The sequence below is a fragment of the Blastomyces gilchristii genome (assembly GCF_000003855.2).
Source record: "Blastomyces gilchristii SLH14081 genomic scaffold supercont1.1, whole genome shotgun sequence".
In the NCBI taxonomy this organism is placed as follows: domain Eukaryota; kingdom Fungi; phylum Ascomycota; class Eurotiomycetes; order Onygenales; family Ajellomycetaceae; genus Blastomyces; species Blastomyces gilchristii.
The window spans coordinates 1891822-2135760 of record NW_003101682.1 but is presented as its reverse complement, the minus strand read 5'-3'; the positions used below and the strand labels follow the sequence as shown (position 1 = coordinate 2135760).

The window sequence follows — 243939 nt, the reverse complement described above, 5'->3', positions numbered from 1 at the left end:
GATTTTTTTTTTTTATTGTGATTTTTCCTAATATGTTTATTTTTGTTTTTTGTTTTTTTGTTTTTTTTTGTATTTTATATTTTTTTTTAATTAAAATGATATTAATTATAATCTGTGTTTAGAAAAGTAATAATATTTAATAACACTCTCTGTTGAATTTTCAACAAATGAGTACTATGTTATGATATTATATAAGTGAGAAATGATTTCATGATCTCATTTAGTGTCATTTTCAATAATGAGATCAGAATGAAAATGTGACTAAGAATTCAAACATATTCTTTATCTAGAACTAGATTTTTATTTGAAAAGTGAATCTGAAATCTTTAATATTTGAAATAACATGATTTGAAATCAATGTAATGAATATAAATCATGATTAGAAGTAATGCTTTTAGACAATGTAACAACTGTAAAGTTTAGTCCTGGTCTCAGACACGGTCACACGGTCAGTCTAGTCATACAGTCAGTCTAGTTATGATATTATCAAATAATTTCAAAGTATTAGAAGGTGTTAAAATACTGTAATTTATAAACAGTTTTTATATTCTGAGCTGAAATTTTCTGATTTTACATATCTCAAATTGATAAATGTATAATAGTTGACTTTATAGATATAGGAAAAACTCTGAGAACTAAAAGTTCTCAGATAGATATCGTAGTCTCTGACTGTATATATCTATAATTGAAGAATAATAATAATAATAATTGAAAACTCTGAATTCTGAACACTTCTTTAAATACTTAATTTAAATTTTTATATTTCATATTGATTTTGTCTTCAGTTCAATCTCAAGATATACTATAAAGTTAATATACAATATCTAGAATCAGAGTTAAAGAATCATTAAAAAGTATCTCTCACAGTAAATACATAAACTAGTATAAATAATCTTATATTTATAAGAGTTACATGTTATTACATTGATGAGAACTGAACTTATTAAGAGATATTAATTGAATTTGAATCATTGATCAGTAGTTATACTGAGAATTATATAATAGAGATATTAATAACTGTTATTAAAAATAACTATTGAGATATTAATCTCAGTCTTCTTATAATTATAACTAATAATATTGTAAATAACTATACTATAATGAAGACCTTGAAGTAAAAATGAACTTTGTATTTTTAAAATAATAAATAAGATTATATTCTCTGCATTACTTATATGATTTAACTTATAATATAAACACTGATAAAGCATCTTATTATTATTATTATTCTTCAATTATAGATGTATGCAGTCAGAGACTATGACATCTACTTGAGAACTAAAAGTTCTCAGGGTTTTTCCTATATCTATAAAGTTAACTATTATACATTCATCAATTTCAGATATGCAAAATCAGAAAATTCCAGCTCAGAATACAAAAACTGTTTACAAATTGCAGTGTTTTAACCTCTTCTGATACTTTGAAATCATTTGACAATATCATGACAAAAGAAAAAGAGAACACAGTCTTAAATATAGACACATTAAATAGATAGATAGAAAAGAATAGAAAGAAAAAAGTAAGATAAAATAAAGAGAGACTATAATAAAACAAATTATTAAAAGATAGTATATAGCTGTATTAACAGACTATATCTGATCAATTTCCTCCTCTTCATATTCAGATATTTCTGAATTCAGCCATTTTCTTGTAGCTGCTTGAGTTTCTGATAGAAAGTCTATTAAGTATTTAATTCCTGTCTCAGTTGAGAATAAGAATCTCATATTTAATTAACTTAGATCATACTTCTCTTTCAATCTGACTCTGAGACTATTGTATAATACACAGTGCATTATAATATGCTCAGAATTTTCATTTACATTGTAGAATAAGCATTCTATTGAATCAAATCTATCATCAAATCTTTGCATATAAGATTTGAAATAGCCATGTTCTAGTTTCAGCTGTATTATAGATGAGAATATTTTCTTTTTACATTTAATTGAACAAGATTTCCACTTGAGTTTTATTTCAAATCTTGAATAATGTATACTCTTCTTTTGTTTCTGTCAGCTTTCATTTCACTTGTCTAAACAAGATTCTTTTATTTTTCTCTTTATAAAAGACCAGGACATAATTTTTTGAATAGATCTGCTTAGTTCTGAGTCTTTTTTTACAGCTGAATCAGCCAATTCATTGCCATGAATATTCATATGAGCAGGAATTCAGTGCAGATGAATTATCAGCTTTGATATTCTTCTCTTTTGAATTTTTAAAACAGAGTTTAAGATCAGTTCAAGATTCATTTAATTATTATGAATCTGACTATTTCTAAGTCTTTTTAAAGCAGCTTGACTATCAGAGAATATTCATATCTCTTTCAAACTATTCTCTCTTTTATGAGATTTTATTTTAATAAGTTTGAAAGCTTTCACTATTGCAAATAGTTCAGTGTCAAAGACTTCAGATTCACAGCTCAAATTCCAGAAATCTGAGATAAAATTAATATTATCTTCAGTATAAGCAATGTCTGCGCCTAATCTATTCAAATTCTTGTTTTTTAAGTCATCTGAATAAATCAGAATAGAGTCTTTTATATTGATTGTAGAAATTCTCTTCAAATGCTGTTCATATTCTTTCTCTTTAGATATTTCACTTATTTGTAAGTCTATAAGAGATTTAAGCTTTTCTCTTCAGAGAGATAACTTCTCATGATCAACTTTTTCAACATTTAAAGAAGAAAATTGATTTTTAATCAGTGAGTATAGTCTGTACAGTTGAGAAGACATTTTCTTTGAAGAATTATTTTCATTTCAATCAAGAAATCTATTTCAATCCAGTTCATTTTCAGAGTTAATTGATAGAAATGAAGAAGAGACTCTTTCTCTGATTATATGATTTGAGCTCATCTTTATAACTCTCAGAGTATAGTTCATACAGGCCTTTTCAAATCTAATAGCAGAAGAAAGAATTAAAGCTTCAATTTTCATTGCTTTAATAGAAGATAATTTGAATACTCTCAGAATTCTTCTCAAAGCTCTGTTTTGCAGATTTTGAAAGAGTTCAGTGAAATTTCCTTGATTATTTCATCAAACTTGAACTTCATAATCAGCTACTGAGATAATACTGACTATATATAACTGTCTCATAGCCTGAAAGAATAGACCTCTCTCTGTATTTGATAGTCTGATAATGTTGTTCAATAGTCTTTCTGCCTTAACAGTTCTTTATTGAATATGATATTTAAAATTCAACTTGGAGTTTAACCATACTTCTAATCATTTGACATTTAAACTGGGTTTAATCTCTCTATTTAAAAGAGTTAGGCATAGTTCTTTCTCATTGAATCTAGAAAAGAAATGAATTAACTCAGTTTTATTCATATTAAATTGAATTTGATTGATATCTGCTCTGACAAAGATTTCCTTTACAGCTTTTTCAATCACTTTCAAATTCTCTTTGATAGTTTTTGAGCTGTAGACTAGACGATAAAGAATCTTAATATTAAGATAAAGAATAATAAGATAACTGATTCTTGAGATAAGAATAAGATGAATGTGATTACTTAAGTAACTTTTATATTTACTTTATAAAAGATAATATTTTTTAATAATACTTTTTAATAATACTACTGTTAATTTTGAATAGATTGACTAATATTTTAAATATTACAGATTTGAAATATTATTAATATAATTTATATCATCTCTAAATAATAATAATAATTTTATAATATTTAATAAATTAATAAATTAATTACATCACTGAATATAATACAGAATATTAAAATATAATAAAGTTTAATATATAAAATAATTATTTATACTCTTTAATTATATCAGATAATTAATCATTGAGTTTAATACTTTAATTAAGAAAAGATTTAGATATTGAAACTTTTTAATATAAAGTAAACTCAGTTAAAATATGTAATAAATTTATTATTTCAGTTTTATAAGATAATAAAGATAGTTTTAATTACTTATATATTAATATCACAGTCAGTCTGATAAGTGTATAACAGTTTATTTACTTATTTTAAAAAGTAGTTAAATTATTTAAAAAGAAATTCAGTCTGAGATAATGCTATAATACAGACTATTATTATTATAAGAAATAAACTAGTATATTACTATAGTAAAACTGAATAATCTTTTACAGAGTACTATATTATAGTGAATTTACTAGATTTCTTCTATTAAATTAATATCTACACTTCTTAAGATTAAATAGAGAAGAAATAAAACTTATATATTAAATTAATCTAAGACTACTATAATATCAACTATCAGAAATTTAAATAAGCAGATATTAAAGATATAAAAATAATGAAATATAATTCTCTAGTAAATAATAATCTTTGATAATACTTTATATTATATAAAACTATAATACTAACTTTGAAACAGAACTTATATATTATTATTATTATTCTTCTTCTTCTTCTATTATACTTATATACAAGCGGAGCTTATAATGAGTTCTTGTGTGATGTTAAATACAGGTCAAGTGTTAATTAATAATTATACAGAAGAAAATACAGATGTTGAGATCACATCAAGATAATAAGAACATAGAAAATACAAAGAAGTGACAATTAAATACATGTGATAATAACTTCTCATCTCAGAAACATAGAGTAATTTTATTGAAGTGATTTATACACCTCTGTATTTATTAGAAACCTAAGGTGCTTGAGTTCTGAATTTAATGTATTCCCTGCGGGTTTTGAACTCACACGCCTTGATTTCTCATGCCAAGGCACTACCAGGTGGCTGTATTAACCATTCAGTCACCAGAGCAGAAGAACTTATATATATTAATTATAATTAAAAATCAGATAAAACTATATACTTATAAAATTAATTTTAACTACTATTTTCAAGATAATCTGATAAATTTATACATTAAATTAATTTTAGAGTTATAAAAAATTATTAAAAGTATATATTTAACTATTATACTGATAATATATAATATTCTAATAATTTCATTAATAGAGATAAGAATAAAGTGAAAGTTTAACTTAAGTTAAAATATTTATTATTATTATTAGAGATAATTATAAGAAGAAATAATTAAGAAACTTATAATTATAAAATATAAAATTATTAGATAGTTTAATATCTCTCATTATAGTATATTAGAGAAGTATAGTTTTTATAAGAAAGTAAAGAATAAACTTATACAAGAATATATTTAATTATTTTATAAGTATTATTAATAATTATTATTAAATTCTGATTATATAAATAATCACTGAATAAACTGAATAAGATTAATTTTAATCTTCAGTCTCAGTCTTATTCTGATTTTAAAAGAATAATTATTTTTTATAGTTTATTCTGAGAAATTACTTTCATTTCACTATTCTTGAATTAAATCTAGTTATTTTTCACATCATTTCTCTCAGAAATGATTCATTTTCAGATTTTTTTAAGACTTGATTCTGATGAGACTCACATCAAGAAATGTATAAGACCAGACTAAATGAGATCAAATGTGAAATTCATGGTCCTGCTGGTCAGTCTAATTGATATACGCTCAGAAACATTGATAGAGGACATTAAATTCTTATGAAAGAGATAGTATTTTGAATTTTGAATTTTTTCAATAGACAGTGATAGCTTGCTGAATACACTCTTCAATATTTTCATCTTTATTCAACATTGTAGTGATTATTAATTAATTAATGAAGATTAAGATTAAGAATTTACAAGATTTTTATCATTTCAGTGTTTTTATCATTTTGATATGGTTAGACTGGCCGGCGGGACTATGAATTTCACATTTGATCTCATTTGATCTGGTCTCATACATTTCTTAGCATGAGTTTCACCAGGATCAAGCCTTGAAAAAATCTGAAAATGGACCATTTCTGAGAGAAATGATGTGAAAAATGACCAGATTTAATTTAAGAACAGTGAAATGAGAGTAATTTCTCAGAATAAACTGTGAAAGATGATCATTCTTCTAAAATCAGAATGAGACTGAGACTGAAGATTAAAATCAGTCTCATTCAGTTCATTCAGTGATTGCTTATATAATCAGAATTTGGTAACAATTATTGATAATACTTATGAAATAACTAAATACATTCTTGTACAAGTTTATTCTTCACTTTCTCATGAAAACTACACTTCTCTGATATACTGTGATCAGAGATATTAAATCATCTGATAATTCTATATTTTACAATCATGAGTTTCTTGATTATTTCTCCTTGTAATTGTCTCTGATGATAGTGATAAATATCTCAACTTGAGTTGAACTTTCACTTCATTCTCACCTCTGTCAATGAAATTATCAGAATATCACATATTATCAGTGCAATAGTTGAATATGTACTCTCAACAATTTTTCATAACTCTAGAATTGATTTAACATGTAAATTTGTCAGATTATCTTGAAGATAGCAGTCAAATTCAGTTTTACAAGTATGTAGTTTTGCCTGATTTTCAGTTGTAATCAATGTATGTAAGTTCTGTTTCAAAGTTAGTATTATAGTTCTATGAAATATGAAGTGTTATCAAAGATCATTACTTACTAGAAAATTGTATTTCACTGTCTTCACATCTCAAACATCTACTCATTCAAATCTCTGATAGTTGACATTGTAGTAGTCTCAGGCTAATTTAATATATAAGTCTCATTCCTTCTCTGTTCAATCTTGAGAAGTGTAGATATTAACTTGATCAGAGAGATCTAGTAGAGCTGCTACAGTATAGTACTCTGCAAAAGATTGTTCAGTTTTGCTGTAGTAATATGCCAGTTTATTTCTTACAGTAATAATAGCCTGTGCTATAGTATTATCTCAGACTGAATTTCTTTTTAAGTGATTCAACTGCTTCTTAAGATGAGTAAATAAACTGTTATACACTCATCAGACTGACTGCAGCATTGATGTATGAGTGATTGAGACTGTCTTTATTATCTTATAAAACTGAAACAGTAAATCAATCATATATTTCAACTGAGTTCACTTTATATTAGAAAGTTTCAATATCTGAATCTTTTCTCAATCAGAGTATTACACTCAATGATCAATTATCTGATACAATTGAAGAGTCTGAACAGCTATCTTATATATTGAACTTCATCATATTCTAACATTCTGTATCATATTCAGTGATGTGACTGATTTGTTTATTTATTAAATATCATGAAATTGTTGTTATTATTTAGAGAAGATACAAATTTCATTAGTAATGTTTTAAATCTGTGATATTTAAATTATTAGTTAATCTATTTAAAATTAACAGTAGTATTATCAAAAAGCATTATCAAAAAACAATATTAAAAAGTATTATTAAAAAACATTATCTTTTATAAAGTAGATATAAAAGTTACTTGAGTAATCACTTTCATTTCATTCTCATCTTAAGAACTAGCTATCTCATTATTCTTCATCTCAATGTTAAGATTCTTTATCAGTGTTTACATTATAAGTTGAATCACATGAGTAATGCAGAGAATATGACCTTGTTTATCATTTCAGAAATACAAAGCCAATTTTTACTTCAAGCTCTTCATCATAGTGTAGTTATTCACAGTATTATCAGTTGTAATTATAAGAAGACTGAGACTAATATCTCAATAGTCATTTTTAATCACAGTCATTAATATCTCTGCTATATAATTCTCAGTATGACTACTGATCAATGATTTAAATTCAATTAATGTCTCTTAATAAGTTCAGTTCTCATCAATATAATAACATATAACTCTTATAAATACAAGATTGTTTATACTAGTTCATGCATTCACTGTAAGAGATACTTTTCAATAATTCTTCAACTCTGATTCTAGATATTGTATATTAACTTTATAGTATGTCTTGAGATTGAACTGAAGACAGAATTGATATAAAATATAAAGATTTGAATTAAGCATTTGAAGAAGTGTTCAGAATTCAGGGTTTTCAATTAATTGAAGAGAAAGATTCAGAGATATATATATATAAAGTAATTATTCATGAAAGTTATTAGATAAGAGTTATGAAATCAGAGTACTGATATATAATTGTTTTCACATGATTTTCTTCAAATTAGAAAGTTAGTATTATCAAAAATTGTTATCTGATAGAGTAACTTATCAGCTTAGTAGTAATTTTCTGATTATTTTTCTTTTATTATCTACATTCTGATAACTTCAGATGTTGAAAAATTTCTTCAGAGCTATGATCAGTTTATAATAAATGTTTCTGAATGAAGTTACAGTAATTATAACAGAGAGATAACTCTTCAGTAATCTATAATACAATCTATTAATAATTATTTCATAGATCATCTCAGTATTTGTATTAAGTTTTTCATAAATTTTGTGATCTGAAATCAGATATGAAGAATAAAGTGATTATTCATCATAATTAAAAGAGAGTATTCTGTATTAAATTATAAATAATATAGACTTTGTAATTCACAGTGATTTCTTAAAGAGTTTATAAATCTTTAATAGAAGTAAAAGAAGTGAAAGAAGTGAATTCAGAAGATATAATAATAATTTAAGAAAGATAATAATTTATTTTTAATAACTGATCACTGATGTATGTAAGAAGAACTAATATAAGAGAAAATAATCTTATTTCTTAACTTAGTTATAATTTTAGTACTAACTCAGATTGAATATTATCAATGTATAAAAGTAAATAAAGAATCTTGATTAATCTCTATTATATTTCTTGAAATATATCAATATTATGTAAGAGAGTGTTATCAAATTGTATTATCAGATAATATCATTAAAAATATATTAATATTATAAATATTAATATTGAAAAAATGTTAATACTTATACATTATAGTAATTTGTGAATCATGATAGTTAAATATATATATATATATATATCATTCCTGACTTGATTACAACTTGTACAATAATTTTTGAAAACTCAAAATCAATTTTAATTATTAATAATTAAAAACTTAAACTTATAACTAACTAATATAAAAAGAAAAAAATCTACTTCTTCTCTTTCTTATTCTTCTTATCATTCTCTATAATTCACTTCTTATTCTTCTTCTTCTTCTTCTTCTTCTTCTTCTTCTTCTTCTTCTTATCTGAGATAATAATCATCTTAAAATCTCTCTTTGCTGCCTTCTCAGAGAAGGGTTTCTGCTGCTTTCTCTCAGCCAGGTTAATCTGTATCTTAAAATCCTGCATTTTCTGATCTGCTGCCTCAGGTTCCATCTCAGTAGTAAGCAGATTGACATGCTCAGAGAGCAGGGCTGTCTTCTCAATATTCTGAATTATGAAGTGTATTTAAGACCTGAATAAGATCTCAATTCTCTTCTTCTCTATCAGCTCCTGCTAATCAATTAGAGAATAGAAGTATTATTAAAAATCATTATCTCTTAATAAATAAAAAACTTATCAGTTTTAGCTTCTTTATCTTCTACTTTAATATTCTCTTAATCTTCTTCTATTACTGCTTATTTACAGTAACACTCTTCTTCTCTCTCTCTCTCTTTATCTTAAACTCAAATTATTCTCAGAACTTCTTCTGATCTCACTACTACTGTATAAGACTCTTTACTATCTTCTTCTTCAATCTCTCATAGACAGTATCATTCATATTATTTCTATACTTAGTTCAGTCTAAATCTATCAGAAGTATTACTTAAAATTGTTATTATTCTGCTTTCTTATAAAGTCTTTTCAAGATATTATAATATGTCTTATAATCAGTCTTCTCTCACTTAAATGTCTTCTTCTTCTCTTTCTTCAATCTGTGATAGTACTCACATGTCTTGATGATCTGCAGAACTGCAGAATATTTGAAGAAAAATAACATAATTAGTTTCAATAAGTGTTGAAGAGAGATAAAGGCAGAAGAGATGACTAGAAATAATATAATAATAATAATAATGATAATGATAATAATAATAGTAATAGTAGTGATAATAGTGATAATGTTAATAATAGTGATAATAATAATAGTAATGATGATAATGATGATAATAATAATAATAATAATGATAAAAGAGAAAGTGCATTGAAATATATTACTAACTTATCAAATATAAAGAGATAAAGAAAATATTAACAGCTTTCAGAGATATATAGAAATAGCTACAGTGTTATATAGTAATATCATCTTTATTCAATACATACAGTATTGATATTCTTTGTATACAGTTATTATATAATCTATATCAGAGATACATACAGAAAACAGATCTTTATTACTAGAGAGAATAATTGTAGTAATTCTCTGTTTTTATATTATAAAGATAAGTTATTCTCATTTCTTTCTTCTCTCTTTTCTCTTCTTCTTCAACTTATCACTAAATTCAAGCTAATATGAAAACTATTAAAACACTTCTAGAAACTCTCAAATTAAAGAGTATAGACTAATCAAATTTTAAATATAGAAGAATTAAATTATATTCAATATTACTAATTATTTATTCTCTCTTAATAAAATCATAGTTATATCTTTTCTTCTTCTCTCTTAAATGAAACATGACTCATGAAAAGCAAGTATTATATTAAATTATAATAATTAATACAGTCTCAGCATGCAGAGCTGTATATATATAGTACATGCTGAACTGAGAGACTGTATGAGTTGCAAACTGATACCAGCATCTCAGAGAGAGTTATACAGTGTGAAAAAGCTGCAACTCTCAGTCACATATACAGAGAGTAAATTATCACAGTAAGTGTATATATATTATATAAAAGTAACACTTTTTAATAATACTCAGTCTCTAATATTATGAAAATAGAGTCTCTCTATAAGATTTATTTTTATCAGAAGTTAGAAAATTTTATATTTCTTAAGATTATCTTTATCTATCTTATCTATGAAATTAATAAGAGAAATCATTAATTTCAGTATTCTATTCTTGATATTATTTAAGTAATAGCAGAGTTCACTCTGATCATACTTTTTAAGTATATATTTTCTAAATATTCACATTTATACAGATATATACTAATTATTTATTAGATAATATTAAGATAATGATTTATCACAGCTGTGTTATTCTCATTATAAAAGATACACAGTTAATAATAAACATTATAAAAACTCTGAAAAATGAGTATTTTAAGAGTACTACAGTTCTGCAATCTTGATTTTTTTTATTTTTATTTTTTATTTTTTTCTTTTTCTTTTCTTTTTTTTTTTTTCTTTCTCTTTTTTTTTTTTTTTTTTTTTTTTTTTATTCATTCTGATTTTTTCTTGTTTTTTTTTATTTTTTGTTTTTTGTTTTTTTTTTATATTTTATATTTTTTTCATAATTAAAATTATATGAATTATAATCTATGTTCAGAAAAGTAATAATATTTGATAATACTTTCTATTGAATTTTCAACAAATGAGCACTATGTTATGATATTATATAAGTGAGAAGTGATTTTATAATCTTATTTAATATCATTCTCAATAATGAGATCAGAATAAAAATGTGACTAAGAATTCAAACATATTCTTTATTCAGAACTAGATTTTTATTTGAAAAGTGAATCTGGGATCTTTAATATTTGAAATAACATGATTTGGGATCAATGTGATGAACATAAATCATGACCAGGAGTAATGCTTTTAGGCAATGTGACAACTGTAAAGTTTGGTCCTGGTCCCAGACACGGTCACACGGTCAGTCTAGATGTGGTGCACTCACTAGAGGTGAGTGAGTAAGCAGCGGCACGAGTAGTTTATAATATCTTGAGGTTACATGAACTATAAATATTCATGTAGAGATTGAACAAACAATTCATCATCAATTATAACATCAAACTCTTCCATCTCTTAAAATACCCCGGTGCCGCATCTCAGGCCAATGATCCAGTCTGCTCTGAGGCACTTTTCAACCATGACTAGTTCCAATTCAACTTCGTGTTCTCCTTTCACCAGAGCAGTCGTGGACTCAATGAGGAAACTGTAAGCTAACTCAACCCTCATCGATGGCAGTGATGGGCTGCTTCAATATTCTTTTGCTCTGTTAACTAAACACCTTGCTGTCATGGAAGATACCCTGAATGCCTAGCAGATAAATCGTTTGATAATACCGGCCGTGAGTTGATTTTTTGAACTCCGATTGAAACTCAATGTCAGCATCGGCTAACATTGACTTGCTTGTAGTGCTTCTGGAATCCCCATTTAGTTTTACAAGGCGACAAAAGAATTCAGTCCTATTGACTATTGATCTGACGAAGGCTGTGGCTAATGAAGCAATTGAGCGTGGGGATTCTATCATTATTGCATACCGTACGTGAGGCAGTTCTGACAAATGTCCCAGCATCCAACCCACCCGCCCCATCTATCTCGCAAGTCTCGGCTGATTAGCAAAACCTCCGGACTCTTCAAAAATGGATAGATCCAATAATTTTCCGCGGCCTCAAGTCCCTTACGTTAAACGATCCGCAACAAGACTCGCTCCTCCGTCTTGCCCAAAACGGTATCAGCGTCTACAGCCCACACACAGCCGTTGATGCCGCCCCCGGCGGAATGGCAGATTGGCTCTTGGACGTCGCCCTCCAACCCAAGTCCAGCCCTAGAGGCACATTCGCCCCCCACAACCGCTCCGTCATTTACCCGGAACAAAACCCACCTCCCGGATTCGAAGCCGCCGGCATGGGCCGCATAGCTACCCTGAAGCAGCCCGGCCCCTTAAAATTGGTTATCGCGAATCTCATGGCCAACCTAGATAAACCCGACGGCATCCCCATTGCTCTGCCACAGGGCAAAGGAATACTAGAAATGCCCGACATCCGCACCATTGCCACATGTGCCGGCTCCGGCTCCTCGATCCTGATGAAGAACGGGAAACCCGTCGCGGACGTGCTGGTTACGGGCGAGATGAGCCATCACGATGCCCTGGCCGCGATTGAGAATGGGGCTGCTGTGGTGTCGCTCTTCCATTCTGATTCTGAGCGCGGGTATCTGAGCGCGGTCATGCGGGGGAAGCTGGAGGAGGCGCTGCGGGGTGAATGGGATGCGGTGCGCGCCCAGGAGGCGGCTGCGTTGGCGGGAAGCGATGGTGAGAGAGACATAAGGGATTGGCTGAGTGATTCAAACTTTACTGTCAGCGTGAGCGAAATGGATCATGACCCTTATGAGATTTGGACTAGTTCTTGAGTTTTTGCTTTTTGTCTCTTTTTCTTTCTTATCTTGGGATGGAACGATATGTGCACTCAGCCACACCAGGATATCATAGGCGATTATAGAATCTAATCAAAGATACCTGATCAAATGCGTGCTAGGAAATTGATGCCTTCTGAATACTCGATCTGATACGCAAGGAATCGAGAAACATAAAAGTGTGCAGGATCTGCTGAGCATAGTTACACGTCTGTCTAATTATCCGGGAAACTACGAGGGGGAGAAGACTATATGCAAAAGATATCAAGCCGATATACTTATAATATTCCTCGTAGTAAATGAACTGTACATATGCGGGCATCGAGAACAAGCCCCTATGTGTCCAGCAAAGCCTAACTTAATAGTACTCTAATTTCCCCAGTCGTCCTGGGGAACAAGGAGCGCAGTCTCCAATTATCTACATGTGACTCTTCCACGTCTATTTCCTCTTCCTCCGCTTCCGCATCGTCACCATCTTCACCAACGACAGACTTCCCTCGCGCCTCATCCGCGCCCAATATCATGCCTTCCACAAACTCAAAATCAATACAGAAGGCTTCGGCGGCTTCCTCCGTCACGCTCTTCACAAGAGTAGGACTATGGATGGCTTTGAGGTTCTCTGTTGCGTCCACCAGTGCAGAAGGTAGGAAATCATCGAGTTGTTGACTAATTGACGAGAGGGTCGCCGATTGAAATTCAGGTAAAGAGGAGATCGTTGCGAGGTCTGGAAGGGAGCTAGGAGGCGTCCGTTCTACAGTAGTTATAGCTGTGGAGGAAGGAGGGGAATTGGGAGGCAGGGTTGCTAGGAGTGGTGATGATGTGAATGGTTTTAGCGCGGTAAGAAGCACGTGTAGACCGGATGCTTTGAGGAGGAAGTCATGTTGGATTTCGAGGAGGTGAGTTCTTAGGGTTGTCAAGGTATTGGTGAGTGGAGGCAGATGTGTGACACAGACGAATTGATAGGGGGATATGACATCTCGGGTGGAGAGAAGGTAGTTGACTTGGAAAGCGGCTCGTGATGTTGGGTTGGATAGGGTATTTGATGACGTCTTGGCTAGTTCCAGAAACGGGTCCAAGGCCGTCCGGACAATTGGAGTGAATTTATTTTCGCTAGATGAATCCTTCGTATGTTCGTTTGCGAAGGACGAGTCATATGCTTTCATCAAAGAGATAAGGTTGTCTAGTGCGTCGGTGAGGAATTGAGGCGTGCTAAGGTCTGCGGGAGGCGTGAGATTTTCAGGCTCGGCTGAAACGGCGGCAACTTGATCCTGCATCAGGACTTGAAAGTGGTTGAATGCAAACTCCTGCAAGGACGCGATCGAGGTCACTAAGTCTGATTCTCGTCCGACAAGCTTAGAAAAAGTATTTTCGTAAAATGCCAGAAGGCCAATGATTTTGTATAGTGTAACGGCGTCCTCGTGACCCTGAAGAACTAGCTCAACCCTCTGGCGTAAAGAACGTGCAACCCCATTCAAATCCCGGGTGACGAGGTCGTTCAGCGCCTTTCGGCCGTCGAACACCACTTCCCCTTCGTCAACCTGAGACCACGGCTCGCTGGCGACTCCAGCTTGAATTCCCTTCGCAATTTCTCCCTCATCTGTTATAAAGAGAGCTTCCAGAGCCTCTCGTTCGGATACTGCAGCTGAATGAACCCATGCGAGCATATCCCCTACATAGCGTAGAGGGTCATGCGCAGAGAACTCAATTGGTTTGGCCGCCATGTCACTCTCCTGGCCAGAGGGAACATCTGTGAGGGCGGTATGGAAAGAATCGGAAAGGATATACTCTCTTGCCTCAGCAAAATAGTCGAGACAATTGTGGAAAAGGCTGGGTCTTTCAGCTAGGACTCGAAGTGCGCGGCGAATCGCGCTACTGATTTGGGGATCTTCAAGATTCAGGGACTTGAACTCCATTTGTATCCACTTGTAGAGTTTCTGAAATGCAGTATTCAGGTTTTTTGAGCTTTGTTCCATTATTTCCAGTCCCAGCCGCTGGTTTTCGCTTCCTAGTAATACTTCGCAATCCTTGTGTATTTGCTTCATACGTGCAAGAGCGTGGAAAAAATGGTCATTAACAGGTTCCGCGGTCGACGTAAGGGATGCAAGTTCGTTTTCAGACATGATAAAATGTTTATTGAATGCATCTAGAAGTTTCTGCTTTGTTTCAACTTCTCGTCGCTGGCTCATCAATATCGTAGCCTCCTCTAGAACGGGCGCTGTTTCTTGTGATGCTAAGACTATGTGCCTGCGCATCTCCTCGCATGCATTGTTAAGACTTGAAATAACGGTCCCGATTCTTTTGAGTTGCTACATGAAACTACGGTTAGCACATAACCACTTGTATAGAGGAGGAGATCTTCGCTTCGTTTACCTCCGCAACTTTGCTAAAATCCTGCACAATCTTGCCATTGCTGTCAATAACTTCCTTTTGGACATCAAGTTTCAACTGCCTCCTCGTCTCTGGGGTGTTTTGAATTCCCCTATCGTCTAAGATTTCAAGGGCGCCCCGGATGTCCGAGTCCGCATAAGATGCGGAAAGGACACTATTTAGTTTGTTGGAGAGTGCGGTGGAACGAGGAGCAGCAACTCCGGGTGGTGAGAGAGGGGATTGCCCTGCACCATTAGATGAGGGGCTTGTTGACCCCAGAGGACTCGAAAAATAATTCGACATATCTTCGCAATCGATTGAAAATTGCTGCTGCCAGTCCCGACTATGGTCTGTTCAACCTTTATTTAGCCTTCGCGAAATCGTGCTTGATTTCACGGATTAAATTTATTCCTGCCCTCCAGCAACGAAAACAAACTTCCGTCCAAAAACTAGACCTCCGGACTACAGCGTGTGGCCCTATTAATATTCTGTGAACTAATAGATTTATTCTAAGCCCTGCTTCACGTCTCATCGATGAGGGCGAGATGGACCCCAATTCACCAATGGACACGCCACTGATCTCGCCGTCCAAAGCACGGCAAGCTGCCTCACGAGCAAAGGACTGGGCATATATCAACAGCTGGCTCAACCGAAAATATTCACCAAACCCTGTACCTCATTTTGAACGAAATGAAGACACCCTGAAGACACTTCTTGCGCTCGCTGCTGCCAACGATGCGGCGGACGATGAAGGTGCCCTCCTTCATGCCGCACGAGAAGAAACGATTCGCAATCTTTTAGCTCAGGAAGAAACCAACCCAGATTCTCCAACAGAACTTCTCGATACCATAGAATCGAACCTTGATGATAAGGGTGTTAAGTTCTTGGATGAACTCGCTGAAACGGCTGTGTTGCTGGGAACCTTTACCACCACCATCAGCGACCTGGGTCATCGCATTGTGGATCTTACAAGGGAAGAATTCGATGCTGCTGAACAAGTACGCAAAATTGAACTGTTACAATCATATCTCGATAAAGAGCTCGGAGCTCTACACTCACAGATGAAAGAACTTAAAAATGAGGAAAGATACGAAACCCCCGCAGATTTACCAGTCCAAACCGCTGACTGGGTGAGGGGGACAAAGCTACTTGGCACAAAGGTTGATGAATACCACAATAGGATTTCAACCTTTGAAAAAATCGGAAGAGATAAAGGGCTACGAATTGAGGAGCTAATGGTTGAGGAAGAGAATGTGGTTAGACTGAGGGAAACAGTGAAGACACTAGAAGGCAATGTGAAAATGTTTCATGGACTACCACATAATGTCCAAGAAGCGAAGAAGGAACTTGAACGAGTTGAGAAAGACTACCGAAGCCTTGTCCGCCAAAGAGATACGATGTTCGAAAATTTGGTTCGCAATGATAGATGATAATATTACACACTCTTCCCGACAATGAAAATAAAAAGCGTGAGGGAGGAACGGGGCAAAATCCTTTTAATAAGGTTGATTTGTTGTCAATTTGCTATGGATTACTTTGCATATAAATCATCATCGCGCATATACAGGTCGTGAAAAGCCAAACATCTCAAAAAGCAACATCCTTGCCTCCCTCTGGTATATCGACCGACGCCGAATGTTTATTTATCCATTCCCAGAGCACCCTTCACCTTATCACCACTATAAACCGACCGAGTCAGCGGAAGCCTAGAAACAGAACACATTGGATGGATTTCGGTTCTTCTTACATGGTCTGAGTGGCGCCTCCCTTTTGGTTATCGGAGGAGCGTTGAGTCTTGTCGAAGGCCTCCTGGCCGGTGCTCTTCTGGTCATCGGGTTGAATTCCACTGCAATAATTGTTAGAATGGGGTTATTACTAACTAGGGGAGGAGACAGGGGATGGGAAAACTGACCGAGCAAGGCGATCTTTCGTGTCAGTGGCGGTCTCCTTGATTTTATCCTGAGTTGACTTGGAAGAGTCGGGGGTCATCTCCTCCTTGGCCTCTGTCGTGCACAGAGCAATGGTCAGCCGTCCGCTATTATTAGATAAGGGGTCATGGTAATGGGATGGAATTTGACCACGAACTGGTTGAGAAATCCTTGCGTCCGGGGTCCGACATGTTTGCTGGTGGTATGAAGGTCTTGGGTTTGACTTAAATGGGAATACTTTAAATGTTTTGTGTTTGGTTCGAAGTTTATGTGTTTGGTTGAGTATACAAGATAGAACAAACCCCACGAGATATTCCCCCTTTTATAGCATTTTCTTGAAGGTTTGAATTACGTAGCTGGGGTTTAAACATCCAACAAATTTCCCACCGCGTGGATGTGAAATGCGTCCATTCCCTGTTTCTCAACCTCAAGGTTTGGATACCGATGATGGAAAGATGACGGTAGTCGAGCCTAATCGCGCTAGTCGGAGCGGGTGTCGACGGAATATTTATTATCCGACAGTAACTAGGGTAAGTTAACCATTGGCAGAATAAAGGCGGTGTGAGGTGGCATCGGACCGACCTCATCTCTCATCTCTCCCTTGCCTATATCTTTGCTGTTACCCTATCCCACCGACTCCCCTCGAGTCAACCTCGAGTCATAGTCTCACTCTTTTCCTTGTTCATTCCTCTCACGAACGCTTAGTTACAATCATGACTCGTTATAATAATCTTGTTTTAAAAAGCTCTACCAACGTCATCTATTTCTGAGTACCCGTAACTCTCCCTAAACACTAGACTTTCTTCGCCTGTCACACCTTGCGCTTGGTTGCTGTAATACCGCGCATGTCCATGTCGACTTCTGAGACTTCATCGACGTGGGATTTTGCCCCTGTTATCAATCTCCTCCACTCCTTGTCGACAGGCAACCAATCCGCGACACCTGTTGATCAGGTCGTTAGCGCCACCATTCCTCCAGAACCTGATATCAACACTGTACGAGATGGATGCCAAAGACTGGGGGATTTCGGACCTCTTTGGGATTTACTTTCCGGAGGGGGCCCGCTTGGCGATGACACGGCAGCAGGAGATGCCAATCTCAGCCAGGAGCAATGCCTTGCTACTTCACAAAATTTCAAAGAAGTAGAGGCCCTAACTGAATCTACAGAAAAGACGGCTGATAGACCAAAAATCCAGATACTACTTAAAAAGAAAAAGGAAGAAAATGTCAGAAATAACACCCGCATCTGGCCCAGTGTTTTCCCACTTGCGGAGACTTCTGACGATGAGGCCGGTGGCCCTCCGGCACCCAAGCGTCGCCAGCCTTTATCGATTTTACAAAATCATCATAGATCTGTCATTAATCAACCGATCTCAGCCCTTCCTTCCCGAATCAGTCCACCATGTCATAAATCACCCTCTGTCAAAGCTAGCAAGCGAATCGAGCCTCTTCTCAAATGCTCTCCTACCGAAAAGAGACTGGATTTGATTTCCATGCTTAGTACTCGTTTTCCGAAGGAAAGAGAAAGTCTTGTTAAGCTTCAAACGCCCTCTGCCAAACCTCACAACCCGAATTTTCATCCAACGGGGGTTCATGTTTTCGTTGACATTTCAAATGTAGAGTCCAGCTCTTTTTTTATGAAAAAGAAAAAGAAAAGAAACTGTGAATTGTCCTTGGTTGGCTCCTTACTGATGCTGTTGGTCTAGATTTCCGTGGGATTTCACGACTGCATTAAAATCGCTCGAGCTATCCCCATCACCGTCCGGGTTCCTCGGGTCCCTCTATCCTTCTACAACTTTTCTCTCATTTTAGAACGAGGCCGATCGATCAGTAAAAGGGTCTTGGTCGGCTCTGACCGCTTTCCAGCCATCGACGAGGCTGAAGAAATCGGCTATGAAATAAATATTCTCGAACGAGTCCAGAAGTCGAAAGATTGCACTCCGCGTAAGAAGAAATTCTTGGGTGTCAATGGAAATGGTCGTTGCAATGGTGCCACAGGAAACAATGCCCAAGGCCAGTCCAGTGGCTCTGAAACGAACGCTGGCCCTGGTCTAGAGCGATGGGTGGAACAGGGGGTAGACGAAATTCTACACCTGAAGATCCTAGAAAGCCTCGTCGATTCTGAGGCGCCCTCCACCATAGTACTCGCGACGGGTGATGCAGCTGAAGCTGAATACTCAGACGGGTTTTTGAAGATGGTGGGGCGTGCGCTGCAGAAGGGTTGGGCTGTCGAACTTGTGAGTTTTAGTACTACCACTAGTCGCGCGTACAAGCGGAAGGAATTCCGTTCCCAGTGGGGTTCGCAGTTTAGAGTCATCAAGCTGGATGAATATGTTGAACACCTTCTGGATGCGTGACGGGTTTTGCTGGGTTCAGGGTAAATAACTGAGTCCATTCCTGATTAATATGCTACATATCTTGCATATCCTTGTGAGGTTGAGATTACCTCCGTTTCCAATCGGGGTATTAAATACAGGGCTATAACGCCAATTTCTGACATCGGGTGTGGCTCCATTTTTTCGACGATTTTTTCGACAATTTACAATTTATCATTTTCATTATATTGTCAACGATAAACCAAGGAACGAAGAGTTGGTGCGGCGTTAAGGATATCAATCGGGCTTTCTTTTGAGCACTCGATTCGAATGTCGCCAGAGGTGGTAGGCGATAGGCGGCACCGGCACTTGTGGTTGGATCTGGAAAGGGCTGGCTTGATCGATTACTTGCATAACTTCCTAGCTAGCTTCGGCCTAGAGTTGCAACCTTGGGATTCATTTCCGACTACGGAGTAGAGCCTCCTGTCATCCTCCAACACGATGCTTACGCATCGTGCATACATGATGAATTATTCGTGAAATCTATATGGGGTGTTTTCGTTTGTTTTTGCCATATGCAAGACTTCAAAAGATATTTTAAAAGAAACCATTACAACCCCAATTGTCCTGTGACCCAGTACTACTACTGTGATCCATGCGTAAGAAAATGTCTTGAATCCGTGGGATTTGTAGCGCGAACCGTGCTAGGTGACGGAACTAGATCGCTCAACTGGATGGGATTGTACGGAATGCTCCAGAGGTGCTAGCTGGCTAACGACATGTTAATAAGAGGAATGCAAGAAATAACAGACACGAGTGGCGTAGTTGTTTTAATTCGTTAAAATCATCCGCTGTTTTTCAGATGCACAATGTTTCCCCTCCCTCTCCCCACTTCATCCATTTAGAGCCCCGATAAATACAGAACAAAAAGCATTCAATAGAAAGGTATCCTTCAAAAGCTTTATTTCGTTTCATTTCTGTATTTTCAGATTCACCCAATTTTCTATTCAACTTCAACAAAAAACTGACCTCTGCCACTATCGTCACTTCCCAGGAGGCAGGCAGGCGCAATTAGAGTTTGGCTTCCTCAGTTCCAACCCACGATCAACAATCTACACTTCTTCCTGTCTGCTCTCAGCTAACTATATATCAACAACATTGGAGCTCAAAACAAATACGTGAAATAATTTGGTGCATACCAGGTTTCATAACACTATATAACCTGGCCGAAGCCCAATTTTAGGCCCAGTCCCCCACTTCTTCCGTTTCATATCTCACCCCGCCCAAAAGATCCAAGAAACACTCGCAGCTTATTTTGATTCAACGCGTACCGTACCACCAAAACAAGAGAGAGAAACCAAATCAGGTCAAAATACACCTACCATACCGGAGAAAAACCATGGCGACATTCTCACACAAGGACTTATTTGGGGGTGCAATCGTTGCGGATTTGCCTACCGAGTTTTTAAATGTAAGGTAAGAAAAGAAAAAAGAAAAGAAAAAGAGAAAAGAAAGAAAAGAAAACTCATCAGATGCATGGCATATGAATTCTATGCTCCATTTTATATCTTTCTATCTTGATATACGCTATGATTGGTGGCGCTCTCCCGTTTACTGATAATTTTTTGTGCCTCTCTTCCACATGTTGCCGTTCTGGAAAAAGTGCTAGATGCGAGTTTTATGCTCCCATCATCACTTAGCATGATACTTGATAAACCACTTTAAAGGAAGCAAGGAAAAAGGGAGCCAAATGGATGACTATCTCCCTCCCATGGGTCTAGTCATAATCCCCTCCCGTGTTATGCATATCCATGCCATACATAATTCTTCCTATCCGGAAGCCCCATTTTACCCGTTGCATGGGATGAATGTTTTCCGCTCATGGGCCTAGGCCATAAATAAATCGTTTTATTAAAAGTCTTTTCGAACTTGTGAACCATCAATAACCAAATATCTATATAGCGATATGCGCCCTGTCCCCGATAACCAAGAAGCATTCATGTCCAACACGACACGAACAAGCATCATCATCGAGATAACCGAGCGCCTGAACCTTGCCCAACTCCAACAAATACATCCACAACAACCAGAAGCAACCAGCAACATCGATGCTACCGCTACAACCACAACATCCAACATCTCCCCATCAAACACGACCAGAGACGACGACTCCATAGCGCAAGATCTAAACGCCACAGCCTTCCACCTCCACGAAGTCTGCGACATTAGCGGAGACAGCTACGAAATCCTCGACAACCCCCGGTCCATCCAGCTAGCCAAGCTGCCAGGGGTACCGGCATATATGGCGCAGGCGCTCCTTACATCGAGTGCCAGACCAGGGGCTCCACCCGCGGTAGCAATGGCGGCAACGTCAACATGCCATTTCCTCTTGATCCGGTTACAGGAGAAGAGCACGGATATCATTGCGTATATCGTGGTGCCACATGCCGGGCTGGAGAATGCAGCGGATGCGGGCGCAGTGGCGCGCGAGGAGATGTTTGCGCATGAGGCGATGGCGAAGGTGGTAGAGTCGTTTGAGATTAAGGATTATGGACTGTTTTGCTAGGAAGGGGAGGTTTTGGAAGGAGGGGTTTGCATTTGTCTCCTTTCAATTTCGGGTGCTAGTTTGCTGAAAATGAACGTCCTTTTTCCCTTTTCGCATGGATATGGTTGTATAGATAAAGAAAAAAACAAAGGGAGGAGGGGTGGTCTTTTTCTTTTTTTTTCCCTCCTATTTGATGGTCATTTCTTGGGTTTGCAGACATGAAATATGAGCGCATGGCTCATTGGCATACTCAAACGATAGCCACCGTATCCAGATGGACCTCAGGATGGATGAGGTCCCAATTTCTCCTTGACAATAGATTTCTTCCACTGATATCTTTAGGATTGTTATGTTTCTCTGTCTCCACCATAGCTACCGCAACCTAGAGTAGCGTATATATATATATATATATAGTCAGGATAGAAGAGGACTGTGATACGCTGTTTTGAGGGCTAGTTTGTCGTGACACTTGTCAACGACTCCTTCCAGGTAGAAATTCTGCCTTCTTTTTATTTTTGTTTATCTTTTTTATTACCTCATCTTCATTTCCTCCTCCTCTTCCTTTTTGAAATATGTTCTGGCGGGATGTGGAGTTGGGAGGAGGCTCCAGAGGTTCATAGAAAGTATAACGGACAATTTGTTACGAAAGTTGAGCTGCAAATGGCTGACAGCGAAAGGGTCCATTCAATGATGGCCATCAATATGTGTCGGCATTGAAATGACAAATACTCTGCATCTGCATTTCTAAGGAGTTTCTTCGGGATATCTTTGGCAGCTGGTAGATATTTAGTTATTTATTTAGTTTTTTATATTTAGCCAAAAGGACAAGTTAAAGTTTTCTGGCGTCCCGTTCGTTTTGTTTGCAGGTTCCAGAATGATGTTGGAATGAAAATGAAGCTTCATCGGAGGCTGAATTCAAGAAATTGATTGCCTGTTTTGCTGCTGGGATGTTTGCCTGGTAAGTAGCGGGATATTGACACCTATTTATAAGGCTCCCTCCGCTAGTTAGTTAGTTAGTTAGCCGCAGATAAAGAAATACCTGGCTGTGTCTTTTCAGGCGTCAAGACTCGCCCCGATAAGCCCCATCCGCCGGCACTCCAACAACGAGACACAAAGCACTGCACAGCAAAGCAAGCCAGAGCAAGGCATCCTCCCTTGCCTCCTGGATCCCCAGTTCGATATAACAACAGTCAATGATCCCGAAACCCCCCCCCTCAGTGAATAGATACTTCTTCCACGCCACTTTTCCTCCCTCCTCCAACTTTCTCCTGGCTAGTCACACGCCCTCCCTCCCTCCTCAGCCTCCCGTCGAGAGATTCCCCCCACATCCATGCTACATCCATCCTCCTCCTCCATTACCTATTCTACCTATTCAACCTATTCAACCCGCTCCAGCTCCCTCTTTGAAACTTCCCACCACCTCTACTAGGCTCCTACACCCTCCCCAGCTTTCTTTCGGACAACGCCCAGCCGAGGTAGAATATACACACACTCGTTCTTGATTTCCCGCATAAACCCCCCCGCCCTTCCCTCCCTCCTCTTCATTGTTCATCCCCAAGTTACTCTCCACGCTCTTCACAACGCCTCCCCAACCAAGGAAGAGAAGTGCGTCGCAGGCGGTGGACGACTACACCATCAAGGGTTCGAGATCAACAGCCACGGGACTTGAGAGGGTACCTGTTCACAAGAGGGTCCGCCAGGCCCTTGAGGATTCGGGTGGCCCGTCTCCTACCACGGTCGTTGCTGACCTTGCAACGCCGGCTACGACCGCAACGACTGCTAGTATGGACTCAGACGATGACTTTATGAGTGACGGCTCGAGTCAAGGTGATATTCTGGATATGCAGGGGAGTGATGACGAGAGCCTTGGGGGCGGTAAGCTTACGAGCCTAATTTATTCTCTTGCTTATTACCTTTTTTTTTTTATCCCCTATCTTCTCAACTGTCCTCGATATTTTTCTTTTAAACGCCGGTTATCACGGGGTAATTTATGTATCCCTATTATGACCATGTTCTAACAGCTATGTTCCTTTTTTGAACCGCAGATTTTGGCGATGATGATGATCTTGGCGGCTCCTTTTACGATAAGGAGATCGTCAAGCAAACTCAAAAACCTTTCGAGGTCGATTTTAAGGTCTTGAGTCCAGATGATATCCAACGGGAACAGAGCTCGCAAATAAACGAGGTTTCCTCGATACTTGGCCTGCCTCCAGAATCAGCGGCTATCCTGTTGCGGTTTGGCCGATGGAACAGGGAGAAACTGATCGAGTCATACATGGAGGACCACGATAGAATACAGGAAGAAGCCGGTATCGGTTCTGCCTTTTCAGGTACCCCAAAGACAGAGATCGTCCCTGGGTTTATGTGCGACATTTGCTGTGAAGACGGGCCGGGCATGGAGACGTATTCTATGCGATGTGGTCATCGGTTCTGTGTTGAATGCTATCGCCATTACCTTGGCCAGAAAATCGGAGAGGAAGGAGAGGCTGCGAGAATAGAGTGCCCCCAGAGCAATTGTCATCGCATCGTCGACTCGAAGACGTTAGACTTGCTGGTGACGGATGATTTACAGGACAGGTACATTACTTCCTAGTTGAATCTCGTTCCCCCGTTCTCTTATTTAGTTAAAATAAGCTAACATCAACTCCTTTGTTCTGTAGATATCATCTGCTTCTAATGCGGACCTATGTGGACGACAAAGAGAACCTGAAGTGGTGTCCTGCTCCAAACTGCGAATATGCAATAGACTGTCCGGTGAAGAAACGCCAGCTTAATCGCATAGTCCCCACCGTCCACTGCAGGTGCAGCCATAGTTTTTGCTTCGGCTGCACCCTTGACGACCACCAACCACCCCCTTGTTCCCTAGTCAAAAAATGGCTAAAGAAATGCAAAGATGACTCAGAGACGGCAAACTGGATATCCGCAAACACCAAAGAATGCCCAAAATGCTCGTCCACAATCGAGAAAAACGGCGGTTGTAACCATATGACCTGTCGAAAATGCAAGCATGAGTTCTGCTGGATGTGTATGGGGCCGTGGTCTGAGCATGGAACTAGTTGGTACAACTGCAACCGCTTCGAGGAGAAGTCAGGAGCAACGGCCCGCGATGCCCAGGCGCGTTCGAGACAATCGCTTGAACGATACCTCCACTACTACAATCGCTACGCAAACCATGAGCAATCCGCGAAACTGGACAAGGACCTGTATCTCAAGACCGAGAAGAAAATGACGAGCTTGCAGTCGCAATCGGGGCTGTCGTGGATCGAAGTTCAGTTCCTCGATACCGCATCCCAGGCCCTTCAACAATGTCGACAAACTCTGAAGTGGACGTATGCTTTTGCTTTCTATCTTGCCCGTAATAACCTCACGGAGATCTTCGAGGACAATCAAAAAGACTTGGAGATGGCGGTTGAAAGCCTTAGCGAGATGTTCGAAAGACCTATTGATCAGTTGTCGGCGCTGAAAGTCGATATCCTGGACAAAACAGCTTATTGCAACAAGAGGCGTGTGATTCTGTTGAGCGACACTGCGGAGAATCTGAAGAACCGTAAGTTCCATCTCCCCCCCTTCCCTCGCTTTCTCCCTTCTGCTCGTTCACAATCGCTGTCTTTTCCATTCTTCCAAATTCCACATGTATACTGGCTCGGTTTACTTACTTTCGCTAACCCCCCTTTTATAACAGAGGAATGGACCTTCACTGTTGACCTGGACGACTAAAATGAATCTGTATCACCATAGCCAAACCGCGGGATCCCTCCCAGACGATACTCATACAGATATGATTTAGTTTCCATACTCGAATATTCCATACTCAATCTTCTCCTTTTCCTTTTTTCCTTTTTTCTTTTTTCTTTTTTTCTTTTTTCTTTGTTTTCTTTATCCCCTTCCTTCTCCCTATCCTTCCTCGTTTTTATTTTATTATCTCTTTTTCTTTTCTTTTCTTTTCTTTTCTTTTCTTCTATGTGTTAGTCCTAGCTTTATTATATCGATCGCAGGTAGAGCTTTTAGAAAGGTACCTACCGGGGTGGGGGCCGTGGTTCGATGGATAACCGCCGATGTGTTTTTTTCCCCTACTGCGTCAGCTACTTCATGCTCGACGTACGCATACCGTATGGCATAGTTACAGATACTGATATTAGAGAGGAAGACGTAGAGTCTGGGTCTGGGTCTGTGAGGTGAAGTGTGGTAGCGGGGGAATGGGGGAATGGGGAATGGATGTTGTGGGCGAGCGCTGGACGTATGTTGATGTTGACTGCTGACAAGGCGCACGCCTCCCTTTCCCCCCCCCCCCCCCCTTTTTTTTTTTTTTTTTTTTTCTTGTTTTCATTGCACGGTGATACATAGCGTCTGTCTCAACTCTGGTTTCATCGTTTTTATTTTATTATTCTTATTTTTAAAGGGATAGCATTGTGTGATAATAGTAGTAGGTAGCATTGCATGGAATGGAATGGACGGCATCTTTATTTAATCCTTATTTTCTTTCTTCCTCCTTTTGGCAGATCTGTGATGGGTGGGATGGGATATATGTACGCTACAAGTATTGTAGGCAAACCCCTCACACATACACTCACGCACAGAGCTTCGGTGAGGTTATCTCCGCAGATGAAGACTAAAGCTAATTCACATAAATGCTCTTTTTAGGAACCAAATATATAGAACGACATAGATAGATGTGTACTTGCAATCCGACTGTGGTATATGTATTGTACTAAGTAACTGTAGAGTCTTCTCTCCACATGCCAGTTCAGTCGCTACAGCGCTCCCTTCCTTCCTCGTCCAGTCCATCCTAAAATACGAAAAAGAAGTTTCACAAAAGGTGCCGAAGTTTTGCATGTCTAGGCTCAGCTCCAAATAAGCTCGTGTAGAAGTACGTTGCTGCTGAGATTCGGTGTGCTGCTTGATGCGATAGCAGAATGGAGGAGGAGAGTAGAGGAATTACGCCCTAGCAAAGTTGAACCAGAACGACGATCATTCTAAATAATAGTTAATTTACCTCTCTGAACGCGGCAACCAACTTGAATCAAAGTTTAAAATATTAGGGCGATTTTCTGTTTATCATTACATTATTCGCCCTCCCAGCCTTGCACGCGAAGCCTCCTTCACTTCTTCTTATCATTTTCACAACTCCCCAAATACGCCCTTTCATACTGACTTACCCAGCCACACGTCCCACTCAAGCACCACGGCGAGCGCGAAGAACACAAACGGCGGCACCACCCACACGCTCGTGACGGGGTATCCCGGCCGCGGCTGAGATCGCGTGCGCAAAGTCCCAGAACGGCCAGGGCTCGTCGTTGGTGATGTTGAATACTTCGCCGTCTACGGGCCTGTCGTCCAGTGTGGACGGGCTGAGCAGGGTTTTTGCGGCGAGAATGTGTGCGTCGGCTGCGTTGCCGAGGTATTATTTTTTAACTAGGTGTAGTCAGTCGTAGGCCACCGCACCCCACCGATGACAAGCACGGGATCCATATGGGCGATTTTTCAATGCTTGGAAAATGCCTCAATTATTTACAATCTAGGGGGGAAGGGATGCACCGAGAAAAGAGGGGAGGGAGGCCGGAGAAAATCTGGATAAAAGTAAAATAATAAACCCTTCGCAGCCCTGGCGCGAATAGCTGCTATTAATATTTATTTTTTTGGTGCAAGGAGGAGACCAGGGTTTGAAGTCAGCTGTGCCGGCACGGAAGAGCCCATTAAGGGGGTTGCCATTCTTCAACAGCGGGTAATTATTTCAGTTGAGCTGCCCTTGCGAACCTTAGTTTTTCTCGGGTGGGGGAAGTGTTCTGCTTCTATTTCCAGTTTAGATATGTGGGTTTCTCATTGTTACTGGCCAGGATGGATTGATCGATATCATGACAACTAAGCCGACCTACACTACATGGGGGCATCTCTTCCTTTTGGGTCTACCTACTTCCAATGATGATCAGCGTTGTAAACCCATGGAGTATCTGCAAATTTCGTGTTGAATGAAGTCCTCAAGCTCAGGTAAGGGTTCACTTACCACAGAGAAACCTGTTGTGTTGGAGAAGGATATAGTTTGTTGCTCCCTCCTTTGGCAATGTTGAGCGATATGGCGAGAACAAGAAGCTGTAGAGAGCGACAAGAAGGGCCAATGAACTCTAGTAGATTCTCACTACCCACTCTCATGTTGTTGAGCTCAGAGGGAAAGGAGACATTCCAGCCTCGAATACGAAGATCTTGAGCTTGAATGAAGCCTTGTAGACGGAAAGCTCTCCTTCTCTGGCCTCACAGTAATATACTTAAATATAATGGGTGTCACCCCTAGCAAATTATTTCTCTTGAGCAGACATCCGGAACTATGTAGTTATTGTGGTCATATCTGAAGGATATCTAAATCAGCTTCTCATGAGCCAGAATGAACAAGCCCAACTTCTCTCTATTTGCAAAGGTTAAACTAGCCAACAGCTTGAGAAAATTGTCTGCGGCAGAGTTTCCAGATTTGCTGCCCATCACCTCGTAATGTTCACCCCGATGCAAACAAATACTCAGGAGTTTCCTGTTATAAATATCTATTAATAATGAGAAAGAAAAAAAAGTAAAAGATATTAAATAGAAACTTCATAGATATTAAATGAGAAAATAGTTTATGAGAGAATGGTTTAGCCATCCACACTGGTTTTAATGAATAATATTGATATGTATCATTGTATCATCCTAGAGACTTCCTCGAAACTTTACAGCAAAAACAAATGGCCCTCGCCTCGCCTCTTACCTCATTTCCCAACCGGCATCGCCTTCAAAGCATTCTCATTGTCAACACGTAATTTTCTCATATATATTTAAATTTATGTCTTGTACGGCCTCGAGCTCTTTTCTCTGGCTTTCTAACTTCTTGCCCGTCGATCCTCTGAGACAGGGAAGTATCGGAGGTGTCATCTTGCGAACGAACATGGCTTGATAGGCTGCCAGCTTCGTTCAAAGGTGCGGAATATCATGAGTTGTTTGGTCGGATCGATGGCGGCTTTCCAACCCCTATGAAAGTCCAGATTCCCCTAGCTTGGATTGCTGTAAGACCTCAAAATGTGGATCAGGGGATAGACAAGTCATCGATAGCTGAGCATATTTTTTTTCAAGTGAGTCGGCATCCATATGTCGTAGACATTGTTGGTGAATTTGTATGCCGTCCATTTTTCTTTGCCATCCAGTTCTGTGAAGTCGAATGTGCGGATGGGATGGCGGTAGAAGGCAGTCTCCTTTCCTTTGATTATAGGGTAGTGGCCATATATTCTGACTGTCCGGTGATCATGCGAGATTGAAAACGCAAGGATTTCCTGATGAAGCTCATTCTCACGCCTGAAGAGGTCCGTAACACCCCTCACAGCAAGAGTCATACTGTGAGCATTCTGCCGGTCTGCAATATTAAGTGTCGCCGCGCCGCACTTTACTTCATAGGTTAGGAATGGGAAATACATTTGCTAGGTGGCCATGAAATAGGATGTAAAGGGACCCGTAACCTCACCAACAAAAGGCTTAAGCTTTTCAAGTTGATTGTCTGTGAACGCAGATCGTCCAAATCCCACAGAATAATCAGGTTGTGGACTAGGTCCATAGAAGGGTATAGCACTATCCCAGCCTTCATTGACACTTTCATTTTAAAAGCTTATGATGCTTCATGCCATAGATCCTTAGGAGTTGAACAGATGGACATATTAGTGGGGAAATGTCTCGCACAACCATAGCTTCATTTCTTGCTTGCACACTCTCACAAGTTTCGTCGAACAAATCGTCACAAAACAGCGAATTTCGAGGGACTGATTGCTCTGCCTCAAGTAAAATTTGGCAGAGTCTCTTGCTTGCATTTGTGATACCCAAGTCGGACTTGACCATAAAGCTACCCCTGATGGCAAGTACAGTCTCATAGCTTGGGTGTGTGTAAGGATTGCTTTTGGCTTCTCTCTGCATTTGATCGCTAGGTGTGGCAGAGCTAGGTGTGGAGTCAGCTTCCAATTGTTTGGCGCGAAGGGATGAAGGAGATTTCTTTCTCGCAAGCAGATGATCCATGTTACCCTCCGACTTGAAGTATTCCTCAGGCCAACGGAAATTCTTCCTCCAGTGTTCAAGTGGGTTGATCTCCTTTTTGCTGACTCCAACCGCTGTGCTTGCTGGATAGGAAATCATGGAGGATTATGTCCGCAGCCTCTTTGGAGACGGAGTGGCAGTAGAAGGGAGGGTGGTTTCGTCTTCTCGAGATAGTTTTTGTTTTCGATCCCTAGACTGTGGAAACTTGACTTGAGTTGGCTTTAAAACATAGTTGGCAGGAGGAGAGTTGCATGCCTCTGAACTAGAAGTGGGTTTTGATCCGGCATTCCTGTCTTTTGATACAGTTTGTTCCTGGATGTGTTGTATATCTCTTCTAGATGTGTGCTCCGATGAGACTGTGGCCGTTCCTTCTTGATACCTTGAGGCCACTTCTCTCTCTAGGATGAGTTGAAGCATGCAGCCAAAAGGACGGATCGCTTTACCTTGGTCCTTTAGAAATGAGGGCTGCCGCCCAGCATTTTGCATTTTGCATGTTTCATTTTGCTTTACGCGGGGCCACATCGACTGAGGGCGGAGGGTGGAGGGATAACAAGGGAGTCTATACTCTGTATTATTTATTGCCTATGGGTTGATGGATGGAGGTGGAAGGAAGAGTAGCTAGAGATTACGCTATACGGAGTAGAGCTGCCAGACGAGGGTGGCCGCGCTAGGCTAAATAAAGATTGGTGTAATGTACTATACTATACTCCGTACATTGCCCAATATTCTTTTTTTACAATCTTTTTCTTTAAAAAAAAAAAAAAAAAAAAAAAAAAAAAAAAATTCTATTTGTCAGCTACCTATGAAGCTATAAGAATGATCAAACAAGGAAGCATACAAGACTGCTGTCAAAGTCGCGAACTTTAAGCCTAGAGCTCCGAGGGCAAAGATTTCCCTTGCAGTCATCACTTATCAGATGCCGGCGGGATCCGCAACCTGCGCCTAACAGACTAGTAGCACTCGACCAGCGCAAGGCTAGACGGAATGTGGAGGTTGCGAGAGTGGGCGGGCGGATCTGATAAGACACTGGAATGCCCCAGCCGTGTCCCTTTTTTGACTATCTCCGCCATCCAATAATGTAACTTGGGAAGGCGACTCTGCGAATAGAGAGAAAGAGAATACGTAGCGTAAATATCGTACCAAACGAGAGTTTCGTTAATCCCTTTTTTAAATTCCGGGCCAATTGGTTATTATGGAGATCATCAACCAGGTGTGTGTTCTCAAAATAAGGCAGGGAAGGCATCAGGACTGGACGAAAATTGGCGGCATGGAATCAATTTTTTATATAGGAAGCCTGTGACTTCAGGTGGATAGATATACGAAACCAAGCCCCATGCCATGCGCCTCATTCCTCATCCCTCATCCTTGACGACTTGGCATTGGAGACTTTCATCATCTTCTGTTCATTATTATTATTATTCCCACCTACATACTCGCTCTATGGGCAAATTCCCAGGCCCTTATGACAACGCGATTTCCGCGAGATCTCTATCAACCACACTTTTTGGTTCGGGGCGGAGACGAGGGGCTGACGGAGCGGGATATATCTAGTTGAATAAAATCCCGAGAAATCGGAGCATGTTCTTCTTCCCGTAACTTGCTTCGGGGGTTGTTCACTGGTTACCAGTTATGGTGTCAGCCGGGTCGCGGATAGCACGGCGAGGGGGAATTTCTGGGGGCGTTCGGAGGCGTAAATGGGGGAACATTACTGCGTCTAGATACCTTGTCAAAAAGCGATTAACGATACAGGACTACCCCGTATTAATGACGAGAGGACGAAATTGCTAGTCCAAGGTGATGTGGGCGTAGGGCATTAATCGCCCGGTTGAGCTGCAAGAACTCGTTCAACATCCAAGACGCAGAACGCATTTCAAACTCTTGTCGAGCACATAGAAGATAGAAGATACAAAGAAGTATTTAGACCTCATCAACCAGAATATCCGCTTCGGATCAATGGGCGGGGAAGGGGGAAATAGACATCCCCGATAAGCGGCCTTAAGTATTTGAGTTGTTGGCCATTTAAACAGCAGCAAACCCCGAGCACAAGCTTAAAAAATACTTAATAAATAACTAAATACCCCAAGCCGTGACTGACTCCACGCCGCCACAAGAGCCAAATTTCTGCCCTTCTTAATTTTTTTTTTTATTTTTTTTCCCCCTGCCAACTCCCTTCTCAACACCCTCTGCCTACAAATATTCCTCGAATCTCCTCTCACGACACCCTTTCTCTGACCCTGATATCTATCGGCATAGCTACCCGCAATCCCTCCCGTCGCCTGTTTTACCTCTCCGCCGCCACCCTGTCACCCTCCGAAGCGGCCTCGATACCCTCTCCGACCGCGGGCCAACCGCTGCCGTCTGCTCCTCTTTCCGCGTCCTCCTCTCTCCGCCCTTCAGACGCCGTGAGGGCCCAGGTAGAGTCAGGCAGCTCCGGCTGCACTAAACCGCCTTTCATGGCATCCCCAGACAGTGTTCCGGGTGAAGAATACGAGTATGCTTTTCACTCCCATCCCCGTTTCCCGCAATCGTGTATACGAGGAAACTTTTTTTGTTTCGCGAACATAAATATATTTTTTATATATTTCAAAATATTAGCACATTATAGCTAACATTTCCGGTCTAACTTGTTTTCTCCGGATGTATCTAGCTATGAAGCCCTCCCGCCAGACTATTCCCTTGGGCATAATATGTTGGCTGGTGCCTTTGCTGGCATTGCGGTATGTGTCACTTTGGCCACGGCTATGTCCTTGGACAAAAGCGACCTGCTCACTAGCTTTTTCGCTCCACGATATCAACCAGTTGTATAGAAACTGATAATTGCATTATAGGAACACTCTGTCATGTATCCGGTTGACTTGCTCAAGGTAGGCATAAATTCTTGTTTTCTCATCTTCTTTCCCGCTATCATCTCACTTTTCCCTTCTCGTCCTCTCCCAGCCAATAAGCCCACTTAATTCCTTTCCCCTCCCGCGTAGTATCCCTAAAGCCATATGATTGCACCGTTTTTACTGACTGCTTGTGGCGTTTTGTAATGCCTAGACTCGAATGCAAGTGCTAAATCCATCCGCTGGTGGGTTGTATACGGGTCTCAGCAATGCCCTCACAACGATATCCCGGATCGAGGGCTGGAGGGCTCTATGGAGGGGTGTATCGAGCGTGATTGTTGGTGCTGGTAGGGAAAATTCCAAGTTGCGTTCTCTATATGAAAAATGCGTGGGCCGCGCAATCGTCCCCGCGGATTTACTGTGAGAGTACATCGGGCGCTGATATCGCAATTTCTTCGAATTAGGTCCTGCCCACGCCGTTTATTTTGGCACATATGAAGTGGTTAAGGAATTCGCTGGAGGCAATGTTGGAAGTGGCCATCATCCATTCGCAGCGGGTAAGCATCTGCCCCTGAAACAACATTTTCCAATTTCGTTTGGAAGACCGCAATTGGCATTAGATTGTAGCTAACATATATTTGTAGGATTGAGCGGAGCGTGCGCCACCATTTCCAGTGATGCCCTTATGAACCCCTTTGATGGTATGCAAAACTCTTCCCAAGCCGCACAAAAGCGTTCTACTCAATGCGATTGTCGCAATACTGATACGTTATATGTCGAGCAGTGATCAAGCAACGTATGCAGGTCCACGGCTCCACCCACAAGACCATGATCGAATGTGCGCGAACCGTCTACCGCACCGAAGGACTTCGAGCATTCTACGTCTCCTACCCCACCACGCTTTGCATGACGATTCCATTCACAGCCACCCAGTTCATCGCCTACGAATCCCTCTCAAAAGTCATGAACCCTTCAAAGGCCTACGACCCCTTCACCCATTGTATCGCTGGTGGGTTGGCTGGTGCAGTTGCAGCGGCCATCACCACCCCGCTTGATGTGATCAAGACAGTACTACAGACCAGGGGAGCTGCGGAGGATGCCGAGGCCCGTTCCGCGCGCGGCTTGTTTAACGCGGCCAGCATTATCAAACGCCAGTATGGCTGGGCTGGATTCCTCCGCGGGATGCGCCCGAGAATCATCGTGACCATGCCAAGTACCGCTATCTGCTGGTATGTGATATATATATATATATATATATATATATATATTCTTTTTTTCTTTTTCCCTTTGCCCTCCCCTTTATCCCACATCTTTGAATTTCTCGAGATTTTTTTTAACCGTTTCCAAAAATATATAGGACTTCATATGAAATGGCCAAGGCATACTTCAAGCGACAGAGGCTATCCGAATCACTCTCGTGAAATATAACAGTAATATAGCATCATGAACAGTTGGTTCGCTATTTATTGTGCTTGTTTTTCTTTTCCTTTTTCCGTTTTTTCAACACAACGCAACTTGGCGAACTCCCGATGACCGGTCGACCCAGCATCCCTCATCTGCACATACGAGAACAACAATATACTTGCATAGAGCAGCGCACACAGGCGCCCGCGGCTTTTGAGAGAGAGAGAAAAGAAAAAGAAAAATGGAAAAAGGAAATATCTTTCCCACGGGTTCCTCTTTGATGCTATCTTGTTATTTACCCCATATTTAACCATGTTTCGGGTCATCTATGTGTGTGTGCCTTTTTTTTTTCCCGACTCGATTATTATATTTGCAATTTGGCCGGAAACCGAAGAGAGATGTGATGGACATCCCTCCCCCCCCGGCGGTTAGAATTTTGCTTTGGGATTCTGTTTTTTGTTTCTTTTTTCCACGCTGGCATACTCTATATTTTCTTTTATTTCTTTTTTCCTTTCCTCCTTGTACTATTTCTTGTACTCTTCTTTTTTCTCTCTTTTAACCCTAATCGATTACAGTAGGTAGGCGTTTTTTGGGCACGGGAAAAGAAAAGGCCTTTTTTTGTTTTTTTTTTTCTTTCTATTCCGTGGGGACACTAAGTGACATATAACTTTCAACGAACATGATGTATGAAACTAATATGTTCTTTTGTCCCCTTCATTCCCCTCCCCCCAACGCATCTTCTCCCCTCTTTCGCTATCTTTCCACATACCTCGTCATGTATTTTCTTATTTTCTGTTGTTAAAGGGGATTCTACATTATCATCCCATTTGGATGCTGTGTATTTTCTTTTTTTTTTCTTTTTTTTTTTTTTTTTATTCAATTTTTCCCGCTGATATCTCAATTATTTTCTCTTTTTTTTTAATTCGTTCCACTCTCACCTCACCCTTTTGTCTCCGAAACCGGCGCATTGTTTCTGTCAATTTTCTTCGTTTCGAATTGGAGAGAATATTAGCAGAGAGGGGGCCTTGCATGTGGTTCTTTAAATTACTTATAGAATTGAAATATGGGACAGCGGTTTCCTTCGATGTTAAAGGAAGATAACTATGTCTACTCTGCGGTTGCAATAAACTCTTTTTACTCATTGTTTTAGTTACGGGGGCATCGTGGTCCCTTCGCAGAGCCAGTTGGCAATTGATTAAAGCTGAAAATAAATAAGGACGGAGTAAATGCGAGTTGTTGATATTGAGAACTTAGAAACTTAAGGTCCATATACATACAATTCCATATAAATACATACAATACATTAGCCCTCGTTCCCCTTCCCCACTGCATCAAGGCTGTTTCTTAGCCCACGTCACCAGCAGCCAGACAGCCTGCCAACCTTCCCAGATGCCAATAGCTTCATAGTCTCAGACAAGTATCCCACTATGCCAATCTCCATGCCTTACGCATCTATCCAGGACACTCCTAGCTGGAGGTTAGTAGTGTCCGGGCGGAGGCAACTCACCCAGCGGAACCAGTCACGGGTCCCGAACCACAAAAGCAGCGCACTCACTCCCCCCTCCAACCTCCAAACGACAGACAACAACACCCTCGCCGCCCTGAACGAAATCTACACCCCAGGGCTAGCTGAACCGTCAAACATAAACCGGAGCAATTGCACCTCTTCGTTGTTTTAACTGCGCGGGGAAGCTACACAGACATACCTAGTTTTCGGATATCGCAGATAGCCAGCTTCACATGGCGGGATTGGTCCTGCCGCCTCTATCGAGTCAATGATGCGTTCAAAGCCCTCGTCTACGATGCAGAAAACCTACGATGAATGCTATCTAATGTGCTCGACGGCTGTGTTTTTTGAAGGCCAGGTGAGTTGTATTGTATATTTGGTTGCATCTGTCTTGGTGGCGATTGGCAGGACGGGTCATTGATGGCCCAACAAGCCCCTTCGTCCTCGTAACCTCGATATTTTTTTGTTCGATATATTTTCATTTCTACCCCTGTGAATCGTTTAAAACTGACCATTCCGGGTTCCTGTGCTGTCTAGAATAATGAGGCGGAAGCTCTTAGATCGTGGCGCTCAGCGCTTAGGACCTTACAGCACTATAACACCCACAAAATTCCCACGAACTATGTCCCCAAAACAGAAACCGAGAAGGCCCTCTACGATTCGCTGCGTGACTTGGAACTACAATGTAAAGAGCGCGTGGATTTACTAAATGCGCTGAATGAAAGCCGCAAGGAAGCCGGCGTTCAGCAAGTGACACCCCGCGCTGCCCTAGGGGAGCAGGAAACTGGGAAAGTACAACTGAACGGGCAAGAAGACACAGCGTCAAGCGCATCCACCACGCCCGGTTGGCTTGCAGATGGCACAGTACCGTCATTCACCTATTCGCAACTCTCACGGCCACCACCACGAGTCCCCGTTCCTGTGTCCAATCGGAGGCCATCATTCCCGCACACTGTGAGCGGAGAACAGATAGGCAGACGACGATCAAGCGGAGAGTCTGCTTATGGACGCACTTCGCCTTCCCCATTTCCATTGTCTCCTCTCTTATATGCCCCATCCTCAAATACACTATCCAGAACCTCAAGTCCGGAAAAGAGGACTATGTTAACGACGTTACGGACCAAGGACCCCAAGAAGAGCGCCAGTTCGAAAGATCAAGATACCAGCGAGCGGATTGAGCGTCCTGAATCCCGACCTGCAGCATCGGCATCTAGGGCGGCGGGTTTAGCATGGAGTTCTATTTCCCGCCTCTCCAAGTCAGGTGCTGCGACAACTGCGCCTAAGCAGAATCAGCCCGTCGAGCCCAGCTCGCGGAAGGGGATATTTTTCAGTAACGAGTCGCCTCGACAGCCCAAAACATCCTATCTGTCAGACTACCTCCAGGCCTCTAGTCCGACCCGAAACTCACGGCCTGGCGCATCAAGCTCTCTTGCTACTGATGCTGCGGCTACAGCCCTCAATACATCCAATTCCGACCTTTTGATCGACCTCTCCGAACCGTCTCCTCCCGCAGGCCGTACGACATCAAATACAAGAGGCATATCGCCCAGCACCTCAATATCATACTTACCCCCGAAATCAAATCAGCAACCGGATTATTTAAGCTACGTAGGTAGGTATCCAGAGGAAGGGCCACCATCAGGATACGCCAATACGCCTGCTCCACGAAATAATCCTTTCTCGACTTCACAGCCTCAGCTATTTGGAAATAATACTGGTGAAGGATACCTCACTCCAATGAGACCCGCAACGAGCTCCACAACGCCTGTGCCTCAAAGTAAGAGTCGCGGGCCAAGCTCTTCAAATCCCCGGCCACTGGTAGGTAATGACGATGCCTTGTATAGCGCGCTTAGCAGCATGCGCGCTGGCCCTGCTCAAATATCTTCAGCAGCGCATAGCAAGAGGCCGGAGAGGGCGGGGGCAGAATTCCATCATCAACTTAATACCTCGTTATCACACAAACCACCAACGTCATCAGATACTGCAGAACGCAGTAGAAGCATTGAAAATGTCATGAAGAATCTTCCCAAGGGAATTGACGAGAATGCAGCCCGGCAAATCCTGAATGATATTGTGGTTAGAGGAGACGAAGTCCACTGGGATGATGTTGCCGGGTTGGAAATTGCTAAAAACGCACTCAAAGAGGCCGTAGTATATCCCTTCCTACGGCCGGATCTGTTTAGTGGACTCCGCGAACCTGCTCGGGGGATGCTCCTCTTCGGGCCTCCAGGAACAGGAAAAACGATGCTAGCCCGAGCGGTGGCTACGGAATCGCACTCAACCTTTTTCTCCGTATCAGCATCAAGCTTAACATCAAAATGGCATGGTGAGAGCGAAAAGCTTGTGCGTGCGCTGTTTGGTTTGGCGAAACACATGGCTCCTTCTATCATATTCGTCGATGAGATTGACTCCTTACTTTCCGCAAGGTCCGCGTCCGGCGAAGCAGAAGTGTCCCGACGTACCAAGACGGAGTTTCTCATACAGTGGTCTGACCTACAGCGTGCAGCGGCTGGGCGGGAGCAATCGGAGAAGGAGAAGAAGGAGGGCGATCCGAGTCGGGTGTTGGTGCTTGCTGCGACGAATATGCCGTGGGATATGATGAGGCTGCCAGGCGGCGGTTTGTCAGGAGACAGTATATCCCGTTACCGGAGGATGGGGTGCGGAAGACGCAGGTTGAACGCTTGTTGAGTCACCAGAAACATGAGCTATCGAGTGAGGATATTGAGGCTCTCGTTCGGGCTACTGATGGTGAGTTTTCTTTGCTTTTCTTTTCTTTTTACCATACCCTAGCTCTACACCTGCCATACCTTTTCCCATCTGCATAAAACCAAATCCATTTGCAACATAAATCATCTTTGCCTAATCTAAGTGACACCAAAAATAGGTTTCTCCGGCTCTGACATAACCGCTCTGGCAAAAGATGCCGCCATGGGTCCTTTGCGCAACCTGGGCGAAGCCCTCCTCTATACCCCCATGGACCAAATCCGGCCCATCCGCCTCGCAGACTTCGAAGCGTCTCTATCTTCTATTCGGCCCAGCGTTAGTCGGGAGGGTCTCAAGGAACATGAGGACTGGGCGAAGGAGTTTGGTGAGAGGGGCGGTTAGCGGATTAGGATCGAGTGGCCTTGCTTTTGCCTGGTCCCTCGGTCCGTGTGTGTGGTTGTATTATATAACTCATCATGGGAGGAGGATGCAGCTTGCTGGGTTTGGTTTTGATTCTTTCTTCGTTTTTTATCTCCCCAATCGCGCGCGGGGAGGGTTCATCTGACATTTACTCATTATCTTTTTTGGTTTGGTTATCTGGGTCTGATACCTAGTGAGCTTTTTTCCCCCTTGTTTAACGGCGCTTATGCTTCTGTGATCCGATGGGCCCTTTGGCGTTGGATATTATATTTTATTTCTTTTCTTCCTGTTTTGTATTACCATCCTTTTTCAGCATGTTATCTGTCTGTACACGGCTCTGCATTCTAGGTACGGCTCTGCTGTTCTTTGCGATATATATATATATGTATATATATGGGAGAGATAAATGGCATTGGTTTTGTTCTTTCATCATGATCTTGCGGTTGTGGGATGCCTTCCTGGACTTGGAGATGGGGTTGCTTCAGGCCTTTTTATTTTATCATTCTAATATGGGCATTGGTTCCGCTCACGAATCCTGGATAGCTTTCAGCTGGCGGAAGCTACACAATATATGGATGAAGAGAAAGGAGGAAAAAGAAAATCATCTATGTATATAGCAAAGTGTATATATAATTAATTACGCGGGAAAGGGACAATATTGGTCTCTCAAACACTATAATTTGGGTTCTAGCTGAATTGTACTGTACAGGTTCAAAAATAAAAGAAGTATGGCAAGAGAAAAAGAAAAAGAAAACTGTCTGATGCAGCTTATACATACATACGAGCACCGGATCCTCACCATCTTTCCTAATGGCATCCATCCGTTCTTCCTTTAATCATTAATATCCCAGCCCAAACAACCAACAAAAAGGGTCATACATCTCGCACCAAGACCCTCCCCGACCTGGGCCTCTTCAACACCCACCACGCGCTACACCACCTCCTTCTCCTCCGCCCTCCTCTTCTCAATCTCCAACCTCTCCGCAACCAACCTCTTCACCCTCCCAACCCTCATAACCTTCCCCGCCTTCTCCTCCCTCTCCGCCTTCAACGCCTCCCGCTCCGCCCAACTAAGCACCTGCGGCCTCTGTTCCACCGGCTCCCCAAAGGGCGCCACGATCCGCTCCACAACATGGCGTACATTCTTGCTCGTGCGCCACCCGCTCGAGAACTCAATCACGTCTCCCTGGCGCAGCGAGTTGCACGGGTCGTGCACGAGATAGATGGTGCTGGCTGGGTAGGATTTGTGTAGCCGCTTGTGGTAGGCTGTGTGCTTGTGCAGGACGCGGACGGTTTTATCCATGCGGCCGGCGGTGAGGACGGTGCCGAATTTTAGGGTGTGGCGGGTGCGCCGGGCGCTGGGCGTTGTTGGGTTTGTTGTTGGTTGTGATTCTGGTGGTGGTGTTGATGAGGAGGAGGATGGAGGTGATGGTGGTGGCGTTGTTGAGGAGGCTGCTGATGACGATGATTGCGCTGTCGGTTGCGTGGATTGTGTGGACGTGGTGAGGGGCCGGCGGGCGATTTGACGGCTGTTAGGCCGCAATTGCATGGCGGAGAGTAGAGCGGATAAGCAGGTGGCGGGATGGGGAGCAGCGGCGCGACTGCTTGGGATGAGAATGGATGGCCGCGCTGAAGCGCGGAGGAGGATCGTTTTTGGAGTCATTGTTGCGTTTCTGAGTGGATCCCAGGACTTATCGCCGCGGGTGTTTCCCTTTTCTTTCCTTTTTTTTGCGATGCAGCTCTCAGTCCAGAGTAGGTAAGGAGCGCATCAATTGGATTCTCAGATTTATATTACTGGCGGTAATCTGGAGTTGAAATTTGTGATCCGTCAAGGAAGGACGCCTCGATTGGTGGTTTCGGATTGGATTTGCAGGGGTCCAATTGAGCAGGATTCGCCGGAAATCCCGTAAAGAGGTTCTGAATAATCCGGTAATGGACGCGCAATTTGGGGAATATGACCCTCCTCACGTTCCTATACCAAGAATGTTGCTATCGTCGCTGTCGTGAAGGTCGTTGAACACAGATTTTTGGTGAGAAGTTTAAGGTCACGTGAGTTTATCATGTTTGCAAGCCGGGGGCGTCCACCAAATTCTTCACCAAAGAGCAACCATGTTGACTGCGTATGATGAATGTTCAAACAATTGGTAAACCTTGCTATATGTTTGCGTTTGACGTATAAATATACAGGAATAAGTATGCTTTATGTATGTACAAGAAAAGACTGGCTTGAATGACAACGTGCTGTATCATTACTCTGAACGGCAGATAATGATGAAGGGCTTTCGCGGTAAGAAATAGATTGGGAAAGGAGGGGAAAGCTTTTTTAAATAGAAGCATCAAAAAGTAAAGCAGTAGAGAACAAAAAAGAAAAAGGGATGGAACGAAAGTTGTGGGGGACAAACAACCTTAGCTCCTGTAAATAAAACCCAACCAGCCAAAGTAGAAGTGAAATAAATGCTATAGATAGAAAACGACCAAGTCCATGTCCACCCCCATCTTCAGCTTGAAATATAGGTTGCACTCCCTGGTAATGCCATTGTGACGCTTATGAAAGTGTATTAAAACTCGTAATTATTCATATTCTGTTCTTGAAAAGGGACTTTTTCGCGGTTACCCTCATAGCTCTTTATTGTTTATTTTCAGTTTTCGGGCCATCGCCACTGGGCATGGGAGTTACCGCGGCCTTGTTAGGCACCTCCTCAGGAACCTTTGAAGAGCTTCTCAGTCGGAGCTTCTTCTCCCCGTGCTCTGAAATTCTTGTAAGCTCCGAGACGAAGGATTGTCCCCAGAACGCACTATTATTATTGTGTTAGCAACAGATGGTCAATCCACTATAAAATATTCCCCGTCGGGAGAAATATTAGGGGGCAATCAGAGAGCGAACCTTGTGTATTTCGAAACGTATTTATCAAGCTTGGAGAAGTTGAGAGCCCTCTGTTCATCACTCATCGTCACAGCTTCCTGAAAGGCACTGGCAAGCTCTTCAGTATTCCATGGATTGACGATGATGCTGCCGTTAAGACTCTGCGCGGCGCCGGCAAATTCCGATAAGACTAGGCATCCATGGCGTTTCTTTTGGGTTGCTATGTATTCGTATGAAACAAGATTCATTCCATCTCTTGTTGACGAGACGACACAGACGTCCGAAACGGCGTAGAGCGCAATTAGTTCGTCGAAGTTAACTGACTTGTGCATAAAATGGATTGGCATGAATTCCACAGTGCCTTGATCGATTGTTAGAATTTGATGTATCCTAGGTTTAATTTGACCCAAATACAGAGAGGACGGACATACCGAATTTGCCATTTATTCTCCCAACGAGCTCGTTGACAACGGCTCTTAAGTTCTGGTATTCCTCCACGTCTTGTCTGCTGGGAACAGCAACCTGGACAAGAACCACTTTTCCAATCCACTCAGGGTGGTCTGTTAGGAAGACTTCGAGAGCATGCAATTTTTGCGGAACGCCCTTGATATAGTCCAACCTATCCACCCCGACCATCAACTTGACTCCTTGGAATTTTTGCTCGAGGGCAGCTATCCGTTTCTGTACCTTCTCCTTTTTAAGGCCTTCAGTGAATTTCTCCGGGTCAATACCTATAGGGAATGCCCCCACTGCGATGAGTTTGCCTTGAAATTCGACACCGTTTGGCGTCGTCGATAGGCCACTATTTCTCAAGTGTTAGCGTAAACTCATTGTCATGATACAAAGGCTGTTGGGGAGTTCCCTACAGTATTCTCGAACAGCTACTTAAGAAGTGTCGTGCGTAGTCATAAGTATGGAATCCAATCAAATCGCAGTGCAGCACTCCTAGTAATAATTCATTCCGGACGGGCAAGATCCGATATATCTCACTGCTGGGGAAAGGCGTGTGTAGGAAAAATCCGATCTTCACATTCTTTTTCGACGTTCCGATTTCTTCCCGTAACATTGCTGGCAATAGCATTAAATGGTAGTCGTGGACCCATACAAGGTCACCATCCTTCACATCTTTCGCAATAGCCTTAGCGAAAAGACGGTTTGCATCTCGATAGGCATACCATGCAGACTCGTCAAACGTTATTTCGCCAGGGTGGTAGTGGAAAAGAGGCCAAAGTATCGAATCTGGTGCACAATTTCAGAGAAATCAAATCAGCTTATGACATCATTTAAGGCTAGGGTAGTTCGAGATCGTAGAAGGAACAGAAAGGTATTGAACATAAGGATAAGGAAACACCCTTACTTGAAAAGCCGTTATAATGTCTATCCGCCAACTCATCATCAATCAGCACAGGAACCGCATCATATTCGTCGGACAATCTCTTTTTCACTAAGTGAATTTCATCCTCTGGCACTTCCAGGCCAGGCCACCCGTACCATTGGAATGTCGTTGATTTTGATAAGCCGCTTAGTCCGCTGACAAGACCGCCCGACGACATGGAAAACTCATATTTACCGTCGTCTGATCGTTTTATTGTGATGGGTAAACGGTTGGAGACCAGGAGCAATCTGGCATCCTCCTTGAGGGGGTTTTCCAGAGATGTCATGGTGCAAAATTTGCAATTAGGATAAGAATAATATGAGTTCGTGAACAGTTATGATTTGGTTTCGTAGGTGGGATGGAACTGTGGCGGGGCAAATATCGGAATCAACACCGCAAGCTGGAGATTTAATTTTCAAAAACCTAACAAGTTAGTTATAGAGCAATCGCAAAAGAAGAATCCGTGTTTGATTATGAAGGTACAAGACAATAATCGATACAGAGGATGTGAGGTTTTCGCCTCTTGACACCAGATCCAGGAATAAGAAAAAAAAGTTCCCCACGTTTACGTACCAACCGCCATACAGGGGGAGAGCCTATACAGGAATTATTAGGACAACGCTGATTTGGCGCCACTTCCTTGGCAGCAGAGAAGAAGCACAGGTAGAAATAATACGGAGCTGTTTAATTGGAGCTCAATGAAGGAGCATTGACAGGGACGGCGCGAGAGGAATCAGTCGGGAGTTGACTTCATGGATGTGGAGAGCACGAAATGCGATGAGAGAAAGAAGCCCGGCACACCCTTTTTCCCGTCATGGACCTAAGCTAAACGGGCAGAAGATTGACAGCAGAATCCAGGGCGCAGCAGGGAGACAGGTTCCATGGGTTGGCAGCAGCCCGGACGCAATGTTGGATGTTGGATGTTGGCCATTGTCGGCGCTGTTTGGGGCTGGCCAGGATCTTGACGTCGTTGCCGAGCCCGGGCAGCCTCACATCGACGGCAAACCCTAACTAACTCGAAGCTTAAATGCACCATGTATCGAGGTAGGTGTTTCTCGATGCTTCCACAGCCGGGAATCTATTATTGATATGTATTATTAGAGCAAATTCGTGCAGGAATCTTCTCGTACATCTCCCTCATAGGAATCTTCATTGTGAAACGCTCCTAGATGAGGCAGGTTGAGCTGTGGTGAAAACGTCTGCAACTATATCGTCGGTATATCAACATGTATCTCTCTCTATATTAACATCGAATTCAATGACGCAATTCGAGGCAAAATAAAATGTACACGTATAAGGCATATAATATATACAATGACAAAGGGAATTTAAAATCAATTAGAAGGAGCAAGAAATCATAATGCCGGCTTCCCACCCCCAACCATCCATCTCCCCGAGTCTCCCTCTTGCATTACCTTGCCCTCACGCTCCAGCTTCAGTAGTACCTGGATTACACCATGCGAAGCCGACAAACGCAGCTCTTCCGCGAGATCGGGATAAATAACCGCAACCAAGTCGATCGGTGACAATGCTCGAGGTTTTCCTTGCGTTGTTGCTACAGCCGCTGTCCCCACCTTGCTGCTGTCCGTACCTCCGAACTTCAACACTTGAAATACTTCCTCCTCCCTTTGACGCCGGTGGTCAATGTATTCCGTAATCTTAGCTCCACAGTCTTCGATTACGGCTCCATGTCCAGGATAGCCTCTGCCCGCACCAAGCTTGCGCATCCTTTCCAGCGTAGAGATATAAACGACAAGGTCTTCGAAAACCGCTGTTCCGTGGCCAAGCACATCTGAAATAGATAAACATCAGATATGCCGCAGAGTGAAGAAAAGAAAAAACGAAAAAGATACCAGGGGTTGTACATGTACAGTAGATAGAGCAACCAAAAAAACCCCTCATAATTATCAGCAAAAAAATGAAATACTACTTACTATCACCCGTAAACAACGCATTCTCCTCCTCCAGCACAAACGCCATATGATCCTCCGTATGGCCGGGCGTATGTACAGCTCTCAGCGTAGCTCCTTGCACCTTGAAAACCTGCCCATCCTCAATAGCCAACTGGCCCTTGTCCCCATCATGCTTATACACCTGCACCCCTGGGCACATCTTCAGTAAATCCCCGACGCCACCAACATGGTCGCGGTGCCAGTGTGTCAGCAGTGCTTTCTCCACGGTGGCCTTTTCAGCTGCCAGGAGCGCTTTGAGCGCGGCGGACCAGCTCGGTCGGCCTTCGCCTGTATCTATTAAGAGACGTCGGGCTCCCCGGCCGACAAGGTATGTGTTTGTGCCTTTATATGGTATTTTTGGCGCAATTGGGCGCGCGGATACATGTCAGCATTCAGGAGCCGAAAAAGACGGTTCTTCCTCCCCGTCGGGTTTAAATTTTGAGATATCAAAGGCTTCGTTTACCTTGTAGTGTGTACTAGAGTTAGAGCGGGGGTTAGCAAAATCGCAACAAGATATCTGTACTGTATATACATACCTTCCCAGGATTCCCCGCCAGCAGCCTGATCACCGATGCGCTCAATCTTTCCACCTCGGGCAATGGAAATAGCTGCGCAGCCATTTTTCTGCACTATTTTTCACCCTTCGCTTTAAAAAATCCTTATTCGCTCGATTTCAATTCCTGAGAACCAGCAATATGTAGGAAGTGATAAATAGTTTATTTTTCCTGCTAAGTAGATTTCATGGGTACTTTTACACCCCGCCTGGGATTTTCCCTGAAAGTGAGTACCGGCTAACAAGCTCCAAACGGTTAAATCTTCAGTTTTGTAATTCCGGACAGAAGATATTGGGCGATCTCTGTGTGTATGTAAAATGTTTATCCGAATAAAAAATCCGAAATAAATGGGTTTGACGAGCAATTTATAGTATCGAGAGGGGGGTGCTTCGGTTATTCCTTTTCACACCAATTTTTTTTTAAAAGCTCCATGTGATAGGATAGAAAGACCGAAAAAGAAGGGTTGGGAGAATGATTGTAGTCTGCCTTAAGTGAGGAGGATAATGATAAATCAATAACTGAAGAAAATGGAATATATGATTGAGAGAGAAAAGGAGAAGAGGAGAGAAGGAAAAGAATTCAAGAGTCCCGCTTTGATAGAGATCGATACCTGGGAGGATGATAGCCGGACAGCGAGAGAACTGTATGTAATTACCAGATTATACATCAATACATTACACAGAACTTGAGGACATTAAGAATACATGTGCAATAATACATACAAACCTCTCACTCCATTTACCTGCCTAGCATATAGGGATAGTTTTCGTAAATCTCAGCTCGTCCTCTAAATATCTGTTGAATACTTAGTCTTAACGGTATGTATCAGTATGAAAAGTAGAGAAAAGCCATAAAATATTATTGCGCGGTCTGTTCATGGGTAGAAAAGTCCCAGAACCTCGGCATTTCTTTCTACTCCATACCCAGCAAAATTACATACAAAAAAAACATGCGCCAGTCCTTCCTTCCGAGGCTTTTTACGCAGGATTTTAGTTGTTTGAAATTTCCTGCCTGGATTTATAAAGATCTTCTGTATCCTGCAATTCCCTTTTTTTCCAACGTTCAGACATGACTGCAGGTGCAAGGATCGATTTACATTTGTTTCGTAGAATCTTGAATGTTTTGACAGTGGATGGACGTTGCGACTGTTTCCCGATGAAAATGTAGAGGACGTAGGAAGGAAGCAAATACATAAACTATATATGGGAGAGAACATATATATAATGGAAGAAATCCATATAACTAACATATGTACTGTAGTTACGTATATATATATATATAAAGAAGAAACAAACGAGAAACACGGTAAACATAGACAAGAAGAAACGAAAGAGATAAAAAGGAAGAAGAGAAAGAACAGTAAAATTTGAGTTAATTTTCATCACATTTCTTGAGACAAACCAATGAGAAACAAAATGAGACAAGTAGAGGAATAGTGCATAAAGATAAACTAGGGGTGAAAAAAATGGATAAACATAAAGAAAATAACCCCAAACGCGTGAAGGTTGGCGAAATTTTGGATCGGTACAGTACAGGAGGGAGAGTTGGGGAAGAGGAAAGGTTTGAAAAAAGAAATGCGAGGAGAGGAGGGGAAAACGCAGAAACCATGAAAACGAAAATATGAAGATAGGGAGGCAGGTTCAACGGTTTCTTTTTTTGGTTCCCAACCGCGGACCCAACTCCGATATTTGCGATGTGTTCAGATCAACCCTCCTAGCCTTTTCGTTTGGCTTAGATAGATTCTGGATGGACAGACCTGCGCTGACACATTGTGCATGTAAAATATTTGACGCGTTTGCGATGTAGGAACGTGAGAGGGGGAGTAGGTCGTCCAGGGTTAGACCCATTAAAATTGAATCCAGCGTGTTGCGGTTTGTGGTGCGATGTCGATGGGTGATGACTCTACTGCCCTCTTCTCCACAATGCAATAGCGTTTTCGCCCAGGTTCCCAGCTTTTCTCCCGCGAATATAGAAATATATATTCTCCCTAGGCTCGTAAGACTCCATCGCCCTATACTCCACGCCAACTACTCCCTACCTAAACCTTTCCCTGCCCAAGATTTTACCCGTTCCTTTCAAGCGTTATATATAGAGCAAAAGCAAAATATATGAGACGTATTCATACATAAACAAGAGACGAAGACACTGTAAATACCTACACTCCCAACTTTTCTTCAAATGCCCTGCAATTTATATTTTTTTATGAATAGTCGGAAATGAATGTAGCCAAGGATTTATCTTTCTAAGCACGATGCTTAGCCATGGTGTTCAGGGCGCTTCCATCCTTGAACCATTCGATCTGGGACTCGTTGAAGGTGTGGGATAGTGAGACGTCGAAGCTCTTGCCGTTCTTGGGGTGGACACGGAGGGTCATGGGCTTGCCAACAGCGAGCTCGGTGCACATCAGGTCAACGATGTCATCGGGCTTGATCCTGTCGTAATCGGCTGGGTCGGAGAAGGTGAGGGGAAGCATACCCTGCTTCTTCAAGTTGGTTTCATGCTATATGATGTTAGTGACGACTGGCCAGTACATAACTCCTTTCGTTCATCACCTAGGTTCGAGCTTTTAACTTACAATACGGGCGAAGCTTCGGGTGATGATGGCGAGGCCTCCAAGATGTCTGGGCTCGAGAGCAGCGTGTTCTCGGGAGCTTCCCTCGCCGTAGTTCCAGTCACCGATGACAACCCACGGGATTCCTTGAGCCTTGTAGTCACGGGCAGTGGCGGGGACAGGGCCGTATTCGCCGGTCTTGAAGTTCTTGACCTTGTTGGCCTCTCCGTTCTCAGCGTTGATAGCACCAATCAACATGTTGTTGGAGATGTTGTCAAGATGGCCACGGTATTTCAACCAGGGGCCGGCCACTACACGAGAAAATCGATTAGTTTGGTTGGTCGATGGGGGAAAGAGGGGACAGAGCAGGAATAAAAGGCTTGGAATATCTTACTGGAAATGTGGTCAGTGGTGGTTTTGCCTTGGGCTTTGATCAGAATGGGAATTCCAACAGCGTCCTGTCCATTCCATGGCTTGAACGCTTCCAGGATCTGGAGGCGGTCGCTAGTAGGGGAAACAGCGACGGAAATGGCAGATCGATCCTTTGGTGGTGCTTGATATGTGTCGCGACCAGGGTCATATCCGCGAGATGGGAGACCAGCACCAGTTGGTGCCTTAAGCTTGAACTCCTTGCCATCCTTGCCCTTGAGAGTATCGGTCAAGGGGTTGAAGTTGAGGGTTCCGGCAATGGTCATGGCAACAACGAGGTCCGGGGAAGTGACGAAAGCATGGGTGGCAGGGTTGGCATCATTGCGTCCAGTGAAGTTACGGTTGTAGGACGAGACAATAGAGTTGGCCTCACCCTTCTTAACGTCCCTACGGTCCCACTGTCCAATGCAAGGGCCACAGGCATTGGCAAGGATAACACCGCCGAATTCCTCGAGGGTCTGCAGCTGGCCGTCACGCTCAATGGTTGCACGGATCTGTTCCGAACCGGGAGTAACAGTGAAGAGGGACTTGGCCTTGATACCATGGTCCAGGGCATCCCGCGCGATGGAAGCAGCTCGAGACATATCCTCATAGGAGGAGTTAGTGCAGGAGCCGATCAAACCGACTTTGAGTTCTTCGGGCCAGCCGTGCTCTTTGACAGCATCCTTAAACTTGGAGATAGGGGTTGCCAAGTCGGGGGTGAAGGGGCCGTTGATATGAGGCTCGAGTTCAGACAAGTTGATCTCGATCAATTGGTCGTATTCAGCACCCTCATCCTCACGGAGGCTGTGAGCATAGGATCTCGCAAAGTCGCCGATAGGCTGGCGTTTGGTGGCCTTCAAGTAATCATACATGCGGTCGTTGAAGGGGAAAACGGAAGTGGTAGCACCGATTTCAGCACCCATGTTACAGATGGTGCCCATGCCCGTGCAAGAGAGAGAGTCAACGCCTGGTCCGTGATACTCGATAATAGCGCCAGTGCCGCCTTTGACAGTGAGAATACCGGCGACCTTCAGGATGATATCTATTTACACTTGTCAGCTGCAAATTCCCCAAGTGGAGCCAAAAAAAAGGGGGGGATTGCGGTGATACTTTACCTTTGGGAGCGGTCCATCCGGACAATTCACCGGTTAGTCTGACACCGATAACATTAGGGGCCTTCAATTCCCAGGGAAGACCGGCCATAACATCGACAGCGTCAGCACCTCCAACACCAATGGCAGCCATACCAAGACCACCACCGTTGGGGGTATGGGAGTCAGTGCCGATCATCAGACCTCCGGGGAAAGCGTAGTTTTCCAGAAGGATTTGATGGATAATACCGGATCCGGGTTTCCAGAATCCAATATTGTACTTTGCGCAAGAAGATGCAAGGAAGTCGTAGACCTCCTTGTTGATCTCATTAGCTCTGGCAAGATCCTTCTCGCCACCAAGCTGAGCTTCAATCAAGTGGTCGCAGTGGACAGTTGTAGGGGTAGCAACTGAAGGCATGCCAGCGGACATGAACTGCAAGATAGCCATCTGGGCAGTGGCATCCTGACAGGCAACACGGTCCGGTCGCAGTTTTAGGTAAGACTTGCCGCGCTGGATTTCTTGTCCATGGGGGTCGTCAAGGTGAGAGTACATAATCTTCTCAGCATATGTTAATGGGCGGTTCAGGCGTTTTCGAACAATGTCGAGGTTCTCTGCCATTTTCCTGCAAGGAGCAAAAGGTGTGTTAGTAAACGGCTGGTTCCACGGAAGCTAGCAGCTCCATGTTTCCAGATCAGGGAAATCCGCAAAAGTTATTTGGGCCAATCCGGCCGGAGAGGATTGAACTTTTGCGCATTGTTCCCGCAAGACAACATGAGCTCCCTGCAAGATAGAGTGAAGATGTTCCGTACTTGTAGTTGATGTAGTTACCCTGTAGAGTATAGTTAGCAACGGGATTACTTCATTTGGCACAGACAGGCAAGCTCCAGGACTCCCGAAACTACACGAGGCGAACTTGCCCGGGAAAGAATCTCACCTTCTCATGATTGCACATCTCGACCTTTTTGTCAAGAGGAGAATCGTTGACGGTGGCCATACTCCGCGCGCCCAAAATCTGGTTCGAATAATCAAGTCAGCAATTGGAGCCCATGTATGGGTTCCTAGATCGTGGGATAGACGACGCTAGGTCTGTCCGCGTTCAAGCCACTTACGGCGCGGGATTTAGAGGCCTATCGAGAGAACATGTTAGCTATATCCAATGAGGCCAAATTGACACCGAGAACGAAGATCAAATTGTTTCTGAAGAAGATTCTCCAGAAATGACTGGCAGAATAGGACAGAGAGAGCCACTTGCCAGCGCACTTAGGCGGCCAATCCGGGTTGTGATCATGATGGCAGCTTGCTCTGTAAGCACACTGAACTATCTTGCTAAACGTCGAAGCACATCCAACGTCGAGGCAAAGCAGGCAACTCGACGAGGGCCGTGAGACAGAAAAGAAGGGGGGATTAGAGATAGAAGATTGGATTGGGAGGGAGGGAGGGGAGAGGAGGAGGAAAGATGAAAACAGGAATCAGAAGCAAGATAAAAGCAGCACAACGGAGCTTATGTTCGAATGTTCGGGCTGTGAAGTCACTCTGACCCAAATCTGGACTAGGCGATACATGTGAGTTTCAGTACAGGTATAGTAATATTACATGGTTTTACAGTTACGATATCCAGGTATTAATACTTCTCACTGGCTGCACAACGCCCAGTTTGCACGCCATGATCCGGCAAGCTCGGCTGTGTTCCGCCCCTAAATGTATGAAATTAAAACACATCAATACACCAGCTGGCGACCACCCGCCCGCATTTGGTTTGTTCGCGGCACCGCAATCTGATTTGTGGGGCATCCAACCACCCGAGCGAAAATTTTTTGTTGACCTGCAGACCAGACCAAGCAATGCAAATCCCAGCTCTGTGACTGGCTGCTGCCCAGTTCCTCCCGTCCGGCGCCCGCTCTTCGTTTCCCACACCAGTTGCTTCGTATCTTGTATCTTGGAATAACAATAAAATAATCAACATCAAGTCAGTTAAAGAAACAGAATATTATTGGGGAAAATATAAAATTCCCAGCCAATCACCAGCCATCTGTTTCTGACTCTCTCCCACCCAGGCCAGTTTTTAAGCTGGAACTTGTGATCAACTTTTTTGTTTTGCCCAATGTACTCCGTATACCACGCAGTGTTACTGTAACCTCAAGCAGAGGAGACAGTCTACGGGGCTAATTTACCTGCATGACAAGGGTAAAAGAAAAGCACAGCAAATAAACTAGCAACTAAATAATTGCCCTGCCTGGTCGGTAATTTTGGATTTTGGAGGGGGGTGCCGCGGCCAGCCAAAACGTCATCCAGCGTCACAGAGCTGGAAAAAAGACAGCGGGCTTGGCGCTGGATTCTACGGGATTTGCTCGGCTCTGCATCCGTTTCAGCAATAATTGATGGGGACTTTCTTGTATTTTCCTGGATTCGTGGGGGATTGGGAAATTCATTTCCAGAGAATAATAATTTGATTATTTCCGGAGCATTGAATTGGCTCGATAAAGCGCGGGGTGTCATTTAATTGTGCACGTGAATATTAAGCTGCACTGTGCACGGAACAATATTTTAGCGCTCCGATACAAAAATGGAATAGTGCTAAATATTTCGCAGACAACGGGAGTAATGAAGCTCACCGCATTGAAACATTTCACATCACAAGAAGCTCAACCATCGCAACAATGGGGGCCACGAAAAGAATAAAGACCAAACGACGGACGAGGTGAGTTTGCTATGCTCTGACTACTACTACTACCACCAGTCCGGCATGAAACCAGACACTGACCACCCGACTTTCTCGATTGTAGAGACTACGATCAAGTCTGCGCGGACATAAACTCCTCCAAACACCTTTCCCAATATAAAGAGACCAAGGCCGCAGAAGACCTGCCTGGCCTAGGCAGGCATTACTGTGTCGAGTGTGCGAAATGGTTCGAAAGTGATTATAATCTCGTGGCTCATCGGCGGGGGAAGAATCATAAGCGGAGGTGCGTTATCTTTTTCTCTTTTCTCTCTTCCTGCCTTAAAAAATTGTTCATACATTACTGTCGAGAAAGGGTGAGGGAAGAGGGGGCATGGCTGATATTCATTTTACTTGCTTGATGTGGGGAGGGAAAATCAATATCACTGACTGAAAGTTGTGAATATAAATAGGCTCCGTCTCCTGAAGGAAGAACCACATTCGCAAAAGATAGCGGAAGCTGCTATTGGATTGGGAACGGATAATGGGACGCGGGATGTGCAGGCTATGGACGTTGTGGAATCGGAAATGATCGAGTGAAAATTACATTTTTCTATTAATGATGATTGGACGATATGATGATGAACTGGAAAGTGCTGGAAACATTTACGGGAGAATATGGTCGGCGACTTTACACCTCCCAAACGGAATAGCCAGCCTCTGGTTGGCATAGTCACGGGGGAGGGGCACATCTTCTCCTTTCGCTTGCTGGCCATTACCATGGAGCATAATTATTAGGCCGCTTTGATCATGGGTGATCTGAGGAGGCTATATACGGAGGAGAATTTCGGGAAATTGGTTCTTGGAGTCATGGAGTTATCAAGGGTAACCCACAGGGACAGATGGTCTAATAATATAGACTACGGGTTAAGCAAAACAGTGTAGGTTGATTTTTCTTTTTGCGAGGCAACCAGTTATATATAAATATATCTCGAATATATTTTTCCAAAATCCAGCGAACATGCAAGATCATCAAAACATATAGACATCTATGTAACTTATATATATTCATGAAACAATTCATCGAGGAGACGACCATATCTCATGTTTCATTCCATCAACGATGCACTGCCAGGATGTTTGAGGAATTTCATCATCCACTCGTACGTCGCCCACTTCGAGAAATCGGTTAGCACATCCAAAAACATATACTTGTGAAATCACCAAAATCACATACCTGTACAGCATTTACAATAAACGCTCTCAAGCTACACACGCCCAAACCACGGTAGAATATCCTGAGGCCCTCAGTGCGATATGCCTCCTTTGCTATCCCCAGAGTACTCAGTATACGTCCATCGTTCCCGGAAGGTCGTAGCAGATTTTGTCTCTCGGTCGAAACGCCGGGAAGAAGCGAGCTCGCCGAACCCTGTGCCTGTAGCCGTGTCTTAATAACATCTAGCGGGAATACAGAAGCCCAAGTGACAATGCCGGCGATGCCGCCGCAAATAAGGATTTTGGCCGCTGTTTGTTCAGAGCTTTCGTCGGGGCTTGTCATGAGGCGCTTGCATAGTTCGTAGGACCAGAAACTATTATTTTTTTTGAACGGAATAACGCGGAGTTAAGAAATTGAGTGCACATATATGGGCAGATATAAGGGAGTAGCGAAAAAGAGGCATAGGTAAGGGAGCGGAAATTATTATTTTTCGTACTAGAACCCATATCCCACCGAGTCTCGGATACTCGTAACTCCCCCTCCGTAATATAGTCCCCTAAATCCTCGTCTTCTCCAAATATCCTTCGTCACAGTCCATGACGATATCGATTGGTGGGAAGCAAGCTGCGCTCGGCACTTTACCAACTCGGTCGGCGAGGATATGACCCAGCTCGCAAGTCCACCGACAGCACCCGCAACCCATATCTGATACAGCGGAACGCCTACAGGGTTAGTGGGGTCAGGTACGGGCTGCGAGACTATACCCGTCAAGGTCCGGTTATAGGCAACGAAGAGAATCGCATTGAGGGCGCCATATCCAAGGATCGGTGCGGTTGCGCCTGTTCACGGGGGGGAGAATTGAACATGACCGGTTAGCTTTTTCAATTTGTTTTCCCTCGTTTTCAATAAAATCGCAACAATATCTCCACATAGTATAGTATAACTAACCTCGAACGAGAGAACTCGCAGTGTCGAAATGGCTCCTAAACCCCTGGGGAGATCGCAGTGATCCGGGGGCAGCCTGCCCTGCCTGAAGACGGGTCTTCACCAGGTCGAGGGGATTTCCGATTACAATGCCAATGGCTCCGCTGAGGTAGCCAGCCCAGAAATCATTGGACATGGATCTATAGCTGTCCACCTCGAGGCCCTCGAGATAGATGTCTCCATCATGTATATCGAGGGGGCCGAGGCAAAGCTGGATGAATTCAATGGCGGGAGGACTGGGCATCCATCCATGGTGGGGTGTGTCATGTGATTCCGTGGCCTTTTGGTGATGAAAGCTTGGCAAGCAAACGCGTTAAATCAAACGTTGACGCGTCCGAGCGAGCTCTTCGACGGGTTTGGCTCAGTAATTCCTCGTCGACAACGTCGTCTTTTTACCGGACTCTCGCTTTATTTTATCACTTCAATGTAGAAGTGATTTAGTCAAATGTATTCTGCTCCACCTGATTGGATCTTTTGATGAAGTCCTCAGCTAATATCTCCCCAGGCATCGCCCCCGTCCGAAGACCTCGGAAGCCGTTGCAACAAAACCTTCAGCGGACAGGCTCAATAAACCATTCAAATGTCCCGGGTTAGCGCTACGTACACGGGCCTCTGATAAGCCCGCTAGAAAAAGAAGAAAAGTCAACTATGCGGGAGCGGACGGAGAGGCGGAAGATGGGGAGAAACCATGGACCAACGAAGATCGACTTGCCCTCGCGAACCGCGATGCAAATAGGTTCCCTGCATTCAAAGTGAAGGATAAAGAGCAGATTTTCAAGCAGCGGTTTTCCATCCCTTTAATGAATAAAAATTCCGGCGCCTATAATCCGAATCGTCCAGCTCCCATTCTTGGGATGCGGAGCGGGACGACATTTGTTGTTAAACCGCTGCATGATCCCAGCGGGGAATTTGCGATTGTTCTTTATGACCCTACGATTGATGATAAGCCGGTCGACCCTAATGATGCTAATGATGGAAATGAAGAAAGGAAGGAAGGGGAGAAGAAAAATGATCCCCCCAAGTTGGATGCACCACTTGTGCATAAGAGTTTGGCGGATATTCTTGGAATTAAGAAGAAGGTTGACGCTCGTCCGAGAGTTCCGGTTGTTATTGATCCTAGACTTGCAAAGGTGTTGCGTCCGCATCAAGTGGAGGGAGTGAAGGTATTTTTATCAACACGGCTGCTGTCACTTTGGATGTGACTTTTACCGCTGACCTGCGTTAGTTCTTATATCGCTGTACTACTGGTATGATCGATCCCAAGGCCAATGGTTGTATTATGGCAGACGAGATGGGTTTGGGCAAAACGGTACGGCCAAATGAATTTAACCGAAGTGACGTGGTGCTAATACATACAATATTAGCTCCAATGTATTACTCTGTTATGGACACTGCTTAAGCAATCTCCGGAGGCGGGTAAAACGACCATTCAGAAGTGCGTGATTGCTTGCCCATCGACGCTGGTGAAGAACTGGGCGAACGAACTTGGTATGTCGAGATATTCTACAAGCATGGTTTCTAATGCTGATGATTATTGTAGTCAAATGGTTGGGGGAGGGAGCAGTATCGCCTTTTGTTATTGACGGAAAAGCTTCCAAAGCGGAGCTTATATCCCAGCTCCGACAATGGGCAGTCTCGTCAGGGCGTGCCGTTGTCAGACCAGTTCTGATTGTGTCGTATGAGACATTGAGGCTCAATGTCGATGAACTTAAGGACACTCCGATTGGGTTACTGCTTTGCGATGAAGGCCACCGACTCAAAAACGGAGACAGCCAAACATTTACTGCCTTGAATAGCCTAAATGTCGACCGTCGAGTCATCCTTTCTGGAACTCCAATTCAGAATGACTTGTCCGAGTATTTCTCGCTTTTGAATTTTGCCAATCCGAACATTCTGGGAACTCGGAGCGAGTTTCACAAAAAATACGAGATGCCAATCCTCCGTGGCCGAGACGCTGATGCTACTGATGAGGATAGGAAGAAGGGCGATGAAAGTGTAACAGAGCTTTTGAACGTTGTCAACAAGTTCATTATTCGACGAACCAACGATATCCTTTCCAAGTACTTGCCTGTCAAGTACGAGCATGTGGTGTTTTGCGGGCTGGCTCCGTTTCAAACTGATTTGTATAATCATTTCATTCAAAGCCCAGATATCAAAAGTTTGCTCCGAGGTAAGGGAAGTCAGCCCTTGAAAGCGATTGGACTTCTGAAAAAGCTTTGCAACCACCCAGACCTCCTTAACCTAGGCACAGACCTTCCTGGAAGTGAGCAGTTTTTCCCGGATGATTATGTTCCAATGGAGTGTCGGGGACGGGATCGCGATGTGAGATCTTGGTATTCTGGTAAAATGATGGTCTTGGATCGCATGCTTGCGCGGATTCGGCAGGACACCAATGACAAGATTGTTTTGATTAGCAATTACACGCAAACTCTTGACCTTTTTGAAAGGCTTTGCCGGACTCGTCAATACGGTTGCCTACGATTGGATGGCACGATGAATGTGACCAAAAGACAGAAATTGGTTGACAAATTCAATGACCCTAACGGGGAAGAATTTGTCTTTTTGCTTAGTAGTAAGGCAGGCGGTTGTGGTATCAACTTAATTGGTGCCAATCGCCTGGTTTTATTCGATCCAGACTGGAACCCGGCGGCTGACCAGCAAGCCCTCGCTCGAGTGTGGCGTGACGGACAGAAGAAAGACTGCTTTGTCTACCGCTTTATTGCAACAGGTACTATCGAAGAGAAGATATTCCAGAGGCAGTCTCATAAGCAATCGCTCTCTTCATGCGTCGTTGACTCTGCTGAAGACGTCGAGCGCCATTTTAGTCTTGATTCGCTTCGAGAACTTTTCCAGTTTAAACCGGGGACTCGCAGCGACACTCATGACACCTTCAAGTGCAAAAGATGTCGGCCTGACGGCACCCAGCACATCAGGGCGCCGGCCATGATGTACGGAGACACGAGCTCATGGAACCATTTTGTCAATGATGGGGAGAAAGGCCCCTTGGGTAAGATCCAGGATTTGCTATTGAGACAAGAAGCGTCTGAGCGGGATGTGACGGCGGTATTCCAGTATATCAGTCATTGAATCGAGGGGCATTTAACTTTTCTTTTTGTTCCTCTTTTTTTCAGAGAATTTGGCGTTGGGGATATCATTGCTGCATATTTGTATCTTGAATACAATACAAAACAGACCTAAAGCTTAGATTAGATCATAGTTACTCTGTCGATATTGGCAGCTCTTGATATCTATAACTCCGTACTGCACAAGTCGCTTGCCCCTGGATGGTAGGTCAAGTGATAATAGCCGCGCTGCCAAGGCCTCAGCTGTTTAGGGGTTAGCGTGTTTGGAGAGCTCTCCAATCTACGTCACCACAACAATTCAACACTAAATGTTTCTCTTCTCCCTCTACGGAACAAGGAGCTGGGATTCGTATTCTCTCGGTCATATCAGGCAATTCATAATTTATTTTCTCGTATTGTAACCATGACAGGAAGAAATCCCGAAACTCTTTGACGTTTTCCCTCCGTCATAACCAACATATCTAGCTTGACATTGCCTGGGCACTCTCCGAACGACATGAGTGCTGAAGCCTGAGATCTACCTCACACCGAACCTGTCTACTATGATAGCGCCCGACATGGATCCATCCGTTCAAAGGCTTCTGAGTGACAAGCTATACGATAAGCGGAAACAAGGTGCTTTGGAGTGAGCACTCAATGAACCCCAAGCACCAGCAAATCTATACATAAAAACATTTGACTGAAAACCACAAGCTAACTCTTCATTCTTTTATGGAAACAATAGGCTGGAAAAGGTCATCCGCGATGCCCTTGCGAAAGGTGAACATAGCAAAATAAAAAATATTGTCGACCAGCTGTGTCATGAATATGCCTACGCTGTTCACCAACCTCACACAAGAAATGGAGGATTAATCGGCCTCGCAGCCGCTTCGATTGCGCTTGGGACTGTGAGTTGTGTGAATATCGTACAATTTAGTTGTGCAAATAGCATGGAAACTCAGTATTATCTATGTAGGATGAAGTTGCGCCCTACCTCCACGAGATTGTCCCTCCCGTCCTCGCCTGTTTTACAGACCAGGATGCTCGAGTTCGATATTACGCGTGCGAAAGCATGTATAATATCGCGAAAGTGGCTAAGGGGGAATTGCTACTATTTTTCAATGATATATTCGACGCTCTATGCAAAGTAAGTCTGAGATGATGAATTCATGTGCAAAATGTATTACAAAGTTAATTGACCCTTCGGGTGCTAGCTGGCTTCCGACTCAGAGCTGTCAGTGAAAAACGGCGCAGAGCTCCTCGACCGACTGGTGAAAGATATAGTTTCTGAATCGGCAGCCTCATACGTTTCCGTTTTGCAAGTCCCCAGAAAAGGTCATGGCGAATCTGGGGTAGATGGTGCTGATGAATCAGAAGTCGCCGATCTGCCCACAGCATTCTCGCTTGCGAATTTCATTCCCCTCCTCAAAGAACGCATACATGTCATAAATCCTTTCACTCGTACCTTCCTGGTGTCGTGGCTGACTCTGTTGGATACCATACCCGATTTGGAGCTTGTGTATTATTTACCTGCGTTCCTAGGAGGCTTGTTCAGGTTCCTCAGTGACCCCAATAGAGATGTTCATACAATTACCCAGGGTGCTCTGGAGACATTCCTTAACGAGATCAAGAAGATTGCTCGGATAAAAAAGGGGATCGCATACAGCCGCCGTGATCAGGAAAGCGGGAGTATAAAACGATCAGCTACTAGCGATAGTATGAGTGTTGGCTCAGGCTCGAACAACCCCAAAGACATTAGCGAAAATGCTATTGCGGATTCGGATTCTGGAACTGCCAATGGTGAAGATGTTCATGTATATGGAGATTATGTTCCCGGGCAGGATGTATACGTAGATCATCCCAAGATCCTGGATATTCTAGTTGGTTTTGTGGACACGGCGTTTGGTACGTTTACCTCATCTGATATGAGATATTCGTTTCGCCAACCATATGCTAACGAAGCTACAGAGGAGGAAATCCAGCTGACGGCCCTCCGATGGATTGATAGCTTTTTCGAAATAAGCCCAGAGGACATACTTCAATTTGTCCCCCGCCTCCTTTCACAAGTGCTACCTGCCCTTTCGAGCGGTTCAAACCAAGTTCGTGAGGCTGCAAACCGGGTTAACACATCACTCATGCAGTATATTGTTTCCCTCACTGATGATAACGCCCTTGATGAGACACGACTAGCGGCACCATCAAGGGTGCCTACCGGGCCGATTAAAGAGGCAGATGGTCGAAGATCATCAACTCCTACGGGCAAACAGTCTAGCCTTTCTGCGGTTAACGAAGTCAACGTCAAAAAGCCGCTCCCATCTCGCCCTGCATCCAGAACTGATTTAACTCCACGAAGCAGCGCAGATGCAACGCCACTACCTTCACCGGATCTAGATTATGCGGCGGCTGTTAGCGCCTTGACTCTCCAGTTCCTCAATGAAAATGAGGCTACGAGAGTTGCATCCTTAGCTTGGTTAATTATGCTTCACCGAAAAGCGCCTCGGAAGGTTCTAGCCTTCCACGATGGCACGTTTCCAGCCCTGCTCAAGACTCTGTCTGATCCTTCAGAAGCTGTTGTTACGCGAGATCTGCAGCTACTGTCTCAGATTTCAAGAAACAGTGAGGATGGCTACTTCACATCGTTCATGGTGAATCTACTTCAGCTATTTTCCACTGATCGAAAGCTTCTCGAAATCCGCGGCAACCTTATTATCAGACAACTCTGCGTTAACCTAAGCCCAGAACGTATTTACAGAACGTTGGCAGACTGTCTTGAAAAGGAGGAGGTGGGTTATGCCGCCCAAATTTCTATTCTCGGCCTCTGGTAAATATGAACTAACTATTTGTATGTAGGATATTGAATTTGCTAGTATCATGGTGCAAAACCTTAACAACAATCTTATTACTGCTCCTGAACTAGCTGATATGAGAAAGAGATTGAGAAATCCCGAATCCAGGGTATGTGGAGCTTCCAGGGGATTTCCACGCCTCTCGCTAATGTATTCTTAGGACGGCCAAATGTTTTTCGTTGCATTGTTTAGATCATGGTGCCACAATGCTGTTGCGACATTTTCCCTGTGTTTGCTAGCTCAAGCGTATGAGCAGGCGTATAATCTTTTGCAAATTTTGTAAGGCCCGGTTAGCTCATATATTTTTGTCATAAAAGCTAATCAGCCTCATAGCGCGGAGTTGGAGATGACCGTCAATATGTTAATCCAAATCGACAAGCTTGTTCAATTACTAGAGTCGCCAGTGTTCACCTGTTAGTGCCTCAGCTTAACAGTATTATTATTCATATGGAAGGTCCACATTCGAACTAAATTTATCTTTTATAGATCTCCGTCTCCAGCTTTTAGAACCGGAGAAGTATCCATATTTATATAAATGTCTTTACGGCGTTCTGATGCTGCTTCCTCAAAGTTCTGCATTTGCTGCACTAAAGAACCGCCTAAACAGTGTGAGCAACATTGGATTACTGCAGCCAGCTGCCCGAGGGTACGTCTATACTAGGATCCACACTATCCCATCCCACCCTATTCAATTTCATTGCTCACACATTCTCGAATTATCTAGCATGAGCACAAATACGCCAGGCATTTCTTCATCATACGAACGACCAGGAGGAAGACTAAAATCCCGCGAAGATATCCGATGGGTTGATTTGCTCGAGAAATTCAAGAGTGTACAGGAGAAATCCAGACGGTCAGGGCGCTCATCATCACGTCAATTCGACTCGGACGGGAATAGTATGCCTCATTCATCAATTGCAGCCGCAGTCGCAGCAGCCACTGCTGCCGACCAAAGTGGAAACAAGGAGAAAGGGGCTGTCGATGCCCATCGTTTGAGTGCCCCAGGCGGAGTAGGTACTGGGGGTGGACTCGGAATCGCCCATGCAACGCGGCTAGGGTTTGCCACAAACGAAGGCGCTGCCGTAGCGCAAAAGGCGCCTAAGTCGAGATCCACGTTAGGAAATTTCGGACGATTAAGTGGAATCGGGCAGAGGAAGTCGAAGCGTTGAAATGTCTAGTTTATTGTTGTTGATTGTGCTCAAGGATTACCGGAATGAAAATAACAATCTTGCTCTTCCGTTTACGGTTTCCTTTGTTTTTAAGAGATTTATGAACATATTCCATTGTGGATTTATTTTATTTTTATTTTATTATTTTATTATTTTATTATTTTATTATTTTATTATTTTATTATTTTATTATTTATTTTTTAAACTTCCGTTTTGTCATCGTTTCCTTTGCCAAACATTGTTCTCCTATTGCTCGATTTTACATTATCCCCTTGATAGATGATCAGAAGTGGTTATGTCTGACGAATTGAAGCAAGCGAATTATCATACCAATTTGTAGATAAATATGATACATTGATGCTTGGTAGCATTTGGGAGTTGATATGTAGTCTTGTGAGACGATCAGATATACGGCGCTGCGGACTTGTTGGTATCAGTCATTGGACGAGGTTCTAGAAAAAATTCAAGCGATATCACTAAGATAAGGCGTAAAAAAGGTCTCTCTGATGGGCTATGTCCCCATAACGAGCTCAGCTAGAGGAGAGTGATAAGGATTCCATAGAGTGCGAAGGGGGGGAGATATGTGGCGAGTATGCGTTCACACAAAGTATACTTCGACCGATTTGAGAGTGCCTCAGCTGTTGCTCTTTTTATGTAAAAGTCCCGCAAGCCCCAAAGGGGCATATCAAAGGGTAAGAATGCAATCACACACACGGAGAGACATTGGTGTACTAAGTATCTAAAATGGAAGAGAAAGTGAATAGATTGTTAAAAGTAACAGGTGCTTATATACATGTACATTACGTTAGTTAGTGGGACAGAATGCCTAAATATTTACAGCAGAAAGGTTCAGTTACAAATCGTATAGCTTTATCAAAAATGGAAAAAGAACCAAAAGAAAATATAAAAGTAAACGAGGCCAGAATCTTGAACTGAGTCAAATGCTGAGAAAAGATAGGGGAAAAAGAAGTAAACTGAGATTCGGGGTTCGAGATTGACCTTGGATGGCATTGCTCATTTGAAAGCATTACGACATCACAACGAAGAGGTTCACTGCAATGCGAGATGCATTAGGTCGAGAAATGGGGGAAGAATGCCCGCGGAACACTTCTCATGTTCGATATCTGATCAAAACTGAAAAGCCCAAGTGAAAAAGGAGAAGCAAGGAGGATCGTGAAAACTGCCTTGTCCTGGAGGAGATGCGAGAATTGCACGCTTCTAGCCTTTCTTTACCTATGTTTTCAATAGAAAACTATCAAGCCATTTTATGTCGTTTTCCCCTTTTTGCCGTTGGCACGAGCGGAGGGTGTGAAAAGCAACAAAAGTACTCGGGGCAGAATTCGAGGTGGGAGTCCGTATACATCGTTCGTCGAGTGATGAAGCCGTCTTTCAAATTCAGACATAAAGATAGAGCCTACAGGAACTAGCTCCAACCCACACATTCCGGATTGGGGGAAAGGGAAATAGTTGCATCATCTAATCCGACGGTCCTGTGAGCCGAACCCACCCCAGGTTCCCGACGGCCTCCACGACGTCCCCGTTGAGTGTTTTGCTACTGTTGAGCTGGAGGTTGCGGCTGATGAACAGCCACTTCCGGTATTGTTTGCGTAGACATATTCGCCGTCGACGTATTGGGCGCCCACGGTGAGCGTGCTGCGGTGCTTGCGTCTGGCGTATCTCTGTTCGAGCCGATAAAGCTCCAGTTCTGTATGGATGTTAAAAACAGTGATGCGAGTATGTCAGAAAAGGGGAACAAAGAAGAGAGGGGGCAAGGATTGCTTCTTCATGGTGTATATTGGGATTAGTAAATGAATAATATCAAAAGGAAAACATCCACACACACGTACTTGCATGTAATTTCTCAAAAAGACCCATTTTCAGTGAAGTATGTGCAAGTTCTTTCACTCAGACCTTGACTTGCGTTTCTCATCAAATAGAGATCGTCTCAAAAACGCTTACAAGCCGCTTAACTGTCGACCGACAGCCCTGCTGTGAGGGTTCAACCAGGCGAGTTTAATAGCTCCTTTTGTTATTTTGCAATTCCTTTACTCTTTGGTGATCGAATGTTCAGGCTGCTATGTGGCAAAGGAGAGACCAATTGCTGATGAGATGTCAGCGGACAATGTATGGAAGTGATCAGATTGTGCAATGAGTCGGGTAGGAATCGTGTGTCGAGTCGAGTCGAATGTCCAAGATAGATAGATATATATATCTTGAGGCCTCGAACTTTTTCTAGCGGGAGCTAAGAACTTTGTCGTGTTACTCTCAGTTGTTTTTCCGCGCGTCAGAAAGTTTTCCCAATCCCAGAAATACAAGACAATAAATCAAGATATGATTGATCAAGCGGAGAATCGAAGGACAAAAGGCGCGACCTCAATTGATGAAATGGACGGGAATGGATCAACGATTGTAACGAATATATGGACACTGTGTATCCGCCATCACCTCGTCAGCTGGAAGCTCCATGTCTGACAAGAGGACATATATTATAATATATATCGGTTTATGTCTTATAGCCTAACGGATCGCAAACGAATATCCACGCTCATCTTCAGGAATTGGAGGTGGGACGAACCTGTTTGGAGGGGAAATGGAATGAGAGACACACACACACACAGTTGAGGCGTGGTTGATGCTGGAAATAAGCGATAAGGGGTCTCACGGGGCACAAAATACTACACAGTGATCGAGCTTGCAGAGATGGTTTCCTCGAGGAGCACGATTGTTGTAAGTTCAATGAATGGATTTATAAAAAGGAATGGACGACATAGGCAAAATAATAACCATAAAAGAGTGGCAGACTACAACAACAATCGCTGCCTCCCGAAGACAAAACGACTCATCGGCGCTACAAACCCAGAAAAGAAAGTGAGAGAGAAGAGACAGACAACATACAGCGTACGTACGGTACGGCCAGCCAGACAGAACTGGAACTGGAGAAGAACCGGACACGAACGAACCGAAAGACACTTTACGCTAGCGATCCACCGGCCCGCATGCTGTGGACAGTGGGCTGCGATATCTGGTTGTTTCAACGTTGCTTGGATGCAGTGGGCCGTCTCGCAGGCCGGAATGCCAGACCGGCTCAGCACCAACGTCACTAGTCGCAGGCTAATCATCACTATTTTGTTTCCAGAACTGCCAACTTACCAAGGGCTTGGTTACCTGGGGTCCTGTTGGCCGTCAGCCACGTTCATTCTCACAGTGACAGGAGGCAGCCAGGCTGTGCGCCCCAGTGTGAGCTTTGGCAGTTGACAGGGCATTGGGAAGGTTACACAGTGGCAGTTGGTGTGAGGTTGCTAAGATTCATTATTGTTATCCCCGTGTGCAAGGAGGGGGGGATGCTAGATCTCAAGATAAACGAAAGAGTGCAGCATTTCAAATTTCGTACTTTTGTTCTTCTGCCCTCGCCAAGGGTCCAATTCAGGGGTAAAAGTCAATCCAGGCGCGCCAGTGTCTCCTTTAGCGACTCGAAAGCATACTACGGAGTATAAAATGCCCCTCTCAAGCCTGTGGCGTCGCAGCAAGCCCAATACAAAGCTAAAACTACATCGATTCAGCGATGATTCCTATGAAGAGGGCTTTTTTGGGCTTGCATGTATGTACGCAGTACAAAACCAACACTTCCTAGGTGAACCCCGCGCCCAGCTTGCATTATGCGTGGCTGCGATTAATAAAATGGGCACAGGCTGCGGCTAAATTCCTACAATACTCCACTTCCACGAGGATGATGATGTTACCGTGGGATCATTGGTTCGATAACCCATGTCCGCTTGAGCTTCTTATCCTTGATATGGTAGCCAAACCAAACAAATGTACGTAACCGCTATACTGAGCGTAAGCTCACAGTCCGAAAGTATTCCTTACTGCAATCCTATACGCTGCGAATAGTCGACAAGCTAAAAGGGAAAAAGTATACTCCGTTGGATATATAAGTACTGTACATGTACAATTCACCCCAAATTCTTATTCTGCCGTCTTGGGAGGGCGGGGAAACCTGGATGGCTCAAGACGGCGACGGCGGTGGTGGTTGATTGGGCTTTTTAATTGGGTCTTCGTCCGCTGGTTCCTCGACTGCCGCATCCATCTCCTCGACTTCGAGGTCAATGTCTTGCGCGAGAGATCTTTCCTGGGCTGCAATTGGTTGTTAGGTAAAATTGTTAACAGAAAGTGCTATTTCAAATTGGTTTTTATAAAAGCGTGAGGGGGATTTTGAAATAGAGAAGACTAAATAAGTCTTCTTCACAAGGGCATACCATTCCATAATTCTGAATAAACACCCCCGTCCATCCCTAGCAGTTCGGTATGCGTCCCACTTTCTGCAACTTTACCTTCCTTCAACACGAGGATTTGATCACAGTCATAGATCGTCCGCAGTCGATGGGCAACGAAAACACTCGTTCGTGCCTTTTCTTTGAGGATGCTGTTGATGTTTTGAAGTAGCGCTTGCTCTGTGTATGTATCTAGAGCGGATGTCTGTTTCACCAAGTAGGTTAGCTGAGCGAAGTCCGTGGCTAGTAAAACGTAGCCAGGGGGGTAGAAAACAAATCTATAGAAAAAAAGGGGGTAAAACTGACAGCTTCATCGAAAAATAATAGAGGGGGGTCTTTAAGAATGAGTCGGGCAACCGCTAGCCGCTGCTTTTCTCCTCCTGATATCATCATCCCACGTTCTCCCACTGGCGTCTCGTACCCTGCAGGTAGCCGCTCGATGAGCTCATGGATGTGTGCCCGTCGTGCGGCGTTCCGAACTTCTTCCGCAGTCGCATCTATTCTACCATATCGCAGGTTGTGTTCGATGGTGTTGTTGAAAAGAGGAGTGTCTTGCGGTACTACACCAATGGCCCTTCTTAAACTATCTAATGACAGATCGCGAATATCTTGACCATCAACTAGAATCCGACCTCCCTGGACGTCATAGAACCGGAATAAGAGGCGTAATATTGTCGATTTTCCGCAACCGCTAGGACCAACAATGGCAAACTTCTGGCCGGGGGGGATTGTGAAGCTGACACCTTTTAAAACCTTCCGATCGGGATGGTAGCCGAAAGTGACGTTCTCAAATCTGATTTCACCACCGCGAGTGAGCTGGAGTGGCTTAGCATCTAGTTTTTCCTTGACGTTAATGTTAACTTTCTGAAGGTTGAATAGCGTTTCCATGTCGAGCAATGACTGTCTCAGTTCCCGATATACTGATCCAAGGAAATTTAAAGGCACTGAGAGCTGGAAAACAAGTTGGTTGACCATCACTAAGTCCCCTACAGTCAATTGACCACCAGCAACACCGCTTGCAGCCAAGTACATAATTCCGGCAAGTGCACCAGAAAAGATAACATTCTGGCCCGAGTTAAGCAGAGCTAAGGACGTCGTGACCTTTATCGACGCATCTTCATACCCCTTTAAAGCCTTATCGTATCGGGAAACCTCAAACTTTTCATTGTTGAAGTACTTGACGGCCTCGTAATTAATTAAAGAGTCGACAGCTATGGTAGCTCCTCTATTATCAGCGGCATTGGCTTGTTTTCGAAATTTCGTTCGCCACGCAGTCGTCGTAATCGTAAAAGCGGTATATGCTATCATGGTCGCGGCAGTGATGGCAGCGAATTTCGGCCCATATTGATAGGACTTAAAGGTTTCTTAGAAGATTTGCGTAGAGGAGGTATTGTTTGAAAGATTGTATACGTACCAGGATACCACAAACCATGGATATTTCCAGCGCTGTCGGGAATATATGGAACACCATTGAAGAGAGGAGGAAACTTATTCCTTTTGTACCTCTATCAATGGCGCGAGTGAGGCCACCCGTCTGTCGGGTTAAGTGGAAGTTCAGATCCAGTCGAAGCAGATGGTCGAATACATTCTGGGCAACCTTTCGAATAGTCTTCTGCGCAACGCTTGCAAACACAGCATTTCGGAGCTCCTGGAACAACGTCGCTCCAATTCTGGATGCGCCATCTATAGTAATTAAACTTAGTTAATTTATTGTTCGCATTTCTTCAGGGGATCCGCTTCCAAACGTACAAGCAACGATCATGGTCCCCGCAACTGTCCAGGCAGTGCCACCAAGAACTGCAAAATCGATATTCATCGAGTCGACAATATTTTTAAAATAGAAAGGAACTTGAACATTGAGAATCTAAGACAGGAGTAAGCGGATGGAGGATATCCCTTGGGGACAAACAAAGAGAGAGAAAATAGAAAATAGCACAACCCACCTTTCCTCCAACTAAGAGGGCGAGCGCTGTGCCAACTCGAGCTTTGGTACCTAAATCATCCTGCAGGACCCCTTATAAGTGGGAACTCTGTAAATGTGTGGGGATGCCGTTCTTTTACCTTAGGCCAGAGATACTTGGCCATTTCTTTCATAATAGCCCAGTCCGCTTTCCGTTGCGTTTTTGCATTAACGGTGGCATCATTGAGAAACTCCACTTTCTTCGTCGGTGTCACATCACCTCCATCTCTCGGGTTCTTCCGAATTATTGTGCTTTTGCTGGAAGCCTTGGGAATCCTAACGGCGGGAGATTCGGAAGCGGGGTTAAGCTTCTTTTCTGAAAAATGGTCCTGCGTATTAGCTTTCCTCAAGGCGTTTCCCCCCGAACTAAATATACGGGATTGCCCTCTGTAATGTGGACGTCCAATGCGCGCTGGTTGCGACAGGCGGAGAATGGTATAGCAACATCTTGTTGGCGGCGCTGTGCCGCTGAGGACAGGCAGGGCTCGGAGGAGCATTTCGGGATGGTAATTGCCTCTAGCATGTACAGGAAAATGCTGTTGATACAGTTGTTACAACTGGGATATCATATCGGCCATGTGAGATGTTGAAGGACAATATCTAACACGGCTTTTTGCTGGGCTAGCCGGACATACCGGTCAGCGGAGGTTCCCATATTCACCACATGAGAAGGTTTACATACCGGATTTCTACGCCCGTATACTGCGAGGCAACATATCCACGAGACAGTCAACGTCAAGAACCTCGTTGGAATTTAGCTAGCTAGCTGTGCGATAAAAATGGTGTGCGGTGAGGGTGCAAGTCGCGCTGCGCTCTCGGAGGTCAAAGTCATTCCCCGCCAAAAGCGGAAGCTTGTTTGCCTTGTTTGCTTCGGCCATTCTTGTCCGAAATCACGAAACATACCGCATGATGAACAGCAAAACGGCATCGTTATCTACATGTTGGTAGGCTTTCTCTTCCTGCAATTAACGAATGCACTCATATGGAGGCCATGAGTCATTCCATCAGGAGATCTCTCCAGCCTTTCGCCCGGAGCCGACGCTCATGGAGAAGCCCTGCCCGCCGGGCTGAGCAGAGATGGATTCATATCCAGCAGCTCCAATCAGCTGAGCCGGGCCTCGTCAATGGCAACTATCTCCCCGCTTCGACCACAGCTAATTCGGCTTCATCTCCTGGTATGGGAATCACTTGCTTTTCCGATACGTCGTCAAACGCTAATACTGTTAAAAAGATGCCAAGTTCCGAGTTCTCGGTGCTCCGTATTCCATCCTTTCCGTTACTCTCTCCGCATCGCAAAACTTATATACACGCCGCGGAACTCTAGTCGGGCTAAGTGGGAAAGCAGACAATGTACGGACAGCGGTCGGAGAAACTCTACATGGGCTACGTGCTGATATTTCCTGACCGCAGGTCATTTCGACTTTAAGTCTCCTAGAACCAGCTCGCCGGGCTTTACTTCGCATCCCGTTCCTATATCAAAAGGTAGGGCTCTCACGCGACATCAAGCATTTGGCATGTCCAATTTCTTATATCTCTGTTCAATCACAGATCTCCTCCACAAGCCCAATTACCGCTTTGATATCGACGCGCTCTGCCATAACCACGTTCTCTGTAGTCGAGATGAATGGCTCTGTCGATTGGATGATAGCACAAGAGAAAGCCTTGCTGGCTTGGACAGGCCACTCTTTAAGAATCAAACCGAGACTCACTAGACAACTAGTACGTACTACACGCTCAGTATTACATGGTATGGAACTTGACGCTAATTATTAAAGAGTTTGTCACACTGGGGAAATTCGGAGGTAACTGGTCGCGGGTTACTTGCTCTCGTTGGCACAGGCCAACTTTATTCGGTTGAATTGAAAGCAGGAGAGCAATATATCTCTCATCCAAGGTACATATATACACATATTTTGAATTTGATAAATATGTACCATCTAACACACTTAAGTAATGTTGTCGCATATACTATCACCGCTCCTTCGCCACGCCCGTACCGGTTTAAATCTACCATTTTGCCATTCCAGATCCCTAGCCTTGGGATTGGAAAACGTTTGTCAGATTCAAATTTCATAAAGAATTTGTCTGATACCGATACATGGAAAGCTGCATTGAAACTGTGGCACATAATTCGGACGTGGTCCCGGAGAACCATTTGGGGTGATCGAGTGAGTTCCCATACACGCATGCATATCCTACCATCAGGGAAAAAGACAAGAATAGATTCCTAACTTCTCATTTTAGTTATTCTTACAATTCGACGGACCAGCTACGATCTTGGTACAATCCCGCGCTTCAAGAATGGCGGACACCTTGACTACTCAGCAAGTGAACGAGATTGCCGATGCTCCTCCAGGTGTTACTCAAGACGCCGTAGACAGGGCAGCAGCAAAATTAGGTGAAGAGGAGACCGTTCCAAAGGCCAAGGATGATTTAAAACCCACGACTGCGATATCTGGACAGAGTGTCGCTAGCGTTCGGCGTGACGGGAAGGTCGAGTTCCACCAAACTGGGGTTGGCCAGTAAAAAATGAAGGCCACCTACTCCATGCTGCCGGTGTCTATTCCCTAATGTTCATTTGATCCGTGTACATATATATATTTATCCTCGAATGGTTTGTACTATAGACATGACATGTTTCTTTTCTATGTCGTTTCAGGTAGCTCTACTGTGATAATGACCCTTTGGAGTTGTGTCCCAAATAATCACCTTGCCCAACCTATTCCGATACCAGGCTGAAGTGCAAAACCCTAGACAACGGGCTGGGTTCTCTCATCGTCTAAATGAGCACCAGGGTGAACAGCATCGGTAGGTATGCTAATTCTGACAGATCCCTTCACCAATGTCACTCCATTGACCCAGGTAGTAATGACCATTTAACAACCGTTAACGGTATAGCTCTCAAGCCAATGCAATTCGCGGTTGATCAGCTATGGAAGAAATTCACAATACATTGCATATTATTTCTCAATTCCTACATAATTTCTGCTTCCGCAATGAAATACCCCCCTCCACGTTGGAAAAACAAACACACAGAAAAAAGGCAGCCCTTTAAAAAGGTAACTCATTTAGTCGACGGATTCGGACTGACCGTCTTGTCAGGGAACTTGCGGAAAAGATCCGCCAGATCATCGATAGGGGCTGTGAGGAGTCCTACCGCAGTTTCGAACGGCGGCTTGTCCGGTGCGCTTGGATGAGAACGGGTAGGCACGAATGTTTTAGTTCTCGAAAACGAAGTGGCGAGTTTCTTACTCTCTTCTTCGCGTAGTGCACTCTCAAGCTTAACGAGGTCTTCTTCTTCTTCCTTTTTGGATGTGTTTCGAGAGGTTTTTCATCAGGGCTTTAATTGTAGGAATGAATTCTAGATTGGTTGTCTTCATGTTTTGGAATTTTTTGTTCCTCTTTCACCTGTTTGGGTTTATCAAGGGTTAATATATGTACAATATAAGAATGGATTTTCCCGGGGTAATTGAAAAAAAGGGGGATCGCAATACACACGACTTGATGCTCTTCACGATCCTTATCGGCGAGGGCTTTCCCGCCCTTCACATATTTCTCGAGGGCAGGGTAAACGACCAACTCCTCGTCAATGGAATGGCGAGCCAACTCCCAGGTAAACTGGTTCTGATATCGAACCTGTTCATCCTGGTCCTTGGGGTTTATGATCTTGTCATAATACGCCTCGAGCTCCCTATGGTCTGTCTTGATGGTATCGGAAATCGTCGTCATGATCGATCGAGGTATGAAGTGTGGACTTTTGCTGAGAGTTATATAAAAGCTCGATGACTTATTAGCTCTAATGACAATCAACAGATTAAAGAGGGGCGCCTTGGGCCATTGAGCCCAAGGAAAGGTGATATCGTCGTCAAAAAGTACACATACTGTATATTGCTACATACCGTAATGCTAAATGAGCAAAGTATTCAATCTAGCAGAGAAGAGGGGCTAGGAGGTGTAAGTCAGTAAAAGTACTTTATTTCGTGTTTATCAATGTAAAGAAAACTGTGAGATGGGTAGACGTACATATAAACGCGACGATGCTGACATTTAAAAGCTCGTGGGTACTTGATATTCGATCGAATCAGGGGGAAGAAATGCAATGCATGGAACAGTAGGCGAGAGACCCTGGAGGTTAGATACAAATCTTCTGAGTGATAATATATGTCACAAAAGGGCCACACGTCATCTGCACGTAATATCAACCCCGGAGGGCGAAATAGTTGGCGCATTGTGTCAATTCTCATGTTATCAACCTCTTCATTGCCAAGTTTATCCACGCCCTGTGGACAAAACGCATCAGGATTTATGACGGCGAACCGAGCTCAGAAGGATTCTGGATGCCTCCCTTTCGAGCTATCATTTCAAGCAGACATTGAAACGGGGTTGGCTGGCGCCGTACTTCTTGAGAACTTTGATAATTGCTTGGTCAAATAGGGGAACTTAGGCTATTGACTACTGAAGCGTTGAGGCAAACTCCACCGGCAAGCAAAAAATCTTTCCGATTGCTCAGCCACTTATCTTTTCTATATCTATTTCATGCAGCTAGTAAAGACTCGAAAAAAAGCATGGAGTTGGCGGACTGGGGAAACAGGTTCTTAACGTCACCTTTAACACGGACGAATGGTTAACCCCTTTAGATCTGACCTCACACCATGATCATCGAGAGCAAACATTTCGTTAATCAAGCTGCAATTGCCTGGAGCAACCCTTTGGGACTGCCATGATGTGTTTCAGGGTAGTTTCGGGTTGTGGGATGTTTCCTTGTTCCCAACAGATGACATGATGTCAAATAAATCTGTCATATCTCAAAAGTTGGCAGCGGGGAGAATGCAGGACTGGCCTATGTAGTCAGTCTCCCAACCCGGGCAGGGGCCAGGAACATTTTGAGGCGATGGCATAGGCAATTAAATTGCAATCGAATTCCACTCTCTGAAGTCTGAGGCCCTGCTGGGAGGAAATATCACGGATAATTTCAGGTATCCAAAGTCCAGTTTTCGCTGGTTTCACCGGTGAAATCAAGCTCAAATGCTTGCCGTTTTCTAGAGCACGTTTAGAACCACCACAGGAAATCTTGAAATGCAACTGCTTGTCTGAGGTTAGTTTATAGCCAGCCACTATGAAGGGAAAACCTTGAGGAGTTGAGAGCGGAATTTAGACGCTGGCTAAAATCCTAAGCCCGATAGGAGAAGAGGGTCCATTCACCAATTGTTACCATGCCGTCGGATATAATGACCCAGAACGACATAAATTCCGGCAGATGCTAGCCAGCTAGCAGTCGGAAACTAAATAAACTACACGTACTTGTTGTGTACGTGTAATGTGCAGTACAAGCGCTGCTTGCCGCCTCGACAATAAAATATACTGTGTTTGATTTCTGCTCTAGCCGCTCTATTACAACAGCAAAAGAGCTCAGCGAGGAGAGCAGTGTCTAGCAGGTAGAGATGGTGGCCCTTTCACAAGGAGGGGGCTCGTCTTAGGTGAAGCCAGTGCTTTTCCAAATATATATATAAAACGAAACCTTCTGAGGGCAATTACCAAGACATCCCTCAATCCCACAGCCAGCGAAGTTATTTTCAACCCTTTGTGCGCCCGCCTATGTGGACCCCTTAAACACATCATCTTTGACATTAACCCAATCAGAGAAAAATGATAGTCTGCCACTTAACCATCTCAAAGAAATCAAAGGATTTGACAGTCGCCGCCAATGCGCTTCATGAGCTCATTCTTCAATCCTTCTTCTCAATCTTCGAAAAACAGAGAGAGATGATGCCACAGATGAGTGATATGGGGGAAACACAACCTGTAATTCATTTTTCTCCTAATCACCTACCCGGCGTATGAAGAACAGAAGAAGGATCAAAGAATCAGTTCTCCAGTCCCTTCAGAAACACACCATATAGTTAATCAACTATAGATAATGTGTGAGGGTCTTCTGCTTTCCCAAACGCAGGCCGCAGCAACTCTGAAGTCTCCTCAATAAGAACAAGGCACTGTAGGCTTTAGTCAAGCGTCGTGGAAACCCAAGGTGCCAATTAATCATTGAACATTTCTAGTCGTCTCGCAGAACTTGAAACTTCTCTGACCCAAGCTCTTTGAATTATTCACTCCCGAACAGAGGTATATAGTATGGAAAACTAGAACGGCTTGTCTAGCGCGCTCCCCCACCATGCCGAAGATGCAATTGATCATTGCTGGAAATTTTTCCGCGAGATCTTCTGCATGTTGAATCTTGATATGAGTTGTTGGTCGAGCGTAGGGATTGGCAAATACCTAAGCCCTAGCACCTGTCAAGTTGTCAACACATGCCCGTCAAGTTCTTTGCAAAACGACGGGCCCGACGGGCTTGACAAACGGCCAGTCATCGAGTGACACCGGAGCTCGTGGAGCTGCAATTATCAGAACTGAGGAGAAAAGGATGGGTTAACCCCTTCGGAAAGGGATGAAACCAATAATCTCAAACAAAGAAAAACCTATCCTTAATTCCCGTTTGAATGTTTGAATGAGATTTCTCGAGAGGGGGATCTTCGTCGAGATGGAGGTCTATTACCCCTTCTCGGGTCTGTTGAGAGCGACTAGCTGATAAGGGGAGTGAGGGGCAATTTAAGGCATAGCATACGGAAGTGCACGCACCCTGATACCCCTCTCGGTTTCATCCGCAATGATTGCCAGGCAGAGAGGAATCTCTGCAATAGATAGACTTGCTGCAGCTCAGAATATAACCGCGTGGCGTATGATTTTGACCGATAACGGTAATGGTTCACGCTGTGCATTGTACTCTGTAGGACAGTCTCAACTACAGCCAATGGTACAGGGAGGGGGCTCGAGCACATAAATACCAGAGGACCAACGCTGTACGCTGTTCATTATGTGTGGTAGCATGATTGCTACCAGCGATACAGGTAACAGTTTTTACTTTCGTGTGTGTGATTGCAAGAAGGAGTCTGGTTTTCAGAGAGAATAGGGAGAAGACCAAACTATCGGGCGTGCTATTTTTACTTTATTTTTTTAAAATATATTATTTAATATATAACTATTTACTTTAGTTATTTCTGCCAGCCATGGGGGCTATTTGATCAATCCCATCTCATATTCAATCAATTCAGGCATTAAATCCATGGTTTTATCCCACTCTAGAAGATGTGAAAGAAACTGACTCGGCTGCAAAGATCTCTAGATTCCAAGAGTTCAGAAGTTCGGATGATACGCAGCAGCCTCTCTCTGAACATCATCATCATCCTCAGAGAATGTCACGGCTGGTGTCCTTTTGTTTCCCATTTAGAATCCCGAAATCACTGTAGATGGGGTTGTGATATTTAAATACTGGTTACTGTGGCGGACGTATTTCATCCAAACCAACAAGCTTTTGGAAACCGGAAGACAAGCGTTTGTGAAGGAGGGAACTCGCGTAGTTCAGTGTACCAAAAGCAACCGCCATAGTTAAATAAATATTTACAATACATCCCAACACCAACACCAACAACAATAAGAACCGAAGTTATTGTTGGATAAGCAAACCCGCACATCCATCAGGTCTAAATATCACCCTTCAATTATTCATTTGGTCACTGCTTTTCCATTGCCATGCCATGCTCGGAACTAAAGGGTCGTCTTGGCATGCGGTGTTCGGCATCCGCATAAATTCGCATTTCGGACCCCATCCCACCCCTTCACCCCAATGGCCAAAGGCATAGGGCGCAACCACGACGCTATCCGAGTCGTTAATCTGGGTCAGGAATTCGGACTGACAATCACTCAAAGTCAGCTTTAGGGCAGTGCACTACTTTACTCAATTGCAAAATGTGCGAAAAAGGTACTAGGACTGTGGCCGCTTTTCAAATACAATAAAACGTGCGGGAGAATGATTCCCAGGTCGGTCGGGGGCCGAATGTTAGCATCGATAAGTCCATATGGGTATAAGTAACAGGTCTTGATAACTGTTCACTGCTCCTCCTCCTCTGCAAGAAATCGGGACATCTTGATCTCATCAACAGTACTATACTCTCATCTCTCCTCTACTTCCAACCACTTCATATCTACCACGGTTCAACAGTTAAAATGACCAAGTCTCTCACCAGCACTGAGTCTCTTGAGAATGGGCCCCCTCCTGATACTAACCCAGTCACCTTGGGCCTGTACGCATCCCCTGAGATCCGAGAACCAACTAATCTCAAGATCGAGGGCACTATCCCCACATGGCTGACCGGCTCTCTCTACCGCGGCGCGGCAGCGACCTGGGATGTTGGCACCTACACGGCTGAGCACTGGTTTGATGGCTTCAGCCGGAACCACAGATTCGAAATCGCCAATGGCGCCGTGTCATACCGCAGCCGCAACGGCGCTGAGGAGCTGATGGATTTTGTTCGTGAGACCGGACGGTATCCGACCTCCAGCTTTGGCAGTGACCCCTGCAAGGTCATATTCGGGGCGTTCGAGGCCACCTACCGAGACGGCAGTAGTAGTCGAGGAAAAGCAAGTAGTAGCAACGTGGGCGTCTCGTATGTTCCCAACTTTGCGGGAATTCCCGGCAACTCAACCACCCAGGGAGCCCCATTTGACGCTCTCGTCTCGACAACGGATGCCAACGAGTTGCAAAGAATTGATCCAGTCACACTCGAACCTGGTGAACTTTTCACATACGAAGCTTCCAATAAGCTTCTTGTCAACTCTGGACAAAGTGCAGCTCATCCGGTCGTGGGTGAAGACGGCGCCGTCTACAACTATGTGCTTGATCAGAAAACCTCACCTCCGACCTATTATATCTTCGGAATTTCTCCTCCGAAAGGGGAGACCAAGATACTCGCAACCATCACCGATGCGCCTGCAAGTTACATCCATGCTCTCTTCGGGTCAGAGAAGCACCTTGTTCTTGTTGTTTGGCAGGCAGATTTCGCCAAGGAAGCCATTACTATCCTGGATAGCATCGGCGACTGGGATCCGGAACGCAAGACTTTGTTCTATGTCATTGACCGGGCTAACGGCGGGCTTCTCCGCAAGTACGAGAGCCCCGATGCTTTCTTCGCGTTCCACGAGATCAACACCTTCGAGAACGAGGCTGGAGACATTTTCGTTGACCTCCCCCGTATGGACAACTACAGCTTCCTGTCCGCCGCCAAAATATCCAATCTCAGAGCCAATCTCGGAACACCTAATGCCAACTCCAGCAACGATCTAGCCGGAGCCTTTACTCGCTACCGCTTGCCCTACCACGACAGCCATGCGCCTTTGGCTGACGGTAGTACCCTCCCGACATACAAGGCCGAGATTGACATCTCCCTCCCCCTTGCTCAGGCCAACATCGAGCTACCGCGCATTCATCCCGGCAAGATGGGCCGGCCGTACAGGTTCTCGTACGGAATTCATGTCGAGAAGACAGGCAACTTCGCTGACTCGATTATCAAAATCGACGGGGATGAGAAGACGTGGCTGGTTTGGGCTCCTGCGACGAGACATGTGCCTTCCGAGCCCATATTTGTCCCGAGACCTGGTGCCACTGATGAAGATGACGGCGTGCTGCTGACAGTTGTCATGGACGTCCATGTCAAACAGAGCTCGTTGGTCGTCATAGACGTCAAAACTATGAAGGAACTGGGTAGAGCTAGGATGCCCATTGTCATGACGTATGGCTTCCACGGGACTTGGGGTCAGGGACCGATTCAGCCGCGAGCTGGTGAGCTTTGAGGCTTGGCTTGAAGGTGAGGTGGCTAGATGGCTTTGCTTTAACGGCTGGGCAAAACTCTGGCTGGGAATGGTTTATGAGAGGTTTAATGAGAGTTTTCACCTTTACGAATTGTATACTAAGCGTTTGATTAGCATAGCATAGTCTTTATTGCATTTACATATGTTTACCTATTCTTTGTTTTGTACGTTCACCCAAGATGAATTGAAAGTTAAAAGAATTTAAAATTGTGTAAGCTAGTTAGTTTTCAGGTGATTATTATACTTCATGACCACTATGTGTATAAACAAGTTTAAAGAAGGCCTTTTTTGAGCATAACTTTTGAAAATTTGAATAATTAAATCAGACAATGGAAGTGGTTAGAGCGACCAGCCGCTTGAGACTGTACATGGCTAAATATGTAAGGCTGATGATCCCTTGGCTAAGTTGGCTTGCATTATTGACAATAGCCAATTTATTCGGGAACAGCAGAGGATTCTGGCATAACTACCTACTAACTATTATTCACAAGAATAATGACTTGTTTGTTACCTCCTGCAGCCAGCAGGTAATTAGTTAATGTACTGTATGTTCCCTCTCTCCTGACTAGCACCCTCAAATTTGGACTTCGGGGAGCAGAGGAACACAAAATACATAATATATCTGCCGGTCAATCTGATACACGCTCGCTCCCTTATACAGATACCTCGGAATTCGCTCCTTTTGAAACTTCAGATGCCAGATTCCGCCGCCCTGCCTGCTGTAGTGCCTGGTTGGATAAATCACAACTGAGAGGCTTTCGCCGCGGTTAGGCCCCATCTCACCAATCTCACCAATGACGATGGTGTATTAGCCAACTAACTGTATATAACTACAGGTTAGGCGAGCTACGGATTTAAGAGCTGCTGTCTGTGTCTCCACTCTCCGTGCGCGCGGGCATTGCAACCTGCCGATTCATAGAGGTGAGGTGATATCCCAACTGAATCCAACATCCAACGGGAGAGAGACGAGCAACAGTGTTGCCCCACCCGGCGATCCTGCGTCCTTGTCCATCAACGTACAGTACACATAGTGCTATCGTTTTTGAGGAGACGAACACAAGAAAAGCAATAATGAGTAACTCTGTATCCAGGTTTCATCCGGCTTCTTCGCGACTTTGGTCACCCGCTCCCGGACCTGGCCTCGCGGCTTCAGACATGGCAAATATCTGGCCCAACTCAGTCCCGGCTCCCGATAGATGTGATTCCCCTCTCTCTTGCAAATCCTACAGCGATTCCCAGTCGGCATATTGGTTCGTTTTTCCCGGACTCTCAAAATCAGCCCCCTCCCAAAAAGATTTCAGCCCTCGTTTGAGGTTTCTGCTATAGTAACCTGGTTGGCATGTTAAGGATCCTGCGAATTTTCTGATCAGAGAGCACGAAGGCCAAGGACTCTGCCCAACCCTCGTCGGTTAGTGACAATAGGCGTGTGTACGTATAACACAGGCGTACTTCGTACATGAAAAAAAGAGTACCACCGCAACGCTCCACGCGCAACATGCTCAACGTTCTGGTCAAAATTCGAACGACTGGTCCTGCACCTCATAGACGTTCAGAAGCTATAGCAAAATGGCCAGCTCCCGATGAGGATCTTAACGCTATTTACTGCTGTGGCTAGCTTCTGAGAGCTTTCGTATAGGCCGATATTCGTACGGTTGCTAGCTATCAGAGATTTGAGGACGGGATAAAATTATGCAGCATCCCACCATGCCTGGTTCCGAATAGTTGATTTAGCGGCGTTGTAAATAATACCGGCATATCATGTAGTCATCTACTCCCGGTCGATGCTGAGGGGGTGATAATTCTGCCTTTTTTAGAGCTACAAATGTTAAGTTACCATCGATCGATCAAGCACGATTTCTCGATTTCTCGGACTTACAAAAATGGAGAGCGCCAAATGCAATCACCCCTTCTGGCTTCCTGACTCAAAACACTGGAGCCTGTGTCTCAATGCTCGTGTTTTTCACGGGCGATGCTCCAGATTCGCCCCAGACTGACTGGGCTTATTACTCAACTCCCCGGAAGCCTCAGTCGGCTTCGGACTAGAAAGAACTCATAATTATTACACCCCTAACGCTTTAAAAAAAAAAAAAAAAAAAAAAAAAAAAAGCAATTATTAATCGGATTCACACAAGTTCTCGGGTTTCTACCTATGGCCTTCCCAAGGTTGCCACTATTTCGTTCTTGATATGTGCCCGCTCCCTCCCAAGATCTCCGAACCGAGCCCGCACGGAGCCATACATAGATGTACCTGATGTACCTTTCAACCGAGCTCGGTCGATCCACTTGGATTTATTTCATTGATATCTGTTTATAATATTTTCTATTATATTTTCTATTTGTTTATACCCGCTTCGCCCGCCAGCCATATCAGGCTTTTCCACACCCGACTTATTGTATATCGTTCTCCGATATCTCCACCACCTTCCTTATACTTTTCCTCTCGTTCTCCGAGAGCCTGTATCAACGGAGATAAGAGCCGATCAGCCGAACCTTATTGTTTTCATGGTATAAGTTGTGTGAAAACACCCCCTGTTTTCAGTGTTGTTAACCGCCGATACAATATATCCCGTACCGGGCAATACATATGTTTCTGCTTTGAGGACATATCTCTCAAGTTTCTCAGGATGATGTCGAATGACATCGATAATGGACGAGCAAATGGCCATGTCTGGAGCGGGGAAACCGAGCTAGATAGGGAACTGAAGGCAGACGGGTTTCCTCCGTCGTCAAAATCAAGTCTCACTCACTTGGGCTCACCACCTCCAGGCCGAAAATTGAGCAAAGGATCAGATAATCTCGGTCACGATGCCTCAGATTCCGCGTCAACAGAATACCCTGCGGACAGGGACCCAGAAAAACAAGAGGGAGAGGCCGGCCATCCCGTGAACCCCAAGATAGATCCAAGCGCGTTTCCTGACGGCGGTATTGAGGCGTGGACTGTGGTTTTTGGTGGGTTCTGTTCTCTATTTGTGAGCTTCGGATGGATCACTTGTAAGTCGACGGCTTTCTTTTCTCTGAACTCTCAGAAATATTTTTCTTGCCCAAGTGAGAACAAGCCCCCAGTGCAGTGATCTAATGTATGTTTAGGTATCGGAGTGTTCCAGGACCACTACCAGAATAACCAGTTGAAGTCCTACTCACCAAGCACTATTGCTTGGATCCCGTCCCTTGAAGCTTGCATGATGTTTTTAGCCGTATGTCAAAAGGGATATCCATCCTGAACCATGACAAAATATCAGCGTATCAACGTTATGGCTTGAAGCCGCACTGACCATGTACTCTATGAGTAGGCCCCTTTTTGTGGCAAGATATTCGACAGTTATGGCCCTCGATACTTAATCATAGGCGGAACCTTTCTCCATGTCTTTGGTCTGATGATGACTTCCATATCAACTAAATACTATCAAATCCTCCTAGCCCAAGGGATCTGTAGTGCAATTGGCGCCGGGGCTCTTTTTTATCCTGCTGTCAATAGCATCTCAACGTGGTTTTTCAAGCGACGAGCACTCGCGCTTGGAATTTCGGCCAGTGGTTCAAGTGTCGGAGGCGTGATATACCCTATCATGGTAGCTAGACTAGTCCCACAGGTGGGATTTGCCTGGGCGATGAGGATCTGCGCCTTTCTCATCTTGGGGTTATGCGTTATTATAAACCTGACGGTAAAGTCGAGACTTCCACCGCAACCGAGGCCCTTCAAATTTAAGGAATTCTTGACGCCTTTTACCGAGATGCCATTCCTCTTGACCACGGCGGGTGCATGGTTATCATTCTTCGGGCTATACTTACCGTTCACATTTATCGTTTCGTTTGCCCGCCACTATGGGATGTCTCCACACCTAGCAGGCTATCTTGTTTCGATTCTGAACGCATCCAGGTAAAATGTTTTCCAGCACAAGGAACCCCCCTCCCGAATATCCCCTCTCAAACCTCCATTAAAGCCGCGACTTCAAAATTGATATTAACCAAACGACCATCTAGTACGTTCGGCCGTATCCTACCGGGCCATGCTGCTGACCTTTTCGGCCGTTTCAACGCCATGATAATAACCTGCGTGCTGAACGTCGTCATGGTTCTTGCTCTCTGGCTGCCCGCCCGTGGCAACATCCCCGTTCTCCTCTTTACCGCCTTCTTCGGCTTTACCTCGGGCGCATTCGTTTCCCTTGGCCCAGCCTTGGTAGCGCAGATTTCCGATGTGCGCCAGATTGGTGTACGTACGGGTGCGATGTTTGCAGTCTGTTCCATTGCCAGCCTCACAGGAAACCCTATCGGAGGTGCCCTGGTCGGGGACATTGAACAGCCGACATTCTGGCGGATGCAGTTGTTTACGGGAATCGTTATGGCGGCAGGGACTGTGGCTTTTGTTCTTGCTAGGTTGAAGGTGACTGGTATGAAGTTGATGACAAAGTTTTGAGAAAAGAAAGGTTGGGTGAACGAGTGGCGCATAACTACGTGAGCCCTGCTGGTCTCTTTTCCCTTCTCTTCGGTTTTTGTTTCCCCAGATTATCGTCTTAATTTTCGTCTTTTCTTGCTTTATATCCTTTTTTCCCGTTTTTACTTTATTTTATTTTCTGCGTTGTGGGCGTTGGCCGCGAATTCTGTTCCTCAGCAAAATACCATTCTGCACAGTTCTCGACTCGTACAGTTGTCATTCCCGGAAATGTATATAGAATAGTTATATAGAGAAAACAGGTGAGAAATTAATGATAGACAATGCCTTTTCCGGCATCTATGATCAATTTGGCAGACATCACTGGGGGTGGATGTGTTTCTAATTCGTCTAGGTATCGTCGCGATATTGGCAGTGTATTTCCCGTACGTGTCCATTCAGCGTTGGTATAGGAGTTCCAGGGCCTTCGTGCAACCCTTCAACCAATCTCAAGACTCCTCAGACCAAAATCATTTCTCATCGACAATAGTTGTGCTGTTCAAGTCCACAGCCGATGGAATGACTAGATGTCGGACAAAACCCCCTACTTAGCTTCCCCGTGCTGGTTGCCCCAACAACACGCCCCCGAATATCCATCCTCCCCACAAATGCATTTTGAGCTGATGCTTTTGCCTGCATCGACAGATAGACAGGATCTTCCGGGTAGCAAAGGTAGGTATACACAGTGGTTTTTTCTTTTTCTTTTCTTTTTCTTTTCCCCTTTCTTTTTCTGTTGTTAGTTGAATGTTGTTTCCTTTTTCTTTGAGTCGACGAAGCCCCGTATTTTTCGTTAGGATTGCTTTTTTTGACTGTTTGTTGTCCGCCGTTGTAATATCTCCAGCGAACAAGCCCACGAACACGGCGTGAGTGACATGTAAGCTGTCGAGATTTAGTATTTGTGGATTTTGGCTTTTTGTTCTTCTTTTCGTTATATTTCTTTCTATATCAATTTTACATCCCTTTTTCGGCATTTGAAATTGGCGAATTTGAAGTCAAGCCGAACGAAGAGAGTTACGGAATTCGTCCCCGAAGTACTTCGTACCGATATAAACAACATATCCCCTCCCTTCGATAAGTCCCATACTTCGTAGTCATGAGCGTTCGCGTCATCGCACGAATCCGCCCGCTGCTCAAATCGGAGAAGGAAAGCGATATCATCGTCCGCTCGGGAACCACGGCGATCTCCACCACAACAACTACACAGCCGCTATCCACTTCCAAGAGTGACGCGAAATCGACGAAGACGACGGCATTGAAGGGCAAAAAGCAGAAAGATGGCGCGAAAACGGCTCTAGCGTTGGATCGGGATAATCTTGTCCGGATCCCGAATCCGAAGAATGAAGGGGAGGAATACAGTTTTCAGTTTAATGGAGTGTACGGGGCGGACGTGTCGCAGCAGGAGATTTTTGATGGGGAGGGTGAGTTTTGTCTGTAAATATATTCTGCTTACCTTTCCCTGTCATGCTCCTATTTTCATGGAGAATAGGGCAGCTGTTTTATTTTGTTGAGACAGGGACGAGAAGGCGGGAAGCTAACCCCAATGGCTCTCCAGTTGCCCCTACGATAAAGCATCTTTTCAACGGTTTCGACGTGACGATATTTGCTTACGGAGTTACGGGAACTGGCAAAACACATACAATGCGCGGAGGAAAGAGTCTACATGACAGAGGAGTTATCCCACGACTCCTGAGCGGCATTTATAGGCGCAGTCGTAAGATTGAGCGGGATAGTCAGGGTTCCACCAAGGTGGATGTGGCCATGAGCTACTATGAGATATATAACGACAAGGTGTTCGATCTTTTTGAGCCACCAGAAAAGAGAACGGCTGCGGGTCTACCACTGCGGGATGCGGGTGGAAAGACTGTAGTAGTTGGGCTGACCGAACGCCCCTGCACGAGTTTGAAAGAGTTCGAGACGTTATACGATCACGCCAATGTGAATAGGTCAACTTCAGCAACGAAGGTGGGAGAAGTAAACCAGACAAAAATCAATAAATAGTCATGCTAACAAGTTATAATAATAGCTAAACGCTCATTCGTCAAGATCTCATGCAATCCTCTGTGTCAAGCTAGTGGTTACCACTGCTGAGCAGACCCGCGTGAGCCTTGCATCGTGCATTGATCTTGCTGGATCCGAAGATAATCGTCGAACCGACAATGGCAAGGAGCGCATGGTAGAGTCCGCAAGTATAAACAAAAGCCTATTTGTACTTGCTCAATGCGTCGAGGCAATCAGCAAGAAGCAATCCCGAATCCCGTACCGTGAATCGAAAATGACGAGGATATTGTCTTTGGGTCAAAACAATGGGCTGACCATCATGATTTTGAATCTCGCTCCAATACGCTCCTATCACCTTGATACGCTCAGTTCGCTCAACTTTGCGAACCGTACGAAGAAGATCGAGGTCCGCGAAATAGAAAACGAGCCCATGTTCAAAGGGCCTCCACGGCCAACTATTCGGGGATCAGGGGTCACAGGGCCAGGAATGCACCGACAACCTTTACGGCCACTCACTACTTCGATTAATGCAAATATAGTATTACCAACTACAACTGATCCATCAAAGACAGCAGAAGCCAAACCTATTAAGGCGTTCTCTGTGTACTCTGACAAGCCCCAGTCGAAGCCACCTACCAACGTCAAACGGTTTGATCCTCCAAAGCGATCCTCGCCATTGAAACGCAGATCTGATGCAAGCGGTGTTGGCACCTTTCGACCATCAAAGGTGTTTCGGCCTGCAGCTGCTGGCTCGCATACCTTAGAAGGCATATCTGCGGCAAAGATAGAAGAAATGGTGGAGAGAAAGGTGGAAGAAGTTCTCGCTGCTCGAGCTTTGAACGAGGCTGAGAAGCAACGTGACGCCGATCATTCTTCCAGCAATGGGCTCAATGAGCAAGTGCAACGCCGACTTGAGCTACTTGAGCAAAGGATTGAAGGGAAAGAGGATGTGAGAGCGGAAGGGTTATCCTACCTCTTGATGGGAAAACAGCACCAGTCACGCGGCGAGGATTCCTCAGCTCTAAGGATGTATCAGTTGGCCCAACCATTTTTCCCCAGCAATGAGAAACTGGAAACTAAAATAAAGGCTTTGAAAGAGAAGTTAAAATATAAGGGACAAGAACAACTGCTGTCATTTCCAGTCGCGGAAGAGAGTCGGGATACCGGACCGGAAACAAAGCGCCCAAAAAAGCGAAAGAGGTATGCGAAAGACGAAAGTTTCAATTCTGAATTTCATGCTGATGATGACGACGACTACCAACCATCCGATCCGAATGAGCAATTCAGTGATGAGGAAATCACTATAACTCATTCTTATACCCAGCCGTTAAAAAGATCTGCGGCGCCTAAAACTAGCAAATCTCGAAAACAGGCATCTCATCCGCCGTCCACTTCCCTAACACATCAAATACCATCGAAAAAGGACGCAGACGTAACTTCTGAGGAAACACCTGATTTGGAGCTTACCCCACGCACTAGCCACATCATTTCAACAATAAATACCAGGAATGTCAATCAAATAAAGCTTCTTCGAGGCGTTGGGATAAAGAAAGCCGAGGCCATCGTTGACTGTCTGTGTGAAATGGATTCATTGAATGCTCAAGATAATGATGAAAACGACAGCAGCGCTATCGGTGGCCGGCCGCAAGTACAGATACGCAGTTTAGCGGAGCTTGGGAAGCTGAAAGGGGTTGGTGCGAAAACTGTGGAGAATATGAGGAATGCGATTTGAGCAATATTCCGTGGCCCCTAATTGTTACGGGGGGGGCGAAGACTCGAGCTGTCGACGCCTGTCGTTAAGCAAGTAGGGGGGCATTAGGGATAGGGGCAGGTCTACGATTTGTTTTGTTTCTTCGCCTTCTATTATTTTGCGCGGTTCCAGAGACATGTCCCGCACTTGACGTCTTTTTTATATACCTTTATTGTCCTCGTAGTAGTTTCGCATTGCTTCACATGCATATTTCTCATTATCTTTATCATCATCGCCCTTCAAGCACGGCGTTTTTGGAGTTTATATCATTCTTTGATCTATGATTTTTCTTTCTTGATTGTCGAAATGATATAATGTAATTTTTACAGTCTATCATCCCTTCTATTGAGTGGCTGATATTGATTCTGGACAGAAAATATTGAGCATGACTTCCAACCACACCAAACCAGCCATGCACCAATTTCCGGCCATAAATTATTCAGCTCAAGAATAGAAACTGAGTGATGGAAAGGCTAACTACCAAGCCGTGTGGCCCCCATCAATAACCAATGAACTCCCTGTCATGAACCTACTCGCCTCGCTCAACAAAAATATCGCCGCTCCGGTAAACTCTACCGGCTTCGCCAACCGTCCTAACATATTCTCCGACTCCCAGGTCTGCCACAGACCCTCCACCTTCTCAAAAGTTTGCTGCACCATTGGCGTCAGAATATGCCCTGGACATAGTGAATTAACCCGAATACCTTTCTGGCCCCACTCCATTGCCAGGTTCTTCCCTAGTTGGATAACCGCCGCCTTGGATGAGTTATACACTGGCGCATTCATCCCCTTGTTGGCCACGAGGCCACTCATACTCGCCACGAGCACAATTGAGCCAACACATTCGTATTCCATCATCTGCCTCGCAACCGCCTGCGCTGTCATGAAGAGCCCCGTGTAATTAATGTCCATGGTTTTTGTCACATCTTCGGGCGAGTAGTCGATCGCGTCGGTGAGTTGGAGGATACCAGCTGCTGCCACGAGACCGTCAAGGCGCCGCTGGCGAGATGCGATTTTCCGGATGGTTTCTTGTAGACGTTCTGAATCTCGCACGTCAAGGTGATGGTAGTGTAGCGAGCCGATGTGTTCGCGGCAAGCGAGTTCTTGCGTCGCTAGGAATTCTGAGTCCGTATCCTGGAGGCGGTCTAGGCAGTTGACTTGGTTGGGGAGAAGTGGGATCAGTTATCTATAGTCAAGGGTTGCGTTGGGCAGAGGTTTGGGGATATATTTGATATTCCAAATATTCTCTCTGCCTAAGTTGTACGACTCACCTTCCGCGCCGGCTTCTGTCATCGCCTCTGCCATGCGGAGTCCCAGCCCTCTGCCACCCCCTGTGACAATGTATACTTTGCCCCTAAGGCTGAATTGGCGCATTGGGACGACGGCGGACGTCATGTTTTCCGGGTTTCTTACAAACACTTCAAAAAAAATGTGAAAATTAAGGAATTTCTACTTAGTCAAAGGAAGAATAAATATTATGATTCTGATTTTTCAGTTACTGTCGTTTCGGATCAAATACAAACAGCGGGGAAATGCACACCCCCTTTTATAGGATCATAGATCCTCTAACATGAAAAGTAAAGGGAAACGGCGGGCACATAACGCTCCAAGCCCAACAATGCTTGATTTCAAGCAAGGAACACAAAAGGATGCACGCTCTAATTGAGTATACGGTGGGTGGGTTAAGTGGGTACAAAATTGACGGTATCGTGTTTGGCGTTGCCTGAGAAAAAGCTGATTACATCCTGCCTATAGTTCTGAAAAATATGGAGAAATCTGTCGCGGAACTTTTGGGTTGCCAGCACATACGTAAATGTGACATATGCGTAGCACATAATAATTGTCTTTTGCAAAGAGCTAGGATGGTTGGACATAGCTGATGTTGGGATGTATGACGTCACATCACTGCTGCTTGGGGACACAGTGCTTGTGTTCAACATTTTGTATAGGGCTTCTGCTTCCTTGCGTGGATGATAACTGAAAGAGGTGATTCGCAAGGTTGCCTAGCATTTTCTTCCCTTTTGACGAATTGGGGAATTGCTGCGGATGAGATGGCGGCTATAGCGTCTGACAGCACCAAGCGGAGATGGAACTGTTCCTGACACGGAGTTTGATGAGGTCCGGCGAGCTTCGGATACCCTGAGATTCAGTAAGATGACATTTCGTAAAGGGCATGATAAGAGAAGAAAAGCATTTCGTTATTTGCAAGAAATATATTCATTAAACAGTTTCAAAAGAATGTCGACTACGGTACTCTGATGTTCTTGCCTTGAACCCTTTTTGAACATAATAAACCCCGGCGTTTGACCCGATAAGAACGTGATTAGTGTAAAATATGCCCAGGGAGCTGCAATACATTGCGTTTGGCACGAGCCTTGCTACAATTTTTTGGTGGTGATAATTTTTTCAAAAAGCAATTCCATAAAAGGGAGCTCCAAATTGGTAGATTCTCAGGGTCTCTGCTTTGCCTTTTTCGTTCTCTGACGTGTTTTTACCCAGAAAGCTTCAAGGGGGGTTCAAGGGGAAAATAGGGACAGAAGAGCAGTTTTCCAGCCTTCAGTTTCGCCAGGCTTTATACACCCAAATTTCGAATCCTCTGTTAGCTGCGGAAACCGTAAACCATCGTGAGAAGCAAAGGATTCCGTTTTAAGGGAGCCTGCGGAAAGTATCCGCAAGTTTATCAACCGGCGTCATGACAAACGCAGTCACGTTCTCAAAGGCAGGATGGTGGGGTCCTGCAGGGTGTAGGCGTGTTGGAATGAACAACTTCGTTTTCTTGAAAGATTTGGAAAGCCCTTCGCTATCCTCACTGCTGATTGCGTCCTCAAGAGCAGGGAGATCGTCCTCCTCCTCGTTTCTCATGTGCGTGGAGAGATTGTCCATGAGAGAGTTGATTGTCGGCTCGAAGTTTGCATCTGTCGGCTTCAAGGATTGGAACTCCAATAGCTGATCTTTGGTCTATTTGTTTCCCTCAGTATTAGCATTCATTCATTGTTGCCCTGCTTTTTATCAAATAGCTAGGCGTGCAAACATAGCTATCTCCATTCTCTTACCTGCTGATGTCTCTCGCGATCCTTATCTACCCGCTCCTTGCCATCTGCTAAATGCTGTTCAAATGCTGGGTAAAGTAGCAGCTCTTCAGCTGCAGAAAGACGAGCCAACTCCCATACAAACTGGTTTTGAAACCTAGCTTTGATAATATCATTATCGGCGTTGACTATCTGGTTATGGAATGCCTGCAGCTCCCTGTGGTCCTTTTTGATCGAGTCAGATATAGAAACCATGGCGTCGGGTGGCGGCTGGTTGCGCTGGATCCTAAACTCAGAGGTTGAGATGGATTGTATCACTACGGGTTGGAATTCGCTTCAACAAACACAATAACCGGCTGCAGTGCAAGGCCAGCTTTATGATCGTGGGTTTGATGTCATTATTAAGAGAGACGAGTTTAAATGTTGGCAGTCGCTCCGGCTACTTCGCGTCCCACAATATGAATCCTACATTAAATAGCTGTCAGCTGCTGGATGTAATGATGTAATGATAAGGTTTGGCATATTAGAAGGTGAATGATGTAATGATGAACTTATATCTAGTGTCAGCACGAGCACAATGATATCTGTCATTATATTTGCACGTTCTTCTCTTAAAGTGGCTCCATGGACCGCTTGCGAATGAATACCCACCATCCATCTCAGCACGGTATATGCGCTAAAAGAGGGTATCAATTTGCCGGCTTGGAGTGCCCAGGAAGATCTAATGAGACCGTCCGTATGACCAGTTTTCAGGGCTTCCGATATGGGAATGGCATGAAGAAATCGTCTCAAGGCTGAGCAACCAATATTTTCCTTTCCATATCTGCTTGTTGGTGAACAATAAGTGTGACTGAGTTCACACGATATTGACATCCCTTGTTGAGCTTCTCTAATCCAATTAATATCTCTGAGTGACCTTTGCCTGAGTCTCTCTCGCGATGCTCTCGAAAGCCTCTAACACAGTGGGCAGAGTCGTCCTCGATGCGACTCTCAACCATTGTTGATACGCTTCATGCTTCGTGCAATGAACATTGCGTGTGGGTTTGGTGAGGGATATTTCTGTCTCTGAATGTAGGGACAGTTAGTTAAGCGTTGCTGTAACGCCCGCATTTCTTGTCTATCCTCTCGTAGCTAGCATCAACCCTAATTCCATCAGATGTATCTCTAATGCTTTTCGTGATAAATCTAGTGAGGATTTGTTTCTGAGTATGTGACCTTACTAAAATAGTCTTAGTGTAATGCCGGATTTATGCTGGATTTGCTATAACCTAAGCCTAAGCCTAGTTACCTACTAAGAAAACTCAAGGCTCAAGCTCAACGTTTAAAATTAAAAAAAAATAAAAATAAAATAAAAAAAAATAAAATAAAATCAATTGTCCCCTGTTCTAGATGCCGCTGTTACAAGTACAAGTATAAGAATAAAAAGTACATACGTACAACACCTTGGGTTCCGAGGCAGGTCCATATAACTACTCCGTAGCTAGAACCGCAGCCGCAATTGACGAGTTGTCAAACCAGCCAAACAGTGCAAATAAAGGCCACCGTACATCAGCAACACCACCAACACCGCCTTCTCCTGGCTTTGCTGCAACCAGCGCCTGAAGCCACGTCGACCCCATCTTTTCATTCAACTCTGCCACATCTACCTTGTGTCTGCTGGGGTCAATGTGCACTATATACATTTATATTTGGTCACAAACCCGTAAGAGCTCCAAATCCCCCGTAAAACGTCCCGAATATGCTTGGGTATTGACAATAGGAGTATAGCTAACTAGGTCGTCCCATCTCCACGTCCCGCATCCCCCCCATTTTACTCCACAAGAGGGGTTCGAGTATTTTCGTGGACTCCCTATAACCGCCGGAACTAGTTTCTGCATTTGAGATGGCGGCACCACAGGGAGGCTTTCCTCCTGGAGGTCACCCCCAAGATGAATATGGCCAGCAACAACCTTACGTTGACGAACAGCGCGGAGCCACAGGCTCTCCGGCTCACGCCGATGCGCCAGGCCACGGGCCACATTCCCACGGCGGTAAAAAGAAACGAGCATATGCTGGCCAGGCTTATGAGTTTGGGGTAGGTCCTAATGCTGCCTTGGGTGGACAGTTACAAGGTGGTGGAGCGCACGGCGGATATCCCGCGTCGCAACAACCCCAGGGTTATCCGCAAGGTGCTTATGGGGCAGAGCCAGCCCAAATGACTTCTCAAATGGTTGGCCAGCCGGAACCAGTGGCAGTTGGGGGATATCAAGCTCCAGTCGACTCCTATCCTTCCCAGCCTGCCAGTATGGGTCAAGTAACCCAGCAGATGGGACAGATGAGCATGGGTGGTCAGCCTGCAGCGCAGATGCCGGTGCAAAGAGGTGTCCCGCTCAATACGTTATATCCCACCGACCTTCTTACACAACCGTTCAATGTTGCTGAACTAGACTACCCTCCTCCGCCCATTGTTTTGCCTCCCAATGTGAGTGGACATCCTCTGTACCTCGTCCATTTTCCGGGCTAACCAGTTCCAGACCAGCGTCACCCCTTCTCCAGATGCGAATTGCCCTCCAAAATATGTGCGCTCTACTCTAAATGCTGTGCCGACCACTCATTCTCTTTTAAAAAAGTCTCGTCTACCATTTGCCTTGGTTATCCAACCTTACGCATCCCTCCACGACACTGAAGACCCGATTCCCATTGTGTCTGATCAAGTAATTTCTCGATGCCGACGATGTCGTTCCTATATCAACCCTTTCGTCACGTTTCTTGACCACGGTCATCGCTGGCGCTGCAACATGTGCAGCCTTACCAATGACGTTCCTCAAGCATTTGATTGGGACGCAGCCTCGCAAAAGGCCCTTGATAGATGGCAAAGACCAGAGCTAAACCATTCTGTTGTGGAGTTTGTGGCGCCTCAGGAATATATGGTCCGACCACCACAGCCCCTCGTTTACCTGTTTTTGATCGATGTCAGTTTCGCATCTGTCACCAGCGGGCTTTTGGCCACCAGCGCACGCTGCATCCGCGAAAGCCTTGATAGAATACCCAACGCAGATCGTCGAACCAGGCTTGGTTTTGTTGCTGTGGATTCTAGTCTCCATTACTTCACTATACCAAGAGATGGCTCGGAGAATTCGGACCCGGGCATGTTGGTTGTTAGCGATTTGGACGAACCTTTCCTCCCAATTCCTGGAGATCTATTAGTCACACTCACAGATTGTCGCGAAAACATTGAACTGTTCCTGGATAAACTGCAAGAAATGTTCCAAAATACGCAGAACAATGGTTCATGTATGGGTTCGGCCCTTCGAGCCGGCCACAAACTTATCGCCCCTGTTGGCGGAAAGATAACGGTATTGACAGCGTCGCTTCCCAATGTGGGTTTCGGAAGTCTTGAAGTGAGAGAGGACAAGAAAGCGCTTGGAACTAGCAAGGAGAACACTTTGCTACAGACAGGTAACAGCTTTTACAAAAGCTTTGCCGTCGAGTGTTCGAAGCAACAGATTTCCGTGGATATGTTCCTGTTTTCTTCGCAGTACCAGGATGTAGCATCGCTTAGCAACCTCCCCAGATACACCGGCGGCCAAACATACTTCTACCCTGGCTGGAATGCTGCCCGAAGCGAAGATGCAATCAAGTTCGCCAAGGAGTTCTCGGACTATCTTTCAGCAGAAATCGGCCTGGAAGCTGTGTTGCGTGTGCGCGCCACGACCGGTTTAAGAATGAGCACTTTCTACGGCAATTTCTTCAACAGAAGCTCAGATCTCTGCGCGTTCCCCGCTTTTCCCCGTGACCAAGCATATGTTGTGGAGGTGGCCATCGATGAAACCGTCACGAAACCGGTAATTTGCTTGCAGGCGGCTGTCCTTCATACAACCTGCAATGGAGAACGAAGGATTAGAGTCATTACATTGGCCCTACCCACTACGCAGTCTCTCGCGGATGTCTATGCTTCAGCAGACCAATCGGCGATCGCGACCTACTTCAGCCATAAGGCTGTCGAACGTACTCTTGGTAGCGGTCTTGATCAAGCACGTGACGCACTTCAGTCCAAAATTGTAGAGCTATTGTCAACATATAGAAAGGAGTTGGCGGGCGGAAGTGTTGGAGGTGGAGGGTTGCAGTTCCCCGCTAATCTACGAGGATTGCCGGTTCTATTCCTGGCACTAATGAAAAATGTAAGAACACATATGTCCTTAGCCCTATAACCACAAGTCACGAACTAACCAAACGTCAATAGATCGGCCTTCGAAAATCTACTCAGATCCCAACGGATATGCGATCGGCGGCCCTTTGCCTCCTTTCCACGCTACCACTCCCTCTTCTGATCCAGTATATCTACCCGAAACTATACTCGCTTCACGATATGCCCGACAATGCTGGCGTACCCGATGAGAAGACCGGTGAAATCACCCTACCACCCCCTTGTAACCTATCATCCGAGCGCCTCGTGCCATATGGCCTCTACCTCATCGACGATGGGCAGACGCAATTCCTCTGGGTCGGCCGCGACGCTGTTCCACAGTTGCTCTTGGATGTCTTTGGCATCGCCGATAGGACACATGTGATGGTCGGAAAGCAATTCTTACCTGAACTGGAGAACGATTTCAACGAGCGGGTGCGCGCCGTCGTGCAAAAGAGTCGCGATAAGCAATCTCGTGGCGTTGGTAGCATTGTTGTTCCCCACCTTTATGTTGTGAAGGAGGATGGGGAGCCTGGATTGCGCCTATGGGCGCAGACTATGTTGGTTGAGGATCGGGCTGACCAGGGAGTCAGTTTGCCGCAATGGATGGGATCGTTGCGGGAGAAGGTATGACCTTGATTTTCTTGGTCCTACCCTATCATGCATCTTCTCTGTTGTCATTGTTCTTTACTCTTGTTCTTCGTTTATTTTCTTCCCTTTCATAGCTTCCATGTTGAGCTAACTAACTTGTGACTTTTTTTTCGGAATTTACAGATTATGCAGTAAAGGGACGAGAGTTGATAATCATACATCATGTTTTATGTGTGTGAGAGAGAGGGGGGGAGGGGGCAATTCCCTCCGTCTCGTCGTCATAATCCTCCAGGCTAATTAATCAAAATCATATTCCGCATTCGAAGATGAAAAAATACATTCCTGTTCCAATGTTAATTTCTTTCCTTTTCACCAAGTTATATATAACCCAGTTCTAACCTTCGAAGGGATATAATAACTTTTCCCAAGTGAAACAAGATTAACCCCTCATGCAATGAACGTATATTTTGTCCTCAAAAGTACTCACAAACCCGTCTTGAAAGAACATTTTTTGTATTTACATTAAAACAAGAGGAAAGAAGTAAAGGAGCGGAAAGTTATAAACAAACCAAAAATGAATTTAAAAAGAAAGAAAAAAAAGACAAAGAAAAAGAATCATAACAATGAAGAACAGTAAAAAAAAAAGAGTTAGAAAAAAACAGATCAACAGGGTCTTGCCGCGACTCGAACGCGGGGCCTCTCGCATATCAGATTAAGTGCACTTAATCGGGCAAACCCGAAGCGAGAATCATACCACTAGACCACAAGACCGTTTTACTAGTAACAAGATTTGCCCTGCTAATATTTTTGTTCAGTGTGTTCTTCCTTGGGTCCAAAAAGTAAACTTGAGTGTCTGGAACGCATTCATTATCCTTTTGTATGGGGGAGGCACCGCGCTGTTTCATCTATTTATCCTCTGAATGCTCTGGCTTTCATCAGCTACGAAAACTTCAGGTCCAAAATAGGAGAATATCGCTGGATGCGTGGACACATTTTTTTCCCGATTTTGCATTGCCTCTAGCGAAGACGCACGCCGGTGTTTGGAGAGATAGAAGAAAAAGGGACACAAACACGTAAGTGTATCGATCGACAGAGCTGTTCAAAACCAGCTGCTTAATTCAGAATTCCTGTTCATTATTCTCCTGGCTAGTCCCTGTTGCGAATGGAGGAGGGGTTGGGAGTTTCAGGATATAAATAGGTTTTCTCGAACATAGTCCAAGGGGCGAGAGCTAGTACAGGATAACTCCGTAAAAAAGTTCAAGTTTTCCCGGGAGCGGAGCATCTTAATATTTTAAGGAACTGTTAGGTACTTAATTGTCGCAAGTCATATAAAAATTTGTCCATCCGATGTCGATGATTGACGGTTTTCCCCCGCTCCCAGCGTCCCAAGTGGTGTGTTTTCGGACCCGCGATTGGGCCAAATGCTAGCTTGCCGGCTGAATCCACAGGTCGAATGGCATCGCGGAACATCCGCCCCCATTATTATCATGATTTTCTGCTGGTCTTTAACTTCTCGGACACGGAGCAGATTGGGCGGGAGTAGAGTAACTAGTGTAGGGGAGTAGGGGTCCAAAAGCCAACAGGTGTGATCAGGATCAGGGCATGGTTTGGGTAAGATGGAGTATGGGCCTGGGGTTCCGTCTGGGCTTGCTAGGAAGCGTGTCGTTTGGGGGCGATTATTCGCGTGCTGGCAGCAAGTGTTGTTCTGCTGTGCCTTTGTTAGATACAACGGCGTTGTTCTATTGAGGACTGCATTGGGGCTGGTGCGGTGTGTGGAGTGTGGTGTGGTGTGGTGTGGTGTTGTAGTGTGGTGTGTAGTGTGCGGTGGTATGGTATGGTTTTTGGTGTGAGATGTCTGCCCCACCACGCTCTGAATAACCGCCCGCGCCCGCCGCATGTTGCTCGTTCTCCTGTTGCTGTTTGATGTTATTCATATTATTAGCTGGACACCCGTTTAAGTATCTAGACGGTTAGCTAATTATTTTTTTTCTGCTGCGGCCTTTTGGGAACAGCGTGTGTGGGCGGGTAACTAACAACTATTTCATGCCCCTTGTTGGACTTTGGACTACATGTTTATTTATGCGACCTCTTCCAGACCGCATCGGCGCCATCAACCCCGTGCAATAGTTGAAAACCCTCCAGAATACTTGTGATAAGGCAAGATATCACACCTCACGACTGGCAACTGTGTCAATTTGGGTATTATTTGGCCATCTCGGTATCGTATCCAGCGCTAGTCGAGCCTATCGTCGTCCCCCTCCACGACTCGCCCAATCGAGTAAATATTTATTCCTCTCACAATATCAACGCAGACCGAGCAACACAGTCAGGTATGACCATGAAACATTTCCTCTCTGTCCTTTCTCCCCGCCATCCTGTCACGGTAGATTGCTGCCATCCATTCACGGCCACAATAACTAACTAGAGGTAGTTCTCCAGGCCATATTCACCATCAGCAGTTTCCCCTCTCTCGATTACCCCCCTCGTTCGCGGGTCTTCCTTGACACTCGAATTCCACGGCTTTTTCCCCTACGGTATATCCCCAAACTCGATCCATACATCCATACATCCATATATCCAGTCGCATTCGTCCGATCTGCGTTATATATCATAGTAAAACAAGGTCTCAGTCCTGGTGATATCTTGCCGCTTCTAACTATCTCACATCCTCCCAGGGACTTCTCCTCCTAAATACCCTATTCTATTCACATATAAGAAAAGACAACAAACAACTGGCCTGTTGAACTTAATATCAATTCAGGCAGTGTTGCAAACAGGAAATCACAATTATATCTCTAGAAGGAACTGAGGATCAGCAGAGTTGCAGCGTTGACTCTGCGTGAGAAAGTGTAAGACAGTTCTCTCAACTTGCTATTCACCTTCAAATTACTCCTTGATCTGTGCACTCATGTTTGAAAGAGTTCATTGTTCATGCCAGAATTCTTTCAGTTATCTTTCTTTTTTCTTTGATATTTCTTTTTGCTTTGCCTGTCATGTCTTTTGTTCTTTGAGCCTTCTATTCCCCCCCCTCCTCCCCAGTTTGTGCCTCTGCACACAGCTATTTCGCAGTATGAATCAGCTACAGCGAAGCTTGTGGGTCCCGCAGTGGCTAAACAAATATACCAAATGCCTTGTGACGCGTTTGAAGACTGTATTTGGGGCAAGTTCCCATTGTCCTCTGCATAGACTCGCTCTAATTGTCTTTCTTTACCTTCGGTTTCAGGCTTCGCAGATATTCCCACTCACGTTAAGCTCTGCTACCATTGTTCAATTTTACCCCGTGATTTGTCACTATGAACTTCTTGATTTAACAACTGCGCTCGATCTGCTTATTTTAAATCGGCTTTTTGCCTACGGCTGCCCGACCTTGATCTCTCCTTCGTTAATGTCCCACTTTCGTCACAATTCCGACTGCTAACCTACTGGGTTTAGTCATCAGGATCTAGCACCATCAGGATGGTCCAGCCACCAAGTTCTCAAGGAGGGTCGAGGAAGATATCGTTCAATGTTTCCGATCAGTACGATATTCAGGATGTGATTGGGGAGGGCGCGTATGGAGTTGTCTGGTTAGTTTAGCATACTGTCGCCTTGGGGAGTCTGTAGCCCTGACAAGAAAACAAATGCTAGCTCCGCACTTCATAAACCCTCAGGTCAGAAAGTCGCCATAAAGAAGATCACGCCGTTTGATCACTCTATGTTTTGCCTACGCACGCTGCGTGAGATGAAACTCCTTCGATACTTCAATCATGAGAACATCATCTCGATCCTGGACATCCAGAAGCCCCGCAGCTACGAGACCTTCACTGAGGTGTACCTCATTCAGGTACGACCGCGCGAAACTCCCGAGCTTTGTCTCCATGCGCACAGCTAATTATATAATTCATTTTTTTTCCAGGAACTCATGGAGACAGATATGCATCGCGTGATTCGTACCCAGGACCTCTCCGATGACCATTGCCAATATTTTATCTATCAGACCCTGCGAGCCCTGAAGGCTATGCACTCTGCAAATGTTCTTCATCGTGATCTGAAGCCCTCCAACTTACTCCTGAACGCAAATTGCGACTTGAAAGTTTGTGACTTCGGTCTAGCCCGCTCTGCGGCTTCCACAGACGACAACTCTGGATTTATGACAGAATATGTGGCCACCCGTTGGTACCGTGCACCGGAAATTATGTTGACCTTCAAGGAATACACAAAAGCCATTGACGTTTGGAGTGTTGGTTGCATATTGGCGGAAATGTTGAGCGGAAAGCCGTTGTTCCCCGGCAAGGATTGTAAGACTTGCCCACCCACAGTTCCATGAGATGATCTATTTGTTTCCCTGTCACACTTTGAAAAAAGAAAATATAGAAAACTGACCCGTTGAGCCAACCAGATCACCACCAACTTACTCTCATCCTGGATGTCCTGGGAACACCAACCATGGAAGATTATTACGGCATCAAGTCACGTCGTGCTCGGGAATACATCAGATCCCTCCCCTTCAAGAAAAAGATACCCCTGAAAGCCCTATTCCCCAAGACCTCCGACCTAGCTTTGGACCTGCTCGAGAAACTCCTTGCATTCAACCCAGTAAAACGTATCAGTGTCGAAGATGCTTTGCGCCATCCTTACTTGGAACCCTATCACGATCCAGAGGATGAACCAACCGCTGAACCGATCCCAGAAGAATTCTTCGATTTCGATAAAAATAAAGACTCTCTGAGCAAGGAGCAGCTAAAAGGTAAGAAAGTTTTCTCACTACCCTTCTCCGTTGATTTTTTTTTTGGGGGCTTCTATTTCGTGTCGTCTGTTGTTCGTTGATGATCAGTGTTAACTAACCGGGCATCGTCTCATTAATAGTTCTTATCTACGAGGAGATCATGCGGTAGGCGGTGACACAGTGTTCTTTGTTCTTTTTTTTTTGTCTTTCACATGTACGCAAGAAAATAAAACACGAAGAAGAAAAATGAAGAAGACACAAAGCTACCACCCCTCCTCCTTCCGGCCCTTCCCATTTTCTCACAACCCCACGTCGTCACACATTGAGTCTAGCAAACGGCGTTTTTTGAGTGAGTGCGGGCTGCGGGCAGACATGGCAGACAGATACAGATCATTTGAAAGAAGTACATGAATATATCATGGCTCTAAAAGATCCGATTTTGATGGAACCAAATGGCTGGTTTTTCCTTTTTTTATTAAATTTTCTTTTATTCTTGCATGGTTAATTATTTTAGTTATGCCTGTTTGGTGTACAATTTTTTCTAATCGATTTTTCGTTATTTTCCCTATGACCTTGTATCCCGGTCCGTATTTCTTTCTTTTTTCTTTTCTTTTCTTTTTCTTTTCTTTTCTTTTTCTTTTCTTTTTCTTTTCTGTCTTTTTTTCTTTTCTCCCTTCTCTTCTCTGTTTCCCCTTTGTTGCATGTTCCTTTCCATTTGTTCTATCCGTTTTATACAGTTGCGGGTTTTGCAGTCTAGCATAGGAATAATTCAAGGCTGGGCCAGCTAGCAGAGCATCTGGTAAAACTTGACCAGGTAATAATAAGCGTAACTAGTTGACGGGCTTCAAGAGGACGAAAATCTTAAGCACTTAATTGTGACATTGTGGTCGCCCCTAATCACCCTTGACCCCGAGTTCGAAAGTCGTTGATACTCATTCTTAACATAACTACTCCTTGTTCCAATTCCGAGCGGGTAGCTATTGTTAAACTGGACATCGCTCATTCGCAATTAATATAAATTGTAATTAATTAAGAATAAATCTCCGCAGGGGATAAATACAAACCCAGTGCCTCTCCTCTCCCATCCCCAGCCCCCCCACTAGTCTTAGATCAAACCATGCCACCACCAGCAACAAACCTAGCCTCCCTCCCGCCCGAAATCGCCTATCTAATCCACCTCGCTCTCCGATTTCACCAGCCTATTTTCCCCAATCCAATCCACCCGCTTCTGCCATGCTACCTTCAGCACAGGCGCCAACGGCCTCTCCATCCTGCGCTCCATTCTGCAGCGAAAATGCGCTGCGCTGGAAACGCGCAAGTATGGCAGCGTGCTGCGCGACTTGTTTGACATCGTGCGCTACGCTGCTGTGCCCAAGGCGTGAGCGCAAGTTGCGTTTGACGAGTGCTAGGGGCAGTTTAGGGAGAGGGAGATTGAGGAGATGTTGATCCCGGTTGGGATGGCGCTGGCATGGTCGATTACTTCTGCTACTACTACTGCTTCTACTTCTGCTTCTACTTCTGCTTCTAATGCTACTGCTACTGCTGCTACTACTGCTGCTAGTGCTGCTACTGTTCAAGTACCGAGGGAAGAAGGACTGCTGCAAAAACAGAAGCAGCAGGGCCAGGAACAGGCAAAATCAAACCGCTTAGATGAACCCATTGCTCTTCTGGAAGATATCTGGAAAGGATCCGCCCCGTTCGGATGGACGCATCTGTCTGCTTTCCCTTTGGGAGTTTCCCCTAAGGGATGAGCAGGTCACTGTGCCAGCATGGCCCTTAATGTATCCCGTTGCGGCGTCCCTGGTGAAGCTGGAAGCCATGCTACCAGGGGCAAGAAGTGGTGGCAGTGACAATGACAACGTTCACGCCAATAATGGTGATAACAACAATGATAATAATGATGATGAATATGTTCGATTGCTAGTCAGGAAGGACATCCTCAAAACGCTGCAGCCCACAATACGACACTCTTGACGTCGCTGTCATCGCCGGGATCGATATCTACATCGACACGAGGACGTATCGGGATGGCTTATGAAGATTTGGCGAGGAATAGTGTGCAGTTTATGAATGACCCGCGACAACTCTGGCACTAGGGTGCATCCGGTGGAGTAGAGAGATTTGGATACTGTGCGAGGCCTGTGGGGAATCTGTTCATTTTTTGGATGAGGGTTGGGAGTCGGCCCAGATTCCTCCTGCCTAGGGATAGATTGCCTGTTCGTTGATTGATTGGGATAAAAGGGGAGGTTTGGGGTGGAGTGGGCATACCGGTCGGTATGGCCATGGCCACCAAAGACGGAGGCTAGCAAGGGTCGGTTTGTTTTGAAATATTGTGGCAAGACGATGCCGACTCACATTCGCCGTTAGGGAGAAGGATAGGCTGAGAAGAGGAGATGGTCTTGTTAACCGTTGGATATAGACCTTTCTTCTTGCATTTCTTCATCCTTGGTATGGGAATAATGTGAGCCGGATAAGGAGCATCGCCGCACACCGATGTAAATCTGTGGTTAGAGGTGCATACCATATAGGGCGGAGACGAGGGTTATTCTAGTATTTATATACGGCCAACCTTATACATGAAATATACATTTGCATTACTATACACGATATATTGAAGTATACAAATCCAAACCACATTGGACTTCTACATTCCGTCCAGGCGCCCCTATCCTTATCTCCCCCTTTTCTCCAACAAAAACTTCTCAATCCCCTTCCCAACCCCTTCAGGGTTAGGGATTTCCGCACAGACATCCGGCTCCACCCCATACCGCTCACGTAGATGATCCCTCGTCGTCGGCCCAATCGTTGCGATATAGCAATCTCGCAGGGCCCTCTCAATTCTCCTTGCCTTCTTCTCCTTCTCCTCCTCCCCCCCTTCGCCGCCTGGAAGCACACCAAGCGTTCGAAGCATAGCCTCACAACCCGTAGGCGAGAAAACAACAACCCACATAGGTCGTTCACTAGAGTTAACATTCTCACCACCATCCGCACCACCACTGCTACCACTCTCTAACCTTCTCCTCGCTCGCGCATCCCCCAGCGCAGCCGCAAACATATCCTCAAATGACTCCATAACCCCCGTCTCATACACGATCAACTCTTCAACCTCTATCCGCGTCTCTGGGGGAAGTGTGTCTGCCATGAGTGTTTTGGGGATGATATCTCGGTGTTGCTCGCCAATGAGGAATAAAAGGGGTAGTTTGGTCCTTTTCGCTGTCGTTTTTTCGCAGCCATCAGCATCTTCATCAGCCGCTCTTCTTTCTCTGTCAGCATGGCTCCTTCTTCTACTGCTGTGATTGGCATTATAGTGGTCGAGGATGATGTGTGCGAGTATCTCGCCCGTACCCGCATCGTGGCCCATGAGTTGGGAGTGGGGGAGATGCGATTCGCGCAATATATTCAGGGAGCGGTAGGTGGCTGGTCCGACGCTGTAGAGGAGGAGGGATTCAGAGGCCTTTGTAGATGCGGTTTCTGTTCATATCCGTGAATCATCTCATGTGTTAACAAATATACTTCTCCGGTGGAATATAAACAACAGGTGTGTTGTTTTAATTGTATTTTAATTGTATTCCATAGAGAGGAGGGGTGGTGGGGAAAAAAGCATACCCCCTACCTCATCCATAATGATCCTCGCAAACCCCTCCACAGCTCTCTGACTCGTAAATATCAGCCCGCCATATTGCTCCCTTATCTTCCCAGAAACGAACAGGTCCCTCACCCTCCGCAGACTTGCGTTGCGAAACTTATGTTCGAGGACGGGGACGAATATGGGGTCATAGCAACCCGATGCGGAGAAATACTCTTCGTATCCGTCCTGAGGGGTCGATTTGGTCTTCAGGAGGAAGATGGGGGTTTTGGACCGAGTGGTTGGGGAAGGACTTTTCATGATGGTTGTGGTAGCATTAGAAAAATCAATGGAGAGAGGGCCTCAAGTTAATTTGTTGCTGGAGGGCTGATGGATTGAACAAGGCAGGAATTAGTTATGTTGGTGTGGAGGAGTTTGATATCAACGTTCAGATAGCACGTCATTGGTGATTTTCCTTCCCTGGCCTTGCAACATCATTTTTAAATGAATTGCAAAAATGATATCCAGCAAATTACATAGGGAGATTAGATAGAATAAACATGTTTATTATTCTTATTATGGACGTTTCGGTGTTTAATTTTAACTTACACTTCGAACGATTCTGTGCTGAGTAAATCTTGAGACTCTGAACGTCTACCTGATCACATGAAACTAAACTAAATGAAACAAAGGAAAACTGAAATTGATTTGCGTCTAGTGAAGTACGAGTATATACATGTTCTAGGAAAAATACTAGCTGTCTACTGGTCATCGAGGACGTGCACATATTTCTTGTCTTCCATTCTCTCTCGCTCTGTAGCTGGAGGGAGATCGGCGTACTGGGAACTTCGGTAACCTCGCTGTTGAAAGAGAGTAAAACGTAAGTATTAGGGTTAGAAAGCGAACATCCTGAGTGGAAATTTTACATACCAAGTAATGGAAGGTCAGATTACTGATTTCAGCAGGTTCAATGCCCAGATCTTTGAAAGTTAGGGCAGATGGGTCGATCTTCTGGTCGATGAACTCCATCTCAACCTCATCTGCGGATATTGTCGGCCACCAGATGAGTTTGTTGGCCCAGTAGGCCGCTGGTTTCATGATGCGTTTGGGTACGTTGAGATGTCTGCGCTTCTTGATGATTTCACGGTCGACAAGCTCGGCAATCTCGGCGGTCGAGTAGTTCTTTGGTCCGTACAACTCGTATGTCTGCGCCACGGATGCATCGGTGAACAGCATTTTCTCAAGAGCATAGCCAACGTCAATAGCCTGTTAAGGGGAGAGATACATTAGTTCCAGTGAATCTTCAGGAAATGTACGGAGTTGAGCACCTACATGGACTGGCCAATATCTCTCCTGCATATGATTAGAAGTAAACAAGTTGGTTATGCCGGCTAGCTTGTGAAGCAAGTTATCCTCGAACCCAAACATCGGCGCCGGTCTGACGATGGTTGTTTCCGGGAATATGTCTCTAGCTATCCTCTCGCCGTGAGCCTAATGGAGGAGTTAGTAGATAAACGTTTGACTGCTCTTCTCCCGATAACGTACCTTAGTTCGGAAGAACTCAGAAGGAGAAGACACATCGGCATTGTAGGAAGAAACGTGGATGAAACGGTCAACGTCATATTTGGCAGTAGCTTCCGCAATCCTGGCTAAGCCGTCGACGTGGACATCCTCGTAGGAGAAGTTCCTATGGAAGGATGCTCAGTATAAATGCAAATTATTCATGGAAGATATCTACAGAACCACCACATACTTTGTCGGATATTTTCTGCCCACAAGGTTATAAACGACATCCGAATGGCGCACGCTCTCCTCAATTGATACCGTGTTTCGAAGATCGTACTCCTATACAACGCAGGCGGGATGAGCAGGTGGGATCTAATAAATATGATGGCATTCCCCGACTAAATCTCACCATGAAGACAACTCTTCCTAAATCGCCGGTAACCTTCAAGTGGCGCTTTGCCATTTCCTCTCGGTAAGGGACGATCACAGTACATCCTTGGCTCGCTATATACCGTATTCTCCGTTAGTTTTTACAGTCCGTTTCGACAAGTGGTCGCCAAGGGGTTGATATGCCGTACCAAGTCTGTTCACAATATAACGACCCAAGAAACCCGTAGCACCGAAGACCGTTGCGGTATGTCCTAAAAGAAGAAAAAGACTACTCAGTAAAATGAAGCCCGCGCGAGAGCAGCTGCGAGAGAACTAGAATACCTCCGAGGGACGAGCTGTACGAATTGAAACCGATTTAGTTAGCACACATGTTACATCCGAAATGAAGCCATTGGTTCCATACCGTCCACCCTGAACCTTAAGAATTGGCGTCCCGGTTCGAGTGATGTAGACATCTTGTAAATTTCGGCGCTGGATGTGAGGTTGAGCTCTAGCTGATGGCAGTGGGGTGGTGATGGCTGCCCGCGAGCTCCAGGCGCCCTGGATGGCGCGGCACTTCTGCATTGCAAATCTGATCAATTGACCATGTGTATGACGATAATTCGAAAAATGGAGTCTGTGAGAAAAACGCCAGGGGCGCAATGGCGGCAGTCAAGTAGCGCTCCTGCGGCGTTGTGTGTAATCCGAAGCTGGTCAACTTGGATTGTCTGCCGCTGTCTGTTCGGGCGGAAACGATGGGTAAACCAAGCCCGTCCCAAAGGGGAATAGTCCGGTCTGCTTATGTAACAAGTTCTCGAGAGGCTCTCCGTCGTGCCAAGCCTCTCCGAACTGCGCTCAGTGAACTATAAAAGTAACAAAACAGTCCTCTCCATCCGTTTCTTCTTCACTTCTTTAGTTTAATTCCAACATACGTAATCTTCCCCCCAGCTAGGCGTTTCGAGCCATCCTGGTTAAAATCGCTATGTTCCCTCCGCGTTGTCGCTTCCTGCTATGTTACGGGAGGTCGTGCATGTTGACTGAGCACAGCACGCACTGCAAGCGAGACCAGAGTCAATATGCCATCACAAAATCCGGCGAACCCGATGTTTTCCCTTTCACTATGCGAAACCTACAGACCCCGGAAGCGAGAGCACAACGTTTCGGTACCTAGAGGACCTTAAAGGCTCATCCATATTAAGGAACAGGTCAATCAATTGCTCGATGCAAGCCACTAGAGACTCTAGAGAATCCTCTTTTGCCTGGCACCGGGCGCCCATACCTACCAGGATAACGCTTGCTTTGCTATTAGATATGTCAGTAGCAATGGGGAGAATACAGGCCGTACTATTAAGTTTCTATACTAGCCGTCAACTATATCAACCAAAGAACTGGGGGGAAGCACCAGACCATAGATGCCGTACGGATAGAGAACAGAGTCTCCTACTTCAATATGGGGATCCATCCTGAAATGTCCGATGTATGTACAATGTACATTACAATGTACCTTCCAATACCAAAGTAGTGCCATCCTACTTGCATAGGCAAAGTAGCCCAGGTTCGTGGTGTTGCCGTAGCCGATGATGTTACTCAAAAGCGCAGGGAGAGCTACGGATTTTTCCCACTTGGCGCAAATAAAAAGAGCCAGCATTCTCAGAGTGATATTTTATGTGGTTACGAATATGAGATTTCGTAATGCCGGAATCACCCCCAAAGAAATACGAAAAACACATGGAAAAAATTAAAAAAGTTGGACGATCAGGGAATCGAACCCTGGACCACCCCCAGTCGCGCTGTCTAACTGTTCTTATTGGACCAGCTGATGCTAAGGGGGTATTATACCACTAAACCAATCGCCCTGCTTGTATGGATGGGGATGGCTCCATGACGATTATGTCAGGATTAGTCACGTGTATCGTCCTCAACTTCCGCTTTGTTGAATGTGAAGTTTCCTCATTAATTGTCGGTGAAATGGCGACCAGCTCAATCAGATCAGTAAGATGCTTTTTTTAAAAACATAAAATCAGCCGAGAATATGGAGGAATACGTAGAGAGTAAACGTTGATATGAACTAAGCTGAATAAGGAGGAAATGGTATGCCAAGAACCAGCATGCAAACCTTATCAACGCCGGCTACGGTGGACCAAATAGCCACTTTGAGCTTCTAAGGTCCATCTTCCAACATCGTCCAGCATCATCCTCCGCAACGACTCCAACAAGAGAACCCTTCGCAAACAACATTCCCGCCCTAAAAGCAAAATACAAACAAGCAGAGAAATCCCTATTCCGCTTCGGATCTTCTACACTGTATTTTACGTGCTCTCCAACTTTAAACAGCACCAGTCTCCCCCGCCCTTCTGCCTGCCATGCAGGCCGACAAGATCCCCGACTTCCTCGCAGAGCAGCGGGAAGAAGCTCTCAGCGAATCCCATGAATCCTTTCTAGCATTCGAAGACTTCTGGGAGCGGAAACTATGGCACCAGCTCACGAATGCCCTGATAGAATTCTTCTGTCTCCCGGAAAGCGCTCCGCAGAGATTAGCCATCTTCAAGAACTTCATCCTCAGTTTTGCAGACAAGATCAACCAGCTGAAGTTTGTCACACTGGGGTTGATGGCATCGACACAATGTGAAGGTTCGTCTACGCATTTTTATCTCTTTATTTCTAGAAGGGAAATTGCGGATATGGGGGAATTCGAAGCAGCTAACAGTCGCGGATATAGACGACCGAGAACGCCTCACATTCCTCACATCACTTGCCGAGAGGGTTAACAAACCTGCAGCACAAGATGCATATGTTTACGCTATGGCGGATGTGGCCAGTGTGAAGCTGCGACTAAAGGATTTTGAGGGAGCGCGGAAGGATTTGGACGCCTCTGAGCGGGTGTTAGATTCTTTTGACTCTGTCGAGACAGTTGTCCATGCCGCATTCTACAAAGTAAATGCGGATTACTACCATGTAAGTTCCGCCACATAAATATATCCACATATACCTCAAACTATTTCTAACCTCCCCCATTATGTCAGGCCAAACTAGAATTCGCTTCCTACTATAAAAACGCCCTCCTCTACCTTGCATGTGTGGACGTCAAAGACCTGACGCAAGAAGACTGCGCCGCCAGAGCATACGATCTGAGCATAGCCGCCCTCGTCTCCGACTCCATCTACAACTTTGGCGAACTCCTCCTCCACCCCGTCCTCGACTCTCTCAAAGACACACAACATGCCTGGCTCCGCGACCTGCTTTTCGCATTTAACCGCGGCGACCTAGCCGCCTATGATGTCCTCGCAGGGAACATCAGCAAAAATCAGCTCCTGGAGCAACACAAGATTTTCCTGTACCAGAAGATCTCGCTGGCCGCACTGACGGAGACTGTGTTCCGACGACCCCCGCATGACCGCACAATGACATTCACTGCGATTTCGGAAGAGACTAAAGTGCAGCCTAATGAGATCGAGCATCTTATTATGAAGGCGCTTAGCCTTGGTCTGCTCAAGGGGACCATCGACCAGGTTGCGCAGATCGCACGTATTAGTTGGGTGCAGCCCAAGGTTCTGGACATGGGGCAGATCGAAGGGATGAGGAATCGGCTGCGCGACTGGGATTCTGGGGTTAATCAGCTGGGTCATTGGATTGAAGGGGTTGGGAAGGATGTTTGGGCTACATAGATATCCCATTTTTCTTTCCCCCTCTTCATGACCATTCTTCCCACGGTTCTTTTATTTATTTATTCAGAGATCATAGTGCTACACGTTCGCCGGGGAATTTTATTTACCTAGCCGCCCCGTGTACGATTATAAAAATCTGTCTGATAAATCCTTATTGTGAGAGCTTCTGCGTTATGACTAGTGATAGATGGTATCAATTCTTGCGAGAACCCCGAAGAGGATAGATGCGTATGCGCGTAACAAAAGGGACGTATATATGTATCTGCCCCGGAATTAGGCACGGCGACGGACAGGAAAATTGCGAAATTTAGAACAATGGGTCTTGCCGTTACTTCCACTAGAACTGACATACCTCCTACTATAGAGTATATCGATAGCATGTTGTACAAATAAAATATCAAAAATAAAATACTCAAGGGCCTACTACCACTTTCAGTTTCATATCAAATATAAACAGAACACAGCCACTATGCCATTCTACTTCAGAAAAGCGACGAAGCAAGTAATAAGCACCCACACTGCCAAGCAGGCCACCATATACACCAGACGACCACCTGAGTCCAAACTCCCCATACGTCCCACCCGAAAGCAGCCTCAGTCAGCAACGTCGTTACCGGAATCTGCCAATAGTGGCACACAGCCAACAGGACCGCGGTTGGGGAAAGTAGATTCATGAAGATGAGGCCTGACGCTGCTAGGAGGATAGTCGTCACTGACGTTGGCCCTGACGCTGGCTGTGTTTCCCTTTTCCTGGCCTTGTCCGTAGATGCTGATTGAGAAGCTGCGGTTGCGATGTTTTGGGTAGGTTGTTTTGGGATATGCGCGATGTAGGACAGGGGTGTGCATAGGAGGCCGATCATTAGGGATAAGGAGAAGTTTAGGGTTGCGAGAGCGGAGAGGAAAAGGCCGAGGAGGAGGAGGGAGAAGGATTTTATGAGCATGTATTGCTGTAGTGATGGGCGGGAGCAGCGGGCTAGGATTGCGGCGAGAATTATTGGCAGTATGGTGTTTATGAAGGCAAGTAGGTAGACTGCTTGTTCGAAGTACTGTGTGCGTAAGAATGGGTTAGAGTCAAGGCCTTATTTCTCATGGGATAGGTTTGCGATGCGGAATCCAAAATTCACCTGATGGGTCATATTGTTAAACGCATAGAGCGGGACAACACCTAGGAGGTGCAGTCCAAATACCAGCGCCAGCGGCAATGCCATATGTCGTTCCAGAATGCCATTGCTTTCCTGCTCAGGGGCGATGGTATTTACCCCTTCATTTGATTCTTCTTTCTCGGAACCATACTGCTCCGCGATTGCGAATGCGCTTGTGTCTGTGGAAGCACGGACTCCACTTTTCATCCATAGAGCAATAGCCATGATGGTGAAGCTCCCTGCAATCAGCATTGCGCTGGGAAGATACGTCCCAATGCTAACGAATCGGTTCGTCTGCATTAGAATATAGAAAAAGAAGCTCTGATGGAAGTGTTCTAGGAGATTATTCAAACTGCGAACAAGGCTTTCCACGGTCCTGCCAAGCGCCATTTCGTCCTGCCATCCGTTGCCGATAGTCTGGATCGTAATCGCATCAATGTGGTAAGGTATAAAGCTGCTATGGGCGCCAGCGGCGTTACCCAGTCCCTGGTTAACCATCCCTCGAAGCATTGTTCGCAGACGCATTTCATAGCTATCGTTGTGACGAAACATTTTCTGCAAGGTCGCCGGGATGCCCATCTGTCCACTGGATACTGAAACGGCAATATTGAATAAATCTAGGTTTGGCAGTTGTCCATTGACACCATCGTATACGATATGGATAGATTCGAACCTGTGATCGAAAGGGTATTCGAATACTAAAGCGCCCTGTAACGCACCGCTTTTTAGCGGAAGGGGTTGAACGGATGGCGGGTGCATATCATGATAGGCGTCGACCCATGCCTGTGTACCGGATTTGCTGTCCGGCGTAATTAGGAATATGATATCTTTGGACCATAGGGACCATCCTGTTTTCAACATAGTATTAGTATTTTTTATCTATCTCGTTATTAGCTTTATTTCAGAGAGACGAACGCTTGAAATATCTAGCCAGAGTCAAGGCCAAAGTCACACCATTGAGGTTTGGTTCGCCGTCGATGGTTTTCCAAGAGGCTACCAAAACAATAGCTTCTGTCCCGTCTCCCCGTGGAGCATGAATGACACCGTAAACATTCTGTCCAGAATGTCTGTTTCCGGCTGACCTATACTCGTAATCCTGGGTTGCAACTTTCAAGCCGGATTCTCTGAATATCGACTGGATTTTTTCAGATATTCTATGTCAATAGCAGCACGAGGCGGAGGGTTAGCCGACTGTCTCTCCCTGGGATAACGGGGCAAACAAGGACCAAAATCAAAGGGATATCTCAACCAGACACTTTGTACTATTCAACGTATTCCATCTCCTCCAAGCTCGTAAGAGCAGTCCCAGGACCCAGTTAAAACGGAATGAAACTAAAGTCACGTACACTTCATATTCCGCATCCCTCACAAGATCAATTTCCCGTCTATATCCGCGAAAGACATTCTGTTCACTCCCCGCGAAGTACGTGTGTACCTGGCCTGGTAAAAGCGCGTTTTCGGAGATGTATGTTTGGCGGGAGTACTCGTTAAGCGGGAGGAGAAGGAGCCAGACAACACCGACAACGACGAGAATGGCGGATAGGTATGGGGGGAATTTATACAACAGGCGTGGATCGCGGCGCAGCCTGAGGACTAAATTGGCTGTTTCATGATATCCGATGCGTTAGGAACAACGTGGCCAGGGAAATATGAGGGAGAGGACTTTGTCTGGGAAGGGGAGTGAGGAACTGGGAGACATTTATTTCTTACATATTAATGCCATTGAAGGTGAGACCTCCGGGAATTATATCCCAACGAGGCCATAAGCTAATTGTATAGGTCGGATGGCTATGCGCGAGGTGGATTGACCTCCGAAGTTGCGGAGTTGGAGATAGTTAGACTACGGCATGCCGCAATGACCGCTTACGTTATTATTAAAGCCAAACCTCCTGATTTTCTCTATTCAACAGTCATTATTATATATGCTAGTCTCCTAGAATAAAACCAAGAGACTCTAAAGATAAATATATACAACAAGAAAGTAATCCATGCGTATCAATTTCGCTAAATATTCTTATGGGCCTAGTCGTTGGGTAGAGCCCAGTGGAAGGCTTATTGCCCCAGTTTCTTCGTTCGACCCAAAGCTTCTGGTGGGCAAGATTCCGTACCTTCCATACGTTTTCTGATCAACGGAGACATAGTGAGGCAATATTGCGAGAAGGTTTAGTTTTCCTTCGATCCAGCGAAGGATTTTCTCTGGCGGAACGAGGAATTTCAGGTATCCCAGCCCAACTTCATTTTTCATATCTGTCAGCCTCCATGATAACCAAACAGCAGAGATTGCCGGGACGGGGGGAGGCAAGAACAGAACTTACAAACATAGCCAACAGCGAGACCGGATAAGTGGCCCAAGAGGCTGGTATTGGGGACGAGCGCAAACACCAAAATTACTAAGAGCAATGGCGTTGTCCACGTTGGGATTCTATATGTTCCAATACTGTCCGCAAGATGTCAGTAGCTAGCAGACAACCAAATGGTCAAGGCAAAAGAGCGAAGAATGGGGAAACTAACACAAAGTGTGGGTTTGTTTGGAATGTTTTTATTGCTTCAATTCCTAGAAGCAAAAATATCCAGACACTATAGAGATGCAAAGTTACTTGTGCTTCGTTAACATAGCATCTGTATATGAGGACTTACCTCGAACCTAGCACCGCAGTATTGCCCCTTAAAATGACTTTTTCGAAGAGCAAGTATAGGCCTGCTGGCAAGGTTGAAAGTGCTAGAATAGTGATAGCGGTTAGTCTCATTCGAAAGGAAACCCGCGCTAGGATGTGTTCAATCAAAAAAACACATACGTCCAACAAATAATGCTACAGATGTAAGGGTGCCGTGTTCCGCCTCAAACCTCTCCAAGAGCGGTGTAAGGGCTACGATATTCCAGAACGTGTGGAACAACCCATTATGAATAATCGGATATGTGTTAAGTCGGTACACTGAAAAAATCAGAACAAAGCGTTAGTAAATATCGTCGGAAATCCAAATGCAAAAATACCCCCGACTTCCCCGACAGAGGATTTTCCTGATTAGCCGCAATATATAATATACGAAATACGTGTATACGCACGCGATGCTAATCCTATCTCGCTGGGTATCAAGGCACCCCATTGTACCACATCCCATAACGACTGAATCCCCAAGACCCCAAATACCGCAATGAGTAAGGTGACGACGCGTGTGAATAGGGGTAAACGAAGTATATATGAACGTAATCTGCCCAGGCTAAATGGGAGGGGTGGGAACGGGCTCGTCATTCTATATCGTGATGTATCGGAATGTCTCTTAAAATTTATAGTCGTTAACCTGCTGGAGGTAAGCTAGGATGTATTGGTCTCTCTAAATTGAATTAGGCTCAAAATAATTCGCGCTCGGTATGCTGCGAAGGATTTGGCCGAAGGAATAGAACAATATATATATAAATAATACGCTCGATTTGGGTTCCTTTGGCGCACGAGTGCAAACGCGGGCTTGTAACAGCGAGAAGGGCCAGAGCACAGGCTTGAGAAGACGATGTATATGTCCTTTCTCTAGTGTCAGTCAGGAAATATTTGGATGGAATAGCGCAGCGAATGTGTTCGCCGGTTTATGATGCGCCGCAAATGTAGCCTCGTCGCTCATGGGGTAGCGAAATGCGCAAGTTTATCGGTGGAAGGACAGTTCACAATAAAGTAAAGAGCAGAGTCTGTCCTGTAGTCCTGGTCTCCTTCAGTTAAAACGTGTAACTATAGGAGAAAGAAAGGCAAAGCTCAGGAGGGATTGATATTTGGCTGGAGACCAGGCATTGGGTGGAGAAGAAGAATAATAATAATACGTCGTAGCTGATCGAAGCTGAAAATTGAAGCCTTGGAGGGAGTTCCGCGGGCTGGAGCGGACGCTAAGCCTAAACAGTCAAGCCACTTAGGCCGACGTTCTTACAACATCCGCACCGCATAGGTTAAGAGATACCAATGCCAAAGACTCGGACCAGTTCCATTCCTGTCGTCTCTAACACACGCGACAGCGGTGAGGTTTACAGTGGGAAGTCTCAGTCTCACCAAGGAATTAATTACAGATTTAGCGTATAAGGAGAGCAACAGACACTCCCGTGTCCCTTACTTATTCCACATTCTTCCCAGGATTGGAGAACGCCCTAACGGTATGAAGGCGGGGGAAGACTGCAGTATCGTCAGTTGATATCCCTACCGTTTGGAATTCTCAATCTGAGCGATTTTGGTTCCCAATTCTGGACCATTCCGCCCCAATCGTGCGACATGAAGCCTTCTGGTCGGTTGTGCTTCAAGTTTATTTACCTTGCCGTGCAAGCCGCTAGCGAGTGACACTTGATTTATTCCGAATACGAAATGATGAAAGGCCGCAAGGCTCGGGATAGAATAGAGAGGCTTTGTCTGTTGAGAGAAAAGTGCCGTCGTCTCCTGCGCCCCCTTCTTGAGTGTGACATGGGCCCAGGATGGTACCGGTCCCGTCATCCGCAATGGCATCTTCATTGATTGATTGTATGTTTCAAGATTGGCTATGCACCAACAGGCCTGGCTGGGTTATTCGTTTCTACGAGAAATAAGATCCTCTTGTTATAGTTATATAAATTATCTTGGCATTCTTGATCACCAGCAAGGCTCCAGCTTTGATTGGAAAGTTGGGTTTCTCTGGTAGCATTCCCTACTCTGTTCAATATCATTCTATTTTTATATTTTATATTTTATATCAGACCTCCTCTTTTGCACCATTGCGGAATACGCACGAAGAAAGGGTATTCACCGGATCTTTATGCGAATGGACAACTTCTATCGTTACTATAAAAATGATAACATGATGTACAGTACATGTACAATGAAAGCAACTCCTTCAGGCAACAAGGTTCGGATTGCCGAAGCCATTTGCGGCTATCTGCCAAGGACACATCCTGATCCAGCCCGGACATTAACTATATAGAGAACCAGCCAGGACGTTAAGGAAGATTTGCAAAATATACACACAAAAGGAATCATAGTCGTGAATCTATACTTTGCTCTTTTGCAAAAAAAAAAAAAAAAAAAAAAAAACCATCACAACAGCCTAGGAAGAAGAATTAAAAAAACACATGAATTACTCTTATTTGTAGTTATTGGACTACCTCTCGCTCAGGCAGAGAAGAGTATCCTCCACAGGTCTGAAGTTGACAGCGCCGGCTTCCGTAGCGGGGTACATACATACATACATACATACATACATACACCCCGTGGACCATGCATGTCTATCCGCGCACCCAGTCAAAAAATTATTATTAGCTACTTACTCCCCACCTCATTCCTCGTTGTAGCTGTGTTGTCTTGGGTTGTTGCATATTGCTAAGTGGCGGATATATGGCGCGCGGCTATGTATATGTATAAATATACTACCATTGAAAAGCGGAGAGTGGGTGGGGCCAATAACAATACCTAGCTTCAGATAAACCAGTTACCCTACGACATGTTTTCCGCGCCTAGCTGACACAAATGAAACATGGCTGTACATACATATAATGGTGGTCAATCTTTCCATCTCTAGTCCTAGTCCTCCGCATCAACATGATGGCCCGACACTGGGAAACGGAGCTACATAGCTTAAAGAAAGCCATAAGAAGAATCGAAAGGGGTGATTAAATACGTGAAGACCTCGGGAGCGGGAAAAAATGAGGCAAAGATATCCAAAAAAAAAAAAAAAAAAAAAAAAAAAACTATCACTATCAACTGGGAGCTGTCCAGGGTGTACTCCGTAGACAACATAGACTATCAGGGGTATATCGTTCTATTTAAGGGGGAAGGGGGTATACAGTTTGCAGGTGGGCGGGCTATAAAGCATAATGCGGAAAGATTAATGATAATCATAAACGTCACCGGGACCGGGCAGGTGTACCTAGCTCTATCCCTAGATCGATTTAAGGGAGAAAGAAAGGAAGACGGAGAAAGTGAAATCAGTTTGGTATCATAAGAAAAAAAAGAAATAGACACGAAAGGAAAATACATCACACATATAGATGCTGCTGCACACACTTGGAGTCTTCACTTCTCTAATGATGAAATTTGAGTGAGAGGAGAGGGGCGGGGGGGGAAGGGGAGATAGAGATAGTCTGGAGACGGGGAAATGTGGGGGGAGGTTATCTTTGTTCTTCATATTTCCTGTTTTAAAAATCTTTGATTCGTCCTTCATCTCTTCTTCCATCATGGGTGCTAACATTTCAAAACATAAATGGTCAATAAAAAAAATAAAATATAAAATAAAATAAAAAAGGGGGCATAACGTAAAGAGAGGGGGAGCGACTCTCTCTCCTGTTCAAACATATGAGGGTATTATTAACAGGGAAGGCCCTGCAACTTTTCTGAGGGACAAAAATTGTCGTGTCAGATCGCTAAAATCAGGAGGGCAATGGGAGATACCGCCGTCGCCAGATGCACGCAGAGTAAAAACGCGGGAACGGGGAATGAAATTGGGACGTTGCTTTTCATCATTTTTTTTTTCTGTCTTCTTTTCCTTCTCCTGCTTCTCTAAGCAGGGAACCGGTACGTGTCAGCTGGGGGTGGGACGGCGAGCGCTGGTTTCTTAGTAACCCATGCCTTGAGTGAGATACACAAGATTTCCCACGCCATTATGAAAGCTGTGAAACCCATGGCAACTGTGAATACGAACATGGAGTGAAGGTCGTAATGTTCCATTGCCTCAACAACGTTCCTTGTCTGAGCAAAAGGGAAGTTTCGTTAGCAAAAGATAAAAATTGAGAAGTGGCATGGGCTTCTAAGAACACACAACTGAATAGGTAGGGCAAATGTGTTTTTTTTTTTCATATCAACCAACACTTACACTCAGCATGAAAATGAGACCTCCGGAAATGAGGCAGAAGGAAGCAATAAGTTCCGAAGGTGGTCGATAGGGCAGCAGCGAAGTCGGTGGTTTAAGGCAGAGAATGACGTATGTCACACCTCGAGCAATAGAGAATCCAACCAGGAGCATTCCCCACTGAGAGTGCACCATGGTGGACACCATACTCGACTGGTGGTGTGAGCTCATCATCAAGCCAAGGAGCAGGATGATTAGTGCAGGGATAGGGTTGAGGGGCACCCGTTGAGTCTTTGGCACTTCGACAGATTCTGACGGCAAGCCTTCTGTAGGAGCAGTAGGGGAATAAATAGCAGCATTCATCCAGTCTCGAACTCGTTTCGATTCAACCAGCATACCACACTGTTGTTTATATCGTCAGTGGGGTTAACTATTCAACCGTTTAATAATAATAGTTACTAAGAAAAAGGAACTTACCAAACCGCCGCCAAAGAACATGACAGAGATCGACACATGTTCCAAATCCTGCGCAGTCCATGATTTGCCCCATGCTGCCAGATGTTCGAGAAAGACGTTGCTTGCGCCGTATAAGAAGATAACAAAGGATTCTGTAAATTCCCCTGACGGGATGCAGGCCCGCAATCTCCCCACCATGGCACGTGACGGCTTGATGTTCCAAGCCCAGCCAAAATCTGCAAAACATCCCATCCAGCGACCAAGCGTGAGCAACCCATACCAGAAGAAGATCCCTCCCTTGATAAAATGGGCAAGACCGTTGAAGATGTCATTATCCCGCTGCATGAAATTATTAGCACGACATCCATTTTATTACAAGATAAGACAATAGTTGACTTCCTCCCCCATGCTATGGACCATAAGAGAGGGAACGGCAATCCAATCCACTTACGAAGATACCACCATAAACCACAGCTCCAGTCGCTATCGCGATGAAACCAAGAATTAGAATGGTTCTCTCGATGACGACATAGAAAACATTCATGATGTTAAGCGCGCGCCTAGAGAGCATTCCAGGGACCCGTCTCGAGAGGAATTTATCCACAAAACCACTCCAGAAGAACCGGTTGGCTCCTGGCACCATAGGCATTTCGCCATCATTGGTTTCATCCTCAGGTTTCTCATCAAACTCATCATGATCGCCTGGTCGAGACATTCGTCGGCCACGTTCTGGAGAGCAGCTGCGGCTCCGCAGGGAGGAGGAGTTGCGTTCAGTGCCTTGACCGCTGTCGCCAGACCAGCGGTACTGATGGTAAGGGCCGGCAGGGTAAGTCTCGTTCTGCGCATCCTCCGCAGTTGGCACGGGGAGGAAAGCAACTCGTTCGTAGGACGGGCCAGTGTACGTGTCGGCGCCCTGACGACCGCCGGAATACGCAAACAAAAGGCCCATGACAACCTCCGCGACCATAACCCAGGTCGCGATCCAGCCGATCTTGTTATGTACGTTGTTTTCGTATAGATTAGGTACTTGACTGTTATACACCGCTGCTAGTAGTAACCCTAAGGCGTTTACGATGAGGAAAACGAATTGCGCAGGTAAGGCAAGTCGCGATCGGGCGACGCTTAACATGACACCTACAGAAGGAAAAAAAAGAGCCAAGCGTAACGGCGCACAATGGTTAGCAAAATGTATAAACTTTTTTTTTTTTCCTGGTTGTATTTTGACAAGTCCATTTGTTTTTTGTTTTTTCCATTTTTCAATCTGTCTTTCGCAAAATATGTGTGCATTTGAGAATAGCTTATTATATGCGTACCAATTGGCAGTATGAAGAACCACGCGATAACCATCAGGACGACATGGGCTATTATGGAGCCTGCATGTTTCTGATACGCGAAGTAGCTCATGGGGCTAGAGCTGTTGGATGATGGTGACGATGACGGCGTGCTATTACTATGTCCGTTAGAGCTGTGCGGTCCACCACCACCACCATCACCATGACCATGGCCCATGCCCATATCCGTATTGCCATGCGCGGCATCATTGTCACCATGTGCGAGAACGGCGACTGCCAGGAACAAGAGTAGCCAGAGAGCTCCTCCCTTGGGAGCGGCGAAGGGCGCTGTCCGCAGCATGGCCGCCCACTGGGATGCGGAAGAGAGTTATATGCTGTTATCGACCACAGTAGATAAGAAGTATGTAACCGGAATCTTGTGCGCGATGGCAGTATATATAGGCTTGTGGGTTTGGGAAGACACAACGTGGGAAACCTGCAAGAGACACTCGGGAAGTTGGGCCGGGGAAAAGGGGAGGGGGGAGGGGGGTTGGATAGTTGGTGAATGTAAGGGCCCTGTGAATCAGCTTGCAGGGTGGTGAGTGATAGCTGATCAGACACGGGGGCACAGGTGTTATTAGGTATTAGGTTAGGCAGAAGGGAAGGGGAGGGGGGGATGCATGCGTTTCTCAAAAATGCTTTTTAGATGATTATAGCTAGGTGAAAGGGCGAAGAGGAAGATTAATAAGAAGATAAGAAGAGGGGAAGCAATTTTGAAAAATAACAAATGAAAAAACGAAAATGAAAAAGAAAAGAAATGTTTGCACTGAATAAAATATCTCGGAATCGGAAGCTGATTTCCCTTTCCTTATTCTCTTTCTCTCTCTCTCTCTCTCTCTCTCTTCTTCTTTTCATCTGATCGGGTCAGAAGGCGTCTCTTCCCCTTCTCTCACAATAATCTATGTAGAAGCGCCGGATTAATAATTATTCAACTATGATGCCCATGCCCCATTTAGCGTTTTGCGACTAGACTAGCTAGCCCGGCAAACAGCTCGCTAGGTTTCTTTTTTCTTTTCTATGTAACTAGTTAAAGTTACTCCCTACACTACTAACTAGTTAAAGTTACTCCCTACACTACTAACTAGTTAGTTACTATTTGGGCGGTCCAGGCTTCTTGCTAGGTTGAACCAACAAAAAACCTTGCCTCCCTCAGTTCCCTGCAGCTAACTCACTACTTTTTTTTGTACAGAGTATGTAAGTTAATGTACATGTACATGTACATTGAGTAGTAGGACTCATGCCTCATAGAAATTCTGCAGCATTTCTCCCGTCATTATTTCTACATACTTGCCATGCTATAGTGGTGTGCTATGATGGTTCTACACATGATATACCGATGCGTTGTGCATAGTAGGACTGTAGTAGTAGTAAGTGCAGTCAGTAGTTAGGCTACGCTGTACACAACAAATAAAAAAATGACTTTGACATGTCATCCATCTCATCTTTTTTGTTTTTTTGTTTTTTGGACCTCACGGCGGACCCCTTCGGCCTTCGGGTATCTCTGGGAACTATGTTATGTATGTACAGTACAAATCATAATCATAATCATAGGTAATAATAATAATAAAATGCCTCTCTGAATCCCCCCCCCCCTCCCCTCCTCTCTCTCCTCATGACGACGATGTCTCTAGGACATAAATGGTTAAAAAACCACCGTCGTGAGACCTGAAGAGCCAGCAGCATGGGGCTGGATCCGGCAACTTCGTCACTTTGTAGTTATCAGCTATCATCATCGTGTCTAGTCTATAGCAAGGGAATCATTCTTAATAATAATAACTGGGGCGCCATTGTCCCCGCTTTTTTTTTTTTTTTTTTTTTTGCCTTTTTACATACCCTTCTTCCCGATGCCGAAAAGTCTCCACTGTGGATTTCTTTTTTCTTTTCTGTCCTTTATTAAAGTTTAGGGCTGGCTATGAATAAATAATTATGATGGCATGGCCGATGCGACAGTTGACGGGATCTTCGTCTTTTTTCTTCAAGGGTTGTGATTATGAAAAGTTATGTAGTTTCCCAAGCGGAGAAATCGACAAACCTATAATATAAAATGGTAAGAAACGATTTAAAAATTGTAAATGAACAACTGAACTAAATTATAAAATAAGCTACGTATGAACAACTTTCTACACAACTGAACTGTGAAATTTCATTTCAAAGCCAGCCACGAGCTATCTACGCATCGTACTCCGTATGTATGAATCATATCCGCGTACCCCGTATTCGGGGGGGGTCTAGTGCCTCTCTCTGCCCTAGTAACAGCGTCCTCATCCCCCCCTCTCGATGATCTCTGATCTATCTGTGCTGGCTGACTCCTGAGCGAGAAGAGCTATCCGGCACTTCCGCCCAGCCATCATCATCGTCACAGCAGGGCTAACTAGAGGCTAGTTAGAGACTAATAAGCAAGCAATAATAATCCAGCTAACAACGGACGGGCCAATGGCAGCCGTTACATATGGGGCGGGGAGCGGGATCATCTGACGTTTTTCCCAAGGGCCGGTGGCGCGAGGGTTTTTCAAGGCTTGATTTGAGAAAAATAGAGAGCTTTTTTTTTTTGCTCGGTTGTTCGGTATGAGTGGTTTGTGCTGGTGCTGTGTAGAAACTTAAATGTAGTACTACTGTACATGATCATATTTCATTCTACTTGTATCTGTCTTGATCTGATACTTCATATAACTATAGTTAAATAGTAGAAATATGAAAATAAAAATTGGTTTTATTAAAAATTATTGATTTCTCTATTACTTCTGATAATGCAGAAATATTAATTAGATAGAGTTGGGTTTGCTATGCAGCTTATTTGAATTTAGCTTGTTAATGAGAAGTCAATCAAATGCAAATTGATCAAGGGATAAGAGCAGCAATCTTTTCTGTGAATAGAGTACTGTTGTTCAACATCATACACAGACCTGAGCTAATATTTAAGCTATTCTGAGGAGCTTTTATCACCACCCCACCTGCAACCACTGCCATGTCATGAAACAGCCTAAGATTTCACATTTAATCAGCAGTAACTTCATTCATTTGCTTGAGCTGACTTGGACAGGAGCTGAAAGCAATATTTCATTATCGGAGAATATTTATATCTCTGTTACTATGAAGTGAAGATGATTTAAGTTTCTTGCTATCTCTATCTCTATCTATAGACTATACAAGATACTTGTGAATGTTGAACTAGATTTTGTCTGTCTGTTTGTCTGTTGCCTCGGCCCGCGATGGAAAAAAAAAAAACCTACCCCTTCGGTGATCAGCGGGAACGCCGCGTGCATTCTTCATGGGTGGTCAATTTGGTCAATGACCTGGTGACTCTGCAGAAAAAGAACAGAAACCACCATCAGATCCCCCTGTGACAAATGCTTCAGCAGGAAACTACCTCGGAGGACATGTATCCAACAAACAAACCCCTTCCCCTCACCACAACTCACTACTGGCCATGAGATGAAACATCCAAACGTGGTGGGAGCCTGAAGGCACTGTAATAACATAACACCCCATCAATCAGCTTTCACTCTCAGGCTCTTGGATGACTTCATGTAGCAGCGGAGACATGTCTTTCGCCCTCCTTATTATTAATAACATGACTGTTTCGAAAACGGTGCCGCCGCCATTCATCCGTATCGTCACTCTCAATTTTGACGTGCAGGAGATTTCCCATGGCCGTGCTGGGATAGGCAGGGTGGTGTGGATCGTAGATCTGCCACCGTGGAAAATCCGTTTTTATCGGGTGTCAGTGCGATGGACGTGGTTCGAGGTGGTTCAAGACGATAGGGCCAAGCGACGACAGCTCCTACGACGGTGGACAGCGGAAGGGTTTGCGATAGATACCTGCGACATTTTATCTTTTGCAAAACTTGTAACATGTACATGTGGAAGTCACCCTAGCATGCATGCACAGGAAGACCAGAGCGCGCCTTGTCTTTGATCTGGAGAGAATTGATGCCAGGTCTGCTGCTGGATATTCTGTTTGAAGTTCTGGTCCTGGCACGGAATTCTCAGCATGGCCTCTTGGTTTCTAATTGTGCCGCATTGTAATGCTTGAGGGAGAGGATTGATGTGCGCAGTATTGCGTATATAGTATGAAGATATCGATGAACGGGTTGGGCAGACACAGGATAATATTCATGGAGTGCGCTGGGCCGAAACAAATGCTTATCTCTCTTTTAACTTATTTAGCTCCAAGTGTACATTTATTCCCAGAAGCATGGTATGGCAGAGGTTGCCAGTTTATTATTATTATTAAATAATAATAATTATTCTTCGAGTCGAAGTAATAATAAAAATTAATACGCGGCATAATTGGCACCCCAGTCAGTACGTGAAACGTTATGCGCATTATTATTCCTTATTATTATTATTACCAGTTAACTACCGGATACGTTCTAGGTCCCTATAATTATCATTATCATTATTATTATTATTATTATTGGCAGGGTTGTATGTCATACTGAGGTTTCAAGAGACTGGCAGAGTAATCTGTAATATATTTCCAACTGCCTGAGGAAACTTACATGTAATGTAGCTATTATTTTTTCTTGCAATTGGGAATTATTGGTTCAAGACAAAAGCTGGAAATGAGAAGACCTGTTGAAAATCGGAATTACCGGCGTTTTAAGGAATAATAATTAAATCTATCTGGCTGGCGGTTCGGACCATTCTGTCGGATTGGGTGTCACGGATGAATATGTTGGAGACATATGAATCTTATGTGTATCAAGATCTGCTTGTTATATTATCTGTACACTATCTAATATATCTATTTCATACAAAAGATAGAGCTATTTATAGTAAAATATATGTGCGAGCCAAGAGAGCTAGTATAAGTGAGTATTAAATGAGCATTGTAGTAAGCTGATGATGATGATGAGAAATATTGTAGTAATACAATGTTGATGATGTTCAGTAGTATATAATCTCTTTTTCCTGATACACCCTCTTCAGTGAATGTAACATATAAATGAAAGTGTAAATGAAGCTGCAATAAAAAGAGTGTAGATGAATCTGTAGAGATTATATCAAGATAGATTATTTATATCATCATTCTGCTTATATCTTGATGATATCTGATATATCAACTAGGCCTAGTATCTTGACAAATTCTGTATATTTCTGGCATGGCAGAGTCTTAGTGAGGCCATTCACTAGCATCTGAGCTGTAGGCACTCAATCAACTGTAATATCACTGAATTGAACATGTTCTCAGAGCCAGCTTTCATATATATCAACATGACAGAGCTTTGTGATTATAGAGAGATCTTTCTTCATAAGAATATTAACAGTTTGATAGTTATCACATTGAATATAAATCTTGTGATCAGATTTAAATTGAATATGTTAAAAGAATCTATCTCATCAGATAGACTTCTTATCAGCTTATGAGATAGTAATAAGCTCAGCTTCTGTGATAGATATAGTTATAATTATCTATCTATTTAATTTTCAATCAACAGTCTCACTGAATAGTTTGAAGATATATTCTTATATAGAGTGATAATCTGAATTATCTGTAAAAGAGACATCACTGATAGCTTCAATAATATCAGGTTTGAGATTAAGTTGTAGAGATCTGTCAATGTTATTATTATATTAAATAGCAAGATTCTTCATATTATGTAAATAAGATATTATTCTATTCATCTCTGATGAGTGATATTCTAATGAATTTATCATGAATATAGCTAGTTTATTCACTGTATATATAATATCAGAGTAAGTCATCACTGCTGAGTAAATATAGAAGTCAATATATTATTAATAATGATGAATTTTTGCAGATATAACTGACTTATTAAAAGGCTCTAACAGAGTATTAGTTAGTGAGATATATACCTTGCAGATATGTGTAAGATAATATATATCAACTATCTTATTAATATAGACATTCTGATATAGTCAGAGCTTCAAGTTGAGATAATTGTATATTATTCACATGTTAAGAAATCATTTCAAATCTCTTATCTATCAGATCTTATAGATGTTTTTAAGATCTTTGATTAGTTAATCTCTTTCTTTTAAATCTTCTCATTATAATAGAATGATGATATTATTCATATAGAAGAAGATAATTAATTAATTATTAGAGAAGAGACATCAATTCTCTAATATAGAGATAAAGCCTAGTGTTCTCAATATTGAAGATAGTTCATTTAATCAGAGAAGAAGTAATCTGTATAATTCATATAGTACTTATAGAAGTTTTAATACATAATTTATATACTTTAAATTTTACATCTTCTTCAACTTTCATTATTTATCAGATAGTTTCATATATACTAGCTCATCAATATTACTATTAATAAAGATATTAATTTCATCTAACTATTCTATATCTAGATTAAATACTGCTGTTAAAGCTAATAAGATTCAGAGATCTCTGATAGCTAGTATATAAGCTTTTATAGTAAGATCTGTAATTGATTGAAGATCTCTGTATATACAGATATAAGCTTTGTATTTTAAAAGAAAATCTTCATTATCAAATTTATAGATAAATACTTATTATAGAGAAATAATTGAGATATCTCTCTATAATCTGCTAGTAATTTCATATATATTCTGTAAAGATATATTATCTTATTCTTACTTAACAGCATTCTCAAATTCTTTATAATATAAGTGTTTTTTAATATCTGTTCAGTGATTCAGTGAATCTGATAGTTGAGATCTATGAATTCTCAAAGTTGATATAAATGCTGTTGATGTAGCTGTATTATTAATAACTATGAAAACAGTATTAGAAAATAAATTTTGAGACTTGTTAAAGTCTGTGTGAGAATTTGAATGAGAGAATATATTATTAATCATTTAATAAGAATTGTCTTTGACATTTTCAACTGTCATAAGATGAACAGCTCTGTGTTTTCATATTCTGTAATCTTCAATGATATTAGCTTCATTAAAATCAGCACTGATATTATAAGCTCTAGATATAATGTTCTGTGTTTAATTATCTATCACAGCTGAATAAGTATTAATATCAACATCAGAATCTGTTGACTCTGATATTAAACCTAGTGTAGAAAGAATTAAAACATTAGAAAGAATTGAAATATTATAATATTTATACTTATTATTCTTCTCCTCTATTTTTTCAGAGCTTTGAGTATTTTCTTCAGAGTGAAAAACATTAATATCTGCATCTATAATCTCTTTCAATTGATTGATAGAAGTCATTGATGATTCTTGAACTTTTATATATAGAAGCTTCATCTCTTTAGATACTCAATCTCTTAGTTGTCTTTTAATATAGAGGTCTTCAGAGTTGAATTTTCTATTCTCATTAAATATTACATCTCTTACTCTTATCATCTGTTCTAAGTGTGAAATTCAAATTCAATAGATGTTTGTAGAATCATATTCAACTAGATATTCAATATATGCACAGAAATCTAGCTTCTGTAAGTGATTTCTATTAAGAACTTCATTCAGTATCTTTGTATAGATGTGATATCTGTAGATTCAAAGATAAGTATAGAAGTGAGATTTGATTTGTAGAAATTCTTTCAATACTTATAGAGATAACTTTCAATCTAGAATTCTAGTAGAGATTCAATTCACTAGATAGATAACAGTAAGTGCAATCTCAGAGAAAAGTGATTATGATAGAAGAGATTCTATCTGTAGAGTTTTTATCTTTATTATTAATATTGCTTCTACTTGCTCTGCTGTATCATTTTACTTATAAATATACTCTAAAGACTACTTCATCTCTAGATCTTCATTATTCACTTAATTTATGAAATTATCTGCTTTCTTGATTACAGTATTATTATTAATATAAATAATCTTTATAGTACAGTTAAATTGATGTTTAATTCAATTAATAGCTTATCTAAGAGCTTTTCAGATTTCTGATTTTCAGATAGCTGTTATAGCTATATGAAAATGTAGATAATCACATATGAAATGTATGAGATAACACTCACTATTATAGCACTGTGTAGAGTCATGTGTGATATTCATGTATAGACATTCAAATGGTATTTGAGATCTAATATAAAGATGTCTAGATATTTGATTTTTTGTATTAGATAGATAACAGAGTTTACAAAGCTCAGTGATAAGCTCAGCTGCAGTATCTTCTAGATTAGTGATTTGAACATCATTTACATCATTTACAAGCTTTTGAATGATGATTTTTAATGAATGTTTTAATCTCTTATACTATGTTAACTGAGTAGTTATAGATAGACTGATCATGTGACCGTGTCTGAGACCAGAATCAAACTTTACAGTTATCACATTGTCTAAAAGTATTACTTCTGATCATGGTTTGTATTCATCACATTGATCTCAAATCACATTATTTCAGATATTAAAGGTCTCAGATTCACTTTTCAAATAAAAATCTAGTCTCAGATAAAGAATATATTTGAATTCTTAGTCACATTTTCATTCTGATTTCATTATTGAGAATGGTATTAAATAAGATTATAAAATCATTTCTTACTTACATAATATCATAACATAGTACTCATTTGTTGAAAATTCAACAGAGAGTGTTATTAAATATCATTACTTTTCTGAACACAGATCATAATTCATATAATTTTAATTATGAAAAAAACATAAAATATAAAAAAAAATAAAAAACAAAAAACAAAACAAACACAAGAAAAAATCACAATAAAAAAAAAAAAAAAAGAAAAGAAAAAGAAAAAAATAAAAAATAAAAACAAAAAAAAATCAAGATCACAGAGCTGCAGCATTCTCAAAATACTTACTTCTCAGAGTCTTTACAATGTTTATTATCAATTATATATTTCTCATAGTGAGAGTAACACAGCTGTGATGAATTATTATCTTAATATCACTTAATAAATAATCAGTATATATCTGTATAAATGTGAATGATTAGAAAATATACACTTAAAAAGTATGATCAGAGTGAACTCTGCTGTTACTTGAATGACATCAAGAACAGAATACTGAAATCAATGATTTCTCTCATCAATTTCACAGACAAGGCATATGAAGATGATCTTGAGAAATATAAGATTCTCTGACTTCTGATAAAAACAGATCTCATGAAGAGACTCTATTTTCATGATATCAGAGACTGAGTGTTATTAAAAAGCATTACTTTCATGCAATGTATATACACTTACTGTGATAATTCATTCTCTGTATACATGACTGAGAGTTGTAGCTTTTTCACACTGCACAGCTCTTTCTGAGATACTGCTGTCAGTTTGCAACTCACACAGTCTCTCAGTCCAGCATGTGCTGTATATATACAGCTCTGCATGCTGAGACTGTGTTGATTATTATGATCTGATATAATACTCACTTTTCACAAGTCATGTTTTGTTTGAGAGAAGGGAGAGAAAGACACAACTATTGTTTTATTGAAGAGAGAATGAATAATTAGTATTATTGAATTAATTTAATTTATCTGCATTTAAAATTTGATTAGTCTATACTCTTCAATTTAAGAGTTTCTATGAGTGTTTTAATAGTTTTCATATCAGCTTGAACTTAGTGATGGGTTGAAGAAGAAGAGAAAAGAGAGAAGAAAGAAATGAGAATAACTTATCTTTATAATATGAAAATAGAGAATTGCTGCAATTATTCTTTCTAGCAACAAAGATCTGTTTTCTGCATGTATTTCTTATATAATAAATACATACAAAGAATATCAATAGTGCATGTATTAAATAAAGATAATGTTGCTATGCAATACTGTAGCTGTTTCTGTACATCTCTGAAAGCTGTTAATAGTTTCTTTATCTATTTATATTTGATAAGTTAATAATATATTTCAATGCACTCTCTCTTTTATCATTATTATTATTATCATTATCATTATCACTATCATTATCATCATCATCATTATCACTATCATCATTATTATCATATCATTGCCTGTCTTCACCTCTCTTTCAACACTTATTAAAATCAATTATGTTATTCTTCTTTAAATATTCTGCAGTCCTGCGGATCATCAAGACACATGAGCATTATCACAGATTGAAGAGAGAGAAGAAGAAGGCATTCAAGCATGAAGAGATAGATTGTAAGATACATTATAATGCCTTGAAGAGGCTCTGTAAGAGAGTAGAATAATAACAATTTTAAGTAATACTTCTAATAGATTTAGACTAAACTAAGTATAGAAATAATGTGAATGACATCACTTATAAGAGATTGAAAAAGAAGATAGTGAAGAGTCTCATACAGTAGTGATGAGATCAGGAGAAGTTCTGAGAATGATTTAAGATCAAGATAAAGAGAGAGAGAGAGAAGAAGAGTGTTACTGTAAATAAGTAATAGCAGAAGAAGATTGAGAAGGTATTAAAGTAGAAGATAAAGAAGTCAAAACTGATAAGTTTTTTATTAAGAGATAATGATTTTTGATAACACTTCTGTTCTCTAATTAATTAGCAGAAGCTAATAGAGAAGAGAATTGAGACCTTGTTCAGATCTTAAATGCACTTCATGATTCAGAACATTGAGAAGATAGTTCTACTCTCTGAGCATGTCAATCTGCTTACTGCTGAGATGAAACCTGAGGCAGCAGACCAGGAAATGCGGGATTTTGAGGCACAGATTGACCTGGCTGAGAGAGAGCAGTAGAAACTCTCTTCTGAGAAGGCAGCAGAGAGAGATTTTAAGATGATTATTATCTCAGATAAGGAGAAGAAGAAGGAGAATAAGAATGAGAAGTGAATTATGAAGAATAATAAGAAGAATGAGAAAGAGAAGAAAGATAATAAGTAGAAAAAGTTTTTTTCTTTTTATATTAATTAGTTATAAGTTTGTAACTATTAGTTAATAATTGAAATTAATTTTGAGTTTTCAAAAATTATTGTACAAGTTGTAATCAATTATCAATGTCAGGAATAATATATATATATATATTCAACTATCATGTCATTATAATGTATAAGTATCAACATTTTTTCAATATTGATATTTATAATATTAATATATTTTTAATGATATTATCTAATAATACAATTTAATAACACTCTCTTTCATAATATTAATATATTTCAAGAAATATGATAGAGATTAATCAAGATTATTTGTTTACTTTTATACATTGATGATATTCAATCTAAGTTAGTACTAAAATTATAACTAAGCTAAGAAAGAAGATTATTTTCTCTTATATTAATTCTTCTTACACACATCAGTGATCAGTTATTGAAAATAAATTATCATCTTTCTTAAATTATTATCATGTCTTCTGAATTCACTTCTTTTACTTCTTTTACTTCTATTAAAGATTCACAAACTCTTCAAGAAATTACTGTGAATTACAAAGTCTATGTTATTTATAATTTAACACAGAATACTCTCTTTCAATCATAGTAAATAATCACTTCATTCTTCATATCTGATTTCAGGTCATGAAATTTATGAAAAACTCAATACAAACACTGAGATGAACTATGAAATAATTATTAACAGATTGCATTGCAGATTACTGAAGAGTTATCTCTCTGCTATAATCACTGTAACTTTATTCAGAAACATTTATCATGAACTAGTCATAACTCTGAAGAAATTTTCTGACATCTGAAGTCATCAGAATGCAGACAATAAAAGAAAAATAATCAGAAAATTACTACTGAGCTGATAAGTTACTCTATCAGATAATAATTTTTAATAACACTGTAACATGACGGAACTGAAGCGGTGGCTAGTCAGCAGCATCATGTAAAGATAGTTGTTTAAGAAGCTGTATAAGTAAGCTTAACTATCTTGCTTAAATAGCAAGCTCATAGGCTACAGAGTTATTGTGAGAATATCATAGATATAATACTTAGTATACTAAGAAGATTGTATAAGATATACAGTAACTCTTATATATATTTCTTTCATAGTAAAAGAAATGAATCACTGACTTCTTTCATAAGAAGTCAGCATTTAGCTATTCTATATAGACAATGAGTGAATATCTTCTCTCATTTCATAAGTGAGAATAGCTGAAGTGATACCTCAGCAGTATCTCACTATCAAGAAAAAGTAATCTGCTGATCTTGTATAGAAGCAGAGTTCTTATATTTATCAATTGAATCTTTCTATAATATATCTGAATAATGTTATAGAGCAGTTGAAAACTAGTTCAAATAGAATGAAATTATTCACATGAAAGTGATGAGCTGTGTGAAACTGCAATAAGGCCTTGACACAGCTGAAAGTATGATAATACTCTTCTCTTTAAGAGCATAGTCTCTATGCTCTCAAGATTATCAGATTAGGAATTATCTTTGTTATATAGCAATAATTATCAATCAATTGACAGTGCATGTGCTGTGTGTGATATAAAGAAATAGATGAGTTTTTCTACTGACTGTGTAGATCTTTCTTTTCTCATCTTTATTCAAATTAAATATGTGATAAGTGAGTTCCTTATATATTAATTTAAAATATGAAAAATGTAGTTAACAAGTGACTTGCAGATCTCTTAATATATTTCATTCTATGTATAGAATTCTCTGCAAAAGTGATGTATTTTTAGAGACAAAGCTAACAGTAGTGACAGGATTTTTCAAAAAGATTCTCTCTCTCTGTGAAACATTTTTCTTCCTCTCTCTCAATCATAATAGTGAGTGCATGAGAGTATCATTCTTGAAGAACAATCAAGAACTTATTCTGATATTTTCTAGTGAGTAAATGTCTTCATGATGTGGTGACGGCCTTCATGACTGTCAAGAAAGCCAGATTGAAGGCAGAGACAGTGGCATCAATGAGTCACAGAAGCATCACTCTCATTGTCATATCTTCTTCTTCTTCTGCTTCTTTTACAGCTGCAGCAGTAGTCACTGTGCCTTGCAGTGAGGTGTTATCCCTTCTGCTGATTAGTTCATTCATATCTGATCTGTTTCTCACCCCTCTCACTGTTATTGCAACGCTGCTCCCTCCCTCAGCCAATATAGTGATATATGACCCCATGTGGTCATTCAGAGAGGAACTCAGAAAGAGCTTGATTCTGAAGACAGTGACTCTGAGAAGCTCAATCTGTAGTTCCTCTTCTGCAGCATGTCTGAGCCCTGCTCAGAATACTGCTGAGTTGAGTCTGCAGAGTCTCATGATTCCTTCATCTTCTCTCTATGAGAAGGCTTCAGTGCAGCCTCTGATCAGTATCACTACTTGTCTATACTGTACTAAGTAGCTGAAGAAGGGGAGAATTTTATACATTCATCTCTTCTCTTACTTTCATTATTTTCATTGTATCTGTAACAACAACTTCTGTCTCTCTGTAAGTATTATCTCATAGAAAGATGTCATGTCAGTTCTGATAAGAAGTCTAGATGCTCAAGCAGTATAGAGTGAGAGTCTTGAAGCTTCAAGTATTGACAGATTCTATCAAGACTGAGAAGGTTCTTCTTGCTCATCTGTAAAAGAAGATGAAAGCATGAATCTCTGAGATGAAAAAACATCTCAGAATGACTGATCTCAAGAAGAAGTCAGCTGATACTGCTATTAAAAGCACTGTGAAGATCAATCACTGATTGAAGAGAATCTTACTTCAGTTAAAACAGATAACTGAGATACTTTATAAGTTAATAAGTTAATACTTTCAGTATCTCTCATGCTCTTCTGTAGCATGCTTCTCTGCAGTATCACAGTGCTAACTTCTCAGCAGACAAAGATACTGATGCTGAAGACTTCAACAGTGAAGAATGAGTTTAATAAGAATATAATTATTAATAAGTAGACTCTAATCTCTCTTTTTACTTTTTCAGTGAGCTGTGACCTCATTAGAATAGCAGCAGCCTGCAGATTGATAATATTAATCTTTTTATTAATTTCAAATATTTCTTTCTTTTCTTATTAACTGCTTCAGGAATTTTATACTTGTGTAGTCTCATTAAACTTCTAAAAACCCTTTGAGAGAAAATAGAAGAAGAGTGCTATAGAGTCTACAAGACACTGACTCATTACTGTGAGATTATCTCTAAAAAACTCTTTGAAAAAAATGAGAAGTCTCAAGTAGTGTTTCTTATTCAATGTCTCTGATATGTAATGAGACAGTCTTTACTAGCTGTCTTATAGATTATAATCTCTTTCTCAGCATTTTTCAAATACTCAAGCAGTTCTCATGAATTCTCTGATAATGAATAATTTTTCTATTTAATAAGATATTAAAGCTTACTGTAATATGTTTACTTGTTCAATATTTTCTGTATAAGATATTCAGTATCACTCTTAATCTCAATGTTATCTGACTGAGATAGCTCTGCTCTGAGATGTTGCTTATAGAGCTTTAAATAGAAAATGTGAAAAACAGAATGAATTGATTTCAATTCTGTGAGTAATTTCAACTTATATATCTGCTTACTTACTACTCTTGTTACCAGGAAAGATTCTAGTCACCACTCACTGAGCTTCTTATATAATCTCATTATCTTGATATTCTTTGCTAAAAGTAGTACTTGATTCTCTATCAAGAACTTCATTGAAAGATGTTTTCAATTATAGTATTCTATCTGCTACTTCTGAACATAATGAATGCTTTTCACTATCTTCTCATGAATTTTATTCAAAAGTTTCAATCTTGCTTTTACTTCTAGTACTGAGAAATACTTCATTCTCTGTATCTGTCTGACATTCTGACTATCTATTCCTCTCTTTGAAATGTTGTCTGCAATGTCACTGAGTAATGAAGAATTATATTTATAATAAGTATGAAAAGAAGATATCTTTAAGATTGTATTCTTTACATTATTATATACAAATTCAGTGATCAGAAGATGTTTGAGTCAATTATTCTGATAATATGAATAGAACACTTGAAGATGCTGTTCTAGTGTCTGATTCTGATGTTCAGTCTGATCATCAGTCTGCAGATGAAATACAGTACTGAGAAGATGTCTTATTATAAGATAATAGTAAAAAGCCAATCAGTATTTACTGATGAAGAGGGATTCTTGATCTGTTATCAACAATTTCAGAGCACTGTGATCATGAATGATGATATCTAAAAACAGGTCAGTCAATTCAGAGACTTTAATCTTTTTATAAGTAGAGATATATCTGATCATCTTTGTGAAGTGATCAACAATGATCAAAATTGAGTCATATTCTTTGACTCTTATTGACTTCAGCAGGTCAACTATGAAATTCATTGATAGATTCTATCATAAGCTCTTTGAAATAGACAGTGATATCAACTTACTGTATTACTTATACTGCAGAATCTTTATTCTTTAACAGATATTATAAGTTTTAATATACTCTTTAACATCTGTCTGAAGCTTATCTTAAGTGTATTTATATTTTAGAAGCTTCTTAATCTTCTCTAACCTGAAGTGCCCTGTATAAGAATCATCATGATAAATTCTTAATAACTTCTAGCACACTGCTCTGTTATGAGGGATGAAGACTGAATTATTCAGTAGTAGAAGTTCACATTCTTCTAGTTATCAGTGACTTGATTTCTTAGCAGCATCACTTCACTCAGAGCCTGTCTCTTTCAAGTTCAAACTGAACTCTTTCTTCTTCAACTTCTGAATTTGAGCTGCAGTAGAGATGTCCCTCTTCTGTAACTTATCAATGAATTTTAAAAGTAGTTAGGTTGAAAGGTTGTAGACTGTTTCATTCTTTATCAATTCAATAATTGCAAGATGTGACATGAGAAGCTCATGATCTTCAGTGTCAGTCTCTCACAGAGACCTGAGTTCTCTTTCATCTTCTATACTGAGTCATGCAGCTGCCTCTTCAGCACTGTTTCTGAGCTTTAGAGAATCTCAACCCTCTGCAGCCAGCTTCTTCTACAGTGATAACAGAGGTTCTTTTATAGAATTCTTCTCTGCATCAACAATATTATAATCAGATTATCTAGATAGTGTGTTAATAAGATTAAGCTGATCTGAACAGTATCAGATATAGAAATCATACTCTGAAAGCAGCTCTGCTCATCTGACTTAATGTTCTGTCAAGCTCTTTGTTGTCAAGAAGTAACACAGATTTATATAATCAGTGAGAACTTACACTGAGTACTTACTATTCTGAAGATAATGTCATCAGATCTTAAAGAATTTGACAATTACTAACATCTTCTGATCATGAGTATCATATCTTCTCTGTGTAAGTAATAACTTCTTAGAGAAGAAGGTCACTGATCTCTATTCACAGTATCTTATAGACTTTATGAAAAAGCCTTCTCTTACAGACAATTCATTGCCTGTTTCTTCAGAAATGATTATTCTCTGATCCTTTCAATATTGAAAGGTCTTCAATGTCAACTGTGAAAAGATTTTACAGATCTCATTTCTGAATGTATCAGTCTCACACTGACTGAGTAAGTCAGGGTTAAAATGATTCAGTATTATAACATCTGTGAAAGCTTGTTTCAATTCTGCAAACACCTGCATGATATCTTGAATGAGAATAAACAGTTCTGTTTTTCTGTCTTTCATACTTTTCTTCAACAGATCTGTAAGAGAGACAGTAATCTGTGAATATGTATAGATGAATTATCTGTAGAAATTTACAAATTCTAGAAACATCTGCATCTTGCAGTACATTCACAGTGCTGGCCAGTTCTTAATAACAGAGACTCAGCTCCTGTTCATTGAAATGCCATTCATCTTAACAATATAATCTAAGAAATCAATCTTCTGCATGTAGAATGAGCATTTTTCAGTGTTTACATAGAGTTAATACTGTCTCAAGTGACTCAATACTTCTCAAACATGAGTATCATGTTCTTTCTCTGATTTTAAGAAGATTAAAATGTTGTCCAGATATACTATGCAGGAGATATTAACAAGGCCTCATAGTATCTCATTTATATAAATCTAGAAGATGGCTGAAGTGTTACAAAGATTAAAAGATAAAACAAGATATTCAAAATTGCTGTACTTAGTATAAAAAGCTGTTTTTCAAATATTGTCTTCATTAACTCTGATTCTATGATAGATATTCTGTATATCAATCTTTAAGAACATCTTTGCTTCAGATAATTGATTAATCATTTTGTTAATTAACAGTAATAAATAGTGATTCTTAACTGTCATCTTATTGAGGTCTCTGTAGTCTATACATAGATGTAGTCTATCATTCTTCTTGAGTATAAAGAGTATAGATGTCTCTGTCAGACTCTTTAATAAATATATTCAGTTCTTTGATTGCACTTCTTCAAGATATTTATGCAGAACATTTAACTTCTTTACAGACAAGTTGTAAAGAGGCCTGTATAACACTGTTATATCATCTTCAAGATAAATCTTATATCATATCTTGATATCAGGAAACTTCACTGCTTCTCTTTTCAAAAAGACATTCTTAAAATCTGTAAAGAGATGTTGTGTACATTCATCTTCAATAACAGATACTGCTGCTAATCTTGCAGTGAGAATGATGATTTCTTCATCTATTTTCAAGTCTCAATCACCTGCTACACAGTATATTGACTCAATCTTTTTCTCAAGATTCTTCTGATGAAACTCTTCAGATTTCTCTATTACTGTCTCTTCATTAATGAGATAATATTATCATATCTGAGTAACTCAGTCAATGAGAGAATTGTTTTCTCTCAATTATAAGAGATCTAAAATAATGTTCTTATCTATGATATTGACTGTATGAAGAAGCAGACTGCTTTTCTTGAAGATTTCTTCTGAGTCTGTGATCACACACTTTACTTAAATTATGTTAAAATGATAGCATTTTATTTTATCTGTAAATTTCACATGATCTGACAGATCTATCTTCTTTCAACTCTTCATCAAAGAAAAGAAATAGAATATGAAGTTAATATTCACTCTGAAGTTGAGTAGATATCTCACTGATATCTTCTCATTCAGAGTATACATTGTGATTGTAACATGAACTTGAAGATATGAGAATTGTTAATTCTTTTCTTTCTCTTCTTTATCTTCTGTGAATATGTTTGTCAGAAGAGGAGTTGACTTTGAGAAGATATCTTCTCAGTTTCTTCTCTTCTTCAGCTTCTTATAATCACTGACATAGTGATCATCAGCTCTGCAGTTGAAACAGAGATCTTTGTCAAATCTTTTTTAACATTTCTTTACAGTGAGTGAAGAATCAGAATACTTGAAATTCTTCTTTACTTTCTCTGCACTGAAGCTGTCATGATGCTGTTTAGATTCTGTTATTGATTACTTAGAAGAGGTCTTGTTAGCCTTTTTCTCAGAGAATTGATTATTCAAATAGATCTGAAAAGCCAGGTTGACAAGCTCAGTGTGATTAGTTAATGAACTCTGATATTATAATATTATTATTCATATCTTGTGAGTCAGCTTTATAAGATAAAGCTGTGTTTTTAATTAATTCAAATCATCAGTTAATTTCTCTTAATATTCTTCAAATCTTATATTGAAATTGAAAGGATTTTCATCATCTTATTAATATAATGAGTTGAATCACTGCACTGCTGTGAAGCTGCAGTTGCAGTGATCTTTAATTTGATTCAGTAGAAAGTTCTTAAATTCTTCTCAAGTTATAGCAGTATTGATACACTCAAGCTCTCTCTTCTTGATGACTCAAGTAGTCACAGAGATGTCTTCAAGAAGGTTGACAGTGTATATTACTCATACCTTGTGAGTATTATACTGGCTTGAATTAAGGCAGAATTTCTGTTCAAGAGTACAGATAAAGCTGTGGAATTCAGACAAGATGTTTTTCTTATATTTCAGTGAATCTCTGATCTTAATCTCTCTATCTCTATAATAGATATAGGTGTGTAGAGGCCGCGGCAGTGACAGGGCAGTTGAAGAGCTCATGTCAAAATGCACAGTGAGTTCAGAAATCTTGGATTTCTGTCAGAGTAGAGATGTACACACTCTAGAAAATAATGTAGTGTTTCTCTCAGAGAGTGAGGTCAGATCAGTCCCAGTACAGGTGTATGAGGTCATATCAGTCTGTTAGAGCTTGACTGATTCAAACATGTAATCAGATTCAGTGATTTGAATTATAATATAATGAAACTGAAGCAGTGACTAGTCAGCAGTATCATGTAGAAATAGTTGTTTAAGAAGCTGTATAAGTGAGCTTGACTATCTTGCTTAAATAGTGAGCTCATAGGCTACAGGGTTATTGTGAGAATATCACAGATATAGTACTTAGTATACTAAGAAGATTGTATGAGATACATAGTAACTCTTGTGTATATTTCTTTCATAGTAAAAGAAATGAATCACTGACTTCTTTCATAAGAAGCCAGTATCTAGCTATTCTATATAGACAATAAGTGAATATCTTCTCTCATTTCATAAGTGAGAATAGCTGGAGTGATACCTCAGCAGTGTCTCACTGTCAAGGAAAAGTAATCTGCTGACCTTGTATAGAAGTGAGGTTCTTATATTCATCAATCAGATCTTTCTATGATATATCCGAATGATGTCATAGAGCAGTTGAAAACCAGTTCAGACAGAATGAAATCATCTGCATGAAAGCGATGGGCCGTGTGGAACCGCAACGGGGCCTTGGCGCGGCCGGGAGCGTGACAAACACTAACTTTCTAATTTAAAGAAAATCATGTGAAAACAATTATATATCAGTACTCTGATTTCACAACTCTTATCTGATAACTTTCATGAATAATTACTTTATATATGTATATCTCTGAATCTTTCTCTTCAATTAATTGAAAACTCTGAATTATGAACACTTCTTCAAATGCTTAATTTAAATCTTCATATTTCACATCAATTCTGTCTTCAGTTCAACCTTGAGACACACTATAAAATCAATATATAATATCTAGAATCAGAGTTGAAGAATCATTGAAGAGTGTCTCTCACAGTAAATGCATGAACTAGTACAAACAATCTTGCATTTATAAGAGTTATATGTTATTACATTGATAAGAACTGAACTTATTAAGAGACATTAATTGAATTTGAATCATTGATCAGTAGTCATACTGAAGATTATATAACAGAGATATTAATAACTGTGATTAAAAATAACTATTAAGATATTAGTCTCAGTCTTCTTACAATTATAACTGATAATACTGTGAATAACTACATTATAATGAACAGCTTGAAGTAAAAATTGACTTTGTATTTCTGAAATAATAAATAAGGTTATATTCTCTGCATTGCTCATGTGATTCAACTTGTGATACAAACACTGATAAAGAATCTTAACATTAAAGTGAAGAATAATGAGATAATTGATTCTTGAAATGAGAATGAGATGAAAGTGATTACTCAAGTAACTTTTACATTCACTTTACAAAAGATAATGTTTTTTGATAACACTTTTTAATATTACTTTTTAATAATGCTTTTTAATAACACTACTGTTAATTTTGAATAGATTGACTAATAATTTAAATATCACAGATTTGAAACATTGTTAATGTGATTTATATCTTCTCTAAACAATAACAATAATTTCATGATATTTAATAAATAAACAAATCAGTCACATCACTGAATATGATACAGAATGTTAGAATACAGTGAAGTTCAATATATAAGATAACTGTTCAGACTCTTCAATTGCATCAGATAATTGATTATTGAGTATAACACTCTGATTAGAAAAAGATTCAGATATTGAAACTTTCTGATATGAAGTAAACTCAGTTGAAATATGTGATTGATTTACTGTTTCAGTTTTATAAGATAATAAAGACAGTCTCAATCACTTATACATCAATGCTGCAGTCAGTCTGATGAGTGTATAACAGTTTATTTACTTATCTTGAGAAGCAGTTGAATCACTTAAAAAGAAATTCAGTCTGAAATGATGCTATAGCACAGGCTATTATTACTGTAAGAAATAAACTGGTATATTACTACAGCAAAACTGAACAATCTTTTACAGAGTACTATGCTATAGCAGCTCTACTAGATCTCTCTTATCAAGTTAATATCTACACTTCTCAAGATTAAACAGAGAAGAAATGAGACTTATATATTAAATTAGCCTGAGACTACTACAATGTCAACTATCAGAGATTTGAATAAGCAGATATTCAAGATGTGAAGACAGTGAAATACAATTCTCTAGTAAGTAACAATCTTTGATAATACTTCATATCTCATAGAACTATAATACTAACTTTGAAACAGAACTTATATACATTGATTGCAACTGAAAATCAGGCAAAACTACATACTTGTAAAACTGAATTTGATCACTATCTTCAAGATAATCTGACAAATTTACACATCAAATCAATTCTAGAGTTATGAAAAATTGTTAAGAGTATATATTCAACTATTACACTGATGATATATAATATTCTGACAATTTCATTGACAGAGATGAAAATGAAGTGAAAGTTCAACTCAAGTTAAAATATTTATTACTATCACTGAGAACAATTACAAGAAGAAATAATCAAGAAACTCATGATTGTAAAACATGAAATTATCAGACAGTTTAATATCTCTGATCATAGTATATCAGAGAAGTGTAGTTTTCATGAGAAAGTGAAGAATAAACTTATACAAGAATGTATTTAGTTGTTTCATGAGTGTTATCAATAATCATTACTAAATTCTGATTATATAAGCAATCACTGAATGAATCAAATGAGACTGATTTTGATCTTCAGTCTCAGTCTCATTCTGATTTTGAAAGAATGATCATCTTTCATAGTTTATTCTGAGAAATTACTTTCATTTCACTGTTCTTGAATTAAATCTGGTCATTTTTCATGCCATTTCTCTCAGAAATGGTCCATTTTCAGATTTTTTTGAGGCTTGGTCCTGATGGGACTCACGCTAAGAAATGTATAGAATCAGATCAAATGAGATCAAATGTGAAATTCATGGTCCCGCCGGCCAGTCTAGTTATAGAGATCTTAGGTTTTTGAGAAGATTTAGTGTGTATTAATAGATTGAATGAATTTGAAGAAGTTGAAGAATTTGAAGATATTGTTTTTTCAGATATAGTGATGTTAGATGTGTGTGATGTGATAGCTGCATCAGCTTCAGTAGTGAATTTTTCTGAGATAGTTGAGAAAACAGCTATTTCACTATATTCTGTAACTAGCAACTTCTCAAATACTTTAATATATGCAAAGATTATATTATCTGTGTATTTTTATAATCTGAAGTTCTTTTCATCATAATAGATGCCTTCTATATGAAAATACAGTTTTCATGTGATAATATTTGTATGAAAATTCAGAATATAAGCTGTGTTAATGAGATTGACATTGAACTGCTTTTCTGCTTCATTTATCATAATAGTTCTAACAGTTTCATAATCTTCAACTTTAGTGCTGAAATTGTCTGTATAGACTTCCACATTCTCATTCACAGAGATAAAGAATAGAAAACATATTCAATTATTGCATATATACTGTTCTGCATCAGTATCAAAGATTCAGAAGTTTCAGAGATAGAAGTATGAATTTAAAGAGTTCATTGATATTTTCTGAATCTGTTAATCAATAGATTGATGATTAATAGATTTAGAAACTCATTACTTCAGAATCATTTCTTCTAGAACTGCTTCATTAACATCTATCATATTCATATTCATGAATGAATCTTTAGATATCACACAATCAATGTATCTCTTCAATTCTTGATTTTTAAGAGCTTGATCAATCTGAGTTCTCTTCTTCTCATTTTCCTTTCATTCAGATGACTTTCTTGATAGATTGAGATAGTAGCACTGAGTGTATCAGTGACAGGCTTCACAGATGCAGTTTTCAAATGTTACTGATAATGATTACTGAGATCTTTTATTAAGAGTAGTAAAGTTCATAGATTTATCTTCTTTAAGAATACTCATTTCTCTATATCTTTTCTTGAAGTTCTTAACTAACTCTATCAAAGATATAATATCTTTATTATATCAGATATTCTTTATTCATGCTTGTATATATTCTGCATCAATAGCTAGATTCACATTTAAGAAGTCTTTCTTCAAGTTGAACTGTTCAGCTATATCTATCTCTTTGATATCATCTTCAATAAGTAATCAGTTATTTAATTACTTCTCTATACCTCTGTTTTTCAGTGCTTTGCAGAGATTATGATATCAGATTCTCACATTATCTTGATAGTCTACAGTTATGAAGAAGAGACAATCTCTTAATAATCAGATAATGTCTTTTACATCATTATTCTCACTGTGTATATGTTATAGCTCTGTGATATTCACTGTTCTTTATATAATATCTCATATCTTTGTCATATCTTCATTCAATTTCTCATATTTCATATATTTGATTTTTCACATAGTGATCTTGATATTATATGCTATCTTGACCTCTGCAGTGACTTCTTCTGAACACTCAGGTTTCAGAGATTCTTCTAGTTCAGAGAAAATATCAGATTTATCAAGATTGATGAAGTCTGATATCTTCTTGTTCTTTGTATATTCTAGCATATGCTTGTATCAAAGTTTTCAATCTTCAGAAATACTAAGGTGTACAGTTGCACTAGACATTGTCTTATCTATCATATTGATTATATTGAATGAATTGAGGAATCAGTTCAAGTATTTGAGAATAGATATGATCAGAATTCAGAGTGTATATCAGTTAAGTATATCAGAACATATACAGTGAGAATCCATCTTCTCAGTTCAAATGATAGTTATCAGTTTGAATGAGAATTGAGATTGTGAATCAGGTATGGTATAACAGTCAAGTATTTCAGATTATATACAAATGAGGATCAATCATCTCAGTTCAAATGATTGTTGTCAAATTTGAATGAGGATTGAGATCAGTGATGTATCATGCTTCTCTTCAGATGCTGCTTACCAGGCTCATAACTGTCAGATTGAGTGTCATGGATGAATATGTTGAAGATATATGAATCTTATGTGTATCAAGATCTGCTTGTTATATTATCTGTACACTATCTAATATATCTATTTCATACAAAAGATAGAGCTATTTATAGTAAAATATATGTGCGAGCCAAGAGAGCTAGCATAAGCGAGTATTAGATGAGCATTGTAGTAAGCTGATGATGATGATGAGAAATATTGTAGTAATACAATGTTGGTGGCGTTCAGTAGTGTATAACCTCTTTTTCCTGACACATTCCTTCTAACGGCCGATTGTTCCAGCGCTGTACTGTAGTTACTGTACTGTACTGTACTGCGACACAGGCCCAATCAATCGACATAAATTATTAATATTAATTAATAATGCTGTGTTTCCCCACCAGTTTTTCGGTCGGACTTCGGTGTTCAAAAAGACCGGGAAATGACAAACGCCGTTGCCGTTGTCGACGAGGAATTACAACGGGGAGGGAGAGAAAGAGAGCGCGTACGCAGTCTGGATGATCCTGGTTGATCTTGGCTGTGGAACTAGCGGGCGTGCTTCTTTCAACCACATGTCTTGGAGACGTTTGGCGGATCCGGGTGAGCCGGGGGAGGTAAGGGAAGATGGTGATGGTGATGGAGATGATGGTGATGATGGTGATGATGACGGTGATGAGGGATGAGGGTATGGTATTGATATGAGAGTCAGACAGAGAGATCTTAATGGCAGGGCCTGGGATGGTTGCAAAAAATGCCTCACCAGATCAATGAATTACGTTGTATATAGCTAAATGATGCTTTGTTAGAAACATGCACTCACATCCATTGATTGGCAACTTCAAATGAAATGTTTCCTCTCTAAATCCCTTAAATCAACTGAAGAGATCAGAGACCAATGAATGTCATTTGAAATGACTCTTATATTTTCTTTTTTTCAATATCATACACCATCTTAACCATCATATATGTTATTTTTGCTCGTGTCTGATTTTGCTTATGAGCTCTCAACTCTTTCATCCATATTCTCCTGCGTGTTCAGGATTAAAAAAAAAAAAAAAAAAAATTGTGTAAATAAATAAACAAAGGAAAAAGAAAGGAAAAGAAAGGAATAGAGACGGTTACGCCATTTCTCACGATTCATATACTCCAGGCCTTGTGTTGTTAGGTTTCAAGTGTGAAGTCCAAAGCATATGTTGCATCCGAATTCTGAGGTCTTGGAACAGAAATCCTCGCTCTCCCCAAAAACTGACTTTGGACGCCAAGTGGGTATTGATGCCTCGAACTTTCAATGGGCGCCTCCTTTTTGATCCTGCAGCTTTTGGCGGTAGGGTAATATAGCTTGACACAGACAGGGTGAACCAGTTGTCAATCCTCCCCTCCAGTCCCTCCTCTCCTGGGTCCTAGAGCCGCTTCAACCTCGCTGAGAATATTAGTGTCAGATACTTTTCTGGGCTCCAGTACACGAGGAATCGTAAAATCGCTGGTCGTATCAATCATAGCAAATGCCAGAAGCCTGAAAGGATCCACATATATAAAAATTCCGTCGGGTGATGCGCTACTATTCAGGAGAAATGAAACTCTCGACGTCATGGCGAACAGTCCATCTGGCTGGAGTGCATACGTCTCGAATAGTATTATTAAATGATATTTGGCATTAAGGATGTTTTGTTTTCTTCTTTCTAGTGCGAAGGCTATAACGTTGGGTTGCTCCTTAAACTCCACGGTCCAAGAAACGTCTGAAACTTCAATCCCTTGGGATACGCGGCCGTCAGTGCCATTAACTAGTACGACGCAAATGAATGGAGATGAAAGTGAGAGGTCCCGCGAGACATAGGCTAGAAACTCGTTGTCCATGTCAAAAATGAGATAGTATTGAGGATAAATGACTTTTATTGTTAACTTTTTCAGGCAAGGTCGACCGAGAGAGCTGTCGGCCTGTTCGGATGTCATACGCGATCAGCTCGGGTCTGGAAAACATAGTGATATAATAAACCCGTTCTCTCCCAATGTGTAGCGGCTGCAGCTCGGGCAGCCCATCCAAGGCACGATCATGGTGCCATAATAGTTTCGTTTGTTGAAATGAGAAGATCATATCGCTATTTCCTTTATTAGTATTGATATACCCCCAAGGAGCAGTGTTTTTAAGGCTTCAGGGCCAAGACGTACGGAGTGAACTTGATTCTCCTCGAGCACCATTCCTGGATCCCGACCCGAACAAAAAAGTATCGCTTAGCATTCACATCAATGAAATGTGGCGTGTAAGGGACGTCTCTCCGAGAGGGAGGAAGGACAGGCAGCGGAAATTTCCTGAGTGGTTGAATCTGGCAACAAAATTTGTCGCCCGGCCTGTTTCGAAGCTGGTAGTAACAGACCCATGAGCCAAAGATCCAAGTAGAATAGTTGCCCCGCGTTTTCAATGCTTTAACAACAACGAATTTAACAACAGATGAAGGTTTTCACTCCCTAAAAGAGCGCTTAATCTGGGCCGATTTGGGTTAGAAAGAAACTATTCTTGTTATCGGCGGCCGGGGGAAACATGGTATCTTGACGTACTAAATCGAGTATACCGTTTCACTGGCGAAAGAGTGTCGTTACCCAAACAGTCTTCATCCGTGAAATAGGGAAAGTGACGACGTCGAAGCCCGTCAGAGCTCATGAACCAGAGCGACCACTCTCTTAGAGTGCGCCTAGCCTAACAGCATCGTGTAATGTCGATGGGGGACAAATTTCTGAAGATGATAGCCACACAATCGAAGTTAAGCTGTTTAAAAACATCGCCTACCATTTCTTTGCCCAGCATCATCAAACCGCCAGAACTAAAAGATGCGCAGGCCTGCGTTGAACGAGGCTCGTGATCCTGATAGGTAATGGAGTCTCCCGGTTTCCTTTCGGCTCGTCCACTTAGTCGTAAATTGGCGCCATGACCAGGAATGGGCAGCCACCTAGAATTATAAAAGGAAGCGTAACAACAGCCCCTTCGCTTGCCCGTCCAATTTACGTCTTGCCTTGCAAAGTGCTCGCTTGGCATGGGAAGGTCTTTTTAGACATGTCCATGGTGATGCAATTTGTAGTAGGCGCTTGTAGTCCAACCGCGGTTGCCGTATCGAGCTGGCTATTCATCGAAAACATTGGCCTTCACATATGAACGGAGTTCGATTCGCAGCGAAATCCGGCCCAGGATATAACGGGCGGGAAAGTTGACGAACCCGCGGACTTTTTGGTGGTCATATGATTGCGCCCACTCCCCCGTGGACATGCTTGGCAGCCCTGGAGATCAACAGTAAGGCGAATCACGCAATGGAAAATGTAGGAGTTGCAAGCAGATGGATAGACTCAAACAGGAGGAAAGATAATTGGTCAACGACAAGGAAGTAATCTTTGGGGCAACCCCATGAAGACGACAGAAAGGGAGCAAGGGGAAACAGTAGAGGAACAACCCAGAAACCCCCACAGAAACTAGACTGTGAAGGTAATTGGCATAAGTAAATCAGTAAGATAAGATAAAACTGCTTCGAGAAGCATATATCGTTCACGTGTGCATATACATCCGTAAATGGAGTCCGTCCAATGATCACATTAAGCCCCCCAACATAATAACTAGACAGGGAAGAAAATATAGAAATGCTGTGAAGATGAAAGTGAAAAAGGAATATAAATAAGACAGCAAACCTTCATGCCCAATATCATCAACACTAGCTAGCCCCAGACAGGGCATGAAGGGTGTAGAAGAGTAGGTACGCGTCGGCGCCCAGCACCTCTGCTTCATTGACCACGGTCACTTGGTCATCGTTGAAAAGGAACCACTGCTCGCCCTGCCGGCAATAAACATAATAGTGCCCTGCGTCAAGCTTGCCCTTGTGGACAACAGCACTGGAGAGGTCGTACATAAAATTCGAATTTCTACCTTTGCTCTTGGAGTGCTGGTGCGTCGTATACGGGAGCATGTTGATCGAGAGTGGAAAGTCAACTTTTCCTTCAACCTTTTCCGAGACGGAAAGTGTATGCTCGAATCGCTATCGGACATTTTTGCGTCAGCTAAGCTATTACAGGTATGGTAATGGAACAACCAATACTGGTTAGGAGCAGAGCCGAACACTGACCTTCAGCTGCATGCACAATATCACAGGCAGTTTCCTTATCCGAAGTTGCTTCGTAGCTTTCTGCGGGGTGCCTCCGCAGCCGCTACAGTTGTATGCATCTGCCATGAGCTTCTCCGGGGAGGTGAAACTCTGCAAGCAGCCGTCAAGTGTCGGGGTTGTGGTTAATTCACCCCCGCCAAGGGCTCGTTTTTTCTTCTGGACTTGAACGTCCAAACTGAGATCTATCATTTGATCCTCCGTCTGGGTGACATTCCCACACCTATCACAAGTCACGCTGCTTCGCAACTTTCCGTAGAAGGCGTTATGGAAAAAGCAGCGGCATGTTTTATTGTGGTCTTCAACGTGGTCATGAGTGCCCGCATGTAGCTTGTCTACCAAAAATTGGTAGAACTCATGCGCATCCTGCTGTTGATAACCGGAGAGGATCTATTTGTGACGATGGTGATGTGTAAGTTTCCAAAATTAAAAGATTGGACAATAATAAGACATTCGGAACAAACTTACAGGACTAGATCTCCACGACGCCAATAGTAAATTAAGCGCACCAAATCCTTCCGTCTTATCGTCGTTATTAAATTCGGCAAAAGTTTCAGAGACAGCACAGCTGATGCAGTTCTGGACTGTACAATCGTACGTATGGTGGTTATTGCCGAGAAAGTATGTGGTCAGAAGGGGATCGTGAAGCAAAGTTTGCAATATGACATTCATATAGCAAGTTTGGCCTAAGTTAAATAAACCCCTAACGCCTTCCTTTCCACATATTCTCTTGTTCGCATTAGCCGCAACATAAGCTTGGTCGCCATCGTTCTCAGAGTCACCACCCAGTTTACGTTTTCTAAATCCTATTTTAAATACGTTAGGGAGAGAGGCCTTGGAGGGAGTCTTGCCCCAGTGATTTCGGTGTATTTTATTTAAACAAACCTGAAGGGTCGAAGAGGAAGTTTTCTAACTCCGCATCATAAACATAATCATTGCATCCTTGGCAGAATATAGTGCCCGTTCGGGAATCCGTGACTTGAATTTGTAAATTAGCAATTTGATTCAAAAACCTGAAGAAGGTAGGAAATGAATATAAGACTTACAAAATTTGTGGCCTGAATTCTGGTAATGAGTGTACCGGTCTACCGTTGTGCAGACTGCAGAGCACTCCAGACAGGGGTAAAAGGGCCTCAATGACTTTATTTCCGCAGGCTTGGGAGGCGGTCTCCGATGTACCTGGAGGAGGGCATGATGGAACTGGCTAGCAGTTTTCTCATCTTTTTCTAGAACGTCCCTGAGGTGTTCTGAAAAACGTGTTAGTACTCCGATTTTTTTCTTCTTTTGACCGATCTATCGCTGGGAGAGTGACAGTACCGCATCCAAATTCGGCATCTGACATGATGATAATTCTTATGTCCTTCCGCTTAGTAGCCTTCCGGACAGGCTGATAAAATGGATATCAACAAGGTGGCAGAGGATGTCCCCTAGCAATACGCTTAATAGGAAGCTCCGGATGGAGTATCAAAACTTCGACTGAAGCCTGACAATACGTAATTTCGTTTGAACCGCCGAGGAGAAGAGTTTCGCGCGGTCTATCAGACCAGGCTTTCCGTAGCAGTCCACTGTGCGCAATTCTCGGCGTAAGATCCGCTGATGCTGGGGATGATTGGAAAGTTGAGTCAAAAGTTGAAGATAACCAGTAGCCAGGTCCTTCTCTCCTAACAGCTCTTAAGAATAAAACCTTAGGTCCAAGGAGGGCGACACGGGGATCTGAGATAGACTGTGTGGAAGCGGGACTCAAATATTTCAGCGGGTCCCACAACTCGTTCAATAGGAAGATTCAGGAGAGCAAAAGCTTTGTCGAGCTCCCCGAGGTATTGATTATGAGAATCAAAAACGCTACGTGTTTAGATAGTTGCCGATATAGTTACAGGAGTTCGAATAATGAGTTCTCGTCTGATGGGTAGGTAGAGCTCTTGATGAGCGGCGATCCGTATCAAACGTTTGATTCGACAAACCAACGAAATACTGCCAAAGCCAACGCTCAGGCAAGCTCAAACGAATGTCAATGATCGATGACTTGCACAAATCCCCTCGCTGTGGCTTCTTGGGCAAGAGATTCGTCATATGAATTTTGTGAATTAGAAACCGTCGGAGGTAAGTGGTCACGACAAGGTAGGTGTAAGAATTAGTCGGAAATTTGGGCACAGCCCTTGAGAACTTCTGGTTGGTCGAGGTATCAATCTCAGCATACGCAGAGGGAGATAACTAAATAATAAAAGGAGAATCGCTGAAAGTAAACAATAAGGAAAAAAGTCAGATGAATAGAATATCACAAGAAGAAGGATATGTTGAAGTTCGGAGATTTTTAGCATGATTGGCGGCGTTTTGCTTTTTTTTGCCGAGCGAAACGAAACCAACAACTTTACTTCGATAACTATTTAGTTTTTTGGGATAATGACGGTTGCCCAACCACTGATCAGAGTGATACATAGTTTCACCCAACTATTACTTTGGAAGCTTATGTTTTAGTTTATTCATGGGTGTCACATTTCTACTGAGTTGGTCATTTACATCCATACAATTGGTGTCATATTATGAGTTTTCTAAATACACATGAGTCTTATAATAAACTTTGGTACCTGCAGTAATTAGATCTGCCAGCTACTTCTCAAGTCTAGCTAAACCCACAAAACCCGCTGCTTAGCGTATATGGAATGGGAAATTCAGAAAATAGGAAACTGGAAACAGTGGCGGCTATTGCACTTCCTTGGGGCTTGTGCATGGCGTGAACCATCAATAGCCACGATTATCTATTAATGGATTCGCCGTAAATTTCCAAAAAGCTTATCCAACGGGGAGAGTAATCTAATCAAGCAGCTCTTAGCTTGAATTAGCATATCGTGAGCGCATGGACATGTAGCCGGGAATCATTGGGTTTGGTAGTCAAGTTTCGATCTCTCTGCTGCCATATCGACGCCGGCCGTGTAGCCTTCCTTTCGCTCAATCTGCAAGCGCTACATGAGCTGTAAGGATAGCCAACTAGCGGAAAACGGGCGTACGGCTTTTGCACATCCTAGTGGGAGCGTTGAACAGCTCCCTTGCTTGCACGAAGAGAATAGATTTCGGTTGGAAGGTAGAAAGTCTTTGGGTATATGAGCGTTCCCAGACAATGAAGTGTCAGGAATCTTTGTTCACTACCGAATTCCGCGAGCTCGTGGCCTTACAAGCCCGCTGGTTCGACCGCGCGTTGAACCTCTAGTCGAATAGCGGCCTCCGGTTGAACCACGGCTAGATTGGCTAGTACCGCGGGCTGAGGGAGCGGGTGTTGAGTATTTTGAACTCGTTTTAGTTGATATAGGAGGGTTATCGACAAACGAGGTGTCAGTGGTCCTAAATAGAATTGAATAAGCCAATTGTTGTCGACCACAGAGCAGACCTCGTATTCTTACATGAAGGTTGTTTCACCGTCATGTTCTGTTGCTGTCAATGGTTCGTTCACGGTCACTGAGTCTAGTCATAGAAATGTCAGCGCCGTCGAATGGCTGCCGTGATCAGTTCTGATAGTGTCCGGCTCTGGATTACCTTCTGCTTGCTTCGCTCTCTTGAAGGAATCTGGAATGGGCGCCTAAAACGAAAAACATGTCAACGCGTGTCTCTATAAAGAACCTAACATAAAAAGCGAAAATGAGTGCGAAAAAGAGACATCAAAAACAGGCATACCTCAGGGAAATCAACACAAAAAGCATTCATATTTAATCCATACAGGAAGCTCGCGAAGCTCTCATTAAACCGCGACAAGCTCTCATGCATCAGCTGGAGATGCATGAAATTGGCCTCGAGATCTGCCATGGAATCTGCCAACTCTGCAAACTGAGGCTCCAGGGCGTTCACAGCCGGTTGGGAGACACCATCTTGATTCCAGCTTCCTCCGAACGCGTGCGAATCTCGAATCGAGGTCCGTGAGCCTGGTCGAAGCGGGGTTGTAGGTCGGGATGAAGGGCGAGGACGGGAGGTTGATCGGTGTACCCCGCCGGAGTCCATGGCCAGGAAAATGGCGGGGGATGTGGGTAAAGGGTAAATCGGAGGTCGGTCCCTGTATGCGCACTACAGAGGAATATTGTTATTGTTATTATTATTATTATTATTAGGCTGGGGGGTAAGACAGCTTGGATGGTAGTTTAACTAGTATTGCTGCTCGTTTGATTATTATTGTTGAACTATTTTGGTATTTTGTTGTGATGCCGATATCAAAACTCCGCAATCTTGGCCTTCACGTGCAATGACATAAGCACTAGCCGACACGACATGGCCTTGAGGCCGACGAACAAACGAACTTCCAATATAGTTCCATTGGCTAGGTAGGATCTAGTTTTCAACACGCTCCTTGAAACCTCCCCGGATTTTCATCGCCATCTGCCCCGCATCGCGCTACTCTCCGTGTTGTGCTGCCATCTGCGCCGAAGCCCTCTCTAGCTGGGATCTGTATCCGGCGCAACCGAGGGCGAGGGACTGAAGTGCCAGGCAAGGGGACGGACGAGCCTGTGGCAGGTGCTTGTCGCTCGCTGAACTTTTCGCCCAGCAGACCAAAATATAAGCTTCGCTGTCTTCGATCTGCTGCTGCCCCCTTTACAATAATAATACTGCCACAATAATATATATATGTGGGCGGCCTTCCACCGCCGCGTTTCACCCTCATCTCTCAACTTCGTCTCTGTACGGTTGACTGAACAACGTGCGCATTCCGGATTTCGAGGGTGGTCGTCACCACGCGATCCCCCCCCAACCAGACATAACTGCTCCGGATTCCCTGATCAATATCCATCTTCCTGTACGAAATACGCTTCGTCGTTCTGGACATTCGCTGTTTCCGCTGTTGTTGTATTCGGCGGTTTAGGCTTGCGACATATTTATTGGGCGCCCGACAAAGCCAGCATCACGACTAGGATCTCACCGGTTCCAGGGCATTTCAACTCTGAGGACAAAGAAGCAGCAGGGGCAGAAAAATACGAAATGGCAACAGATCCAGCGCTCAGCGGGCGGCTTGGCCACCTTACAGAGCAGGAGGAGGCGAAACTCCGGGAGCTTTGGGCGCTCCTGTTCAAGATATTCAAAATTGGCCAGGCTGAGGGAACTGAGTTGGCGGATAGTTTATCATCGCTCCAGAAAACTCAAAGTACAACTGCGAACACGACAGATGCCGCCTCCGTGACGTCAAAGAAGAAGACAACCACAAGGAAACGATTTGGCTTCTTCAGCAAGTATAATGAGACTGTGGAAGAGAAAGAAGAAAATTCGACTGCCAATGGCCACGCTGTAGCTAGTCAGATGAAGCTGTCGGATGATGACGATAAATATGGACTAAACAAGGAGTTCTTGACTGCTTTATCCAGCCAATCGCCTGAGGAGCTACGGATGGCGTTCTGGAATGTGATTAAACATGATAACCCGGATTCGCTCTTGCTTCGATTCCTGCGGGCCAGGAAGTGGGATGTTCACAAGGCCCTGGTGATGTTGGTATCTACTCTAAAATGGAGGTCCCAGGAGTGGAAGGTGGACGATGAGATCGTGTTTAAGGGCGAGGCTGCTTTCCATGAGAATAGCAAGAGTGACGACCCTACCAAGAAGAAGGAGGGCGAGGATCTGCTCCATATGCTTCGAATTGGTGAGGCCTATTGCCGTGGCAAGGATAAGCTAGGCAGGCCGATTTGCTATATCAATGTCCGGCTGCACCGTATCGGCGCTTACTGCCAATCCGCTATCGAGAAAAACATCATCTTTCAGATCGAGACTTCTCGCTTAATGTTGGACTCTAGAATAGACACTGCTGTGAGTAATTGTTGTCACTGTCATGGCCTGTCATCAATCGATATCGGATGCTAACTAAACTGTTAAGGTTATTGTTTTCGATATGACCGACTTTGGGCTGGCGAATATGGTAAGCATCTCCCCTTCACCTTGGATCCGCCTATTACATACGAGCTTACACAGTATTATAGGACTATATACCTGTTAAATTCATCATTAAATGTTTCGAAGCCAACTACCCTGAAAGTCTTGGTGCGATTCTTGTTCACAAAGCACCATGGATATTCTCTGGTAAGCTCATATCGCTCACCCCTGTTTTGTTCGAACCGCTGCCTCTAACACATTCCACAGGCTTCTGGACAATCATCAAGGGCTGGCTGGATCCCGTAGTAGCTTCGAAAGTCCACTTCACGTCGAACTATCAAGAACTAGAAAATTTCATCGCCAAGGAAGCTATTCCCGTAGGGCTTGGGGGCAGTGACGACTACGCGTACGAGTACATAGAGCCCAAGGCAGGGGAAAATGACCTAATGAAAGACACCATTAAAGCCGCGACACTCAAGGAAGAAAAACTTAAGATGATTGATGAGTATCAAAAGGCGACGCGAGAATGGATAGACACCGCCTCTACCGCTGCGGATAAGGGCGAGGAGATTAACAAGCAGAGACAAGATATCGCCTCGCGGCTAAGTGAATTCTACTGGAAGCTTGATCCATACATCCGAGCGCGCTCCATTTACGACCGTATCAGAGATGCTGAGGAAGCTATCGCTACATCCACCGCAATTACGATCCCGAAACCTGAAGAGGTCACAGTGAAGGATCAAGGTGCACTGTCAGAAAAGGGTGCTACGGGCGATCCGAAACCGCAGAGCCAGGTGGTGGAAACCACGGCTGTGGCTGCGGCTGCTGCTAGCTAGAATTGCTTCTTTTTGCTTTTTTCCCCCCTTCTCTTTGTCCTTTTTTTTAAAGTTCAGTTCTCCAAGGCTTTTCCTGATACGTCTTCATGTTCATTCTACCTTCGTTTTGCCCCGGATTTTTCATCCACTTTCTAGATCTTAGTTATTCTTTATTATTCTCTTAGAAACCCCTTTTGCCACGTCTATCTGATGTTCGATGGGAGTCATGCCTCATTATTTTTTATGGCCAACTCTTTTGTATCCTTACTGTTTTCCGCCTGTTTTTATTTATCTTCTCCATGTGGATATCAAAAAGCAACTGCTAAAATAACACAGTGGATTGGCGCGCTCTCACGGGCTCGCATACGCAAATCTTATGTACGTTTTTATGAATGAATGCAGCAACCGATAAATAAAAGAAGAAAAAGAAAATGCATATACACATCAGTTTTCAAGCAACCAGGCCATCTCAAATAATACAGTTACGGCTAATCCCACCCATTTTAACCCATTTTTTGCCCACTTATAAACCGAGTGCTACATATCAGACAACTGTGAAACCACCTATTTATTTATTATTATTTACCAATAATAATAATGCCTAGGGTACCTCAGGTGTCTGTGCGACGGCGCAGAACGTGATGTACAGGTACATGTACATGTACATGTACCCTTTCTCCCCGCCCCCCCTATGTTGGGGGAAAGGGGGGGGAGGGAAAAGAGTTAACGCGGGGAATGGATTGGTTGCGCGGGAGGTGAGCTAGGGCATATGGGATGATTTGATGGAAAGGTAATACATAATAATAATAGTGAAGTGAGTATAGGAAGTCATTATTCTCATTCAGCACCTATGTTAGTCACGACATATTAACAACTGCAATGCAACCCCGTGGAATCGGGTGTTCATCAAGTTTCTTCTGGTCGGTCCGCCTTTCATGGAATTCCCGAACCCACCTCAACGTTGCCTTTTTGTTCTTCTCTTCCCTCCCTTCCTCCATATATCCACACATGTAGCTGTGCTAAATAGTTACCAACGAGAGGGGCCACAAAGAGGAGAAAAAAAATAAAAAAAATAAAAAAAATAAGTGTCGCATAGCCCTCTTGTTCACATTATTTCCAACAAACGCACTCAGCCTCCCCCTCTCTTCCCCTCTTTCTTGCATCGGAGCGATTCAATATCATTAACTCCTAGTTTACATCTTCGCCTTCATCTCTTCGCAAAGCGCCTTGAGCTCCTCCTTGTCTGCCTCTGCGTTGGGCCAACCAACAGTGAGCCCCTCTTTCTCGTTTGGTTTTGGTATCTAAATTTTTTCGATGGCGGGCCCCTCCCGGGGGGTGGAGGGGGGAGGCGTTCAAATGTTAGCATGTATGCCTTGATTTCTCACAAGTGGCTTTCGTATAAATTTTTTTTTTTTTTCTTTTTTTTGCGCATTTGGATTATGTTGCAGAGGTACACTCGGAGTTTTTTTCTGTTGCTTTACATCTTTTCTGTAGACTTTCAACCTAAACAACTCTCCCGGCCTTGGGTTGGGGTGGGGATAAAAGAATCTTTGATAGGATGGATAAAAATGGACGGATGAGGGGAATTGAAAAGAAAATGGAAAACGTACCATGTGAATGTGAACCTGCGTTGGAATACGTCAGCAAAGGGAAAGAGAGGTTAGAATGAGAAGGGGTAGGGATATGTGCGTTAAAACATACATGATCAACAAATTGGTGGGCTGGTCTTCCGTTATTCTGGAGGATATTGAAATCCACGGCGCCCGAGGCAATTGCTAACTTTTTGGCAACGGGCTGTGTGTTTGATTTGTTTTGGTTAGTTGGCTAATTCTCCAGATACTTGTCTCGAGGTTTTGATGAGAAAAATATGCAGCAGTTTGCCAAGGAGTTTTCGACACAATAGAAAGAACGCCAGGCCAGAGCTTAAAATCGTAGCTTGGTGATCTATATGTAGCAAAAATGATGAACTGTGACACTGCTAAACTCTCAGAGATGCACTATGCTTCTTCCATGCCTTTTTCGTTTTGGTTCTTCTTTCACAAACTGCGGCATTTTGCTTGGGGAATCGGGCGAGAAATGGCGGTAGAAGGACAAGAGTGGAAATCACAGAGATATTATGGACGAATGTGTGCTCTACATACCAGAAGCTCAGCAAGGTCTTGATCGGGAATATCAGTCAGTTTGACACCGTGGAATTTGGGGATGACGAGCTGCGTCGAGGTAGAATTTGGCGAGTAGTTAGTTTATCGATTTCCAGCGCCGTTTCCATGATGTTGAGCTTGGTTTCTTTCATTGAAGATTTGGATGAGGAGCACAATTGGTTCGTTTTCCGCTCAGCCATTGAGACCAATGCCAATGGCAGCTTTGGGAGGGGCCTGGATATATGAACCGCCAATTGGCCACCAATGTAGAGAGATAGAACGGGGTGTGCATAAACTCACCGCGTGGCCCCTGCTCAGTGGCATTATGTCAAGAAAGGCTAGGACTCGTTCGCTCTCATAGAGCTTGAAGCTAGGGATCTCGCCTTGTTGACATAGGTTAGTATACATGTTTATAGGAGGAGGGGTTGTATGATGTCAGCTCCCCGGGAGTATAGGTACTGTACATACCCTTCACGATCCTACAGAAGAGACAAGCAGCGGAAGCAGCAGACATGGTGAAGGTATTTGGTATGAGATTAAACTTGGAAAATAGAAAGTCAATTGAGGTAAATAATAAATGTGAGGAAGAAGAACGTTCGACTTTTGTTGAGAGATGATGGCGGCTTCTTGTTGCTGATGTTGATATTCCGCTGTCCTGATTAGGCGAGGGGTCAGCGGTTCAGCTGCCGGTCGCCGGAGGGAAACATGACGCCCTGCGCCCCCGCAATGCACTGGTGACTAAAGATGACATGATAGTTATAGGTCAAGAATATATAAGCAATGCACACAAGCTATATGAAGAAAGTCAAGAAAAAGTCAAGAAAAAGATAATGCATGAGCAAGGAATCAAATCGCCACCCCGCCCCCAAATCGCACCGTCCCGGATTCGAACCCATGTCCATAGCTAGCTTACATAATAAAGGCAGGATATAAATCAATTTAGGTCCATAACTAGGAGGAGTGGAACAGGCTAGCTCAGAATCCATTTCTTGCCTTTTACCAGAGATGGCCGTGGCTCTGTCCAAAATACTCCTATACACCAATCTTTGGAAACTGCTCATCGGCAACAGTCGGTCGATAATTTTATGCTATTTTTTTCTCTCACTTCCCGAGACTACTCTAACACCTTGAGTCCAACTACTTTTCAGTACTTTTCTCTCTCCTACCGGGTGGGATGAACAATGAAGCTCAGGTTGGGTGCGTGGAATTTGGGATCGGCCGTGTGAATAATACATCTTCACCCCGCAAGTTCTCCCCGCCCTAGGATATTCCATCCTTTTTTATAACCCAATGCAATGGATAGTGGGCGAATTGTGCTTGAAGCTGAAGGGATGTAGTATGTACGGCATTAAAAACTTTACCTTACATCCCGATTCAGGTCAATATCCCGAAAACGCTGCCCGGGTTGTGGAGCTGACAAGTAAACATCCCCGCTTCCGGCAAAACATTGACAGGGCTGAGGGGCATCGGTTATGAGCAAGCATACTATATATATACCTGCGATTCCAATTGATAATAATTGCTTCACCGGCTGATACCTGATTTGCAACTAGTATATTTACCTGCCTTGTCTGAACCCCTCATGAGTACTTCCATCTGCCGACGTATTACCACTACCCTCAACTCACCACCGCGCATTATCCAAGGCATCTTCTTCAAGGACTTATCAACCCATACACAGCGCAATTCAATATCAGCTGTTCCTATTCTCGCAGCTTTCATGGAGAAAAGCCATGCTGACCACCCAGCTTTCGGAGGCCGATGTTTCGGGACTACAGGCAAATAAGCAGAGGCTGTGGGATTATATTCATCATAGTTGCCAATGGGGCTCTGGCATTAGATGGGGAGAGTACGTTCTTTATTTATTTATTTATTTTTAATTGTTTATTTGCCCTCTAATCATAACTCCTTGCAACTGGTTACACTATGAGCTGGGCAACTAGTAGATGTTGATATATAGGGGGCAGGGGGGGATAAGGGGCGTTTAGACCAAATCAGAGGTAGTGGTGAACTTTCATGCTGACGTCTCATCTCCACCTTACAGTAACCCAACAGACACAGGAATGGGTCGCCTAGCCCTCTCGCAAGAAGACAAACAGGTACGAAACTGGTTTATCGAAACCACAAAGGCGCTGGGCTGCAATGTCACCGTCGATGAGATGGGTAATATCTTTGCTGTCCGCCCTGGGCGAAGAAAGTATGTCCCGGCTACTTTCATTGGGAGCCATCTCGATACACAACCCACTGGTGGTAGATACGATGGTATCCTAGGGGTCTGTGCAGGCATCGAGATGCTTAAGGTCCTAGAGGAAAAGGGGATTGAAACGGAGGGGGGAGTTGGTGTTGTCAATTGGACGAAGTAAGTTAGGACACAGGGGTCCGCCCTTCCTTCATTCCCCCTCTAAACACCTTGATAAACGGGGAAAATATAGCCATTAACCAAAAAAGTATAGCGAAGAAGGTGCTCGCTTCCCCATAAGCATGGTCTCCTCCGGAGTCTGGGCGGGCAAAATCCCTCTCGAAAAAGCCCATAACCTCCGCGAAGTCCCCACCGTCGCTTCCCTCCCCATAGCCTCCTCCGCCCCAGAAACCATGAAGTCCGCTCTGGAAAAGATCGGTTACCTAGGCACCACCCCATGCTCGCACACCGCATACCCCATCGCCGCCCATTTCGAACTCCACATCGAGCAGGGCCCCTACCTCATCACCTCAGGTCAGCGCGTGGGCGTCGTCACCGCCGTCCAGGCATACCGCTGGTACCGCATCAATGTCACCGGCCGCGACACGCACACGGGGACGACAGCCTTCGAGCACCGCGCAGACGCGCTCTACGCCGCTGCGAAAATGATGGTGCGTGCGCGCGAGATCGCGCAGAAACACGGCGGTCTCGCGAGTGTGGGGATCGTCGATATCAAACCGGGCAGCGTCAATACGATCCCAGGCTTTGTCAGTTTCAGTCTCGATTTCCGCGCGGCGGACACGCCGATTGTGGAGCGGTGCGATGCGGAGTTGCGGGCGGAGTTTGCGGCGATTGCGGCAGAGGAAGGGAAGGGGATTGGGAAGCCGTGTCGGGTTGAGTGGGTGTTGGATCTGGATAGTCCGGCTGTTAATTTCCATGAGGATTGCATTGGGTGTGTGATGAAGTCCGTTAAAGCTGTTGTGAAGGATCAGCCGAATCCTGAGTCGTTGTATCGGACGATTATGAGTGGGGCGGGGCATGATAGTGTCTTTACGTCGAAGAGGGTACCGACGAGTATGGTATTTGTGCCGTGTAAGGATGGAGTAAGCCATCATCCAGAGGAGTTTTCGTCAGCGGAGGATTGCGTTACGGGGGCGACGGTTATTCTGCAGGCCGTGGTGAGGTACGATCGAATGAGGTTCCAGAGTTAGTCCGCGTTATGAGTGTTTTCCCCTAAATTGAAGAGTCTATGATAAGGTCAGCTGGGTTATTGAGCTCTCAATGTTTGCAAATGAAATGAAAATAAATATTCAATATCAGGATTTCAGATAGGGTAAGAGTCGATTCGAGGTCGTTGAAGATACCGCCTATGATATCTGGCGTGGCCAAAATAAATCAGCCGGTGTAAGGCTCATGTTGACAGATTCTAAGATAAAAACATATGTGGAAAGAGCAATCGTCTTTAACGTAAAGTATTCTTCTCCATTTGAGGTTAAATATTGCATTATTTAATTCCCCCATCATTTGGATCCACCCACACGATACCCGGGGATAATAATCCCTTCCCCTCCCTTTCCAACACAGGACAAAAACATCGCTAGTCCCTCCATCATCGTCATAATCTTCATTTAAGAAGATGGAGCGGGAGCACCACGTCCGCGACCGAAGCCGCCACGGAACGAAGGAGCAAAGTCGCCGGGGGCACCGCCTTCTTTACCCTCACCCTGCTCACGGCGTCTGTAGCCACCATCTCCACGGGGACCACCACGACCGCCGGGGCGTCTCTCGCGCTCTTCACCGCCCATCATGCCGCGGGGGGGAGCGTGCGAACGCTGCTGCTTGATGTGGGTAGCGGGGACGATCTCAGCGGGCAGATGGAGCCATTCGCGGAGGTAATCGAGACCTTCGGGAGTGAGGGTATAGTAGTAGTATTGCCACGAGAAGCGGGTCTTGAGGTAGCCGCGCGAGGTAAGGGATTGGCAGGCCTTGATCACCTGTTGTTTCCGCATATGGGTGTTATTTAAGTGGTTCTCTTTCTTTAATATACGTACTTCAAATTTTCGGGGTGACTTACGTAGAGGTTCTTGGTGTCAATGTCACCATGCTTGGGAAGGTTGAAGTCCTTCTTAGCCACGAGTACACCCTCTATTAATTTTTGTGAGAATAATTAGAATCGATATATCCATCCCATATGCGAACATAATATGTGATAAAAAATGACATCTAGGTGGGCGAAATATTGCGCTTGGTCAACATACCACGGAAGATGTACTCGTGGATCTTCTTGCGGTCAGCTTTGGGGATCAGCCTGGAGAGTTTTGTCAGTATAATCAATATTCAGCACACAACTAACATGAAGGTCATCAACTTACATTGTCGCGAGTTCCTGGCGCAATTCGGGGAATCGCTTTGACAATGGGGTATTCGGGCGGTGATGAGGTCGAAGCGGAGGTATAGCGGGTTGTTGAACTGGTGTGTTGCAGCGCTTTTGGCGTCGATGCTTTTCTTTCTTTGGCCGATAAGTGTGAGCGGAAAGCGTGACTAGGGTTTGCCCTAAACGACGAATGGGGAAGTCGGAGAAGAAATTCGTGGCTGGTGCAGCTGACTAAGTGGCTGATAGGATCATGTGATTTCATTCCCCAAAACGACGTTCGATTTTGTCTCGGTGCATCTTTCAATCACCTATCAACCGACAAATCACCTTCGCGACAAGGCATCGAGGCGCAGAAGAACATCCATCTGAGGCTACTGAAGATATCAAAAAACAGTTATATTGTGTTGCCAATATGGCACCTCAAACGATTAATTTCCTCCTCTCCTCCTTCCCTGGGTTGCCATTGCCACCCACCCTCTCGTTCGCTCTGCCATCCACTGCAATCATCGCCGATGTTGCGGACAACATATCCTCACGTCTACCACCGTCCCTAAGGAATGTATCCGATCGTCTTCTTCTCACAACTACTGGCAATAGACAACTTCTCCCCTATTCATCAGAATCTATCGCCACCCTCCTTGATGGCGCGCAAACCATCTCACAATCCACATTTATCCCTCTTCGACTTAGCGCCAGATTATGCGGTGGGAAAGGTGGTTTCGGCTCACAGCTTCGTGCTGCTGGAGGCCGTATGTCTAGTCGCCGCAAAGGAAACCAGGAAGAGAACAACGGCTCTAACCGTAACCTCGACGGCCGTCGACTACGCACCGTGAAGGAAGCCAAAGCGCTGGCCGAATACCTTGCGCTCAAACCTGATATGGACAAGAAGGCAAAGGAAGCTAGAAGAAAGCGATGGGAAGCTGTGGTCGAGGCAGCTGAGAGACGGGAAGCGGAGATTCGAAACGGGGAGGGCAAGGGAAAGGTTGATGGCGTTTGGATGGAGGATAAGGAGGAAGTGGGTGAGAAAGCGAGAGAAGCTGTTTTGCGCGCAATGAAAGAAGGCAACTGGAAAGATAACTTGGCTGGAGCTGAGTTTTTGGATGGATCCAGCGCCAGCGCCAGCAATAGCAGTGAAGATAGCAGGTCTTCAGCGAGTCCGAGCGATGGAAGCGATATGGAGGATGTTGCTGAGACAAGCACGAGTGCGACGACACTACCACAACCAGCCAAATCTACGGTTCCCGCGAGGCGATATTTTGGTTTTGACGACGAGGATGACGATGAATTAATGAGTGATGAAGAGGACGAAGAGGGAGAGGCGGATATACCTGACGGAAAAGAACTTGAGGGAAAGGGGAAGGGGAAGGCTTAATTTCAAATTGTGTCCGCTTTTACCTATTTTTTTCTACTATGCAAGGCGCCAGGAGTTAACTATCATCATTGGGGTAATTTTGGGTCTGGTTAAGCTGAATGCTGCTTTAGCTTATACATAGGATAGGCACTAGGATGATTGCTTATTCCTTTCTTCGATGAAAATCCATGAGCACTATATTTTTTTCTACTACTACTATTATTATCACTCTCATTCCTTTGATTGTCTAGCATCGTAAATCTATCTCGATTTTGGCTTCTTTTGCTGGCGACTACATACATGTGCAACTGTGGTGGTTTATCAATCTGATATCGTTTCTACGGTTGCCCTGACAAACCACATAAGCAGTCTTAATTTTCTTCCGCAGGCAAACCTTCAATATCGGTATAGTATTTCTCTATAGTTTGGCGCACCGGTTGGTATTTTAATTAATTAATTAATATAATGTCCCTAAATCCAAGGTCTGCATTGCGGAGACTTATCAAATTCGGATACTTACCTTCACCCGCTCCGCGACTATCATATTCTGCTCTCTCGAAATGGAGACCGGCCGCATGCCGCAAAGACTGTCTAGAGCATACATTATACCCTCCGCGACGACTTCTTCACACTTCTCCAGATACCCTTGATAGTTCAAACACCCCACCACTAGAAATACCCGAGAGCATCCCGCCGAACCTTGATCCTACGTTGCTACCGTTTTCATGTCCCGGCTGCGGCGCATTTACGCAATGGGTCAGCCCCGACGAAGCTGGTTACTACTCGATCAATAGGAAAGCTGTGAAAGAGTATATTCGCCGTTTTTCTCCCGATTCCGAAGAGGGTGCCTCTGCAGCTGAAAATATTCAGAATGGGAGCAACATTGTCGAGATTGTAGATGATGCGCCCGCCGAAGGAAAGTCGGCTGTTCCGTCTGCGCAACCGCATGAAGGTACGTGTTGTTGAAGATGCGCGAGTTAGGGTGAACCTTGAGCTAAGGATAATTTCTATAGATACGACACCGCCGAATGATATAAAAGTTCCATTCTGTGACAGATGTCATGGCCTTATAAATCATGGAATCGCGTCTCCTATTCCCTATCCTCCAATATCATACATCGAAGATATCATTGCCGAATCGCCATACAAACACAACCATGTTTACCACATTATAGATGCTGCGGACTTCCCCATGTCCCTAATCCCTAATATCAGCCGAATACTAGATTTGGCAAAACTGCGTACACAAAATCGAAGAGCGAAAAATATACAGTACGGGGGTGGAGGCCGGAAACCCGTTCTAAGCTTCATTATCACCCGTTCTGATCTCCTAGGTTCACAAAAGGAATTCGTGGACCATCTAATGACCTATGTCTTAAACGTAATGCGCGAATCACTAGGTTCGAAGGGTGAAAATGTACGTTTAGGAAATGTGCACATGGTTAGTGCGCACAGGGGTTGGTGGACGAAAGAAATCAAGGATAAGATTTGGGAGGAAGGCGGGGGTGTTTGGATGGTTGGGAAAACGAACGTAGGCAAAAGCAGTCTACTCCAGGTTGTTTTTCCAAAATCCCCGAAAACCCTACCCCCTTCCAAGCTACGTGCCAGCGGCAAATTCGAGGACAGCTTACAGCCCAACCGCCGGATTTGGAGCTCTACCGATCCCAGCGTGGATCACAGTGACCTACCGCTCCCAGGAGAACTTAAAGATCCTGACCCGAAGCAGAACAAGGAGGTCAATGAAGAAGTCGATGTTCTCCTCCCCCCGGCCCAAAAAGTGACGCAATATCCAATTTTCCCTATTGTGTCTTCCCTCCCAGGAACCACCGCATCCCCTATCCGCATCCCCTTCGGCAAAAAAAGGGGCGAAGTGATAGATCTCCCCGGGCTTTCCCGCGGCGGTCTACAGGAATTTGTTAAAGACGACCACAAAGCAGACTTAATCATGAAGAAACGCTTAAAGCCTGAACGGCTGACGATCAGGCCCAAACAATCCCTCGTCCTCGGCGGGGGACTCATCCGCATCACACCAGTTGACGCAGACAATATAGTCGTCCTCGCCGCCCCATTCGTCCCCATACAGCCACACGTAACCTCGACGGAGAAGGCTATTCTCATGCAGGCAGAGCAGCGCGAGATGTCCAACGTACCCAGAATTACAAAGGAAGGTATCGCTGAGTCGATACAATTCGCCGGTGTATTTGAGATTGACGGGGACGTTACCAAGACGTACGGCAAGCCGACCTCATTGCCGCTGGACAGGAAACAGAAGAAGAGGCTGAGCACGCTGCCGTATCGAGTCCTGTCGACGGATATTGTGATCGAAGGGTGTGGATGGGTAGAACTCGCTGTGCAGGTGCGCACCAAGGATCTAGAGGCCGGGGTTATGCCCAAGGTCGAGGTGTTTACCCCTACAGGGAAGTTTGTTGCGAGTCGGAAGCCGATGTGCGCATATTCGTTTTTGCTTGAGAAGCACCAGAACGCTGCGAGGAAACGGGCGAAGAGGCCGATGAGAAGTGTAAGGAGGGCCAAAGGAGGCAGCTAGATTTGGGCTGATATTACATGCTATGTGTGCCATCAATATGATGGATTTTTGAGAAAGTTGTATTATTTAGATCTCATTCAAACCCCCTCGGCCGATTTGTCCGGTTTCGTTTTATCAACATGTAATATATATAAGAACAAACTGTATGATATGACGAGTAGAAAGATTTTTTCAACTTACGTTTGGTCGGGCTTTTATTATAGATAGCATTGCGATCCCGGTTGGGCACAGCGTCATACATTCGTTTCCCGGATAGAGTCAAATGCATAGATAAATGAATCTAAATACAAATACAATATATAACCAAATGACCCGAAAACGTAAGTAAGGCATGAGATTTATGTCAAATATCTATCGAGGTTTATCGGTTTTAGGCTATGCCCCTGACGGTAAATATTAACCGCTCTAGACCTCTAGTACCTTTTCTTTTTCTCCCTATTCCCTTACTATGGATGCGCAGAGAATAATAATGGGCAATGAATAATGCACGGCATGATGCCCTAAAAGACCGAAAATAACATGGAAACAGTTTCAAGAAAGAAGGAAAGGAAATAAATCATAACAACGCAGATCACGACCCATCAACTTCAGGGATATTCTCGAAATGGAACGTAGGTTGCCCGGGAACCGCATTCTCCGCAATGATTGGTAGCCCTTCCCTCCGCTCGCCATCCAGGGTAGTACCCGCCTTACCGCCCTCCTCAACGGCAATGACCTCCACAACCTTACATCCAGTCGTTCTGATCAGACCCGCAACCATATCGCCAAGAACCTGTAGCTCATCGAAGCCCAGTTCTCGGTTAAAGACGGTCTCCGGCTGCTCCTTTGCCGTGATCAATCTCTTCTTCAATCCCTGGACAAACGGCATGGCCTTCTTCATCTCGCCAAGTTTGCTTACTTTGCCATTTAGCTCTTTATCGTTGATGGAGAGGGAGACAGCGTCGAAGGCCTCGCGGACCAAATCAATATACTTCTCCTGCCAGCTGGGGAATTTCTTGGCGGCGAAGATGGTCAACTTCTTTGGTTTGCGAGGGTCGAAACTGACGGTTTTGCCCTTAGAGAGTTTGCGAGCAAAGGTGGCTTCTGAGGATGTGATGTTCGAGGCGGTGGTGCGGACGTAGACTAGAGCAGAGGAGAGGACGGGGGATGGCTCTGGGACCTCAGGGAAGAGGGCTTTTTGGATGGTATCCGGCTATTTAATGAGGAAAATGTTTAGTCTTGACGCAATTGATGCTTCTAGAGTAATGGAAATGTTGGGATAAGCATACCTTCTTGAGGACCTCCAGCCACACGTATTCAGACCAGTGAGGAGTAATCGGAGTCAAAAGGAGAGCCTGCAGTTCAATGTATCGAAGGATTATATCGCGATGCATACCAATGCCGGCAGCGGTGGTTGATTCGCGGTAGAAGTCTCTTGCACTGGTAAAGTCGTAGAGCGCCCTCTTCAGAGCAAGTTTGAAATTGGTACTGTGGAGGAATTGAAATTAGTTATCGATATACATATACATCTATGGCCAAACAAGGGTTATTAACTTACTCAACATAATGCTTCCTTGCCTCACGAGCCAAAACATTCAGTTCATTGTCGAATAGTTTATCGAAGAAAGCATCGGCAGGGCCAGTGCGGAGAGAGTTGTCTTTCGCAACCTCCTCGATCCACTCCTTCAGTGTAAATAGACGCAAGATATTGCTGTTGGCGACTGATTCATCAAAGTTTGCATCCTCAATTGCGTCACCCGCATCAGCAAAGGCGATTCGCGTGGCATCCGCGCCATATTTGTCCACTGCGTCTTTCAATGTCAAGAAATTTCCTGTACTCTTGCTCATCTTCTCGCCGTTCAGTAGCAAATGGCCATTGACTCTGATGGAGCGTGGCCAGTATTCCCGAGGGAAAAGTGCGGCGTGGATATATAGGCAGAACGTGAGATGGTTCTGAATAAGATCTTTTCCTGAAACTCGAACATCCAGGGGGTACCAGTACTCAAACTCTCGTCTCATTGTGAGGAGAGCCTCCTTGCTAATACCGGTTGATTGAATTAAATCGTCGCCAAGGTCTCTCCTGGTGAAGATATAATCCCAAACCTCGTCCGTCATTTGCTCGGGCTTGATGCCGAGGCTGCCCGGTTCCTTTCCATATCTATCAGAGTGAAGAAGGTGTGCAATGGTATAGTATGCTTGGTAAACTGTACTGTCACTCAAACTTTCGACAAGGAAATGAGGATCCCATGGCAGTCTAGAGCCCAAGCCGTAGGTTCTGGCGCATGCCCATCGGTTGAGCCACTCAAGATTCTTCTCAAAGCCATGGCGAGCTTCCTCAGAATAAGTGTTGAGTGGCCCTTTTACATAGTCGAGAGTATCTTTCTGCCACTGTGGGTCGTTTTCGCCATAATTTAAGAACCATTGACCAAGATATGCAACAACACATTCGTCACTGCTTCTACTGACAACCTTACCAGCAGGGTCTGCAAACGGGAACGCATCACCACTCTTGATGAGAGACTCGCGGACTTTTTCTTTGGCTTCCTGAACCGGCTGGCCTTTAAACTCTCCATGGAGCATGGTACCCTTATAAAACCCTTCCGAGTACGCCAGCTCCTTTGCCTTGGCGAGCTGAACGGCATCCTTTGGCGAGTTGATCTTGAGTTGTGTTACCAAAGTTGGTGCCGTAAGGTTTCCGTATGTAGGGGTTTCAATTATGGGAAGGATTTCCAATTCAGCCCATTCTTTCTTAATGCCGTAGTAATCTGCTTTCTTTGCGAGATCGACCACGGTCGCATAGTCGTCTGGGCTGTCTGATGGCACCGACGTTACGACGCCAGTTCCCTTAGTTGGGGAGACAGCGTCCATAGGAAGTATTCTAACCCCTGCTGTATGAACGGAAAGAGGTGCATTGACCAGCGTGCCAACAAATGTAGAGCCAGGGGCTTCCACCACTGGTTCGAGTTCACTCTGGTCCCGTGGGAAATTGTCGCTGCCGAAGAAAGTGCCTTGGAATGCCATGTTCCAGGCTGCGCGTTTAGTAACGACGTAATATTCCTTATCGCTGACCTTGTAGAGCCCATAAGATATTTTAGGCCCAAGGAAACAGCATGTCTGTCCATACATTGTTTCAGGGCGCAGGGTAGCAGGTACAAAGTACACATTGGCATCAGGCTCGATTTTCCCCTTAACAAGCTCTTGGGCAGTCGGCGACCATTCCTTAACTTTAAGCTTCAGAGCAGTGTATTCTTGGGGACCAACGCCTTCTCCCTCAGTCCGGTCGTGATCCATGCACGGCTGTCCGTCCTTGGGCGAGTAGATAGTATACCGATTTCCATACAAGATTTTTCCTTGTTCGTGGAGGCGATTCATCTGCCAGCGGGTAAACGCGTCGTAATAAGGATTGGCATCCGTGGTCACGAACTGTCTCCGCCAATCGATCCTAGCTCCGATACTATCGAGGTCTCGGACACACAGGGGCGGGAAGAACTCGAGCCAGTGGGCGGGGTCCGCAAACTTATGCACTTCTTCAAGGGGTATACCCAAAGCCAACATAATTTGGAACTGGTATTTCATCTTCACCGTTTTGGCCGCGGCCTTGCTCTTCTTCCCAGAGAACTTAGTCAGGTCCTCCTTGGTTTCCTGAGTAGGAGCGGGCGGTTCGTCCGCCTCCCCGTCTTCATCGGTGTATCTCTCAAAATGTTTCCCGAACTTTTTAATGTCGTCTACCAACTTGTCCGCACAGGCCTTAATAGGCATTCCAGTGCAATGGAAACCAAGAGGGAACAGAGCTCGCTTTCCCTCCATTCTAGCAGTCCCTGCCATGAATTCTACCTTACTTGCAGTAAAGCTGTGGCCTGCATGTAAAGTTCCATTCATATATGGGTATGCCATGGTGCCAAAGAATTTTGGGAATTTTTCCCGGAGGTCGGCAGCGGAGATTGAGCCGGGAGGAATTTCCGATATAGAGGGAGCATCGACCTCGAAGACCTTGTTCGCCTTCCATTGCGCCTGATATTTCTTTTCAATCGCAATAAGACTATCTCTTTTGTCCGTCTAAACCACCCCTATTAACAGTTGTCTCTACTCAATGTGCGGGGCAGCATCGTACTTACATTCTCAAGCTTCAATGTATTTTTGGCGCTATTGCTGGCGTCCAGCGCTGCAGCTGCAGCCGCGGCAGCTGCCATATTTTCTAGCTAAGAATGGTCGAAGGACAAACAAAGTGGTGGGAAGATGATAGGTTTTCTCGCGATTTGAACTTCTAATGGCGGGGTTTTATCGCAGGCGCATCGTGACACATCAAAAAATCCGCGGTTGGATAAAATTGCTGACTCATTCAAATCACCCAGTGCAGAGAGTCGGACTTTCTTTTGCCCGAACTTCAACTCCAAAATTTCGAACTCCGGAGAATTGTGTAGGATACAGTACATACAGGAGTTGTCGATTTCTTTCCACTGTTAGCTGGCGATTGTCTTCCCGGGTACATATAATCCGTCCCCAATTCACTTTGGCACGGCCTCCCAGTACCATATTTTGGTGGACGCAGCACAGCAACCGCCATCATGGTGTCCGTAGTGAAGCGGATGCGAGCGCTAAAAACTGTATGTTGAACCCTGGCCGATTCCTGCGATTGAAGCCGGGAATCCATGAAAGATATATAGCTAACTTAGTTTTGTTCTTTTTCTGTAGAAGGTAAACCAATTTACTATCTATCCGCGGGATTTTTTACACATCAATGCACGGAGCAAACCCGGCTCTTTATATCGATCCCCATCGAACTGATACCGCAACCCGCTGCTAGCGGTAGTAGATCAATGCTAACATATGTTGCTCACCCGTTCTTCTAGTTGCTGAATATGCGAGTCGGACTCGGTGCAGCTCTTCTTCCTCCAACCACATCCACCCCCGGACTCCTGCCCGTCACCCGCGTCCACCTCACCTACGCGCGCAAAATCTACGAAGGCCACGGCGGACCCCGGAAATTCTGGCGCGTCTGCCTCCCGCGGTTAAAATACCACAACCCCGCGCTCGCCGTAACAGTGAAACAGACAACCGAACAAGAAGGCCCCGCCATATTATCGGTATATTTCAAGAACGAAGCCGCGGTGGCTGCTGAGGCTACAGCTGCGACTACCAATAGCCAGCAAGCGACGACAGCCGCCGTTCCTCCCGCACCAGAAGGGGGAGAAGAGCAGCTCGTAGATGAGTTTGCGCCGCCGCCAACGGAGTCTGAGATTGTGAGGCGGATCAATGTAAAGAGGAAGACTGTCCGGCATATCTGGGATGATTTTAAGCAGATGACGGGCGCGGAGGATATCCCTCTCTCAGAGGAGGATAAGGCGGAGATTGAAGAGATGCAGCGACAGAAGGAGCTGAGTGATTTGGATCGGAAGCGGGTTGCCGAGAATAGGCAGATGATTAAGGATCAGGAGAAGTTGCTTGAGGCGGCGAGAGAGGATGTCAAGAGACTGAGGGCCGAAGAGTAGGATTCTCTTCAATTTTCCGGGGTGGAGATGGACAATATTTTTCTTGTCCGTTGGGTGTCTCTTCTCTTTTTCCTTCACTTGCGCCTTGTATTAGAATTTCATTTTTATGTACAACTCTTGTTTTCATTTTCCTTGGTTTTTGTTGGGTGGTAAGGAGTTTGAGTATGTCAATTTCTCCCTGTTTTGATTTATCTATTTTACTTTTTGTTGCATATTCGATCCTACCCCTTAAGGACCGGTGGGTCTCTAGATGGATCTTTATCCCTATCAAATGTCTGTATAGTACAATAAAGGAAATATTATTAACCCCAAATCTAGAATACCCAAATCTTCATCCGTACATTTTATTTGATTTTTATCTTTCATTCTTCCAAACGGAACTTGAAATTTTACGAGGTGGACAAAGGATACTGATAATGGGCTGCGAAATACTTCATAAATTAGACGTAAACGCGGCTGATGATATTTACAAAAAAGGCCGAGAACTTTTCAATCATTTTTTAGACAAAATATACTTATACCAACGCTTATCATATACGTAAGATATCACTGGGAACGTCCAGTGTCCCTAGCCATCGGCGCTCCCATCATCCCACATCCCCCCTAGTAAAATTGTAGACAAACAAGGTAGAAAGAAGAAAGCGAGAAAGAGGAAAATACAAGGCCCCATCCGAGGAGGCCGTGGTGAAAACGCAAATGTTCCTAATACATATATATCATATCGCTATAAGCGACGAAAATGTGAAATAGGGGGGTATTTTGGAACGGCAAAGGAGCTGGAAAATATATCAAAAAAGGTGACATAAAAAGTAGAAAAGGTAGACAGGGAAAAAGCAAAGGAGTACCTTTCGTCTAGAAAGTCGTGTTAAAAAGATACATAATAGTGGAAAGGAAAAGAGGGATAATGGAGACGGGAATGGTAAGCTGGGGGTGGCGGGGGTGGAAGTTTTTAGATCACAGGCTCTATGGTACTCACGAAGGAAGAGCGAAATGGGCAAATTATGAAAAAGTTTGAGTATTCCGGGGTCATGTCATTAGCCGGGGGAGACGTAAGGAGACATATATAGAAGTAAAAAGAGAAAATGTACAATTAAAGTCCTGATAAAATATAATAAAAAGTAACTGATTCAAAAAATCCGAGATGTCTCGCACCCGTCTAGTAGCATGCATGATGATACGAACTAGTTGATCAGGGTTATGATAACGCTAACCAGGTCTCACAACCCGGAGCAAACGTTCCATTGTATCTCAGTTCATTTTTACTTATCTCATCACGACTTATCGGGCGTATAGTTCGTTTCACCTAGTATACTTTGACCGGGGCCAACAGACGGGGCTGCTGGCTGCGGCGAGGGTTGTCGCGCGGGCGCTGCTTGGGATGGGGCAGAACTTGGGGGCGTTGGCTGAACCGGCGTACTCGGGGCGGCTGCCTGAAGTCGTTGATCGAGAGCCTTAAGCGCAAGTGCTCTCCGCCGCTCTGCCTCCTCTCGCTTACCCGAGCCTCTTCCGCCAGCCATCCTGCCGTTATTTAAAAGGCTAGGGAGCCCGGCTTCGCAACGCGCCATTGCTTGTTCGTTTCCTGATGCGATATCTTCTTCGGAGAAAGGTGTGCAGATACGCAGGGCGATGAGGATTGAGTATATCTTATCTGTGACGAAGGAGATAAGGGGTTGTACGGCGTCTGGGAAGAAGTTGGCAAAGGCGAAAGTTTCGCTGGCATCGCCTTTGATGCCGAGTCCGCTAGATGAGGTGCCTGAGAGGTCTGGTTGGCGTTTGTAGAAGCGGAGATAAGTCCAGCTCGACAATAGACCGAGCCAGCTCAAATTAAGTGCGACGTCGGTTCCGAGGATTATGCCGCCAATGGCGTTTAGAAGGAGGAAGAGGGCCGGGAAATGCTTGACTCGCATTTTGACAACGCCTTTAAGAATTGTTACGGTGTGTTCGGGGACCAGTTGTTTGAATGCCACTAGAAATGCCGCCAGAATCGATATACCGCCAGATATTCCTTTCGAACTGTGGAAGCAATTTTAGTAGCGGTTTCATAAAGCACGCACACTTCTGTAGGAGGTAGGAGAGCAGGGCTTTTGCGGGTAGTAGAAGAACTTACGCAATAGCAGCATCAGAGACAATACTCGACCACAAAATGTAGAGGAAAGTCACGATGATATTCGGCACCAGTGCAACAACAAGGATAAACGTCGCAAACTCCCGCGAACCCCACGCGCGCTCCAGATATTTCCCTCCGTAAAGTATAGTCGCTCCGGTAATGATGACGGTGAAAATATTTTGTTCAACACATGTAGCCGTCATCAGGGTCCACGGATAAAAGAGAATATTGGATGGAACTAGCGATAAATAAGGGATAGGTGCACCCGGTGAACCTTCATACTGTCTCCATCTGGCAACGCCGTTTAGAAAGGATAGAGCACAGATGGCGCTGAGAATCGCTCTTGTGATTGGGGGGATGTTTATTCGCGGCGCCATGACAGGCGGCTGGTTGGATGTGTTCCTATTCAAGGATGGGGGGTAGTAGATAGTTAGTTAGTTATTCCTGCAACAGATTCCACTGAACTGGCAGTGTTTAAATCCACTGTCCGTGGACTGCGCAGTAAACAGGATTTCGTCTATTTTGCTGAAGGTTGAAGTTGCAGCCGTTTTTGGAGTGATGGCTTCAACGAGCTTGAGGATAGGTAAGTTCCAGCAACAAACCGCAATCACATGACGCGCAAGCGCTTGACGCTTAAGCTCGCCCAATCAGGCACCCAAGCGCTGCCAGCGCGCGTTTGCAGGATCAACAACACATTCGACAACAACATCACACTACAACATTCAACAACATTCTCATTTAAGAATTACGAACTTATGATGGGGTCGATTAGTCATATATCTTCATATATATAAGAACCCTGAAGTCTACAAATGAGCTAGGAGATATCCTCCAATATCCCTGTCCCGCAACTCAGCATTGAATGCAATGATTAATGATTTCATGTTTCTGCATCAAAAGTCGGGCCGTGGTAGGTACAGAGCTACCTAGGTATTTAGGTTAAACTTTAGTCATCTTTGAAGCTTTAAGTGTTGGGGGTCCCGCGGTTGATCGGCCCTTCTACCAGCAGTGCGCTGGTGGTGATTGAGCTCTTTTGCCCCAGTAGCCTACATTAAGTTAGTTAAGGTTATGTTCGTTTCTTGCGAAGTTGCAATGGACCAGTCTAGCGTGCAGCCATTCGTACGATATTACCATCCATGCATCTTTATGTCTTCCCCTGTTTTAATGCTGGATAGTGTCCATGAAGCTCACTTCCTGGAGCAAGCATATCAGAGCAGTCTGCAGTCTGCTGGGTCGCCTGAGGACGAGCTCCATGATATGGAATTTACACGCGCAGACGAAAGTCGACAGCTGGTTTGAATGCATGCATCGATCTACGAGGCGTATACCGTAATATTCCTCCTTGCAACATATAAATTTTCTACTCTCCTCCATCTATTTATTCCGAATGTTTTTTTTACATACGTAGTAGTTGTTGCATCAGTCTCAGTGATCGAGGTTGGGAATCTAAAACAAGCTCGTACCGCCACTTTAAGGCTGATGCAGCCCGGCAACCGCAACTTAAGCCCACAGTCCGCGCCAAGCCCGGTAACATACGGTCACGGCAGCCACACACTCTAGCCCGATTGGGCCATCCAGCCCAGCGCTCGACTTCTTTCGCCGCCGCCAAAAACATCTTTCGACTCCAGACAAGAGACAAGAGACAAGAGACAAGAGACAAGAGACAAGAGAACAAGAACACATCTTGGGGATCTTGAGCCCTTGACGACGGAGTAACAGCTTGTAACCTGGCGAACGCACCAACAAGGGCACAGGAAACGAAGAGAAGAAACTGCGCCGACCAACCACATCATATCGTATCGTATCGCTATTCTTCTCTCCCTCTCTCAAACTCGGGCCCCGTCCAGATTTACGAATCGACCGCCGCCCCAGATCCGATCACGTTCGGCGCTCTTCGTCTCCCACTGGACAACCCAACCGGCAAAACCCCCCGGATCCGACGACCGCGAAAAGGACATATCAAAGTCCTGCATGACAGAGTTCGTTGTGCAGAAAATCCAGACGGCCCTTCTCCGATCAACTGTGCTTCTGGTTCCTGGTGTTCCTGAGGCGTTTCAACCAGTCCATCTCCAAAACCGCCAAAACCAAATTTGAACGATTCTGTCCAGAGGCCTGGATCCATTTCTTTTCTCCACATCGCCCTCGTTTCCCTCCACCTTGATTCTTCTTAACCCTTCTCCCCCCCTAGACATCCTACTAGTCTCTCCCAAATCCTAGACACCCGTGGACGCAACCCTTGCTCACCTGTGGGCGCGAGATCGCCTGTTTCAAGCACCAGTACCCAGCCCTGGTGGGTTTGCGTTCACGCCTAAAAAAGAAAAGGCCCATCTTACGTGCCAATCTTCAATTCTTTCCACCCCCCCAACCCCAAATCCAAGAAAAAACCTCGAAATCGTGGCGCCTGGCTTTCTCTTCCTTGTCTTCGATCTCTCTTAAAACTACGGATTACCTGGGCTAAGGAAGGTCCTGACTTATCATCATTTTCGGTTTCCTTGTCCTCCAACAACTCCGTCCGTTGTCGCCTGTGTCTTAATTTATTCTCCTTTGGATCGACAACCGCTTGGCGCCTCTACATCAAACCCGTCAGTCAAATCACCACGCTTTCCACCCACCCACCGTTTATCCTATCCTCAAACGCGTCAAGCTATAATTTTTAATCTTTGGATTGATTCTCCCGTTGCAGGTTCCTGTCGTTCATCCTCCCCCGGTTACTCTACCACCACTGCTGGTGGTACCTGAAGGTATCGCTTAACTTATTTCTCAACCTTGACTTATTCTTCACATTTGCGCTTCGGGATCACATCCGTCCTTAACTCTTGCGCTGGGGGGACATCGGATACCTGCCGTGGAGGCTGGTATTTTTTCGCTGATATTAACTCTGTATTTGTATTTCACTGCTGTTGGGCGCAGCGGTTACACATGTCACGATGGCGTATGCTGGCCTCACATCGCATCATGTCAACTACTTGATCTGGAGGTGAGTTCTGCGCGCTCTCTGCAACTTGGGAGTCCCGTCCACCGTCCCCACCCCGTCAAGGAAAGAAAAAACCAAAAACCAAAAACAACCTTAATTTATGCCACCATTATTACGATTATAAAATATACATACAATCAAAGCTAACTAGAAAATTCTTTTACTTAAAACAGATATTTACAGGAATCAGGTTCGTTCACAACGATAAAACTAATTTGATTTTTTTTTCTTTGTTTTTGGGTTTGGTCGTTAACCGCTGGAACCACCTCACGCTCGCTCATAGGCCACGGAGATGCCGCGCTGATGCTGCAGCGCGCCTGGAACCACAACCCCCAAGATTTTCCATTCGCATCATATATTAAGCCCCACGCCCTGATAGTGCTAATTCAGAAAGGGCTTCAGTACTATGATCTTGAGCAATCATTAGACCAGGCATGTCACCTTCTTGTCCGCATTGTTGCTATCTCGCTTGACACCTGCCAAGCTCTCCTAACCTTTTTTTTTCTTTCCTTGTTATAGGCCGGGAATGCAGTTTCCTTGAGTCCGGTATCGTTCTTTGGTCCGGTTGCTAGCGACTTGCCCGCTCCGGCGCAGAAAACAGACCATGGCGACGCCACAGATGGCACTGCTACTAAAACCGATATCCGCGCAGCATCCCCCAAACCAGCAACAGCCGGAACCGTCAATGGGCATGCGAATGACGTTTCTACGACACCAACATCTGGGAAGCCGCGGAAACCTACGAGTGTTAAGGACGGCGATGTGTCCTTGAATGCCGATGCAACACCCATGGAAATTGACAAGCAGGAAGTTCCTCAAGAACAAGCCCTCCAAGCCAAAGCGTCGCCCTCTGTCGAGCCTGTTGTAGATGCGGATGGTGATGTTGGAATGCGAGGACAAAATGAGCGGGAACCATCCCCACCGATTTTCACCTTAACAGTTGGTCAGAGCACTGGCGTTCAAATATCTCCTTCCAAGGCTGCCGATTTGGGCCCGGATACTACTCTTCTCGATATCGACGGTGATAGCCAGATAACCCAGACTCTATGGCGGCCAGATGATCCAACAACGGTTACTGCAACAGGTGACACATTTTGTGGCCTGTGGAAACTGTCAGGACCACGCACATCAAGTGCGCCGACTCATGAGCCTCTGGTCGAAACTAACGGGGATGGAACATGCGTTACCGCCTCAGGTTGGGATTCTGCGGGCAAGATGCTTGCAGTAGCTACCTACCAGGATCCACTAAATGGGAGCATTACCATGTATGGGCAGGATGGGACTGCAATAGACCTGCTACCAGATCTACCAAGGATGGTGTCTGGACTATACTGGGCTCCCCGAGGGCTGCGAATGGCTGTCGTTTTATCCGATGGGCAGCGCTCTGAATTCACGCTATGGGACCAAGCGGTTCGGCCCGACGAGTTCCCAGTACCACAAGTAGTAGACGGGCTAGTCCATGAAGTATCGTGGTGCGGTGATGAGGTGCTCTATGCGTGTGGAGATGGATTGGTGAATGAGTACCGTGCGGACACAGATATCCAACTTACCAAGACCTTTACGTCCACGGATGGACAGAAACCGTGGACATTCATTGGCAGCGCCATGGTAGCCGGGTCGTCAGTGGCCGTCACCGCCTCCAGCTCAACGACAAAAATCTGGGTTCCCACCCACGACATTAGCGTCAGCGACACCCACCATGGGGATATAACAGCTCTCGAGCTCCGACCACAGCCGCAATCTAGTCTTCTGCAAAAGAGCACATCACTGCTATTCGCTACCTCGTCCATGGACGATACGGTTAAGCTTTGGAATATATATGTGGAATCTAAGCAGATCCAGTGTGTGCACCGTCTATACCTAGGCCCGTCGTCGCCGGCACTATGCTCGAGATTTTCACCGGACGGCTACGCCATCGCTGCCGCGACGCATGATAAGCTTTTGATTTGGAGCGTGGAGCGGGGTGGCGTGGCGTTAGCGAAATGGACGGCCCCAAGGACTGATGTGATGATGAAAAGCGATGGGGATCATTCGGATGGGGCGGGAAATAATAACAATAGTAATAGTAGCAGTAGTAAGATGGAGGGTTTGGAGGATTCTACATTCTACCGCTCGTTATCGTGGGATTGTGACGGGAAGAAACTTGCCCTGGGATTTGGGAAACAGGTATGCAAGTTACTTTTTTAGCATTCTCGTGTCATTTGTCGTCACGCTTTTCGTCGAAAGCCTTTCCTCCACGTTTGGAATGATTGGTTGTTCTTTTTGTATTTCGGCTCCAACTTCTCGTCTGATTCCTTTATTTACTAACTGCTTCTATCACAGCTGGCCATCATCAATCTTCAACGATGACAACCGTTTGCTTTGCCAGAAATATTTATGCCTCCCCTACATGTACAACGGGAAGGGAGGGCCCTTTATGAATGACAAAGCGTCTACGAATCATGTCTGGATACTCTTTTTTGGCATGATCATCTCTTGAATGGTGCCGGACCTTTCACTTATTCTTATTCCCCCCTTACGACTGGAACAAACCGGAATTTTTTCGAAGCCTGCAAAAAATTATCAGCTCGGCCGATAATTGCAGATACTCCTGTCGAGCACGGGGTGGCCCTATACCACCATACCATGCTATGCATACCGTAGCCCAAAACCCAAAACTCCTCTTCTCTTCGCTAACTCCGGCCCCCTGGTCCTCCACCAGGCAAACCGAACAAGCATCCCAGGCGTGGCCCACCCAGTCTATCTGCTCTTGAACGAAAGGCACCATCTGCCACAGACGCTCAAGGAATTCGATCAACCGCCGCTCCCATTTAACCTCTTAGCCACCCTCCGCTCCCTCAAGCGAGCCCTAATCCTGAACCCTTCCTCGACCTCATTCCAACCGCGCAGCCACGCACTAATCCCATCCATTAGCCTATCAGTATCGTCGTTTCCATCGCCGCCGATCGTATCCTCCAGCTTCCTCGTTTGATTGCGATGATCCCACTCTCCGCCTCCCCTTCCTCCTACTAGGCCAGAGGGAGAAGAAGAATACCCCGAAGACCATGTATATTCTGAACTGCTGTCGACTTCGACATCCACTGCATCTCGCCGATGTAGTTGCTTTTTCCAGCGCCGTATCCAACCCTCCAGTCCACGCATGGTACCCTTTAAACCTTCCAGTTCGATTGCGTTCTCGATCTTCTCTGCGCGCCTGTTTTGGCAGTTTTTTTTATTCACATTATTTTTTGTGTTCTTTTATAAGGCAGCTCGATTCAACTTTTGATTATACCAGACAACATTGATACCCAATGATGATTTCTCTTTTGGATATTATCCAAATGTTCCATGTGATTTTCTTTTGGGAAAGAAGTCAAAATGAACGGGGCAGATCAGGCAGGGGCAGCCAAGGGCTTGAGCTTGGACATGTTCTTGGGAATGAAAAAAAAAAACAAACTTACAGCTCATCAATCTCATCCCCCATCTCCAGAATCCGCTGTGCGAGCTTTTCACACTTCACAGTAAACACAGCGTTCAGATGTAGACATTCAACCCGTCGCTGCTTGAGACATCTGGTGACGTGTTGCAGATCTCGCTTTATGGTATCTAGCTCGTGGTGGTCGACTGGCGCTTGGCTACTACTAGCCGCGGCGTTTCGGGATTCGATTTTGGGTGGTTCTGGTTCTGATCCGGAAACTGACTGTGGTTGAGGATTATGGGATGATGATACCGATACAGCTAATGCTGTGTTGTTGGATTTTTCATGCTCATCTCCGCCACAGGCTGAGATAGTAAAGGCGGGCGACTTGGTTATCGTTACCCCTGCTTCGCTCTCTTCGTCTCTTTCCTCTTCGTTCCGTCTGGCAACCCCAGCCTCGTCGTCGTCATCATCATCATCATCATCATCATCATCATCATCATCATCATCGTCATGATGGGAATCCAGCAGTAGACCCTCGATACCGTCTAGATATCGGTTGATAGCGATTAATTTTTGCGGCGACATTGATCGCGATGATGGCGTATATGGATGTGTTTGGTTATTGCTCTTCTTGTCATTGGTGTCGTTGACATTGTCACTGCCATTGTTGCTGTTTATATTATCGGAATCGGCCATCAAACGGGCAAGGCGCATGAGGCGTTCTGTCAGTGTTGTTACTGTTATCGTTGATTTTTGAGGTGGGAATGTCGTCGCGTTCATTGACATTGCCTTTGACATTTTTGCCGTCGTCGTCGTCGTATCTAGCGTCTGGGTAATATTTTCAGAAGAAGAGCAGTCCAGGTCGATCGCGGAGTCGGTAAACGAGTTGTTAACGTTCATGTTTGGGGAGTCCGTGGCTGATGACGATGATGATTCTGTTGCTGTTGCTGTTGCTGTTGTTGCTGGTATCACCGTTCTTGTTGTCGTCGACATCGCACCACGCCCACTTGAGTGGTGTGAATGATTAGGAGGTGTCGACATTTGAGAATTTACCCTTCCTCAATGCATATATTTTACTTTTCCTTCGTGTCGTTTCCTTGTATTACTGTTATTATATATTTATTATCCGTTCTTTTCTTTTTTTTATTTTGGCTAGGATTTATATTTCTCGTTACGGGGGCGGCGGAAGGAAGGGTTTGGATGTTATTTTTCTTTTCTCCCCCTTCGCTTTGCTTGCTTGTTGTCGGTTTGTGTATTGTATTATTGTTTGTAGATAGATACCTAAGGTAGACATTGGGTTATTACCGGTATAATATATTATTTATATATACAGAGTATAGTTCGACCCGTTTGGAAGGGGACAAGCCGAGAGGGCCGCCTGGGGATACTTTGTTTTTTCTCGGGGATTTGGAGTCGGACGGGAATATTGAATGAAATCGTATAAGCATATAAAGTCCTCAATATAAAAAAGGGCTGGTTTTCAGTAGATTCCAATTTTGATCCCAATTGAACCCAACATGTTACAATTCACAAATGGGAAGTTGGACAGAGAGCTTGTTCGACACAGGTAAACTGAACAACGGGATCTTCCACCTTGAGGTCATCAGCGAGCGACAGTCCCAGAAGCTGACGCTCGATCTCAATGGTGTCGATCTTGGCAAAAAACTCCTCCCGGATGTTGTCCCGCGCAAGTTTTCTCAAGAATTGTCTCTTGCTCTGAATAGTTCTCTCCAGCTTGTCATGTTGGGCGTGCAGAGGCACCCAATCATCAACCCCCGGGACCCCCAACAAAAATTTTCAGGAAGTAACTGCCGTTATCATTATCAGAATACAGATGGGGTTAATGTAGGTGAATTAGTCTAGGAGGAATGTTAGTACGCGGTATGGTATGGTATGCGAGTTAGCGAGCGAGCTAGCTAGGTGGGCCGGATCTGTGGGACGTCTGAGTGGTTGTATTATTATTATTAGATGTCGCGGGTGCGAAAAGGTGGGCGCGGCGCGCTAGTCCGTAATAGGAAACCTAGTCAGCCGAATCTATCTAGGTGGGTTGGGGCACGTGATCCCGGGTGGGTGCTGTAAGTTTATTAGTCCAATTCCCTTGCCAGCCTAATTTGCTATGCAAGGGCTACAACCTCCTCATGACATAGATACAAATAATTAAATGCTGAACTGCCCAAATTGAATCCCAGATGGTAAACAAATTATTGGGTGTTCAACTATTTACACCTCTCCTCAGAATTCTCTGCAGATCTACATGCGCGTTCCTAATGTCGTCGCCGCCGCTTTCCACAGTTTCCCTGGCCCGCATCCCCAGCGGGTTGCATGGTTCTCTTCTTGGATCGTGGCTCAGTCTAATATCACAGTGTCGGTTAGCACACTTCAATTCAAGTATGGAATGCAACTGTACCTGTTGGATTTTGATCATCAACTCCAGGAGCGCAATATATGAAAATAGGGTCCTGGCATCCGCGAGGATGACTGCACAGTCAAAGCCATCTAATTTATGAATATGCTGCCTCACTTCTTCTGTATATTCTTCCAGCCTCTTCCGGATGTAGCTCACCTCTTCCTGGCTAAGAGGTTTATACATCTGCTGAAAGGAATTATCAGCTGGCTTTCTGCAAGAGCTGTATGGATTGATCGAGTCCAATCTGGTACACATCTTGAAGGTTGGAGATTCAGTGGATTCCCGGAGAGAATGATATGGACGGCTTTCCCAGCGGCGTTTTCCTCACAGTGTATAGAACCATGAGCTGTCAATTCCCAAATACGTGTCACTGGTACCGGAGATGTCGGTCTCGTTGAACCAGTAGAGCTCAGGGAGATGTTTTCCCGAGAGTCAAAGGAGCTCTGTTGCTCGGCCCTCTCGGCCATGGTTGTTCCTTGGTCAATACTATCATTCTGTTCTGCGTCCAGATGTCAGTTGCGACCCATTATAAACAGAACAATGGGAGTTTCTGTTGCACCTGTAGCAGAACTTGAATCACTGCCGTATCTGGTATCCACTGAGCCAGGTTTTGATCCCTTGATCTTACGGGTTCGAGTTGTCCGGGTACTCATGATGGAAGTGTGGCGTCGGATAGTTTGCAAAGCTGGGATGACCTTTGTGAGGAGAAAAGGGAAGATGGAGCGATAGAAGCTAAGTGGGAGGAAGGCTGTCTTTATATGCATTCAGCCCCTGGGTCTACGCTAATGGTCCTCCTTCGAGACAGACGGGGAGTGGCCGGGAAGACCGCATCGTCCACCGAATTCATTAGCTGATGAGTTAGGGACAGTTCATCGAACAGATGAGGGGGTGCATTGATCACGTTCGGAGAACTGGTGCCTACGAACAGAGGGAGATTTCTATGACATCCACAGTACGCCCTCCACGCTTCGCGTGGATGTCTGGCGATGTTTACAAAATTTGATTAACTTGCATCGATTATTGAACTACGACAGAAAATCAAACAAGGCGGATCTTGCGCCAGATAGAGCACGACTAGAAGGGAAAAGGCTGTACGAATATAGAACATATTGTATTATATTTATGTGGATTTAAAAAGGCCCACGCCCCGGTGGGAAGTCCCAGAGTTATGCGAAGAAACTCTGATCATTATAATATTATGCTATTTATGACTATGATCAACCCTAAAAAAAAGGGAAGCTGCCCTGGTGCAGGTTATGGCTTCCCCGTGTGCATGACGAGCCCTATTTATCATCAATTCGGGTAGTCTTATTACCCGCTGTCTTACCTTCAACAATGGAGCCAACTCTCGGCTTCTTGGTGTGTCTACTAAGAATCTGAGACTCTCCTCCTCCTTCTTCGGTTGTATCCGCGAAGCTCCATTGCGTGTCTTGATACTCTGTGTGGTCGGACAATGTCGATAGATCAGAGTTGTCCAAGGTGAGAGCTGCCTCGGAAGCCGTCTGGCGCTGAGAGGTTGAATGAAGAAGCTGAGATTGGGCCTTTGCGTGCGTTTCATTTGCTGCCATAATAAACTCATCCCTCCTTTCCTTTGCCCAGTCCCGAGCATTTCGGTATGCGGATGCTCCGTGCCGAAAGGTTCCTGGGTCACTGGTCATTGACCAGCCTTTGAGCTGGGTCATAATATACTCAGGGTGACGGCCTAGGCCTTCGGGCTCAGTGAGATGAGTTGTGTATAGCTTGAGTGTACCGCCATGATAAGTCGATGTAAGAGTGTAAGCATTGTTGTCATAAGTTGATCCATCTTGTTGGTATGACTGAAGAGCATGCATACCCCGAGCTCCTAGTGCGCCATCATAGCAAGCCTGCCGTGTAGCCACAGCCAAGGATCCATCAGGGCCTTTTGCTTCCAAAAAGAAGTTCGGTACCATTGGAAGGTCATCCTGTGTTGATGGAATAATATGATCACTAAGTTTGTTGCGGATTTGACGATCAAGCTGTTCAGGACGCGCGCCATAGAAGTGATCTGGCTTGGCCTGAGCCAGTGTGCCATCAGTTAAGGGGGCAAGATTTCCAAGTGGGTATCCCCCTCCGGCGCATTTGGGATCATCAATGTCACCTTCAATGATAGGAATCACTGATGTTGTGACTGGTTGTTCTTTAGATGCGTGGGTATCTGCTCGTTTGAATTTCCGGAAATGTTCATCAGAGAAGTTTGATGGGGAAAGAGAGGATCGGGGTTGAGCTAGTGTTTTATTGATCTCCTCCCAGTTTTTTGGCATTGCTGGTATTCGACCATCTGGATATTCATATCCATCAGGGTAAATGCCATGATCAATTAGATTCTGCTGGAAGTTACGATTATAGGGTGTGGTGCTCGTGGACTTGGTGGTACCCTTTGTATCTGCTCTTGTTGATGGAGGAGAACCTGCGCGTCGCTTTCTACTCCGGGACCTTGAGCTCATTGCTTTTTCAAGGAAGTTTTCTGGTTTAGGATACTGGGCAATATTATCAGCAATATTATCAGCAATGGTGTATTCGCATGTATTTGTAGTTACGTACATTTCTAAGGTCAGTTAGGTCAGGTCCTCCCAATCTGGAAACCCTTTTTATCTGCTTTGAACAAGCTGCACAATCACGGAGAAAGGCCGGAGCAAACTGAAAAGGATTACAGTGCTTTCTCAGCTCAGTGTGAAATTGTTGAGTGAGAGGTTGATGATGGTTCTTGAGTGGTTTCAGGTGGCTGTTTCTTCGATCCAACTCGTCTAATGCATCTTTGGTTAACCAAATCTTTGACAGGTTATCCCAATATGCTGATGCCGACACATTGAGCTTCTGCCTTTTCCGAAATCGCGACCTGTCGGATGGATGGGGCTCAGGATGCTGACGCTTGCGAGACGGGTTGGAGGTCACTGAACTAGGCATATGGTTATAAATTTTTAGCTCCTTTATCATGCCAGGATGCGTCGAGAGCACAAATGTGCAGAGGTTCTTATAATAAACTGCTGGGAAGAGCATTATATTTCGGGCGCGTAGTTCGTTCTTGAAACAAGGGCAGCATCAGTCTCGCACTGTCAATTGGAGCTCGTTGCTCTGACACGTTTCGGAGTTAGCGCCTTGCGAACAAGAGAAAATATTAGCAATCCCCACCGCCAAGCCAATGGCCCAATCAGGGCTTCCTCCATATGCCACCATTTAGTGTTTTAGCTATATCATGTGACATCTAGCTTCCCATCTTCGGAAAGAACCTCAGATCAAGCACATTAGCCGAATGACAGCCTCATTTGGTCCTACCCATGCGCTGATGCCTAACGACAGTAAACAACACATGGTGGAATTATTGTCTTAACTCACAGCGCAGTGATGTCCAGTCCAATGGCATTACAGACGCTCTGGTTGGTCTGCTCCTTACTTAGATTTGGGACTTCCCGGCTGCGGTCTTGCTAGCTTGCTCCACTTGATTCGCTCAAGAGGCATGCATGCACTTGAGCTGGTGACGTGGTAACTAACTAACGGAAGCCCTCCCGTTCTCCCGTGCCGAGAAGCTCCCGTACAAGGTTCTGTTATGATTGGCCTGTTCGAGACGCTTCCAAAGCTTCCCGATAACAGAATTCACATCTAGGACATTAAATCGCCCCGGCAGGAAAGCATGTATCGGACGCTCCCTACTTCCGTATATTGCTCTGGATGATCAAACTGAACTTCTACAATTCAAGATTTCGAGTGACAATGACTTCTCAAGCTGACGGCGAGTGGCCGTGTCCCCACTGTGCTTTGACTTTCTCCTCTCAGACAGATGTGCAGAGTCACCTTCGACCCGACAAGGTTGATTATCCCTAATTACTGGTCATCAATTCTCTGGGCTTACTTTTAGAAGCAGTGGATATTCAATCTTATAGCTCAGCTAGCAAACACTCTATACACTCTGAGCTGTCAGGATGCTTATGTTACAAATGAATGAATAACCGGCGAGGCAGGCAGCAGTAATAGCTCTCAACTGACACTGAAATCCCAAGTCTCAGACCGGGACGCGCTTCAGCTCTGCTCTCATCATGATTGTGTCCAGAAAAGTACACCCTTCAGCAAAAGACAACATATGGTTCAGCACTATCACTCACGTAAGTCATCATTTTATATCATGAGAAAAGCTGTTAATAAAAGATGATGTTGCTTGCAATGTACATTGCAGTTGCCGCGCTTTATTTTATAGCATTGGTTGTTTTGAAAGTCACCTACAGCATTGTCCAGCAATGCAAGAAACAGGGAGCCCTCATCACATGCAGACACTGGGCTTGAGGAAACACCTGTTCAAGCTGGCTATGGATGACAAGTTGCTTCAAAGTGAGCAAAGTCAAGTTGCTTCTATTTGTGAGTTCATTCAATAGTAATTTTTCATTATATTCTAACTGTATGTAGTGTCTCACTCAACCTCCCCAGGTAAAATTGAGGTACATAATTTCAAAGGAAGGAAACGGCCGCATCTCAATGCCAGAATACTGAAATCATCAACAGCGGCACTAGATATACAGATTGCATCGATTCTTCAACCAAGTTCTCCTTCAAATGACAGCGAGGATCATCTTTCTGAAGAGCCTAATGGTAAATGTGGATTGTTTTTGAATATTCCATCCTAATACCCTGCCTTGCTTTCTCAACTTCCTCCTTGCAATTCAGGCCCGGGATCTCTCATGGAACTGAATATTTCAACTGAAGAGGCAGCTGTACAGCCCGCGACGCTGTCATCAACTACATCAGGGGAAGACTCAACTTTACCATGTACATTACAACCCAGCGACGAGGGTGGAAGTTTCACATTACCTGGAACAATGCAGTTGAAGGCCCCAGCGGACCTTCAGGCTCAGTCAGTTGATGATGTTGATTGAAATAAATTCTTTGCGAGTACTAGTACTAGTGTAGGAATAGGGCAGCAGAATAATAATATGAATATTGATACTGGAGACACAACAGAAATAGTCTTTCAATCAGGTTTTGATCATGCTTTCATTGAATTCTATACGAACAAAAATGTTGAAATGCAAGCCTGGGCGGATTTTAGTTCATCATTGAGTTTTGAGTGAATCAGAGTGTTTCGTTGAATACTATTTAATAATGCAAAGACTTGAAAATACATTTGGAAGTCTGAGCCTCCTCTTGACATAGATCATATTTCATACTCTTGTCAGTACGCCAGTAAAATGCAGGAACCTTCACTGTCTTTATGTTTCACCGGAGAATCCTGCCGCGCTAGGTTTGCATCAATGATAGCAATAATACCATCTTCCTGGGGAACTTTCACTATAGAAACCACAGGGGATTTCTCACCTTCGGTCTCTTCTCCATGAGACCCTAAACACAAGAGTGGAAATCCAGAACCTGATTTAATCACAATTAACACAGTGAATAGCTCTTGTCCAACAGGAGGTTTAAAAATAGTCAACAGATTGAGGAACTAGTGAAAGTAGACAAAACAATGATGAAGGCAAGGCTTATCCTTGACTGATGATATGTTAGGTTTGAGATTCTATCCTTCAATCAGTCCTGTTTCTTAGGTTTTCATGTTTCCAACTTACTGTTTCAAAATCATCAAAGATGGCATCACAGTCACATTTCACTTCAGTTGACTGTGTCAGTGAACTATGTATGAGATCTTCTTTGATTGTAAATGCATCTGCAGCATCTCAATGAGCTTCGAGGAAATCTTTTCTACAATGACGAAGCTGAGCCTACTCAGGTCACTGTCGGGGCTGTTTTGGGTGAGGGACATGACTTCTTGTATGAGAAATCGATCATTTCAAATGAAGACGACTGTGGTTGATGATGTGATGGAAAAGGTGATCTTGGAGCTTCTACCCTGCTGAAGAACATGGTTAGATTTAAAGGCTAGACGTCAGGCAGATGCACGATCAGAGCAAACGCCCCACCATGCTCTCGAAATATTGATTATCCTAGACATGACATATTTGGTGCCCAAGCAGTCGCCTGAAGAACTTTTTTCCACCTAGTGAAGCTGTCAGAACCACGATTTGCTTTTCGCAATACTGATTAAGCCTACTTGGCTAGGAATTCCTACCAACAATAATACATTTTACAATGATGCTAGAATTTTACCATGCTTCATCATGAGACTCTCTCTATCTTGAGCCTAGTTTGAGATATCCCTAAATCTGCATATTCCAAAGCTTTCCTCTCAGGGTTTTCCCTAACATTGTTGGGAAGTTCCCTTTCTGCAGGGGGTTTCCCATGCAATGAGTTATCCCACTGCTGCATGATATGAAAATTCTCACTTTCTAATCATCTTCAGAAGCAGCAACTCTTCGTCCTGCTCGGCCGCACGGGGTTCAAGGGATAACAAACCCGGCATCTAGTTTGTCTTCCTCTGAGCTGTCTACCAATTGAATATCCCATCTTCTCAACAACCGTCCCTTTTTGTGCTTCGACGTCGCAATGAAGGCAGGAACACAAGATCAGACATAGACATCTATAGCGCATAGTGTAGTGTGCCCAGGATGTTCTAGGCCGGTATGGACAACATATTCTACATAGATATATGCAGAGAGGGTTCGCTCTACTCAGTGAATGAACAGCATATAAGGACGCAAGATCTCCTCCGAATCCTGAGGCAATGAATTGACTTGATCAAGGAAACTCAGCAAAACTATTTTTCCATTCCAATATCCGCGAGCCGAAACACGTTATCGCTATATCATTATCGATCACAATGTCCAAACCCGCAAAGTCTAACGGCACCAAAGCTCCTCCCCCCCCTCGGACCAGCTACCACAGAGTACTCCTCTCAGTGGCTCCTCTCAGTGGCTCCTCTTAGTGGCTCCTCTCAGTGAACTCACTCCTAGGGCTCAATCTTTCAAGGGCTCACTCCTAGGGCACACTCCTAGAATGTCTCTTGGCACTGTTAAATGTCCAGGGTATTTGTTTTTGGGATTTATATTTCTTAAGTCCATCCTGGGATCAGACCCATGCATGTTGACCACAGCGGGGCTCACGCTTAACGGTCTCATAACCTGTAGGCTACTCTACTGGGGCAAAAGAGCTCGGTCACCACCAGCGCACTGCTGGTAGAAGGGCTGATCAACCCCTGGGACTTTTAACATTGTGAAAGCTTCGTGGGCATTCCTTAAATCAACGTTGACATTCTGAGTTACGAGGGACCCTTTATAGTCAAGGGTGATAATTTCTGCCTGCTTGGTATGTAGAGAGCGATAGACGCAAGTGCGGCTGGTTGCGAAATTAGATAGTCGTTTCGGTATGGAAGTAGGGAACCGCATGATGTCAAGACCACGGTGAGGAGAATACAACCAAAGATAATGCAGTTGATCCGCTTCTTGGAAAGATGGTTCAAAGTTGGGTTTTTAGATCGGGAGCGCAGGAATATTTATCTGGTAGTTATTATTTATTTAGTGTTGATGAAAACACTGGTGTCTTTCCGGTACTGCGCATCTCTGGCAGGGAATAATATTTGTTAGACCGCAAAACGGTAAACCGCAGTGGGCTGTCAATGTTTGGCAGAGAGGTTTCGGTTGTTTGATTCTGTTGAATGTTTGCCCCTGCCTCAGGATTCGGGGTGCATCTTGCTCCCTTTTATGTTGCTCTAAACGGAGGTGCTCGATTCTCAATTGCTATCTATCAACTTCTCTTCCCTCGCATGGGATTGTGCTACCCTGTATCTCAAATCTCTGTCCACCGTCTCATAAGTCAGGCCTAGGCGCGTTGTAGAAATCTTGGTGGAGAGTTGTTTTCAAAATATACCCGGAAATAAGATAATCCGTTCCGTTCACCTTGTTTACCACGTTTGCTCAAGGTGGCTTTCCGATTTGTATTAAAGCAATGTAGCCGTCCGTTCTGATGTTTATGTAGAATAGTTGAAGGTTGTATTGATAGATCTATCTACAAAGAGCTTAATATAGTTGTGGGTCACGTGATCTAGGGAGATCGCTAACCGCAACGGCTGTAACGGTCAACACTCTCTCTTGAGATAACAAGAATCATCAAGATAGTCTGTCAAAATCAAATATAAATGTAAAAATTAAGCATTCCCAGCTTTTCTGCCTGTAAGACCTAATAAAATTATGAATCATGCAAATGTCACAGTGTCTAGGGATTTAGTGAGTTTATTCACTATTATCTAAGTAATAGAAGTATATTTCAAATTAATAAGTCTCTGATTTAACTGTTAATATGAAAAATGAAAATGTATATTAATATACTTACTTCAGACTATAATAACTGTTATCTTTATAAGATCTATAATACTCTTATTATTAGTGAGACTCTGTATTAGAAATATGATAATAAAGTTAAGCTATAATAAGCTGTATCTGATTAATTATATAGACTATTTCATTACACTTTATAGATTTCTATTAAAAGCTTTGATTCTCAGTTACTAATTCTTAGCTGAAGAACTTACAGAATTTCTATTCTTTTACTCTGAAGCTTTATCTTGTTATGTATAAATATTTACTTTAATTACTGATTCTTACACTTTCTCTTTTTTCCTTCTCTAATGTTTTTTACTTTTATTATATAAGATCTATATATTAATACTGATCTATTCAGTGTAGACTTTTTACACTTGAAAAATATTCATTATCTTCTCATTAAAAATAATTACTTATTAAGAAGATGTTCAAACATATAATAATATATAAGAGATAGAGAAATAAATAATCAGTTAAGTAAATACTGAGTCTCTAAATAAAAGCTTACTTATCAGTTACTCTGATCTTATAATAAGATCTTATAAATAGAATAAGATTTTATAAGAGAATATCAGTAAAAGATCTAAAAGTTCTAATATCTTAGATATATAAAATATTTATATAATTATACTTCTTCTGATTTCACAGATATTATATATTTAATAAATAATATAACTATATCTACTGATAATATAAGAGAACTCTTAAACAGAAGTATAAATACTAGACTGACTGCTGAAACTATAAATTTCACATTTAATTTTATTTAATTTAATCTTATACATTTCTTGATGTGAATGCTGCTAAGACAAATCATTAAAAAAACATGTAAAGTGTGACAGGCTTAGACTGGCCGCCGGGATCATGAATTTCACATTTAGTCTCATTTAATCTGATTTCATACATTTCTTGATGTGAATTCTGCTGAGACTAGTCATTAAAAAAACATGTAAAGTAACTATATATCAGATCTTAAAATGAAATCATGACTTGAAAAAAATGAGAAAGTGATCTCATTTGATCTCATTTAGTCTCATTCTTGACATAAAGTTACTATTTTTAGACATTTTAAGGTTTTTTTTAGACTATTTTTAATTTTTTAAAAAAGTAACACTTTTTGATAATACTTATTAAAGTCATTTAAAGCAATAAAAATAATTTAAATTGAGAAATGAAAATCATGATCTCATTTCAAAAATATAATAAGAGTAGACAGTAAGTTTCACTGAAACAGTATAAGACTACTATCTAATATTAAAATCATGTAATGAAATCAGTTGAATTGATAATAAGACTATTAAAAAATCTGGTTCTGATTTCAGACACAGTTACATAGTTAGTCTAGACAGGCTGTGTGACGTGTCTGATTCATTATATAGACTATTCTGTTACACTGTATAGATTTCTATCACTTCAATTCTCAGTCGCTGATTCTCAGCTGAAAATCTACAGAATTTCTATTCTTCTGCCTCGAAGTTTCACTGCATACATCACTGTATACATGTATAAATATTCACTTCAATTGCTGATTCTCACACTTTCTCTTTCTTTTCTTCTCTAATGTTTTTCACTTTGTTATATAAGATCTATAAATATCATACTGATCTATTTAGTGTAGATCTCTTATACTTGAAAAACATTCATTATCTTCTTATTAGAAATAATTATTCACTGAGAAGATATCTGAATATGTAATAATATATAAGAAACAGAAAAATAATTAAACAGCTAAGTAAACACTGAGTTTTCAGATAGAAGCTTACTCATCAGTCACTCTGACTCTGTAATAAAATCTTATAAGAGAATATCAGTGAAAGATCTGAGAGTTCTGACATCTCAGATGTATAAGATTATAAGAAATCTTGCTTCTTACGGATTCTTTACCTCTATTTCTATTTCTTATGTAATTAATAGAGTTAGCAGCCCTTGACTACACACAACTATATAGACTGAAGTTTGTGAATACTATTTATAACTCAGCTTAAGTACTATTATACATTTAATCTCTACATTTTATCTTTCTATCACAAATACTTTTAGTAGTTAATAGTATATATTATATCAAGCTGTAAACATCTGAATAATTATCTGTAAGCACTTATTCTTACATTTCAAGCTCAGTCAGTCAGTAACTATCTATTATAATTTATAACTGAAAGAACTAGAAACTTATATACTTTAATCTCTGTAAACTCTACTGTAGACACTCAGAAGCAGTTATCTGAATTATGAATAACTCTTATAAAAGAAGTTTCAGAGAATTTATCAATTACTCACAGAATATTATTCTCTGTATCTGTGACAGAGAAAGTCTCTGAACTCATGAATAAATTAATCTCAGTGAAGAACATTCTTGAGTATCTTCTACAGAATCAAGCTATTTTTCTATAAGAAATACTTACTATCTGTAAACACTCTTGAACTGAGTCTCTAGACATAATCTTCAGAGATATCTATGAACTGAAAAGAAACTTTCTTAAGCTATAATCACTTAAGATTACTTACTGAATCACAATCTATAAAAGCTTTTACAAGTTTTTATTTGAAATTGACTTACAAGCTCAGCTGTGTGATATGAAAGATGAAGAAGTTATTATCTATATAATAACAGATCTCTACTACACTGAAGTCAAGAACTGACTGAATTATCTAGAGAATGATTATAAGAGATCTTACTAATCTACTCTCAAGATTTATCTAGAGAATAAGTTAAGAAACTCTGTAAGCTGAACAGAGAATATCTGAACTGTGATTATTAATATTAGAAAAAGAGATGAGAAATCTGATGAAGATTACTCACAGTACTTTATAAAATTATAATATGAATTAAGATCTATAAAAACAGAGTTCTGAAACAAGATCTGAATAATGATGTTTATAAAGAGACTAAATAAAGACATGTAGAATAAGCTTATTAAACAAGACTCTAAGTTCTTAACTCTGAAGAAACTGATAACTCTTATTTATTACTTATAAATCACTGTGAGAGTTACAGATCTGCAGAGAGTGAATCACTGACTGACTCTGTAAGAGTCAGAATAATGAAGAATAGATTTACTGAGAAAAGATAATAAGACATAGAGAGATTTATATATGACTACTGAGTAGAAAGAGAGAGCTTCATAAGCTTCTATGAACAGAGTATATAATAGAAAGATTAAGAAAAAGAGTCTCTACTTTATCTTTTCTAAATTAGAATATTGTGGCAGGCTGCGCCTGATCAATTATATAGACTATTTCATTACACTTCATAGATGTCTATCATCTCATTCTTAATCGCTGATTCTCAGCTGTCATGAACGCATATGTTTTGATCAGCTATTCTCAAATGCATATACTCTGATTCTCAGCTATTCTCAATCACTGATTCTTAGCTGCTATATATATGTATAAATTCTTCCACTCTGAAGCTTCACTGCGTACATTATCACATACATGTATAAATATTCACTTTGATTACTGATTCTCATACTTTCTCTTTCTTTTTCTTCTTTAACATTTTTCACTTTAATATATAAGATCTATATATTATACTGATCTATTCAGCATAGACTTCTTACACTTGAAAAACATTCTTCATCTTCTTATTAGAAACAATTATTCATATATTATCTTCTCATTAGAAACAATTATTTATTAAGAAGATATCTGAACATGTAATAATATATAAGAAAGAGAAATAAACAGTTAAACAGATACTGAGTTCTTAGATAGAAGCTTACTTATCAGTTACTCTGACTCTGTAATAAGATCTTATAAGAGAATATCAGTAAAAGATCTGAGAGTTCTGACACTCAGATATATAAGATATTTATATAATTACACTTCTTCAGATTTCATAGATATTATACATTTAATAAACAATATATCTAATAATAATATAGAAGAACTCTTGAATATAAGTATAGAAGTAATATCACAGTAACTCTGAGTAATATTGAAATTATAACAGTAATAGATAGCAGATATAATCAGCATGACTCAGTTGATAAGACTGGTAATCAAGACTGCATACATTAGAGATATGTGAGTTCAAATCTCATCACTGACACCTGTTACTTCTTACTCATGAAAGTCCTCATGTAATAGAGGCTGAGCTTAATTAGTAAGGCTTGATACGGGGTAGAACTCTCTACTGTAAGTCAAGTCACTAGTTAAGTGAGATTCTGTAAACACTTATCAGAACTAATATAAGATGTCAATGTTTCTGTAAGAATAAGTGCTCGCAGGCGATTATTCAGATGTTTGCAGCTTGATGTGATATATACTGTTAACTACTAGAAGTATTCGCGGTAGAAAGATAAAATGTAGAAATTAAATGTATAATAGCATTCAAGCTGAGTTGTGAATAGTATTTATGAACTCCAGTCTATATAGTTGTGTATAGTCAAGAGCTGCTAGCTCTATTAATTATATAAGAGATAGAAATAGAGATAAAGAATCTGTAAGAAGCAGAATTTCTTATATACTTCTCTCTCTCTAAGACTTTGTCTGTGAAGCCTTTCACTGAGTAACTTCATAGAATCAGCTCAGCACTGCAGTGATACTCACTAAAAACTCTTCATATCTATAAAAAATTTCAGTGAGAAAAAATCTCTTATTACTATGAAGAGAAAAGAGTCTGTTACTCAGTTTCTTATTCTATGAGATTCTTTATAATTTATAAATTCTTCTCTAACTATTATATAGATTCATCTTGTATCTTTTATATAGAAGAGTTTCAGTTAACTCTTAATTATTTTTATAAGATTCTTATGTAATTATTATACAGATTTATCTCACAGATGAATTACTCTCTATAAGATCACTCTCATTAAAGAGAAGTATTTATAAGTTAATCTTTCACTTATTCTTACAAATTATTGTTTTTTAATACTATAGAATTGTGAGGAATTTTCTATTCTTTTATTAACTCTATAGAATTATAGAATCAAGATATCTGCAGTCTGTAATCACTCTTTATAGTTATATAAAAAGATTCAGATCTGTAATTCATAATCACTCTTATTTACTAAAGTGATCTGACTGTTTCACAGAATTATTCACAGTGTAAATAAATCTCTCTAGAGTAGTATAAATATTTCAGATCTGTTTATAAAATCTCATCTTCTTTTCTCTTTTTCTATAACAGCTTTTATTCTTATAAACTGTGAGTATTCTCATTTATCTGTGAAGTGTTTTCACTCAGATAATAGAGAGAGAGTGTTTCTGACAATATCTATATATTAATTCAAGAACTTCTTAAGAATAAAAATTTTTTTAATTTCAATATCTTTATAAATAATGTTTGATTACTACTGAGCTTCTTATGAGTGTCTCTGTGACTTCTCTGATCACTTTTTACTAACTGATGAAGTGAGAACACTGCTGCTTATAATTATGTTCTCATCTCTCTCAGTCTCATTATCATATCTGATCTTCAGGTCAGTGGCCAACTTCATGTCTCTCTCAGATCAGTTTCTGGCTTTAAGCAGCACAGTTTCTCTCTTTACTGTAAGTCTTCTTATAAGTAATTTCTTACAGATTCTAGCTGACAGTTCTTGTAAAGCTCTCAGTATTGTCAGTGTCTTCTACAGTTTCACAGACCTATAACTATCTCTTCTCTGCTTACACAATCTCTGATCAGGTATATGTGAATATATCTAGATTCTCTATCAATGATTCTCACATCACAGTGCATTTTCACAATCTCATTATCAATGAGAGATGAGTTCTCAGATACCTGCAAAATCTGAGTAATTAAGATAATATAAATATCATGAATTTGTGATAAGAGTTAATCTGAACAGATGAGTCTTCTCTCTGTATCTTAATTATTTTCAGACTGAATACTTCAGTATAACTGAGAGAGTAGATACAGCTTTGTGAGAAATATCTGATCATACATACAGATAATCAGTTCTCAAGACTCTGTCACAACTGTGTATACTCTGATATTCAGCTTTTCTGAAGTCTGTGCATTTCTGATAATCTTCATGTTAAATATAATAATTATCTGTATCATGAACATGATACTCTCTGCTTCTTTAAAGAAAGAAATTAGTAGTTATGAGAGAATTGAGTATCACAGATGTTGAGAGTGTGAGTATAAGTTTTCTTTATTTTTTCTTTATTAATCTCTAAATTGTGTTCATAGCTCTGTTTATTTTCTTATTTTTTAGCTTTAATAAGAGCATGATTTCTTCTTCTCTTGTATACACTGTGAACTGTTCATCTCAGTAGAAACTCATCATCTTGTAGACTAGAGCTTGTAAATGACAGTGTTAATATCTTTATTATAATTAGATTCTTAGCAAAGACTGTATTATTCTGACTTATCAGAATTCATAGTATGAAAGTCATGTCTCAGCTTCTGCAGATATCTTATCTGTCTGAATAGTTCTCAAGTGAACTTATTCATCTTATCAGAATATTCTTATCACTGAATTTTAAATCAGAGCTCATAATCTTACTTCTCTGAGTTAATAATCTCTTTGATCTGATATTCTCATTCATTCTTTAGTACTTCATGAACAGAGTGATGAGTCACAGAGTTCTCTTCTAAGAATTTCTTATATTTATAAAGTAAAGAGATATAAAAAATATTGTGTATCTATAACTCAGATAACAGTTTTAATCTATAAAACTATAAGCTAACTTTCTTCATAATCTTATAAGACTCTGTCTATAAGAGATTCAGCTTCTTACTAGATCTTTACATGATGATGTTTTCTAGACTCAGTCAGACTCTATCATCTTTCTTGAAACTCTTTATAATATACTTGAAGTCATAGTATCTCTTCTGATACTCTTAAGTCTTTCTTAAGAATTTATAAGCTTTCTTCTGAATCTTCTGAATTCTCTCAGTCTGTTCACAGATATTATCACACTCTATAGTATACTCTCACAGGTTCATCAAGATCATCTGCAGATAAGTCTCAGTAAGTATCTCAAAGAGAGTTTTATCTGTACTGACATGCTTTGAGTTGTTATATACAAACTCTGTGAGTGATAATCAATGTACTCAGTCATTCTAATTATAATTAATAAAGCACTGCAGATACTGTTTTAATATACTTATCAGATATTCTATCTGATCATCTGTCTATTGATAAAAAGCTATGCTTAGATCTTATAAGATCTTCAGTATAGTTATCAGATCAGATCAAAATTCTTCTATAAAGATTAATTCTCTGTCTGAGATAATGTTTGTAGACAATTCATGCAATCAGATTATATTACAGATGAAGATGTGAGTCAAATTCTTTGACTTCAAGTTCTTACAGATGAGTATAAAGTGTGTTATCTTAATAAAGTGATTCACTATTATCAGCACACTGTCAAAGCAGGCATTATATATGTTCTTGCTTTCAGAGAGGCTTATAAGAGCATTCATTTCTAGCTATTTTCAAGATTCTTATAGAATGAGTAGAGAAGTAAGTTCTTTATATAATCTGAACTATACTACTCACAAATTCTGATAAACAGTACAAGAATTCACTATCTTCTTCATAAGTTCTCATATCTTCAGTCAGAAGTATTTTCTTATAAGTAACTTATAAGTTCTAGTATCTATAAAATGATCTGTTAGAGAAGAGTCATGATATCTTTTAATAAGTTCTATGTATAGAAACTCATTTATAGATACATAAATTCAGCTCTCTCTTTATAAGAGATTATTTAAGTCTCTTTAATTCTTTATTTCTGCAGGATTGATTTCTGCTGTGAGCAGTTTCTGAATATACTGAGTATATTCATTCTTCAGTTGCAGTTCAGACAATCTGAATAGAAGATCTTATAAAGACTTATACTCTGTTTTCTCTTACATCAGGTCTTTCACAGTACTTCTTAAAGTCTGCAAACTCTTCAGATTATAGATACTCTCTTCAAAGATTCTTACAGAGATTTTCAGAGTATTGACTCTCAGTATTGTAGAAAGTAGTTATACAGACTTCTTTTCTCTCTCTTCTCTCTTCTCTTATAGAGAATTAAGAGACTCTTCAGTCAATCTCTTTATAATACTCAGTCTGAGTATTCTGTAAAGCTTTTCTGTCTTCTCTAGTCTCTTTATATCTGTTACTCTGATCTTCTTAACATAGTCTGATCTGTGAAAGAATTCATCTGCTGAGTTCTTAGACTGACCGTGTGACCGTGTCTGAGACCAGAACCAGATTTTTTGATAGTCTCATTATCAATTTGACTGATCTCATTACACAGTTTTAATATTAGATAGTAGTCTCATACTGTCTCAGTGAGACTTACTGTCTACTCTTGTCACATTTTTCAAATGAGATCATGATTTCTACTTCTCAATTTAAATTATTTTTATTTCTTTAAATGACTTTAAATCTCATTTGAGTGTTACCAAAAAGCATTACTTTTTAAAAAATTAAAAATAGTCTAAAAAAAACTTTAAAATGTCTAAAAATAGTAACTTTATGCCAAGAATGGAACTAAATGAAACCAAATGAGATCACTTTCTCATTTTTTTCAAGTCATGGTTTCATTTTAAGATCTGATATATAGTCACTTTACATGTTTTTTTAATAGCGAGTCTCAGTGTGATTCAAAAGGTTGCTTAAGCCAGTGTACGATTACAGGCGTACGCCGGCTTCTTATATATTGTAATATCATACACTAAATTAATTAGTGGCTGCTATGGCCCCCTTTACATTTGTACACTAGTTCGGAAGCGGCCGTGTTATTATCTGACAGTCATACATTCTTCTGAACCACATTCTCTCTCACCAGATTCAGTCACGCTCATGTGACCATGTCATACACTCTAGCTTCATGTGAATTAGCTCATCACTAGCATTTTGCAATTATGTGACCTATTTCTGATTCAGCTAGCATTCTGCATACACTCTTACAAAGAAACTTCCACTATATTACATCACTTATTCACTAACTTTTTTCATTCTTCAATCATCTTCTTCATCATCATCATCATCAAATGTTACTATCTCATTCAAGATTTCTATCTCTTCTTCTGTTCAACTCTTTCTCTCTGTTCATCTATCACATTGTACACATTCCTGGTAATGGCCTCTCATTCTCATAATAAGCATCATTGTAGTGCTCATACCAGGCAGTTCATTAGCAGTAAGTGTAACATGTTGTGAAACATAGTCAGAACTTGTTTATCTTTTAACAATTATCAGAATATATTATCATGAATGATACATCCTCTTCATCTTCTCATATACTCTCAACTATTTTCATTTCCTTCTCAGTGAGTTTCTGATCATGTTTTCTGGCACAATTTTGCATGAACACAGATGCTGATGTTTGTTTTTATTCATGTAGAATCTTCATGTGTTGACAGATCTGCATTCATCAATGATAGTGAACCTGATGTTGAATCATTGATTAAGAACTTGAAGAACATGATAATGAAGAAATTGCCTGTGTCATGTGTGACTAGACTGACCGTGTGACCGTGTCTGAGACCAGGACCAGATTTTTTGATAGTCTCATTACCAATTTGACTGATCCCATTACATGGTTTTAACATTAGATAGTAGTTTCATACTGTTTCAGTGAGACTTACTGTCTACTCTTGTCACATTTTCCAAATGAGACCATGATTTTCACTTCTCAATTTAAATTATTTTTATTGCTTTAAATGACTTTAAATCTCATTTGAGTGTTATCAAAAAGTGTTACTTTTTAAAAAATTAAAAATAGTCTAAAAAAAACCTTAAAATGTCTAAAAATAGTAACTTTATACCAAGAATGGGACTAAATGAGACCAAATGGGACCACTTTCTCATTTTTTTCAAGTCATGGTTCCATTTTAAGATCTGATATATAGTCACTTTACATGTTTTTTTGATAGCCAGTCCCAGCGGGATTCACGCCAAGAAATGTATGAGACCAGACCAAATGAGACCAAATGTGAAATTCATGGTCTCAGCGGCCAGTCTATGTGTGGCCAGGTCTTCTGCATTTCTCCCTGTTCTCTCTGTTTCTTTCTCTGCTGTTCTCTCTCAATCTTCTACACCTGCCCCTGTGTCTGGTTTTCCTGCTTCTACTACTTCTGTTCCTGTGACTCTCACTCTCACTACTTCTGCTCTCTCTGGTTTTACTGCCTCTGCTTTCATTATCAGCTCTCTCTTTTTCAAGGAGATGTTGTGTAGGCTTAATGAACCATGTTTGTCAGTATATACACTTCTGTTCTTTCTATCAACTTCTAGAATAATTTATTGTATGAAGACTGCATATAACACAACTATCTGAAGCTCAGTTGTGAATGCTGATTATTACATTCATTTTAAATATTTGTGATGAGAGAATTGTTCATTCATTTCAGAGAATTGTTCTTCTTCTTAACAGTGTTAAGATTATAAGTCTTTTTCTTTTCATCTTTTCTTTCTGATACTGATTTTTCTATTCTTAGAGAAAATCATTATGAGTTTTACTGTGCATGAAGTCATGACATTCATAGATACTAAGAAACTTTTCACAATTATCAAATTCAATATTGTAGGTACATCTGCTCTGATAAATTCCTTCAGAATGATAGATTCATATCAGCCTATTCTCTGATATCTGTCATTCAACTTCATGATGCAGATGAAGAATATCTGTGTTTTCAGAAACAGAAATATGAATGTTATACTCTTTTACACTCACAGATGTGAGGCTTGTACACTCTGTCTGAGATGTCATTATGAGAATGAGCTGTTTGCATACTGTATTCTACTTTCTGCATTCTCTCATGTCTCTCTCTCTCTTTCTGAGAAGCCTTGTGCATGTTGTAATTGTGTGTACAACTCTAAGATCAGTGAGTGTTCATTCAGTAACTGTTCTTATCTCTGATTTTTCAATTTTCATACACTAATAATGATTCTTAGTTGCTTCAGCATCAGAGATCATTCTAATCAAAGATGATAACACTGCAGAGACTACTCTCTCTCACTCTCAAGCTTCTCTCATCACTTTCTCTTTCTTCTCTGTGAGAAAGATTGTGTACACATCAGATTATAAGCATTCAGCTCTGAGTGACTTCTGCTGTCATTTATTCAGTTCTGTATCTTCTTCTTCTTCTGTTTCTTTCATCTTCATTTCTCCTGTTCTGGCTCCTGGTCCTGCGGGTCTCATGCTCTTCTTTAATTTTTCTACATGTACATGTATGCATTTCTATATTGGTATTCCAGCTAATCTTGCAATAAATGACATTAATATTGTACACAGAGTGATAGAGGAATCAGAGATATGTACAGTGTTATTACAAGAGTGACTTACAGCTCTTGAATTTCTTACAGATCTCGAGTTTTGAGATTTTCTTTATTTTTGATGTTTTTCAGGTGATGTGGCATTGGAAATAGATTAAATATATGATATATGAAAATGAATGAAGTGTATATGATAATATTTATCTTTTATAACTGACTCTTACAGTTGATAATTAATTCATTATTTCTTTTCTTTTCTTACACTTTTTCTTTATCTGCTAGTCACTACTCTTACATGATCTCTATATAATACAGTATTCAGTGACTAGATTCAGCAGCTTTCATCTTTTGTAATTCTGTCTCATATATTATACTGTCTCTCTTCACCCGCTCAGACCACTACAGTGAACAGCTTATTAAAACTAATCTCATTCAATCTCTGAGCATTCTCAGAGGTTGAGATGGCTTGATTCTATGTATTCACAGATGTTTTGAATAGTTCATTCTCTGTAATCTTCACAATTGAACTGATGTAAACAGTTGAATTCAACTCTGAATTTCTTTTTCTTCTGCAATCTGACTCACATATAAGTCTGCTGCTTTGAGACTGTTCTTTGCTGTGTTATATCTGCTGTCTGCAGTGTGTTATTATACAATCAGCTACAGTCTCATCACTTATTAAAGTGTAGTATTTATCTGATTTCTTCATTACTTCTCATTCTTTTCTTATAATTATGAAAAGATCAGAATAAGTGAGATCATCTGATTTATAAGCATCTATGATTTCTCTTATCTTATGAGACTTTTCAATTATAAGTCTCTTCTTTTTCAACACTGATAATAGTGCTGTAGATGATTATAATTCACTTGAGTCTTGCATCTTTACTTTCATAAGTCATGAATCATTTATTAAGTTGCATAAGACTCATTCCTCTGATTCTTTCAATGCATACATTCTCAGAGAATGTGATTTAAGTATTTTATATGACTTAAATCATTCAGATTGAAACTTCTCAGAACTCTCATTGTATACAAGAACTCACATTCTCATCTTGAGACTTGATTTCTTAACTAGTGAGTCTTGTATTCTTTTTGATTGAATTGCTCAGTTCAGAAGTAACTTGTTAGCTTTTGTACATACATGACTGATCTCTTTCAATCTTGATTTTATGTCTGTGACTGTTGTGTCTGCAACTGCTACTGCTGCATCTGTAACTGCTGTTTCCTTCTCTATCTTTTTCAAAGCATTCTCTGAGATGCACGGATGCAATTCATACAACAGATAGAATGATGAATGCTTAAAGACTGCATACTACTGAATTCACATAACTAATAGTGTCTGACTGAGATATTCATTTCATAATCTTATAGACTTGCTCACTAGATATTTCATCAGCATGTTACTCAAGATTTCATTCAAGTATTTCATCTTTCTGTTCATCTGTGAATGATATGGCATTATTCTACAATGTCTTATCTGTAACTGACTCATAAAATGCCTCACTGCTTCTTCTACAAGGTTCATACTATTATCAGTTAGAATCTCATATAACATTTCATAGTTGACATAGATCTCATTATGTAGAAACTTCATCATCATCTTCTCTGTCATCTCTGAAACTGCTTTCATAACTGACCAGCCAGTAGTGTAATTAATAGCAGTGATTATTCATCAGTTTTCATTTGATGTTTGCAGTAATATGTCTATGAGATTCATCTCTCATCATTTGAATGACTGTATTATATACTTCATCTGATGTTACACTTTCTTATATTCTAACCCTTTCTTAGATCCTTTCATAATCTGATAATTCAGACACTCATGAGTATACATCTGAATGTTCTCAGTCATGCTTGACCAGTATACTCTTGATTTGAGTACACTCATGAGTTCAGGACTTTCTAAGTGACTGAATTCCTTGTGCATGTGAGTCATCAAGTCATATTAAAATAAAGATTCTAGATAGAGAGCTTCTATGTATTCTAGATCATGATAAAGCACAATGTTGTTTTTCAATTTCCTCAGCTTGAAGTTCAGAAGCATCTCTTCTACTACTTTTATAAGACACTTATCATCTGATATTTTATCATTCTTTAAGCAAGAGATCATAATGTTCACTCATTCTGATTTCTTGCATTCTCTCAGCATGTTTAATATGAATGTTCCTTGTGCCTGGTTCACAGAATTCTCATTCATGAAATCAGGTCTGTAACTGATTGTGTCAGATATCACAGTGTCTGATCTCTTTCAGTATTTGATATAAAGATTATACACTTGAAACTTCAAGATTCAACATGCTAAGTGTTTGAAAGATTTTATCATTGATTATAGATAGACAAGGCTTTCATGATCTGTGATCATCATTGTTATATACTCATTGTCAATATATCTATCTCACAACACCAGTGTGTGCTTGATTATTAGTAATTTCTTTTCATACACTGAGTAATTGAGCTCAGTACTCAATAGTTTTCTATCATCATATATCACTGAGTACAGCTTGCTGTTCTTACTCATCTGTAGAAGAGTACCTCTGATAGCTCATTCAGATGCATCTGTCTCAATGTAGAAAGATTTATCATAATCTGATTAAATAAGTACTGAGAATGTTATTACACATTCTCTCAGTGTGAGAAAAGCCTCTTTACATACAGTATTTCAGATAATTGAATAAAACTTCTTCTTTCACAGATTTGTATCTGTTTCTCTTAAGAGATCTGAGAGTGATGCAGATATTCATGTGAAATACTTGATGAATCTGCAGTAGTATGAGACTAACTCAAGAAACTGTTGTATATAATGTACATTTCTCAGCTGCAGTCAATTCACTATGATATTCAATTTCTTCAGAATGAGATGTATACAGTCATCACTCATTATATATTCTATAAACTTCAACTCTTCTATTTCAAACACACACTTGATTAATTTAATATAGAGCTTATACTCTGTCAGAGTTATAAGCACTTTATCAAGATACTTCAGATATTCATTGTATAAGTTTGAAAAGACTAGAATGTTATCAAGATATATAAGATATGAGATTTTATTCTGTTTATGAAGAATCATATTCATCATCATTTAAAAGATAGCAGGCACATTTATCAGACTGAATGACATTATCAGGAATTTGAACTTCTCTCATTATATATTAAATGCAGTTCATGAGACTGATAGTTTATCTATACAGATCTGTCAGTATTCTGAGAGAAGATTAATCTTCAATAGATATCAGGTGTTTCTGACTGTATTTAACTGTTGTTGAATTCATGATAGTGAATATTCATTCTTGATTGTAAGCTTGTTGAGTGCTTGATAATCAATACACATTCATCACTTCTCACTTATTTCTTTTATAAATAGAACTGAAAAGCCTCACATGCTTGATGAGAATCATATGAGATCACATTCTAGAAGGTCTGTGATCTGATGCTTCTGTTCTTCAAGGTGTGTTTGTGACAGAGAATATGCATTCTGATTGACTGGTTTTGTATCCTCTGTGTCAATCTCATGTACAAATTCTCATTTCAGTGATAATTCTGATGAAAGATCTGTTCAGAAGACCTTTCTATACTTCTTCAGAAGCTTCTTCATACACTTGTTCTCTCACATATCTTTTATCTCAGTTTCCTCTGCTTCCAGGTCCTGTATGACATACAGAATGCTTTCAGATGAGGTCTTATGAATCATTCTCTTTACTTGTTAATGTGTAAGCAGATTTAACTCTTCTATATCAGGAATATGAAATGTCCTTCTCATATCAGTTGATAGAATTGTATGAACTGTTTTCTTTCTATCAGTTAACTGCATATGACATGTACATCATTGAATCTGTGAATTGAATCTTTGAAATCAATCAAGTTCAAGAATAAGATTGTATTTCACATTCTGCAGCTCTCGCGCTCAAATATAGTAAGATTATTCTTCAAAGTGCAAGGAAACTCTTACTCTTACAGATAATATTAAATATTAATTATCAGATAATCTTATGCATCAGAGATTCTTCACTCAGTGAACCTCTTTCAATCTTCAAATTATATAATTATCAATATATTGTATAGAAGCTTCTGTGTCTGCTAACACTTTTGCAGCTATCTCTCAATTCTTATTCAAGTGCTCTCTATACATTAATATTTTAGGTCTCAAGGTATTGAGATAAGTGTTCACTTCATCATTCTCATCTACACTTCATTCAGAAGTCTGCTTCTTCTTTATATTCACAGAATTCAGAGAATCATCTAACACAGACATCTCTTTCACTTTGAAGACTTTTCATAGAATATCAGTGAGTGTCTCTGAGCTCACTGATTCTGCTAGTTTTTTAACTCTCTTGCTTCTCTTGACTGTGCACACTGAGTGCAATCTTTTGTATCATGATTTTGACATCTGCAGTTGAAGCAAGCTTGATACTTACAATATCAAGATTTTCACTCAGAGAATCTCTTTTTCAGAAGATTCAGCACTTTAGTGATAACATTCAGATCTAGATTCATCACATTCAAGTATGTAACTTATGTTATAGAAGTCTGATTACTTGTTCTTCACTGAGATATACTTGATTGCAGTATTTTCTATTACAATTGACTTGCTTATTCCTGTATAATAAGAATATTATATGCTTTCTTCACTGTATCTAGCTGTGAGGTTAAGCATTTTTATTCCACTCTTAACTTGAGTATAAGATCATGAATGAAGATCTATAAACAGAAAGATATTGAAAGCTCTTCATTCAATATAAGATAGTATAAGCTGAAGTGTGTGAAATATAATGTAAGATTACTCACTTATCTACACTCAGTGAAGTATTTGTAACACTTATCTCATATATTCACTTTCTCAAAGTTATGCAAGATTCATTTGAAAAACTTATTTCATATTTATGAGAATGAATATTACTTCAGATCTGTGAGATTCATCTTTTTATCAGTTATTCATAATAACTTCACTTTTCTGCATAGAAACACAGCAGATCTTAAGACTTATTGAAATTTCATTAACTGTCTGTCTGTGAGTTCACATTCAATCTGATAATATAATTACATCTGACTTAGTCAGCTGATTGCAGCATTATTTTTTCAGTTGTTATTAAAGCTTAGTGACTTCAGCAGATCTTCTGGCTTGATATATCTCATACTCAGATTCTCATTCTGTGCAGTGATCTCTGATAATGTGTATACTTCTGAAGAGATTGTGAACAATCATGATAAGATCTTTAGATTCAGTGTAGTCATCTGTCTATATAAACATTTAATCTCTCACTGCAGGTCTAAGATCTGATTTTCTCTATTCTTATTAATGATGATGATTGTGTCAATAAAGCTCTTTATAGTGAATGCTTGATCTGCAGTGAATGTCAATTATTATTTAGCTTTTATCTCAGCCTGTCACTGTGTATACAAGATCTCAATCTCATTTAGAATTCTCATACACATACAGAGCTTTGATTTCAGTTCAGTGATTTCAGCTGCTTTTCTTACTGCTTCAAGTAAACTCTCTGAGAGGTTCTGCATATCTTCCAGTTCAGATAGCAGAGAAGAGTGTTGTTTGTATTAACTAGAAAAGATATTCATTTCAGTGATTTCTTATTGATCATATAATGTCTATTATTATATCACTGTATTGTTATATTACTATATCATTATATGATTTCTGTTATCATTGTACAACTTCAGTGATGGTCACTCTTCTCTTTTATTCTTCTTTTGAGTAGGAAGTGAACTTCTTTGAATCTGGTTCATCACTCTCATTCTCTTTCTCACATCTCATCTGTTCGCATCCCATACATGGTATTTGCCTGAGTGTGAAGTTTTCTCTCAACAAGTGAAGCAGCATCAATCAGATGCTCTTTCACTCACTGCTCTTTGTATACTATCTTTTGAGATGTTCTAGAATCACACTGATATGATAACTACAAATCACTTTGTAGATAGAATTATCACACTCTGGAGGAGTCTGCACTTCTCACCAGTTTTTAGACATGCTATCAGATGTGATTCAAAAGGTTGCTTAAGCCAGTGTATGATTACAGGCGTACACTGGCTTCTTATATATTGTAATATTGTACACTAAATTAATTAGTGGCTGCTATGGCCCCCTTTACATTCGTACGCTAGTTCGGAAGCGGCCGCGTTATTATCCGACGGTCGTACGTTCTTCCGAACCACACCAGCGGGATTCACGCCAAGAAATGTATGGGACCAGACCAAATGGGATCAAACATGAAATTCATGGTCTCAGCGGCCAGTCTATGAGTTCTTAGTTCTCTTGATATATTCTATCTTGAATCAGAACTTACTCAGTCTCTGAGCTCAGTGAATCTGCTACTGTGAGAGTTTCTTGATTAAAATAAACTATTGTAAGCTGTTATGATTAGTTCTAACAGTAATCACTGTTATAAGATTCTCAAAGTAGTGATATCAGTGATAGAAGAATTTCACTATTATAAGAAGCTTCTGATTATGAATGTCATAGTTGATCTCTGTGAGTTGTATCTTTCATGAGAAAAAGATCACTGAAACTCAGTTCTCATTTAACTGTAGTTATGAGACTATTTCTGAAATTATAAAGAAGAAGGTATCTGTCTTCAATCTGATTAAGAGTAAGAGATCAAAGTAGAACAGCATCACTGTGTCTGTGAATATCTATTTCAATCTTGTAAAGACTCTGTGAGCTTCTGAGATAAGAAAGTTCTCACAGTTCTCTCTTCTTAACAATCTTTTTATTCTTCATTTATAGAATGATTTCTTCTTATTTTCACTCTTCAGTATGTCTGTAAGAGCTAAGAAGATTCTTGTGAATACAAAGATAAATCATCTATAGAAATTCACAAAGCTTAGAAAGATCTGAATCTTATGAATACTAGTTAACTCTGATTATAATAGAATAGTCTCAATCTGTGAAGATTTCATCTGAATATCATCTGCAGTGATTACATATTCTAGGAAATTAATCTAACAGACACTGAAGTTGCACTTTATAAGCTTAATATACAGTTCTGTCTCATCTAAGACCTTCAATACACTTCATATATACTCAGTGTGTTCTTCCTTCTTCATGAAGTACACTAGCACATTATTCAGATATATTATCATGAAGACATTCAGATATACATGAAGTGTTTTATTAATAAAAGACTGAAATATCACAGAGATATTAGTCAGATCAAAAGACATTACTAGATATTCAAATAATTTCAGTGCAGTTTTAAAGACAGTCTTTCATTTATTCTCAGACTGTATTCACAGCTGTGTATATACATTGATTATATTCAGTTGTATAAATATGACAGCTTCTGTGAGACAGTTGATCACATTCTTAATCAGAGACAGAGAATAGTGACTCTTTATTATCTTGAAGTTCAGATTGTGATAGTTTATATACAATCTGAGATCTTTATTCTTCTTCTTTATAAATATCACAGAGACTTCTACAGAGATCTGTGAAGATTGAATGAAGTCATTCTTCAGATTCTTCTTTATATAGATCTGCAAGACCTCTATCTCATAATGAGAGAGCTTATAGATTAATTCTTAGAAGAATTTCTACTCTTCTATTAAATCTATTATCAGATTCTTCTTACAGTGAGAAGAAAGCTCAGCTGTCTTTGCTAAGCTGAATATCTCTGTAAGATCTCAGTATTTCTCTGATATCTGAAGCTCAGTTTTCATAACTGTGAGATTCTCAGACACTTATAAAGTTATTATATAGATGAGCTTGTCTTCTCTAATCAACTCTACAGTATTAACTGATTCTATCTCTATAAGTGAGTCTACTAACACTGATTGAAAGTATAAACCTGACTCACAGACAGCTATGTGTGAATTATGTCTTTGAAGTTATATAAGTCTCAAGTACATGTCATCTGTGATGTCTGTAATAATCACAGTTTCTACAAATCTTCTTCAGATTTCAGAGAGATCTTGTAATTCAAAGATAACTCTTATAAGTCTCTCAGCTCTCAGATCTGAGTTCTCACACTCTGCTTATTATAAGAGCAGATTCTTAGTTTTCATCTTTCATCTTATTTACTCTGTGAGCTTTAGAGACACTACAGTGATCTGAGATCCTGAGTTTATTAATACTTCTTATACTTGCAGAGTAGCAGTATCACAGTACAGTCTCTTCTCATGAGCAAGTATTTTCATCAGAGAAGTAACAGATTCAGATATCAGCTTCAAGACTCTTAAGAAGACTGTTACTGACTCTGTCTGTGACTTCTCAAATTTCTATTTTAATTTATTCAGACAGTTTGTATAAAGATGTTCTGATTTAGAATAGATGAAGCAGAGTCTCTTTTTCTTAATCTCTCTATTATATACTCTGTTTATAGAAGCTTATAAAGCTCTCTCTCTCTACTTAGTAGTCAGATATAAATCTCTCTATATCTTATTATCTTTTTCTGATAAATCTGTTCTTCATTATTCTGAGTCTTATAAGACTGATTAGTAGTTCACTCTCTGCAGATCTGTGACTCTCACAGTGATCTGTAAGCAGTGAATAAGAGTTATCAGTTTCTTCAGTGTCAAGAGCTTAGAGTCTTACTCAATGAGCTTATTCTATATATCTTTATTCAGTCTCTTTATGAATATTATCATTCAGATCTTATTTCAGAGCTCTGTTTTCACAGATCTCAATTTATATCATAATTTTATAAAGTGCTGTAAGTAGTCTTTATCAGATTTCTCATCTCTTTTTCTAATATTAATGATCACAGCTCAGATGTTCTCTATTCAGCTTATAAAGTCTCTTAACTTATTCTCTAGATAGGTCTTGAGAACAGATCAGTGAAATCTCTTATAATTATTCTCTAGATAATTTAATCAGTTCTTGACTTCAGTGTAATAGAGATCTGTCATTGTATAGATAACAGCTTCTTTATCTTTTATATTATATAGTCAGACTTGTGAGTCAATTTCAAATACAAACTTATAAAAGCTTTTATAGATTGTGATTTGATAAGTAATCTTAAGTAATCACAGCTTAAGAAAGTTTCTTTTCAGTTCATAGATATTTCTGAAGATTATGTCTAGAGACTCAGTTTAAGAGTGTTTGTGAACAGTAAGTATTTCTTATAGAAAAATAGCTTAATTCTGTGAGAGATGCTCAAGAATGTTCTTCACTGAGATTAATTCATTCATGAGTTCAGAGAGTTTCTCTGTCACAGATATAGAGAATAATATTCTGTAAGTAATTAATAAGTTCTCTGAGACTTCTTTCATAAGAGCTATTCATAATTCAGATGACTGTTTCTGAATGTCTGCAGTAGAGTTTGCAGAGATTGAAGTATATAAGTTTCTAGTTCTTTCAGTCATAACAGATAATTGCTGACTGACTGAGCTTGAAATGTAAGAATAAGTACTCACAGATGATTATTTAAGTGTTTACAGCTTGATATGATATGTACTGTTAACTACTAGAAGTATTCATGATAGAAAGATAAAATGTAGAAGTTAAATATATAATAGCATTCAAGCTGAGTTATAAATAGTATTCATGAACTCCAGTCTATATAGTTGTGTGTAGTCAAGGGCCGCTAGCCCTATTGATTACGCGAGAGATAGGAATAGAGGTAAAGAATCCGCGAGGAGCGGGATTTCTTACAGTTTCACTATTCTACTGTACATCTGTCAAGGTTCTAATGATATAGAGTCAAGTCTAATGTAGTGATTATACACTACTTAAGTAAGTCTCTAACTAGGGCTGTCATTGAAGCCTAGCTCTTTCTCAAAATACAGAGAATGATTTTGAAAATCATCTGACTAGCAGGCTTAGACATATATCTAGGCTCTAGACAGAGCACTCTGATAGGTTAGAGTCTGCAAGCTCACTGCCAAGCTCTAATACTGACAGAGAGAACTGCAGTCATCAAGTCTATGATTAGTTTCTAACACAGAGTGAGGTTACAACAGCTGATTGATAGATCTATAAGCATCTAATGAGGTCAAGATCAGCAACTGAAAGCTTGATATGTATGTTATCAAGTGAGTAGTGACAGTCACTAACTAATGTCTCTGGAAATTAGTGGCTGGCCTGAGAGAACAGACGCGGTGGTCAGTTAATTATAGAGGGTTAAATGTAATTAGCTTAAGATGCATTCTGCAGGTGACTAGCACCTGTAGACAATTCTTCAAAGAAAATGCCTTCTTAACTGTACAGACTATACTCTCTGATTAAAAATCAATTTTCTTCTTTAAGTGTTGAAAAAGTTGATCATGAGAAGTTATCTCTCTGAAGAGAAAAGCTTGAATCTCTTATAGACTTACAAATAAGTGAACTATTAAAAGAGAAAGAATATAAACAGTATTTGAAGAGAATTTCTACAATCAATATAAAAGACTCTATTCTGATTTATTCAGATGACTTAAAAAATGAGAATTTGAATAGATTAGATACAGACATTGCTTATACTGAAGATAATATCAATTTTATGTCAGATTTCTGAAATCTAGACTGTGAATCTGAAGTCTTTGATGCTGAACTATTTATAATAGTGAAAGCTTTCAAACTTATTGAAATAAAATCTTATAAAAGAGAAAATAGTTTGAAAGAGATATGAATATTCTCTGATAGTCAAGCTGTATTAAAAAGACTTAAAAATAGTCAGATTTATAATAATCAAATAAATCTTGAACTGATCTTAAACTCTGTTTCAAAAATTTAAAAGAGAAGAATATCAAAGCTGATAATTCATCTACACTAAGTTTCTGCCTATATAAATATTCATAACAATGAATTGACTGATTCAGCTGTAAAAAAGAGTACAGAATTAAGCAGATCTATTCAAAAAATTGTGTTCTGATCTTTTATAAAGAGAAAAATAAAAGAATCTTATTTAGATAAGTGAAATGAAAGCTGATAGAAACAAAAGAAGAGTATACATTATTCAAGATTTGAAACAAAATTCAAGTTAAAATCTTGTTTAATTAAATGTAAAAAGAAAATATTCTCATCTATAATACAGCTGAAACTAGAATATGGCTATTTCAAATCTTATATACAAAGATTTGATGATAGATTTGGCTCAATAGAATGCTCATTCTGCGATGCAAATAAGAATTCTGAGTATATTGTAATACACTGTGTATTATACAATAGTCTTAGAGCCAGATTGAAAGAGAAGTATGATCTAAATCAATTAAATATGAAATTCTTATTCTCAACTGAGACAGAAATTAAATACTTAATAGAGTTTCTATCAGAAACTCAAGCAGCTATAAGAAAATGACTAAATTCAGAATTATCTGAATATGAAGAGAAGGAAATCAATCAGATATAGTCTGTTAAAACAGCTATATACTATCTTTTAATAATTTGTTTTGTTACAGTCTCTCTTTACTTTATCTTTTTCTTTCAATTCCTTTCTATCTATCTATTTAATGTGTCTATCTTTAAGACTGTGTTCTCTTTTCCTTTGTCATAATATTGTCAAATGATTTCAAAGTATCAGAAGATGTTAAAACACTGCAATTTGTAAACAGTTTTTATATTCTGAGCTGGAATTTTCTGATTTTGCATATCTGAAATTGATGAATGTATAATAGTTAACTTTACAGATAGGAAAAACCCTGGGAACTAAAAGTTCTCAGGTAGATATCATAGTCTCTGACTGCATACATCTATAATTGAAGAATAATAATAATAATAATAAAGATAGCAGATATGTATATAACACAATAACTTTAATACAAGAAAATTCAATAATTAATTTAATAGAGAACTCACATATCTTCAGTATCTATAGAATCAAATATAGAAGTGCTGAAAGAATGCTTAGATACTCTTATATATTTCAATACTTCTAATCTCACTCTCTACTTATTATGAAGAATGAAAATGCTTATAAAACTTAGTATAGATGAAGATGTCATCAGTTCAATAATTAATCAAGATTAATATGTCAATGAATGATTGAAGAATTGTATAAAATAGAAGTTTTATTCATGAATAAAAGCATGTGAACCAGTGTTGTGAATGTCTGATAATATCATTAAATATCTTGATATTCTGTTTCAAGACACTGCTGTGCAACAAAAAGTATTAGATTAATTACAGAGTACTTAACAGAGAAACACTTCTCTCATAACATTCATTTCTGACTTTGACACTCAGATCTTAGAAGTAGATGATCAATCTTAAGAGAATTGAATGAAGATTAGCATGCTTAAGAAGACATTAACTTTTAAACTCTTACAAGTTCTTATAAGTATAAATAAAGACCTGACTTATGAAGACTTCTACACACAGCTCTGAATATTGAATGACTGTCTTATCAAGCTCAAGAGTATACAGAACAGTGATAGAAGATGTTACATCTCAGTCACTTATATATCTACATCTGTGCTGAAGAATAACAATAACAATGCAGATGTCATGAACTGAGTAGACTTAAATATCTATGTATAAGCAAGAGTCTCTGCTGTCTGAACAGACTTCTGAGTTTCTGAGATCACTTCTGGAGAAGTCACTGACTGATGTCAATGTGAAGTATATATCAACTGTAACTAATCAGAACACATTACTTTCAACTACTAATTAATCTATATATGTTCTTACTCAAGAGAAAGATCAGTGTCTTCTCACTTAAAGAATGAATCAGTGTCTATCTGTGTTAATCACATTGCAGTGAAGAAAGATTTAGAAGATAATTATAAGAATACTCTGATGAAACAGAAAAAAGATTAGCTTCTATTCAAATTTATAAACAGAAGCTTGAAGAGGTCAGATAACAATGATTTGAAGAGAAAATAATAATAAATGCAATTCTTATATCTACTGTGATTGATAACATGTATAATATGAAAGCCATGATAAACAGCAGTCTATGTTACTATACAATGATTAAATCTTCAGTTATAAGACATCATAATCTTCAGTGTATTCTCTTATTAAAACTCTGACTTCTTGCAGAATTTGATAATCTAAAAGATGTTTACATCTGTTATATGATGAAACTAAATATAGATGTTGAAGAATATCAATGTGAAGATGTCTATATATATAAAGTTAGTAATCTCAATTATAATCTTATATTAGAACTTGTCTGACTATCTGAACAAGATATCTTATTAAACACTTGAAACAGAAGTTTAATATTCTTTAATAATAATAGAATTTACAAAGATGATATTCACAAGACTATGAATCTGACACAGATCTCTATCAATGCTTATAAAATGCTTAGAAAAAGAAGTCACTGAAAGAATTACTGATAGCAGAACTATATATCAATCTATTCTATCAGTCTGACTGATATTAAAAAGACTCTAGAAAAGTTATTCTGTGTTATAATAACAGATTCTTGTATAAAACTCTTTTAATAATATTATGAATATCTAGATATCTTCTGATAAGATAATAATGTTATAAATCTATCTCTCTTATAAGACTCAGAAGTGAATCACAGTATTAAGTTAAAAAAGAAGAATGATAAGAACTCTGACTTATTATAAGACTCTCTTTATAACATGTTCTGAGACGAACTTCTTCTTCTTTGAAAGACACTTAATAATCTGTTGAATAAGAGATTTATATATATTAGTAATTTCTCTGCTGTAGCTTCTATTCTCTTTGTAAAGAAATTAGACAGAGAACTCTGATTCTGTATAAACTATCAAGAATTGAACAGATTAATTAAGAAGAACTGCTATTCTTTATCTCTGATCAATGAAACTCTAACTCATATTGAATAAGCTTAATAGTTTATAAAACTAGATATCATTGCTGTAAGAGACCTACGCCGAATAGATCAGTATAATATATAGGTCTTATATAACAAAGAGAAAAACGTTAGAGCAGGAAAAGAAAGAGAAAGTATGAGAATTGATGATTGAAGTGAATATTTATACATGTATGTGATGATGTATGCAGTGAGGCTTCGGGGTGGAAGAATCTATACACATTTATAACAGCTGAGAATCAGTGATTGAGAATAGCTGAGAATTGAAGCATATACATTTGAGAATGAAGTGATTGGAATCTGTGAAGTGTAACAGAATAGTCTATATGATTGATCAGATGCAGTCTGTCATATTAGTTCTTCTCTTTCAGAAGCAGTTCTCATCAGTCAAGAACTACTGTTTCAGATAATATGAAACTCAGAGTTCAGATCAGTTAATCATAGCTAACTCATTTCATAAGATATTATCAGCTGCAGCTGCAGAGTCTCTTATCAAGAATATTCTCAATCTCTCACTCAAGCTCATTATCTTCTTCTATGATGCCTGGCAGCTGTCAGTTGAAAGTCAGTTGAGAAGAAAATGAGTCAGTGATAGTGCAGCAGAGCAAGCTTGTATGAAAGACATTATGAATTTCTGATGATGTGTTAAGATAATAGTTATGACTATCTAGAACTTCTATCACTTTATACTTGATATGATGATAATTCAGTGTATGAAATGAATGTGTGATTCATATATTCTTAAGATTTAATTACATCAAGTCTTCTATTTTATATTATTCAGTGAGATCTCAGTGAACATTAATTTAATTCTCTTGATCTTGTTTCACAGTTGTCATGAAGATCTCTGCTCAGTTGTGAGCATCTCAGAGCTTTGTTACTATATTATCAGCAATCTGAATCAGATTTCAGAGGTTCAGTGTGAACTGTGTAGTCTCTAGAAGATTTAACACTTTCATGTGATAACTGTGTGTAAGAAAGAACAGACTTATATCTGTTGAAACAGCATCTTATTCATTAATAGCAACCTCTGCATATAGAAGCAGATTATATCAATTATCTTATAAGTGATTACAGAACTTACAGAGATAATTCTTTACAGTCTGAATTATTCATTCTGATACATTATCAGTCTCAGAATAATAGACAGTTGACAGATAGTGTATAATCTTGAGAACTTGATAGATTCTTGTTCAGAGAGTACTTACAAATTAACAGTTCTAATCTAATACTATAAATCTTGATAATTCATATATCTGATAGAATGAGCTCTGTAGAAAAGCTTCAGTAACTTATTCAGTATTCATCTTATCACAAGATTTTAATATTACACTCTTACTCAATCAGTTTATAATGATCAGAATATTTCTATAACTCTTACTCTCAGAGAGATTAATAGTGAAGTTAATTATCATATCTTATCAGATTCTATCAGAGATATTAAGTGATTTCAGTAGATCTTTTCTACAGTTCTTTCACAAGATGATGAAAGAATAACAGTTATAGTTTTGCATGAAATGTCTGATACTGTTTAATATCTCAGGTCAGTAGAACTCTTAAGAGATTATTCAGTATAATTATTTATAATCTGAGTGATTAGTTATATATGAATCATGCATCTCTTGCATTATCTGAGTGTATAAGAATTCAGAGTGAGAGACTTAACATTATTCACAGAACTGCAGAGTGTTATTATCATTGATTAAGTATTCTGAGATGTCAGTTCTTATACATAGTTCTGAGAGAAATCAGAGTGCTTCTTAATGTACTGCTTCAGTGAGTGTTTAAAGAAGTTTATCAGTTTAAGCTGTTACATGTCATAATTCATTCAGTGTAGATTTGAGAGAAGTTAAGATATTAATATCAGTGTCAGTTTGAAGAGGAAATGTTCTAATCAGAGAAGTATATATAGTGTCATGAGCTGTTTTATCTTGATTAACTAATATCTTTGAATTCAAGAGCTGATGTTCTCAGTTCATTCAGTAAGTATCTGCTACATTGAATAATATATCTTGCTCTTATTATGAGAGAGCATCTGTCATCAAGTTCTGACTGTCAGAATGATAGTGTATTATAAAATGAAAGTGATTTAAGAACTCAGATTATCACATCTGTCATTCAGTGAGTTTGCAGATAGTTGTAAAGTACTTGAAATTCTTATAATCTGTGATTATCTCAAATTCAGAGACACTTTGAAGTTCAGAGTCTCATTCTTCTAGACAGTGTATAATTGTGAGAAGTTTCTTATCATAGATCTCATAGTTGCATTCAGCAGAACTCAGTTTCTTAGATATGAAAGTATATAATTATAAGACATCTTCATTATCATATTGCAATATAGCTTCTTCTATGACATAGTCAGAGAAATTAGCTTTAATAACTATCTTACAATCAGAATTGAATGTTATCAGCAGAGAGATATTAATGAACATCTTTTTCATCTGTGTAAATACAGCTTCAGCATCTGCTAATCATTGAAATACTGAGTCTTTCTTAGTGAGTTCTGTAAGTGATCTCATAATATCTGAGAAGTTTTGTATAAATCACTGATAGAAGTTAGTAAATCTGATAAAGCTTTGTACATCTTTCACAGTGTATGAGACCTCTCATTCAAGAATAGCAGAGATCTTCTTAGAATTCATTCAGATTCTCTTATCAACTTCTATGATAAAGCCTAGATATTTTGTACTTTTAATCTTAAAATCATACTTATCTATGTCTATTAGCAGTTCTGCTTCTCATAGTTATTATAATATCTTTTGCACATGTTCTTGATGTTCTTTTCTGAATTCATCAGTAAAGATGAGAATGTTATCAAGATATGCAGATGTGAATTCATTAAGAAAGTCTCAGAGTGCTCAGTTGATATACTTCTGAAATATACTGAGAGTATTAGTCAGTTCAAAGAGTGTGACTACTCATTCAAAGAGACTATATTATGTTTGAAATACTGTAAGCTACTCATCTTCTTTGATAATGCAGATCTTATGAAATACAGTAATGACATCTAACTTTGTAAATCATTGAGCTTGTTCAATACAAGCTAGAGTTTCATTGATAAGAGATAAAGAATAACAGTTCTTCTTTATTAATCTGTTCAATTCTTGATAATTCACATAGAACTGAAGTTCTTCATCTGATTTCTTTGTAAAGAGAATAGAGACTGCAGTAGAAGAGTTGCTAATATATATAAATTCTTTATTCAACAGATTATTAAGTGTCTTTCAAAGAAGAAGAAGTTCATCTCAAAATATATTATAAAGAGAGTCTTATAATGATTCAGAGTTCTTACTGTCTCTCTTTTCTAACTTGATACTGTGGTTCACTTCTGAACCTTGTAAGAGAGGTAGATTTGTAATATTATTATCTTATTAAAAGATATCTAGATATTCATGATATTATTGAGGAAGTTTTGTACAAGAATCTGTTATTATAACACAGAATAACTTTTCTAGAGCCTTTTTAATATTAGTCAGACTGATGAAATAGATTGACACATGATTCTACTATCAGTAATCTTATCAGCAACTCTGTCAGTAATTTTAATGATGACTTCTTTTTCAGAGTATTTTATAAGTGTTAGCAGAGATCTGTGTAAGATTCATAGTCTTGTAAATATCATCTTCATGAATTCTATTATTATTAGAGAATATCAAGCTTCTGTTTCAAGCATTCAATAAGATATCTTATTCAGATAGTCAGATAAGTTCTAATATAAGATTATAATCAAGATTATTAACTTCATATGTATAGATATCTTCACATTGATGTTCTTTCACATTCATGTTTAGTTTCACTATATAACAGGTACAAACATCTTTTGAATCATTAAATTCTGTGAGAAGTCAGAGTTTTGATAAGAGAATACACTGAAGATTATAATGTCTTACAACTGAAGATTTTATCATTGTATAGTAGCATAGATCACTGTCTATCATAACTTTCATATTATACATATTATCAATCACAGTAGATATAAGAATCACATTCATTATTATTTTCTCTTTAAATTATTGTCATTCAATCTCTTCAAGCTTCTGTTTGTGAATTTGAACAGAAGCTAATCTTTTCCCTGTTTTATCAGAGTATTCTCATAGTTATATTTCAAATCTTTCTTCACTGCAATGTAGTTAGCACAGACAGATACTAATCTATTCTTCAAATAAGAAGATACTGATCTTTCTCTCAATTGAAAAGATGTCAGTCTTTCTCTTAAGTGTGAAGACACATAGGTCAATCAGCAGTTGAAAGTGATATGTTCTAGTCAGTTACAGTTAATACATACTTCACATTGATATTGATCAGTGACTTTCTCAGAAGTGATCTCAGAAACTCAGAAGCCTGTTCAAATGATGAAAACTCTTGCTTATGTATAGATATTTGAATCTATTCAGTTTATAACATCTGCATCATTGCTGTTCTTTGATGTGAGTATATAAGTGACTGAAGTGTAACATCTTCTGTCACTGTTCTATATACTCTTAAGCTTGATAAAACAGTCATTCAATGTTTAAAGCTGTGTGCAGAAACCTTCATAAGTCTGGTCTTCATTTACACTTATAAGAGTCTGTAAGAGTTCAAAAGTTAATATCTTCTTAAGTATATTAATCTTCATTTAATTCTCTCAAGATTGATCACCTGCTTCTAGAATCTTAATATCAAAGTCAGAAATGAATATTGTAAGAGAAGTATTTCTCTATCAGATACTCTGTAATCAATCTAATACTTTCTATTGTATGACAGTGTCTTAAAACAGAATATCAAGATATTTGATAATATTGTCAGATGTTTGCAACACTGATTTACATACTTTTATTCATAAATAAAACTTCTGTTTCATGTGATTCTTCAATCATTCATTGATATATCAATCTTGATTGATTAATAAACTGATGATATCTTCATCTACACTCAGTTTCATAAGCATTTTCATTCTTCATGATGAGTAGAGAGTGAGATCAGAAGTATTGAAATATACAGAAGTATTTAAGCATTCTTTCAGCACTTTTATATTCAATTCTGTAGATGTTGAAATTGCATGAATTCTTTGTTAAGTTAATTATTAAATCTCTTTATATTGAAGTTGTTAAGTTGTGTACATGTCTGCTATCTATTACTGTTGTAATTTCAACATTACTCAGAGTCACTGTGATATTACTTCTATACTTATACTTGAGAGTTCTCTTATATTATTGTTAGACATGTTGTTCATTGAGTGTATAATATCTATGAAATCTTGAAGAAGTGTAATTGTATGAATATCTTATATATCTGAGTGTCAGAACTCTCAGGTCTTTTACTGATATTCTCTTTATAAGATCTTATTACAGAGTCAGAGTAACTGATGAGTAAGCTTCTATCTGAGAACTCAGTATCTGCTTAACTGTTTCTCTTTCTTATGTGTTGTTATGTATTCAGATATCTCTCAATGAATAATCATTTCTAATGAGAAGATGATGTGTGAATAATTGTTTCTAATAAGAAGACAATGAATGTTTTTCTAGTGTAAGAGGCCTACACTGAATAGATTGATATAATATATAGGTCTTATATAATAAAGAGAAAAATGTTAGAGTAGGAAAAGAAAGAGAAAGTGTGAGAATCAGTGATTGAAGTGAATATTTATACACATATGTGGTGATGGACACAGTGGGGCTTCAGAGCGGAAGAATCTATACATATTCGTAGCGGCTGAGAATCAGTGATCAAGAATGGCTGAGAATTACAGTGTATGTGTTTGAGAATGAAGCGGTTGAAATCTGTGAAGTGTAATGAAATAGTCTATATGATTGATCGGGCGCAGCCCGTCACAATTGCTGTGTTTCATAAGATCTGTAATACTGAAGAAGATGAATAACTTGCAGTGTTTCAGACATATTATAATCTCTTTGAATGAGTAGTTACTCTCTTTGAACTGACTAATATCTCTAGTACATTTCAAAAGTATATCAACTGAGCACTCTGAAATTTTCTTGACAAATTTGCATCTGCATATCTTGATAACATTCTCATCTTCACTGACAGATTTAGAAAAGAATATCAAGAACATGTGTGAAGAGTATTACAATAATTATAAGAAGTAGAACTATTAATAGATATTAACAAGTGTGATTTTAAAGTCAAGAGTATCAAATATCTGGGTTTTATCATAGAAGCTAGTAAGAGAATTCAAATGAATTCTGAGAAAGTCTCTGTTATTCTTGAATGAGAAGCTCTGTGTACTGTGAAAGATGTATAAAGCTTCATTGAATTTGCTAACTTCTATCAGTGATTTATATAAAACTTCTTAGATATTATAAGATCACTTACAGAACTTATTCAGAAGAACTCAGTATTTCAGTGATCAGTGAATACTGAAGCTGTATTTATATAAATGAAGAAGATATTCATCAATATCTCTCTACTAATAATATTTAATTCTGATTGTGAAACAGTCATTGAAGCTGATTTCTCTGACTATATTACAGAAGAAGTCATATTATAATATAATAATAAAGATGTCTTACAATTATACATCTTCATATCTAAGAAACTGAGTTCTACTGAATGCAATTATGAGATCTATGTGTAAGAATAAGAGCTCACAGGCTATTATTCGGGTGTTTGCAGCTTGGCGTGATATGTACTGTTAACTACTACTCCTGTTAAGATTAGAGAATTGAGAAATGACTCTGGTGATAAACTAGATATAATGCAAGCAGTTGAGATTCCTACTTTTCAGAACAGTTATAATCTACTATCTGATGATAGTGATTAGATTCTACTCTACTCTCTTTTAGTATGAATATACAACAAAAACAACAAAAAAAGTTTAAAAACTCTTCAAAAATCACATTTATTCAAAATAATGTGGATAGAAACTCAAATTGCATTTATTCTAGTCTTCAAATTGCATTTGAACAAAAAGTTGATTTTGTACTGCTTCAGGAGCCAAATTTTGATGCTGAGCAAAAATATGTCATTTCTCATTCAAGCTACTACTGCTTTTTACCTCAAAAGTCTGAGATAAAGTCAAGAGTAGTGATCTATGGAAGAAAGAGATGAAGATATCAATTTAATCTAAGATTTGATATCATGTCTGACCCTGATATTCTGGTGGGTGATATTATAGATAAAGAAAATGAGTTTGATACTATACAGCTCATAAATATCTATAATGAAAAGTCATTGAAGGAAAATAACAATATCTGGACAATTGATAGAGGATTTCTGAACATAACTCCATCAAGAAACTCTATAATTGCAGGAGATTTCAATGCACATCATCCCTGGTGGAATTCAGAATGCAAGAGAGCAGTGAGAGCTGATAATCTGATTGAATAAACCTTTGAGCATTCAATAGATTTGGTTAATAAGTCTGATCAACAAACATTCTTTAGAAAAGGCATGAAACAGAAGTCTATTATAGATCTAACATTCATGTCACAAAATCTAATGGAAAGAAGACTTGTAAACTGGTTTATTGATTCAAATGAGACATCAGGATCAGGTCATGAGATTATTCAATTTGATATTGAACTGAGTGAAAAACAAATGAGTGAAAATCCTCTTCTCTCTAATCAGTATAACTTTGAAAAAGCTGATTGAAAAGCAGTTGAAGAAAGCATAAAACTGTTAAAATCTGAAAGACAGAATGAGCTATATTGGAATTCTGGTCAAGATATCTCAAATGAAATGCTTGAGAATAGAGTGAAGCTTATTACATCTATTATTCTAACAAGTGTTAGAGATAATATTCCAAAAAGAAAATCTTCTGAGTATTCAAAACCTTGGTGAAATGAGAATATCTCATCTAAAAGGAAAGAATTAGCTACTGCTAGAAGAGATTGAAAGAATGATGTAATATCTGATGAAGAGTTCAAAGCTGTCAGAAATGAATATTTTTCAGATATTAAAAGAGCTAAAACAGACTGCTGGAATAAATTTCTTGAAGAAGCACAAGGGAAGGAAGTTTTTAAAGCTTTTAACTATACTAAAACAAGAAGTGTAGCAAAACTTCCAGCTCTAGAATATGAGTTTCAGAATGAATCATATACAGCAAACTCTTTTGAGGAAAAATGTCAAGCTTTCATGAGAATTCTCTTTCAGAACTCACCAGATTCAGATTCGGATTCAGAGGAAGAGAATATATCACTTCTCAACTACATTGATGAAAATGACTGGGAATGGCCTGATCTTACACAAGATGAATTAGAGTCAGCTATCTTCTCAAGTTCTGTTAAAACTGCTGCAGGTCCTGATTCAATTAATCACTTGATTATTTAAAATACATATTCCTACTTAAAGAATGAATATTTTGAGCTCTTTTTCAATCTCTTGAAAAATGGATATCATTCTGAATGCTGAAGAGAAGCCACTGGAGTGATTCTTGCAAAACCTAATAGAAAAACTTCAATTCCTAAGTCATATAGAGTAATATCTCTATTGAACTGCCTAGGAAAGGTTTTAGAAAAGATAATAGCTACTCAATTATCTTTTATAAGCTCTATAGGTGATTCTCTTTTATTCAGTGAACAAATGAGAGGTAGAAAACAGTGTTCTGCAATTGACACTGTTCTCTCAGTTGTTCATGATATTCAAATAGCAAAGCATGAGAGTCTGGTCTCAACTGCAGTTTTTATTGATATAAAAGAAGCATTTGATCATGTTTCAAAGTCAAAGTTAATTCAGATATTGAAGATATTAAAACTGCCACTTTCTCTAATAAAATGAGTTAACTGTTTTATGTCTAAAAGAATTATACAACTCTTCTTTGATGGAATGAAACAAGACAAGACTGAGATAAAAATAGAAGTACCACAGGGGTCTTCAATCTCACTCATTTTATTTGCAATATACACTGCATATCTATTCAAAAATAGAAATATGAGAATAGTGCAATCTCCGAGTTATGTGGATGATATTGATCTAGTCTACAGCTCAAAAACTATCAAAGAGAATTTGAAAGTAATTGAAGAAGCTGCAAAGGAAATCTTTGTTAGAGCAGATATCAATCAAATTCAATTTGATATGAATAAAACTGAGTTAATTCATTTCTTTTCTAGATTCAATGAGAAAGAACTATCTCTAACTCTTTTAAATAGAGAGATTAAACCCAGTGTAAATGTCAAATGATTAGGAGTATGGTTAAACTCCAAGTTGAATTTTAAATATCACATTCAACAAAGAACTGTCAAGGCAGAAAGACTATTGAATAACATAATCAGACTATCAAATACAGAGAGGGGTCTATCCTTCCAGACTATGAGACAGTTATATATAGCCTGTATTACATCAGTAGCTGATTATGGAGTTCAAGTTTGATGGAATAATCAAGGGAATTTCACTGAACTCTTTCAAAGTCTGCAAAACAGAGCCTTGAGAAGAATTCTGGGAGCATTCAAATCATCTCCTATTAAAGCAATGGAAATTGAAGCTTCAATTCCTCCTCCTGCTATTAGATTTGAAAAGGCCTGTATGAACTATGCTCTGAGAGTTGTAAAGATGAGCTCAAATCATATAATCAGAGAAAGAGTCTCTTCTTCATTTCCATCAATTAACTCTGGAAATGAACTGGATTGGAATAGATTTCTTGATTGGAATGAAAATAATTCTTCAAAGAAAATGCCTTCTCAACTGTACAGACTATGCTCTCTGATTAAAAATCAATTTTCTTCTTTAAATGTTGAAAAAGTTGATCATGAGAAGTTATCTCCCTGGAGAAAAAAGCTTGAATCTCTTATAGACTTACAAATAAGTGAACTATCAAAAGAGAAAGAATATGAACAGCATTTGAAGAGAATTTCTACAATCAATATAAAAGACTCTATTCTGATTTATTCAGATGACTCAAAAAATGAGAACTTGAATAGATTAGGCGCAGGCATTGCTTATACTGAAGATAATATTAATTTTATCTCAGATTTCTGGAATCTAGGCTCTGAATGTGAAGTCTTTGATGCTGAACTATTTGCAATAGTGAAAGCTTTCAAACTCATTGAAATAAAATCTTATAAAAGAGGAAATTGTTTGAAAGAGGCATGAATATTCTCTGATAGTCAAGCTGCTTTAAAAAGACTTAGAAATAGTCAGATTCATAATGATCAAATGAATCTTGAACTGATCTTAAACTCTGTTTTAAAAATTCAAAAGAGAAGAACATCAAAGCTGAGAATTCATCTGCACTGGGTTCCTGCTCATATGAATATTCATGGCAATGAATTGGCTGATTCAGCTGCAAAAAAGGGTGCAGAATTAAGCAGATCTATTCAAAAAATTGTGTCCTGGTCTTTTATAAAGAGAAAAATAAAAGAATCTTGTTTAGACAAGTGGAATGAAAGCTGGCAGAAACAAAAGAAGAGTATACATTATTCAAGATTTGAAACAAAACCCAAGTGAAAATCTTGTTCAATTAAATGTAAAAAGAAAATATTCTCATCTATAATACAGCTGAAACTAGGACATGGCTATTTCAAATCTTATATACAAAGATTTGATGATAGATTTGACTCAATAGAATGCTCATTCTACAATACAAATGAGAATCCTGAGCATATTATAATGCACTGTGCATTATACAATAGTCTCAGAGCCAGATTGAAAGAGAAGTATGATCTAAATTAATTAAATATGAGATTCTTATTCTCAACTGAGACAGGAATTAAATACTTAATAGACTTTCTATCAGAAACTCAAGCAGCTACAAGAAAATGGCTAAATTCAGAATTATCTGAATATGAAGAGGAGGAAATCAATCAGATATAGTCTGTTAAAACAGCTATACACTCTCTTTTAATAATTTGTTTTGTTATAGTCTCTCTTTACTTTATCTTTTTCTGTATCTTTTCCTTTCAATTTCTTTCTATCTATCTATTTAATGTGTCTATCTTTGAGACTGTGTTCTTTCTCTCTTTTCTTTTGTCATGATATTGTCAAATGGTTTCAAAGTATCAAAAGATGTTAAAACACTGCAATTTGTAAACAGTTTTTGTATTCTGGGCTGGAATTTTCTGATTTTGCATATCTGAAATTGATGAATGTACAATAGTTAACTTTACAGACATAGAAAAAACCCTGAGAACTAAAGTTCTCAGGTAGATGTCATAGTCTCTGACTGCATACATCTATAATTGAAGAATAATAATAATAATAATAATAATAACTGTTAACTACTAGAAGTATTCATGATAGAAAGATAAAATGTAGAGATCAAATATATAATATCATTCAAGCTGAGTTGTGAATAGTATTCATGAACTTCAGTCTATATAGTTGTGTGTAGTCAAGAGCTGCTAACTCTATTGATTATATAAGAAATAGAAATAGAGGTAAAGAATTCATAAGAAGTGAGATTTCTTATATATTCTCCTCTCTCTAAGGCTTCATCTGTAAAGCCTTTCACTGAGTGACTTCATAGAATCAGCTCAGTACTGCAGTGATACTCACTAAAAATTCTTCACATCTATAAAAAAACCTCAGTAAGGAAAAATCTCTTATTATTATAAAAAGAAAAGAGTCTGTTACTTAGTTTCTTATTCTGTGAGATTCTTTATAATCTACAGATTCTTCTCTGACTATCATACAGATTCATCTCACATCTTTCATATAAAAGAGTTTTGATTGACTCTTAATTATTTTCATGAGATTCTTGTGTGATCATCACATAGATTCATCTCACAGATGAATCACTCTCTGTGAGATCACTCTTATCAAAGAGAAGTATTCATGAGTTGATCTTTCACTTATTCTCATGAATTATTGTTCTTTAACACTGTAGAATTATAGAATCAAGATATCTGTGATCTGCAATCACTCTTTATAATTATATAGAAAGATTCAGGCCTGTAATTCATAATCACTCTTTATTTACTAGAGTAATCTAGCTGTTCTATGAGATTATTCACAGTGTAAGTAAATCTCTCTAAAGTAGTATAAATATCTCAGATCTGTCTGTAAAATCTTATCTTCTTTTTTCTTTTTCTGTAACAGCTCTCATTCTCACAAACTGTGAGTATTCTCATTCATTTATAAAGTATTTTTACTCAGATAATAGAGAGAGAGTGTTTCTAACAATGTTTATATATTGATTCAAGAACTTTCTAAGAATAAAAAATTTTTCAATTTCAATATCTTTATAAATAATATCTGACTGCTGCTGAGCTTCTTATAAGTGTTCTCATAACTTCTCTAATTACTTTTTATCAGCTGATGAAGTAGAAATGTTATCACTTATAACTAGACTGACCGTGTGACTGTGTCTGAGATCAGAACTAGATTTTTTGATAGTCTTATTACCAATTTGACTGATCTCATTACATGGTTTTAACATTAGATAGTAGTCTCATACTGTCTCAGTGAGACTTACTGTCTACTCTTAGCACATTTTCCAAATGAGACCATGATTTCCACTTCTCAATTTAAATTATTTTTATTGCTTTAAATGACTTTAAATCTCATTTGAGCATTACCAAAAAGTGTTACTTTTTAAAAAATTAAAAATAGTGTAAAAAAACCTTAAAATGTCTAAAAATAGTAACTTTATGCCAAGAATGAGATTAAATGAGATTAAATGAGATCACTTTCTCATTTTTTTCAAGTCATGATTTCATTTTAAGATCTGATATATAGTCACTTTGCATGTTTTTTTAATGACTAGTCTCAGCGGGATTCACATCAAGAAATGTATAAGATCAGATCAAATGAAATTAAATATGAAATTCATGATTCTGATGATCAGTCTACTTACAACAGTATCTTTATCTCTCTCAGTCTTATCACTGCATCTGATCTTCAGATCAGCAGTCAATCTCATGTCTCTTTCAGATCAGTTTCTGACTTTAAGCAGTGTAGTCTTATTCTTTACTGTAAGTCTCTCTGTAAGTAATTTCTTACAGATTCTAGCTAACAGTTCTTGTAAAGCTTCTAATGTTACCAGTGTCTCCTGCAGTTCTGCAGGCCTATAATCATCTTCTCTCTATCTGCATAATCTCTGATCAGGTATATGTAAATATATCTAGGTTCTCTATCAATGATTCTCACACTGCAGCGCATTTCTGCAATTTCATTGTCAATAAGAGATGAGTCTCTGAGTACCTGCAAAATTCAGATAATCAAGATAATACAAATGTCATGAATTTATAATGAGAGTTAATCTGAACAGATAAGCTTTCTCTCTGTATTTCAATTGTTTTCAGACTGAATACTTCAGCATAACTGAGAAAGCAGACACAGCTTCATAAGAGATATCTAATCATATATACAGACAGCCAGCTCTCAAGACTCTGCTATAACTGTATATACTCTGATGTCTGACTTCTCTGAAGTCTGTGCATTTTTAACAGTCTTCATATCAAATATAACAATTGTCTGTATCATAGATATAATACTCTCTGCTTCTTTGAAGAGAAGAATTGATAGTTACAGAGAGATTGAGTATCACAGATATTAAGAATATAAGTATGAATTTTCTTTATTTTTTCTTTATTAATCTCTAAATTGTGTTTATAATTCTGTTTTTATTTTCTTATTTTTTAGCTTTAATAAGAATATGATTTCTTCTTCTCTTTTCATACACTGCAGACTGTTCATTTCAGTAGAAATTTATTATCTTATAGACTAGAATTTATAAATAACAGTGTTAATATCTTTATTATAATCAGATTCTTAGTGAAGACTGCATTATTCTGACTTATCAGAATTCACAGTATAAAAGTCATATCTCAGCTTTTACAGATATCTTATCTGCTCAGATAATTCTCAAGTGAACTTATTCATTCTATCAGAATACTCTTACTATTGAATCTTAAATCAGAGCTTATAATCTCACTTCTCTAAGTCAATAATTTCTTTAATTTGATATTCTCTTTTACTCTCTAATACTTTATAAATAGAGTAATGAGTTACAGAGTTCTCTTCTAAGAATTTCTTATATTTATAAAGTAAAGAGACATGAAAAATATTATATATTTATAACTCAGATAACAGTTTCAATCTGTAGAACTGTGAGCTAACTTTCTTCATAATCTTATAAGACTCTGTCTGTAAGAGATTCAGCTTCTTACTAGATCTCTATATAATGATATTTTCTAGACTCAGTCAGACTCTATTATCTTTCTTAAAACTCTTTGTAATATGCTTAAAGTTATAGTATCTCTTCTGATACTCTTGAGTCTTTCTCAAGAATTTACAGACTTTCTTCTGAATATTCTGAATTCTCTCAGCTCATTCACAGATATCATCACACTCTATAGTGTACTCTCATGAGTTCATCAAGATTATTTATGAATAAGTCTTAGTAAGTATTTTAAAGAGAGTTTTATCTGTACTGACATGCTTTGAGTTGTTATATACAAACTCTGTAAGTGATAATCAATGTATTCAGTTATTCAAATTATAATTGACAAAGCACTACAGATACTGTTTCAATATACTTATCAGATATTTTATCTGATCATCTGTCTGTTGATGAAAAGCTGTACTTAGATCTCATGAGATCTTCAGTATAGTTATCAGATCAGATCAGAACTTCTCTGTGAAGATTAATTCTCTATCTGAGATAATGTTTACAGATAATTCATATAATCAAATTATATTATAAATAAAAATATAAGTTAAATTCTTTGACTTTAAGTTCTTACAGATGAGTATAAAGTGTGTTATCTTGATAAAGTAATCTACTATCATTAGCACACTGTTAAAGTAGGTATTATATATATTCTTACTTTCAGAGAGATTTATAAGAATGTTCATTTCTAGCTATTTTCAAGATTTTTATAGAATGAGTAGAGAAGTAAGTTCTTTATATAATCTGAACTACACTATCTATAAATTCTGATAAATAGTACAAGAATTTACTATCTTCTTTATAAGTTCTCACATCTTCAGTCAGAAGTATTTTCTTATAAATAACTTATAAGTTCTAGTATCTGTAAAATTACCTGCTAGAGAAGAGTCATGATATCTTTTAATAAGTTCTATACATAGAAACTTATTTATAGATATATAAATTCAGTTCTCTCTTTATAAGAGATTATTTAAGTCTCTTTAATTCTTTATTTCTGTAGAATTAATCTCTGTCATGAGCAGTTTCTGAATATACTGAGTATATTCATTCTTTAATTATAGTTCAGACAATCTGACCAGAAGATTTTATAAAGACTTATACTCTATTTTCTCTTATATCAGGTCTTCTGCAGTGCTTCTTAAAGTCTGTAAACTCTTCAGATTATAGATACTCTCTTCAAGAATTCTCACAGAGATTGTCAGTGTGTTAACTCTTAGTATTATAAAGAGTAGTTATACAGACTTCTTCTCTCTCTTTTCTCTCTTCTCTTATAGAGAATTAAGAGACTCTTCAGTTAATCTCTTTATAACACTCAGTTTGAGCATTCTGTGAAGCTTTTCTGTCTTCTCTAGTCTCTCTGTATCTGTCACTCTGATCTTCTTAACATAGTCTGATCTGTAAGAGAGTTTATCTGCTGAATTCTTAGTTCTCTTAATATATTCTATCTTGAATCAGAACTTACTCAGTCTCTGAGCTCAGTAAATCTGCTACTGTGAGAGTTTCTTAATTAAAGTAAACTATTATAAGCTGTTATAATCAGTTCTAACAGTGATCACTGTCACAAGACTCTCAATGTAAGAAATTCTGCTTCTTGTAGATTCTTTACCTCTATTCCTATCTCTCGCGTAATCAATAGAGTTAGCGGCCCTTGACTACACACAACTATATAGACTGGAGTTCGCGAATACTATTCATAACTCAGCTTGAATACTATTATACATTTAATCTCTACATTTTATCTTTCTACTGTGAATACTTCTAGTAGTTAACAGTATATATCATGTCAAGCTGCAAACATCTGAATAATCATCTGTGAGCACTTATTCTTACATTTCAAGCTCAGTCAGTTAGCAATAGACTGACCGTGTGACCGTGTCTGGAACCAGGACCAGATTTTTTGATAGTTCTATTACCAATTCGACTGATCCCATTACACGGTTTTAACATTAGATAGTAGTCTCATACTGTCTCAGTGAGACTTACTGTCTACTCTTGTCACATTTTTCAAATGAGACCATGATTTTCACTTCTCAATTTAAATTATTTTTATTGCTTTAAATGACTTTAAATCTCATTTGAGCATTATCAAAAAGCGTTACTTTTTAAAAAATTAAAAATAGTCTAAAAAAAACCTTAAAATGTCTAAAAATAGTAACTTTATGCCAAGAATGGGACTAAATAGAACCAAATGAGACCACTTTGTCATTTTTTTCAAGTCATGGTTCCATTTTAAGATCTGATATATAGTCACTTTACATGTTTTTTTGATAGCCAGTCTCAGCGGGATTCACGCCAAGAAATGTATGAGACCAGACCAAATGAGACCAAATGTGAAATTCATGGTCTCAGCGGTCAGTCTAGTCAGCAATCATCTGTTATGACTGAAAGAACTAGAAACTTGTATACTTTAATTCCTGTGAACTCTACTACAGATACTCAGAAGCAGTCACTCAAACTATGAATAATCTCTATAAAAGAAGTCTCAGAGAACTTATTAATCACTCACACAATATCATTCTCTGCATCTGTGACAGAGAAATTCTCTGAATTCATAAATGAATCAATCTCAGTGAAGAACATTCTTGAGCATCTTCTACAGAATTAAGCTATTTTTCTACAAGAAATGCTTACTATCTGCAAACACTCTTGAACTGAGTCTCTAGATATAATCTTCAGAGATATCTATAAACTGAAAAGAAACTTTCTTAAGCTGTGATCACTTAAGATCACTTACTGAATCACAATCTATAAATACTTTTATAAGTTTATATTTAAAATTGACTTACAAGCTCAACTGTGTGACATGAAAGATGAATCAATTAACTCTGGAAATGAACTGGATTGGAATAGATTTCTTGATTGGAATGAAAATAATTCTTCAAAGAAAATGCCTTCTCAACTTTAGACTATGCTCTCTGATTAAAAATCAATTTTCTTCTTTAAATGTTGAAAAAGTGAATCATGAGAAGTTATCTCCCTGGAGAGAAAAGCTTGAATCTCTTATAGACTTACAAATAAGTGAACTATCAAAAGAGAAAGAATATGAACAGCATTTGAAGAGGATTTCTACAATCAATGTAAAAGACTCTATTCTGATTTATTCAGATGACTCAAAAAATAAGAACCTGAATAGATTAGGCGCAGGCATTGCTTATACTGAAGATAATATCAATTTTATCTCAGATTTCTGAAATCTAGGCTGTGAATCTGAAGTCTTTGATGCTGAACTATTTGCAATAGTGAAAGCTTTCAAACTCATAGAAATAAAATCTCATAAAAGAGGAAATAGTTTGAAAGAGGCATGAATATTCTCTGATAGTCAAGCTGCTTTAAAAAGACTTAGAAATAGTCAGATTCATAATGATCAAATGAATCTTGAACTGATCTTAAACTCTGTTTTGAAAATTCAAAAGAGAAGAACATCAAAGCTGATAATTCATCTGCACTGAGTTCCTGCTCATATGAATATACATGGCAATGAATTGGCTGATTCAGCTGCAAAAAAGGGTGCAGAATTAAGCAGATCTATTCAAAAAATTGTGTCCTGGTCTTTTATAAAGAGAAAAATAAAAGAATCTTGTTTAGACAAGTGGAATAAAAGCTGGCAGAAACAAAAGAAGAGTATACATTATTCAAGATTTGAAACAAAACCCAAGTGGAAATCTTGTTCAATTAAATGTAAAAAGAAAATATTCTCATCTATAATACAGCTGAAACTAGGACATGGCTATTTCAAATCTTATATACAAAGATTTGATGATAGATTTGACTCAATAGAATGCTCATTCTGCAATGCAAATGAGAATTCTGAGCATATTGTAATGCACTGTGCATTATACAATAATCTCAGAGCCAGATTGAAAGAGAAGTATAATCTAAATCAATTAAATATGAGATTCTTATTCTCAACTAAGACAGGAATTAAATACTTAATAGACTTTCTATCAGAAACTCAAGCAGCTACAAGAAAATGGCTAAATTCAGAATTATCTGAATATGAAGAGAGGGAAATCAATCAGATATAGTCTGTTAAAACAGCTATACACTATCTTTTAATAATTTGTTTTGTTACAGTCTCTCTTTACTTTATCTTTTCCTTTCAATTTCTTTCTATCTATCTATTTAATGTGTCTATCTTTAAGACTGTGTTCTCTTTCTCTTTTCCTTTGTCATGATATTGTCAAATGATTTCAAAGTATCAGAAGATGTTAAAACACTGCAATTTGTAAACAGTTTTTATATTCTGGGCTGGAATTTTCTGATTTTGCATATCTGAAATTGATGAATGTATAATAGTTAACTTTACAGATATAGGAAAAACCCTGAGAACTAAAAGTTCTCAGATAGATGTCATAGTCTCTGACTGCATACATCTATAATTGAAGAATAATAATAATAATAATAACATGAAAGACGAAGAAGCTGTCATCTATATAATAACAGACCTCTACTACACTGAAGCTAAGAACTGACTGAATTATCTAGAGAATGATTATAAGAGATTCTGCTGATCTATTCTTAAGACTTATCTAGAGAATAAGTTGAGAAACTCTGTAAGCTAAACAGAGAACATCTGAGCTGTAATCATCAATATTAGAAAAAGAGATGAGAAATCTGATAAAGACTACTTACAGTGCTTTATAAAATTATGATATGAATTAAGATCTGTGAAAACAGGGCTCTGAAACAAGATCTGAATAATAATGTTTATAAAGAAGCTGAATAAAGATATGCAGAACAAGCTCATTGTGTAAGAAATCCCGCTTCTCGCGGATTCTTTACTTCTATTCCTATCTCTCGCGTAATCAATAGGGCTAGCGGCTCTTAGCTACACACAACTATATAGACTGGAGTTCATGAATACTATTCATAACTCAGCTTGAATACTATTATACATTTGACTTCTACATTTTATCTTTCTACTATGAATACTTCTAGTAGTTAACAGTACATATCACATCAAGCTGCAAACACTCAAATAATCATCTGTGAAAACAGAGCCCTGAAATAAGACCTGAATGATAATATTTATAAAGAGACTGAATAAAAATATGCAGAATAAGCTCATTGAGTAAGACTCTAAGCTCTTGACTCTGAAGAAACTGATGACTCTTATTCACTGCTTATAGATCACTGTGAGAGTCACAGATCTGCAGAGAGCAGATCACTGATCAGCTCTGTGAGAGCTAGAATAACAGAGAACAGAGTTGTCAGAAAAAGATGATAAGACACAGAGAGATTTATATCTGACTACTAAGTAGAAAGAAAGAGCTTTACAAGCTTCTGTGAACAGAGTGTATAATAGAAAGATTAAGAAAAAGAGACTCTACTTTATCTGTTCTAAATCAGAACATCTTCACACAAACTGTCTGAATAAATCAAAATAGAAATTTGAGAAGTCATGAACAGAGTCAGTAATAGTCTTCTTAAAAGTCTTGAAGCTGACATCTGAATCTGTTACTCTCTCAATGAAAATACTTGCTTACAGAGAGAGACTGTGCTGTGATACTGCTGTCTCATAAGTATGAAAAGTATTGATGAACTCAGAATCTCAGGTCACTGTAGTGTCTCTAAAGCTCATGAAGTGAATAAACTGAAAGATGAAAACTGAAAATCTACTCTTATAATAAGCAGAGTATGAGAACTCAGATCTGAGAACTGAGAGACTTATAAGAGTCACTTTTGAATTACAAGATCTCTCTGAAACCTGAAGAAGATTTGCAGAAACTGTGATTATCACAGACATCACAGATAACATGTACTTAAGACTTATATAACTTCAAAGACACAATTCACACATAGCTGTCTGTGAGTCAGAATTATACTTTCAATCAGTGTTAATAGACTTACTTACAGAGATAGAATCAGTTGATGCTGCAGAGTTAATTAGAGGAGATAAGCTCATCTATATAATAACTTTATAAGTGTCTGAGAATCTCACAGTCATGAAAACTGAGCTTCAGATATCAGAGAAATATTAAGATCTCACAGAGATATTCAGCTTAGCAAAGATAGCTAAGCTTTCTTCTCACTATAAGAAGAATCTGATAATAGATTTAATAGAAGAATAGAAATTCTTCTGAGAATCAATCTATAGACTCTCTTATTATGAGACAGAGGTCTTGCAAATCTATGTGAAAAAGAATCTGAAGAATGACTTCATCTGATCTTCACAGGCCTCTGTGAAAGTCTCTGTAATATTTATAAAGAAGAAGAATGAAGATCTCAGATTATGTATAGACTATCACAATCTGAACTTCAAGATAATAAAGAGTCACTACTCTCTATTTCTGATTAAGAATATGATTAACTGTCTTACAGAAGCTGTCATATTCATATAACTGAATATGATCAATATATATACACAGCTGTGAATACAGTCTGAGAATGAATAAAAGATCATCTTTAGAACTGCACTGAGATTGTTTAAATATCTAGTAATGTCTTTTAATCTGACTAATATCCCTGCAGTATTTCAGTCTTTTATTAATAAAATACTTCATATATATCTGAATGTCTTCATGATAATATATCTGAATGATGTGATAATGTACTCTGTGAAGAAGAAAGAACACACTGAGCATGTATAAAGTGTGTTAAAAGCCTTAGATAAGGCAGAACTGTATATTAAGCTTGTAAAGTACAACTTCAGTGCTTATTGAATTAATTTCCTAGAATATGTAATCACTGCAGATGATATTCAGATGAAATCTTCACAGATTGAGACTATTCTATTATAACTGAAGTTAACTAGTATTCATGAGATTCAGATCTTTCTAAGCTTTGTGAATTTCTATAGACAGTTTATCTTTGTATTCATGAGAATCTTCTTAGCTCTTACAGACATACTGAAGAATGAAAATAAGAAGAAGTTATTCTGCAAATGAAGAATGAAAAGATTATTGAGAAGAAAGAACTGTAAGAACTTTCTTATCTCAGAAGCTCACAGAGTCTTTGCAAGATTGAAACAGATATTCATAAATACAGTGATACTGTTTCACTTTGATTTCTTACTCTTAATCAGATTGAAGATAGATGTCTTCTTCTTTGTGATTTCAGAAATAGTCTCATAACTACAGTTAAATGAGAACTGAGTTTCAGTGATCTTTTTCTCATAGAAGATATAATTCACAGAGATTAACTATAACATTCATGATTAGAAGCTTCTTATAATAGTGAAATTCTTTCATCACTGATATCACTACTTTGAGAGCCTTGTAATAGTGATTACTATTAGAACTGATCATGACAGCTTATAATAGTTTACTTCAATTAAGAAACTCTTATAATGACAGGTTCACTGAGCTCAGAGACTGAGTGAGTTCTGATTCAAGATAGAATATATTAAGAGAACTAAGAACCTAGCAGACAGACTCTCTCACAGATCAGACTATATCAAGAAGATCAGAGTGACAGATACAGAGAAGTTAGAGAAGACAGAAAAGCTTCACAGAATACTCAGACTGAGTGTTATGAAGAGATTAACTGAAGAGTCTCTCAATCCCCTGTGAGAGAAGAGAGAGAAGAGAGAGAAGAAGTCTGTATAACTACTCTCTATAACACTGAGAGTCAACACTCTGAAGATCTCTGTGAGAATTCTTGAAGACAGTATCTATAATCTGAAGAGTTTATGAGCTTTGAGAAGTGCTGCAGAAGACCTGATATAAGAGAAAACAGAGTATAAGTCTTTATAAGATCTTCTATTCAGATTATCTGAACTGTAACTGAAGAATGAATATGCTCAGTATATTCAGAAACTGCTTATAGCAGGGATCAATTCTGCAGAAATAAAGAGTTGAAGAGACTTAAATAATCTCTTACAAAGAGAGAGCTGAATTTATATATCTGTGAATAAGTTTCTATGCATAGAACTCATTAAAAGATATCATGACTCTTCTCTAATAAGTCATTTTACAGACACTAGAACTCATGAGTTGCTTGTAAGAAAATACTTCTAACTGAAGATGTGAGAACTTATAAAGAAGATAGTGAATTCTTGTACTATTTATCAGAATTCACAGATAGTGCAGTTCAGATTATATAAAGAACTTACTTCTCTACTCATCTCATAGAAATCTTGAGAACAGCTAGAAATGAATGTTCTTATAAGTCTCTCTGAAAGCAAGAACATATATGATGCCTACTTTGACAGTGTGCTGATGATAGTGAATTACTTTATCAAGATAACACACTTTATATTCATCTGCAAGAACTTGAAGTCAAAGAATTTGACTTATATCTTTATTCATGATATGATCTGATTGCATGAATTGCCTGTGAATATTATCTCAGACAGAGAATTAATCTTTATAGAAGAGTTCTGATCTGATCTGATAACTATACTGAAGATCTTATGAGATCTAAGCATGACTTTTTATCAACAGACAGATGATCAGATAGAATGCCTGATAAGTATATTAAAACAGTATCTGTGATACTTTGTCAATTATAATCAGAATGACTGAGTGTATTGATTATCACTCACAGAGTTTGTATACAACAACTTAAAACATGTCAGCACAGATAAAACTCTCTTTGAGATACTCACTGAGACTTATTCACAGATGATCTTGATGAACTTATGAGAGTATACTATAGAGTATGATAATGCTCATGAACAGACTGAGAGAATTCAGAAGATCTGAGAGAAAGTCTGTGAATTCTTGAGACAGACTCAAGAGTATTAGAAGAGATACTATGACTTCAAGCATATTATAAAGAGTTTCAAGAAAGATAATAGAGTCTAGCTAAGTCTAGAAAACATCATCATACAGAGATCTAGTAAGAAGCTGAATCTCTTATGAACAGAGTCTTATAAGATTGTGAAGAAAGTTAGTTTACAGTTCTATAGATTGAAACTGTCATCTGAGTTGTAGATATATAATATTTTTCATGTCTCTTTACTCTGTGAATACAAGGAATTTTCAGAAGAGAACTCTGTGACTTATCACTCTGTTCACAAAGTACTAGAGAGTGAAAGAGAATATCAGATCAAAGAGATTATTGACTCAGAGAAGTGAGATTATGAGCTCTGATTCAAGATTCAGTGATAAGAGTATTCTGATAAGATAAATGAGTTCACTTGAGAATTATTCAGACAGATAAGATATCTGCAGAAGCTGAGACATGACTTTCATATCACAAATTCTGATAAGTCAGAATGATGTGATCTTCACTAAGAACCTGATTATAATAAAGATATTAACACTGTCATTTGTGAATTCTAGTCTATAAGATGATAAGTTTCTACTGAAATGAACAGTCTGCAGTGTATACAAGAAAAGAAGAAATCATACTCTTATTAAAGTTAAAAAATAAGAAATAAAAACAGAGCTGTGAACACAATTTAGAGATTAATAAAGAAAAAAACAAGAAAACTCAAACTTATACTCTTAACATCTGTGACACTCAACTCTCTCACAACTATCAATTTTTCTCTTCAAAGAAGCAGAGAGTATTATACCTGCAGTACAGACAATTATTATATTTGATATAAAGACTGTTAAAAATGCACAGACTTCAGAGAAGCTGAATATCAGAGTACATGCAGTTGCAGCAGAGTCTTGAGAACTGACTGTCTGTGTGTGTGATCAGATACTTCTTACAAAGCTATATTCACTCTCTCAGTTATGCTGAAGTATTCAGTCTGAAAACAATTGAGACATAGAGAGAGAGCTCATCTGCTCAGATCAACTTCTGTCACAAATTCATGACATTTGCATTATCTTGATTACTCAGATTTTGTGAGTATCTGAGAACTCATCTCTCATTGACAATGAGATTACAGAAATGCGCTGCAGTGTGAGAATCATTGATAGAGAACCTAGACATATTCACATATATCTGATCAGAGATTGTACAGACAGAGAGAAGGTGATTATAGATCTGCAGAACTGCAGAAGACACTAATAATACTGAGAGCTTCATAAGAACTGTCAGCTAGAATCTGTAAGAAATTACTTGTAAGAAGACTTACAGCAAAGAAGAGAACTACACTGCTTAGAGTCAGAGACTGATCTGAGAAAGGCATGAGATTGACTGCTGATCTGAAGATCAGATATGATGATAAGACTGAGAGAAGTGAAGATGCAGTTGTAGATGATAATGTCTCTGCTTCATCAGCTGATAAAAAGTGATCAGAGAAGTTGCAGAGACACTTATAAGAAGCTCAGCAGCAGTCAGACATTATTTATAAAGATATTGAAATTGAAAAAATCTTTATTCTTGAGAAGTTTTTGAATCAACATGCAGATATTATCAGAAACACTCTCTCTCTATTATCTGAATGAAAACACTTTATAAATGAATGAGAATACTCACAGTTTGTGAGAATGAGAGCTGTTACAGAAAAAGAGAAAAGAAGATGAGATTTCACAGACAGATCTGAGATATTTATACTACTCTAGAGAGATTTGTTTACACTGTGAGTGATTCTACAGAATAGTCAGATTACTCTAGTAAATAAGAGTGATTGTGAATCACAGATCTGAATCTTTCTATATGACTACAAAGAGTGATTACAGACTGTAGACATCTTGACTCTACAATTCTACAGAGTTAATGAAAGAATGAAAAATTCCTCACAATTCTACAGTGTCAAAGAACAATGATTTATAAGAATGAGTAAAAGATTAACTTATAAATACTTCTCTTTGATGAGAGTGATTTCACAGAGAGTGATTCATCTGTAAGATGAATCTGTGTAATAATTATATAAGAGTCTCATGAAAATAATTAAGAGTTAACTGAAACTCTTCTATATAAAAGATGTGAGATGAATCTGTATAATAGTCAGAGAAGAATCTGTAGATCACAAAGAATCTTATAAAATAAGAAACTGAGTGACAGACTCTTTTCTCTTTATAATAACAAGGGATTTTTCCTCACTGAGATTTTTTATAGATATAAGGAGTTTTTAGTGAGTATCACTGCAGTGCTGAGCTGATTCTATGAAGTCACTCAGTGAAAGACTTCATAAACAAAGCCTTAGAGAGAGAAGAGTATGTAAGAAATTTCACTTCTTACAGATTCTTTATCTCTATTTCTATCTCTCATATAATCAATAGAGCTAGCGGCCCTTGACTACAGACAACTATATAGACTGAAGTTCATGAATACTATTCATAACTCAGCTTAAATGCTATTATACATTTGACCTCTACATTTTATCTTTCTATCATGAATACTTCTAGTAGTTAACAGTACATATCACGCCAAGCTGCAAACACCTGAATAATCACCTGTGAGCACTTATTCTTACACATTGAGTAAGACTCTAAGTTCTTAACTCTGAAGAAACTGATGACTCTTATTCACTACTTATAAATTACTGTGAGAGTCACAGATCTGTGAAGAGTGAATCACTGACTGACTCTGTAAGAGTCAGAACAACAGAGAACAGATTTATCAGAAAAAGATAATAAGATATAGAGAGATTTGTGTCTGACTGCTGAGTAAAAAGAGAGAGCTTTATAAGCTTCTGTGAACAGAGTGTATAATAGAGAGATTAAGAAAAAGAGTCTCTACTTCATCTATTCTAAATCAGAACATCTCTGTATAAACTATCTGAATAAATTAAAATAGAAATTTGAGAAATTGCAGACAGAGTCAGCAACAGTCTTCTTAAGAGTCTTGAAGCTAATATCTGAATCTGTTACTTCTCTGATGAAAATACTTACTCATGAGAAGAGACTGTGCTGCAGTGCTACTACTCTGTAAGTATGAAAAGTATTAATGAACTCAGAATCTCAGATCACTGTAGTGTTTCTAAAGCTCACAGAGTAAATGAGCTGAGTAATAAAAACTGAGAATCTGCTCTTATAATAAGCAGAATATGAGAACTTAGATCTGAGAGCTGAGAGACTTATAAGAGTTATCTTTGAATTGTAAGATCTCTTCAAAATCTGAAGAAGATTTGTGAAAACTGTGATTATTACAGATATCACAGATGATATGTACTTAAGACCTGTATAACTTTAAAGACATAATCTGTATATATTTATCTGTAAGTCAGGTTTATACTTCTGATCAGTGTTGACAGACTTACTTACAGAGATAGAATCAGTTGATACTGTAGAGTTGATTAGAGAAGATAAGCTCATCTATATAATAACTTTATAAATATCTGATAACTTCACAGTTATGAAAACTGAGCTTCAGATATCAGAGAAATATCAAGATCTTATAGAGATATTCAGCTCAGTAAAGACAGCTGAGCTTTCTTCTCACTATAAGAAGAATCTGATAATAGATTTGATAGAAGAGTAGAAACTCTTCTAAAGATTAATCTATAAGCTTTTTCATTATAAGACAGAGGTCTTGCAAATCTATATAAAGAAGAATCTGAAGAATGACTTCATCTGATCTTCATAGATCTCTGCAGAAGTCTCTGTGATATTCATAAAGAAGAAGAATAGAGATCTCAGATTATATATAGACTACTGTAATCTGAACTTTAAGATAATAAAGAGTCACTATCTTCTATCTCTGATTAAGAATGTGATCAACTGTCTTATAAGAGCTGTCATATTTATACAACTGAATATGATCAATGTATATATATAACTGTAAATATAGTCTGAGAATGAATGAAAGACTGTCTTTAGAACTGCACTGAGACTGTTTGAATATCTAGTAATGTCTTTTAATTTGACTAATATTCTCACAGTATTTCAGTCTTTTATTAATAAAATACTTTATATATATCTGAATGTCTTTATAATAATATATCTGAATAATGTGATAATATACTTCATAAAGAAGAAAGAACACACTGAGTATGTATAAAGTGTGTTGAAGACATTAGATAAGACAGAACTGTATATTAAGCTTATAAAGTATAACTTCAGTGTCTATCAGATTAATTTTCTAGAATATATAATCACTGCAGATAGTATTCAGATGAAATCTTCATAAGTTAAGACTATTCTATTATAACTGAAGCTAACTAGTATTCATGAGATTCAGATCTTTCTGAGCTTTGTGAATTTCTATAGATAATTTATCTTTATATTTATAAGAATCTTCTTAACTCTTACAGACATGCTGAAGGGTGAAAATAAGAAGAAGTCATCTTATAAATAGAGAATGAAAAGATTATTAAGAAGAGAGAGCTGTGAGAACTTTCTTATCTCAGAAGCTTATGAGATCTTTACAAGATTGAAATAGATATTTATAAATACAGTGATACTGTTTCACTTTGATTTCTTACTCTTAATCAGATTAAAGACAGATATCTTCTTCTTTATAATTTCAGAAATAGTCTTATAACTACAGTTAAATAAGAACTGAGTTTCAGTGATCTTTTTCTTACAGAAGATGTAATCTGTGAAGATTAACTATGATATTTATAATCAGAAGCTTCTTATAATAGTGAAATTCTTCTGTCACTGATATTACTACTTCAAGAGTCTTATAACAGTGATTACTGTTAGAACTGATTATAATAGCTTATAATAGTTTACTTCAATTAAGAAACTCTTATAATAACAGATTTACTAAGCTCAGAGACTGAGTGAGTTTTGATTCAAGATAGAATATATCAAGAGAACTAAGAACTCAGTGAATGAACTCTCTCACAGATCAGACTATGTTAAGAAGACTAGAATAACAGATATAGAGAGACTAGAGAAGATAGAAAAGCTTCACAGAATACTTAAACTGAGTGTTGTAAAGAGATTGACTAAAGAGTCTCTCAATTCTCTATAAGAGAAGAGAGAAGAGAGAGAGAAGAAGCCTGTATAACTACTTTCTATAACACTGAGAGTCAACACTCTGAAAATCTCTGTGAGAATTCTTGAAGAGAGTATCTATAATTTGAAGAGTTTACAGACTTTGAAAAGTACTGTGAAAGATCTGATGTAAGAGAAAACAGAGTATAAGTCTTTATAAGATCTTCTATTCAGATTGTCTGAACTGCAACTGAAGAATGAATATACTCAGTATATTCAGAAACTGCTCATAATAGAGATCAACTCTGCAGAAATAAAGAGTTGAAGAGACTTAAATAATCTCTTGTAAAGAGAGAGCTGAATTTATATATCTATGAATAAGTTTCTATGTATAGAACTTATTAAAAGATATTATAACTCTTCTCTAGCAGGTTATTTTACAGATACTAGAACTTATAAGTTGCTTATAAGAAAATACTTCTGACTGAAGATATAAGAACTTATAAAGAAGATAGTGAATTCTTATACTATTTATCAGAGTTCACAGATAGTGCAGTTCAGATTATATAAAGAACTTACTTCTTCATTTATTCTGCAGAAATCTTGAGAACAGCTAGAAATAAATACTCTTATAAGTCTCTCTAAAAGTAAGAATATATATGATGCCTGCTTTGACAGTGTACTGATGATAGTGAATTACTTTATCAAGATAGCATACTTTATACTCACTCATAAGAACTTGAAGTTAAAGAATTTGACTTACATCTTCATCTATAATGTGATTAAGTTGCATGAATTATCTATGAATATTATCTCAGATAGAGAATCAATCTTTGCAGAGAAGTTCTAGTCTGATCTGATAACTATACTAAAGATCTTATAAGATCTAAGCATAGCTTTTTATCAACAGACAGATAATCAAATAGAATATCTGATAAGTATATTAAAACAGTATCTGTGATACTTTATCAATTACAATTAGAATAACTGAGTATATTGATTATCACTTACAGAGTTCATGTATAACAACTTAAAGCATATCAGTATAGATAAAACTCTCTTTAAGATACTTACTAAGACTTATCTGCAGATAATCTTGATAGATCTGTGAGAGTATACTATAGAGTGTGATAATATCTGTGAATGAGCTGAGAGAATTCAGAATATTCAGAAGAAAGTCTGTGAATTCTTGAGACAGACTTAAGAGTATCAGAAGAGATACTATAACTTCAAGTATATTATAAAGAGTTTTAAGAAAGATAATAAAGTCTGACTGAGTCTAGAAAATATTATTATATGAAGATCTAGTAAGAAGCTGAATCTCTTACAGACAGAGTCTTATAAGATTATGAAGAAAGTTAGCTTATAGTTCTACAGATTGAAACTGTTATCTGAGTTATAGATATATAATGTTTTTCATGTCTCTTTGCTCTGTAAATATAAGGAATTTCTAGAAGAGAATTCTATGACTCATCACTCTGTTTATAAAGCACTAGAGAGTAAAAGAGAATATCAGATCAAAGAAATTATTGACTCAGAGAAGTGAGATTACAGACTCTGATTTAAGATTCAGTGATAAGAGTATTCTGATAAGATGAATAAGTTCACTTAAGAATCATCTGAGCAGATAAGACATCTGTGAAAGCTAAGACATAACTTTTATACTATGAATTCTGATAAGTCAGAATAATGTAATCTTTGCTAAGAATCTGATTATGATAAAGATATTAATCCTATCATTTGTAAACTCTAGTCTATAAGATAATGAGTTTCTACTGAGATGAACAGTTCATGATGTATATAAAGAGAAGAAGAAATCATATTCTTATTAAAGTTAAAAAATAAGAAAATAGAAACAGAGCTGTGAACACAATTTAGAGATTAATAAAGAAAAAATAAAGAAAATTCACACTTATATTCTCAATATCTGTGATACTTAACTCTCTTATAACTACTAATTTCTCTCTTCAAAGAAGCAGAGAGTATTATATCTGTGATACAGATAATTGTTGCATTTGACACAAAGACTATCAGAAATGCACAGACTTATTATTATTATTATTATTATTATTATTCTTTCATTATACTCATATGCAAGCAGAGCTTATAATGAGTCCTTGCGTGATGTTAAATACAGGTCAAGTGTTGGTTATACAGGAGGAAATACAGGTGTTGAGACCATGCCAAGATAACAAGAACATAGGAAAATACAAAGAAGTGACAATTAGATACATGCGATAATAACTTCCTAGCTCAGGAACATAAAGTGATTCATTGAAGTGATTTGTACACCTCTGTATTTATTAGAAACCTGAGGTGCTTGAGTTCCGGATTTAATGTATCCCCTGCGGGTTTTGAACCCACGCGCCTTGGTTTCCCACATCAAGGCGCTACCGGGTGGCCGCATTAATCATTCAGTCACTGGGGTGAAATGCACAGACTTCAGAGAAGCTGAACATCAGAGCATGTACAGTTGTAGCAGAATCTTGAGAACTGACTATCTATATATGTGATCAGATATCTCTTACAAAGCTATGTCTGCTCTCTCAGTTATACTGAAGTATTCAGCCTGAAAATAATTAAGATGTGAAGAGAGAACTTATCTGTTCAGATTAACTTCTATTATAAATTTATAATATTTATATTATCTTAATTACTCAGATTTTATGAGTATCTGAGAACTCATCTCTCATTGATAATGAGATTGAAAAAATACATCACAGTGTGAGAATCATTGATAGAGAATCTAGGCATATTTATATATACCTGGTCAGAGATTGTGTAGATAAAAAGAGGGTGATTATGAGCCTGCAGAGCTGCAGAAGACACTGATAATATCAGAAGCTTTGTAAGAACTGTTAGCTAGAATCTGTAAGAAATTACTTACAGAGAGACTTATAGCAAAGAGTAGAACTACACTGCTTAAAGTCAGAGACTGATTTGAGAAAGACATGAAATTGACTGCTGATCTGAAGATCAGATGCAGTGATAGAGCTGAGAAGAGTGAAGATACTATTATAAACAGTGATACTTCTGCTTTATCAGCCAGTAAAAAGTAATCAGAGAAGTCATGAGAACTCTTATAAGAAGCTCAGCAGTAGTCAGACATTGTTTATAAAGATATTGAAATTAAAAATTTTTTTATTCTTGAGAAGTTCTTGAATTAATATATAAATATTGTCAGAAACACTCTCTCTCTATCATCTGAATAAAAATACTTCACAGATGAATAAGAATACTCACAGTTTATAAGAATAAGAGCTGTTATAGAAAAAGAGAAAAGAAGATAAGATTTCACAGATAGATCTGAAATATTTATACTACTCTAGAGAAATTTGCTTATACTATAAGTAATTCTGTGAAACAGTCAGATTACTCTAGTAAATAAAGAGTGATTATGAATTACAGATCTGAATCTTTCTATATAACTATAAAGAGTGATTACAGACTATAGATATCTTGATTCTACAATTCTACAGAGTTAATAAAAGAATGAAAAATTTCTCACAATTCTGCAGTATTAAAGAACAATGATTTATAAGAATGAGTGAAAGATTAACTTATAAATATTTCTCTTTAATAGAGATAATCTTACAGAGAGTAATTCATCTGTGAGATAAATCTGTGTAATGATTATATAAGAATCTTATAAAAATGATTAAGAGTCAACTGAAACTCTTCTGTATGAAAGATATAAGATAAATCTATGTGATAGTCAGAGAAGAATCTGTAGACTATAAAGAATCTTATAAATTAAGAAACTGAGTGACAGACTCTTTTCTCTTTATAATAACAAGGGATTTTTCCTCACTGAGATTTTTTTATAGATATGAAGAGTTTTTAGTGAGTATCACTGCAGTGCTGAGCTGATTCTATGAAGTGACTTAGTGAAAGGCTTCACAGATAAAGTCTTAGAGAGAAGAGAATATATAAGAAATTTTACTTCTCATGAATTCTTTATTCCTATTTCTATCTCTTATGTAATTAATAGAGTTAGCAGCTCTTGACTACATATAACTATATAGACTGAAGTTTGCAAATACTATTCACAACTCAGCTTAAATACTATTATACATTTAATCTCTACATTTTATCTTTCTACTGTGAATACTTCTAGTAGTTAACAGTATATATCACGCCAAGCTGCAAACACCCGAATAATTGCCTGCGAGCACTTATTCTTACACTCAAAGTAGTGATATCAGTGATGAAAGAATTTCACTATTATGAGAAGCTTCTGATTATAAATGTCATAGTTGATCTCTGCAGATTGCATCTTCTGTGAGAAAAAGATTACTAAAACTCAGTTCTTATTTAACTGTAGTTATGAGATTATTTCTGAAATTATAAAGAAGAAGATATCTATCTTCAATCTAATTAAGAGTAAGAAATCAAAGTGAAACAGTATCACTGTATCTGTAAATATCTGTTTTAATCTTGTAAAGACTTCATGAGCTTCTGAGATAAGAAAGTTCTCACAGTTCTTTCTTCTTAACAATCTTTTCATTCTTCATTTACAGAATGACTTTTTCTTATTTTTACTCTTCAGTATATCTGT

At 40.5% G+C, this 243939-nt stretch overlaps 61 protein-coding genes and 2 non-coding genes across 66 annotated transcripts; 28 read left to right on the top strand and 35 right to left on the bottom strand.

Annotated features, from left to right (window-relative positions):
- Positions 1 to 8943: 8943 nt before the first annotated feature.
- On the bottom strand, positions 8944 to 9129 carry BDBG_16087 (uncharacterized protein; the record flags this gene model as incomplete). Its single annotated transcript, XM_031724108.1, has 1 exon — positions 8944 to 9129. One exon carries the CDS (start codon positions 9127 to 9129, stop codon positions 8944 to 8946), a length of 186 nt encoding a protein of 61 aa, XP_031575741.1.
- Positions 9130 to 11688: 2559 nt separating this feature from the next.
- On the bottom strand, positions 11689 to 15783 carry BDBG_00337 (oligomeric Golgi complex subunit 6). The gene is made up of 2 exons (XM_002629045.2): positions 15401 to 15783; positions 11689 to 15336 (listed from the first exon to the last, which is right to left on the bottom strand). Exons 1-2 carry the CDS (start codon positions 15698 to 15700, stop codon positions 13384 to 13386), a joined length of 2253 nt encoding a protein of 750 aa, XP_002629091.1. The 5' UTR covers positions 15701 to 15783; the 3' UTR covers positions 11689 to 13383.
- Positions 11730 to 13027, top strand: BDBG_00338 (NGG1 interacting factor Nif3; the record flags this gene model as incomplete). Its single annotated transcript, XM_002629046.2, has 4 exons — positions 11730 to 11830; positions 11920 to 11963; positions 12032 to 12157; positions 12267 to 13027. The coding sequence occupies 4 exons, from the start codon at positions 11730 to 11732 to the stop codon at positions 13025 to 13027; spliced, it is 1032 nt and encodes a 343-aa protein (XP_002629092.2).
- On the top strand, positions 15300 to 17904 carry BDBG_00336 (uncharacterized protein). The gene has a single exon (XM_031719841.1). It carries the CDS (start codon positions 15943 to 15945, stop codon positions 16825 to 16827), a length of 885 nt encoding a protein of 294 aa, XP_031575740.1. The 5' UTR covers positions 15300 to 15942; the 3' UTR covers positions 16828 to 17904.
- On the bottom strand, positions 16024 to 17892 carry BDBG_00335 (chaperone/heat shock protein). Its single transcript, XM_002629043.2, has 4 exons — positions 17483 to 17892; positions 17310 to 17400; positions 17145 to 17243; positions 16024 to 17076 (listed from the first exon to the last, which is right to left on the bottom strand). The coding sequence occupies exons 1-4, from the start codon at positions 17514 to 17516 to the stop codon at positions 17037 to 17039; spliced, it is 264 nt and encodes an 87-aa protein (XP_002629089.1). The 5' UTR covers positions 17517 to 17892; the 3' UTR covers positions 16024 to 17036.
- Positions 17905 to 18170: 266 nt separating the features above from the next.
- On the top strand, positions 18171 to 19682 carry BDBG_00334 (uncharacterized protein; the record flags this gene model as incomplete). Its single annotated transcript, XM_002629042.2, has 2 exons — positions 18171 to 18941; positions 19032 to 19682. 2 exons carry the CDS (start codon positions 18171 to 18173, stop codon positions 19680 to 19682), a joined length of 1422 nt encoding a protein of 473 aa, XP_002629088.2.
- Positions 19683 to 21039: 1357 nt separating this feature from the next.
- BDBG_00333 (uncharacterized protein) lies at positions 21040 to 22206 on the top strand (the record flags this gene model as incomplete). The annotated part of the gene is made up of 2 exons (XM_002629041.1): positions 21040 to 21116; positions 21603 to 22206. The coding sequence occupies 2 exons, from the start codon at positions 21040 to 21042 to the stop codon at positions 22204 to 22206; spliced, it is 681 nt and encodes a 226-aa protein (XP_002629087.1).
- Positions 22207 to 23969: 1763 nt separating this feature from the next.
- Positions 23970 to 25902, top strand: BDBG_00332 (ubiquitin-conjugating enzyme E2, other; the record flags this gene model as incomplete). Its single annotated transcript, XM_002629040.1, has 4 exons — positions 23970 to 24060; positions 24231 to 24762; positions 24846 to 25732; positions 25868 to 25902. 4 exons carry the CDS (start codon positions 23970 to 23972, stop codon positions 25900 to 25902), a joined length of 1545 nt encoding a protein of 514 aa, XP_002629086.1.
- A 254-nt stretch (positions 25903 to 26156) lies between these two features.
- Positions 26157 to 26460, bottom strand: BDBG_16086 (uncharacterized protein; the record flags this gene model as incomplete). Its single annotated transcript, XM_031724107.1, has 1 exon — positions 26157 to 26460. A coding segment is annotated over one exon (303 nt), but the record flags the coding sequence as incomplete, so codon positions are not given.
- A 2789-nt stretch (positions 26461 to 29249) lies between these two features.
- Positions 29250 to 29755, bottom strand: BDBG_16085 (uncharacterized protein; the record flags this gene model as incomplete). Its single annotated transcript, XM_031724106.1, has 2 exons — positions 29250 to 29585; positions 29666 to 29755. The coding sequence occupies 2 exons, from the start codon at positions 29753 to 29755 to the stop codon at positions 29250 to 29252; spliced, it is 426 nt and encodes a 141-aa protein (XP_031575738.1).
- Positions 29756 to 29793: 38 nt separating this feature from the next.
- Positions 29794 to 30324, bottom strand: BDBG_16084 (uncharacterized protein; the record flags this gene model as incomplete). Its single annotated transcript, XM_031724105.1, has 1 exon — positions 29794 to 30324. One exon carries the CDS (start codon positions 30322 to 30324, stop codon positions 29794 to 29796), a length of 531 nt encoding a protein of 176 aa, XP_031575737.1.
- Positions 30325 to 31302: 978 nt separating this feature from the next.
- BDBG_00329 (solute carrier family 25, member 46) lies at positions 31303 to 35739 on the top strand. The gene is made up of 8 exons (XM_002629037.2): positions 31303 to 32716; positions 32873 to 32942; positions 33054 to 33089; positions 33265 to 33397; positions 33515 to 33607; positions 33695 to 33751; positions 33835 to 34279; positions 34408 to 35739. Exons 1-8 carry the CDS (start codon positions 32679 to 32681, stop codon positions 34469 to 34471), a joined length of 936 nt encoding a protein of 311 aa, XP_002629083.1. The 5' UTR covers positions 31303 to 32678; the 3' UTR covers positions 34472 to 35739.
- An 18-nt stretch (positions 35740 to 35757) lies between these two features.
- Positions 35758 to 39820, top strand: BDBG_00328 (adenosinetriphosphatase). The gene is made up of 3 exons (XM_031719840.1): positions 35758 to 36319; positions 36499 to 38709; positions 38846 to 39820. The coding sequence occupies exons 1-2, from the start codon at positions 36230 to 36232 to the stop codon at positions 38647 to 38649; spliced, it is 2241 nt and encodes a 746-aa protein (XP_031575736.1). The 5' UTR covers positions 35758 to 36229; the 3' UTR covers positions 38650 to 38709; positions 38846 to 39820.
- Positions 39674 to 41126, bottom strand: BDBG_00327 (uncharacterized protein). The gene has a single exon (XM_002629035.2). It carries the CDS (start codon positions 40745 to 40747, stop codon positions 40016 to 40018), a length of 732 nt encoding a protein of 243 aa, XP_002629081.1. The 5' UTR covers positions 40748 to 41126; the 3' UTR covers positions 39674 to 40015.
- A 41-nt stretch (positions 41127 to 41167) lies between these two features.
- Positions 41168 to 44276, bottom strand: BDBG_00326 (alpha,alpha-trehalose-phosphate synthase [UDP-forming] 1). Its single transcript, XM_002629034.2, has 6 exons — positions 43896 to 44276; positions 43305 to 43745; positions 42814 to 43186; positions 42379 to 42749; positions 41969 to 42308; positions 41168 to 41879 (listed from the first exon to the last, which is right to left on the bottom strand). Exons 2-6 carry the CDS (start codon positions 43606 to 43608, stop codon positions 41711 to 41713), a joined length of 1557 nt encoding a protein of 518 aa, XP_002629080.1. The 5' UTR covers positions 43609 to 43745; positions 43896 to 44276; the 3' UTR covers positions 41168 to 41710.
- Positions 44277 to 44423: 147 nt separating this feature from the next.
- On the bottom strand, positions 44424 to 46808 carry BDBG_00325 (metallo-beta-lactamase domain-containing protein). The gene is made up of 5 exons (XM_002629033.2): positions 46555 to 46808; positions 45811 to 46469; positions 45738 to 45750; positions 45257 to 45616; positions 44424 to 45114 (listed from the first exon to the last, which is right to left on the bottom strand). Exons 2-5 carry the CDS (start codon positions 45892 to 45894, stop codon positions 44678 to 44680), a joined length of 894 nt encoding a protein of 297 aa, XP_002629079.1. The 5' UTR covers positions 45895 to 46469; positions 46555 to 46808; the 3' UTR covers positions 44424 to 44677.
- Positions 46809 to 46812: 4 nt separating this feature from the next.
- Positions 46813 to 51540, bottom strand: BDBG_00324 (aconitate hydratase, mitochondrial). Its single transcript, XM_002629032.2, has 8 exons — positions 51135 to 51540; positions 50992 to 51009; positions 50817 to 50894; positions 50692 to 50711; positions 49906 to 50504; positions 48774 to 49832; positions 48404 to 48690; positions 46813 to 48328 (listed from the first exon to the last, which is right to left on the bottom strand). Exons 1-8 carry the CDS (start codon positions 51168 to 51170, stop codon positions 48071 to 48073), a joined length of 2355 nt encoding a protein of 784 aa, XP_002629078.2. The 5' UTR covers positions 51171 to 51540; the 3' UTR covers positions 46813 to 48070.
- A 999-nt stretch (positions 51541 to 52539) lies between these two features.
- BDBG_00323 (C2H2 finger domain-containing protein) lies at positions 52540 to 53138 on the top strand (the record flags this gene model as incomplete). The annotated part of the gene is made up of 3 exons (XM_002629031.1): positions 52540 to 52580; positions 52666 to 52845; positions 53012 to 53138. The coding sequence occupies 3 exons, from the start codon at positions 52540 to 52542 to the stop codon at positions 53136 to 53138; spliced, it is 348 nt and encodes a 115-aa protein (XP_002629077.1).
- A 73-nt stretch (positions 53139 to 53211) lies between these two features.
- Positions 53212 to 55187, bottom strand: BDBG_00322 (mitochondrial carrier protein). Its single transcript, XM_002629030.2, has 4 exons — positions 54703 to 55187; positions 54251 to 54593; positions 53776 to 54127; positions 53212 to 53713 (listed from the first exon to the last, which is right to left on the bottom strand). Exons 1-4 carry the CDS (start codon positions 54980 to 54982, stop codon positions 53648 to 53650), a joined length of 1041 nt encoding a protein of 346 aa, XP_002629076.2. The 5' UTR covers positions 54983 to 55187; the 3' UTR covers positions 53212 to 53647.
- On the top strand, positions 54358 to 58000 carry BDBG_00321 (DNA repair protein rhp54). Its single transcript, XM_031719839.1, has 6 exons — positions 54358 to 54625; positions 54724 to 55185; positions 55244 to 55901; positions 55964 to 56047; positions 56103 to 56226; positions 56279 to 58000. Coding segments are annotated over exons 2-6 (2415 nt in total). The 5' UTR covers positions 54358 to 54625; positions 54724 to 55183; the 3' UTR covers positions 57826 to 58000.
- A 127-nt stretch (positions 58001 to 58127) lies between these two features.
- Positions 58128 to 61956, top strand: BDBG_00320 (DNA repair and recombination protein RAD54 and RAD54-like protein). The gene is made up of 10 exons (XM_002629028.2): positions 58128 to 58446; positions 58546 to 58708; positions 58777 to 58947; positions 59015 to 59705; positions 59769 to 60583; positions 60651 to 60755; positions 60807 to 60925; positions 60980 to 61059; positions 61133 to 61292; positions 61371 to 61956. The coding sequence occupies exons 1-10, from the start codon at positions 58364 to 58366 to the stop codon at positions 61813 to 61815; spliced, it is 2832 nt and encodes a 943-aa protein (XP_002629074.2). The 5' UTR covers positions 58128 to 58363; the 3' UTR covers positions 61816 to 61956.
- A 1331-nt stretch (positions 61957 to 63287) lies between these two features.
- On the bottom strand, positions 63288 to 63690 carry BDBG_00319 (uncharacterized protein; the record flags this gene model as incomplete). The annotated part of the gene is made up of 2 exons (XM_002629027.2): positions 63288 to 63520; positions 63663 to 63690. 2 exons carry the CDS (start codon positions 63688 to 63690, stop codon positions 63288 to 63290), a joined length of 261 nt encoding a protein of 86 aa, XP_002629073.1.
- Positions 63691 to 65821: 2131 nt separating this feature from the next.
- Positions 65822 to 68543, bottom strand: BDBG_00317 (iron-sulfur clusters transporter atm1, mitochondrial; the record flags this gene model as incomplete). The annotated part of the gene is made up of 7 exons (XM_002629025.1): positions 65822 to 65949; positions 66072 to 66291; positions 66393 to 67439; positions 67501 to 67769; positions 67836 to 67950; positions 68030 to 68089; positions 68148 to 68543. 7 exons carry the CDS (start codon positions 68541 to 68543, stop codon positions 65822 to 65824), a joined length of 2235 nt encoding a protein of 744 aa, XP_002629071.1.
- A 103-nt stretch (positions 68544 to 68646) lies between these two features.
- On the top strand, positions 68647 to 71966 carry BDBG_00316 (altered inheritance-mitochondria protein 24, mitochondrial). The gene is made up of 7 exons (XM_002629024.2): positions 68647 to 69221; positions 69278 to 69396; positions 69457 to 69528; positions 69595 to 69765; positions 69822 to 69940; positions 69998 to 70214; positions 70291 to 71966. Exons 1-7 carry the CDS (start codon positions 69029 to 69031, stop codon positions 70570 to 70572), a joined length of 1173 nt encoding a protein of 390 aa, XP_002629070.1. The 5' UTR covers positions 68647 to 69028; the 3' UTR covers positions 70573 to 71966.
- BDBG_00315 (HHE domain-containing protein) lies at positions 71111 to 71775 on the bottom strand (the record flags this gene model as incomplete). Its single annotated transcript, XM_031719838.1, has 2 exons — positions 71111 to 71350; positions 71545 to 71775. The coding sequence occupies 2 exons, from the start codon at positions 71773 to 71775 to the stop codon at positions 71111 to 71113; spliced, it is 471 nt and encodes a 156-aa protein (XP_031575734.1).
- Positions 71967 to 75328: 3362 nt separating the features above from the next.
- BDBG_00313 (retinal pigment epithelial membrane family protein) lies at positions 75329 to 78115 on the top strand. The gene has a single exon (XM_031719837.1). It carries the CDS (start codon positions 76102 to 76104, stop codon positions 77722 to 77724), a length of 1623 nt encoding a protein of 540 aa, XP_031575733.1. The 5' UTR covers positions 75329 to 76101; the 3' UTR covers positions 77725 to 78115.
- A 66-nt stretch (positions 78116 to 78181) lies between these two features.
- BDBG_00312 (monocarboxylate permease) lies at positions 78182 to 82503 on the top strand. The gene is made up of 7 exons (XM_002629020.2): positions 78182 to 78508; positions 78579 to 78663; positions 78834 to 78992; positions 79090 to 80733; positions 80830 to 80936; positions 81033 to 81616; positions 81721 to 82503. Exons 4-7 carry the CDS (start codon positions 80367 to 80369, stop codon positions 82151 to 82153), a joined length of 1491 nt encoding a protein of 496 aa, XP_002629066.2. The 5' UTR covers positions 78182 to 78508; positions 78579 to 78663; positions 78834 to 78992; positions 79090 to 80366; the 3' UTR covers positions 82154 to 82503.
- A 105-nt stretch (positions 82504 to 82608) lies between these two features.
- Positions 82609 to 89465, top strand: BDBG_00311 (kinesin family protein). The gene is made up of 3 exons (XM_002629019.2): positions 82609 to 83586; positions 83721 to 84130; positions 84192 to 89465. Exons 1-3 carry the CDS (start codon positions 83262 to 83264, stop codon positions 85896 to 85898), a joined length of 2442 nt encoding a protein of 813 aa, XP_002629065.1. The 5' UTR covers positions 82609 to 83261; the 3' UTR covers positions 85899 to 89465.
- BDBG_00310 (alcohol dehydrogenase) lies at positions 86394 to 87311 on the bottom strand (the record flags this gene model as incomplete). The annotated part of the gene is made up of 2 exons (XM_002629018.1): positions 86394 to 87073; positions 87188 to 87311. 2 exons carry the CDS (start codon positions 87309 to 87311, stop codon positions 86394 to 86396), a joined length of 804 nt encoding a protein of 267 aa, XP_002629064.1.
- BDBG_00309 (HHE domain-containing protein) lies at positions 88563 to 89200 on the bottom strand (the record flags this gene model as incomplete). Its single annotated transcript, XM_031719836.1, has 2 exons — positions 88563 to 88874; positions 88970 to 89200. 2 exons carry the CDS (start codon positions 89198 to 89200, stop codon positions 88563 to 88565), a joined length of 543 nt encoding a protein of 180 aa, XP_031575732.1.
- Positions 89466 to 90322: 857 nt separating the features above from the next.
- Positions 90323 to 94472, top strand: BDBG_00308 (protein transporter SEC24). The gene is made up of 5 exons (XM_031719835.1): positions 90323 to 90647; positions 90713 to 91406; positions 91459 to 93105; positions 93168 to 93737; positions 93885 to 94472. Exons 2-5 carry the CDS (start codon positions 90828 to 90830, stop codon positions 93894 to 93896), a joined length of 2808 nt encoding a protein of 935 aa, XP_031575731.1. The 5' UTR covers positions 90323 to 90647; positions 90713 to 90827; the 3' UTR covers positions 93897 to 94472.
- Positions 94371 to 94472, bottom strand: BDBG_16083. The gene has a single exon. It is a non-coding gene; the product is annotated as a tRNA-Pro (tRNA).
- A 2685-nt stretch (positions 94473 to 97157) lies between these two features.
- BDBG_00306 (CMGC/MAPK protein kinase) lies at positions 97158 to 98575 on the top strand (the record flags this gene model as incomplete). The annotated part of the gene is made up of 5 exons (XM_031719834.1): positions 97158 to 97267; positions 97329 to 97524; positions 97597 to 97978; positions 98080 to 98427; positions 98547 to 98575. 5 exons carry the CDS (start codon positions 97158 to 97160, stop codon positions 98573 to 98575), a joined length of 1065 nt encoding a protein of 354 aa, XP_031575730.1.
- A 948-nt stretch (positions 98576 to 99523) lies between these two features.
- BDBG_00305 (uncharacterized protein) lies at positions 99524 to 100380 on the top strand (the record flags this gene model as incomplete). The annotated part of the gene is made up of 3 exons (XM_031719833.1): positions 99524 to 99724; positions 99816 to 99983; positions 100057 to 100380. The coding sequence occupies 3 exons, from the start codon at positions 99524 to 99526 to the stop codon at positions 100378 to 100380; spliced, it is 693 nt and encodes a 230-aa protein (XP_031575729.1).
- A 697-nt stretch (positions 100381 to 101077) lies between these two features.
- Positions 101078 to 102292, bottom strand: BDBG_00304 (uroporphyrinogen-III synthase; the record flags this gene model as incomplete). The annotated part of the gene is made up of 2 exons (XM_002629012.1): positions 101078 to 101877; positions 102013 to 102292. The coding sequence occupies 2 exons, from the start codon at positions 102290 to 102292 to the stop codon at positions 101078 to 101080; spliced, it is 1080 nt and encodes a 359-aa protein (XP_002629058.1).
- A 440-nt stretch (positions 102293 to 102732) lies between these two features.
- Positions 102733 to 104431, bottom strand: BDBG_00303 (NADH-ubiquinone oxidoreductase 40 kDa subunit, mitochondrial; the record flags this gene model as incomplete). Its single annotated transcript, XM_002629011.2, has 9 exons — positions 102733 to 102831; positions 102902 to 103237; positions 103304 to 103462; positions 103517 to 103658; positions 103725 to 103816; positions 103887 to 103981; positions 104056 to 104118; positions 104189 to 104202; positions 104271 to 104431. The coding sequence occupies 9 exons, from the start codon at positions 104429 to 104431 to the stop codon at positions 102733 to 102735; spliced, it is 1161 nt and encodes a 386-aa protein (XP_002629057.1).
- Positions 104432 to 105594: 1163 nt separating this feature from the next.
- BDBG_16082 lies at positions 105595 to 105702 on the bottom strand. Its single transcript has one exon. It is a non-coding gene; the product is annotated as a tRNA-Ala (tRNA).
- A 149-nt stretch (positions 105703 to 105851) lies between these two features.
- Positions 105852 to 108873, top strand: BDBG_00302 (26S proteasome regulatory subunit N9). Its single transcript, XM_002629010.2, has 3 exons — positions 105852 to 106477; positions 106566 to 106801; positions 106870 to 108873. The coding sequence occupies exons 1-3, from the start codon at positions 106210 to 106212 to the stop codon at positions 107509 to 107511; spliced, it is 1146 nt and encodes a 381-aa protein (XP_002629056.1). The 5' UTR covers positions 105852 to 106209; the 3' UTR covers positions 107512 to 108873.
- On the bottom strand, positions 107647 to 110467 carry BDBG_00301 (glycosylphosphatidylinositol transamidase). The gene is made up of 5 exons (XM_031719832.1): positions 110364 to 110467; positions 110000 to 110255; positions 109569 to 109807; positions 108636 to 109501; positions 107647 to 108557 (listed from the first exon to the last, which is right to left on the bottom strand). Exons 1-5 carry the CDS (start codon positions 110374 to 110376, stop codon positions 107994 to 107996), a joined length of 1938 nt encoding a protein of 645 aa, XP_031575728.1. The 5' UTR covers positions 110377 to 110467; the 3' UTR covers positions 107647 to 107993.
- A 6-nt stretch (positions 110468 to 110473) lies between these two features.
- Positions 110474 to 112543, bottom strand: BDBG_00300 (rhomboid protein 2). Its single transcript, XM_002629008.2, has 6 exons — positions 111718 to 112543; positions 111449 to 111586; positions 111291 to 111372; positions 111165 to 111230; positions 110969 to 111090; positions 110474 to 110885 (listed from the first exon to the last, which is right to left on the bottom strand). The coding sequence occupies exons 1-6, from the start codon at positions 111902 to 111904 to the stop codon at positions 110668 to 110670; spliced, it is 813 nt and encodes a 270-aa protein (XP_002629054.1). The 5' UTR covers positions 111905 to 112543; the 3' UTR covers positions 110474 to 110667.
- A 285-nt stretch (positions 112544 to 112828) lies between these two features.
- On the bottom strand, positions 112829 to 113128 carry BDBG_16081 (uncharacterized protein; the record flags this gene model as incomplete). The annotated part of the gene is made up of 1 exon (XM_031724104.1): positions 112829 to 113128. One exon carries the CDS (start codon positions 113126 to 113128, stop codon positions 112829 to 112831), a length of 300 nt encoding a protein of 99 aa, XP_031575727.1.
- A 1209-nt stretch (positions 113129 to 114337) lies between these two features.
- BDBG_00299 (uncharacterized protein) lies at positions 114338 to 118110 on the bottom strand. The gene is made up of 5 exons (XM_031719831.1): positions 117209 to 118110; positions 116347 to 117029; positions 115917 to 116234; positions 115464 to 115841; positions 114338 to 115339 (listed from the first exon to the last, which is right to left on the bottom strand). The coding sequence occupies exons 1-5, from the start codon at positions 117525 to 117527 to the stop codon at positions 115151 to 115153; spliced, it is 1887 nt and encodes a 628-aa protein (XP_031575726.1). The 5' UTR covers positions 117528 to 118110; the 3' UTR covers positions 114338 to 115150.
- A 2309-nt stretch (positions 118111 to 120419) lies between these two features.
- On the top strand, positions 120420 to 121418 carry BDBG_00298 (uncharacterized protein). The gene has a single exon (XM_002629006.2). The coding sequence runs from the start codon at positions 120744 to 120746 to the stop codon at positions 121140 to 121142; it is 399 nt and encodes a 132-aa protein (XP_002629052.2). The 5' UTR covers positions 120420 to 120743; the 3' UTR covers positions 121143 to 121418.
- A 20834-nt stretch (positions 121419 to 142252) lies between these two features.
- Positions 142253 to 142741, bottom strand: BDBG_16080 (uncharacterized protein; the record flags this gene model as incomplete). The annotated part of the gene is made up of 1 exon (XM_031724103.1): positions 142253 to 142741. The coding sequence occupies one exon, from the start codon at positions 142739 to 142741 to the stop codon at positions 142253 to 142255; it is 489 nt and encodes a 162-aa protein (XP_031575725.1).
- Positions 142742 to 143579: 838 nt separating this feature from the next.
- BDBG_16079 (uncharacterized protein) lies at positions 143580 to 143941 on the bottom strand (the record flags this gene model as incomplete). Its single annotated transcript, XM_031724102.1, has 2 exons — positions 143580 to 143829; positions 143886 to 143941. The coding sequence occupies 2 exons, from the start codon at positions 143939 to 143941 to the stop codon at positions 143580 to 143582; spliced, it is 306 nt and encodes a 101-aa protein (XP_031575724.1).
- A 638-nt stretch (positions 143942 to 144579) lies between these two features.
- Positions 144580 to 146365, bottom strand: BDBG_00296 (ubiquitin carboxyl-terminal hydrolase 22/27/51; the record flags this gene model as incomplete). Its single annotated transcript, XM_031719830.1, has 6 exons — positions 144580 to 144900; positions 144988 to 145413; positions 145492 to 145829; positions 145909 to 146001; positions 146070 to 146270; positions 146341 to 146365. 6 exons carry the CDS (start codon positions 146363 to 146365, stop codon positions 144580 to 144582), a joined length of 1404 nt encoding a protein of 467 aa, XP_031575723.1.
- Positions 146366 to 147479: 1114 nt separating this feature from the next.
- On the bottom strand, positions 147480 to 149193 carry BDBG_00295 (DASH complex subunit DAM1). The gene is made up of 4 exons (XM_002629003.2): positions 148690 to 149193; positions 148552 to 148594; positions 148419 to 148479; positions 147480 to 148359 (listed from the first exon to the last, which is right to left on the bottom strand). The coding sequence occupies exons 1-4, from the start codon at positions 149008 to 149010 to the stop codon at positions 148164 to 148166; spliced, it is 621 nt and encodes a 206-aa protein (XP_002629049.1). The 5' UTR covers positions 149011 to 149193; the 3' UTR covers positions 147480 to 148163.
- Positions 149194 to 149263: 70 nt separating this feature from the next.
- On the top strand, positions 149264 to 152234 carry BDBG_00294 (CRAL/TRIO domain-containing protein). Its single transcript, XM_002629002.2, has 4 exons — positions 149264 to 150795; positions 150863 to 150904; positions 150966 to 151065; positions 151126 to 152234. The coding sequence occupies exons 1-4, from the start codon at positions 149629 to 149631 to the stop codon at positions 151692 to 151694; spliced, it is 1878 nt and encodes a 625-aa protein (XP_002629048.2). The 5' UTR covers positions 149264 to 149628; the 3' UTR covers positions 151695 to 152234.
- A 632-nt stretch (positions 152235 to 152866) lies between these two features.
- On the bottom strand, positions 152867 to 154328 carry BDBG_00293 (bis(5'-nucleosidyl)-tetraphosphatase; the record flags this gene model as incomplete). The annotated part of the gene is made up of 6 exons (XM_002629001.1): positions 152867 to 152974; positions 153284 to 153298; positions 153375 to 153467; positions 153815 to 153883; positions 154115 to 154197; positions 154283 to 154328. 6 exons carry the CDS (start codon positions 154326 to 154328, stop codon positions 152867 to 152869), a joined length of 414 nt encoding a protein of 137 aa, XP_002629047.1.
- Positions 154329 to 154717: 389 nt separating this feature from the next.
- On the top strand, positions 154718 to 157532 carry BDBG_00292 (beta-alanine synthase). The gene is made up of 3 exons (XM_002629000.2): positions 154718 to 155663; positions 155859 to 156173; positions 156268 to 157532. The coding sequence occupies exons 1-3, from the start codon at positions 155548 to 155550 to the stop codon at positions 157202 to 157204; spliced, it is 1368 nt and encodes a 455-aa protein (XP_002629046.1). The 5' UTR covers positions 154718 to 155547; the 3' UTR covers positions 157205 to 157532.
- Positions 155235 to 158710, bottom strand: BDBG_00291 (30S ribosomal protein S10e; the record flags this gene model as incomplete). The annotated part of the gene is made up of 5 exons (XM_031719829.1): positions 155235 to 157987; positions 158068 to 158138; positions 158252 to 158301; positions 158366 to 158546; positions 158695 to 158710. 5 exons carry the CDS (start codon positions 158708 to 158710, stop codon positions 157622 to 157624), a joined length of 684 nt encoding a protein of 227 aa, XP_031575722.1. The 3' UTR covers positions 155235 to 157621.
- Positions 158684 to 160137, top strand: BDBG_00290 (uncharacterized protein). The gene has a single exon (XM_002628998.2). The coding sequence runs from the start codon at positions 158780 to 158782 to the stop codon at positions 159737 to 159739; it is 960 nt and encodes a 319-aa protein (XP_002629044.1). The 5' UTR covers positions 158684 to 158779; the 3' UTR covers positions 159740 to 160137.
- A 4-nt stretch (positions 160138 to 160141) lies between these two features.
- On the top strand, positions 160142 to 162571 carry BDBG_00289 (uncharacterized protein). The gene is made up of 2 exons (XM_002628997.2): positions 160142 to 160670; positions 160732 to 162571. The coding sequence occupies exons 1-2, from the start codon at positions 160184 to 160186 to the stop codon at positions 162261 to 162263; spliced, it is 2019 nt and encodes a 672-aa protein (XP_002629043.1). The 5' UTR covers positions 160142 to 160183; the 3' UTR covers positions 162264 to 162571.
- On the bottom strand, positions 161634 to 166591 carry BDBG_00288 (leucyl-tRNA synthetase). The gene is made up of 4 exons (XM_031719828.1): positions 166358 to 166591; positions 163801 to 166298; positions 163532 to 163730; positions 161634 to 163455 (listed from the first exon to the last, which is right to left on the bottom strand). The coding sequence occupies exons 1-4, from the start codon at positions 166430 to 166432 to the stop codon at positions 162835 to 162837; spliced, it is 3393 nt and encodes a 1130-aa protein (XP_031575721.1). The 5' UTR covers positions 166433 to 166591; the 3' UTR covers positions 161634 to 162834.
- A 42-nt stretch (positions 166592 to 166633) lies between these two features.
- On the top strand, positions 166634 to 168299 carry BDBG_00287 (50S ribosomal protein Mrp49). Its single transcript, XM_031719827.1, has 3 exons — positions 166634 to 166846; positions 166935 to 166937; positions 167093 to 168299. Exons 1-3 carry the CDS (start codon positions 166808 to 166810, stop codon positions 167729 to 167731), a joined length of 681 nt encoding a protein of 226 aa, XP_031575720.1. The 5' UTR covers positions 166634 to 166807; the 3' UTR covers positions 167732 to 168299.
- BDBG_00286 (rhomboid family protein) lies at positions 167941 to 170703 on the bottom strand. The gene is made up of 2 exons (XM_002628994.2): positions 169839 to 170703; positions 167941 to 169744 (listed from the first exon to the last, which is right to left on the bottom strand). The coding sequence occupies exons 1-2, from the start codon at positions 170213 to 170215 to the stop codon at positions 169003 to 169005; spliced, it is 1119 nt and encodes a 372-aa protein (XP_002629040.1). The 5' UTR covers positions 170216 to 170703; the 3' UTR covers positions 167941 to 169002.
- A 135-nt stretch (positions 170704 to 170838) lies between these two features.
- Positions 170839 to 177728, top strand: BDBG_00285. Of its 2 annotated transcripts, XM_031719826.1 has the most exons (6): positions 170839 to 172420; positions 172522 to 172815; positions 172986 to 173002; positions 173096 to 173244; positions 173332 to 174978; positions 175135 to 177728. In XM_031719826.1, the coding sequence occupies exons 2-6, from the start codon at positions 172766 to 172768 to the stop codon at positions 175159 to 175161; spliced, it is 1890 nt and encodes a 629-aa protein (XP_031575719.1). In that variant the 5' UTR covers positions 170839 to 172420; positions 172522 to 172765; the 3' UTR covers positions 175162 to 177728. The 2 variants fall into 2 exon arrangements, with proteins under 2 accessions (XP_031575719.1, XP_031575718.1); XM_031719825.1 differs by having other exon boundaries at positions 170839 to 172815.
- On the bottom strand, positions 174864 to 177765 carry BDBG_00284. 2 transcript variants are annotated; one of them, XM_031719824.1, is made up of 3 exons: positions 177494 to 177765; positions 176253 to 177317; positions 174864 to 176005 (listed from the first exon to the last, which is right to left on the bottom strand). In XM_031719824.1, exons 2-3 carry the CDS (start codon positions 177251 to 177253, stop codon positions 175606 to 175608), a joined length of 1401 nt encoding a protein of 466 aa, XP_031575717.1. In that variant the 5' UTR covers positions 177254 to 177317; positions 177494 to 177765; the 3' UTR covers positions 174864 to 175605. The 2 variants fall into 2 exon arrangements, with proteins under 2 accessions (XP_031575717.1, XP_002629038.2); XM_002628992.2 differs by having other exon boundaries at positions 176253 to 177763.
- BDBG_00283 (uncharacterized protein) lies at positions 177746 to 178291 on the top strand (the record flags this gene model as incomplete). The annotated part of the gene is made up of 2 exons (XM_002628991.2): positions 177746 to 178057; positions 178181 to 178291. The coding sequence occupies 2 exons, from the start codon at positions 177746 to 177748 to the stop codon at positions 178289 to 178291; spliced, it is 423 nt and encodes a 140-aa protein (XP_002629037.2).
- Positions 178292 to 178476: 185 nt separating this feature from the next.
- Positions 178477 to 181708, bottom strand: BDBG_00282 (uncharacterized protein; the record flags this gene model as incomplete). Its single annotated transcript, XM_031719823.1, has 5 exons — positions 181182 to 181708; positions 179947 to 181117; positions 178871 to 179118; positions 178620 to 178805; positions 178477 to 178563 (listed from the first exon to the last, which is right to left on the bottom strand). The coding sequence occupies exons 1-5, from the start codon at positions 181635 to 181637 to the stop codon at positions 178477 to 178479; spliced, it is 2148 nt and encodes a 715-aa protein (XP_031575716.1). The 5' UTR covers positions 181638 to 181708.
- A 1188-nt stretch (positions 181709 to 182896) lies between these two features.
- Positions 182897 to 183502, top strand: BDBG_00281 (uncharacterized protein; the record flags this gene model as incomplete). The annotated part of the gene is made up of 3 exons (XM_031719822.1): positions 182897 to 182987; positions 183036 to 183218; positions 183294 to 183502. The coding sequence occupies 3 exons, from the start codon at positions 182897 to 182899 to the stop codon at positions 183500 to 183502; spliced, it is 483 nt and encodes a 160-aa protein (XP_031575715.1).
- Positions 183503 to 184443: 941 nt separating this feature from the next.
- Positions 184444 to 186492, bottom strand: BDBG_16078. 2 transcript variants are annotated; one of them, XM_031724101.1, is made up of 2 exons: positions 186384 to 186492; positions 185575 to 186310 (listed from the first exon to the last, which is right to left on the bottom strand). In XM_031724101.1, the coding sequence occupies exon 2, from the start codon at positions 185900 to 185902 to the stop codon at positions 185651 to 185653; it is 252 nt and encodes an 83-aa protein (XP_031575714.1). In that variant the 5' UTR covers positions 185903 to 186310; positions 186384 to 186492; the 3' UTR covers positions 185575 to 185650. The 2 variants fall into 2 exon arrangements, with proteins under 2 accessions (XP_031575713.1, XP_031575714.1); XM_031724100.1 differs by having other exon boundaries at positions 184444 to 186492.
- A 9126-nt stretch (positions 186493 to 195618) lies between these two features.
- Positions 195619 to 197788, top strand: BDBG_16077 (uncharacterized protein; the record flags this gene model as incomplete). Its single annotated transcript, XM_031724099.1, has 6 exons — positions 195619 to 195919; positions 196124 to 196226; positions 196741 to 196978; positions 197130 to 197153; positions 197393 to 197465; positions 197674 to 197788. Coding segments are annotated over 6 exons (852 nt in total), but the record flags the coding sequence as incomplete, so codon positions are not given.
- Between the last annotated feature and the right edge of the window lie 46151 nt (positions 197789 to 243939).

Excerpts from the sequence above, each read along its gene's own strand:
- BDBG_00337 (XM_002629045.2), bottom strand. The coding sequence starts at position 15,700 with ATGTCGAATTATTTTTCGAGTCCTCTGGGGTCAACAAGCCCCTCATCT. Across the intron at positions 15,337-15,400 it reads ATTTTAGCAAAGTTGCGGAG|CAACTCAAAAGAATCGGGAC; the intron begins GTAAACGAAGCG and ends AGTTTCATGTAG.
- BDBG_00336 (XM_031719841.1), top strand. The coding sequence starts at position 15,943 with ATGGACCCCAATTCACCAATGGACACGCCACTGATCTCGCCGTCCAAA.
- BDBG_00335 (XM_002629043.2), bottom strand. The coding sequence starts at position 17,516 with ATGTCGGACCCCGGACGCAAGGATTTCTCAACCA. Across the intron at positions 17,244-17,309 it reads ACGAAAGATCGCCTTGCTCG|TGGAATTCAACCCGATGACC; the intron begins GTCAGTTTTCCC and ends CAATTATTGCAG. Across the intron at positions 17,077-17,144 it reads GGAGGCGCCACTCAGACCAT|TGGTGATAAGGTGAAGGGTG; the intron begins GTAAGAAGAACC and ends GTCGGTTTATAG.
- BDBG_00329 (XM_002629037.2), top strand. The coding sequence starts at position 32,679 with ATGGCATCCCCAGACAGTGTTCCGGGTGAAGAATACGA. Across the intron at positions 33,398-33,514 it reads GAGCGTGATTGTTGGTGCTG|GTCCTGCCCACGCCGTTTAT; the intron begins GTAGGGAAAATT and ends TCTTCGAATTAG. Across the intron at positions 33,608-33,694 it reads CCATCATCCATTCGCAGCGG|GATTGAGCGGAGCGTGCGCC; the intron begins GTAAGCATCTGC and ends ATATATTTGTAG.
- BDBG_00328 (XM_031719840.1), top strand. The coding sequence starts at position 36,230 with ATGATGCGTTCAAAGCCCTCGTCTACGATGCAGAAAACCTACGATGAA. Across the intron at positions 36,320-36,498 it reads CTGTGTTTTTTGAAGGCCAG|AATAATGAGGCGGAAGCTCT; the intron begins GTGAGTTGTATT and ends TGTGCTGTCTAG.
- BDBG_00327 (XM_002629035.2), bottom strand. The coding sequence starts at position 40,747 with ATGACTCCAAAAACGATCCTCCTCCGCGCTTCAGCGCGGCCATCCATT.
- BDBG_00326 (XM_002629034.2), bottom strand. The coding sequence starts at position 43,608 with ATGACATCTCTGGAAAACCCCCTCAAGGAGGATGCCAGATTGCTCCTG. Across the intron at positions 42,309-42,378 it reads GAGAATAAATGGCAAATTCG|GCACTGTGGAATTCATGCCA; the intron begins GTATGTCCGTCC and ends CAATCGATCAAG. Across the intron at positions 41,880-41,968 it reads TACGTTTCGAAATACACAAG|TGCGTTCTGGGGACAATCCT; the intron begins GTTCGCTCTCTG and ends CAATAATAATAG.
- BDBG_00325 (XM_002629033.2), bottom strand. The coding sequence starts at position 45,894 with ATGGCTGCGCAGCTATTTCCATTGCCCGAGGTGGAAAGATTGAGCGCA. Across the intron at positions 45,115-45,256 it reads TGCGTTGTTTACGGGTGATA|ATGTGCTTGGCCACGGAACA; the intron begins GTAAGTAGTATT and ends TATCTATTTCAG.
- BDBG_00324 (XM_002629032.2), bottom strand. The coding sequence starts at position 51,170 with ATGATCACAACCCGGATTGGCCGCCTAAGTGCGCTG. Across the intron at positions 50,505-50,691 it reads GGTAACTACATCAACTACAA|GAAAATGGCAGAGAACCTCG; the intron begins GTACGGAACATC and ends TGCTCCTTGCAG. Across the intron at positions 49,833-49,905 it reads CGGATGGACCGCTCCCAAAG|ATATCATCCTGAAGGTCGCC; the intron begins GTAAAGTATCAC and ends AAGTGTAAATAG.
- BDBG_00322 (XM_002629030.2), bottom strand. The coding sequence starts at position 54,982 with ATGCCCAGTCCTCCCGCCATTGAATTCATCCAGCTTTGCCTCGGCCCC. Across the intron at positions 54,594-54,702 it reads TGCGAGTTCTCTCGTTCGAG|GCGCAACCGCACCGATCCTT; the intron begins GTTAGTTATACT and ends CCCCGTGAACAG. Across the intron at positions 54,128-54,250 it reads TCGGTGGGATATGGGTTCTA|TTTCTGGTCCTACGAACTAT; the intron begins GTACGAAAAATA and ends AAAAAATAATAG.
- BDBG_00321 (XM_031719839.1), top strand. Across the intron at positions 56,048-56,102 it reads AGATGGGTTTGGGCAAAACG|CTCCAATGTATTACTCTGTT; the intron begins GTACGGCCAAAT and ends ATACAATATTAG. Across the intron at positions 56,227-56,278 it reads GAACTGGGCGAACGAACTTG|TCAAATGGTTGGGGGAGGGA; the intron begins GTATGTCGAGAT and ends TGATTATTGTAG.
- BDBG_00320 (XM_002629028.2), top strand. The coding sequence starts at position 58,364 with ATGATAGCGCCCGACATGGATCCATCCGTTCAAAGGCTTCTGAGTGAC. Across the intron at positions 58,709-58,776 it reads CTTCGATTGCGCTTGGGACT|GATGAAGTTGCGCCCTACCT; the intron begins GTGAGTTGTGTG and ends TTATCTATGTAG. Across the intron at positions 61,060-61,132 it reads AGAGTCGCCAGTGTTCACCT|ATCTCCGTCTCCAGCTTTTA; the intron begins GTTAGTGCCTCA and ends TATCTTTTATAG.
- BDBG_00316 (XM_002629024.2), top strand. The coding sequence starts at position 69,029 with ATGGAGGCCATGAGTCATTCCATCAGGAGATCTCTCCAGCCTTTCGCC. Across the intron at positions 69,222-69,277 it reads TAATTCGGCTTCATCTCCTG|ATGCCAAGTTCCGAGTTCTC; the intron begins GTATGGGAATCA and ends ACTGTTAAAAAG. Across the intron at positions 69,397-69,456 it reads TAAGTGGGAAAGCAGACAAT|GTCATTTCGACTTTAAGTCT; the intron begins GTACGGACAGCG and ends TCCTGACCGCAG.
- BDBG_00313 (XM_031719837.1), top strand. The coding sequence starts at position 76,102 with ATGACCAAGTCTCTCACCAGCACTGAGTCTCTTGAGAATGGGCCCCCT.
- BDBG_00312 (XM_002629020.2), top strand. The coding sequence starts at position 80,367 with ATGATGTCGAATGACATCGATAATGGACGAGCAAATGGCCATGTCTGG. Across the intron at positions 80,937-81,032 it reads CTTGCATGATGTTTTTAGCC|GCCCCTTTTTGTGGCAAGAT; the intron begins GTATGTCAAAAG and ends CTCTATGAGTAG. Across the intron at positions 81,617-81,720 it reads TCGATTCTGAACGCATCCAG|TACGTTCGGCCGTATCCTAC; the intron begins GTAAAATGTTTT and ends ACGACCATCTAG.
- BDBG_00311 (XM_002629019.2), top strand. The coding sequence starts at position 83,262 with ATGAGCGTTCGCGTCATCGCACGAATCCGCCCGCTGCTCAAATCGGAG. Across the intron at positions 83,587-83,720 it reads GGAGATTTTTGATGGGGAGG|TTGCCCCTACGATAAAGCAT; the intron begins GTGAGTTTTGTC and ends ATGGCTCTCCAG. Across the intron at positions 84,131-84,191 it reads GGTCAACTTCAGCAACGAAG|CTAAACGCTCATTCGTCAAG; the intron begins GTGGGAGAAGTA and ends TTATAATAATAG.
- BDBG_00308 (XM_031719835.1), top strand. The coding sequence starts at position 90,828 with ATGGCGGCACCACAGGGAGGCTTTCCTCCTGGAGGTCACCCCCAAGAT. Across the intron at positions 91,407-91,458 it reads CCATTGTTTTGCCTCCCAAT|ACCAGCGTCACCCCTTCTCC; the intron begins GTGAGTGGACAT and ends AACCAGTTCCAG. Across the intron at positions 93,106-93,167 it reads TCCTGGCACTAATGAAAAAT|ATCGGCCTTCGAAAATCTAC; the intron begins GTAAGAACACAT and ends AAACGTCAATAG.
- BDBG_00302 (XM_002629010.2), top strand. The coding sequence starts at position 106,210 with ATGCAGGCCGACAAGATCCCCGACTTCCTCGCAGAGCAGCGGGAAGAA. Across the intron at positions 106,478-106,565 it reads GGCATCGACACAATGTGAAG|ACGACCGAGAACGCCTCACA; the intron begins GTTCGTCTACGC and ends TCGCGGATATAG. Across the intron at positions 106,802-106,869 it reads TAAATGCGGATTACTACCAT|GCCAAACTAGAATTCGCTTC; the intron begins GTAAGTTCCGCC and ends CCATTATGTCAG.
- BDBG_00301 (XM_031719832.1), bottom strand. Across the intron at positions 109,502-109,568 it reads TCTGGCTAGATATTTCAAGC|GATGGTCCCTATGGTCCAAA; the intron begins GTTCGTCTCTCT and ends TGTTGAAAACAG. Across the intron at positions 108,558-108,635 it reads TTAACAATATGACCCATCAG|TACTTCGAACAAGCAGTCTA; the intron begins GTGAATTTTGGA and ends TTACGCACACAG.
- BDBG_00300 (XM_002629008.2), bottom strand. The coding sequence starts at position 111,904 with ATGACGAGCCCGTTCCCACCCCTCCCATTTAGCCTGGGCAGATTACGT. Across the intron at positions 111,587-111,717 it reads CGAGATAGGATTAGCATCGC|TGTACCGACTTAACACATAT; the intron begins GTGCGTATACAC and ends TGATTTTTTCAG. Across the intron at positions 111,373-111,448 it reads TGTAGCATTATTTGTTGGAC|CACTTTCAACCTTGCCAGCA; the intron begins GTATGTGTTTTT and ends TCACTATTCTAG.
- BDBG_00299 (XM_031719831.1), bottom strand. The coding sequence starts at position 117,527 with ATGCTGCGGACAGCGCCCTTCGCCGCTCCCAAGGGAGGAGCTCTCTGG. Across the intron at positions 116,235-116,346 it reads TGGTTTATGGTGGTATCTTC|CGGGATAATGACATCTTCAA; the intron begins GTAAGTGGATTG and ends AATTTCATGCAG. Across the intron at positions 115,340-115,463 it reads GTCTCATTTTCATGCTGAGT|ACAAGGAACGTTGTTGAGGC; the intron begins GTAAGTGTTGGT and ends CCTTTTGCTCAG.
- BDBG_00298 (XM_002629006.2), top strand. The coding sequence starts at position 120,744 with ATGACTTCATGTAGCAGCGGAGACATGTCTTTCGCCCTCCTTATTATT.
- BDBG_00295 (XM_002629003.2), bottom strand. The coding sequence starts at position 149,010 with ATGGACTCCGGCGGGGTACACCGATCAACCTCCCGTCCTCGCCCTTCA. Across the intron at positions 148,480-148,551 it reads GAGAGCGAAGCAAGCAGAAG|ACTCAGTGACCGTGAACGAA; the intron begins GTAATCCAGAGC and ends TTCTATGACTAG. Across the intron at positions 148,360-148,418 it reads GACGGTGAAACAACCTTCAT|GACCACTGACACCTCGTTTG; the intron begins GTAAGAATACGA and ends AATTCTATTTAG.
- BDBG_00294 (XM_002629002.2), top strand. The coding sequence starts at position 149,629 with ATGTGGGCGGCCTTCCACCGCCGCGTTTCACCCTCATCTCTCAACTTC. Across the intron at positions 150,905-150,965 it reads ACTTTGGGCTGGCGAATATG|GACTATATACCTGTTAAATT; the intron begins GTAAGCATCTCC and ends ACAGTATTATAG. Across the intron at positions 151,066-151,125 it reads AGCACCATGGATATTCTCTG|GCTTCTGGACAATCATCAAG; the intron begins GTAAGCTCATAT and ends CACATTCCACAG.
- BDBG_00292 (XM_002629000.2), top strand. The coding sequence starts at position 155,548 with ATGCTGACCACCCAGCTTTCGGAGGCCGATGTTTCGGGACTACAGGCA. Across the intron at positions 155,664-155,858 it reads TCTGGCATTAGATGGGGAGA|TAACCCAACAGACACAGGAA; the intron begins GTACGTTCTTTA and ends TCCACCTTACAG. Across the intron at positions 156,174-156,267 it reads GGTGTTGTCAATTGGACGAA|CGAAGAAGGTGCTCGCTTCC; the intron begins GTAAGTTAGGAC and ends AAAAAAGTATAG.
- BDBG_00290 (XM_002628998.2), top strand. The coding sequence starts at position 158,780 with ATGGCACCTCAAACGATTAATTTCCTCCTCTCCTCCTTCCCTGGGTTG.
- BDBG_00289 (XM_002628997.2), top strand. The coding sequence starts at position 160,184 with ATGTCCCTAAATCCAAGGTCTGCATTGCGGAGACTTATCAAATTCGGA. Across the intron at positions 160,671-160,731 it reads GTCTGCGCAACCGCATGAAG|ATACGACACCGCCGAATGAT; the intron begins GTACGTGTTGTT and ends TAATTTCTATAG.
- BDBG_00288 (XM_031719828.1), bottom strand. The coding sequence starts at position 166,432 with ATGGCAGCTGCCGCGGCTGCAGCTGCAGCGCTGGACGCCAGCAATAGC. Across the intron at positions 166,299-166,357 it reads ATACATTGAAGCTTGAGAAT|ACGGACAAAAGAGATAGTCT; the intron begins GTAAGTACGATG and ends GGGGTGGTTTAG. Across the intron at positions 163,731-163,800 it reads GCAAGGAAGCATTATGTTGA|TACCAATTTCAAACTTGCTC; the intron begins GTAAGTTAATAA and ends ATTCCTCCACAG.
- BDBG_00287 (XM_031719827.1), top strand. The coding sequence starts at position 166,808 with ATGGTGTCCGTAGTGAAGCGGATGCGAGCGCTAAAAACT.
- BDBG_00286 (XM_002628994.2), bottom strand. The coding sequence starts at position 170,215 with ATGGCGCCGCGAATAAACATCCCCCCAATCACAAGAGCGATTCTCAGC. Across the intron at positions 169,745-169,838 it reads GTCTCTGATGCTGCTATTGC|TTCGAAAGGAATATCTGGCG; the intron begins GTAAGTTCTTCT and ends TTGCTTCCACAG.
- BDBG_00285 (XM_031719826.1), top strand. The coding sequence starts at position 172,766 with ATGGCGTATGCTGGCCTCACATCGCATCATGTCAACTACTTGATCTGG. Across the intron at positions 173,245-173,331 it reads TTGAGCAATCATTAGACCAG|GCCGGGAATGCAGTTTCCTT; the intron begins GCATGTCACCTT and ends TCCTTGTTATAG. Across the intron at positions 174,979-175,134 it reads CCCTGGGATTTGGGAAACAG|CTGGCCATCATCAATCTTCA; the intron begins GTATGCAAGTTA and ends CTTCTATCACAG.
- BDBG_00284 (XM_031719824.1), bottom strand. The coding sequence starts at position 177,253 with ATGTCGACACCTCCTAATCATTCACACCACTCAAGTGGGCGTGGTGCG. Across the intron at positions 176,006-176,252 it reads GGGGATGAGATTGATGAGCT|GCGCGCAGAGAAGATCGAGA; the intron begins GTAAGTTTGTTT and ends CTGCCAAAACAG.
- BDBG_16078 (XM_031724100.1), bottom strand. The coding sequence starts at position 185,902 with ATGCGGTTCCCTACTTCCATACCGAAACGACTATCTAATTTCGCAACC.